Raw genomic sequence first — 277,022 nt, 5'->3', positions numbered from 1 at the left:
ATTACATTATCAGGACCTGTTTCAAAATGCTGGCAACAATGATATCATAATTTAGAACAATTTAGTTAAGTGATCTGTCACTGAATCTTTAAGTACCAGTGTATGCAGGAAAAATAACTGATTCTTATTTTTATATTTAATAAATTTGGTGATAGTATTTTATCCTCTAATTTGTGGTTGCCAGCCACCCATAAGTTTCTCCACTTCTTGTGCTACAGCTATGGTCAGCCTGTCACTATACAGACTGCCCACCAACTGTATACCCATAGGTAAACCTTCACTATTCAGCCCAACAGGGCACTGAGTGACAGGCAAGCCTAACACATTAAACACTCCAGTATAAGCAAAATTGAATGGCATTAACAATGGCTGGTTGTGGTATGGAGCCACTCGGGGTTGTGTGGGATATATCAATACTCCGTTGTCTCCGAGTAACTCCTGGAATTCTTCTTTCAGCTTCTCACATATACTTATAGCCTTTTTCTGTTTCTCTGGAAAAAGCCTCCCCAATTTCTCTGTCATGCCAAGACTAATAGCAGGTAGGGTGTGATTGGAAAGTCCTGCCAACCACTTGATGAATTCCAGATAGGGGTTGACTGGCACACCATTCCCCATAAGCTCACAGAATGTTGTACCTCCACAAGTGGACATCTTGGCCTCCCACATCTCAAGAGAATACTTGAGTTTGCTGAGCTGGACAGGTTGAACAGTTACCCCTAGGCTCTCAGTAAGTTTCTTGACAAGCTGTAAAAGAAAAAAAATCTATGTAAATAAGCTGAGGATTTGACTGCCAAACAAACAAACAACAAAAAAAAAAAAAAAATAAATAAATAAAATAAAATGTAGATAACAGACACTCTGAAACTGTTAGTATATTTTTACAAGCTAGGAAAAAGTCATAGATGTAATAAATGTCACAGAAGTAAAAAATGTTCATACATTAAAACTTAGAACTAAAAATCTTTCCTTCTTTTCTGTAAGATAATCTTTTGTATATTTCAAATTCTAAAACAAGGACATATACTAGTGAAATACATCTTTACTGAATTAGGTTATACTAGGACCCATCAAAGTTAGTATTCCAATTCAATGCAACCATTACCTCTCTTTGTGTTGCTCTAATTTCAGAATCCACAGAGTTGACTAACATATCCCCGCCATCATCTTCCATGGTGAAATAGCGCAGCTTTCTTATATCTTCCTGTTGGAAATAATTTCAGTTAGTGAAAAAAATAAATAAAAACCTTTTCAGTGTGGTGTAATTAAAAACAGAATAAAGACTTGACAATGCTTGCACAGGACTCAAATATGTGGTGTGGAAATATAGCATGAACTATTTTAGATACACTCCCTGTTATGATCAACTCTAATAGATTGTGAAGTCTAAATGCTTTAAGCAGACAATGCTACAGTCAATTCCTAGTTTTTGTTTTCCATATATATGGTAATGACAATCTTTTCAATGGGGGAAATAATAAATTTTACACTTACTGTATTTTTTGTCATAATTTTTTAAAATTAAAACTTTCCTATGTGGTGGTAGCAACAAAATTGAAAAGCAGGCTACCCTATAGTACAATTCTATGCATTAAAGCACCACAAATGCTAGACAGAAATATAATTTTTATGATCCTTAAATTATGTATCTGAAATATTGATAATTTTTGCCCATTGACAAGATCAAGTCATTACATATATATTTTTTTGATGTAAAGCTGTCTGTGCAGTGAACATGCTGACATTTTCCTTTGCTGACTCTACAGTGTTGAAAGATGCCCCCCCCCCCCCAATCAATCAACCAACCAATCAATCAATAAAAGATTGATCATCCATCACTATTTCAATTTTTTACCTCTTGGTCCAGTTTTAATTTTGCTCCCTTGTCACCAGCTAATATCTTTAACATAGGTTTGAGGTCACAAGCATATCTGCACATGGGTCCCGTCACTAGGTAGTCTTTTTCTTTTGCAGTGGCATTAGGATATTGCCCATCATTGTTTACTATACCTAATAAATACCAGAAGTCAATATTTGAAAAACTAGAGGATCAGAGAGGCGATACCGCCTCCGAATATTGTACCACCAGCTGGAGCAAGCGCATTCGTATAGACCCCCACATACACAAAATAAGGGACACAGCCACCAGTTTTGTGCTTGACAAGCTGTAAAAATGCAATCAACAAGAATTTTTAAACTATTGCAAAAAATATATATGGTACAATCAAATTTAAGTTCTTCGTAAGGTAGGTCAAGGGTCAATTTCAAGGTCACAGTAAATTTCCAGTATATGACTTCCTATTCAAGTTCAAGAGTAACTATGGACCTATCTCTGCCAGTTTTGGAGATAAAAGGGAAGCAAAATTTGCAAAGTTCAGTTCATGGTGTAAAGTAGGTCAAAGGTCAATTTTAAGGTCACATTTAGATTGCTAGTATATGACTTCCTTTTCAAGTTCAATAGTAACTATGGACCTATCTCTGCCAGTTTTGGAGATAAAAGGAAAGCAAAATTTGCAAAGTTCAGTTCATGGTGAAAAGTAGGTCAAAGGTCAATTTCAAGGTCACATTTAGATTGCCAGTATATGACTTCCTATTCAAGTTCAATAGTAACTATGGACCTATCTCTGCCAGTTTTGGAGATAAAAGGAAAGCAAAATTTGCAAAATTCAGTTCATGGTGTAAAGTAGGTCAAAGGTCAATTTTAAGGTCACATTTAGATTGCCAGTATATGACTTCCTATTCAAGTTCAATAGTAACTATGGACCTATCTCTGCCAGTTTTGGAGATAAAAGGGAAGCAAATTTTGCAAAGTTCAGTTTATGGTGAAAAGTAGGTCAAAGGTCAATTTTAAGGTCACATTTATAATGCCAGTATATGACTTCCTATTCAAGTTCAATAGTAACTATGGACCTATCTCTGCCAGTTTTGGAGATAAAAGGGAAGAAAAATTTGCAAAGTTCAGTTCATGGTGAAAAGTAGGTCAAAGGTCACTTTCAAGGTCATAGTAAGATTGCCAGTATATGACTTCCTATTCAACTTCAATAGTAACTATGGACCTATCTCTGCCAGTTTTGGAGATATAAGGGACTAAATGTTATAATTTTGGAGTTACCATAATGTGCCTTAAATTTCGTACAGAAAAAATTAATTAAAACAAAGAAAATGTCATTTTGGTCAAAATTCTTGAAATAGGAGGTGCTCTGAAGTTTCAGAAGTTCAAATTTGATGAAATAATGTCATTTTTGAACACAAGTTGTCTGCTTTGCCAAGCCTTATGTTTTATTTTTCCAGAGTTCAAAATTTATTATCCATTACCGTACTGCACATTTTGCTTTTACCACCAATATGTACTTTTTGATACAGCGTAACTCGAAAACCGTATGGAATACAAAAAAACCGAGACCACCTCCAGTGTTGGGCTTTACATGCTCTACAAAATGCAAAAAAGAATGGGTCTCTAGCATTAACGGTTCCCGAATTAGAGACAGTTTTCAGTTTCGGTATCTTATGGCCGATACTCCCGTGAAAATGCACCGATTGACCCCAAATTCATGGAGATGAAAGATGACCTGAAGGGTAACACTTTCCAATAATATTATTGGTTAAGTCTGTGTGGTGTCTGAATAACAGGGCAAAAAAAATTTTTTTCGTAAAAAATTTCATTTTTTTGAAAATTTTGGCCCATTTGACCTTGAAGTAAAGGTCAAAGGTCAAATCCAAGGGTATATTTGAAATCTACACATATGACTTTTGGAAAGCTGTCTATAGAAATTTTTCCCATAACTCCTTCCGAAGGGTAGATAATTAGCATTTAATTTTGCCATTTTTAGACAAGGGTGCATTGCAATGAGTGCCACACCCAGACCCCAATACCGACAAAGCCCAAATTTTACGTGGAACGAGTTGAGATTATAGGTGACCTAAATCCATGAGATGGGTACGGGGGCCCTTACCGTCTAGGAGGAGAAGCGGTAACGGTAGCCGTCCGGCGGAGCCGGCGGAGCCAACGGAGCCGGCGGAGCCGGCGGAGCCGGCGGAACGATCCGGACGGGACCGAAACCATGTGTACCGCCAGCGCTAACGCTGGTGGTACAATAAATAACATTTCAGCATAAAGTTTTTCACATTGTTTAAATTTAAAGATTAAGCAGATTTTATAGCAGATTTTAATTTTACACCATTCTCAAAAAACACCATTAAATATAAATGATTAATTCTAATTCTACACATTAGTCATAATTACCAAAGGTAGGCTTGTGCCCAAAGATTCCACAGAACATAGAAGGCAGGCGAATGGAACCACCAATATCTGAACCAACACCTATCACGGAGCCTGCTGCTGACAAGGTGCATGCTTCACCACCTTTAATTAGGAAATAAAAAGATAAGACAGTCCTATTAAATTGCAAATTATTTTATAAGCAAAAATGATGTTTATGAAACTGGCCAAGCAAAGGTTTTCATAGGGCCATTGCAAAAAGACACAGACCTAACTCCAGAGGAGATGGCTGGGAAAGCATGTCTTTTTTTATGTAGAGTGACAGTAGGGTATCTTGAGAAGTCCCTCCCTACAATCTTTCTTTGAACTGACTAGCAATGACTGGGACATACAGGAGTATTTACACATACTGATGATCACAGGCTAGATGATGATAAGTTTTTTAAATAAGTTTGGACTTATTCCACATGAAACAGTTGTTCTACGTAGATCGATCCAACTCCACGAGGAGTTTTGCTGAAGACAATCAGATTAACAGATTAACACACTTTAAGGAAGTTCACCCTGTCCAGTCATCTCCAGCTGACCAAGAACACTAGCCTGTCCTTACCTGGGTAAAAGACCACTGTTCCCAGTCAGTTGTATAGCTAGAAAAATTCATATAATAGTATGTACTAACTGAAAGATGCTCCAGCAGAAAACGGGCTGTGAAGGCCCTAAAATGTATATGTATGTGCACATTATGCCAAAGTACAAAAAATCTCATAGGTGGGATGTGCCCACATAAGATGGACATGGAAAAACAGCAGCAAAACTGCAAAATTGTGTGGAAATAGTGATAAAACTGTCTTATTAGTAGTTAGGCAGGCCTGACATACCTGAACTCCCTCCTACGATTCTACTGTTGTTATATGGATTCCCTGTCCTCCCATAGACCGTGTTAGCACTCTCCCACCACATACATAGTTCACTTACATTGGTCACACACAGAGGAATGCCACCAGCTTTTCTGACATTTTTAATCACGGGGGCATCAACATCAGCTATGATGGTAGATCTACTTTTCAACCCTGATGAATTTGATAGACCTAGAAATAAAAGATACAACTGAATCATTTTTAAATAATGAATAATGCTTTTAGCAATCAACTATGCGTACTGACAATATGCATTGGGTAGTTTGTTAGTTCTTACCAAACAGAACACCAGCTACATGTATGCCTATCAATGGTAATAATGCATTTTTTTTATGAAAATACAAATCTAGCAAGTTTACAGAATCTATTTATCATTACATCTAAGATAAGTCAAATCCACATCACACATCAATATTAACAAGCAGGGTGATCATGCCATAAAAGCAGCTGCAGGTTTTTTAAAACATACCTTTAACAGCAAATGCTTCTTTAGTTGTAAAAGGAACCCCCAAGAATGGAGCATTCACTTCTGAGTATCTCTCATCCAGTTTTCCAGCACCAATTATGGAGTCTATCTCTCTGGCTTCTGCTAGGGCATCCTCAAATCTTTCTGACACCACTGCATTGACAATGGGGTTAATGACTTTAATGCGGTTAATAAAGGTTTCAACAACTTGTTCTGATGTGACCTAAAAAGAATGATTAAAATTTTTTTTACTTCAAAGTGAGATGATGCTGGGGTCTCGCTAGCGCTCGCCAATTTCGCCAAATGCGAAAATTAACTGACAATTTGGCCAAAGCATATCTGGTCGAGCCAGGTACACAAACTTCACATAACTGTTCGTCACAACTTTGAAAACGGCATTAACATGCACCCGATTATGTTTAGAATACAATCTATTTATAGCAAGGTCAATTTACCATATAAAGAAATTGACCCATGATGCAATGCCGATTTTACCCAATAGCGTTGTGCCTGTAAATAATTAGTTTCTTAAAGCGTGTTCAGCATGTGCTATAAAAATATTTTAAGTTGGCTAAACATTTTTTGATTAGACTAAAATTTTTCAAAAGTTTGGCTAAAGCAAAAAAAAAAAAAAAAATCCTAGCGCTACCCCAGTGAAGAATATACGGATACCACAACTGAGTGAATACCTTGTGGGTAATAGCCAGAGGCTGGTTTCACAAAAGAATTTTAGGCCAAAATTTACCTCAATTTCAGTCATTCAATTCTGTATATCTCTGTTATAGTAAACTTAAATAGAGTAGCTACTGATCTAACACAGATAATATTCAAATTTAAAAACAGGTGCAAAATTTCATTTCTGAATCAGTGGACTATTTTGGAGTAGAAGTTATTTTGTGAGACAAGCCCCAGTCATCATGAATAACAGCAAATGCCACACAATATTAGTGGTCTCACATCTCATCTCTTATCTTATAATGTAAGGCAAGGGAGTAACACCATGGGTTGAGACCCATGCATCTTGCTCACCTTCTTGAAACCTGGTCCAAAATAAATATGTACATCAATCCATTAACTAACAGTTACTTAAATGGATGATGTACATCTATTTTGGTAAAGAGAATTCATACTAACCTCTCTCTTTCTAATCTTTTTAGCCAGTGAAGTGCCACTCTGAAGCAGAATGCTGTCTGTGATGGGAGGGACTTTCCTTGCATGTCTCTCATATATTAATGCAAATATGCAGTTGGTGATAGGCTTCAGTACAAAGCCAACCACCCCCAGCACAGCAGAGACAATCCTTTGCCAAGTCTTCATCTTACCATAACCTGCAAAATACATATATGGGGTTTCAATGGTTATAGTCCATGAAAACTTGATAACACTTTAAGGTGTTCTCCATGCAGCAAAAACAAATTTTCCTGAGATAAAGTCCAATTTATCATCCTTCTCACAAATCACTGCTTAACCCATCCTTGCACTAGGGCTATATCTTATTCCATGTTCAAATTAGTTGTTCAGTTCTAAATGACTGGCCAGTCAAATAAAATGATATGTGCCTTCACATGCATTGCCTTGTTTTTACACAAGAAAATGGCAGGGTTTTTGGCATTGTGGCCCTGTGTCATGTTATGTGAAATACAAATAGTTTAACAGGATAAAAATATGACTGTGGGGGATTTTCAAACATGTGCAGAGTCCCTTTAATCATAGAAGTACTTCTGTGCTTTAATCAAAGGCAACCATAGACTGTTGGCAGAGATCGAACTTGCTTTAGATTGTACTCTTGGGAATTATAAAAGCTCTTTAGCTTAATAGACCATTTTACTTACAGGGGTGAGACTGCCATTCAGTGATTAGTGATTAAGTAGAAAAATATGACATGAGGTCAAGGGGGGGGGGGAGTTTACTGGTAGAGTAAGACCAATGATATTTTTGGCATCCATAAAGTAGGAAATCTGCCGATAGTTGGAAAAATTTCATCCCTGTATGTGAACTATAAGCCACTCTTATCGCATTGGTAGTGCCAAACATAAATGCTAGTTTGTGAAAGCTTGCATATTTCCCTTACATTTCATTATATACATGATGGTATTTTTCTGTATTTGCAGGGTTGTCATGTCACATGCTGAACAACAAATGAATTTAGAAAAATAATGTAAATAAAAGACTCATACTTCTGGGGGCATACCGTAAAAAGGGGTAATCCATTTTTAGCATCATTTTCAGACGTCTGAAAAGGGTACAATTTTTCAGACCCCCCCTTTCTGAGAGCACTACTAGTACAGTACATATAAGTGAAAAACTAAAATGATGAGCTTTGACATATCAATTTGGATCATAATTTGTATTATCTTTCAAAAGTGCTGGTATTAACCCCTTTCTCCCCAGCATACGGTTTGTAGGCTTGTGAAAATGATAAAAATGGATGATCATGACCCTTTAGTACCTTCTTGCCTTCTTTAAGGTGTTCGACTTTACTGAATCATGAATGTGACAAGGATATATCGGGTAACTTGTAAACATGTTAATTATTCGCTAGCTAAATTTCAAAACTTGACAGAAGCAGGTAATACAAACTTAATGAGAGAAAAACACAAATTAAGAATATCATTAAAACAAACGCGGTTAAAGGAAAAAACCATTAAAATGTTCTTGTGTTACCTGCATTACTAGCCGATGAGATATATCAGTTTAGTCGATAGAGGGCACTGAGGGCACAATCATGTGTGAAAGAGTGTGAAAGCGCATGCTCAATGACGCGGGGGAATCCCCTTCCAACTGGAAATTTTCCGGTGTAACAGTTGCATCTTCCTTGTGACATGGGCAGGCATCAAAAGAAAATCACGAATTTCTTACTTATTACTTGATGTGAGTAACAATAAGTACGTTTTTAAGTTAATATGCATTGTAAACATCTGTCTGGAATCGTTTAAACTGTTAATTTTTGGCGTATTGGGTATTTGTTAAACGTTTAATTTGTTGTTACTCAAATATGTTGATTTGTTTACTTACGGGTTGTTTTTATTAAATATCTAAGTAACGACTGTTTTTGTAGAATATCATATGTAAATGCTTTTTATTATTTCCAGATTCTCTTGAAACTTTATGACATGAATACATATATTGCGTCGTATTTTTTGTTGATACGTTTCAGTGTTTAGAGGGAGGGATGGGATGTGGGGTCACAGGCACAGTGACTCATAATGTTTACGCTAGACGACGCTTTTTTATTGATTTTAATGCGTCTTTGTGTATTATGAATTAGAATATAATAAGGTAATATGTTATATGATATACGGTTGTTTTGCCCTTCCTTTTAGAAACTTGACAGGCTGGACTTGCAAAACTTACCAATGAATAAATATGTTCTATTTTCAGGTGTTGGGTTTTCCCAGTGTAGAATGAACTATATTTAGGGAATGTCATAAAGTTTTTAAAGATAGCCAACGAACGTCTGCGACAACAAAAAAGGTAACTCTTAAGCAATTTCTGTTCAAAATTCAAGAATGCTTTTCATGTTAATATTTCATTATTTCTAAAGTATTCAGAATATCACAGATAACAGTTTATTATCACATAATATTCTCTTTCCATTGAATTGGCAGTTATATATGTGAATTGATTTTTTCACTTTCAGTTTCTGTTGCAAGCGTAATTTAGGCTGTTTAAACTTTTCAGTTGTATGTGGATACCTTTCACTTGTGAAGAACAACTTGAAAGTGAAACAAGCGCAAAGTTGAATCAGATTGTGATGATAAATGTGCTCTTATGCTGAATGTATTATGCTATGCCTTAAAAGCTCGACAATAAGGATTGCCTGGGGCAAGTACACACTAATTTCGGGGAAGTCCACTCGCTTAATTGCTTGGCTGAGTTGGCAGGTGATAAAATAAAGCAAAAAGATAGAGATTTTGAATTTTGAATCAAAACTTCACTTTCTATTTGTGTATGGCTCTGGCCATCTTTGAGCATCTTCCTCTGCTTGATTTCATTTGATTGACAGTGCTTTATTACCTCCGCCAAGGAGGTTATGTTTTCACCCCTGTTTGTTTGTTTGTTTGTCATCAACATAACTCAAAAAGTTATGGATGAATTTGATGGAATTTTCCGGGTAGGTCAGAAATGGGTTAACTTAGAAGTGATTAGTTTTTGGTGGTGATCTGGATCAATAATCAATCAATAATCAAAAATAAAAAACTAAGTTATTTTGATGAAAGTTTCAGGAACTGTCAGAAGTGGGCCAAGGAACAGATGATTAGTTTTTGGTGGTGATCCGGATCAATTATCAATCAATAATCAATAATCAAAAAAAATTTAATCATTATAGAATGAAGATTTAGGGGTGAAACGGTATTGGGTGGAGACTGCTGCTTTGGCAGAATTCTGCACTCTCGTTTACCAGTAAACTGGCCAGGAGCATTTGTTCTAACACAACTCTCTAAGGGTGTTTGAATAGCACTGCCATAAAACATTGATCTTTTCTAGCAGATTTAAATGGAATCATTTCAGCAATCATCAGATCATGTATTTGTCAAAATTTGACTTTCACTTCACTTATCCACATCTTCCCTGTTGGGAAATAGGGCTGCGACATGGTGATGCCATTCTGTTCAGTCTTATGCTGCTTTAAAGCAGGCCAAACTCATCACCTGGAACTTGCTCTGGACTGTTCTTCTACAAGTTGTTTTAGGTCACCAGGGTTATGCCTCCTGACAGGGGTCCACCAGATCGATGTTTGGGGGATTCTCCCCTGTTCCATCCTGAGGACATGACCAAGGTAATTCAGACTACGGCCTTTTATCTCAAGTACAATGTTGTTGGAGCCCGTACTGTGACATAGATCTTTGTTGGATATCTTTTGAAGTAAAAAAATGCAGCATATCTTCCGCAGGCATTCGCTGTAGAAAGCACTGATATAATCCATGTCTGTCTTCACCATAAGCCGACACATGGATCTGTAAAGGAGGACAGATAACACATTACTGCTGTACAGTCGTATCTTGGTCTACAAGCTGTGCTGGATTTCCAGATGGGTTGAAGCCACGCAAAGGCCACTCGTGCCTTGCCTAACCTTGATTGAATGTCTCTCCTAGCTCCATTATGCTTGCTAATGAGACTACCTAGATAGGTGAATTCATCTATAGGGTCAAGCACTTTTCCATGGACAGTTATTGGTAGAGGATTGCTCAAGTTGATTGGCATGACTTTGGTCTTTGAGGTATTGATGATAATGAAAGTCCAATTTGGCTGAAAAATTTGTCTAGTGTGTCAGTTTTCTCCTGTAGATGATCACCTCTTGAATAGAGGACTGCCAGGTCATCTGCAAAGTCTATATCCTCAAGGTGTAAGAAAAGGGTCCAGTGTATGCCTCTGGCCTTGTCTGATGTTGTCTGTCACATTATCCAATAGATGTTCCAAGGAATAATATTGGGGAGAGGATATATCCAGACTTCACTGGAAATGGTTCTGAAATGGTGCTGTTGTCAGTAATAACGCTGCACTCAGAATTATGATAAAACAGTTTGATAAGTGTGATAATCTTGCAAGGGATCCCATATGACTTCCAAAGAGTCTCCCTGTGCACACTATCAAACGTTTGCTAAAGTTTGGTTTTACTCTACCTAAAAAGAGTGATAAGGAAGAATTAGAGAAAGGGAAGTGGTCACTAGACTACTACTATACAAAGAATAAAGATAAAATATACATTGAGAAACAATATAGTTAGTAATTTGGTGGAATAGAAGAATAGTAACACAAACACCAAAATAAAATGTACAAATATTCAGCATAAATGATTGAAATGAAAAAAAAAATAGTGGGTACCGTTTTGTTAATCTTTTGATAAATAAAGTATGGGCAAGTGAATTTCCAGCTCAGACAAGTACATTTCGCCAGCCACTTTCCCCACAGTGTCAAGTGGCTGAAAGAGTTAATGTAGAGCCCTGGTTTACTGAGGTTAATAGTTTCATAATTTTTTTTCTAGAAACATACTAAAAGAAGATAACAACAGAAAATAAAACGAAAATAGCATCAGGATGGAAAATAAGAAAAGGGTGCCCAGTCCTCAACCAACACTCTCCAGTGTTAATCCAGAGAAAATGAAAATAATATGGAACAAGGTCCAAAGTGATGTTGTTGTTCCACAGAATCCACCTAATATTCCATTTTTCAACCTGATGTCTTGGTTTACAATAATGCTGCCACCACTGGAAATGTATCCAGCTGACTTTGCAGGCTTCTTGAAGAATTGTTTGCTAGATAAGGGGATGCAAGACGCATTGGAAAAGGCTAAGATTCTGAACTGGTGTCGTACTTGCAAGCCATTGTATGCTGTTTCTACAACAGGTTGGTAGATATATGATGTGTTTACTTAACAGATTTTTCAACTTATATATAATAAAATATGTAGATTTGTTTGATGCATGTTATCAGCAAATATAACAATTCTGGGAGGACATAGGGAATCCATAATTGTCAAAAAAAAAAAAAAGGATTCTGGTAAACTGATAAATTTCTGGCCATGAATTAACAACATGAATTATGAGCCCCTGGTATTACAGTAGTGCCATAATGATAAGTTGTGACTTTGAACAAATGTCTGCATATATCATGTGTAAAAAGTTTTCCTTATCAATACTTGTCAAGGGATTGGTTATCAAGTTAGTGTCAGTGAAAAGAGTATAGCTAAGGCAAGCATACTTAGCTTCATAATCATAATTATCACAGTCACCACTGTTCCAGCTTCCCCCTTGAGTATGCAAAGCCAAAGCTTTTAATCCTTCAGTATATGGGGCCATTCAGAATAAAAGATCCGAATATCAACTGGTCCAAGGATCAAATATAGTGGACCCTACATGAAAGGAAGACCATTTAATTCTGTAATGGTCACTACCATTAAATCTTGGCGCCAATTGACCAGACGCGTGGGGAGGCGTGGTGAAGTTGGAGAGACCATTTAATGATTAAGCAGTCTTCCTTTCATGTAGGGTCTGCCATATTTGAGCCTATGACCATTTGATACTCAGATCTTCTATTCTGAATGGCCCCTGTAGTATATGACATTTTACATAAAAACCTGAATGATATTTCAGGTGATGGGAACTGCCTGCTTCATGCAGTGTCTCTTGGTATGTGGGGAGTTCAGGATGAGACATTGTTCTTGAGACGGTTAATATACGTCACTTTAGTAGATGATGAAGGTACAGGGAAGTTCAAGCAAAGATGGATGAGGGAAAGAGCTGCACAGAACGAGGACATACCAGGAAATTTCAGATATAACACTGGGGTAAATATAAGTCAGACGAACTTCCATTAATTTAGATAAGTGAACATTTTTACAGTTATTGGTTTTCATTTTTTCATATTTATACAATAGTTTAATGTTATCATCTTTGTATCAGTAGACAAAGTTTTGCAGTTTTAATGAAAATAAATTAAAAGCTTTGTCAATTTATTTATGTTTTAAAAAAAAGTAAAATTATTTCCTTGTCATTACAGGAGTGGGAGAGAGAATGGGACACAGTTGTACGTATTGCAAAAGATGTAAAAAAACCAAACAGGTGTGCTGATGAACTGCCTTATGAATCACTAGAAGAAGCCCATATCTTTGTTCTTGCAAATATTCTCCGGCGGCCAATTATTATTTTATGTGACTCTGTTATTAGAAATATCCAAGAAGTTACTGTAGGCCCCAACTATTTTGGGGGAATATATTTACCTCTGTTATGGAAGCCTCAAGATTGTGAAAAATCTCCCATAGTGCTTGCTTTTGATGGTTATCATTTTACACCTCTAGCCAGTGCTGAAAATGCCCCTCATGAAGATGCAAAAGCTTTAAGTTCATTGCATGCTGTTCCATTAGTTACTCATGAGTATGAACCCCTGACTGTACACTTTTTGCTCCAAGAAGAAGAAAGAAAGGTGTATGAGATAATGCAAGACTACATGAAAGTCATAGAGGTGCCATATACCACAGCTACTGGAACAAACATTGTTCTGTCTGCAAAGCTGCAACCAAAGCAATTGGACGATGATGCTAATCTCATCCCTGACTTTATCAGAGCTTGTGAAAGTAAGTTTCAAAAATCTAAAGAAGAAGCATTGTTTGAACAGAGAAAAAGTGTCACCAAACAGCCACATCAACCAAACCAACCGGCTGGGTTCACAAGCCCTGGCTATGACTTCAAAACAGAAGACACTGTATTGATGAGACCTTATTATGATGACATCAGACCATCAGCCCCCATTTTTGAGGCAAGAGAGGAGGAGCCAGAAGATCTTTACTCTGCCAGCCCAGAGGTGGTCCCAATCAGTAGTATGGAGCCACCAAAGTCCTATATTCCTTCTGTGACAGGAGACCATTGCCAGACACCAGGCTGTGCATACATGGCATCAGTGAAGACTCATCCATATTGCAGAGAGTGTGCAGAAAAGATACAGAAGCAGAGGAAGGGTTCGGATAGTACAGGAGAGCAGTCAAGAACTGCTTCTAAAGATGGGAAGAAATGTATCCAACCAGGATGCCAACTTTATGGCCGTCTTGAACAGAGGCAGATGTGCTCCAAGCATTTCGAAGAAGATGAGACCCGCTTGAGACGTCTACATGAATCTGTAACGAAGAAGAGTGCTTCATCCACTATGTATTCTGGAGGTGCTTATGAAGACCCACGTCATGAATATGCTGGACAAGCTACTGGAATACCCTCTCCAGCCACGACCTCACTTTGTAAAACACCTGGGTGCAGGAACCCTGGAGATACCATTCACTATGATGGTCTTTGCACAGGATGTTTTGTAAAATATGTTGGTACACCAAAACAAAGCGCCACCAAGGGTGGCAGCATTGCAGAAAACCCATTACCAGTCACCACTGGATTATGCAAGACACCGGGATGTCTATTTACTGGAAGCAGCCAGTGCAATGGTTATTGCTCCCAGTGTTTCAAAGATGCTGTTCCACAGAAGTCGCCCTTTAAGGGAACAGGTAAAATGCAAGCACCAGCCAATGTGAAAAGTTTTACGTCGGGTATGTGCCTTACTCCAGGTTGTCAGTTCAATGGGAGCCATCAGTTAGAGGGCCTGTGCTCGCAATGTCACAAGAAGAAGGTTGAGGCACAAAACAAGCAAGTTTCTTATCCAGTTGTAGAAAAATCGGGCTCTGCCAACAAAGGTTTTGATGATCAGCCTGTTACACAGCAGTATCAACAGTCTATGCTTAATGATGTTCAGCAATGTAGAACCATTGGGTGTGAGTATGGAGGCAATCCACAGACGAAAGGCTATTGCTCCCAGTGTTATGTAAACCATGGGGCCAGGGAATATGTTGCCTCGCAGGCAGCAGGTAATGAAGATGATGATGATGAAGACTTGACTTCCATGCAGATCCTTGCCAAGTTGCCAGCGTCAAATCCTGAGGAAAGGTCCAAAGCCCGCAGGTATTACAAATGTGTCACATCAGATTGTAATAAAATTGGCCATGAATCAACTAGTGGGTTATGCACAGAGTGCTATGTCAGATTCTACCGTTTGACTCATGGATCTAAGAAAACACAACAACAACAACCCCCTCAACACAAACCTGATTCCTCTAGAAGACTAGACTCCACTCAGAGAGATGTGTGTGCCACCCAAGGCTGTTGTGGAGTATGCCTTCGTGAAACCATCTACTGCTTCAGTTGCTCTAAAGATAAAAAGCACGGGAAACAGCCATTTATTGAAGCCTCAGCCCAGGATCAGCGCCCACGAATTTCACAAATGAAGTTCTCCAAAGAACCTGCAGTCCACAGTTCCCCTCTGTCAGACTATGAGCAGCCACAGTTCACCTCACTAACATCTAAAGTGATACCCAATGGACATGAGATGTCCCAACAGAAGTGCACCACTGAGAATTGCAGCAACTTTGGTTATGATAACACCAATGGACTGTGCCAGGACTGCTTCAATAGAATTTGCATGGCAGAGGCTTATCGTCTGCAGTCAGGAGAAATCCATATTCCAGAAGAAAGCAGAGGTATTTTGATTAAGTTCTTTTTAAATTGCTGACTTACATCATAAATTTTGGTTTTGATTTTATTTTCTGGTAGGTTATTCCCTGTAGAAAAGTTGAACTCCCAGAAAACAGTATCAGTATGGCCTAGCTTTTCAATCTGGTAAAGGTTTTTAAAGATTAAATGAATTAATATGATGTTTTGGGGAAACTGATTGAATGCCTGTAAACAAATTATTTTAACATTTTTATTTTAATTTTAAATGTTGATCTGCCTAAAGTATTGTTTTTTCTGTTCAGCTCCAGATTATGAAGCTCTACATTTGAAGTGTATTACTCCAGGCTGTAACTTCTTTGGTACTCCTAATCAAAATGGATATTGCCACAAATGCTTAATGGAGAAGATTGCTAGAGATGAAGGTATGCATTAATACTAGTCTATTTGACCCATGTCTCTGTAGTGAGAAACAGTTCACAGAACTTTCATTGTCTTAAAATTCCCATCTTCTGTTTAGATTGCATGTGTTAATATTCTTAAGGGATTTTATTTGTTTAAAGTGTCAGTTCTTTGGTTTGATGATCAATTAGAATTAGTCAAATTTGTTCTTGAAGTTAATGACAGCTGTGTCTCTGACTGCAACATGGTGTACATCTGTATTAAGTTATGGAAAAGCTGTTGCTTTTATTCAATGGAAGTGCATGATTGTGTCATTTCAAAGTTAGAACCCATTTGCTTAGGAAGGGGGATCTCCACTGTAGCTGCATTAAAACAATATATAAATTATCATTTATGGGTTATTTTCTTTTGTTGCTTCACTTAGTTGAAATACCCACTCTACCAGCTACTAGACCACCTGTTCCGGGTGCAGCTAAACATTGCAACGTTCAATATTGTGACCGATTTGGTGATCCAGCAGAAGAGGGTTATTGTCATGAGCACTACATGCTCACTCGTCGCTCCTTTGATGTGCTTTCATCTTCATTATTCCTTGAAGACAGAGCCAATTCGTTACCCTCCTATAACACATATGAGGTGGAGCATCTGCGCCAGCCAAAAGTGATGCCAAGAAGATCGACATCTCAGGTCTGCAGAGAAAATTCTGTATCGAGGCGACCTGCAGGTCAGATGACCTTTGAAGATGATATGCTGCGCCATGCCACTGCCATTCGCTCATCAACAGGGGAATGCAAAGGTGCAGGGTGCAGTAACTATGGAAATTCTAGGAATAGGGGGTACTGTAATAGTTGTTTTCCTGCTTATAATCGTTATTGAGAAGTTTGATAGGGGCCATAGCAAGTCCGAAGGTTCATTGGTCCGAATGTTCACAATAGAACCTTTGGTCTAACGAAATCTTGATTAAAAAAGTGTTGTAAATGTTACGATCTTTCAGACCAATGAACCTTCAGACTATCAAGACGCCCCTGTCTGGTACACATGGAAACATTTAGCATAAAAATCAAAAGAGGTGATTACATACGCTATGAATATGCATGTTAGGCATATCAAATTATTGTCACCTTATTTTAATTTCTGGTTGCAAACCTGACTTTCTTATTTATCTCTTTAGTTTGTAAATTTGAAAAAGCTCTTTTATGGTCGATTGAGTGATTCATTTGGTTAATGCCGTGGCATGTTGACTTTATTTGAGTCAAGAAATAGTAGAAGTGTTGCAAGTGCTCTACTCAAAGAGGGGAAAGATATAAGCATCATAGTAGAGTAGGGTAAATCTGAAAAAATTTTCATAATTGGTGATTTCTGAGGGAAATTTGATCTTGAATACAAATCTGACAGTTATTGCTACAACAATTATTAATATCAGTAAGATGATAATTTTCAAAATGGCAGCCAAAATAGCCTCAAGTTGCATCAACAACAATTTAAGGCACTATAATGTGCCATATGTTTTTTTTTTTCAATGTTTTAAGGGTTTAGAATTCATTTTTGATGTTAAACCTGTAATAGGTACATTTTAGAATGAATCCAATCACCATGTGGACTGGTTTACTGTCCAACTAGACGGAAGGGCCAGAAACTTTGATGATGGTGACAGTCAAAATGAGGATTGATAAGATCTTCCAACATCTGTATATTATATTATATCATAAGGAAAAATCAATAATCATAACAAAAAAGTGAATGTTTTTAAAATTATTAATATAAGATAGGTGATATGCCTTTGTTTTACTAGTATTTGTACATGTTTGAAGCTGCAAAAATATCACTTTCAAAAGCTGAAGTCAGCAAAGAAGTTGCCAAGGGAATCTCTAATGCTGGAATCTCCAACGGATGCTTTTCCATTTTTTTAGGGGAAAACATTTCCAAGAGAATAATGTTTGATTATAATACATTCAGGGAACTAATAAAGCAGTACCTGTCTGTGAATGCAAGAATTAAAAGTGGCAGATAATTAATGAAGGGGAAGGAGTTCAGTTTAAAGAAGAATGTTTATGATATAAGCCTCATCATAAGCACTATGCTTACAAAATGTAACCACAATATGACAAAAAAAAAACTTGTAAGCCATGTGACTTATATCATAATCATTCTTTGTCATGTTAAGATCGAAATCCCCATTGTCATATACATGTTCCATCCATCCTTCACCATTCATGTATTTCACTCTGCAGCACAGGTTCATTTGTTCCCTGAATGTATTATTATACATTATTCTGTTTCAAATGAAAGATATTTTTGGAGATCCAGACATTGGGCATTTCCTTGGCAACTTCTTTGCTGGTCTCAGTGTATGACAAGGATTGTTTCCTGCTTCATACATTTATACATTTAAGATTTATCATCCATCGTTTTTTTATAATTTAAAGATATTCACCTTGTGGTTGCTTGAGGTTAGGATAATTCTGATTTTTCCTTGTAATTCACATCCAGGAGAACTTAAGAGATCTTACCACTCCTCATTTGATTGATTTACATTCTGGATCTTTCATTAAGCTTGACAGTGATCTATCAGCCTTACACAAGGTAAGGTAATCATTTTCCATTTAAAATGTGAAAATGACAGTGCTAACCTAAGAAAAATACATTTTATGGTCCTGAAAACATAAGAAAAGACATTAAACAAACTATGGGTCCTTTAATTGCCTATGTCCAAACTCTTGTTAGGGCATTTTGTCTGCCATTTAAAAAAAAGTCATTTTACAAACCTAGATTGTTGTTATGAAAAAAAGGTGTCAGATGTATGTTTATCATCAATTTCTGCAAACACCTGTCATTTAAAACATTTGAGATTCGCCCAACCCTATTCTATATAGGTATATACATGTATATAGTTACAATTGCTGTTGTATGCGTTTCCATGAATGGTGAAATTACCGAACTAAATAATACTCGTAGCCTAAATTTCTCATTGGATTTTTTGATCCATTTTCCTCTAAAAACACCTGTTCCTCTAGAGTTTTCCAAAAAAAAAAAGTTATTATTTACCCTACCCTAGTTATAGGGAATCCATGTTCCATTCTAATGTACATTATTATATTTAAAAAGACAAAATACTTTGGGCATATAGAGGAAGACAAACTAAATGCTTAATGTCAGTAATCCTGAGCAGTTATGAAAGATTTTGCTAAGATTTTGATTTATGTATATTTTCCTGTTGTTGTTATGGCTTTGTATATATTCAAAAGCAAGCAGTTTATTTGAGATTTCCAATTTCAAAACTTTCTTTGTATCCAAAAATAATTAATCAGTGCAACATTAAGCAAATTATGTTATCTAAGAAAAGGCTGTTCTTATTGTAATTAGCTTAGTCGTGTAGAGTATTCAATGACATTAACTGATCTTAACTTTTTGAAAGTTAATTAAAAAGACTTATCTTTTGGTCACTTTATTAGTTCATTGATTAATTGCTGATTTAAGAGAAGAGAATATGAGATTTATTTGTGATCTTATGGATGATTTAGTGACCTTATTCATATTGTACAAATTACTGTGATGTAGTGAGCTTGATATGAAATAAAATGTTTAAAAACAAGGCATTCTCAGATGCAATACTCCTTTGTCTCTCCGAGCACCAGTTTGAGTCAACACCCCCAGCCCCCAATGGAAAAGGAACAAGGTCTGATTAAACAAGTATCCTCACAATTTATTAACTAAGTAAAGCAGAAAAGAACATTGCTTCTGTCAAATCACAAATACTTTGCCTTTATTTAGTATAAACATAAATACAGTAAAACCAAACTACTTTGCAAAAACTAGTTAAGATCTTTCCTTTAAAAACTTTTATGTATATCTAAATCTTTTTCTTCAAGTATCACTTTACTATGGAACTGACCAAGTTTTTATTCTAATTAAACCATCTTGAAACTGCATATTCCAAAATAAAAACACTGCGGAAATTTCTAAACCAGGAGAATATTTTTAAGAAGCGATTTTGTTTACAAAGTTGAAGTCAGGGTCAGGAATAGACCATGTGACAGCAACTTTCAAGTTGACCCAAGTCATGGAGCTGAGACCATGTGCATATTGAAGAAAATACTAAAAGACAATTTAACCTCTACAACTGCTTTAAATAAGTATTTATTTTCTAAAATACAAGACTTGCCCTTGATGTTAGCATGTGCACCCACAGAAATAAAAAATCGCTGTCTTTAAGAAATCCTCAACAATGTAACAATGGTATTTTAAAACATTTTATAAATTCTAAATCAGTTTACCTATTACCTCCATTCAATGTATCAGTTTTACTGATCTCATTTATTCTTTAACATCTATGAAAGCTTATTTCTCAAGCCAAATCCTTTAATACCTGCACTATTATTGTTAAGTCATAACATTGCATCTTCAAATGTAATAATTACATTGGTCATCTGACTAAAAATAACAATCAAAAGCAATAAAAGCCTCACAAATTGATAATTTTTATCATACTACACTGAAATCTACATATCCTTAAATTTGCCCAAACTACTTTTAATTCGAAATATAAAATTTGTTTAAGTGTTGAGAAAAAACTACACCAGGATCATAGGATGGTAAAACTAGTGAAACATGAAAGCAATACCACAAAACAGAAATGAAAATTGATGCATAAAAATGAATGTACGTAATTTCCAAGTGAAACTTGTCTTGTTACCATTCACTGGTCAATTACAATTATAAATCATAGATGTGTAATATGCTATATAGCAGATGAATATACATCAATAACAGTCTATAAATCATCCCAAGTCAATAAACTCTCAAAACAATTTTTAACAAAAGTTTAAATATACACATATGCCTTGTCCCATAAAAGTTAACCTTATAATAAACCCTTTTACCTATACAATCAAGATCTGCTATTCAGACCAAGCCAATACGTATGTGACACATACCTGTCATTTCACAAAATACAATGTGCTAATAATCCTGTAAGAATATAGACCCATTTATACCACATAATATAAGCTGCAAAAATTTACCATTAAAAAATGAGCATGGTGATACAATAGTCTGTATTTGTTGGTTTGGGCATTGTTCAATTTATAGCAAAACCTGTATAATTATTACATTTCATAAAATAAAAATTGCTTCTCAAATAAATGATAAAATATGTCAACTTAGGCTCAATTAACTTTCAGTTCTACTTCATTGTAGCAACTACCTGAGCTTTGCAAATACTATGGCCAGGATATCAGCATTGACTATTATTTACCAAAAGCATAAATTCAGCTTTGATTGAAGTATGATCTGAGGGGAAAACAGCACTGGGTATACGGCTTTCAATGTTTGCTTCTTTGATTACTCCTAATAGTGTAAGTTGATCGTTAAAGCTGCCCCAAATATAGTCGTAGCAGTTTTTGAAGGTTGTCCTCGTTGGTTCTTTATTCTAATTTGATTAAAAATAACACCATCACAGAAGAGTTAGACAGAAACAAAAATATTCTAACTATGAACTTCCTAGACCCTGAAAGTGAAAAACATAAAAAACAATGATAGTGATCATGCATTGCTGTAAGCTGGAGTGTAATGAAGTGATATTTGGATCAGCATCTTATCTGTTGTGTTCAGGACTAACAAGGCCCTACTGTTTTCGCCCAGAAGGCAACTGCTCTAGAATTTTTTTCTAAAAAATAAAAATAAGTAAATAGAAATCCAACTGCATACTTTTTAGTTCCACATTTTCTCTCTATATTACATCTACTTCGAAACAAAATAATTTTCCAAGTGACTCAATTTTTGTACATCCCTATAAAATCATTTTACAACTGTAAAAACTGATGGGGAAGCACCAAGTCCTATACATTACAAATGCATTATTTACAATGCAAAATACCCACAAACAGGTAATTTATCATCAATATTTTAAAGCAGTGTATGTTTATATAATGAAAAATAGGACATCAACAAAAAAATAACTTCCTAGAAAAACATCTATCACCTTTTAAAAACAGTTAAGAGGAATAATTCACAGGGAAATTTTTTTTCAATGTTATCCAACCAAAGAACCATCTATGATGCCACTGTTAACCTTGCATTGGTATCTTTTTAAGTAGGCTGTAAATTCATTTGTCAATTTCAGCCACGTAACTTAAGCAAATGCAAACTCAGTTTGGAGAGAAATGTGATCTGATGGAAAGATGACTGTTGGTATGTGGTGGTCAATCTTTGCCACTTCGGTCACACCTGTCAGTTTCAGTTGGTCATTCACACTCCCCCATATATAATCCACACAGAGGGTGAATAGGTTGTTTGAGCTGGACACTAAGGGCTCTTGTCCCTAGATTAATAGAAAAGAATTACATAGCAGTACTAGGGTGGAGCTGAAGTATACCTAAGAGGTATATTAAATAGAAAAGCAAAAACCAAGTGTTTTCTCAACTATTGTTTTATTTTTTCTGAATCAGTGGACATCACTGGAGGTCACCAATGGTTATTTCCTGCAATAAAAAGCCTAACATAACTCTAGAACATCTGTTAAAGTTTATCTATAAAGATCAATGCATTCTTTGCTTCATTTAGTCTACACATTATTTCAAAAGTGTGCTTTTCTATTTATCTGAGAAAGGGAAGATCTAAATTTCTAACTTATACCAGTGTGAAAATTACCCTAACTAAACAAATTCTTTGCATCACAAATCAATTTAACACAGAGTAATTTGCTAACAGACTCTAACTAGAGAAAGCCATATCCAGTATGAATGTATGATTGCATTATATTTTTCAGGAAAAAAAGAGAAGAAAACATACCATTACAAGAAACAAAATTCAGCCTTTATAGACATGTGATCTGAGGGGAGAATTTTGGTTGGATAGGGGGCATTGGTGTGGTTGAGCACCTCTAGGATGCCCGTAGTCTGCAAGCTGGTGCTGTACCAAAAGTAGTCAGAATGATAATGTTGACGCATTGAAGCACTGCAGCGGGAAATTGGCTCTTTCCCCTAAAAGGATAATAAAATTGCCCAGTTGGTGCAAATTATGCAAGCAAACTCCTTTCTATATAAGCATCTAAAAGAGCAGAGAAAGGGAGGAAAGAGTTTTAATGCTTAAGCATTCCGAGATTCCAGCTCCATATTCTGTTGCTCGTATTAGACATACAATTTAGATGGCACATGAAGCTCCTAAAACATGAAAACATTTCAAACTGCAAACAACAAAAAACATTGCCAAAAATCTCATTTCCTTAACTCTCCCCATAAAACATAGTCTATGTGCAAGCCCAACAACCACACGTGAGGCAAGATAGCTATAGGTAATTGAAAGATATTCTTCATTTAAATTAATATTTTTAAGTGACAAGTGGCAAACGGTTATGGTGATTAAGCACCAGAAATTCACCAGGAACTTATTTGTGTGTAAAAGAAAAAGAATGAAAAGACACAATGAAGTACATGAGTGAAAACACAATTAAGGTAATATAACATCATACTTTGATCTCTATCTAAAAGAGGATGACATAATGCAAAGCAAAGCTAATACTGGGTATTGAGAAAACATTTCTTCCAGAAGCAAATTTTAAGTTAACAAAAGGAGTATTAAATCACCAAAGACAATCACTAAAAATTTGTAACAGAGTTAAAATAATCATGCACATTTAAACATTTGCTTAACAGATATGTACACTTTCAGATATTCTTACATTTTCACAATTCTAATTCCTAATATTCATTAAAATTGATAGACAAAGTTCTTTAGTTTAAGATCAATCATTTTAAATATATTTCAATAATGAAGAATCGATGCCAGTTACCTGTACAGTAGCATATGCACTCTTCAAATGGGGAGAAGTGTGTTGAAATCCTTTCCAAAGCAAATTCACTAAAGCAGCTTTCTGAAATACAAACATTATCAATTTACATCACTTTAGAGAGAAGGAAGGATACAACTAAAAATCTGTGCATCCAAGGGTCATCCAGGACATGTTTTTTAAATTCTTTAAAAGAAAAAATTATTTTAATATTAAAAACACTTCATATTCCAACTAGAAGTGGTGTCCAGCTATCTGGATGCACTCAATGAGAAGACATTGAATTAGCTCATTTATAACCATGATACAGCATATCAAAACCAAATATTCTATACATAAACACCTACACTGTTGTCAGACAGCTCCACATTGGTCACCTCTTGTAGCTGATTGATGGAATTGTCACTCAGGTAACCATCCTGGAGGAGTTGGTAAGCACAAGAATCTGGGAAAGAGTTAAAATCCCCACAGACAATGTGAGGATTGTGAGCACCGCCAGCCTTATTCACAACTTCTCTCACTGCTGCAGCAGCCTAAGAGAACAATAAATAAATAAATCAAGAGTCTGAATTAAAAAATAGAGATGGAAAGTGTTCAAGTGATGATTCAGTGTCCAGAGATAAGTGCCTGTATATGAAAATTGTAGAAATTCCTACTAACTACAAGAATGCTCACTGAAAGAGTTAGAAAGAGAATATTATCTTCCTAAGTACCTGCATACACTGTATGTCAGTCAGTTTAAGTTTGCCCCATATGACATGGACATTGCCCACAGTGAGTACTGTTCCAGTGGTGCAACACCTTAGCCTGGTGATCAGCATTACAATGGGACCCTCAAGGTACTTTCTTATAGCTGCCTTGTCTGCATCAGACTGCTCAAGGGCATCCACATCCTAAAACAATGAAATCAGGGTATTAAAGATTTTTTTCAAAGGGTTCCCAATCATGTTAGCAATTTTTTTTTACAAAAACTGCCTATTATGAAATTCAGTTGTGTCATTCAAATTTAAACACCATGTAAGAAACAAAGCAGGTCATTTAGCACCTCCATAACTAGCATACTCCATTACCAATATAAGTTTATACTTAGTTAAACAGCAAATAGGGTCACCTTGTGTAGGATGTCCTGAAGCAACAGAGGTGTGTTATCCACCAAGGTAAAACGACTTGTTCTCCAAAATGTGGCTTCACCCTCATTATAATGGGGACTATTTCTCTTCTTAAAGACACCTTCATAGCCTAAGCTGCAAATTCATTAAAAAAACTTTATCCAATTACAATTACCTTTTTCTGGATAATTATGACAAGAGAATGAAAATAGACTTTATACATTGTGCTCACAACATATTTTAAACCGTTTTTATTACTAAAATTATAATCTTTTATCATTCTCATTAAGTTGTTACATAACCATCCTATTTAAAAAATCTAGCCAAAAATGTTAGTTTCTTCTAATGAAGTGACCAACTCAAAATAATAATCAACTAATCCAAATATATGCAATTCAGTTTACCTGCGTAACTCTTTACTTAAAATATCTCTGTAGTAATCAGGGTCCACCTCCTGAAGGCACAACACATCTCCATCCAAATATTTCAATTCTTCCATCATCCTCTTGTGTCGGTAACTGATGTCTAAGTACTCCTCTGGGGTGAAGCTGTAATCTCCCCTTTTCCTATGACACTCAGCTAGTATGTTGTATGACACAATAGAAAACTTCTTGGAAGAATCCACTGGCCCCTGTAAATGTGGGTTTGGTATGAAGTTCCTATTCAAGAGTGGGTCAACCGTACTTTCATTACTGTTATTTCCATTTATCATCGCTGGCTGGGACAAAGGTTGTTTTTGGACAGTTTGGTTCACAGGTGGTAACACAACTGAAGCACTGGCACCCTGGGAAGAGGTAAAATTGACCGGTGCTTCTTCCGTTTCCATGGACTCCACACCAGGTTGAGACAGTTTGGGGACTGCTGCTGCCACCTCTTGGCTATCTGCAGCTGGCACATCAGACATCTGGATCACCTCATATTCTCCCAGCTCATTATCTGCAGACTTGTCTGCTTGTTCTGCAGCTTGCACAGCACTTGCTGTCACTGGGACTGAGCTTTCATCTGCAACTTCTCTCCTCTTCTTTGGTGGACTCATCCCAAGATCATCATCTGGATATGACCACTTTCTCTTGTGCCCTGATGGGGATAAGGCTGATAGGGGGGCAGCAGAAGCACCTGACTGGTCCTTCTGAACTGGTGGCTGTTTATCCACCTTCACCACTGGAGGTTCTTGCTCCACTGATTTGACCTTTGTTTCATCTCTTGTCATCTCAACATCAGTGCTTACAACTGTAGCTTCTGCAGCGGACGTCTTTTTTGGTGTCATTTTTCCTTTTGTTGGAGCATCAGTCTTAGCTAGTTTTGGTTCAACAGGTACCTCCTCCTGAATGGGTTCCTGTTCTGGTTCCTGGTGTTCAGGTATAGCACCCTTGCCACGAGTCCTAGACCTTGTAGGACTTTTTAATGTCTCTTTGGGAGACTGCTTTGGGGTCTGGGCTTTCTTCTGTCTACCCCTGGGACTAGATTCAATGGGTTCAGCCTGAAGTGCTTCCTGTTCTTGTTGATTCTGTGTGCTCTGTCTGGCTTTTGATCTTGACTTAACCTTTAAAAAAACGATGTTCATCTAAACCAAAAGAATATTAATTGGCAGTTTTGCAAGGATTAAAAATGTAAGACAATCTAATTGTAAAGCTGTCAACACTGTCAAAATAATAATATAAATTAAAAAGGAAATAAATATATACCAGTCATGACAAGATATTGTTGGGGACTGATAATGCACCATGAATGATGCAGCGAATCTGAAGGTATCAGTCTCTTCTCAAAACTTACTTCAGTTTTAGCTGGAGAGGGGACAGTGTTGACTGCTTTTCTTCCCCTTGTTCCTCTTCCTGATGGTGATTCTACCTTCGTTGTATCTGCAGCATCTCCAGATTCCACAACTTCCTCTGGAAGACCATTTAACAAAGCACAATTAACTCACGAATGCTACCTGACATTCAAATTCAGTGGCAAACAATGTTAACTCCTGACATCTACATACTTAAAAATAAGCTATTCATTTAGGCAATAATAGTGAATAAAAAATAATAATTTAAATGATTGACTGATGAAGAATATATTTCATCTACCCTCATCTCTACATCAAAACTTTAAACTGCTATTAAAGTCTTCAGGTGTAATTTCCAAGGAGAACTTAACCTTAATATTTGTCTATACCTGGTTCTGTTGCTTTGCCTCTACGTCCTCTGCCTTCTCTTGCAGGAGCTTCTGCTGGTGGAGGAGTTTCCTTGCTGGCACCCCTCCTACCCCTGGCAGGAAGTTCTTTAGGAATCTCTTCTTCTTTGGGTGCATCGACTTTACCTGCTGACCTGCCCCTACCCCTTCTGGAAAATAACCAACAAATATGTTTATATATAACTGCAGATGTTGAGAGCAAAAGTGCCTGGGTCTTTTCTTTTTCAAATCTGCTATGTTTCAAATTATATACACCTTCTGATAGCAAGTATGTGTGATATCTACTCGTGCTTCGCACTCAGAAACTCTTGGTGTATTAATAACATTCCTTATTTTCAGAAATAAAATACTGCAGCAAGAGGGTTAACCTCACGATGGTCCTTTCATTTGAAAATACACAATTAAGTTGTTTACTTTCAATGTAAAGAAGTCACCTTTAGTTTATCAATAAATTTTAATTGTATTATTTGTTTCCAGATCATTTTCATACCCTTTTTGTGTTTGACCCTTTGTAGGTTCTTCCTGACTTTGTTTCTTGGTTGTACTTTTTGCAGAATCTGCTGCTGATTCTGCTGCACGTAGTGCACTTCGTGTTGCTCGGGGCATGTTGTGTTGTTTATATAAGGCCTCCAAAAGTTAATAGCTTTAAATTTGTCACTGAAATAAAGACAATAAAATGTAGAAGATATCCAGTAGCATTTTTCAATGACTTTTTAAGATTTTGAAATTTAATTGATCCATGAGTAATTAGTGATAGGTCTGATTTTTTTTTCTTTTTTTTCTGCATGCAGTGAGGCAAAAACTTATAACTATCATGACAATGTTTGGTTCATGGGCTGACATGAAAATTAAAAAAAAAAAATGAAAAAAAAAATAGTGAACATTCAAGAAACTAGGATAATTGTGTTCAACTTTAAACTTGAGATGATAAGATTTTTAGTTCCAAAACCAAAATTTGCTAAGATCCAATAACCTGATAACTGACGATGCTGGCCACCAGTTAAACTCATATCCATTTAAATGATAATTCATACAAACACAACGTGAGTAAAACCTCAACGGGACTCCTACTGCATGTACAGTGAAGACCCTACGCTGCAGTTGTGCAAGTTAAACTTTGCAAGTTCCAAGGCAAGATGCCGGTAATGAAATAATTGGGAAGTATGCTTATCAATTTTCATTGCAAAAGGTGGTATTCACAATTAATATAATGCTAACTCAATCATAAGCTTATAATCCAAAGACAACCCAAATGATAAATGCATTTATAGGAAAAAATATCCTGAAACACTCACTTCGTCTACCATCGAGATTTGTACTATGAGCATGCGCAGTCACGACACTCCAAAAGGAGTCTCGTTTTCGGCGGCAAATGGTACTTCTCTTTCTCATCATTTGCTAATTTTGGTGCGATTATGTTCACAATCGGGAGTCGTCATATTCTAGCTGCGGTTTTGACGATACGAAAACACATAATCATTAAAGGTGGGGAAAGTAAAGCGTATATTTTTCGTTGCAAGATGCGGCGTTTCATACTCTCTCCAGAACGTGAAGGGATGTCATTTAACAAGAACTGACTACTGTAAATAGCCCAGTGCCCGTTTTTGTATGAATCACGTGTAACTGGGCAAAAATGATGTTGAATGTATACTTCAAAATAATAATTAATAAAATATATTTAGGTCTAATGAAATGAAAAAATAAAAAGTCCATTTGCTTTTTAGAGAATTTATTCATAATTTTCAAATGAGATCTTCATGTGGGAAAAAAAGGGAAAATAGGCTGTTTAATGCATTTTTAAAAACAATTTTTCTTCGTGAATTCAGTGCAATATTTAAAACAGTATTAAGATCTATTAACTGTAGATAACTGCTGCACTTTACCTTTCAATATATCTCTGCATGTAGCCCACTGAAGGGTGCATGTACTGGGGTATAGTACTAGAACACATGATTTAGATTCCTTAATTGGAACTTTCTTTTAAATCAGTTGGTATTAAAAGATGCTTGAGCACTAATCAAGATTTTTAATGTCCCATAAGCAGCTTCAGTTCATGTGAAATGTCTGAAAATAACTACAGAAAAATGACAAAAAAAGGTTTTATTTTTAATTATCTTTCAGGATCAATTTGACTATTTGTGCTTTTCCTTTGTCTTTTTAGATATTGCAACTTTCCCCATAATGCATGGCACATGGAGACTAGTATTTTATCTCTTCTACCCATGGTGATTGCAAACTGGTACTGAACCCTGAAAAAAATTAAGATCAACTTTAAAAACACATTTCAGATAGTGTTACAGAATGCCAAATTACCATACAACATTAAGTCAAGAAATCATTAAATAAACTTGGTTTGATAAATGTTTGTATACAAATAAATAAAAATGGCTGGCTACTTTTTAAAGCAATGAAAAATTTAAAAATAAAACTTTTTACATTAAATTATCCAATCATTTTATAATTACTGTCTGAAGATATGCTATTCAGTTCATGTTGAAAGAGAAAAGTTACAAGCTTTTGCTATGAATTACTGCAAATCCAACAGCCTCTTCTCAATAAAATCGTGTTAAATGTACCTTATAATTTTCTTGGCCAATTTCCAATGTCCTTGCTGGACTAAACTCTGTGCATAGAAAACTTTACATTTAGCTATAGAAATTGGATCTCCAACTTTCAAGGCTACTTTTAACTGCTTCATGGATACATTTCCAGCTTGCTGTGCCTAAAAAAAAGTGATGTAAAAATTATCAAAGGTGATGGTGAAAATCAAGCATCCAGAGAAATTCTGCTTCTTTTATATAATTTTGAATATTTTAAAATAATATTAATCTGAAATTACAATAATTTATAACTTACTGATATTCAGCACCCCACTAATTTCTTTATTTTGTTATTCATGCTTCACTTGATGCAGTGTACATACATGAAACTGAAAGTATTCTCCAAGTGCAGAATATGCTCCACCAAGTGTAGATAGCCACGCCATAGCTTCATCTAAAATTAACCTTTGAACCACCATGTCTGTTACTCTATAGCACCTAATGTAAATATAAGAAAAGTACATTTAAATCAAAGGTTTAATTACCAAATATTTTTGTAAATTAAAACATCTTATTATTTCAAGAACCTAAATATACCTAACATAAAAATGCATACATTTAATTTCACAATACCAATTTTGAACTTTGGATACATTTTTACAAATCAAAAAAGGTTTTGAGAAATGTAATTTACCATGCAAAGTCTATAGGAATTTTTTCTGGCCACTGCAACTGCATTTCCAAGATCAAACAGTCATTCTTTGTTTTTCTTAACTTTTCTAATCTTAGAATCTTTCTTCTTGTATATCTTATAAACCTAGAACAAAAGACTGAAGACAATTTTAATGTCTGTATCAAACATGCTGCTACTATGGCATTTACAGACATGTCATAAAATTCACTAATGGACGGTGTGTTTTTTACTCGAGACAATATCCTGTTGTGCAATTGAGGTAATGTAGCAGTATTCATTCGGTTGCTGGAAACACAAGTTTGGTCCTCGTCCTCATCGTCATAACAGTTTTGCAATGTTAAATGTGACAGACTATTTGATCCTTCTTGAACATTTTCTATATTTTCCTGATCACAGATATTTTGATTGTATGGGTTAAAGAGGGAGTTTTCATGCTGGCAGCTCTGCAGTTGGCAGTATAAGTCTTCTGCTGAAACCACTCTATAATAGGAGTCTATCAGCCATATATCACAGATGGTCTTAGATCCATTTTCCACAAAGGAAACACTGGCTATCATTTTTAGTCCATTTCCCAGTTTCTTCTTTGGCAATGTCATGTTTGATTGTTAATCAATGTGATCCCACATAAAAGATCACCTTAAAGAAATAATGATGTATGTATATCTGAATGAGAAAAATATAATTTTTTATTGAAAACTTAAAATGATCAAAATTTATAGCAATTAATTTATAGTACCAGTAAACTGGGTACTATACATGTACATATTACTGGAATAACTACTACCAAACTATTTTTTGAAGATTGTTATATACGCCAGTTAATTTGTGTGGCAATTAAATGTCACACAAAAGAAATAAATACCTTGTGTAAGTTGTTAAAATATAAGATAGATTTCATTGTTTGAAAGGGTCCGTTCAAAGTAATAATTTAATCAAAATGAAATAAATAGAAAGAAAGTGAAAATGCAAACACCCACCCCCCACCCCCCCAAACAAAATAACACAAAAATCTTCTAGAGTCAAGGCTCCTTTGTTGTCACTGGACACTGTGGTTGGGTGTTCTGCATATAGTTATTTAATCTACATTACATTGCCATAGGTGCAGCATCTACACAACCGGCCTACACAACACATCACTCAGTTCAGAATGGCAGTACTAGTAGCACTGAACTGAAGCAAAACTTTGCGAAACATTGGGACCATATTTAAGTTCAAGAAATTAATAATGATAATTAAATAGCGTGCTTCAGGATCCCAAATTAATTCCTACGTTAAAAGAATTAGCCTGATGAGACCCCGTGCAAGTTTTGTCCATCGCCTCTTCATTAAGCTGAAGCCTCGTTGTGAAACACCAGTTCAGTTAATCCAGGGCAAAGTGAATACGAGTGTAAAAGGCGGAGATTTTAGACTGTCGTCGATCAGTTCAAAAATTATGAATTGAATTTAATATTAATTATTTTCTCTGACTTTTTCAATTCATTCGAAAGCATTATAAAATAAATTTTGCCATAGAATTGTTTTAAAATAGAGTCTTTCTCGAAAAATCTCGTTCGGTAGCAATTCAAGTTTGTTTGAAAATGGCGGCACGCACAAAACTTCCGGATACAGATGAATGAGAGGACTCGTTGTACTGATTGCAATTCTTGTTGTTAAACAATTCAAATAAACTAAGACAATTCTTTAAATTACAAAAGGTAAGTCCACTATATATACATAATGGAATTTATAATTAAATTACTTAATGGAAATGCTGATGTGTAAGGCAAAATACTTCACACTCAACAGTTTCATTCTGACATCTCTGACAAGAGAAAAGCTAATTCTCGAGTAACTCCGTAAAATCGTACTCCTTATGTGGAATTAAACTAGGAATAGCCTTGAATTTCTGCCCGTGAATGGGGAAAAGAACATCTGCAGCTTCCCCAAGCTTTCTTTTTTTTTCACTGCCCCCTTGTCACAAGCTGCATACTGGTACTCTTGAAAATGAAATGAAACCAAACAAATGCTCATATTATTTGCCAATGAAAGAATCCAAGATTTGGGAAAGAATGAGAATATGATTTAACTTTTGAACTTTGAACTTTGTGAAGTTCACATGTTAAATTTTTACTCTGTTCAGTATTTCATTGTACAGTATGTTTGATGTTTTGTTTTGACTACAACATGAAGTCAGGATTTCAGTGAACCCTAATTGCCCTTATATTTTTGTTACATGTTTCCATGTATGCTAAAGGTGCATCAGACCATACAAGAAATCTGATATTGGTGTTTGTTGTGGTTGTTGTTGTGGTGTAAGTTAACACATTCTCTTTTTAAAGAAAATAAGACATAACTAAAAGTTTTTTTAAAGAATGTTTTATCAGAAATTATAATATTTTTCTGTTTTATGTTGTATTATTTACATTTCAGAATGGACAACACAAGGAATGAGCAACACCATTTGAAGGAAAACATCCCCCAAGATGGATGGAGTTCCAGAGCAGGTGTTGTCTTGGGTTATAACCCAAACTCCAGCTTTATGTCACTTCAACAACGCATGGCACAGACAGCCCCACTCTCTGAGCAAAACCATAATGGAAAAAACTTTGATCCACTCCAGGTACAGCAGTTTAATGGAAGGGCACTCCTTCAGTCTGTAGATGGTTCAGGCAAAGACAGATTGGTATCAAGTGATCCCATGGGTCAGGGTGACTTCAGAAATGTTTCTTCCTTTAATCCACTTTTGCATACCAAGTCTGCTGAACTTAAAGGGTCTGGGTCTGGTGCAATGCACATACAGGATCCAATGATGCAAACTCAAATGATAAACGGCCAGAGTTTAAGGCAAGGATCAGGGCATGGATTTGGATCTGGATATTTACATCCTGGGTTTGGAACTGGGTCTGGTCAAAGCTTTGGCAGTGGATCTGGTAGTGGACCAGGGTACATGGACCCCTTGCTGCAAACTCAGCTCATGCATTCCCAGTTAATGAATGCTGGTTACCTACAGTCTGGGTCTGGTTTGTTGTCAAGATCTTTTATTGGCTCTGGTTCTGGAGTTGGAACAGGGTCCCCTTCCCACAACCTGACAGGTTCTGGAGATATGTTAAGTCCAGGAGTGACATTGAATCCCATGCTGAATTTGGACCTTCCAGTTAATAATTTCATGAAGGCTGTGAACTTTGATGCTATGATTCAAGGAACTGATATGATGGAAGAGGGAAAGGAGAACCTTAATGATAGTCAAGGTAAACTTTTTTCACGAATGGTGGAGGATAACGATAATATAAGCATATTTTCTGATAGAAAATAGTACAGGTTTCATTTACCAACAAAAAAAAAATACTTTTCAAGCCTTGTACAAAAGTTCACTGGACATTGTTGGATATAATTGGATATCATTAAAAAAATTTTTTTTTTTGCATATAGTTGCGTTCATAATAATAATAATAGTTTGACTTTACCCCCACAGTGTCAGACCTGTATGAGCAGCAACAGGCAGTGGAGCAAGCCCAGCTACTTCAGCGTTTTAAGCAACTCAGACAGATGCAACTACAACAGCAAGATATTCTTATGCAGCAGCAGCAACAGCAACTTCAGAGCCTGAAAGAGGAGCAGGGAAGGATCCAAAATATGATAGCTAGGCAGAGAGAACAACAGTGGGGAGGTATGGTAACCATTCTGAAAATGATTGTGTGAATATATTTGTGTTATTGAATTGATAATGCATTGATGGGGATGCTTTCAAAAGATGTATGTTTAGAAGGTTCTTAATTTTATTTAAAAGTGATTTGTTTGTTCAACACATTAGTAATGTAATTGAAAAAACGATGATTAAGTTGATTTACAGTCAACATGACATAAAAAGTAACAAGTATATAAACTAGTAGGTCATCATCATCATCAGTGCTGATGGAAAAAGATTTTTTAAAGTTATTGTACAGTTCCTTTTTTCTGCAATCTCAACAGGTGGTAGCCCTAAGAAATTGAGGCCAGCAAGCTCTACCCCATTTTCCACCCCACCAAGGAGTGATAAGCGTCCCCAGGGTAGAACAGTGCCTCAAGCCCTGGCCAGTGGCTTCATGGCTGTGTCCAGATCTCCACAATATCAGGTTAGTCACCATGTTCATGACTATGAATATGTCCTTTTTCAGTTTCAGAATGAATCTGGTTTTGAGTTTAATTTCTGGGAAAGATCTTGCAGTGTATTAAATATTTATATTTTATCTCATGATTGAGAGTTGCTACTGGCTCGTGTTCAAGTTATTTTGAAATTGGAATTAAATTATAAAAATAGCCATTTTGTCATTGTGAGTTTATGCAAGTATCAGGTATTTAAAAAAAACTTTCACAATGGTTATGAAATCATGTTTTCTTGGTGGGTATTGTAGGATGATCCTGAAATGAAAGCATTGCCAGAACCAGAATTCCATAGTGATACAGAGTCCAATGCTGACACTTTTGGTACAGAGGGAGTGTACCCACTTCCTGACACAGCCTCTGAAATGAGTGAGGCACCTCAAGAGTTGTCACCACCATCACAAGCATTACCAGCAGTGGAAGAACAACCTTCAATAGAGGATATTGATGTAAGATTGGATGAAAGATCTTCAGAAATGATGCAACAACCTCATGTGCAGCAGTCAGTGAATAAGCACACAAACAAGCTAGAATCTGAGAAAAAAAGACCTGAGAAAGCAGATGAAAATTCACAGGTATGTGCATCTTAAAAGTGTGCATTTTAAGATATATTTCCATTTCTTTCTTATGTTTTTGAATAGATGATAACATTGTTTTTTTCTGGTTTCTGGTTAATTTATTTTCTGTTGACAGGGACTGAAAAATGTACTTACCTTGTGATTAAAGAGACAGTAATTTATCTTATAACTTAAATTGAATTTTAAGACAATCCATTGATAGAATATTTGTTTGGAAATGACTGATTAATTGAAGGGTTTTAAAATATGTATATCAACTAACTTTTTGTTTTCTTCACAGCCTCCAGATGATGATGATAGACCAATAAAACCAGGATTATCTAGTAAGTGGAAATAAGTTTAAGTTACCCACCCAGAATAATGTGTTTGATGTACATACATGTGTTGGAATATATATTGGTATTGGGACAAAGAAGGGTTTCTTTATTTAGAATATTATAATTATGATGTGCTTGTTTAATCACAAACATGGTTAAGAAATAATGAAGCACTGGATAAAGTAAACTTTTTTGTAATCAAGAAATTTTAAACATAACCATCTTTTTCTTTTAGATAGAACAAGAACTTTTGAAGAACTTTTGGAGCAACAGCTGCAGCAAGAAAAACAGGTATGCTAACTGTAAGTTGTATTAAAAGATATACCTTTGAGACAAAAATCACCAGAGCTGGTCTTCATTAAGAATAGATTTTATGGCAGTCAGTCAAACAATTGACAAATAATTGTCTTATCTCCCTTAAAGTTTCATATATAATGTTAATTTTTTTTTAATAAAACATATTCACTACAGAAAGAAGACGTCCAGAAGCAGGCAAATAAGACAACCAAAAATGTGGTGAAATCTTTTCTGAAGAGAGGACAGGGTTTGACAAGATTTGGTCTGAGTTCAGAAAATAGGCAGAAGATGACTCAAAAAAATTCCTCAAAGAATGAATCTCACAGCCCTAAAGCAACCCAACATATTGAAGAAAACAGGGTATGAAAGATTTAGAAGATAAGATTATGTCTTTCATACCAGTCCACACTTATCTTTCGAGAAAGAAATGTATTTTTCTTCTTGTTAAATACTCTCTGCTGAAAAGAGTTTTAGAATACTTGTCAAAATGTACTTTTAATCAATAAGACATTCAGATTTTCAGGGTTTCTATGTAAATGTTTTAAGTTCAATGTAATAGCAATATGTTTTTTTAAAGCAATTGAACTTTATGTGATTATATTCTATAGGTTACTCCACCCAGAAAAATTGCCTCAAAAACACCATCATCACCTCGTCATCCTATACCAAGTCTGCAGCTGAAGCCATCTCCTAAAATGTATAATCCTTCTCCTGTGTCCAAGAGTATGCCAGTAGGAAAGCCATTTAGGTTTGTTTGTAGTTGATAATGACATGGAATGGTTGCACTATGAGATATTTTATGATATTATTTCTTCCCCTTTTATGCAGGTGAAAAAATTTGTCTGGCTATATGTTGTAACAAGAATTAAAAAAAAAAAATTAGAATTCATGTTTGATGGTCATTCAGTTTGTTTTTAAGCACCAAAGAAGAGTTGTACATGATAAGCATTATTTTGTAAATTAAAATTTTATTTCACATCAAATTAATTGACTTCAGTTTGGAGAAGATGGGTGATAATGCTGGAATGACTTCATCTATTGATGCGTCTTTTCTGTCTGCTGTTAAAAAAAGGGCTGAAAGTGAAAAGGTAAACCTATAAATAATGCTTATTTTGATTAATATCTAAACGTGAACATCTTCGTGACCAGTATGCTAAGAGAAATTTTTTTCAGCTACTTTTTAAATTTAAAAATAGTTTGTGTTTGTTTCCAAGAAATGCAATAAAATACTTCAAATTAGTGTTTTAGTTCTTTTTCTCTAACCATCTCATCTATTCGCTTTTAGATAGAGACAGAAGAACTCGAGGAGTTTGAACTTCTAGAACAGTATGCTGATGATAATATCTCTTTCTCCAGTAATTCTTCCTTAGTGGTAAAATTGATAGACAGGGACAAGGCCAAGAAAGGACAAGTAAGTCAACACTAGCTATTTATAAAATCAGTACTTTTACGTCAACTGAAATACTTACTTTTCTCGCAATGAATGTGTTTTGTGTGAGTGTCTTAAGTATTTGTCACTACTTATTATGCTTATAAGAAAGGAAAAGCGAATACTTCCAAGACCCTGATTTTTTTTTTTTATGTACAGACACAGATGTGTCTGTACATATTGCCATCACCTGCGTCTGTCGTCGCCGTCGCCGTCGCCGATCATGTCGCCGTCGCCATGCACTTTCTGAGTTAACACCATAAGTGGAAGACAGTTTTACTTTTTGGCTTTATATTTACAGAGCTGATGAATATTCATAAAACACAGGTCAAGTTCGAAAATCAGCATGATCGGGCCATTATTGTAGAATTTATGCTGTTTGTTCACTTTTCAGCATATATGCAACACTGTTAACACATTTCAAGGAAAACTGATAGGCCTGTTGTCATGAAACTCACAGGAGTAATCAATCTTACTAAAACGCAGATCAAGTTCGAAAATCGGCATGATCGGGCCACTATTTTAGTAGTTATGCTGTTTTTTCACTTTTCAGCATATATGCAACACTGTTAACACATTTCAAGGAAAACCCATAGGCCTGTTGTCATGAAACTCACAGGAGTAATCAATCTTACTAAAACGCAGGTCAAGTTTGAAAATCAGCATAATCGGACCATTATTTTATAAGTTATGCTGTTTTTTCACATTTCCTCAGATTCAATTCTTAGGCATGTTAACAGTCTCATTTGTTTGACATTTCCTGCATCTTAACAACATTGTTAGTTGATTACATAAAAATGATGGTAAACTTGTAATCGTGTATTGTGTAATAAGGTGTCAAAAATGGAAATAAACTCATATCATTGCAGTTTGTAAGATTCAATCATTCACTATGTTCAGAAACTCAGAATGGAGGAAATTGGACATTTGACACTGTTCTATTGATATTTTTCACATCTCATCAATTTTCTTAGTTGATCATATAAAAATGGCAGTAAACTGTTAATTTTGTTTTATGTTAAAAAAGTGTTAAAAATGGAAATAAACCCATTTCAGAATAGTGCTGTCTTGTTTCACATTTCCTCAGATTCAATTTTTAGGCATGTTAACAGTCTCATTATTTAATTAATAAGATACGTAAAAGTGTTTGTTTGACATTTCCTGCATCTTTACAACATTGTTAGTTGATTACATAAAAATGATGGTAAACTTGTAATCGTGTATTGTGTAATAAGGTGTCAAAAATGGAAATAAACTCATATCATTGCAGTTTGTAAGATTCAATCATTCACTATGTTCAGAAACTCAGAATGGAGGAAATTGGACATTTGACACTGTTCTTTTGATATTTTTCACATCTCATCAATTTTCTTAGTTGATCATATAAAAATGGCAGTAAACTGTTAATTGTACCACCAGCGTAGGCGCTGGCGGTACACATGGTTTTAGTCCCGACCCGTATGTTCCGCCGGCTCCTGCGGCTCCTGCGGCTCCGCCGCCAAGTCACCGTTACCGCTTCTCCTCCTAGACGGTAATGGCCTCCATACCCATCTCTTGGATTTAGGTCACCTATAATCTCAACTCGTTCCACGTAAAATTTGGGCTTTGTCGGTATTGGGGTCTAGGTGTGGCACTCATTGCAATGCACCCTTGTCCAAAAATGGCAAAATTAAATGCTAATTATCTCCCCTACGGAAGGAATTATGGGAAAAATTTCTACAGACAGCTTTCCAAAAGTCATATGTGTAGATTTCAAATATGCCCTTGGATTTGACCTTTGACCTTTATTTCAAGGTCAAATGGGCCAAAATTTTCAAAAAAACAAAATTTTTGCTGAAAAAAAAATTATTTGCGGTCTTATTCAGACACCACACAGACTTAACTAATAATATTAATGGAAAGTGTTACCCTTCAGGTCATCTTTCATCTCCGTGAATTTGGGGTCAATCGGTGCATTTTCACGGAATTAGCGGCCATAAGATATCGAAACTGAAAACTGTCTCTAAATCGGGAACCGTTAATGCCAGACACCCATTCTTTTTTGCATTTTGTAGAGCATGTAAAGCCCAACACTGGAGGTGGTCTCCGTTTTTTTGTATTCCATACGGTTTTCGAGTTACGCTGTATCAAAAAGTACATATTGGTGGTGAAAGCAAAATGTGCAGTACGGTAATGGATAATAAATTTTGAACTCCGGAAAAATAAAACATAAGGCTTGGCAAAGCAGACAACTTGTGGTCAAAAATGACATTATTTCATCAAATTTGAACATCTGGAACTTCAGAGCACCTCCCATTTCAAGAATTTTGACCAAAATGACCTTTTCTTTATTTTAATTAATTTTTTCTGTAGGAAATTTATGGCACATTATGGTAACTCCAAAATTATAACATTTAGTCCCTTATATCTCCAAAACTGGCAGAGATAGGTCCATAGTTACTATTGAAGTTGAATAGGAAGACATATACTGGCAATCTAAATGTGACCTTAAAATTGACCTTTGACCTACTTTTCACCATGAACTGAACTTTGCAAATTTTGCTTCCCTTTTATCTCCAAAACTGGCAGAGATAGGTCCATAGTCTCTATTGAAGTTGAATAGGAAGTCATATACTGGCAATCTACATGTGACCTTAAAATTGACCTTTGACCTACTTTTCACCATGAACTGAACTTTGCATATTTTGCTTCCCCTTTATCTCCAAAACTGGCAGAGATAGGTCCATAGTTACTATTGAACGTGAATAGGAAGTCATATACTGGCAATCTAAGTGTGACCTTGAAATTGACCTTTGACCTACTTATTATCATGAACTGAACTCTGCTAATTTCTTTCTCTTTTAACTCCAAACCTGGCAGAGATAGGCCCATAGTTACTATTGAAGTTGAATAGGAAGTCATATACTGGCAATTTACTGTGACCTTGGAATTGACCTTTGACCTACCTTACGATGAACTTAACTTTGATTGTACCATTTTTAGTAATATATATATTTTTTGCATATTTTGAAAATTCTTGTTGATTGCATTTTTACAGCTTGTCAAGCACAAGACTGGTGGCTGTGTTCCTTATTTTGTATATGTGGGGGTCTATACGAATGCTCTTGCTCCAGCTGGTGGTACAATATTCGGAGGTGGTATCGCCTCTCTGATCCTCTAGTTTTGTTTTATGTTAAAAAAGTGTTAAAAATGGAAATAAACCCATTTCAGAATAGTGCTGTCTTGTTTCACATTTCCTCAGATTCAATTTTTAGGCATGTTAACAGTTTCATTATTTAATTAATAAGATAAGTAAAAGTGTTTGTTTGACATTTCCTGCATCTTTACAACATTGTTAGTTGATTTTGTAAAAATGATGGTAAACTTGTTATCGTGTATTGTGTAATAAAGTTTCAAAAATGGAAATAAACTCATATCACTGCAGTTGATAAGATTCAATCATTCACTATGTTCAGAAACTCAGAATGGAGGAAATTGGACATTTGACACCGTTTTATTGATATTTTTCACATCTCATCAATTGTCTTAGTTGATCATATAAAAATGGCAGTAAACTGTTAATTTTGTTTTATGTTAATAAAGTGTTAAAAATGGAAAAAAAAACATTTCAGAACAGTGCTGTCTTGTTTACATTTTGGTATTTTCAAGTTGTGACTTTGAAGTTCCATGGGCCTGAAGACCTTTGCTAGTCACATTTTCTGAATATCCATAATACTAATATTTTATTATTAAAAATTGATGGTCATTATGCTGTTAAACATTATGTAATATTGCATCAAAATTTGGAAAAAAATATTTTGGGCACTGCTCCCATGATGACCATTTAAGAAAAATCATGTCACTTACTGTTCTCAAACTTACAGGAAAGAAACATGGGACTAAAATACAGCTTCAGTAGGCAATGCAGTCTGTTTGGTAATTCTTTCTGCTAGTTAAACAGTTTTTTTTTGTGAAAATTTAATTTTTCACATATTGGCATTTTCAAGGTGTGACTTTGAAGTTCCATGGGCTTGAAGACACATGCTAGTCACATTTTCTGAAAATCCATGATACGCATATTTTATTATTAAAAATTGATGGTCATTATGCTGTTAACCACTATGTAATATTGCATCAGAATAGAAGAAAACACAATTTTGGGTGCTGCTGCCATGATGACCATTATGGGAAAACCATGTTACTGATGATTGCCAAACGTTCAGAAAAGAAATACAGGACTAAAATGCAGCCTGAGTTGGAAAAGCAGTCTAATTGGCTTCTTTTTCTGGAAGTTATACATTTTCAAAGTGTGAACTTGAGCTGCCATGGGCCTGAAGCCTTATGCTTGTTACACATTTTACTTTCATTGGTATTACCTGTTGAGCATAATTAAAATTTGATGTTGAATTTGCAGTTTAACATAATGTACTTTTGCATCAGAATTGACAGTAGCCTATTTTGTGCATAGTTATTTCCTGCTTTTTGTCTGTACATTTGACAGCTTTGCTGCCTTGTTTTTTTTTTTTTTTTTTTTTGAAGTTTAATTTTGTTATGTATAAGTAAATATCTTTATTGTGCTTGATCTTTTATGTTAATTTTCACATATTTTCATTTCTTTCTATTTCGGTGCTTCAAGGTTAACCACCAGATGTCTCCATTATCCAAACACATCAAGGCAGCCAAGATGAAACACCATCTGCATCAAAGCCCACAGGATACCAGGCTAGAGAAAACAGTGGAGGAAAGGTAGGCCTTCTACAGCCTATGACATTGACACTTGTCCCGCGCAGAATACCCTTAAAATTGAGTCAAGCCAGTGAAATTGTGTAGCTTTCAGTTTTTCTGGCCACTATTTCTGTGAATAGGTTCTTAGACTCTGGTATCCTGCTTGTAGAAAAACAATTTCACAAAATTCCATTGTCTTTTAACCTTGACTCATTGCTTTCATCAGATGTGAACATCTGTTATTTAGAGTTTTGTAGATATCAATATCCTGTCCTCCACTTTGAGATCACAATAGAAACGGCTTGAATTTCACAGTTGTCACAAGTTCACTTTGAGATCCAGTAAAGGTAAATTGCCTAAAAGTAAACCAGTGCACACTATCTTAATCTCATAATGTTAAATTTTACAGTGAGAATGAAGAGTCTTCTGATAGCAGTGATAGTAGCAGCAGTATATCAGAGGAGGATACTGACTTGGAGAATGAATTGGAAAATAACAAAACATTGGTAGACCAGGAGGAACACAACTTGGATGAGGAATTTGACACTAATGTTGTTAAAGTAGTTCACAGAAAGATAGCTACAAGGCATTCAAATGATGAATTCCAAGAGAAGAACCAAGGACAGTTAAATGGCCTTGGAGATGAGGAGAATGTAGAAGAAGAGGAGAAGTTGGAAAATAAGGTTGAAGTGCTCCATTATGGAGCAGAAGTGAGGTCTGAATCTGAAATATATGAGAAGAATGTGATTAGTTCAACAGAGGGTGTATTTGGGAAGATGAAAGGCAGTGCACACGAAGAAAGCATAGAAGAAGAACATGCTGTATCCAAAACTAACCAGCAAGAGGAATCTGAGGCAGAAAGCTCTGATGAGGAAGACGAGGAAGAGGATGAAGACAGTGACAACCTAGGGAAATTTGAAGAACAAAATAATGCTGACAGCAAAGGATATTATCATCTTCCACATGAAGAGAAAATGGCATCCCCCAGGCCGCTAACACAGCAAGTGGTACCACCCCTGTCTCAGTCCATTGAATTTGATGACACAGAAAGTTGGGGTGTCACAAACCAAGATGAGGCGGGGAATGCACATGGCAGTAGTAGTGCAGGACAAGTGAATGGTGCAGGGACTCCCCCAACATCCAAGCTTGTCACTAAGCTCTTCCCACAGTTGAAGCCACAAAAGAAAGCTGTTAGCCCACAGATACAGGTATGGTGAAATCTATTTAAAAATTAAAAGTTTTATATATTTGATAACAATTTTTTACCAGCATAATAAGATGTTTTTGTATTTTTCATTGTGAATTCAGTTTACATCAGTTTGGTCATTTATTTAGGTTTAAAATATATCATTATATCATTAATACAGAAAATATTGTGTTTAATCAAAAGTTGAAATGTCTCTGCTAATGTGTATGCAAATGCACCACTCTGGAGATAGGTACTGCCATGAAATATTCTTTAAATATGCCAAATTTTCCTATAACACTTTTAAGGAGTTGGTGCTATATGCATAACTAAAAGACAGCCCCTGCCCTATAAAATCTTTTTTTTTTCTTAGATATTTTACCTATATAGTGGAATTCAAAATGACATGTTATGTTTAGAAGAACATGGATTAAAAACCATGTGGTAAAGGGTTAATTGCGCTATGTTGATATTGTTTTAAAGCCAAACCAGCAGCAGATGGTCCAGATCCGCCAGGCAGAGGTTGGCAGTGGGGTACAGTCCAAGGTCCTCAGAGACAAACTGATGGAACTGGAGACAGAAATTGAGAGATTCAGGCAAGAGAATGCTGCCCTAGCAAAACTGAGAAAAGAGAGGGAGGAGGTTAGTAATGACATTGTTATTTATTCTTATTAATTTATTTCACTGTTTAATTTCCAATGATCAAATGTATTTTAGAAAGAGCAAACATTGCAACTTTTATTACTTAGAATCAAATAAAGTTAACCTATGTTTTTAAAGCAAGTTGGTCATGTTTGCCAATAATTAACTTGTAGAAGAGGGTATCATTCCTCAGACTGAGTACAATTATTCTCTGAGGTGTCAAATGCTATTTGAGGTTATCTTCACCAGCATTCACAAAACTTTAGAATCTATTTCATTATTATACTTCTAATAAAGGGACTGGAAAAACTGAAGAAAGAGATGGCTGAATTTGAAAAGCAAAAGGCTGAAGAGCTTGAAAGGCTGCAGGAATTTAAAAAGCAAGAAATGAAAAAGTTGAAGTGAGCCTGTTATTTTTTTATTTGCCAATGATCTGAGTAGTTTTCATAACTATATCATGCAATATTTTAGTAGAATAATAGTTACAAGGGGTTATATTTGTATTTATCAGACCAAGGTGATAGCATTTTCTTTTCAATTTTATGAAAATGGTTTGTATTTTCACCTTTTCTTTCAGAAAATGAAATGCATGGATATTTTTTTTTTCATATTTCTAGGCATGAGAAAAAGGTATTTGAGCAGTACCAGAAAACTGCCAGGGCACTTCCAGACAAGAAAGAGAGAGAAGAAATAGAGATGTTGAAGAATCAGGTATATAAACAGATTTTTAAAGAAGATTAAATTTTCGGTGTTTTCTTTTACTCAAATCCAAACCAGACAGAGAGAGTGACATGTTGAAGAATTAGGAATATTGACAAACATTTCGAAATCTCCTAGAAAGATTGAATTTTCAGAGTTTTTTTTCTTTTTCTTTTTTTTTTTTTTTTGTTATCTTAAATTCAATGTAGTATTGAAAAACTTCTTTGTTTCTACTCATACATGATTATTATTCTATAGTATGAAGTATTTACATTTAACTGAAGTTTTTTTAAAGATGATAAATGTGCATTGAAATTGTAATATTTGTTTTTTTACCTTGGTAGCTATCAGAATTACAAGAAGAACTGAAAAGAAAAGAGTCGCGTTGGACAGCCAGCACCACTAGACTGCGTGACAGGATACAAGCTGTGGAAGTGGAGAATTTTGAACTGAAGGAAGAGGTGAAGATTTTAGAGAGAAGAAGACTGGACAACTGGCAGAAAGATCAAGTAAATAAGGTACTGTATATATCGTATCACCCTTGCCAAGTCATAGTATGGTTTAATCTGATATAATCTTGGCCTTAAAATTAGATTTGTTACACATGGTTAGTGCTGGGAACACCAGACTAAAATCCACATGATATAGACTCATTATGTTTAGACAGAATAATTTTATTAGATAGTTGATGGAATAATTTTGTTAAATCTTTAACAAGTTTCCATTATATTCCAAACACTGCACTCGTATGACTGAAAATGCCAAAATAGTGTAATAAATATAATTTCAAGATACTTTGGAACATTTGTACTGTACAAGATATTTAGGTAAAACTGCACTTATTATTTCTGCTTTCCTCAAATCTATATTTTCCATTGAATTTTGACAGCCCATATTAATACAGGATAGAAAGTGTTGCATTGAAGGTCAAAAACATTTAACAATTTGTTTTCAGAAGGAATCAAGTTTTTCTCAGCCATTCAAGAAGCCTGCAATTGTGCAACAGAAATTGGAGGATCAAGTGAAACTTGACTTGAAAGAGGAGACCACAGGTAAAGATGTCAAACTTTAAATGGATAATAATATTATGACACTTCTATGCTTGTATAAGTTTATTTATTTATTTATTTATTTATTCATTTATTTATTATAGTGTTTTTGCAAAAAAAAAAAAAAAAAAACAGTGTTCAAGTGTAATTTACATTTTTTTCTTAATAAAAACACCTAGGTATATGTTAGAAGTATATTTATCAATGTTTTTTCTAAGTGACAAATCCTACAATTTAGTTGTATTTTTTTTTCAAGTAGAGAAGAGCATGCCACCTCCTTTCAAAGTTCCCCAGAAGAAAATGGCCTCTAGTCAAGTTGGTCAGGTATTGATAGCTGAGGACACCCCACGTAGACAACCCACAGCTGTACAGCAAAGGTTACTTTTGACAATTTTAATATTCTTTTTTAAATTTAGTATTAATATTTTGAGAATAAAATTACATAAAGTATCAGATTATTGACTTTATCTAGAGGTTTTCCTTTCAATATATATTGTTCTTGTGCTTGGTGTGATTTTTTTCTTTTTTTTTTTTTTGGGGGGGGGGGCAGACATGTTTACAATATATTCAAAATTCTTTATTTTGTAATCATAATCAATGATTTTTAGCCATAGTAGAAGAGCTTCTTCCATGTTTTCAGCTGGTTATTGGGCTTTGTGTATTTACTGAGTAATTATGTTTTCTCTCAGTGATGACCTTCACTCAGATACAAGCTCAGAGGTGGATGTCCAGGAGGACAAGAAGTCGGTCCCCAGGAAAAGAGTCCTGCTGAACACTAAACATATAGACAAGGGGAGCGAGGACTATGAAGAGATTCAGCATCCTGATGGAAAGGTAGTATCAGTTACCATACTTTACTAGGCATTAGGTTCATTACATGTAGTTTAAATCTATTTCAAACAATTAAACAAGAATTGGAAGGAAACGAACTCAAAATGATGTTACTTTTTTCACTGACCAAACTATTAAGAAGAGGTATATATAAATTGGACGTGCACTGAGAGATTTTTCTTTTGTTACTAAAAACAGTAAAGACACCTTCATGTAATTCAAAATGTGCTCAGTAATGGTTATCGCCACAAATTAATTGTCATTTATATCATGTAGCTTGAGAGAATCTACAGCAATGGTGCCAGAGAAATCCTGTTTGCCAATGGAACAAGGAAAGAGATCTCAGCAGAGGGACAGTATATCATTGTGTCATTTTTCAATGGAGATGTCAAACAAATATTGCCAGATCAGAGAGTGGTATGTTTATTAAAGGAAGCAGTGGATTCTGCAGCTTTTTTTTTTTTATTTCAAGAAAATTTTGTAAGATTCATTTACAATGCAATGAATTCTCCTGACATTTCACATAGGAAAAAAAGCTAATAGTCTCTATGCACTTCTCTTTTTTTTTATTTCATTACCAAAAACCTCTGTAACTGCCCTAGTGTTAAATGGTGTCCCATTACTGGCAGCAGTATATTCTTCCACACTTAGGTTTACTATTATGCAGATGCCCAGACCACCCACACTACATACCCAGATGGCTTGGAGATTTTACAGTTTCCTAAGTAAGACATCTTCTCTGTGCACTGTAAACTTTTTGGCCGTTAATTTTACTTGCTTAGTTTATCTGATGGTGGATTTACTAGGACTTTTATCTGTCAGCTGGTAGATGACAAATGACACAGCTGCTTGGAAATTAATTGGACTAAACACACTCCTTACACTTACACTCTTTGAACTTAATAGACTTAAACGTTTTTTGTAAGTCTTTTATATTTTGAATTATAAGGTATTTTTCTAATCACTTTGGAATTGCTTTTGTTGGCTTCAGTTGTGTAGTCATTGTCATTTTAACTTGCATGAGTATGCTTAAAGATCACCATTTATCTACAATTACAAGATTTTATATTTATCAGTCTGTCAACTTCCATTGTAGTAACCAAATGGAAAAACACTACCCTGATGGCACCAGGGAGATAACATTTCCAGACCAGACCATCAAGTACCTGTTTCTCAATGGGACAGAGGAGAGCATCTTCCCTGATGGCACGGTAATCAGGGTAGACAAGAATGGGGATAAAACTATGGAGTTTCCCAATGGACAGAGAGAGATACACACACAGCAATACAAGGTATGTTGTTTATTAGTTTGTCTAGGGATTTGGGATTTGTGTAAGCTGAGGGAATTCAGTATTATGGGAGCAATTAATTAAAATTAATATGGTGAACTGATCATATATTTATCTAATATTTTTGTTTAAGTTTCATTTCATGAAAACTTTAATGTAGAAACTGATAGATAAAAATATGATTACAGGACAAATTCTTATTTTATATTATATAATTAGCTCAATTGTTGTGCGTCCCAATTTCAGAAAAGAGAATACCCAGATGGAACGGCTAAGATAGTTTACCCTGATGGGAGACAGGAGACAAGATATGCCAATGGCAGGGTGCGCATCAAGGACAAAGATGGGAACATTGTCATGGACAGGAGGTGACACACAGCTATAGGAATGCAATCTTTCTTTATTTTCCGTCCATTATATTTTTATATAAAATCATGTTGGAATTGCCTTTTTTTGACTGAAGGATTTACTCAACATACACTGGAAGGGAGTCTTCAACTTGAATTCCACATTTCTGTTAATTGGCATTCCTTCAGTAGGACAACACAATATTTCAATTCATGTCAGCCATTAAAAAGTTATGTATTAGTCACCTGCACCTATTTACATATTAAGGAGTTAAATTACGTCGGCAGCTTTTATTACAAAAGTGATGTGCTTCCACAACAGAGTGTTGGACAAATTCATGCTGTGATAACATTTGTGGGTTTAATAGGTAAAACTTAGTATACAGACTTCAATTGCTTATTTTTTATGCAAGTAGATTTGTTTATAAGTTCAAGTTTATGCATTGCCCACTTTTGATTTGTGATGTATACTGGCATACATATATGTTATGTACTTATGAAATAGATGTATCAGTATGCATATAAATGTGAGGTTTGTAAGTAAGGCTGTCAAAGTCGAGATAAGGGTTGCAATGTTTATGAACCAAAGTATTGTATATTATGCAATAATATTTAATAATAAAATATGCATTACCATCACACACACTTCAAACTTTTTTAGTTTTCTTTCAAAGAAAAGAGACAAAAATTTGATTAAAAGCATTTTATGGCAAACATATAACTTTATAAACATGTCCAGTGCGATAATACAATTCCATCATATTGGCACAACGGTTACAATTTGAAAAGGAAAGAACTGTATACACAGAACCAAGATTTCTACTTATCTATCTCTAGGTACCAGCTACTAATTACTATATATTACTACCTGTGCAGTCAGCAAACTAATCTAGTATTTACTAAGTTAACCATAATAATTTATTGTTAAGGTTCTTCATTTACATGAATGAATAATTTTGTTTGAATGCATTACTTTTAAACTTGGAACATGTAAATATAACAACAAAAATTACTCATAAAGATAAAATCCAGCCAAATGGTCCATTTGGCACAAAACATAAAGACAAATGATAGTTTTGGAACACATTGATTTGTGGTGTTCATTTTGCCTAGTTTTAGTAGTACAAACAATCACAGTAATTTCAATTTATTTATTCTTACAACTGCTTTGTCTATTCAAAATAATCATGATCACCAGCTGTATTAAAAAGGTATCATGTTCAACCACTCTCTAATCAATTTTGATGAAATGCTGACTGCTGGCAACAAACTGCCAGATTCACAAGGTGTGGTATCATTAACTTCATGTATTTTACTCCCATCTCAAAAGACAATTTCCTCCTAACTCTACTAATCAATACTGCATTTATTTTATCTTAATAAGTCCAACTTGACCTTCCTATGTGGTGAAACATAACTCCCAATCAATACCATATACAATACTGTACATCTCTACGTGATCACGTGTAAGGTTGTCAAAGCATTTCTGTGTTATGTGAATGAGGTCTTGATTTAGTAATGATCTTTCTCTGTATCTACTTCAATTGTAAGTTTGGTAACTCTGCATACAAAATTGCAACCAAACTGACCTGATAAAATTTTATGCAAATACAGGCAGTTTGGGTTGGCTCATAAAATTGAGTTACATATAAACTGGATACAGTAGTTGAGCATGCATCACAAAAGAAATATACATAAAAACCAATGAGCAAAATGAAGCACCTGAAAAGGAGTAAATTAATTAATAAAAATCTTAAGTAACAGACTTCATTTTAACAAATATGTGACAACATACACATGTACATCTCTCTTGTGTATTTAGTCTTGTCTTCACTACATGTAAAAATCTATCTACACAGTTTGACTGTTCAACTAAATTAATCGACAACAAAGTTTTTTTTTAACAAGTAGTGCAAGTATTTTCAGTGCATTTTTAACTGGATTTTTCTACAAAAAATATTTTCTTGATATTTAAAAATTATTTACAGAATAGGAATAAAATGGTTTTGAATACAAATGTATCAAGATGATCATAGAATTAAACATGAATGAACCCAATTACTTTGGAATTCATTCTTTTTGCACAATTTCAGAAAGGCAAAATACATTTTGGAAATTTTGATTTTTTTATAAACTAATTTATCGGCAAAAGTACCGTAGAAATTAATTACAGTGCTTATCTTTTGTTGATAAGATAACATAAGATCTGTGTGTATGCTGCAGCAATACTCTTACTAGCTCTGAACAGAAGCTGAGCATGCTTTACAATATACAATCCTAAGGCTGCTAAAAATAGACTCAAATAATCAATGCATAGGATCAGGCTGTTTGGGGCTGGGGGGAGGAAATAGACTATGACTTGTATTAAATCTTTGACATGCTACATGAAAAATCTATTGCAACCAACCGGTGCATGCAGAATTAATTTTTAGTAAAGTATATGAAAAGACTTAATTCTATTAATTAAGATTTTGGACAAGTCTTTTATGGGTTTCTTTGGTATATATGATAATTTGTATTAAAACAAAAGAGGTGTAAAACATTTAGGCCAATTTTACTGTTAATGGTTCAAGTCTTAGTATTGGACTAATTTTAGGGTGGAAATATATCAAACATCTGACATACAGTACTCAAAAAGAAAATTTAAGACAAAGAGTGATATATATCTTTAAAATGTTTGCTGATTTTACACATTTTCTCCATTGTCCAATACCTAGACTGCACCATCTAACTCAAACACCTTATTTCATTTCCCCCCCACTTATACATGCCATATGCCATCCTGACAAGGTCCATGCAGTAGGATGAAATTGAGATAAAGCTGATGAATGTTTGTTTTAGTTACTTGCACATTCACCAGTCCAGGAAATCATTCTGTGAGAGACACAATGTAGGGATATTCAAAACGTTTCTTCAAACAGGACTGCCACATATATGATCAATATTTCATATTGTGATTTTCCAGTATCAAGTTCTTTTCTATGCCACTAACATTACACATACCAAAAGGATTCACTGAATGACAATATAAACCCAGAATAAAGCTAAACACTATAAATGGTTATCATGCCTGTATAACAATCTATTTCTTTACTTGACTTACAGCATATAAGAGAACTTGGATTGTAATTTGCACTGTTACAGAACATCTTAAAACACCAAAATAACAGGTACTGAAAAATCTTGAATGAATCTTTTTCCCGTGGAATTCAAAATTTTGGCAGATAAGCTTTCCTTATAATAAAAGTGCTAGGTTAATGTTGATATATGTGCTAAAAGAGGAGGCCAAACAAGATTTTTCAATATTAATGCAAATTTTTCAATATCAAAATGAGAACTGTTATTTAGTGACTGTATTATAAACAGTCACAGCGTCCTTGGGGTTTCAAAGCAAATTGAAACTTCCTTGTTTTTCATCCATCTTTTTCGAATCTGATAAACTATCCCATGCTGCAAAATACATGTTGTACAGTAATAGTAGCTGAGAGGCCAGCTACCCTAAGCCTGAAAGCATCACAGACAGAAACCTTGGGGTTAATCCTTGTAGATCAACTTCTTACAAAACCTTGGTGTGCAGGAAGCAGGTACACAAAACCAGAAGTGAACTCCATACTGTCAATCCACCAATTCTCTGGGAGGATCCTGTGGGACCATCTGTCACCGATCCAGCTATAAAATAAAATCATGTATTTATCGTGACTGTTCCACTTTTACATTAATGTTACATGGAATAATTGTGAGTAGTTAATTAATGTTACCATGCACAAAAGCTGCATAATTTTGCTTTACTGTTAAAATTGATGCATACTTTTAAAGAAGGCATTCCAAAGAAGGATAGATACATTTTATTTAAGCTCTAAACAGTTTTCATTACTGCATGACATGTTTAATATGTAAATACTTCAAAATTCATATTGAAGACACATCTACAGTTTTAAAATGCTTCCACAACCATCACTAAACAGCTAGGTTAGTAAATTACCTAATTCAGAAAAATGCGGCATTTAAAATATTTTGCTAGTAAGAACAGGATATAAAGTTAGCTCCAGAAGACAAAAAAGAGACCTGTTAGGTATTTAACTGAAATGGAATTGTTTTAATGGGCCAACATGAAAATTGGCTTTGCAGCCAGACTTAAAGCAAGCCTTGAGGTGGACAATATCCAAATATGCCTCTCTATAGGTTTCTGCCTCTTTAAAATGTAAAGCAACTACATTTTAAGTATTGTTTAAGTAACAGTGCACATTACTACACTATAAATGAAAGTGCACACAGAAAAGAGACAAATGAAGTAGACTAATCATGATGAAAAATACCAAGTTTAGCAACAAAATATATCTACAACTTTCAATACAGCACTATAGGGGGGGGAGTTGAGCAGCAGCCAACCTGTGGAAAACCCTGTTCCCTTTGACCCAAAGGCATATGATGGTGGGGTGATGGTGATATTATCTGCAGGAAACAAGACAACAGTTTAAGACAAGTCAAATCAACAGTATATATATATAGTATGAATACCAATCAGCAGCCTACCACTGCCCTGCCACTGTCTTACTGCCTTACATATAAATAAAACATAACATTCCAGTGATAAACATGCACTTCCTTGTTGTTTTTTTTTTCTCATTGTCTTTAGGCCTTTATCTGTACAACTTAAATATTACTTTGAGTTTGGTCCAAGTCAATAAAAAATTTAGGTATTTTTAAGTATTCCAAAGCCATCATGACCATAAATTTCTATTTAAGGTGAATATATTCTACTCGTACTGTGCTCATGTAAGGATAAGGTTATGTTCTAGAATTTCCATAATAAGCAGTGAGACAATAGTGACAGGTGCAGTTACCACTGCAACATTCTTTTGTACTCAAGCCACCATGCCTAGATGAGTGGAGAGCATGCACGTTAATTTGTTCCAAAATGGTCCATGTAACCATATCTTGTTAACCAGTGTAACATGCAATAAATATGTATATGTAATGTGCCACAAAAACACTGCATCATAGAAAAATAGTTTTTCATGATTTTTGAAATTGCTTCATCTTTTAATTTTCCTTTTCCATTAATGATAATCACTTATAGTTATGTAATATAAAAATATATAAAATTTCAGCAAATATGTTTAGCATAACAAAATCTCTTCAGATATTTCTATGATGTAGAGTTTTTTCATAGTAAAGCATGCAAACTGCAAACATTTCTTCCAATGACCTGAGTGTTATCAACATAGCATGCATCTGAAAAAGTTAGCCCATGTCCCACAAGATGCAGAACTCTTGTCTGTTTGAATAACATGCAAGGGGAGATACAGAATACTGCAGCTGCAAACCATCAAAATACACTTCATATGGTCTACCTTCATTTTGTTCTCTAGGTGCGGGAACAGTGCTAGTTAGACCTACATCTAACACTGCAGAAGGTTTAGAGGAGGTTTTATTTTGGACAGGGATAATCTTCTCCACAACAACTGGCAGTTGTGTTGTTGTTGTTGTGCTACTAGACGTTGTAGATGATGATGATGATGTTGACATTGTTGTCGTTGTAGTACTCCTTGTTGTTGTAGTTGGCTCTGCAACAAAAGGTTGTTTTCTTTTTGTTGGATGTAACTGGGGAGTTGTAGACCCCAAATAAAACACATGCTACAGTATGTACTAGCTAGAAATGCTTCTAATTCCCTTCATGTAATTACTGTAAATATGCAATAAAATAAAGTGAAATGATACTATACTAAAAATCTGTGCTCTGTGTGTGTGTTTGTGTGCATGTGTGTGTACACATCTGTTAAATTTAAGTATGATACAAAAGTAATTGAACATTCTTATAATGTGCATTGATGGCATCTATACTATATAATGTACATATTGTTATGTCCAGAAATCTATGTGCATTCACTTAAAATGACTAAAATATTTAAACATTGCTTAATTTTTAAAAATAATGCCTTTTAAAGCCAATATTAATTTTATGCCTTTTTAACTCAAGGTACAATGTCTTCCTTGTTTTAAGCTATCATTCTGCTCCCCCAAAATATTCAATCCTATAAAAATAATGAACAATGTACACATATTGATTTTACATCTACATTCAATTTGAAAATAAAATGTTAAATGCCATGCTTTGGAAGGTCAAATAATTTTCAGAGTCCAGATAAGCTGTAAAACTGCAAATAGAATGCAGCACAAAACATTCCCTTTGACAAAAACTTGAAAATGGAAAAGCAATAAGAAATGGAAATAATTAATAAATGATAAATAAATAAATAAAATTCTAAAAAAAAAGAAAACAGCTAAAGCTATTAAGGGGGAATGGTACACTTTCCATGTTTGAGGCTTTATAATAATTCAAATTTAAAGGGGTTTAATTCTTTGTAATTACAAAATGAAACAAAATACGCCACAAATGTTATACTTATACCTTCTTATTAGGGCAAGATATTTGAAATAATGCAGTATATCTTCCATGGAATGTCAGACCAAAGAACAAAAGTCTGTTTTTTAAATCACATTAAATTTTTTTCTGAAATTTAGACCAATTGTTTTGGATCACAAGGGCCATATAAACTGTACAAGATATATTTATATTTAAACAAGATATTGGATTATTTGAAAGAATTGTGCAGGAAACTCTTAAATATTCAAACAAACTGATTAAAAATATAGGGGACACAAAATATTGAAAAAAGTTAACCTTTTATGTGAAAACATATTATAATATCTTATGTACAAAATATCTATTCAGGGTTGGTTGCCACAGCAATGCATGCTGTTAAATTCAAAACAAACCACTATGCTGTGTGAATGTGCTGAATCTTATTTTTTAACATTGTTACTTATTTCACAGAGACCAAGATGAACTAGTTTTTTCAATTCTAATGTTTACTGTGTTAACCACTTACTTTTGGACAAGGAGACAGTGGCTTCATCTTGTCCTTCTTCGTTGGCAACTACAAGGCGGTAGTCTCTGAAGTGTTCCTCACTCACATCATGGATGATCAATTTGACAGTGTAGTTAAAATTGCTCACCTGCAAAGTAATATTGTTCAAAACATTACATCTTCATAAAAATATGAGAACATTATGCAAGCCTTTTGCCTAGCTTCTTTAACAAATGAAACACTGTGACACTGGCTTTCTGTCTTTACAACAAATGGTGAGTTCACACAGGCAATAATATAAACTGGTTCTAATGATATTATTTGACATTTTCAGTCTACTGCATTGATCAGCCATGTACCAAGTAAGCAGTATATTTTTAAATGGGTGTTGCTGTGTAAGAGTGCTTTTCCTCATTTCTGAAGATGTAAACCCACTTTAAGTGTATCATCTGGTTTCAAGTTTATGTATAAAATGTGTTCACAATACAATACAATACAATACTCACAGTAGACATGCTGCTATATGCCCCTAGTGTTTGGTCTCCTGTGAGGTTGATGATGCTGCTGTCAGATTTTGAAAAGGACCAAGTGATACTATCAGCAACTGGGTTAGATAGTACATGACACACAATGCTGAACGTCTCCTCACCAACGGAGGCTTCCACTGCATCCGCACACTTAACTATAGGCTTAGCTGAAAGCATAATCATTTCATTAATTTCCTATCATAAAATCCTGAAATCACTCATTTATTATTGATAATTCATCCCATTACCATCTGCATCTATTTTACCCTAAATATGGTGATGTAAAAGGACATTCTAAATGACATAATAATTGTAATTGAATATTTCACATTTCTATTTTTACAGCCCTTCATAAAAGATACAGTGTATATACTGTATGTGGTGTGAGAATTATATTTTTGGCAAAATCATTCTTCACAAGCTTTCCAGGTACTTTTATTTTCATCAAAACTGAGAATTCTTTGCATAGAATTTTCAAAAGATAATTTCATAAATTTTAGTTTAGTGTCATGCATTATCAATTAGACATCACCTACCAGTATGTATACTGAATATTCATATTATTACACTACAATTTGAATGGATCTGTAAACCAATTGTTCCAAAAAGGTTTTAGATATGTGACATTACAGAAATTGAAACACATGAAACACATCCACAATGACATCAACCCTAACCTTTCATTCCAATTATGACATTGGATTCCATGTCCAGGTAGTTAGGAGCAGAGGCAACACACCTCAGCTTTTGATTATTGTCCGATGGGCTCAGCCGCAACACACTGGTGCTAAGAGTGACCGTCTTACTCTGGATAACCAGACCTGCATTGTCTTTTTCAGTTGCTGAAAAAGTCATCAATTTTTTAGAGGTAAAGCTTTAGTTTAAAATCCTGATGACATCAATAAATGAGATAAGCCAGCTTTTCATTTTACAAATGTGTGGAATACTTCAGTCTTAATGGATACCTTGCTGCTGATGTAAAATTGGAAGGAAGGACCAAAACTTTTGCTTCGCCAAATTTATGAAGTAAAACATTCATGATTTCTCAAAGGCATTTACTCACAGACTTCTTGAAGATTGTAAGACCTGGTCACTTCCATGTCCCCTATCATGACCTTGACCTTTGGTGAGGTTCCAATGGCCTTTACCTCACACTCCAGACCATCATTGTCTCCAAACATTACATACTGGCCGTTTGCCAGAGGAAAGGACTGTCCACTTATGGTGGTTCTGACCAGTTTGACATATTTAATAGGACCTAAAGTGAAATTATAAACAGTATTAGTTGATTGTTGCAAATACAAGCACATGTACATGTTTACATACAAGTCCTGCAAAAGCTTGATTTTTGCTTATTCTTGAACCTACATCTATGGACAAGAAAGGTCTTTAAGCCCATTGAGGTTTTAAGTCACAAATTGAAAATGCCAATTAAAATTTCATAAAATGCCAATTAAAATTTCATAAAAAACTGTATAACTTCCAGAAAATTCAACCAATCAGACTTAATTGTTTTCCAACCAAGGCTGAATTTAAGTCCTGTTTTTTCCTGTAAGTTTGAGAACAGTTAGTGATATGGTTTTTCTTTAATGGTCACTATGGTGGCATATTGCCCAAAATAGGATTTCTTTAATTATGATGCAATATTACATAATGCTTTAATTTATAGCATAATCACCACCAATCTTTAATAATGCACTCCAGGTAACATGGATATCTAGACCATTGCAGGTAACGTGGATATTTAGAAAATGTGTCTAGCAAAGGTCTTCAGTGACTGTACATAAAATATTCATTAAATGTAATAATTACAAAAATGTGCATAAGTACCAAAAACTTTCAGCTCTCCCAAAACCATCTGGCTGTTAACTCTGCAGCCAATTGCCCCTGCATCTTCAGGCTGAACAGCTGGAAAATTGTGGTGAAATAAATATCAGAATTACAAAGGTCAACAATGAAGAATTGTTTCGTGTGCCTGTACAATTAAGCAATTAATTTTTCTTTCGGATGGTGTTAAAATCTACATTTTTGTTAAAATTCAAGGAAAGCATATCATATATTGCATGGATATCGCAGAAATATATGACAATAATTGAATGAATACAAGTAATTTCATTGAAATAATAGTCAAAGAAATTGAGTATCTGAAAAGTGACAGCATATGTGTGAATAACATGATCAGTGATCTTCAAATGATACCTGTTATATTAAGATATGATGTGATGTCCTGAAACTGTCCTCTGCTGTTGACATTATTTTTTACATTATATCTCTCTGTTAGCATAAATGGATGCTGAATCATGCCATCATAAATTCTGTACGAGTTTGTATTCACCTGTAAATAATTATAGTCTATATTTGAAAGAAAAATAAAAGTGAAATAAAAGTGAAAAAAAATGTATTCATACTTTTAAATTACTGTAATTTCAAAACACAATGTGAATGAAACATCTTAAAATGTAGACATATTTGTAAAATATAAAACATGGTAACCTATATGTTTGTTATCATATGTTGCAACAGAACTGGAAAATATGCAAATAACACCAACTTCTAAATGTATTAAAATTCCTAAACATAGTACTGAATCTAAATTATGTCCCAGTATGTTATTACACCTCTACTGTTTTAAGCGCTATAGTCGTTTTTTTTTCTTTCAGGGTTTTGACTGAAAGTCTTTCATCATAAATCTTGTTACATTAGAAACACTTCAGGAAAACTAAAAAACAGATCCTTGCTGGAGGTGAACCCTAGGCAAAAACATGAAGCTGCACACTCTGTATTCCAATCTTTAAATTTAAGCATTTTAAACCATGTGAAAATATGCTCCACCTGCCCTTCATTGCAGCCCAAAGGTGGGTTTATGGCTGTGGCTACTTTAAGCCCTTCACATGTGTGGTCATTTAGTCAGACTGTCACCTGCACTGATCATGACTCATATCAAGAATGCTCATGTGTATAAATATATAAATGATTTTTCACTTTTCATTTAACATCTTTGACCTTTTGAAAGATAATTATTTTACTATCTTACACAAATAAATGTACCCATCAACAATTTCCAAAAATACAAAACTTTTTCTGTACATAATGGTGCAAATCTTGAAAAAGTTCATGAAAAAGATACTGGCCATGATTCAGGTTGTACCAGCAGAAAAAAAGTGCACATAGAACTACATGGTGCATTTAATCAGTAGCAGACCCACCCAGCTACAGAGAAGTAAAGGGCAGAGTAATGTGAGCCAGAAACAAACTAAAAACCTCCAGGAATCTTCTGTTGTCAAATCAGCTGGAGGCTTTACAAACACTGATGAAAGGAATAACTCTACCTATAAGAATTGTGCAAGGTTAAATGCCAAGTTAAACTGAGTCCAATCAAGTGGTGTGCCAATAATTTCCCTTTGTCAAATTGATTTCTATGACATGATCTTCAAGTAGGTTAAAGAAAAGTTACTAAATTTCTAATATCATACAAAAACATAGGCAAACCATGTGGTCAGCTTTGATAAGACTACTACTGCAGAAGTATTAATAATTATTTTCATTTAACATGAACAATTCGTAAGCTGAAAAATTGTAAGCCATCCTATGGCAAAGAAAAGCTTTTTTTTAGTAGGATGCATTTGATCCTTTTTATTTTCCATCCACTCAAGACACTGCACACAAACAATCTTTAAAGTTTGGTTTTCATGTTCCCAAAAGTTCCAAACCATCAAAATTCTTTGGCATCTCAAGCCATTATAACATTAGAATGATTTGTGCTTAATTTCTGATTTATTATTTTTTAATTTAATTAATTTATTTTTTTTTGCTTTTATGTGTTAGTCATCCACCTTCTTGTTCTGTTTTAACAATAACAAGCCATAAGACCTTGACAAAAATAAATGCATACTCATTCATTAAGCCAGCTTTTTAACCCTATTCAAGTAAGGCAACCCAAGAACATAAGGAAATTATATCTAACTGTTACTTGCAGCACCTGTTAATTATATCCACTTCTGAGGACTGGTATGATGTGAACTGTGATGCAAGCCCACAGATCAGAGTGACTAAGGTGCCCAGCATGAAGTGTGGAGGCAGGCCAAAATGTTCCTGCCAGACTGAGAATAAGAAGTCCATAAAGGAATTGGGTAACAACTTTTTTAGCAAGAACCAAATTGCGGTGTACACTATTTGCCACATTCAGTTATTTCTTATATCTTAAAAATAGGACTTTTTATAAAAAGTCAAGAAAGCTCTTTCTCTCTTGCATGCATGCATGTGCATACATGTATGTGTTTCCAAATACTGTAAGTCACCTTTATGTCCCTTCTAAACTTCTTATTCATTTGAAATATCCTTTTCATGTTTCTCACTGCTTTTAGACACAAATTTTACAAGGTATGGTGCAAAAAGGAAAAAAGTTTTTGCACTGCAAGTGCAGACTGCCAAGTTATCATAGTTGAACACATCACATCCCCAAACTGATTTTATAGTGCTGGCATTACATGAATGGAAATTTCTTTTTCTTTCTTTTCTTTTTCTTTCTTTTTTTTTTTTTTTTTTTTTTTTTTTTTTGTCCAATGGTTAGGGCGTTGATAATTAGAAAATATGTAGCTATTTTTGCCTTCATTTTAGACCTGTAACTTTATGTTATATTTACAAAAGAGAATTCTATGGTGGTAATCACTTCTGTCAGCCAAGAAATGTAAATAATGAGTGGAGATCCCAGTATATAGTAGATATCTTTAGATAATGAAGTCTAGATCTCAAGATAATAAGTAAGCAATAATTAGATTTTCTTACACTTTACAAACAACTTGTATGTGAAAATTAATGAATAACTTTTCACATTGGAGTGACACCAGGGGTTTCCTCAGAATTTGGGGTACAGAATTAGATCACTGATTTACAGGGAGACCATTCCAGGCAAGCCCAACCAACCAAACCAAGTTGTCTATATATATATATATATATATATATATATATATATATATATATATATATATATATATATATATATATATATGCTGTCTTTTTAGGCTAATGGCCATCCACATGGTGACTGGAGCAATCTCTGGGGAAAGCCTTAGGAGTGACCCAAAAATTACCACACAATCATATTATCTTTGGATTAATTTTTATGCAATAAATGACGAAAGCATTATTCTTGTTCAATTGATATCATATCAATTGTTATTTTTCTCCCAAAATTTTAATTCATTTATCTTAGATAGCCAGATATGGTTCAAAGATAAATTAAAAAGACTGTCACCAATTCTTGTACATTGATACTTGCTATTATGTTCTTACTTTTTTCACCCATTGTACTCTGTCGGTAAATCTGATATCTTTGGCTTCACAGACAAATGAAACATCAGTATTTGGCCGGACTTGGTATGTACTGTTCTTCAAATCCAAAGTGAAACAATGGCACACTGAAAATAAAATTAATAACATATGCATTAACATTTTAATACTTTCATATTTGCTTTATTCTACATAAAATGACAAATTCTAAAGGAGAAGTACAACAGTTGGCCACAGAATGAAAAATTTTGTGTCAGGCCTACACTGTAGACTTCACCTACATGAATTTATCAAGACACTTTAGCTGAAGCGCACAGCTAAGCAAGAAATCAATAAAATGCAGTGGATATAATGGAAGATCACACTACAAAGCTAACACAGTTGCTATTTCTGCTACCATCCAGGTTTTCCTTACATATAAACTTCTGTCAAAACATCAATTTCCCATCAGAAAGTTCCATTCTTTAATCATTTTTTGCCCATAATTTGAGTCAAATTGACATGCACATGATATTAATCATGGTTTCTGCTGTATCTTTATTATGTTTGCATGTCTGATTATTTGTCTAATACCTATCGGGTGCTCAAAGTGTATCCAGCTAATTGGAAATCAAAAAATTGTGGTAGCGTGTGAAGCTTTAGCATGAGAATCACACTGTATACATGATGTGAATAATGCATTAATGATTCCGAGAATCATAATCACACAAATATTTTGAACAGATATGGCATTGCCTGCCTTAACCCGAAAAACAAACATTTTAAACAGAAGCAACAAATCTAAGTAACTGAATTAAAACATCATAAATTCTGACATTTACTTCTTATTAGCACAGCTCAGGTCCTGAAGCTTACTGTATATCCTGTACTTTCAATATGCATGTTCATGTACAAGTTCACTTCCCACACTAGTAAATTAAATTTTTACATTACAATGAATAATTCATCCAATTCCTTCCTGTATTATCATGATTTGGATTCTTTCCTGTATATAATGATATGGGAAAAATCAAATGCCACATAACCATCTTTCACATTTCACCCCCATAAAAAATAGCGATATCCCATAAACCCCCAGCCATATTAATCAAAAGTCCAAGGCTTTCCCTCACACATGCTAGATAACTACTTCAACATCATGAAATTAGGATCATTCTAGGGATAATTTCTGCAATATCTGTCGTGAAAATCCAATAGTAAGGTTAGAGATCAGCTAAAAATTGATGGAAACTGTATGCTCAGTAGTCAGATGTGCATGTAGTGTATTACCTGAATTCAATAAAATAAAATGCTAAATTTTATAAAAATGTGTTGATACTTGCATTGGAATATTTTTTAAACCATAACATTGTAATTTTGCCTAGTTGATATGCAAATGGTCATATGACATGTCGGGTGAACTTGTATCAACTGATATACTATATATAAATTAAAAATTTATATATAAATTAAAAATTCTGATTAAGAGAAATTTTGCCATATGAAAAAAATGGGCTTTTGAGTTTTCCACACAATGTATTAGTATTGATTGACATATTCACACCATTAAAAAGATTAATTCTGAGAGAGCATAATAACTAAAAGATTTATAGCTATCACATTTATCAAAACAAAGTCAGAAAAAATGTGTCAATCATGCAGTGAGATGTACATAATATATTTTATTTCCTGTGGAGCTTAATTACTGCTATTGTCCTATTAAAGGGGCGTACCAACCAGTCAAACGATCCTCTTTAGGAAACTCTGACCACTGCATTATCTTGCTAATTCCAACATACAAGCAACAATTCAAGGAAAACAAGCCCACCATAAAAACAGTAAAAGTTTTCAACCGAGCAGCCATAGATAACCTCCATGATTGCCTCGAGGCCACCGAGTGGGAGGTATTCAGAGATACTGAGGACGTTAACAACTACACTGATGCCGTTACTGGTTACATCCAATTCTGTGAGGAAATGTGTGTCCCGAGAAAGCAAGTGAAGCAGTTTACTAACAACAAGCTCTGGTGCAACAACAAGATCCGCAAGCTCATTAAGGAAAAAGATGTAGCCTACCGTAACAAAGAACAACACCCTGAAAACTATCGAAAGTTAAAAGCAACCCTGCGATGGGCCATCAAGAACGCCAAGAGAGACATTAAAAAGAAATTCGAAGAAAAGTTTGAGACCAATAACGTAAGACAGCTATGGTCAAACATGTCATCACTCACTAAGTACAAAGGTCCAAAACACGTACTGAGTGACGACGACATAGCACTTCCCGACAAGCTGAATGAATTTTACGCTAGGTTTGACATTGCCAACAACTCGGACTTAAGATCGGCTCCACTAAATGCACATCCACATGACCCGCCGCCCTTTTCTGTTCAGAAATGGCAGGTTCAGTGTTATTTTATGGGCCTCGACGCACACAAGTCATCTGGACCAGATGGTATTTCGCCAAGGCTTCTAAAGACATGTGCACCACAACTGGCACATGTATTCACGGATATTTACAATCTATCGCTGCTTTCCCAATGAGTTCCGCGGGCATGGAAGACAGCTACTATCATTCCTGTGCCGAAGTCCAAAACAGTTCCTTGCCTAAACGATCTCCGTCCGGTTGCGTTGACCCCAGTTCCAATGAAAATTCTAGAGAAACTTGTTCTGTCGTATATTAAAACCATTGTACCAGAGACACTTGATCCCTTTCAGTTTGCATATAGACGCAATACAAGCGTAGATGACGCTCTTAGTATGTGCATACACAGCATTTTAGAACACGCGGATAAGAAAAACACATAAGCAAGGATCTTATTTATAGACTACAGCTCGGCTTTTAATACCATTATTCCACAAAAACTTTATGCTAAGCTTTTAAACGAACTGAAATTTCCTTCATTTTTATGCAGTTGGGTTTTAGATTTTTTATTAGACAGGAGACAAGCTGTGAAAGTGTGTACAAGTACTTCTGATATTGTGGTTTTAAATACAGGTGCGCCTCAGGGTTGTGTTCTGTCACCATGTCTGTACAGCTTGTTCACGTATGATTGTGTTTCATCTCATGAGAGTAATTGCATCGTGAAGTTTGCAGACGACACCACTTTAATTGGCTTAATAAGTGATAATGATGAGACCTGGTATAGAAGCGATGTCAACTCAGTTGTACAATGGTGTAAAGACAATGATTTGTTACTGAATGTAGCAGTGTATGAAATGGCCGCCTGCCCGCCAGCCCGAGGCTGGTAACTTGCAGGCCGGGCGGGTAAGATTTGCAAATTACCCGCCCAACGGGCTGGCTATTTTTACAGCCTATTTTCACCTTTTTATTTTGACTATGTTCGCAAGCGATTTCAGCAAAATGTCAAATAAACTCACTGTTTTCACCCACTTTCATAGAAGCAAAGAACTAACCATAGCTTGCAATCGAACGCTCGTATCGAATGTAACCAACAGTCTCCCTTTCAGTGGCCTCGTTTTCGAAGTTCCGTCTGTGTGATATGAAGTTGAAAGACAATTTGAAACGAGGCGCATTGTTCTTAACCAGCTTCAGTGCACAGCAGATAACGTTATGTCATTGTTTTGTGTAGAGGAGATACTGCGAGTAGCAATTTGTAGGTTGAGAGTAATAAAAATGTGAAAGTATAAAAAGTTATGATATTGATTAAATAGACTTATAGGTACATGAAGTGCTTATAATCAACAGTAATAAAGGCAACAGAGGCAAATTAAAGGAGAATTTTCCAAAAATTTGAATCCCAAAATTATGAGTGAACGTACGAGTTTACGCCGTGTGTTAGATGTAGTTCTTTTCCCACGTGCTTTCATCTTGGGCTGTCAAAAATGAAAAAATTCTATCAAGTCCGATAGAGAAGTTCACAAAAGAAAAACAATTGAGGAAAGAAATAAAAATAACAAAGATTACGACACAACCAAACGAAAGAGAACAAATTGGGACCCATGGAAAGGTGACTTCGATTTGCAATTAGTCGAGTGGCAACATTTTTTGCAAAAACCGTAACTCGAAAGTATCATGCATTGCGACCGAGCAAAAGCATCTCGATCCAATAACTCGCCCATACTCGCCCCATATAATATATTGTAGCCTCTATGTGATATATATATATATATAGCTATTCTCAATAAGCAATGTTTTCGAGATACGGGGCCCTGCAGGACTGTCTATGGGCCATTAGCGTGCAGGACCGTTCCCAACCGCTTTTTAAAGCTTAAAAGCGATATTCAAAGGGACCCTATGTGCTGAATTCTTTCTTCTTTATTGTAAGCACAGAGATCGATTTATTTGATAACAATATATATATATTATGCTAATCTATATATATATTTATTTATCTATTTATTTGTCTGTTCTATGTTATAGTTACTAGTATTGTTATTGATTGTACCTTTATGTGAAGGTGATTGTCAATAAAGAATCTGAATCTGAATCTATATTTGGTCATACTTGTTGCTATACAGAAAAGCAAAAATTATGATCAAATGATATCACGAAATCGGAATAAAAGTTATGAATAAATTATTGAACAAGAAATGAGACAGCCTGCAAGGTGAACATAAACTGAATTGACTACCCCGCCCTCCCCCGCCCACTAAAGGGCCCTGAAAATTTTTGGTATTTTAGATGGTGAATGGTGCCATTTGGTATGGTTTAGAACTATGATTCAACTAGTGAAAGTCTTATTTCAAGAGGTGAGGTTTTTTTACAGAAATTAAAAGGGGGGCGTCAGGACCCCCCTGACCCCCCTCTAAATCCAACACTGACAAGGTATCATTCAGTAGAAATTTCAACCAATTTCTAAATTTCCATGCATTAGGCATGGTATTGCCCTTTCATTTCCAAATTACTCTCACAAGAATGCATTCTAGACCCCCTCAGCATACCTCTCTTAACTCTAGGGGTTATCATAACTAGGGCAGGTAACTACATGGCCGGGCTGGTAACTTTTCAGAGTTACCTGCCCGGCGGTCTGGCTAGTACTTTCCTTGAATTTCATACACTGAATGTAGGGAAGACTAAGGAAGTGATTGTTGACTTCAGAAAGAATAGAAATGTGAAAGAACCCATTCATATCAGTGGCACTGCAGTAAAGCAAGTAGCCAATTTTAGACTGCTGGGGGTAGAATTCAATAACTCACTTACATGGAAGGACCACATAGACAAACAGTTAAAAAAAGCGAGGCAAAGGGTATATATTTTTTAAGAAAGTTGAAGGATTTTACTTCAAATGAAATGATTTTAGCAAACTTTTACAAATGTGTTACAGAAAGTATATTAACATTTGTATGGTATGGGCGGGCCACTGTAGAAGAATGCAAGCGTCTAGATATGGTCACATCAACGTGCGGCAAAATCATCGGTCTGGAACTCCCCTCTCTAGGTGCCATCTATACTAATAGATCAGTAACAAAAACAGAGAAAATCATGTCTGACTATACCCACCCCGCACATGGGCTTCTTAAATTTTTACCGAGCAACTGCAGGCTTTTAACTTTTAAGGGATCTAAAAGATTTTTAAAGAGTTTTTACCCATCTGCTGTGTCTTATTTTAACAACAAAAATGGAAATTTATAATTTATTTATTTATAATTTGTAACCCGAATAGCAGTCCAATTTCCGTTTTATATGAATTTTATATTTATATATTAATGGCTGAATAAACTCTTATATCTTATCTTATCTTATCTTATCTTATCATTTAATAGTTATAGACACTTAACAGGAATCACCAAGCTAGATAACAACCTAAAGTTATATTATAATACAAATGAAAATTAAATGACACCATGCGGCAACCATTCAGACATCTATAGTAACATTGTTTTATTAGCAACAATGTTTCTTTTTAAGCCTATGATATCATATATATCACATACAAATTGTGTATAGAGAGGCAGATAAGGAGGGCCCTGCATGCTATATGTACTTGCATCCTTCCTGTAATCTACCAAACTGGTATATAAAGTTTATGAATGGAGGAGCTGCATTAGAAACATATTTTTAGACAAACAATGCACAATATTTTTTATGTTTAGAGAACTTGTTAAATAGAGCATTGTAAATTCTATAGTCAAACTGATATATACGTGTTTAATCAAATAAACTAGATGGCAATAACAAGTGAAAATTGTCACTTTCATTCTATAGTTTTAAACATGTTCTTGTTCTCCAAATAAGGAAGATGTATTTCTCCATCAGTACCCTCTTCTGTTATTCTAGCACAATATGGAGTTAACTAGACAATTGAATTAGCAGCTAAGAGAACAGCTCTCCCAGAATTGATTTGTCCATTTCACCCATCTGTCATATTGTGTGAAGGTATTGAGCTTCAAATCTTCCATACCACATGGGGACTCAAGAAGAAAAGACAATACGTTATGATATATTGCTGTATTCTACAATATGCTCAGTTGACCTGGGACACACCAAAGAAAAATTATAAAATTACAAAATAAAATAAATTGTTTGGTGGGCCCTATGCATGACCACATACAAATATTTGTAATTGGTCATCACTACAATAAAATGTTCGGTTTTAGTCCATTGCCAAGTAACATGAACAAGGCAGCAAAGCTGTCAAATGTACAGACAAAAAACAGGAAATAACTATGCACAAAATAGGCTACTGTCAATTCTGATGCAAAAGTACATTATGTTAAACTGCAAATTCAACATCAAATTTTAATTATGCTCAACAGGTAATACCAATGTAAGTAAAATGTGTAACAAGTTCACACTTTGAAAATGTATAACTTCCAGAAAAAGAAGCCAATTAGACTGCTTTTCCAACTCAGGCTGCATTTTAGTCCTGTATTTCTTTTTTTAAAGTTTGGCAATCATAAGTAACATGGTTTTCCCATAATGGTCATCATGGCAGCAGCACCCAAAATTGTGTTTTCTTCTATTCTGATGCCATATTACATAATGGTTAACAGCATAATGACCGTCAATTTTTAATAATAAAATATACGTATCAAGAATTTTCAGAAAATGTGACTAGCATGGGTCTTCAAGCCCGTGGAACTTCAAAGTCACACCTTGAAAATGCCAATATGTGAAAAATTAAATTTTCACAAAAAAAAAAAAAAACGTTTAACTGGCAGTAAGAATTACCAAACAGACTGCATTGCCTACTGAAGCTGTATTTTAGTCCCATGTTTCTTGCCTGTAAGTTTGAGAACAGTAAGTGACATGGTTTTTCTTAAATGGTCATCATGGGAGCAATGCCCAAAATAGTTTTTTTTTTCAAATTTTGATGCAATATTACATAATGTTTAACAGCATAATGACCATCAATTTTAATAATAAAATATTAGTATTATGGATATTCAGAAAATAAGACTAGCAAAGGTCTTCAGGCCCATGGAACTTCAAAGTCACAACTTGAAAATGCCAAAATGTAAACAAGACAGCAATGTTCTGAAATGTTTTTTTTTTCCAGTTTTAACAATTTCTAACATAAAACAAAATTAACAGTTTACTACCGTTTTTATATGATCAACTGAGAAAATTGATGAGATGGGAAAAATATTAATAGAGCAGTGTTAAATGTCCAATTTCTTCCATTCTGAGATTCTGTACATAGTGAATGATTGAATCTGACAAACTGCAATGATATGTGTTTATTTCCATTTTTGACACTTTATTACACAATACACGATAACAAGTTTACCATCATTTTTACAAAATCAACTAACAATGTTGTAAAGATGCAGGAAATGTCAAACAAAAACTTTTACGTATCTTATTAGTAAAATAATAAGACTGTTAACATGCCTAAGAATTGAATCTGAGGAAATATGAAAAAACAGCATAACTTCTAAAATAATGGCCCAATTATGCTGATTTTCGAACTCAACCTGCGTTTTAGTAAGATTGACCACTCCTGTGAGTTTAATGACAATTGGCCTATCTGTTTTTCTTATATTGTGTTTACAGTGTTGCATATATGCTGAAAAATGAAACAAGGCAGCAAAGCTGTCAAATGTACAGACAAAAAACAGGAAATAACTATGCACAAAATAGGCTACTGTCAATTCTGATGCAAAAGTACATTATGTTAAACTGCAAATTCAACATCAAATTTTAATTATGCTCAAGCAGCACCCAAAATTGTGTTTTCTTCTATTCTGATGCAATATTACATAATGGTTAACAGCATAATGACCGTCAATTTTTAATAATAAAATATACATGGATTTTCAGAAAATGTGACTAGCATGGGTCTTCAAGCCCGTGGAACTTCAAAGTTACACCTTGAAAATGCCAATATGTGAAAAATTAAATTTTCACAAAAAAACTGTTTAACTGGCAGTAAGAATTACCAAACAGACTGCATTGCCTACTGAAGCTGTATTTTAGTCCCATGTTTCTTTCCTGTAAGTTTGAGAACAGTAAGTGACATGGTTTTTCTTAAATGGTCATCATGGGGGCAGTGCCCAAAATAGTTTTTTTTTTTCAAATTTTGATGCAATATTACATAATGTTTAACAGCATAATGATGAGTATTATGGATATTCAGAAAATGTTACTAGCAAAGGTCTTCAGGCCCATGGAACTTCAAAGTCACAACTTGAAAATGCCAAAATGTAAACAAGACAGCACTGTTCTGAATTTTTTTTTTTCCATTTTTAACAATTTTTAACATAAAACAAAATTAACAGTTTAGTGCCGTTTTTATATGATCAACTAAAAAAATTGATGAGATGGGAAAAATATCAATAGAGCAGTGTTAAATGTCCAATTTCTTCCATTCTGAGATTCTGAACATAGTGAATGTCAATGATTGAATCTGACAAACTGCAATGATATGAGTTTATTTCCATTTTTTGAAACTTTATTACACAATACAAGATAACAAGTTTACCATCATTTTTACATATGTTGTAAAGATGCAGGAAATGCCAAACAAACACTTTTACTTATCTTACTAATTAAATAATGAAACATGCATGTTAACATGCCTAAGAATTAAATCTGAGGAAATGTGAAAAAACAGCATTTCTTCAAAATAATGGCCCAATTAAGCTGATTTTTAAACTCAACCTGCGTTTTAGCAGGAATGACCACTCCTGTGAGTTTACTGACAATTGGCCTATCTGTTTTTCTTATTTTGTGTTTACAGTGTTGCATATATGCTGAAAAGTGAAAAAAAAAAGCATAACTAAAATAGTGGCCCGATCATGCCTATTTTCTAACTTGACCTGCGTTATAGTAAGATTGATTACTCCTATGAGTTTCATGACAACAGGCCTAACAGTTTTCCTTGAAATGTGTTTACAGTGTTGCATATATGCTGAAAAGTGAAAAAACAGCATAAGTTCTACAATAATGGCCCGATCATGCTGATTTTCGGACTTGACCTGCGTTTTATGGATATTCATCAGCTCTGTAAATATACAGCCAAAAAGTAAAACTGCCTTCCACTTATCGCGTTTACAATGAAAGTGCACGGCGACGGCGACAGTGACAGTGACAGTGACGGCAACGCCAGCCACGACAGACGCAGGTGATGGCAATATGTACAGACACATCTGTACATATTTACTGTACTGTTTGAGAACAGTAAGTGACATGGTTTTTCTTAAATGGTCATCATGGGAGCAGTGCCCAAAATAAGTTTTTTTCAAATTTTGATGCAATATTACATAATGTTAAACAGCTTAATGACCATCAATTTTTAATAATAAAATATTAGTATCATGGATATTCAGAAAATGTGACTAGCAAAGGTCTTCAGGCCCATGGAACTTCAAAGTCACAACTTGAAAATGCCAAAATGTAAACAAGACAGCACTGTTCTGAAATGTTTTTTTTCCATTTTTAACAATTTTTTTAACATAAACAAAATTAACAGGTTACTGCCATTTTTATACGATCAACTAAGAAAATTGATGAGATGGGAAAAATATCAATACAACAGTGTTAAATGTCCAATTTCCTCCATCCTGAGATTCTGAACATAGTGAATGATTGCATCTGACAAACTGCAATGATATGAGTTTATTTCCATTTTTGACACTTTATTACACAATACACGATAACAAGTTTACCATCATTTTTACATAATCAACTAACAATTTTGTAAAGATTCAGGAAATGTCAAACAAACACTTTTATGTATCTTATTAGTAAAATAATAAGACTGTTAACATGCCTAAGAATTGAATCTGAGGAAATGTGAAAAAACAGCATAACTTCTAAAGTAATGGCCCGATCATGCCGATTTTCGAACTTGACCTGCGTTTTAGTAAGATTGATTACTCCTGTGAGTTTCATGACAACAGGCCTAACGGTGTTCCTTAAAATGTGTTTACAGGGTTGCATATATGCTGAAAAGTGAAAAAACAGCATAAGTTCTACAATAATGGCCCGATCATGCTGATTTTCGAACTTGACCTGCGTTTTATGAATATTCATCAGCTCTGTAAATATAAAGCCAAAAAGTAAAACTGTCCTCCACTTATCGTGTTTACAAGGAAAGTGCACGGCATCGGCGACGGCATCGGCATCGGCATCGGCATCGGCATCGGCATCGGCGGCGGCATCGGCGACGACAGACGCAGGTGATGGCAATATGTACAGACACATCTGTGTCTGTACATAAAAAAAAGCATAACTCCCCTAAAAATGGCCCGATCATGCTGATTTTTCGAACTTGACCTGTTTTAGTATGATTGATTACTCCTGTGAGTTTCATGACGACAGGCCTAACGGTTTTCCTTAAAATGTGTTTACAGTGTTGCATATATGCTGAAAAGTGAAAAAACAGCATAACTTCTACAACAATGGCCTGATCATGCTGATTTTCGAACTTGACCTGCGTTTTATGAATATTCATCAGCTCTGTAAATATAAAGCCAAAAAGTAAAACTGCCCTCCACTTATCGTGTTTACAAGGAAAGTGCACGGCGACGGCATCGGCATCAGTATCAGCATCGGCGACGGCGACGACAGACGCAGGTGATGGCAATATGTACAGACACATCTGTGTCTGTACATAAAAAGTAAAACTGCCTTCTACTTATCGTGTTTACAATGAAAGTGCACGGCGCCAGCGACGGCGATGACGGGGACAACAGACGCAGGTGATGGCAATATGTACAGACACATCTATATATATTTACTGTACTGTTTGAGAACAGTAAGTGACATGGTTTTTCTTAAATGGTCATCATGGGAGCAGTGCCCAAAATAGGTTTTTTCAAATTTTGATGCAATATTACATAATGTTTAACAGCATGATGACCATCAATTTTTAATAATAAAATATTAGTATCATGGATATTCAGAAAATGTGACTAGCAAAGGTCTTCAGGCCCATGGAATTTCAAAGTCACAACTTGAAATGCCAAAATGTAAACAAGACAGCACTGTTCTGAAATGTTTTTTTTTCAGTTTTTAACAATTTTTAACATATAACAAAATTAACAGTTTACTGCCATTTTTATATGATCAACTAAGAAAATTGATGAGATGGGAAAAATATCAACAGAGCAGTGTTAAATGTCCAATTTCTTCCATTATGAGATTCTGAACATAGTGGATGATTGAATCTGACAAACTGCAATGATATGTGTTTATTTCCATTTTTGACACTTAATTACACAATACACGATAACAAGTTTACCATCATTTTTACAAAATCAACTAACAATGTTGTAAAGATGCAGGAAATGTCAAACAAAAACTTTTACGTATCTTATTAGTTTAATAATGAGACTGTTAACATGCCTAAGAATTGAATCTGAGGAAATGTGAAAAATATGCTGAAAAGTGAAAAAACAGCATAACTTCTACAATAATGGCCCGATCATGCTGATTTTCGAACTTGACCTGCATTTTATGAATATTCATCAGCTCTGTAAATATAAAGCCAAAAAGTAAAACTGCCCTCCACTTATCGTGTTTACAAGGAAAGTGCACGGCGCCGGCATCGCCATCGCCATCGGCATCGCCATCGGCGACGGCGACGACAGACGCAGGTGATGGCAATATGTACAGACACATCTGTGTCTGTACATAAAAATGAAATTCTTCAGAAACATTTAAATGAATTTAAGTAAATTGTAATGATCCAAGTAAATGATCTAAGTAAAATTTAATGTTCCATATGACATTATCAATCAATTTGCTTGGTTGACATTGCTCGAGAAAACATACTATATATTTCACAATCTATTTAACCAACCCACATCAGCATTAACCTTAATGGACAGAAATCACCTATAAAAGCTACCATTTGTTTTGATACTTATCCCCCAGGGAAGTCTACTGGAGATAGAAGATAAACGGCATCAAAGTTAAAAAGTCGAAAGCACCACGCACACTTGAAAGGTTACAGACCATTAAACATTTCCACTGCAATTAACATAAGTATAATGAGAACTGTGATCTACCTTGATAATATATTGATCAGTTCTACAATGACCCATCTGTCACAATGGCCTGGACACATGATGGGAGTTTAAGCAGCTTGTGGACATGTTGGAATACCATTTGCTATCAATATTTCAATGGCAATAATAATGATGATGGATAAACTAGACAGTGCATTGCTTGCCACAATAAATATAACATGGTCATGGTAATATTACATGTATGACCAAAAGTCAATCTGACAAGTGGAGAGAGACTTTGGTTTCTTGTCTGTATTGGGAGCTAGGTGATGGGAATAATTTCTCTCTTTCTCAACATGTGTGTGTGTGTGTGTGTGCGCGCGTGTGTGTGCATGCACCATACACCTTCTAAACATTTAATATAACATTTATCAAGTCTCAATGCTAACACAAACACATACAACATAATCTGAATGGTGATAATATAAGCAACAATCTTGCTGAAAAACAAAAGTAAATAAATTCCTTCTGCAAAACACTTTGTATTGTTGTAATCAAATATCTATAACACCAAGTCAAACATTATCTTCTCCACCTCCAAAGGAAAAAAAGTGAGAGCCTCTGACTAATGTGTACTGATGTTTTATGAGAATTTTTACTTAGGTCAGAAGCAACATGATGCCTTCGACCTTTTTTATCTCCCTTTTTTCTAGTCTTTAATCTTCCTTTTCCCAGACATTGTTTGTGATGGATGAAAGTTAACTGTCAATAAATGATAGGAAAGTACCAAACCTCTGATAAACTGAACTCTTGCCCCATCTTCAAAACAGACTGGTTATCTCCCTATGCTTTTTTGCTGTGAGAGGAATTCTAGAAATGATATCAGTCTCTAAATTGGACTGAACAAACATTGCCATCACCATATAATAACAATTAAAAAGCTATGATAACTTCAACAACCCCTATCAGTACTAATTCATTCCATGAAAAAATAGACCCTTGAATTCTTACTAGTATATGACAAATACCCATATTTCACTTCATTTCCTCTTTCAAATTGTTGATTGATATGTTTTTACACATTTTCCATGTCAGATATTGAACAATGATGCAGGTTATTTTATTTGAGCTTCCCCACTTCCTATCATTTCTCAGTAATAGTCATTATCGTGAGTTGTCTAGGATCAATGACAAATAAAATCATGCTTTATGATACACTAACATGTAATACATTTGTATAACATAAACACACTTGATGAAAGATATCTAATTGACTGCTGGCATACAAGTGAAATTATACCTTGTTTGAAGTTATAACCTAGGATGCAGTTGCCAAATTAAACAAGAAAACCATTTTGCCAGGCATTCCCTATGAATCAGGCAGAAGGAGTGCAGTTGCCTTTGGGCTGCTAATTCAGGTGCCTACTATGACCATGTATAACCAAAGGTGCAATGGTTCATTAGGTGTCTGCCAGTGATTCACCCTTTCATTTAAGTTTAGGGGGTGTTATCAGTGAATAGTTAGGATTCAGTAAATGGGAGTATATTTTGTGGAAGGTAATTGCTAATACTCTATTTATAAATCATTTTTCTAAAATGACTTACAGCCATTTTCTGCCATAAATTTGTGAAGCTGAAGTTTGATCTCCCGACAGTGGTTCATATTTGAAGTCAGCAAAAGCAAAAATATATCAATAACTCCAATAAAAGATACCTCTGGAGTGAGATTTCAGGATTTGTTTTAGGAGTAAATTCAAAGATGGCTTTATGTTGCTTTTGAAATATTTATTGAATATATATTGTTTTTTGGGGTAAAGAAACTGATCCTAATTCAATGACCCCAGCAGTGATGGGAATTTCGCCGGGAATTTTGCCAATGCAAGGATAAAAGAAGGATTACAAAACTAAGTGCAAATTAATCAATTCGGTAACAAAAACAAAAAGGAGAAAAGAAAAGGCAAAATATAAAGTCAATGATACCATTACCGAGCTATTCACAGGATATGTATTCAGTGAGGGTACATAGCCCTGAAGCAAAAGCAATGAAAAGTGACATTCATTATCTATTCTCATGAGACTACTGAAGAAGACATAATAAATCCAATGTAATATATTGATCCCTTGCCCTAGTTTTTCCTCAGCCAGCTTACACGGCTATTCTTACTATAGGAAATTCTAAGAAATCTAGCCAAATATATCAATACCTAAGGATTCAATGAATTATACCTCCCACAGTTAAAGATTAGCATGAAAACGTCAAGAATATTTATATTTCACAGTAACTGCTAATGTGCATCCACAGGGGGAACTTCAGTATGGCCACTCTTAGCATCACCTGAAGCATAGAATCTCCAGGTGAATAGCCTGATCAAGCACCTGGGAAGCTACTTCTGGTGTTTGTTTTATGTATCTCGTGTTTTCTCCAAGTTGATAAAACCCAAGCTGTTTGCCTACTAGATGAACACAAACATACCCGACTATTTATCACCATTTTCCAATCATCCTGGTACATAGATTACATATATCACAGTTAAACAATACTGGTTATAATAGCTATAATGTATATTGTTCAAACAGAACAAATGATTTCCTCTAACTAAGGAAGTAAATATGTTTTTAACACACTGTGGGTGGTCTGTTTGATTGATACATTTGATATTTTAAGTTCAAGGCATATTTTTTGTTATAAAATGTATACTTTTATATCAATAAAAAAAATTCTATTGCAGAATATAGAATGTGACTACACTGAAATTGTTGCAAAATTACATATATTTGATTTTGAAAGGATTCGTCAGTTATGTAATTTCAGTATTACTATTTATTTTCTTTAAATCTTTATTCTTGGGTAATGGATATGGCATCAAGTGGCATTAATTATTCTTGCAACAGCAGACCATCTACTTAGCAGTCAAATCAAGAAGGTTCAGCTCAAGTCCTACTGATCAATGATCTATTTACAACAGCCGGCAGTTATATATTAGCAAGCTGGGTAGCTGTAACACATTAAATGTACAGAGTACAGCTTCAGTCCAGACATATAAGAGGAAAACTAACATTAAGGAACCTCTGGTCTTTTTTTACGGGGAACTATTAGTCAAGCAGTGGGCTCAAAGTAATATAACACACCCAAGATAGCTAGCACGTTTTCCTGCCTACATATACTCCTATATGGACCTTGGTTCAATTATAACCAGTTAGTTGGAGTCTAACATTACATTCAGATTTACAACTGACGTTTAGTCTTTGCATTAACAATACGACAGAGGGGAAATAAACAAAACGCCTTGGCTTTAAATGTTTTCAACAGGCAGTGAAATTCTAGTATGTACACATACATGAATTGCTTTTGTTAATCAAATTATTGTGTAAAACAGTATGAAATTCGCTGTACAGTACGCAACGTATGGCAATACTGTATGGCAGGTAATGAAAATTTTGTAAGTAATTTCAAAACTTTCCGGCTTTTCCCAACGCTTTTGGTCCCCACGCTACCGTATAACATCATCTGCTATAGCTTACTTCAACTCGTTTGATCAATGAAAACCCTGATATTATACCAAGCGGGCGGCAAAAACAAATCGGTCTCACGTCCACCTTATCAGTAACACGGCAAATGTTTAAACGCTTTAAAATATCGCCCCAAAGACCACCGACCTTCCACGTGTCTAAACTATAACTTACCTGTGATAACTGTAGTAAGAAAGACTAAAACCTCCAGGAAATTACTCCTAGAACAGCTTTCCGATCCTGCCATGGCTCTTTGCTCTCGTCTGCCTGCTGCGCTTCTAGTGTTTTGACACATTGCCAAGGTCATTCCGAGAGACGAGCAGACGGGCGGATATCATTGCTGTAGATGAGAGATATCAGAATTAATGTTTTTTTTTTCTTCTAAGCAATGCCCACAATGGTTTCAACAATAGCAATAAAATTCGACCATAGAGTTATTATTCATAAACTTGGGGGTGTGGGGGGGTACTTAACGATATGCCTTTATAATACGCTGATAGAATGCGTCACCATTCTCGTCAGATAAAATTAAAGGGATAACTATTGTTGTATTGGTGTAACTGCGACTTTCCATGCTTACCATTGAGCTTGGACAAAATAACGAATATTATGTCCAAGCATTGAGTAATGAATCCATTCCATCATTCAAAGTTAGGCTGGGTTCCCATACCTAGATCGATCTAATAAGATCGATCTATCTCCTTGGGTTTCTCGCTAAATTGCTTTTAGCTTAAGCGGCTTAGAGGTTTGGCACGCCTTCTGAAGCTGTTAAACGATAGTTAATTACCCTCTAGCAGCTTCAGTAGGCGTGACAGACATCTAAGTTACTACTAAGCTGCTTTAGTTGATTGCAATTTTGCTAGAATCCCCTCGGAGATAGATCGATCCACAGTTAGTACGATAGTGTCTGGAAATGGTCCCTTAGTCCATTAAAAAAAAATAAGTTAGAATATTATTACGGAGGTATAGCCATATATGAAGGTCCATATATGGTGTGGGGACAAGCACAAATTCCAGAAAAATTGCGACAATCTCTGTTTTGGTGGTCAAACGGAGTTTATTATATTTCTATGGGTTGTTTACCATGCTTTTATTGTGAAATATGAATCTCAAATGAACAGTTGTCATCTCTTTAATCTTCGCTTCGGTCGCCTGCGTTCAGCTGTCACTTTATTTGTGTTGTAAGCAAATGACTTACACTTCACTTACCTCACTATAACATTTGGTTATTAATGAATTTTAAAATTTGCCCAAATTGGCATAAGAATACTGTACTACCCTAGTATACACTCAAGGAATTTTTTTAACGAATTTATATAATCGCCATTTACACGCCACACTACCTAATTAGTAAATATATACGGGGTTTTTTTTTTTCCATTACGGATGTCTACAGATAGTATGATATCCCAAAGTCATTTTATTAGTCATTTCATGTAGTTTCTAGATTCATTGAGCAATCGAGGTGACGGCCGAGTGTGCATCCATGTATTTATAAAAAGTACAGAAAAAAGGTTATCAGAATTAGGCAGTGAATGAAATAAATACTTGGTTATGTCAATACAAAACACATGATTTATACTGGGGTGCTTATTGCGTATTAAAAAAAGACAAAATCTAGAGGTACCTGTAGATCTAAATTAAGAGGTAAAAAAGGATTTTTTTCCCCATTCTAAAATCGCTCTCTTCTTCACTGAATGAAAAGCATTTCTTTCATTTTATTTCGCGTAATTTCTCAGCAGGAGTTTCAATTTCATTATCCCAAAGGTTTGTAACGTGATTTCAGGATAGACTGGCAGGCTGCATACAGGAAAATCTAGTAGTGACTGCAGATAAGACAACTAAACTTTAAAGATGCATACAAAGTCAATTTTTTGTCACAAAAACCAACCAAGTGCCAGCATATAGTTTCAAGTAGTATAACTAAGAGAATGACCAAAAGGCATTGTATAATTTTACCCGAAAATGATGTTTGAACGGATTTTTCTGCTGGCATTCTAAGCTGTATGTCAATGGGGCAGGAAAGTAGGTCACGAATGTAGGTTAAATTTACAACCATAAATTTAAAGAAAGGAGCAGTCTAAAGGTCTTTTATGGCTGATCGAGTGATCTATTCAGTTTATCCCTTGGCATGTCGAATTTATTTTAGTCATATAAGAATCTAGTAGAAGTGGTTTACATGTGTTACTGGGAATCCACGCTCCACCGATGCTCGGTTCGTACGTACCTTTAATATAGCCTACAAAGGCCACCCTTACAAAGGCCGATCTGTGATCTTTTTAGCAATCATTGTCGCAGCAAACACAATCTTATCGGTTCAGCACTCAAACACAGCTGCCGGCACAATCTTTTAATAGAGTGATTGTGTCACAAGTTGGTGTAAAAAAAATGGGGATCCGTTTCACACTAATAACAGTTCCACCCTCCATAAAATTCGTACAGGCACGGAAATAAATCTACGATATATTTCGATTGTACAGGTAAGGGTTAACATGACACATGTTGGTCTAATTCAAGGGCATTACTACTTCAAAGAATGCTAGATGTAAATTTTACAATGGATGTTTTACTGTTCGTGCACCCCGTGTCCCAGGGAACTCGTACATGATCCCGGGCACGAATGTGATAGTGACACTCAGAAGTCCAATGAACAAGCACGCAAAATCGTCATTTTGTCTGTGTGATTTAATATTAGCCAAAGTGAAATTGAAGTCGTTAAAATACCTTTTAAAAATTTATAAATTAGGAGAATTCAGATTAAAGAAGTGTCAATGATTTCCGTAAAATAAAATAATACATGCAACTCAAAAGTCTTTAGTATATATTGAAAAAAAAAAACAACTATTCTAAAGGAAATGTTTTATTACAATTCTAAAAAGAAAGAAGTTGCATTGCTTGAGGCAACAACTGTATTGCTTCATAAACAAAATTCACAACTAAAGTTAAGATTATTGGCACAATGTTAGAGGAAAGAATGCTCAACATCTAGTTCACATATCACCAATTGGTTCATCAAAACAAGAAAAAACTTTCCCAAAGTTGCTGATTTGTGCATTTTTTATAACAAGTATACTTTCTAATAAATTCCAAATATTAGAATTCCAAGAAATTCAAGTCAAAACATACAGATTTTACAGTTCACATCATAACCCTACTGAGTCAAATTCCATACACGTATGAACTCAAAAATGGGTGGATTGTAAAAATGAAATTCTTTAATGGGATAATTATAATTGGTGAGAATGAGACACTTTATGATAAGTTTGAGAAAACTGTGAGACTCAAAATATTAATGGCAGATAAAATGTGAAGGATATAAATATCTAGTCAATGCTGATAGAGTAAGAATCTTTTAATGAGATGTTTTGATTTTAAAAAATGACTTTTATCACTTAAAAAACAGTTCTACATTTGAAATTAAAAACATATACAAAATACATACAGTGTCCATCAAAAGCACAAACTATGAACAAGAGTTTAAAGCACTTTGTACACTTTGCTTGGAAATTATTCTTTTTTCTCCTGCTTAAAATCTTTAAATCTTTTGTAAAATTAATTTTAAAGCACTTCTTTATAAATATGAAAAGTGTTTATGCATACAAGAAGGCTCTCAAACAGCTAATCAAAAAATTACAGCTAAAACTTACACGATTAATTACTTCAAGTTTCTCCTTAAAGATTGATTCTTAAAGATTGATTTGAAAAGTATTACAGACATGTTAAGTGGGATATTATATTTTTAAAAAAGTACAGTAAAGGATATATTAAAGTTACAAGTTAAATGCCATACATACTACATATTTAATATTATATTTATATATTGTTTGAACCTATCCTCATCCAGGTAACAACACCCACCTCATTCAAATGGATTGCAATTAATACTTCAACACACTGGTAACATATACCACAGTCTGTGTAACATCAAATTATGCACATAATCAAAATTCAATTCTGAAAACATCCAAATTTGTATAAATCCTTCTCTTTTGTGCAGTTTGTCTTTGAAAACATGGTCAACATTCATTTCCTCAACAGGCAAATTCAATAGTTTCCACCATGTGTATTACATTCAGTTGGATTATTTGTAGAAAAGTTTACTGTGAATATTTAAATCTGTGACTGGCATCAGTGTCTCCTAACATCTCTTTGTTTTGACAGCTTTTGCCTGGCACCTGTCGCCTCCCTGGGCCACATCTCTCCGCTTGGTTTTTACGCCATTAACACACTCACTAAACTCTCCCCAAGGACCATACATGCAGGCTTCTGAAAAACAAAATTTTAATAGCATTATGAAAATTTAGACTCTTAGAGGAAGTTTGTTCTGATTCCTGTACAAGGTGGACTTTGAAAGTATTAGCAAGTAAGCTGAAAAATGTCAGCACTTTAACAGACACATGGTGAAAGTAAAAAGACAATAAGGGGGCAACTCTGAGGCAATGAGGGACACACATCTGCCACTCCTATCTCGATCAGCAACAGATCTGCCAGGCAGTTTCATGCCAAACTTACCTAGATTACATTAATAACTTCCTGTTATTTTGTATGCATACCAATGAAAGTTATTTCTGTGCTTCAAATTGATCTAAATTGCTACACTGTACAAATTTGATAATACGAGTTGCAAGAACTACAATTATATAAATGATTCTTATGAATTCATCTCTTACCCTGTCCTCTCTTATTTACACATGATTTCTGTTCTTGCTTTGTCTGAGCACAGTCATTAGGGTTGCCCATGACTAGAGTCATGGTACGAGTCCTCAAGTTGTGGTCATCACAATGGGCATCCCAAGTCCAGGTGTACTTGCACTCTGTTAGAATGGAGTTAAAAAGGTGAACATGTTCAGGGAAAGTATATCTTTGGTCTTGATAATTAAATATCAGATAATTTTTTATGGTAGAAAGTATTACATCTAGGTGTTGTTTATATGGACAGATTAGTGATTCAATTTTTATTGAAAGAATACAATAAATGTGGTGTTAACACAAAAATGAGCCTCATATTCTAGATACGATGAATGCATTCAGGAATGAATTTTGTGATTTGCTCATGGAAGAGGAAAAAAAACAGGATACGATGAACACATTGAAAAATCAAATTTTGAGACTACATACAGGAGAAGTGTATTATGCTGCGTTATGTCATAATAGCTTGGCTTTACTTACTACACTTCTTTGTTTTGGTTCTAGTAGCTGGGCATTCAGGGTTATTGTTGTTTCTTGGCTTGAGCTGGTCAGTCCTGGTGGTCATTCCGTCCTCGCAGTCTGACCATTCTCCCTTCATGTACTTGCAACCTGAAAAAGAGAACACAAATTCAAACAGTAAAACAAGTGGAATTCATATTGGGAAGATATGCTGACCAGGATACAATATATTATTTATAATAAATTTATAATAAAAATTTCCTAAACAAATTTCTCAACAAAGCTCAATTTTTGACACCACTTCCTTCATTAATGCCATAGGTATTCCATTAAATTTTCAACTTGATACAGATGTTATCAAGAAGATTTCTAAACATTATAATGAACAGTTTGGGAGAAATAAAAACTTGGAGTTTATGATGTTTCTTTAAGGTGTAATCATTTAAAAGAAACAGAAAAAATTTCCATTATTCCAACATATTTAAGTATTGGAATAATGTATAGGTGTTACTTTTCATGACTTTTTGTTAGCTGTTACATATTAACCCTAGTCACCCATATAAACCAAATTGCTTGTTGTTGCTAAATATGTTTGACAGTTATTATATGGGTTACAGTGTTACTGTAATGCTAGTACAATGAAAGCATATTTACATGAAATAAATATGGTGCTATAAATCTTGCTAAAATGTGTAAAGCATGTCATTACGTGTACTAAAAATGTACAACACTGCTAATTAATAAATGAAAACTATGAAAAAATGCTAGCAGACAATATAACACATTAATCCTTTTCATCTAACACAGAAGAAAGTTTGTCACCTCTTTGTTGGTCTTCTTTACGTTGTTTCTTTTGCTCCTGCCTTAGTCTTTTTCTTTCCTTTTTTTGTTTCTTTCTTTCCTGCTTCTGCTTTTTTCTTTCTTGGCGCTGAAGTTTTCTCACTTGCCTCTGGCTTTTTTTATTTTCTCTGCTACTTCTGCACTTGCTGCTGACTTCTTTTCTTTCTTCGCATTCTGCAGAGCTCCCTTCCTTTAGTACCAAAACCCGGGTACGTCTGTTGGTCATAGTGTCACACTCACTCCATTCCTGACGGAGGTATTTGCAATTCTTCTTTTCTGTGAAAGCATCATTTAAAGCAGCAAAATAAAGAGCTACATGTTTCTATGAAAAAATAAAAACTACTACATGTAGAACTTAAATCATGCAAAGATACCCCTGAGCTAAGTGCTGTTAAATGAGATGTACCTTTTCAAGTCCTCCAGATTGCATTGGCTTTAATTCTTTTTACTACTGACAGCATCAGCACTGAGAAAACCTTTACAGAATTTATAAATACTTTTGTCTCAGTTTCACTGTCCTGAATCAAGCCTCAAAGATATTGCCATTTTCTAACATGAGTCTCAGATTTGGGAGCACAAATGCACAAATTAATAACTCTAGCCAAAAATTATATACCCCAATGTAGAAATACTTGCCACATGCTTAACATTTCATTACACAAACGATTTTGCCAGCTTCCATCTAGGTCCCTGGCTGTATACCTAGGCCCCCTATGGGTTCTCTTTATACAGCAACAATACATTCTCGACAATCTTCAGCTCATAAGGAACGTACAGAATGAGCAGATAAGCAGATAATATTAAATGATTTGTGTAATGAAATGTTGTGCTTTTGGCAAGTAATTTTATGTTGGGGTGGTTTATTTGTGGTTGTAGCCGTTAATTTGGGCATTTGTACTCACTGATCTGAGGCTCGAGTTAGAAAATGTCGAGTCCATTTATTAGGCCTGTGAATGACTGTAATGTCTACACTTAAAAAAATTTAAAAGGAGGCACATAGTACCAGTAGATATAGCAATGCCAATTTTGCAAACACAAATCTTAAACAAATATTCAGATTTTTTCCATAGCCCCCGTCCTTTTTTGAGTGCAGTCAGTTCACACAGGCAGCAAACACTAATCAGACCCCAAAACTTTTCCCAGAGCTCTGTTTTAGGACAGTAAGTTCAAGAGAAATGCCTCACCTCCCATAAACAGACATGGTACCTGGATTGTAACATAATCACCACATGAAAACTTTTTTGAGTGTGGTTCTAGTCATAACCTGCACTTACTTTTTTATTGCTTGTTGTTTTTGATTTGACAAGTAAATGGGGTGTTACATGGAACACAGAACAGGCAACAGAAATAAAACAGAGCTCTAGGACCTACTGACATACGAGACAAGCCATGGCACACCTAAAAGCCAACTACATCATTACAGTAAACTGAACAGTAAATCAAGCAAATATACAGAGATGTACAAATATATAACTTGATGTGATGGATACAAAGGTAACTTGGCAGTTTGTTATCTGTTTATTATGTCTACATGCATTTAAATATGTATTTTCTTACATATCTGTAGGAAAATTAATTAATTAAAAGCTAATACATGTATATGCTATAAATAAATATATCTTGTGCATTAACACCTTTTTAAATCAATAAAATTTAATATAAAAAAGGAAGAATGTCAAATTAGACTTGAGATTTAGAAAATGTTAATTAGATTTCTAGTGTCTTGTAGAAGAAGATGCCCACTATTTAAAGTTCAAGAAATTGTTTCCAAATTAGTCACCTGTCAAACGACCATGCACCACACAAAATGACTGCATACAGGCATCTGGACTTCAATGGTCAGAAATTTTGTTTTCACATGTTTTTCATAAAGCAAGTTAACTAACTGATATGCAAAAAAACTAATAGATGTGGGTTTAGTGGAACCCATCTTTTTGTCAGTTAAAAGGAGTCTTATTTTTCACATTTTTTTCAATTTTTCTTAAATTTTGTATATTTTTATACATGTTAAATATTTCAATTAATAATCTAAAATGTTAAATTTTATTTGATAATATACTTTATAAAAAGAAATTGAACAGTAAAACATTCATAATGATTGTTTCATTATGCTGGATTACAAAACACAAACATCGATTTCCCAGTAAACAAATAGCAAGCATAAATGGCCAGAGAGAAAAAATTATTTTATCAGTAAAATGAATCAGAAACTTCCTGCAGCTAACAAATTATTCCAGATGCTATGCCAAAGCTTAAAGTGTGCTGAACCCTTAAATATGTGTAAATCATATGAGTTGGCCTTTAGACAGATTTTCATAGAAGTTGAATGTGTCTTAAGTTTGCCAGTATGAATATTATATACTTTACTGCCTACTAAATACCAGAAACAGCTGCTAGAATTAAATGCTAAAAATAGGTTTCAGAAATATTTCAAATGATTTCTTTTGAGGAAAGAAAAAGGACATTTTATTGAGAATTCTCTAGTTATTGCAATGACACAATGAAAATGTCTAATCAGGGGTTTGGTGAAAAGACAGTTTTGGGAAAAATGATGATATGTATTATCTAGCACGTAGATGATATCTGAAATTTACTTTTATGCAGGTGAATTAGCTATATTTTTATCATCCCCTGCTCCTTTTTCATTCATCTTTCACATTAAACCATAATTTATTACAAATTCATAGTCATCTGGTTTGGCTAAAAAAAAAGTGCAAAGCAATAAATCAGTCCCCCAGTCACTACACTAAGCAGATGCCTGACTAGCAAAGTATTTTGGTTTTACTTTCAAGGAGTCTGCTGGCACAGGTTCTCAGCCATTTATCATTCTGTCATGACAAAGTCCTCCAGACATCACAGGCCAAAAATATAACATGGCTTGAATTAGTACTTTACAACAATGGCCTTTTTCACATCGTGCGTGCGTGCGTGCGTGCGTGTGTGCAGTATACTTGTCTGAAATGCCTTTAACTTATCTGTATTACAATATGTGTTTTTGGTCCTTTTCACAAGTTCATTTTCAAATGTTTCAACAAATCAAAATTAATTTATTTAACTTGTTGAGGGGAGGGGGGCTCCATTTCAATGACTTTTTTTACATAACAGCTAGTTCAATAAGTTGTCAGTCTCTTAAAACATTGTGACGCATATAAGTGTACCACACAATGTGAAAAGGGACAACATCTTTCAACATATTTATGTACTTTTTGTACTGCAAACAGAGTACTTAAATGTTGTAAGGGCAGTGAATGAATTCAGTTTTTTTTTCTATGAAAAATCAGAAGTGTTCAGCAAGTACATGTTGTAGCTAAGTTTATTTCATGGCAAGTTAAGTGTATAAGATTCTTAATTCAGAACATTATTTCCAAATACATAAATGTGACTAGGGCTAAATTAAGCATTTGGCTAAATAATTTTCATGTAAAAGCATTTGTTACTCAATGACTACAAACTAAAGGTTATATTAATTATTGCTAAGTATTTATTTACACTTACCCATTTTGTTTTTCTTGCAAGGTTTAGTTTGGGTGATGGTGGCATTGCACCTGGTACTGTTTCCTTTCTTGAGCTGTTTAACCCTTGTCATCATGTTAGTGGCAGGATCACAATTGCCCCACTCCCCCTTGGTGTACTTGCACTCTGTAAAGAGAAGGATAATACTTCATTATTGGTCTGAGTATAAGAATGAAATAATTTTTTCCAGTCATCAGCTAATATTGAAGTTTTATACCTCCAATATTTCGATGTCTAGCAGAACATCTTCATCGGGCAAAGTTGCTGATCTGGAAAATTTTTCCTCAGATGAATTACAGGCAGCTGTATAAAACATTCCCTGATGAAGATGCTCTGCTCAATATTAGCTGTTGACTGAAAAAAATTACTTCATTCTTATGATATAACATAGCTGATTAAATTCTTCTCTGGTCTGAGCATGAGGTGCAACTAATCTGAATTTATTCAGAATTTTTTTATTCAGGTATTTTCCATTCTGTTTGAAGTGGAGTGTCAAAATGAGAAGAAAAAATTAATTTACCTCTTTATTCATGGACCATTACTGTTACCGGCAATGTCAACAAATTGTAAATATTCCACTTGTTTATCAAAATTTGATTGTATACCACTCAAAAATCATATCAAAATTTTCCAACCATGCAAAATACATTTTCAAGGTCAAAATTTGATATTCAGTCAGCTTGACCAAATTTTAAAAAAATATATATCTTCAAATTCGTGATATTCTAATTACTTTATGACAAGAATGTATGAATCATTTTCTTCCATATCAGAAAAATTCCACAATGGGTTACTATAACAAAACACATGGTATTTTTTGCCTAAGAATAGTGTGAAAAAGTAAGTTACTGCTTTGAAGGGCTACAGAAAAGTGGTCATGACTATTAGTCCCCAATTAAATTCCCATTACAAATCTACATGAATGTATGTACTATAAAGCTTTAATCTTACAGTGCATTACTGGAAGCACCTAACTGTCAATAAATGATATGTTTTCAAATATCTTTGAGACACCTAATATGAACTTTTGTTGTTCCTGAAGCTCAAACTTCTTTCTAGCAGATGGAAGGTGGAAATCCTAGAAGGCAATCTTCTGCATGGGTTCCTTCCATCTGCGTGACTGAATACTGCTCTTTCATAAACTGACTGATAAAATCCCACAAAAGTCAATCACAGTGGACCTTAATACTCAATACTTAATACCTTTTTACTCAACAATTATTTGGCCTATCCCAAATGACAAAGAAAGAATATACATTTAAGACACAAACATGTGTTCAAGTTTATCTGTTAACAGATGCATGTGACATGTATATTATCAGTGGAGAGCATGTGTGTGTTGTTCTACAAACATAAACACTTCTTAACTTATATCATAAAGTATAAATGTGTCAGCACTTTTACACCACCATCCTTAATCTGGAAACCTGCCCAAAATGAAGAAAATAAATACCACTCCCAGACATTAATCACTACTGAGTTGGGTGTCACGTCATCTCTTAAATTCATTTCAGAAATACTTTAATCCAAGTTGCTGATCTGGAAAATTGTTCCTCAGATGAATTACAGGCAGCTGTATAAAATATTGATTTTACCACTATATTCAGTTCACTTTTTGGCAAAATGAGGTAACTGTTCTATATCCTAAGCAAAATAATTCAATTTCAATTAGCACATAAATCCAATTATTTTATCAGAAAATTAATTTTGCTATGAAATCTTGTAAAGTTAGGAAGATGAAGACGGCAGGATGGGATAACAATATACAAACCTTTTTTACACTTTTTCTGCTCAAGTTTGACCTGGTCACAACCTGCTTTACTCTTCTTCAGGGTGAGAGTCCTGTTCTGCATGTTGTTACTGGTGTTGCAATCACTCCAAGGGCCCTTCATGTAACGACATTCTGTAATAACAATAACATGTAAATACATAATAAATATATCAATAAATTACATGATAAATAAATAAGATATATTTCTAAAGAGTGTTTACATTTTGATTGCATGAGAATTGTTTTATATTTCTTCGTAAATGGATTTCAGAGTCAAAAAACAGGGCCATATTGTTCACAAAAATGTTTGGCATCCTTACAAAAATTAGACACATTTTTCATAATAATTTTCCAGAGGAGGGGGGTATCAATTTTGACAGATTTACATTTTTTACAAGCACTAATAGATATTGATTTCACCACAAGAAAGAAGGGAAATGGACTTGAATTAGTTCACTAATAGAGTCTGCAGGTTTATCCAGTGACTTGATATGACAATATCTGTTTTAAACATGTTTCAGGTCATTTAAGATATCACAACAACTTTTGATCAAAGCACACATGGAACACTCACATGGGCCCACTGTACAGAAACATTCATCCATGTCACTTATCATATTTCAGTGCACGCTGAAACACTTATGAACTTTTAAGCTGCAGCACATGGTGCATCCTCTTGTTATCAAGCAGAGACAGAAAGTCCAACTTAGTATAATACAAGAGGAAAAGATCATTATTTAATGTCATTAAAATCAAAAGCAACCATTAAATATATTTAATCTCACAAAACATACCTGGTTGGGTCGTACCTGACCTAAATATAAAAGGGTACCAAGACTGACAAAATGCTACATTGCAACATGCTTTCCACTAAGAGTTAAATATCAGTAAATGCAGTTTTATGCCAACTTGCACAACTACATACTTTTAGAGAAAGAGGCAATTTGTTCCTCAGTCTCTTATTCAGAAACTTCTGGTATGCAAAAGAGTAGGCACAGACATACAGCATATGAAGCATGTTATAAAAAAAAGACCAGCTAGGAAGAAATGGGGATATATATATATATATATATATATATATATATATATATATATATATATATATATATATATATGAAGCTTGTCCCTTGAAGGTATCTCTCTGCTCAGTTTCAAGAAATGAGCTTGTGTGGATAACTTGTCCAAGTTTTGTTAAACAAAAGTTATAAAAGTTAAAACGTTTATTCAACAAGTCTTCTGCCTTGTAAATTGGGCACATTGGGCACAGTTGAAAATGTTCTATATGTCAGTTCAAAATGGATCTCCTGCCTTTTCAATAGGAAAAGGTTCAGACTGTCCTATACTCCTATACTCAGCATACTTACTCCCTTGAGGTTCCACTGTTTCTGGCTCTCCAGGACATGGTATCCTACAGCTGAATGTCTTCTGCTTCACACGGCACCCCTCTCCAGATTTGGTGCCAATCCTGGTTCCTTGGCCACAGTTTCCATTTTCTGGCACACAGTCACCAAATGTCCATGTGCATGCCTTGGCTGAAAGTAATTTTTCATAAAAGTTTAAAGTTTGGAATATAACACGAAATGATCATTGATTGGAACAGGAAAGTTTTAAAAGAGGAGAACCCCTCTTCCTTCCCTTAATTTCCCACTGTATAAAATTTTCATTCTAAACTCTCTTTCATTATAAAAAGGAGAAAAGCTGTCAAAAGGAGAAGAAATCCCATCTCTGTCTATCATCATGATTTTAATACTTATTAGATAATAACAGTTAAAAAACAATAAATCATGTTTGAGAAAAAAATTATCTTTGTAGTTTTTTTTTATAAGTAATACAAATTGGTATATGCCAAACAGTTTTATGACATAAAATGTTATTATTATTATCATTAACTGAATTAGCAAGAAAATTATTGATATTTTAAATGTTCCTCAATCATTTACTTTTGTGACAACTATCAATGCTGCTAGAATAGTTGGTACACATTTGTTCTCTTCTGTTTGTTATTGCTTGCTAATTTGATCACTCAACCAAATATGCAAAAGTGCATGCAGTTTTCAATTCCTAAGAGACTCAATATCAGCCTTATTTTGAATACAGGAAGGCATAAATAAGTTCATTTGTCCCACCAATAGCTTTTTGGTTGGGCACTTTCTCAGTAAGTTAATAATACGGATCATTTGTGTGAAGGGTTGATTTTTAAGCGTCTTTTTCCATTGATTTTAACTATCAGCCACTCTGTGCTGCTTCAAAAGACAAAGCCCCACCAATGTGAATAAATAACACTATGGGGCATTGTTCCATAACTAATATGGCCATTAGTTGCATTTTGTGCTGTTTTCCCCTATGACATCCCCATGGAATATGAATGACTTAATATTGTGCAAATTAACAATTGATGCATCAAGTCCCATTAAAGGCTGGCTGAAAAAGTCAATGGTGTGATGTCAATTAACTTACTGAATTGATCTTACCCATATGCTATATGCCCTGAAACTAATATTTTCCCCCCAAAAAAACCTACAGTATTGTAATTTCTAGGTATCATTATAAAACTGTGTCAAGATAAAAATATTTTCATTGGATTTTTTTTTATCAGTATGACTGAATGATTCCACCCATGTCTATAAAATGCATAAAACAAAAGCTGAAACGAATATGTGCGCTATATACAGGAGAGTTGATAATAAGCTATAAAACCCAGGGTGTCTGATTCAATATCTCCCTAGATAAGGTCTCCCAGGGGCACTAGTTCTTTTTTCATTATGGGACTGGACAATATATATATACATTTAGATGAATTATAAATTCTACATCTCCCCCCCCCCAAAAAAAAAAAGCAACCTAATCTATGTGTTCTAAGTTTTCAAATTAAAACTAACAATTATCACTCAAATTTGATTACATGTGTCTTTAAAAATGATTTGAATTATGGGGCAGCTTGATGAAATGTGAATGTTTACTAATATTTCAAAATTTCTTATACAGGCTTCCTTTTTTAAATGATTGATTTTCTTCAAGATGCAAACTTGGGGCTTAGTCAGGCAAGCACTGATAATCTCTAGTGCATAAAACATTCCAACCCAGCACTATCTATTTGGGTCTGATGTACCAAATACTCCTCTTTCAAATCTCTGCCCATTAGATGACGGTGTTTTCATGCTTGACAGTGTGTGGAAGAAAAGATGTGATCACCCCTGACTCCATAATGGAGCAATGACAGAGCAAAGGTCTGCCTTTTCCTTTACGCTCCCTCGAATCACCATTCACAGCGAACCCCATCAGAGAACTTGACTCCAGTATCAACTGCGCCTTCCTATTCTGTTCCTTTCAGCCACCTACCCACTAAAGGCCTGCTCCCCTTGTGCCTTTTTCATCAAGTATATTTGGGTGTGTAAAAATATACCAATGTGTATTGTCCTGGCTTTGAGAATGACAACTGTCCCCTTGGTACACCAGGTCACACAGAGATAAAGTTACTTGGCTTCCTCTTTGGTTTGACACACAATCTTCACAGATGAATCAGGGCATTTTTTTATGGTTTAGCACTGTTGTGTCTGGAAATTCAGATTTTTGCCAAAATCTGTCTACTTGTCCATCATTGGCATTTGCTGTCATTGTGGATGTTTTTCTCATAATGTTATTGAAAGGGATAATAACTCTTTGTATGAGATCTATATTTCACAATAAAAACATTGTGAATAACTCATAGAAATATAATATATTCTGTTTTACCACAAAAACGGCAGTTATAGCTATTATTCTGATATCTGAGCTTGTCTTTAGACCACGTGACCTCCATTGATGGCTATAAACAAACTTTTTAGAAAAAAAACCAGGGACTAACTTTGAATGTAAAAATGGATTTATTAACCATTGGTAAGTATGGGAAAATTGTTGTTTACTCCAGGAAAATTCATTTTTTGGCCGAAACAAAGAGTTATTATACCTTTAAGTCACTAACAGTTTCAATGCATGCTTGTACATGGATTCGTGATTGTGTGCGTATGTGTTGTCATTTTTAGCATGTGTTTACTGTATTACAACCTAATTATTTTTACTTCAAACTTTCTACAGAATTCTTCAGGAATATAAAACATTACCATTTAGAAAATCAGCTTAGCTAAATTTAATTCAGCATGTAGTAAAAGCCCTCATTTTCTTTGCTAGATTCATCAACATTAAGCTTATAAACATGAAAAATGAAAAACTAATACCATTACCTGTTATCTATGTATTCTTAATTGAGACTGCTCTGCATGTTTGACCATTTTAGCTGCCTAGTTTATTATACTACTTGGTTAAAGGTATCTTACCAGGGATTTCCTCCTTAATCAAATTTTCCTTGAAAAAATTTTCTTGCTCGCAAATTATTGCTCAACCCAATCCTGCACTTGGATTCAACATTTTATACCATTTAAATTAAATGATACAGGTCTCATTTGATTTAGACTGCCATGTCTTCCTGAATATTTCAAAAGGTTATAGCCACATCAGCTTCTTTTATTTCAGTGGTTTTATCATTTTTAAGGCCTGAATTGGGAAAGGTAGGTAGCTTTGCTGGAATATTTAGATATTTGGGACAGTTCTTAAATGTAGATATTGTACCTGCAATTTCCTGATAATTAAGTTTTGACTTTTTCATATAAATATCAATTGCCCCACTTATATGTTTCCACAAATATTATGTATGGCAATACTGAAATTTAAAAAATGTGTGGTCTGAAATGTCAGCAGAGATTGTCTTCTGTTTGGAAACCACTACTAAAATTCCAAAGGAATGATAGTTGCAACTAATAGGAATACCAGCGTGGTTTGAAGTAAGCTTTTATCATATTAAAGGATTTGACAATGCTGTGCACATCATTGCTTGCAACTGTCACAAGTGATTCCACTTTTAATGGAAATGTTCATCATTTTCTCATCCTGTCATCCAACAGAAATAAGTTGATTAAGACACTGTCTATCAATTTTCCCAACACTTGAAAAAAAGCATAAAAAGACAAAGTTATTTGTTGAAACCCTATCCTGAATGCTTGAACAGCAAGTGCAACAGACTCCATTTATAGTGGAGTTTAGCAAGTAACACAAGGCAGCAAAGCTGTCAAATGTACAGACAAAAAACAGGAAATAACTATGCACAAAATAGGCTACTGTCAATTCTGATGCAAAAATACATTATGTTAAACTGCAAATTCAACATCAAATTTAAATTATCCTCAACAGGTAATACCAATGTAATTAAAATATGTGACAAGTTTACACTTTGAAAATGTATAACTTCCAGAAAAAGAAGTCACTTAGACTGCTTTTCCAACTCAGACTGCATTTTAGTCCTGTATTTCTTTTTTGAAAGTTTGGCAATCATAAGTAACATGGTTTTCCCATAATGGTCATCATGGCAGCAGCACCCAAAATTGTGTTTTCTTCTATTCTGATGCAATATTACATAATGGTTAACAGCATAATGACCGTCATTTTTTAATAATAAAATATACGTATCATGGATTTTCAGAAAATGTGACTAGCATGGGTCTTCAAGCCCGTGGAACTTCAAAGTCATACCTTGAAAATGCCAAAATGTGAAAAATTAAATTTTCACCAAATAACTGTTTAACTGGCAGTAAGAATTACCAAACAGACTGTATTTCCTACTGAAGCTGTATTTTAGTCCCATGTTTCTTTTCTGTAAGTTTGAGAAAAGTAAATGACATGGTTTTTCTTAAATGGTCATCATGGGAGCAGTGCCCAAAATAGGTTTTTTTCAAATTTTGATGCAATATTACATAATGTTTAACAGCATAATGATCATCAATTTTTAATAATAAAATATTAGTATCATGGACAAATAGTAAACGTGACTAACAAAGGTTTTTAGGCCGATGGAACTTCAAAGTCACGCCTTAAAGATGCCAAAATGTAAACAAGACTGCACTGTTCTGAAATGGGTTTATTTCCATTTTTAACACTTTTTTAACATAAAACAAAATTAATAGGTTACTGCCATTTTTATAAGATCAACTAAGAAAATTGATGAGATGTGAAAAATATCAATAGAGCAGTGTTAAATGTCCAATTTCTTCCATTCTGAGATTCTGAACATAGTGAATGATTGAATCTGACAAACTGCAATGATATGAGTTTATTTCCATTTTTGACACTTTATTACACAATAAACGATAACAAGTTTACCATCATTTTTACATAATCAACTAGCAATGTTGTAAAGATGCAGGAAATGTCAAACAAACACTTTTACGTATCTTATTACTTAAATAATAAGGCTATTAACATGCCTAAGAATTAAATCTGAGGAAATCTGAAGAAATGTGAAAAAACAGCATAACTTCTAAAATAATGCCCCGATTATGCTGATTTTCGAACTCAACCTGCGTTTTAGTAAGACTGACCATTCCTGTGAGTTTAATGACAATTGGGCTTTCTGTTTTTCTTATATTGTGTTTACAGTGTTGCATATATGCTGAACAATGAAAAAACCGCATAACTACTAAAATAGTGGCCCGATCATGCTGATTTTCGAACTTGACCTGCATTTTAGTAATATTGATTACTCCTGTGAGTTTCATGACAACAGGCCTAACGGTTTTCCTTAAAATGTGTTTACAAGGTTGCATATATGCTGAAAAGTGAAAAAACAGCATAACTTCTACAATAATGGCCCGATCATGCTGATTTTCGAACTTGACCTGCGTTTTATGAATATTCATCAGCTCTGTAAATATAAAGCCAAAAAGTAAAACTGCCTTCCACTTATCGTGTTTACAAGGAAAGTGCACGGCGACGGCATCGCCATCGGCGACGACAGACGCAGGTGATGGCAATATGTACAGACACATCTGTGTCTGTACATAATAATTCATTTGTCTTCAGTTCAGATGGCAAATCAACCCCCATTTCCATGAGTTCCAACAACTGATCATTGAGGGAAACACATCAGGCAAAATATTGCTCTTATACATATAAACAAACATGGTACAAACTTGGATCAGCTCATTTTAGACTCATTACTAGGTTATACTTGGTATCCCTGATGGAAGAAGGATGGACACCAGCAAATGTCAATGGGATTATAATAATAACACATAGCTTATTGCATATGCCCCTCAGGAGTGATCAAAAGTGTATGAGAGTGAAGCTCTAAGGGAGTACAAAATTACTTGGAGCAAGAACTTCATGCCTGCATCCCTTTAGTATGGGCATCACAAGCCTAATCAAATTTTTATCAAATATATTGAACACTCATTTCCATTTCCTTACCACCTTTTTGGCAGCATGGTGTAAGAGAAATGCTTTTCCACATAAAACAATTTGACAACAATATTGATATATTATTCTTATGAAGTCATAATGAGATATCCATATACCACTGCTCTAGCTAAATACTGGTTAAAATCATGCCACAAAGTTGTGCCAAAAGTTTTATTGTTACTAGTTCTCAGTAAATGGAATTTATGAATAAGAACACTGCAAAAACAATAATTTATGTACCTAGGCATAGGTGGGCTAGAGTGGGGGGGGGGGGGGCTCAGCCTCTTCCCCCTTTTTTATCCACATTAGTCATAAATGTTAAAAGTGAGGGAGGGTAAGGTGCCTCTTCCATTTCTTTAAACACAATTGTATACATAATTAAGTCATTGTACATAAAAACACACACAAATGCTCACCTTTTCTCCCAGCACCTCTCTCCTGACGCTCCAACACAGGGGAACCCTGGACAACAACAAGGCACACCAGTAGCAAACCTACAACCACTCTCTCCATCTTCAAAGTAGTCTGAAAATGTTATTTTCATAATACAGTGATTAGTTAACTTTTTTTATTCTGAGCTTATTCTCTAGCAGTAGCATACACACTTACTGGTGGCCTAGGACATTGCAGTTGCAGCAAAAATATGAGTGAATTACAACTTTCATTGAGAGCATAAAGGAAACCAGTTCTGAGTAAGAAAAAAGATAAATATTCATTTTTATACACAAGCTGTCTTTGCTTCGTTTCATACACAAGCCTTCAGTAATGATGACATTTAATCAGGATATACCTTTAAACTGATAAGCCCTAAACCAGTTAATGTATGCAAAGATTGATACTTCTTTATGCTATTTTAATGCAACTGCCGTCTTCAGAAATTATCAAGGGATTTACTGTAGACAAGACAAAATCAACTAATTAAAGTTCTGATTTATAATAATGAGAATACAAAATTTAGGGACTAGTTTGAAATAAGAATGGCAATTCATTATGATTAAGGTATTACTTTCAAGTCATCATTCTGTGGAAACTAATATTTCCCCATCTTTCTTCAGCATATCAGTCAGTCTGTTTGTCCATCTTTTCTTTCTTTCTTTTTCTTTCTTTCTTTTGTATTTTCTTTTCACCTCCATCTATCATAACTTCTTTATTTTCCTTTTTGATACCTTTTTTCATTCTTTTCATTTTTATTCTCTCTTATTTAGAAAGTTTCAGGCAATAATCACAGGTCCTTAGATATAAGTATATTTTCAATATCCCTTCCTATAGAGAACAGGATGAATGATTGTGTCATAAACATCAAAGGAAGAGGATTACTCACAGGTACTCCTGGAGATATCTTTATGAGATAAATGAAGGTTTGTCATCATTTCTTCCAACAGCTTAATACAACTCTGAAGACAATGTATATATTTTGATTTACTCTCTGCATCAGATATAGATTGTAAATTTGGTTAGTCTCCAAACCAAGGAGCTTATGTCATAATTAAAAAAAGAATCAGTGATTAAGTTAATGCCACATAGATTCCTTTTTTTTAAATAAAGACATGTTTTTAATTTACTTGAAAATTGCATTCTTTTAGCCATCGAATCAAAAAGTTTATTAGTAATAAACAATTGAGTAAAAAGCCTGCCACAAATAAAAAAAATCTGCATGAAAACATATTTTTCTACATGACACCCAAAATAAAATTCAAAAACCTCATCAACCACTCTTGGGTTCTCTTCTGGGCTAAAATACAAGTGAAAAACATTTTTTACTCCTCCAACCAATGCATTTTCTTAAAATGTACCAACAACCAGAGTACGTTTCATTGGTGTCATGTTATTTTGGACAGCTGTCAGACTACCATCCAGCTCTTGACTATATCAGTTTATTTCTTCTATCTACACTTAGTAAAAAAATTCTTTTTGTGAATGCTGACATTGATTTGTATCTGCATGTCACTTCGCTTTTAAACCATATACCAGAGAGAGAGAGAGAGAGAAACACACACAGTTAAAAGGGATTCAACCCCAGACCAAAGCACCTTTCAATATCAGCAGATAATGAACTTTGTATGTGCACCACTGCACTGATATTTTGCAAGGGAAATCAGTCAGCCATTTCCATTTCAGATTGGATTAATAACTTCTTACGTCCCCTGAATAATATTCTGATTTTGCTGCATCCAGAATAAAATGGTTTCACTGGGATGTGAGCTACATGTAGTAATTTCTAAACTAGCTGGTTCAGGCCTACCCAACTACCAGACTCGGCACCGAATGATCCTGAATTCACCGGTAGATCAGACCACACTACCCGTTTTCAAGGTGTGTGTCAGATCGCATTACACAGTATCTTACCCTGAACAAATTTTGAGTGGTGATGCAATGGTTTTCAACCCCGCTGAGAATCGTCACCATCACATCACGTACTAGGCAAGAGCGGTGTTGCGTCTGATACTGTGTAATGCGATCTGACACACACCTTGAAAACGGGTAGTGTGGTCTGATCAACCGGTGAATTCAGGATCATTCGGTGCCGAGTCTGGTAGTTGGGTAGGCCTGTGGTTGATGTCAAACAAAAGGGGTGTGCAGACTACAGGAGTTTTGTACAATGTAGAATTGATTTTTTTCAGATGCACTAAACTTGTCAGTTATTTTTATTACTTTCAATATTATTACAGACATCAATATTGCTAACAAAATAAGTCTTAAAATCCTTCTATATTTCTTCAGTAGTTTTATCAAAACTATTTAGTGTTACTGCTTTCCCAAGCAAAATTATTACAGATATTTTTCATATTTACAACCTAAAACATATACTGATAACTATACCAATTTTTAAGAAGTACAAGAAAGTTTAATGATCTTAAGTTCATCTGATGGCTTTCAGTGAGAGTCCCTGTGGAGTTGGATCGATCTACAAAGACCAATGATTGTCTATGGGAATGGGGCCTTAAACTCTCATTTCATATGCAGTGCCATATGACAGCCAGCTATTGCTAAGGCTAATGACCGAGGCTGATTTAATCCTGTTCCTGAGAATAATTAGTGATCAGGCCCCATGGGTGATAGATTAAACAACTTTCTCTTCCTAATCACACTGATTATTTTCAAATCATTTCACATATGATGAGACCCAGACATCAATGCAACTGACTTTTATCAAAATCAATACTTAAAATTCATTCATATGTATATCCTCTATTGGCCTGTAATAGTTGTAATGAATGAGTTTTGTTTGGGTGAACTTTAAAACCAACAAATGACTATTAGATGGCAAGGGACATTACTCAGACAAAAACATTTCTTGGTTTGGACAGTGTCAGAACCACTCCATCTGTCTGACTAAAAAATGTTCAACCTCTCTTTTTTCAGTGTAGAGCACACTGTGTGAGCAAATTGGTCCCAAGAAACCGTTTTCTCAGCAGACTCACTGTGTGCGGGCACCTTTTTTACTTCAAGGAACCAATTAGTACCAATATTGCCAATTTGCAATTACAGCCATAGAGCCAATGCTTAAACTGATATTAGTTCAACATTGTTGTGTCTACCTAGCCAATCCTGAAGGTAAAATGTTGTTAAAACACATGATCTTGAATATTTCAACTGTGAAAGGATATGACTGTTGCTTGATTACATTCAGTTGCTTGTGTGCAAATTACTGCTTGAACATTTTCTCCGGCATCCTTAATAATTATTTCAGTACTTACTGACCCCTTTAATGGATTAGTACTCAAAAATGCCAAATTAATATTGTTCTAAGACAATTTCTTTCTTTGCTTAATTTCACTTTGCAATGAAATGCAGTTTTTGAGCAGGCAAATTAGTTTTGTTGTAATTTGAATAGCATGTAGCATGTTTTTCATCATAGAAGCCAAGAAAACCTTACAGGGAAATTTGAGTGTAAAAGACAGCAAAATACAACTCTTTGTCCCTTTGAACTTACTGCATATAACTAACGGCCCATAACTAACTACTCAGACAAAGGAGGCCCTTTCTGATTAGTCTGAATACTAAGGTTGTATGTTCCTAAGTAACTGAATCATGAAAAGCAAATTATTCTAACCCTCTACCTGTTCAAGTGTATTAATGGTGTCTATCACCTTAACAAGGCAAACAAGCAGCTTACAAAATCAACCAAAAAACTTCTAAACCACCCGCAAGAATATTGCTTTAAACTACAGAGCAGTCCAAGGAAGAAGGCAACAAAAATTGTTTATTTAAAATATTGGGAGACCAGAATTTTGTTGAATTTGTAATCACTTTTCTCCCTCCTATATAACTATCTACTTTGAAAATCTCCTCAATATTTGTGAAGAACATCTTTCAGATATCTTGTTCACTAACAAACAGACATACCTACGCCTAGGAAAACATAACCCCCTTCCTTGGCAGAGTAACAATGTACACACACCTACCCTATTTAGCTTCTGCCCCACTCTATCCCGGCTTACTTTCCTCAATCTCCACTTCAGACCTGACTCTTAAACGTTATGTTGTGACTAATGGTAGCACTGATGGCATGGGAAGGCTTTGTATTGGTGAACTCATGTGGGAGAGCTTATCCAATCTCTTTAGATTAAGTTGGTGATAAGGAGGCTCTACACTGTGCTGGGACATATATGAGACTTGTGTGATAATTATAGCCTTTTGTTTTTTTTCATTTCACTTGCGCTAAGCTATATTTAGCTTTTATTTTGTTTGCAGGTACACATTAAAATGCATTAAATGAGTGCATATATTGTCATAACAAATGAAAGTCTTGAGTACCTTAAATTGTTGCTATGCATTACTGTAGTACACTTTCTAGCAGTAATTTTATGTCCTCAATCATTTTATTTAAATGTTAATCAATTTTACACTTCATGCCAGCTAAAAAAATCAAAAGGTAAATATATGTAATACATTCTCAATAATTTTATTAAAATTTTGCCTATGTTTAAGGAAATTTTAATAGTGAAATTATTTTTAAAAAAGCATCAACCTGAACTCAGACACACCTTTTCACCACGTAGTAGTATTACGTTTGTAGTATTACATAGCCATTAGCACAAAACGCCACTGTAGCAGTACAGTTAAATCATCAATCATCCCTTTGGCCAATAATGTGACTTTGCAGTCAAAGTCGACATATCAAGCACAGCAAGCCATGAGCAATACACATATATATGATATTACAGAGACACAAAGGAAATGTAACTACTAGAATAGCCACAGTTATCTTTTGTCATCTTAATTACCCAGCTAAGGGTCAATATTTTGTCATGTTCAAGCCACAACTTCACACATCATCCTGAGCATGAGAGCATCACTAATGCCTAGGCTGTTTTGATGTTGTGAGGTACCCTTATCTCTTTTGCACCATTTTGACTTATCCCAAGATTATGGGAGGTTTTACTTCCTTTTTATATCATGCAATACACTTATCTGTTTCTCACCATTTTGAGAGATTCAAAACATAAAATTCTGACTATTACATCAAAATGGACTCCCCCCCAATACTTCACCCTTCTGCACTCCCCACAGTCCAGATTTTCAACCCATCATTACATATGATGAGCCCAACACCAGATTCATTTTTATTAGTCTAAACAGTGAGGGAAAACTTGTGAAAATGAGCAAACCCTCTGTACCATAATCAAATGTTAAGACTAGAAAAAATATTGCAACACAGATAAGTACATCCTCCCCCCCAACTGTGTGAAAAAGGACCTACTGGTAAAACTTTAACAAACACAAATCAGTCTGCCAAGTGAACTTTTCTAGATTCCAAAGGTACACATGACCAATGAATCACAAGCTCAGTTGTTGGTATTAACCTGTGGGTGTTGGGAGCATGGATGTTATAAGTGTTACAAAATAAATATGGTTTAACCACAAAGTAATCAAACATTCCTGTCACCCCAGATCGACTTCTAATCCAGACAAAGCCAGATGCGGGCAAACCAAAATAACTGTGAAATAATACTGCTACTTGTATAACTGTGTGACTGCTCTTTCTTTTATGTTACTGAGTGAATAACGTAGCTGCAATTGTGCAAATCTCAACACAAATTCAATTCACTTCAACAACATTAGAGAGACTTTAAGAAATGAGGAGAATGAATGTTCAGTCAATTATCAACATATTTTTTCACATTTTATAAATAATTGTGACATCCATTTTACATATAATACAAACAGTCAAGCATATTTATAAGACTCAGACATGGCCATACAATTCACTCCTAAAATCATCTACAATATTTCAAATATAAACCCAGTGGCGGAATTTAGAGGGGGGGTCAAGGGGGTCCTAACCTCCCCTTTGATTTCTGGTCACCTCTTGGGGGAGGGGGGGGCGGATTCGCATCCGCAGACCCCCCTTCTAATAATCCTAGATCCGCCCCTGAAACCCATCAACTTTCATTCAAACATTTATCTCTTTTACACTTTATACCTTTGTTGTCAGTGTACTGATTTCTAGAATCATTCTGTGCCCACAATATATATGTATAATTCTACATCTTATCCATTACAAATTACAGGAAATATTGATTAAGCATCACACATATTTTCCAAATTTTCAAGCATATCAATGGAGATACTATTTCCATGTTAACTATCTGGATTAAGAGTAGAGATGACAGCTTTGATTGAAATGGGATGTATAGAAGGGAAAGTTCATTTTCGCTTAATTCTAAAGATCTGCAAAAATAGTGCAGTGATATTTTAAAACTATTCTTTATTTGGTGAAAAAGGTATGAAGCTAAACATGTTTTAGTTTGACTGCATAACACTGAGGGGAAGGGGGGAATGATGCGATAACGTGTATATTTTCAAATTAATAATGATAACAACCTCTTACCTTGTTCAAACAAGCAGGAATCCAAGAGAACAAGTTAAATTATTGCATAAACAATATCATAATACCCTAGCAGTTACAAGATTCAACTGAGAGTGCAAAAAATCAATTACCCGTTCAGCTTTCATCATTCTGTAAACCCTCATCATAATACAAAAAACCTGGGGGTAAAAGTTTTGACTTTGACCACTGATGCATATAATTGGAAATAAAACTTTTGCTGATTTGACCAAACAATTGGATGAGATTCAGAAAAAAATATTCCATTGATCTGATGAAAGATAAAAAACACCTAATTTATTAAAGCCAAAACCATGCTACCCTGACCCTTGGTAGTGCTCCACTGATCTTACACAGGATAAAAAAAAACTGGTGTTATTAAACAAGTGAAGCAATAATAGTAATTTGTGAACCAAAATGAAACAAGCAGACAGTGAATGATTTCATGACCATGCTTTACGTTCCTAGAGTCAATACAATGTCTGCAATACAGACTTTTTCAAAAACTCAATTATTTACAAACCACAGGCCCACCTGATAACACACGTAATCATGTACCCTGTGAAACATGGCAAGAAAGTAACGACTATTGGAATGAATTTCACTTATGCAATTATGAAATTTACATAAAGCACTTTTTAACTCTGAATTTCAGGGTACAATTAATTCTGTGTTAATATACATGTACATGTGTGAGAACATGTGTATGGAGGAGACTTTATAAAATTATGTAATAAATAATGTGATCTTCCCCTTTTCCCCCTTTAATGCTATTCTATACTGCCTGTAGAGACAGTGATAAAAAAATCCAATGCAAAAATTCTTGCTGGACAGTGGAAAAATTGTCTTATCTCAAATCTTTACAACAACCAGTAAGATTTATGAGACATGAAGCCTCCTTCTCTTAAATTTCTTTGCATAACTCATCACCATCACCTGACAAGAAGGTATGGAAACTGAAACATAACATCCATTATCAAGTGAACTCAGGGTGTAAAGTAACATATGTTCTCTATGCTCCAGGTTGAAGTTTCATACTTCAGAAATTCATTAGTTCCAGCAGGGGGTCTGTGACATCATATTTCCCATGTGCAATACACCATCTAAACTGTCAATTCAAAAGGTACAGCACAAATAAATGACTGTCAAAGGATCAGTTCCTGTATTAAATTTCATATAAACAGTAGTCAAGACACATAAATTAAAAACCCAGAACTGTATGGTTTTGTAATAGATGATAGATGAACATAAGTCAGTATCAATACTACCCATCCTTCAGATCTTGCCAACAAACAAACAAATCAGTACTACTGTGCTTAGCTTACACTTGGCTTCCAAGCCTATGATCAAATCCACATCTTTTGCCTAAATTATCAGATACAAACAAAAACATGCTTCATTTATAACTCCAGTTGCTTAATGATACATCCCTCATTTTTTCACAACTTGATTTTCAACACTTACCAAAATTCGATATATCCTCCCACTTGGAAGAGGAAAATCTGTATATCTTTTCCTCAACTGTATATGTACTTGTTTATTCAGCTCCTAGATGCACTGCTGCAACAAAAATGCCCAATGAGTGATTGGTTTGCTGAAAATATCCTGGCTGGACTCCTAATATACACAAAGGTCAAATATCAAATATGTCTGTTTATATACCTAAAATTCTGAAACGAAAAAAACATTTGTAGCTATGAAAATCTACCAAAATGTTTTGATAACAACCATCCTCCCTGACAGTTACGCTATCTCCAAAACAGTTGCTACATTCGTATCTACCAAACTGCTGAACAACAATCTTCTTATATCTGTTAAGAAGGTTTTTTGTTCACCACTCCTGCCAATCACTTTCTCTACATGTAATGCATATATATGTATCCTAGAGCTGCAAGACAGCCGACTAGTCTACCAACTTTCCCTTGCTCCAATATCTCCATACCTCCCAAGTATGCTAGGCGTGTTGTCTTATAGGCTTACATCGGTATGCAGTGCGTTTTAAACGAACAAGGTATACGGAGAAAAACTATATGGTTTTGTTTTCCTAAGGACTTAAGTTAACGTAAGTTAATCAGTTGGTCTCCCTTCTCATTTCCTAATCAAATTCTGCAACTCTAGCCGGAGATATTTTTGCCTTTTGTTTGAAATTGAATTTAGATCTTATCTCTGGAGGCTCTCGTTAATCCCATAGGAACGACCTCACCTGTTCTTTACTATCTGCTACATTATTTTCTCACTCTAATAAAGTAAACGGGTGTAAATAAGAAATATTAGACCGAATTTTCACTGTGTACGCAGTTTTCCCCCATAATGTATTTACAGAGCGTGACTAGCGTAACGCGTGCGTAACACGGTCAGTAAATATATTTTATTTCAATTCAAGGCTTGCGGAGAGACAGAAAATTCGGTCAACTATACCTGATAACTGTAAGAGTAATTCCCTGCCCTTCCTTCCCTTCTCCAGTCCTAGAGCGTACTACACTGCCTGGCAATAGACTTTGCTCGTATCAAATTTAAGTTCAATCCTAACACAATCAGACAGGCGTACATTACAAGGACCGGAGTCCCTCGCACATCCGACCTGAAAAGCATACCTAACGCACTAACATTTAAAACCCAAATGCGGGAGCTTTTTCCTTTATTTATTTTTCTATAATAATAAACCGTGGGACGTTTTTATGCTCACCGTGGAAAAGACGAAGTGGAACAGAGCCAACAGTATTGATTTGAAATTTATTTGTATTTCAAAACTTTATTTGAATTAGAATAATTGGAAAAAAAGTTGAATAATTGCAGATCAGTCTTTATGCAAGTCGATCAAGTATAGGCACCTAATAGAAAGAGCCCACGCTCCACACGACATGGGCCAATTTTGATAAATTTATATCACTTTGTCTCTTTTAATGCAAAAACCCCTCCATCTCCAGGGGAACGGCAAATGGGAGCTGGGTTTACTCTAGTCGAGCAAAATATACTTTATTTTGACTGAAGACATAAACTGGGGATAATTTCAACAGTGTGTCGGTTAATATTATGTTCTAAACTCTCAGCAAAATCCATAACAACATAATTTATCAAAGGCTAATCTGTGTTATTGAAATCGGAGAGTAATGCCACCTCTGTGCCGCTGTGCCTGGTTGAGGCAGCAGTAAGTTAGAGAAAACCAGAGCCCTCTATATGCATAAACAGTTACTAAAATACTGTCGAGCGAGTTTACAAACGTGCGTGTGGTACCGTCTGGTTAGTTCTGTGTTTGGGTGTGTGAATAAACGAATGTGCGGTCATAGTATTTTAGTCTGCTGAAAAGCCTAAAAGCTGTAATATTATTTTGATTTTATTTGAAAAACTAACAGATGATGAAGTACACAGACGCAAAATAGAATATCTTGATAGGACTTTTTTTAGTCGAGTTGAATATAATAATGCACGTTTATCTGAAATCATGACTTCAATAAAAAATATGAATTCAATTTATATTGTACATCTAATGTCACGTTTACACAAAACAATCAATCAAGAAAAAGGTTATTATGTTTTACATCCCAAAACGATTCACGCGTGGAGGGAGTTGTTTTCAATGGAGCCGACTTTGAACGAAATCGAATTTTTTTACGTCTCTCGAAATCGGATGAAGACAAGGCAAACGCTGACTTCGCACGCGGTGCTTTAAAAGAACTTGTTTGTAGTCTGTCGTCTATAGTTTGCAACTTTTTGTCTGACACAGTCTTGAAATGAGAAAGTTTGTTTCGAATGATCAGTTCATGATGTTTTTCCTCTTCCTTCTGGAGAAATTTACGTAATCGCCCTACGGGAACGATCTGATCGAATCTGGGAACGGGTGTTCGTGGTCTTCTGCCACGAGGGTTGTTCTTAAAGTCTAGAACGGTTCCATCGTAATCCGCAAACATTTCCAACTTTGTCACAAGTTTTCTCTGCCCCTGTGCACCCGGGTGTAAGCCATAACCATGTCCGTAGCTGTAAATTCCCATGCCGGCTAACTTCGGTAATAACTCATCGAGAGATTTGTCATTATTGTTCAGTGGTTCTGTAGATTTAGCGTTTGGATCTGCAGCGGGTATGTTTTCCTGTCTTGCGCTGGTAACGCCCCAAATGGTACCTGTTGCGTTGGATTCGGACTCCGATGTGCCTTCACATGAAGTGTTTATGTTGGAAGATTGGCCCGTTGACATGTCACTGGTTTTTGAACCAAGAGGGTTTAATCCGACGTATTTATTGACATTTTGTCCAGATAAATTGTCTTTGATCCGACTACCACTGTTAGAATTTTCGGGGTTTACTTCTATTTCAGCACCGCTAGGCACTCCTGCTATTTGTGCCTTTTTGTCCGTTTGACTATTCCTTGGCACTTCCGAATGAATGTTTTGAGTTAATGTATTTTTATTTTTGTCAGGGTATTTGATTTTATCGTTTTTTTCTGTGTCAGTAGGCACCTGGGTATCTATGTCAGGCTGTTGAACGGGTAATTTTCCAGAAAATTTTGATTTTGGATATGGTTTATCGACGTCAAATGAAGAATTTTCAGACTTGGAACATTTAAATTTTCGTCTCGTCTCTGTTACAGGATTTCTGGGACTCACATTTCCCACTTGACTTTTATCAAAACTTTGGACTGTTTCAGAAGTTTTGACTCCGACATTATCCAGCGGGATTTGTTCGCTGTCTTCTGGCGTACCATGAGCACCTTTTTCGACTTTCTCTATCGCGGTTTCCAAGTTAGCGACCATTAAATGTTTCTCGGCCTCTTTACTGCGATCAGTATTCGCAATACGCTCAGCAAGAAGAACAAGTCTTCGTTTATTCTTCCACAAATTGCGCTGTTTTTGGTCCCACTCGGACATTATGATATGTTGCTCCTGGGTAAGTTTCTCCCAGCGAGAATGAATTTCTCGCAGGTAAGATCTCACCAGTCTTGCCTCTGTGTTGGCCAACTTCTGTGTTCGTCTTTGTCCTAGTTCGTGGGCTGTTTGGTGAAAATAAGTAGATTTTGATACTTTTATGATAAAATTCTAATTGCTTTAACTTCTGTATTATAATTACTGAAATGTGTAATATCGAATATATATATGGTGAACAAAAAACATTTAATTTTATCATGTAAAACCCAGCCAAGAGAGCATACTCAAATTTGACAAAAGTTTTATGGACTATAGTGGGTCAGTTGTAGCATATGGAATCACATTTTACACGTAACATGTACAGCCAACGGCAATAATTCAGTTTCTGTACAAACTTCAATACAAGTGGCATGACTAATTATTTGATTTTGGTACAATTCCATTCTTCAATTCAGGTAATAAGAATTATTTACATGAAAAGTAAATAGGCATAGGCCTACTGCTTACCGGAGTTGCGTCGTGCAGTTTGTGACTCTGCCATTTTGAATCTTTGAAATAATCTTCTAATACTTCATCTGATGCCTTTTCCACATAATTTGTTTAATTGAGCACCGCTCATTGTCCTAGAGACGAAATACGTGGCTTACCAAGTGGTCGACCCGGGTAGGACAGAATTAAATAACACGAAACGCGCTACTTTAAATCTCAATTACCTGCGCACACAAAGACCACTTTAATTTTGACATTGCCTCTAGACGTATTTGGGAGCGCAAATACTACGTGTCCACAATGGAATCTCTCTCGAGCAGCTCATTTGGATATATTACGCACTCTTGATTGTCAAGTGTGGCAAAACACACATTCAACTAAGGCGGCCCAAGCTAATGGAAACGGCTCTTTGACTCATGGTCTGATAGTATAAGTGAATCTGGGATTTACTATTGAAAACCCCTAAATATTGAATGTAAACATTTACAGAATAGAAAGGACTCAAGGACATGGCAACTACATAAGATGGGGCGTGTGATTGTGACAAACATATAGGCTGATTTTAATTTTCACTCAACCCTAAGTAACATTTTGACCGTTATTACGTATAAAATATTCATGGTATTGTATCTGTTGCAAAATTGCAACCTGATAGTATTACTAAAAACATATTAGTTTTCTAATGAAAATATTTAGATTTTTCACTTCGTGAGTCTAGAATTGTAAGGGCGGAAAATTAAGGGTGTAGGTCGTGGCGGAAAAAGTCGCTGGGTCGCGACATAAGAAATCAATGGAATATTGAAACCGTGAAAGATTAGTTTAAACTGTTATTTTTGGAAGTCTAGAATGCAGTTCATAAAAATTAAAAACAAGTCCAATAATATTACGATTTATTGAAAGATCAAAAGGATATTCTGCTGCACCGCATTAATTTTTCAAAGAATTACCATGCACATGGCGTGCTTTGTATAAAAGAAAATAAACACGTATCAGCACGAAGGGTCGCTGCCAGTAACTTTCTGGTTATGATAATAACCTTCCAATATGGCATTGAATATTGCACAATTCACAATCCTGTTTTTACGATCTAGAGTTTAATTGAAATGCAGTCGATATCGTAAACATTTATTTGTTCCCGCGCTGTGGTTTCGTCCGATCCAAGTCTCTGTGAACAACCTGAGATAAACGTTAACCTGTCATTACATATTGCTACCAAGTCTTACATTTTTTCACATATGCGTTTTGATTATTTACCCTCTGTTTTTTCCAATAGACAAATGTGTTATTACAACGAATTAAGAGGAACCTATGCAAAGATTTCCATTACACAAACCGTTGGTGATATACGTTAGTTACATGTAACGTGCACATACAATATGTATAGTAAAACCCCTTTTTTTCCAGCATCCGCCCAGCAACAAGTGTATCTTACTTATTTCTTTATAATGCTACACAACATTACACGAAAACTATGCACTGCACTCTTTGACACCTGAAGAGAGCAAGGTGTAAGCAATGCGTATGATCTTTTTGTATTTGCTTTCATTTCTTTCAAAGCTTTTTTCACCCTAGGGTGTTAGTTTGTGTTTTTTCAAGAGAATGGAATAATTTTATGTTCGCCCAATATACATGCACTTGAATCTATTTTCAAGAACCTTTTCTGACCTAAATGTTGCTGAAAGAAATGCCTGAAATCTTGAGGAGTAAATGTGTAAATATAGCTATTTACTTTAATACTTTTTAAAAGTTTGTTTTCCACTTAACGATATTGTAGTTTCTCTTTTCTCTTTTGTGAGGACCATATTGAAATATCAACCTGAGAATGGTTGATATTAAATGAGCGTGAAAATGAAGGAGATTTATAGAAACAAAATGTTCTTTTAATGTTCTTTAACAATCAACATCAATAGAAAATTATCAAACAGGTCGACATGTCTTTTTTCAGCTTTTCACTGATAAGTCATCGCCCTCAAAACTTTGCGGACTACTACAGTTGCTATGATAACCGAAAAGAGAGGAAGTAAACGATCCATCGGAGCTGTCGTCCGAGTCTGTTGTTGCCCAGTTGTAGTTAGAGCTACATGTATCATGATGAAGCGTTTGAGATTCTAATTCGCATTCCGTCCCCATGCTGGATTGCAGTAGAGGCGACGCATTGCCGCAGGATTGTGTCGTTGCAATATCTTGCAATTTGTCGCTTGAATTCCAAATTCCCTGTTCCTGGACTTCAAGATCATTATGTGGATCCTGTGTTGCTACAAAATCTGAAATATTTTCATTTTTCTTTTGGGCAATTGATGAAGCTATTTTCTGAGAACAATTTGTTTGATTCCTGGTAGTCTTCCCGTTCTTAGACCCGTCTCGATCAAGATGTTGACTTTCAAAAATATGCTTTGGAATTACTGGCATCTTTAGTTTTATATAATTATAGTTTCCATTTTTCTTTTTTCTCTTCTTAGTCTTTTTCTTAGTTTTGCTATACATATGGACGGGTGGTAAGGTTGCACATTGATATAGAGGGTTCCCGACATTTTTACGCTTTCGTCCGGTTTTGGAATATTCTTTTAAATATTCATCATATTTAGAATGAGCAGAGGATAGGCGAGAAGCCAAATCTAAATCCCTTTGCGTATTCATAAGCTGACTAGAGCAACTTTCCTTACATTTGGACATCCTTTGAGAAGATTTTAGCCAGTCGGTTACTTTACGTGCGCTTGGCCCAATGGGCGGCAGACTCAAATTATCTCGTGGACTTGAACTCTGAATTGCATATTTAGATTTTCTTTCCTCTTTTTGAACAGGTTTTCCTCTTTGTAACCACGGTGACAAATCCCACTGATCAACGTAATCCAAATTATCATCTTTAAGCAATGGAAAAGAGATGGAAGTTTCTACCTTTACATTTCTGCTGGTATCGAGCAACCCCTCTACGTTTGGCCTAAAGACTTGAGGAAAATCATTTTCTAAGATTTCTCGAGTCGCTTCTCTATGATCGGTGGACTGATTCCGTGATTGCCTTTCGTATGCGTCATTCTCTAGCACTGTGTCATTTTTAATCCTGTTTTCTAAGTTCAGTTTTACGATATTTGGATCAGAATTAGCATCTTGCACAAGCCTAATGTTAAATGTATCTGAATCGATATCTGCATCAGTTGTATCTTCTTTAAAACCTTGAATCGTTATTTTTTCTTGATTCTGCCTTTTGTACTTCGTCAAGCCTCCTTTGATTGGCAGGTGCGGAAAGTGACGAAAAGCCATCGCTGGTCCTATCCAGTCTCTAAGCATCTCTCGTCAGTCCTGCATTTCTTCGTTGTAGGATGTACAACAACGGGATGCTGTTTCATACTCTGTCGAGGTTAAATGCACAATTTTCTATGCTACCACGCCTGATATAAGTAACCCAGTGGCACAATAATTTGCCAGGAGTCTTTTGTCAAGTCAAACTGTATTTACCATGTCATCCTAAATCTCTCCCTCGCCGACATTAAGCTTGAAATTAAATTGAGCAGTGGTAGTGTAGCAAATTATAGGGGATTTGTCTGATTCAAGCACCATTATAAAGTAACTCTGTTTTGACATCCTCGACATGTATATGAACAGTGTGTTGACATACCTTTTTTCGAGGGTTTACACCCTGGTAACCCGGCCGTGAGTGTTTCTGGCAAACATTGCGGAGTCGTTAATAGAGTAACGTGGAGTAGGTGCAAATCCTACTGCGCAAATAGTATAACTGTCCCCGTTAATGGACTATTTGTTTTTATGTGGTCATCTTGAACAGGCACGAGCTTAACCCATCTTATGTGTGTTTCCAGAATGTAATGTAGGCCATTCCCTTTCACTTACTAATCAAGTGATTGCAATTACAGGTAGATGTTTCTGAAATATTAAAATCATCCAGAGTAAGATCAATTTGTCTATTGTTGTAACCCCTTTGATCTTTTTCTTTACTTATCAATGATCTTTTTCTTCGATTTTTACTCGCGTTTCCCTTTGTTAACAATCAATTGTCAAAAAAAAAAAAATGCTCTTATCAGTTCTGACTCTCATTGCTACGTCGTGAATTGTCGTCGTTGTTTTCAAATGAATGCTTTGGTGGGCTTTTTATATGTATTGTTTTTATCTTAATTTTGTCTGCGTGTTCTACATTAGAAATTTTTATCCGTCAAAACATTTCGCGTGAGTCCCGTTGATACTCAAGTTTGTCTATGTGTTCATCGATTAAAGAGCAATCCCGTGAGTGTAAGCTGCTACTTTGCTCTCTTCATCAGTTTTATGATAAGATAACAAAAGCTCAAATAAACTAAGCACAGTGACTGAGATATGTGGTATGTAAAGATATGAAACTGCATTAATAAGCAGGCACACGCAGACGGCCCTTCCTGGCTCATGGAGCCCCTCCGGCAGAACGTGAATATCAACATCTTTGAATAACACCTTTACTAGCTGATACCCGTTAATAATAATAATAATAATAATTTTTAAACATAAAAGAAAAAAGACTGTGTTTGGCATCCAAGGACGTTACCACTGGGCCAACAAAACCTGCTATCTGATATATAGTGTTATTGACAATATATGATACCTATTACACATACCGAGGCATTACGGAGATTTCCGAAGACTAGAAAATGCCTTCAAAATAATACTTTTAACAGTTATAATCAAATTCAAACTTCGGCTACTATCTTTCCACTACCTTAAGGTATTACTAACATCTGTCAGTTGTCGACAGCTCGTTGTAGTTTGGGAGAAAAACGTTAAAAAGGAGACTTCGGCTGATCTGCCATTACTTTAAAGATATACGAAACGAAAACGAATTTAATCCAATAAATCATTTTATTGACCTTCATTCAAGAATAATGGTCAAGATAAATTTACTTCCATGATTAACCTTGAAGCACATTTCATCGCCTTAACTTTATTTTTAGTTTACTCGAGGGACGTATTAATCCTAAAGTGACCCTTTCTTGTCCGTACACTACCCAGTAGGTACGATCTTTATACCGCAAAAACGATAGTTATGTGTTGACAATACGTACTTATACAGGTGACGGGCACCTACAATACGTTTGACTTTTTAGTCACATTAATTATACGATTCCTTTTGAAACTAACGATAAATATGTTAAAAAAAATTCTGGATTTACACTCTTGTATAAATGTCACTTTTTAAATAAGGTCGTCGCAGTTTCTTTTAATTATGTCCGAATTGTGTCTTCACTCCGTTTTCTAGAGGCTTGCTTCGAAGATTTACAGGGCGCGAAAATTTGATATAACTGATGTCGTTGTAGAATAAGCGTCCAGCGGGCCGCGCTAAACTGCAAGACTCGCAGTCGTAGCTCCAGTTATCTTGAAGGTCTATAGAGACGAGCGGTGGCCCACTTGGGAGTGACTTTAAATACTCATTTTCTGACTTCTTTTTTCGCTGACAGAATTGACATGCTGAACAATCATTGCATGCAATAACAGAAGAGATTTTGTCTTTGTTTTGTGAAATCGCATCGGACTTATTGTCGTCGCTGAATGAGACCGTTTTCTGCGTTGCTTGCGGTCTACCGGCATCAACACAACTGTCCCTTGACGGCTCGGCGTTGACTTTCTTTTCTTTTACTTCTGTTTTGTCGTCTTTAGAAATGTCAAAATCGTTGTCTTCTAGTTCGCATCTTCTCATCTCTTCTTCGATCAGTCTTCTTTTCATGGATTTCGGTCTTTTTCGCGGCGATGAACCTCGCGGTGACTGTGGCGAAAGAGGTCGAGATTTGACGGAGGGAAGTTGAAGTGTTTCAGTGGTATCGCGCAACAGCGCGCTCGTCAGCCGTGACGATGGTCGCTGAAAAACTGCAGTCGGATCGCTGTCCTGCTGTTTCTGTACTTCTGTACCTTCCTTCTCTTGCGATAGCGAGATCTTTGGTAAAGACGATCTTGCCCATTTATCATAATCTGATTTTTTAGTCGGCTGAAATCCCCGTCTCTTCATTATCTGAGAAACCGTGGTTTTGCGATTGCCTGGAAAGCCACGGGAGCCCAAGTTAGTTACTGATGGTGTCATGTCGTGTCTTGGTCGCGGGGAATAACCATCAAATGTTTTTGTTTCTCTCGTCGTTATCACGTACGGCCTTTGTTCGACCTTTTCGTTATTATTTCTTGTAAGCCTTCTTTGGTTTGACGCTCTCCAACTATTGTGCATCTTGATGATATATTAGAATACAAGTATATGGCTCGATGGAAATGAATACGATCGTCGATCTATGACAGGGACATCTGTGAGAAACTTCAAGGGAGCGTCGACGTCCACGAAAAAGAATCAAACATACGCAGTAGGAATTGTTTTACCAAATCTACATACATGTCAGCCCCGGACTAATTGGATAAACTGGTACAATTAAGAGAGACAGAAATCCTTTCCTGAGCCGGAATGATTACATTTTCATAGCGTGACTGCTAAGCCCGTTCAAAATGAACCCAATCAGTTTTCTCCTGTCACAAGATGATCAATAATGCAGTGAAGACGTTATTAAGTTCAGCAATATAGAGGTAAAGGTATTGTATGGCGGTTATAAATTTCAGCTTCTTGTCGCAGACAAGAAATAATCGCGTATCAACGGTAACCAAAACAGTACAATAAGATAAACAAGGTTTACGCGGTGTTGGAAAGGACGCATATGTAGTTTATAATACCCTCATAAAATTTTTATTTGACTGGTGCAATTTAACTTAAGATAAAGTGCATGTGGTTATATATAAAACAAAAAAAGGAGGTCAAAGGATCCATATTTGGAAAAAAGGGAAGGAAAAAGAAGATGAAATTCAACGTCATTTCGATTATATTCTAGTACTCGAATATTAGTCATTATCATCTGTAATAACGAAGAGTGGGGATGCGCACCCACTTAATGAAAAATTAAATGACAGTTGAAAATAGGAAAGATTGATCACCCATAAATGTTATATATGTATATACCCAAAAAAAAATCGATAATTTATTGTGTAAAATTCTGAAAAAAAGAATTATCAATTCCATTGATACTCTTTTTTTCGATGAGAGATGTCGCAACTTTGTTTTTCATAATCTGTATATTGGAATTTTCATTTTCTAAATGAGGAATTACCATAACTAAGTAGTCTGTTGTGTGCGTACGTAATGACAGTGTACATTTGAATCTAGGCCTTATATATAACTATAACTATATACATGATGGCATCTGGCACAGGACGTCCAAGTGTCAAAAGAAAGTCAGTGGTATAAACCCCTCTTGATGGTTTTACTCTGAACAATAAGGCGTGGTTTTTGTCTAGCACTTTTCTTGGTATACAAGCTTTTAAGTAGAACAAAATAAGATAAATATAAAAAGGAAATCACTTGAAAAAGAGGACATCCTTTGTGAAATCGTGCACTTGTTATCATGAGCTAGTCGTCACAATACGATTAAATTAACATGTGTAGTACTAGTATGTAACCAGTAGCCCCCTATATCAGAATACTTACTGTCGTGAATCAATATTTTAATATTGAAATATGTGACGGGCGTCAGTGTGAATGATTGCCCTGTTAAGTCCAGTGCAACATTACAATCATTGTCATTGTTATTGTCATTTTTCTTACCACGAGGACACAAGATCAATAAAAAAATAGATCTGTAATGCGGAGGTGGTAAAACTTGCTATTGATGTGACTTCATGTTTTAGCCTTATGTCCTCTGGCTGCCGAGACTGCCAAACATAATGTGTCTATTATTACAAGAAATTATCTGAAAGTTTCGCTAATAACAAAAGTTAACGCTATAATATTTATATATAAACTGTAAGTTTCTTTTGTCACAGATGCGTTTGATTTAATCGTCCGAAGAATTCTGACCTTAAGTAAAATATTTAAAAATAGAGCCTCGTTTCATGGAAAAATAGGCCCACTGATGTTTGAAGTTACCATAATAACAGTTGGCGGCCTAGATATTTTTAGACTTCATCGAAGAATACAAGAGGCTAGGATAGGACTGTTATTTAGAAATTTAACCATTAAACACTATTTAACACATCCTCTGACGTAAGCATCTGTGTGAACACACGTGACAAAACTTTAACAATTCTGTACAGTTGTATGTGATTTATTATTCAAATGTGGACTTTCCTAACAGGAAAGACGTGACGAAATCAGCAAACTTACACAAAAAATTATTTAGAATTACGAAATCTTTGCAAATTGATCTTCCATTGATCTAAGATGTGACGCGTCATCGCGTGTCGCTTTGATTTGCGACGGTGACCGTGATATGACCTGTAAGTCTCATCGTTCAATAAAACAACGTCATTAAATGTACACGAATGCCATCACGTTTTCTGGGATAGACTTAAATTTGTTACGATGCACTTCACGAACTGCGAGACAGTTAAGAAAAAACAAAAGGAAAGAAAAACGACTCTTCTTCGAAGTGACGTTGTGCTCTATAAAATGAAATGACAGTTGACAACGTGGAACGCAATGTGACTTGAAACTATCTCCAAGTCGTGTGATCACCTATTATCCATCTAATAGCACCAATCTGTTTTCTCAGTTACTTACACAAGAAGAAAATCTTTACGAGGTCTTTTTCTTTGACGATTTCTTAAATAACGTAGATACGGTGGCCATTCTTTGGCTGTCCACTGGCATAAGTCTATCATAAACGGGTCTCATTTCTTGAACGGCTTGTCCAAGATGTGACTTCTTTGGCTTACTTTTCCGAGCAAATTTACTGTACGATTTGTCATCTATAAGACTAAAAGCACTTACTCCACCGGGATTTGGTTTCCCCGCCCTTACGGCCTCTAGACTCGGGAGTGTCACGTAGGGCAAGTGCACGGCTTCCTGGGTCGTATGGCAAGGCATTTCTTCTGACTGATCCATTTTTGTTTTTGCTCTCTTTTTTGATTTCGAACGTTTTATGTTTGGCAACTTCTCAGCTGTATGCGGGGATTTTAAGGAGGGCTCCACCGTGTCCCCTTTCTCTGTGTTTAATTTGTCACTCGATCTTTGCTCCTGTGCTTGGGGAACGATTTCCGTCTCCGTGTTCATTCCTTTCTTTGAATCGTGACGCGCATGCGACTTGAGACTATCTGGAGATGTTTCTGGCACTGTTGTATTGAGCAAACTTTTATCCACATCACTGTCAAAACCACTGTCTGCACTGTCATGAACGCTCTTTTTCGGCGGTGTTTTGGCACTTGCAGTTGCAGTATTAGTTCTAACTGAAGCCGCAGATCTCAAATTGGAATATTTCCGATCTACTCCTTGCATCAGTTCGTAAACTCTTTTCATCTTCTCTACTTTATCTCTATAGTCCCCATTTTCTAGGTAGAGATTGTGGTCGTAAGACATTACAGTAGGTATAGTATTTCTGTTGTCGCTAATGGAAACGTTCATACCAGCTGGATGTTTGCAGCGAAAGTTCCTCTGTGGCGTTATAGGAAGCATATCTCGGGAAAATCTTCCTCTGTTCCTTGCCTGATAGTCAAAAAGCTCCTTCCTATACTGTATTCCTTCATCTCTAGGGCTGTCGATAAGGACACAGCCGCCTGCCTTGTTTGTTCGGTGACGTCGCTGTTTGTCCCTAGAATCGCTTATTTTACTTCCAAACTTTCCCTGTTCCTTTCCATGGAGATGCTCGTGGTGTTTCTTGTAACCGTGGTATTGCTGTTGGTTTCCTGGGGGATATTTCGTCTGTTCTTGGGTGGGGGTAACCACCATACCCCCCGGAACTATCGGAGATACAGGAGCTGGCGGCTCATGCACATTCTGCAACGAAAAAGTCATAGTCTACTTGTGAGCTGTTTAATAGACCAAAGCAAAGTAAAAACACATGTGTGTTTTATTTTTCATCGTCTAAAGTTCACATAACATCAAATTTATAGCAGCCTTAACCGCAATATTGCGTGCTTTAATGTAAGTAGAATTTAGGGGTTGGCCGTGGCGGTGATAAAAAAAGGCGTAAACTTATTTGCTCAATAATTCTACGGTAGAAGAAGTCAATCGTGTCCATAACAACAATAAATGGTTCACAGCCAGCATGTGTTATGAAATATGTTTTGTTTCTTTGAATGTGAAATTACAAACAGCAGCCCTTTGTTTTAACACTTCAACCAAGGATGGATTACCCTCCACGGTTACTTAATCGGGGTTGCTAAGAATGTGGTTTATATACTTTTTAGACGCTGAGAGTGTGTATTTATAACGCACATTTATCTGGTTTGATTTTATGTCAAGCGCACCTCTGGAATATAAAAAAAATTAAGTCACCAAAGGTGAGCCTGTATTTCTGCCTAAGGGGTAGACGCAACACAACTCAAATAAGAGCCGCAAAGCACATTGCAAGGCTTAATGAATAACACTTCCAATAAGTCAAAATAATCGAAAAAGAGAAATACAAATATCTCAACGCCTTTGGGGACGGATGGCTGTAAACGATGTAATTAAATGCCGCGTTCCCACTGTGAGTTGAAAAGAAAAGGACAATTCTCAGTGCCCGACTCTCGATGTTACATGACCCAAAACACACAACTTCGTATAAATATCGTCGTATTTTCTGAACATAAAGGCATTGTTTTCTTTTCTTTTCTATGATGAGCATTGGCATAAGTTTCAATATTTCCCGAAATATAAACATCCAAAATACCTCTTCTCCAACTATATACAGAAACCGTTTTAAGTCTAACTTCAGAAAACATTCCTCTTTATAGTTGGACACCTTTGGGAGCCCACTTCATTTCTCAGTACTTATAAACGTAGCCGCTCTTAGGACCAAAATCCGTTCCCCAAAGCGATAGCAACAGGCCTTTAACAAAGGGTTCACTTAAATAGTCTACTTTTTTCAGCTAGTAGTAAAATATTTTTTTAACTTGCGTATAATTTACAATAAATTATCATGAGTTGATTGCTTGGGTTTTATTTTTACCTATGCCTTATTTACTATTTACCTTGTTACGTCCGCCTACAATTGGCGCTGATTTGTGGACAGGACGTCTCAAAAAGTTCTTCACAAAAGTTGATAAAATGTTCAGGATAGTTATTTTGAAGAGAAAGAAGTGATTGCAATTATAAGTCTAAGTTTCCTTCTTATTTTTAAAAAAGAATCTGACGAAGATCTGCCCTCTTGGAGCGCTCTTCAATTTATCTATATATTTCTATATGTCAGTGAGATCTATAATGATCATATACATGACATACCTTCCACTCCCAAAGTGTCAGCATCATGGTGACTCTAGCTATCTACTTCTTGTCTTCTTTTTGTCGCTCTCGTTTTCATGGCACCCGATGTCGCCCGTCAGGCTAGACGAGCTGAAAAATCAATAGACAAACAATAGAAAAAAACTAGAACAGTAAAAATTGATAATGAAGCTTAAACTCGTAGTAAAACCGATAGTTGGTTGCAAGTCTGCCAGTCTTTGGTGTGCACGGAGCGGGGAAGAGACGAATCCACTTTGGCGCAAACTGATACGTTTGCTGCAAAGTCGATAAAACTGACAGATCACTCAGTTATTTCGAACTTCCTAACAAACCTTAGATTTACTTGACCTACCCGTATCTTGACTTGACTAAACGTCAGTAGGTTTTGCTGCTTTTCTCATTTCACTGTCCTCTCTGTCAAAGCATCGATAAAGCTTAAAATGCAAAACCAATAATACTCATGGCAACGATGACAGTTTGAAGACAACACAGGTACCAAAGCACTACTCTACATTAACTGAAACACAACACCATGAGATTCGCTGTCTCATAAATTATCTTTTCTTATCTAGAAATCCAATAAAATCTGTGTGTGGATGGCAGATAAAAGCCAAGGCACCTCCTTGTGCTGAATCAAAATAATTTGAATCGAGCAATTCCTTCAGACGCCAACAGCTGAAATTCCTATACCTATATATGAAAGGACCATTTTCCACATGGCTCCACTAAATGTCCTAACAACATGTCTCTGTTACACCTGCGATGCACAATATATATATCAGCTGTGTTCTAGAAACCTACGATAGGTCTAGATATCCAGTATCGAAAGATTGATATACTTTAACAATAATCTTATATCTGAGGATTTCTAACCCATCGCCACAGCCTACCTGTCGCGCGGTTAATCACAGTCTAGTGAGTGATTACAGAATAATCCACAAGTTATGGTCGATTTGGTCTGCACGACACACTTCACTTTATTTAATTTTACAGGGGTATTCAATATTGTCTGAATATAAATATTGATGTTCTCTTGTAACAACCTGGAATTTTTACAATTTCTAAATTTGAATTGCAAAGTGTTAATCTAAAATATTTATGGTTATTTTTTATTGTGTTACGGCAATAAAACATTTAAAGCAAGGTAGATAATTTTCTTACCTAGGCACCTCAAAAATACAAAAATGAAAAAAATATCATCTACGGTACTATTCAACTGCCATGTGCCTTTAATTTTTTGATACTCTGTATGATGACTTTCTCGATCCCTTAATCAAGTTCCATCCAGCTTAACTAAATATGTCGATATTCAATGTCAATTCATCATTTTTGCAATCCAGTTCCGGACACATTATGCCAATTAACAAGTCGAATCTTTGATCTACGGAAAGCTCCTTAATGTTAATTTAACGGTGAATTTAACAAGGAGATTTTCTCTTCGAAGCGTAATTACGCTGATGCTCCTGCAAGTCCCAGGGCCACTACAAAAGCCACAGGCTAAGTCAGGAATAGAAGCATAGGGCCCCCGGTCAAACTACTTTTGATTTGATATTTTTCAAAAGCGTAGATAGAGTGCAAATGAACTGAAACACGCCCGGCTTTTAACACTACACCTAAAACAGGAGTCTGGATGAGCCATTCTTTTAAAAGCATGAAGGAGGAAGTCGAAAAGAAGGTGTGTTGTCAGAAGCATAAGTCTTGACGTGACGTGAGAAAATGTCAGCATTTAGCACTTATCATATTACCCAAAGTCTATGTAAGCTAAAATCTCCACTATTTTAAGTGCGACTTCATAGGTCTACTAGTGCAAAACATGTCGATCTAGCTGTAGATGTCTTACTATAAGGCTGTGAATACCTTTTGACGGATCTAAGCTACTTGTAAGACAAGGGCAGAAGTTACACATTGCAAAACACATTAATACCCATGTAACAGCAAATGTTCAGATTGTGTTGTGTTTTCTTACGCTTTTTTGCCTATGCAATTAAAATGTTTAACCCAAATCGATTCTGTACAGTCACCATTTTTATTCTGACACATACCTGTTTTACACGTCCATAGTTCCCGTTAATCCGGCATATTTCCTTACTAGATTCCTTCTTGTAAGGTGGTAGGTTAAGTTAGCGCTGAGTAGGTCTTCCCAGTAAACTAACAATAAACATAAAGTGTTGGTTTAATCTCAGACCCATGTATATGTCCTACATAGAGAGTCCTAGCCCCCGTCAATACCCGTAAAACGATTCAGTAACAATTCGGTATTTGTTCAGTTAATCATGCACAAGGTACTTTTTAAAGTTTACATTCAACCGTCACTTCCCTTACATCTCAGCCTTTCACCCATTTCCATTACATAACAAAAGATTTCATGAAAAATTAACTTCGTGTCAATAAACAATATAAAACCAAAGAAAAGGCGCTATAGCCAATGCGCGACCTGGTTTGCCTTTGCTATTGTGATTTTTACGTTTTCTATTGTATGTTGCTATCGACGACATTAATATGGGACAACCCACGCCATTCATGCAGCAATATTTATAACATGGACGATAAACAAGTGCTGTAGTTGTTCTTGGGCCACAGCAAAGCAAAGAACAAATAAACATATTTTAAGAAATTAGTTCAGTTGTAAAATATTTCTCACAGGTGTATCAGTATGTAAAATCATTTAATGTTAAGCACATTTGAAATAAAGCCGCGTTTAATTGGGTTTAGAACGTCCAATTTACATTTTTCATTAAATCATTCCAGTTCAGTAACTGGTAGCTAGGAGATGGCTTTTGGTGATGTTTTACCCTGTAATGCGCAGGAAACTTTATCTTTGAGAAAATAAAAATGAGAACGTGCTGAAACTTCTCGTTATCTTAAATAAATGGGCATTGCATAATACCAGTTCAGACATCGAGACATATAAATCGGAAAGCCATGTCATAATAGGTCATTAAAGATAGATTTTGGTTAGAAACAAAGACCAATCGCAGTGAAAAATCACTTAATATAAATTCTTAAGTAACATTAGCATTTTCTGGTATATTTTCATAAAGAATCAAATTTGGATAGCAACACGGCTTATAGTAAATTGTTCCAATATTAAAATCACACAGTGGGCGTTAAACCTTTTATAACATACTCATATTTTGCAAATAATAATAATAATAATAAATAATGATAATAAAATAACACTTCACTCCAGCCCTTCCATGATTCACCCATTTTCTGTACCATATCCAAGTGTCCCTCTGTGAAATGTTACCGCAACAAATTTTAAAAATTTGAATCTCAAAAGACGAATGTGACAGGCGACAAATACATGTATAATCAGAGTTGTCTTCAACAGAACCATTACTTCTATTGCGTTTGTTGTCCAAAAAGAGACATTTGTGTTGTCGCCGCTACCGCAATTATTAAACAAACACTGCTCCGTTCACCCAGTACTGGCAGTGTTACGCGTGTTATTGTTGCTCTTCAACTACTGTGAGCAGGGCATTCCGTGACAACACAGGCATGAGGTAGAAGCCCGTCGACGAACGCGAGCGGCGAAGAATTTATAGCAGATTGGTTTCAATGCAGCTCAAATTTTCATGTATAAAATACAAGAACAATGGCAACTTTATTAAGCCCAAGATCCGCGTCTGCGGAATTTGAGGCTGTTTTAGAAGAAATGAAAGCCGCTGAGAGAAAACTGAAAGAAGAAACAGAGAAGAAGAAAGGTGATACAAACAAAGGGGAAAGTGAAATCCGTCAGATATCCCGCCAGTTAAACCGTAGGGTATCCTTCAATGATGAAGTCACCAGTTATCCCTATGAGGACTTGTTAACTACGTATGAGCGCGAAATCATAGAAAATGGGACGAATACCACTAAAAAAGACGTGGTCGATGAGAAAGAAACGCAAAGAGTTCAGTCCGCTCCATTACCTGGCCGTGTCACGGTGATGCCACCGGTGCGAGAGATAGTAGATGTCAATAAGATAGAATCTCAGTTAAGAGCCCAAAAGTCCAGACAGGAGGAACTTGTGATACGGAATACTGCCAGAAGAGTCAAGGAGAACTCAGAGAGAAGAAAGCAGATGATTGAGGACAAATTTCGGTACACCGTTCCAGACGGCGTCCGTTGTGCCTACACGGTAACAAATCAGCCGTCAAATGCAGCAAAGCAGACGAGAAGCAAAAGTGCTGACGTTCGCCGTCGAAGCAGTGATGCGCCCGTCTATTGTAGACGGTATATCACTCTCAGTCTTCCTGCTGATATGAGGAAAAAGTGGCGTAGGGAATCAGAAGACAAAGGAGAAAAAGTAAAACATGACTCTGACAGCGATAATTCGGATAAAGACGATTTCGCCAGCAGACGAAAAGGTTTCAGACCTCGGAAAAAACAAGTAGCCGTAAGAAAGGTCCAGTCCGCTTCAATCACAAAAATCAACATTGGGAGCGATGTAATCAAGCAGAACGTTCCGAAGGAATATGGTCAAAATAGAAAATTGCGGCGGCCAAGAACAGTGTGCTACTAAAAATATATTAACATTCCATGATAAAGATAATATACCGGTACAGTCAAAGCATTCTGTGATATAGTTATTTATGACGATTCATATTTAAAAAAAAGAAGGTACATTTTCAGTGCGCGTTTACAGCATTAAACGTTACTGAATACTTATAGAAGTAGTTATTTCACTGAATGATCCAAATTATTTGGATTGTTGAACAGTCAAAGAGGCAGTGAGGAAAAAACAATCCTGAGGAAGACCTTTGGCCCAAATGTTTAAATCAACGTTCTTTTTACATTACAAAAAATATCATCCTCTTATCAATTCTTAAATGACAGAGTGGATGCTTGAAGAGTATTTTAATTAAATGTAGTGTGAATTATTTATTTCCAAGTTCAGAGTTCTAATAAAGTGAGAATGAATTGTTGCGAAGGAAACCAATGCTGAAACGTCTGTTAGAACCACTGCCAGTTTAAAAGTGAAGATGAATTATACTGTTGTCATTAAATTTTATTAATTCATTTTCAGACTCAATCTTGAATAATGTGCAAAACCTTGATCCCATTGAAATAATTATCATAACATGCCTTTAAGATGTAATGGGATCTGGATCTTATCAGTCAGAAAATCATTTGTACAGTTTAACGAACAGCTCGTCTTCATACCTTGGTCTAGAACGTAATCAGTCCCCCGCGGGTTGGCGTAATCTAACAGAAAAAGAAAATCAATAGCAATCCCATAACAAAATATTTGCTCAGAGAAATACGCATTATAATGTAGCTTCAATATACATGCCTACCGAGGAATTGGAGTCTATTAGATGCATGGGATTCTAGGACCTACAGTAAGCAATTTGAAAAAACAACAATGCATGATTGATAGGAGAGCCTCAGCCGTGTTTACCTTCATGTTTATTTCCCTGCCAGGAAAATCAATACCTTAGCTTAGGCTACAGGAGACACAATACAAATTAACAATAAAATTCGAGACACAATGCAAATTAAGAAAAAATTCGAATGAAAAAATAATTATTTATGTATGCGAGTCAATAGCCGACAGGGTGACGTCCCATTCTGTACTGTATTCGACTTTAAAAAAATCAATATTTTGTTAGCGATGAGAAAACCACATTATATCAATGGAACATTTTAATAAGTGAAAAGATAGTTTGTCAATATCGTTAACATTTCATTATGCAATTATAATGCAATCCAACTTTGGCCATTTTGCAATTACTCCTGGGAAATAGGCTGGATAACCACCGCATTCGTGCATGCTTCCTTTAACTTGCTTTACACCCCGTGTTATAAGCTTGATTTCAACTGCCCGGTGAGCTATTATAGTAAGATTAAAATCTGTCTGGGAAGAACAAAGAAAACTTGAGATGATCAATTGGTGACGTGGACGTACTTATATCACTGCTAAATCAACAAGTTTAACGTTTGAAGTCACCGCCATAATCTGAGAAAAAGGAAGAGTTTTCGAGCCAGATCGAATCGGTTTGATCAGGATGAACTTTGCCCCTTACTATGTCTTGGAGACGTACCAAAAAGTACTATGATGTAGATCTGCATCTGATATAGAATAAGTTCACACGCCCTTAGAAAACCATCATTATTGTGTTTTTAAAATAATTTATTTATTGTCAAAGCAATGGCAGATTTATTCAATAAATTACAATAAGTATGAGCTAATATAAAAAACGAAAACCCTTTCACGTTTACCCTCTTTATAAGATAAGATGCAAACTTAAAGATCCTCTTAGACCCAAATCATAAAACCACCGTATTCCATAAGATTGGAAAGAGCATTATCAAAATGAATTAAAAGCATGTTCTTAAGAATACAGTTCTTCAAAAATTATAATACGGAACTCATGATATTATGGTCAATTGCAACAAGACACCGCTTGCGTTACCTTCTAAATACAGGTGTGTGATTATTTCGGAGATGATTAAAGGGCTTACGGCTGAAGCAAATAAGACTGGTTAAATAACGCCTGGGTCTACCACAACGGGTCGCTCGCGGCAGAGAAAAATCAAGTATTTATTTTGTATTTTAGCTCAGTTCTTAGTGCTAATATTGGGGTACGGTATCAATACCGGCTAATAACTAACAATACAAATGTATGCTTTGCCACACGAGAACAGCCAGATCTCAATTTCTCTTATTGTCACAATGCAAACCAACATGTCATAACCCGAACCGTATTTGTTGTTCTTCCACCGGTTTGAGCTTCCAGTAAAAACACTGACGCATTACACGACCATGGTCGGTAAACCTCTTCGCTGAAAAAACAGCTATGCTGCAAACAGCATGTCTTTATGCCGGAAAGACCTCTATTAATCTCTGCTTTTCAGAACTTAATGACCCAATGGTTTCATGTTTGAGACGGTCAAAGTTATTAAAACCAAACGTTTGACAAATAAATCCTGCTTATGATAAGGTGCCTAGTTGTTGAAGTTATTCACCTGAACTGGTTGTGTTGGCCAATTGAGGGGTCATCTCGCGGTTAAATATAGCATATTCTGCCAAATAAATGACTATTTGCTTCATTATGTGCAGGTGTGACAATATTGGAAAAGGATAAAGACGCAAATTTAATGCAATTCTCTCTTCTGGCTTTATACACGCTATGATTATATGGGGTTCTAATACAGACCTCTTGGGAGTGGAATTGGACGTTTTGATACAGAACGGGCACGTTAATTATTCTCAAAAACTGTTTAAAAATTCAAATCAAGCATTGTTTATATGCCGTATCTACTTTTATCTTCCGATAACAAACATTAAAAATAAAATAAAATAAAAAATACCGCATTTGTCTACCCTTTAAAAGAAAAAGAAGCAAGCAACAGACAAGTTATATACATATTTTTATTTTTTATCTTTAACAAGTAGTGAAAGTCCACAAGGATTCGTGTACTCCACTGCAAAAATTATACCATAATGTAGCAAAATACAAAGTTACTATTTTTTTTTAATTTGAAATTATCATACAGAAATACTCTTTTAAGAATAGATAAATGAAATAGAGTTCACATAAATAAACTCACAACAATGTAAATTCAAGTCTCTCTGTACAATATTTATCACAGATGTCGCTAACAGTTGTTAAATTATAACACGGCAAATATTGGTTAAAATAGACCATATATTGAACTTTTATAAATATACGTGCCAATAAACAAAACGTGGACGGAATCTATCAAAAGTTCACATTACTATTGTAAAACAAATATATATTTTGGCAATGAAATAAAATTTAAAATCTTTTATGAAAAAATACCTGGACGGTTTTTTAAACAAATCTATTTTGTAATAAGTTATATTTGGACGGTTTTATAGAAAGAAAGAATCCCAGTTCGTTACAATCACAGTTTGTTATTCTGAGTCTGAGTAGGTTTCTGCTTTTTTAATTAAACAGGGCTATGACAGTTTAATTCTGTTTCCTCTGATGGTCTACTTTCCCACTTTCAAAATGGCAGAGGGATATTCTCTGAAGCAACTGAGAAATTCTTGAGAAAGAATGCTTCCTCCGTTTTCTGTTTTTCACTCTGAATTTGTGAAGGAATGTTCCATTTTCTACAGAAATGTAATCTGAATTCAGCAAAGTACGTCCCATATTCTGTATTAATCTAATCTGTGTTGAGAGACAGTGCCACACCCTGTAGAACCCAGTGACTAATGTGCTCTGTGGTGAAGAGATCAGCTTCAAATACAAGACCCACTCCCATGGCATTACGGCGCTCTGACGTCACGTAGACAGGGGTACGCAGGGTGTTCTGGAAGGATAAAACACACGTTAAATAAAAAATTTTACAGAAAAAACACCTCCTCACAAAGTAATATTTATGGTGAAATATGCAACGGTAGCATCATTGTCCAGCAAGTTTATTCATCAGTATTAGCATGGTGAACGGTCACAATTTTGTCACAGAAATTTAGCACCATGCTACACTGCAGGAGGTCGAGTCATGATATTTTAGTATTTTATTTCACTGTTTGTACACACCACAGCAAAAGCTTTGATATAAGAAGATTACTCTAATGTGATATATAATCCTAATCCTATAAGAACATTTTTGTCATTCCACTTCAATAATTTTTTTTAAAAAGAAGGAAAAAATGTTTTGTGAAGGTACAAACAACTTTCACTTACAGAAAGACACGACACCCTTCTCTAATTCACCAACCAAAACTTTTCTTTTTTTTTTTTTTAAGGTCAAAATTTAAAACAAACAAACTCCAGGTAAACTCACCTGTAACTTGAGTCTATGAGCCTCAATAGGGATTACTTTAAGTACTGGCAACTCCTGGATCAGTTCCTTTGGTTTCTGTCTGATAATACATCCCTTCTCTATGTCCCAGCCAGCACCCTCCAAGTACAAACCATGGACAAAACAACCTGTCAAAGACAAATAGGAGATTTTTTAAAAGATGAATTTCAAAAGATTTTTCATTGGTGTCAAAATTTTTAATCTGCCAATGTTTATTCTACCAACTAGTTCATATAAAGATAGGAAAAATGTTGTAAGATGAGATAATTCTGCAAATATATGTTGTATTATTTAAAAAATAATTCCAAGAAAGATAAGAAAAAAAAAAGAAGTTTTAAATTTTGAATCTTTAAATATCTAAGAAAAACCACATGTCACATCATGCGTCGTGATGACAACCACCGTTGTCCTCCAGTGTCCCTCCTCACCTTGATGAGCTCTTTCTGTGACATCCTCAGGGTTCTGGTAGCTGGTGACAGAGGTGTACAGGGTGGACTTATCCAGGGGCCAGCCATTCTTACGACAGGTGGCCTGCACCAGGGCTGTCAGGTAGGATTCTGGGATATGGAGCCCTGACAGCCACATCACATTAGGCTCATCTTCCTCTATCTGTGATGAAAAGATTTGCATTTTATATATTTCAATTCAATTTCTTTATAATTTCTTTTTTTTTTTTTTTGTTCTGTATATATCTGCAGGAATGGTTGCAATGTACAACCATTAAATGGGTTACAAAACAGATGATGACATTTATTTGACTTACAAACATACCTTATGACATGAGCTACAAAGAATTAGGAAACAGTCAACATCAGAACAAAATTTGCAAAAAAGTTTGCTTTCTCAATTCGCAGAAAACAACAGATGTAATAAGCATATATGTATTTATTGTCGTTTAACGGGTCAACGATGACGTGTCTTAGGAGAAAGGTTATTAGGAGGTACAGGGGGCGCTGTATTCAAAAGGTGAACAGATCACGTGAGGAAGGGAAACGATCATTCGAAGTCGAGCTACGCTAATGTACAGACATTCCAGTTTTCCTAAGCTTGAATTTCATATTTCAAACGTCTAGTATGCCAAAGGGTAGGAAATCACAAAAGATAGAGAAAGTGTTTGAGTCAGATTCTGAACATACTGAGAAAGAAATTGAGAGGCCTGAGGTGAGCGAACCTGAGTTGATACAGTCGGAGGGTGTAGCATCAAACAAAGAGGATAAAAACTACTCAACCGAGGAGAGCGGAGAGTTTGAAAATGAAGGGAGTGGCCAACAAATACCAGGTGAAGTTGGCTCAAATCTTGCTGATACTTTCAATTTGTTTAAATCCTATATGAATCAAAAGTTTAAAGGATTAAAAAGAGAACTGTCCGAGAAAAATATAGCAGAAAACAAAAAATTGAGGTCATCCCATGAAATTGAATTCAAGTTCAAAGGAAACAAAAAACAATTTGAATTTAACACTGAAGTACTTGAAAACCTTGAAATTGCAGAAAGTTACTTTAAGAAAGGGGAAGTGAAGTCTGGAAGACAGTTACTCAAAAGGTCCATAGATCAAATTAAGAAACGTAACAAGCTTATAAGATTGGCGGACAAATCGGATGCTGGTTGGGAAGCTGTGGAAGAATATCAATCCGATGATCTTGCAGATGATAGTGAAGACGAAAAGAAAATTCGTTCAGCCCAGATAAGAGCAAATAGAAAATTGCGCCAGAAAAAACAGAAACGCAACAATGTCGGTCAACGTAGGTCTGGTGTTTATAATAGCTATTCCAATATGCCTGTTCAATATACAGCCTCAGCCAATTTTTCAGGTTCAGGGCCATTCAAAAGGCTTTTTCGAGCCAAAAGAAGTCAACCGTCCAAGTATGACCAGTGTTTTGGATGTGGACAATACGGTCACTGGCGAGCAGAATGCTCCAAATTTAACCAGCAAAAGCAGTCATACTTTCAAAACAACACGGAACCGAACCCAAGCTACTACAGCTACGCACAGGTCGGCAGTCAATAAGACAGATACAACTCTAAAAGATAAGTATAATAGTGACAATGTGAAAGGTAGATTGAAGAAAAATGTAGCTTTTTGGGAAAGTATTCGTGCCAATACGTATGTATTAGATGTAATAAAACAAGGATATGTTATTCCTTTTATAAATACACCACCAAAAATGATTATGAAAAACAAGAAGTCTGCATTAGACAATAAGGATTTTGTAGAAAAATCAATATCAGATTTGTTACAATCAGGCCGTATCAAAGAATTTAAAGGGATACCACAAGTTGTTAATCCTTTGACGGTGGCAATAAATGGGAAAAAGAAACGTTTGGTTTTAGATTTGAGATGTGTAAATCCATACATTTGGAAAGAGAGTATTAAATTTGAGGATACAAGAATTGCATTACAGTACGTAAATTCAAAAGGATTTGCATTTAGTTTTGATTTAAAAAATGGTTATCATCATATAGATATTGTTGAGTCACAGCAAGAATTTCTGGGATTTTCTTGGGTTGTTCAAGGAAAAATTAAATATTTCGTTTACACAGTTTTACCTTTTGGGATATCTTCAGCAGGTTACATTTTTACCAAAGTATTAAGATGTTTGGTTAAACACTGGAGAGAATGGTCTATACCTATAGTGTTGTATTTGGATGATGGATTTGGATTTAGTGATGATTTTGAGATGTGCAAAAAATATTCAGACAAAGTGAGGGGAGACTTGAAAAAATCGGGTTTCGTAGTGAATAATGAAAAGAGTATATGGAGACCAGTTCAAGAGATTGATTGGTTAGGTATTCATTGGAATTTGATACAGGGTACGATATCAATCACAGAAAAAAGGGTTTCAGAATTGAAAAATGATATTAGAAAACTGATGCAAAATATTAATATGACATCGGCACGTGAGCTGGCTCGAATTACGGAAAAAATTATATCAATGTCAACTGTTATTGGAGATATAAGTAGATTAATGACAAGAAATATGTATAACGCAATCAATGATAGAAACAGTTGGGACGAATGCAAAAATTTTCGTTCAAATACAGAAATTCTGAATGAGTTACATTTTTGGTTGTCAAACATTCATTGTCTAAATAAAAGACATTTATTCTTAAACGAAATACCCAAAATCTTGGGATTTTCAGATGCTAGTGATTATGCATGTGGTGCCTATTTGGTACGTTGTCAATCTGACATTTGTCACAAAATGTGGTCAGATGAAGAAAAGGAGAAAAGTTCGACATGGAGGGAGTTGAAGGCAATTACAATTGCATTACAAGCTTTTATTAAAGTTATAAAAAGAAGTAAAATAGGTTGGTACACAGATAATCAAAATGTCGTGAGGATTATACAGGCAGGATCTATGAAACATGATCTACAACATTTAGCTTTACAAATATATCATTTATGTACATGTCATGAAATCAGTTTGACAGTAAACTGGATACCTAGATCAAAAAATGAAAAAGCAGATTATATCAGCAAATTGGTAGACATAGACGACTGGGAGGTAGAATCTTCTTTTTTCGAATTTTTGGATAAAAAGTGGGGACCTCACACTGTAGATAGATTTGCGAATTTTGAAAATACAAAGACAAACCGTTTTAATTCAAGAATTTGGAATCCAAATACAGAGGCAACAGACGCATTTTTACAAAATTGGCAGCATGAGAATAATTGGATAGTTCCACCTGTAGGTTTGGTACCAAAGGCAATAAACCATTTATTAAATTGTAAAGCAAAAGGCACTTTAGTCGTTCCAAGTTGGAAGTCGGCTGCATTTTGGCCAATGATATTTGACAGAGATATGAAGTGGAAAATGTACATAAAAGATGTTCTTATTTTCGGTAACAAGGGTATTTTTAAGCAGGGGAAAAATAAGCAATCTTACATAGGGTCGCAGAAATTTAAGGATAAAGTTTTGGCAGTCAGGATTGATGGGGAGACAGGATTTTAATAGAAGAATATTTTCTAAAAACGAAGGTTATATTTCAAAGGCGAGATGGGATGGTGTATTTTTATGAAGGTTGCCAGTCAGGATTGACACTGCAACAAACATTATACAGAATTGAAATTTATATATAGAAGGTGTGATGGAATGACGGTGTATTATTATGAAGGTTGCAAGTCAGGATTGACACTGCAACAAACATTATACAGAATTAAAATTTATATGTAGAAGGTGTGATGGAATGACGGTGTATTTTTCATGAAGGTTGCAAGTCAGGATTGACACTGCAACAAATATTACACAGAAATGAAATATATATATTTGAAAGTTTTATGGCATGTTGGTGTATTTTTATGAAGGTTGCCAGTCAGGATTGACAATGCAACAAATGTTAAAAAGAATTGAAATATATATTTGAAAGTTGTTACGGCATGAAGATGTATTTTATATAAATTGACAGTCAGGATTGACACTGCGACAAATGTTATACAAAACTGAAATTTATATTGGGAAAAAACGTGATGGAATGAAGGTATAATTTAGGAAGGTTAGTAGTCAGGATTGACACTGCACCGAATGTTATACAGAGTTGAAAATTATAATTGAAAAGCGTTATGGAATGAAGGTATATTTTATAAAGGTTTATAGTTCGGATTGACACTGTAACAATTGTTACACAGAATTGAAAAGTTCAATTGAAAAGTATGATGAGATAAAGGTGAATTATAATATATTTTGCAAGTCAGGGTTGACGATGAAACAAATGTTATACAACATTAAATGAAATTCATATATTTGAAAGGTCTGGTGGCATGAAGGTGTGTTATTATGAAAGTTGATAATCAGGATGGACAGTGTACAAAATGTTTATACATAATCAAGGCAATGAAAGCATACTTTTAACGATGGTTAAGAGTTAATGGATAATTCATTCTTTTTTGTTAAAAGAGAAAATATAAGATTGTCTGGATTGGCTTTTGAAAACAGTAGGCCTATAATGCATGAAAAGAACATTTGAAATGTTTTAAAAATGGGCTTTTATATTAGTAAACATAAACTGGTGTGTTTTCATCAAAATTCTTTATTTGTATTTACAGGTATTCCAATCTGGAGTTTGGACGGAATTAAAGGATTTCAATAATGCAACTTTACGAAGATTGGGTAAAGAGTTACCAAGTATTGTATTGAAATCTAGAGCAGATAATACGGTGAAAAAGTATACTTATATATTTCAAAAGTGGAAGAATTGGGCAGGGAAATTTACAGAGGTTAACATATTCCCGGCATCCACTAATCACATTGCACTATATATGTTAAGTTTAATTCAACAAGAAAGTAAACCAGGAGCAATACAGGATGTGAAATATGCCTTAAAGTGGGTTCATGATATTGCTGGAATAACACGAAATCCTTGCGATAACGCTTTGATCAGTAATATTGTGGAGGCAGCAAAAAGACTGTCATGTAACAGAACAATAAAAAAGGAAATAGTAACCAGTGAAATGCTTAATAAACTTGTTAAGAGATTTGCAAAATCTAACGCCAGTTTGCCCGATTTGAGAGATGTCTGTATATGTTTATTATCATTTTCAGGATTTTTAAGATATAGCGAGGTATCCTCAATTAGAAGAACAGATATTATATTCAAAAATTCATATTTTGAAGTTTTTATAGAAAAAAGCAAAACTGATATATACAGAGATGGATCTAATGTTTTAATAGCCAGAACAGGTAAGACTTCATGCCCATATGCTTTCTTACAAAGATATCTAAGAGCCGCAGACATAGAAGAAGATTCAGAGAAGTATATTTTCAGATCGGTCAAGTATTTAAAGAAATCAGGAAAACATGTTTTAAAGGATACTGGAAAATTGTCGTATACACGTATGAGAGAAACAGTTTTACAAAAATTTGAAGAATTGGGTTTTGATAAAAGTAAATTTGGTCTACATAGTCTACGAGCAGGTGGCGCATCAGCTGCAGCAAATTGCGGGATAAAAGAACGATTATTCAAAAAACATGGTCGCTGGAAATCGGATAAAGCAAAAGACGGTTATATTAAAGACAATATATTGCAAAGAATGAGTGTATCTTTAAACTTGGGTATTTGATATGCATTTACATTTTGTTTGTCGATATTGTAGGACAATGTGAATCCAGAGTGGATGTGGATTAATAAATTATGTACGTATATAAGTCGATGAAATTGTATTTGTTTTTTCTTTTTTAGGATAAAGTAATGATACACAGAGGAGGCCCGTTCTTTGTGGTCGAAGCAGGCAGAGGCACATCGACTCATTCCTATTTATAAATAAATGATTTGGTGTTTGAAGATGAAGTGGTTTTATTCGTTGAGAGTTATTAGACGATAAATAATTTATATACGTTTAAGCGTAAGCGAATTAGAATATAAATGTATTTATTGTCGTTTAACGGGTCAACGATGACGTGTCTTAGGAGAAAGGTTATTAGGAGGTACAGGGGGCGCTGTATTCAAAAGGTGAACAGATCACGTGAGGAAGGGAAACGATCATTCGAAGTCGAGCTACGCTAATGTACAGACATTCCAGTTTATTCCAAATAAGTTTTTGTATAAAAACATTTGTATAAAGATGGGGTTTGATTATGCGTTATAAAATTATCAGATTCATGTAAGTACGAGCTGTACCGGAATTGGAATTAGGCTATGTGGGAAATGTAACTGGTGACGGAGCAAACGTTTGTATGTAATATTGTATCGTCTGTACACAGGCAGAGGCACATCGACTCATTCCTATTTATAAATAAATGATTTGGTGTTTGAAGATGAAGTGGTTTTATTCGTTGAGAGTTATTAGACGATAAATAATTTATATACGTTTAAGCGTAAGCGAATTAGAATATAAGTTGATTTATGATTTTTAATGAACGGGAAACTCCAGCTGTTAGACCTTTAGTAAAATGGCTAACTAACATTTGGGCAAAATGTTTCCACCAATTGTTGACAAATAGATCAATTAGATTTTTTTCCAATTTACTTTCATGAGATGTCAGATAGCTTTGACAAGCTTTAATACCCAATGCATTTTCTCCCTAACAGATCTAGTAATCCCTATTGTAATCAGTTTCTGTAATCATCCTTTACTACAGCTGTACAATTACCAGATATCTGTCATGGCCCATTTAATATATTTCAAGTATTTAAACTAGTACTACTGAATCCTGTCTTAACACCCACTTAGACCTTCAACCACTAAATCCACCTGTCTATATCACATGTCTTAGGGCAATGTGTACAAAGGTGATCATACAATGATAACATGGGAATACAATGGTTTTCTACATGTGAAGTGGGCTTGCGTTGATGAATCAATAATAATTATGGATAATTGAGCTGCTTTGAAAACAAGCATTATACTTCAAGAATAAATTAACTTGAGAATCTTTCAAATGATGTCAACCCCTATATTCCAAACAATATAATAACAGAATTAAAATTTAAAATTTTTATAACCACAAATAGAAATTGATTATTTTATAGGACACTTACCCATACTGTGTACTGAGAATTTCTCTTCTGGAAATGGGTCATCCAGTTGCCCAGTGACTTCAGAGTGGCCGGAGCCAGACGCCTCCATATTCCAGGCAACTGACCATTAAACAGGGACTTGGCCACATCATCCAGCTCATTGCTCATACCAACTTCACCTGCCAAGGCCTGGAAAAACAGTGCAATGATATAAAGTAACACAATATATTTAGTATTATTTTTTATTGTTTAGCATATAAAAGATTCCATATCTCTAGTAGGTCTGTTTGACAAAATAAAAGTCTACTAAATTGCAGAAACCGCAGTACTAAACTAGAACGCCAATTTCTGGTATTTCTTCAACAAAGAAGTTGAAAGGAGAAAAAAGTGTGTGTATGTGCCTGCATTCCTCATGGGTCTAATTCCTACAATTTCTAATATGTTGCAATCAACCTACCCTCTTCAAAGTGGACAGGGAGACCCTCATTCTCTTAATGAGAATATTAAATCTCTCCAGCTCCTGTAGCAGTACCACAGTGGTGGGGGTGATCTCAATGCCCAGCTTCTTACGGATCTTATCCATATCATACTCTGGTGGCAGCTTGGCCAGAACATCAGAGGCAATCTTGTCAATGAAGTCTTCACGACTGATTCCAGAGCCAGTCTCGCCTAGAAATATGTACATTAAATATCTCAAATGAAAAATTAAAGCAATCACTGCTGTATATTTCTAAATATAAAGAGAACACAGTGCCTGTCTGGGACTACTTTTTGCAACCTCATAAAATTCATTTATGTGTGTGACTAGTTCAGAAAAAACATTGATCACAGCATAATTTATTACTCTTATCAATCATTCAGATCACTATTTTGATTGTCTTCTCAATTATTTAATATACAGAGGCCACCACACCTGTCTGGGGCTGTAACTCCACTAAGTTACTCCACATTTCCCTGGCAGCAGAGGTGTAGTAACCAATCTCAGCATTGGGGTGTAACCCAAACACTTCAGGGGTATTGGTCAGTGGGAGAGTCTCAATGTAATCTGGAAATATTGTCAATTCAATATCATTTATAACTAACCTAAAGAAATGTTTTACCAATAAACAAGAAAAAACTTTAATTGACTGTTTTTCTGTAAAATGCTATGAAATGAAACTACCCACCCTAATCATCTTCTTAGATATATACAAAAATTGCACCAGCATGCATGTGCATTTCTCAAGAAAATACATGTAAACATGACTTTTGCACTTACAACATAATATCTTAACACAAACAAATAATAATTAAAATAACACTTCACCACTTCACCTCACTTACTTAGTACGAGTAAAAATACATATTTTATGTTATTCAATATTATAATAAGAGCCTCCGGAATTTGAACATGTACATAAAAGACCTGCAGTTGTAGAAGGTTTAGTACAAGCAACATATATGACATAACTAACATTTACCATTCAAATTACAGTTTGAGCATTTAGTCTTTAAATGGTTAGATGTTATTTATTATAACCCTTATCCCATTTCAGTAAAATATCAAAAATATATCAAAACATAGGGTACATATAATTTTTCTACCTATAATTAGGATTTTGAGTAGCTTACAAAACTTTAATATGTTTACATGAACAAATAGATATTTGCCATTTTCTTCTAACCTACAGCACCACCTTATTCCTATCTAAAAGTATATACAGTACAAGACACTGTATAAATGTAAAACACATTTCCAATTGTCATTAAGTCATCTCATGACTACCTATGACATGAGGTGGAAGTAACATGATTTGTCCGTTTTCTCTTGGCCTGTACACTTTTGTGACCAATTCCATGTATATTAACCTAAGCCTTGTTGGTTAAAGGATCAATCATATATCTAATATACATAACCTAAGAATAACAGACTTTTTTTAAAAAAATTCATGTTTTAGTTAACTTATGATTCCCAAAGTCCCACTGTGAGTTGGTCAATTTGTTATCCACATTAATGAAATCAAAGATTGCATGCAGTTTATACCAGAACACCAGATGTACCTACCAGTATACCCCTTGTATAACTCTTTGAGTTAGGAATAAAAGAAAGAACAAGTTTAGCATTCACAATTATAAAAACATCATGAAAATAGTACTCTTATCTAAGACAACACTGATATCTTCAAATGCATCAGACAATCAAATGCTATATAAAAAGGTATATATCATTTACTATTATGTGACATAAATATTCTTGGTAAGTAGATATATGTATCTTTTCCAATTCAACATTCACATTTAACTGCAATAAAACACCATTTGAACACTCAGCCTAGCACAGTGAAACACCAATGCAGTAAAATAAATTGAAGCATAATAAACTATAAATCACATATACTGCTCTGTTCAAGTAAATTGGCAAATGAAACAAAATAGCAACAGAAAAAATTGGCATACAAAGGTTTGCAACTGTGAACTTTAAGACATTAATCATCTTAGGGTATCTATTGTAATTAAAATATACACATTAAAGTTTAGGGGAGGACGGATGGGTGTTTTAATGCTAAATTGATTTTTAAAATGAGAAAAATTGCACTGGCATAAAACAATCTCCTGCGGACAAGGTAAAATATAAAATGGACAAACACTGGTTTTCATCATTTATGCTATAAACTACAATGTGCAATGGGAAGGGGCAGCCTTACCATAGGAGACTGGGTCAAAGTCAGAGCCTGTACTGCAAACTTCTGGGTCTGTGCCCAGGGAAAGATATAAAATCAATGCAGTTAGATCCACAGTCAATCAATCAAACTATAGAGTATAAGCAGAAGTCAATTGTATCAATACCAATAAATAGGAGAAATAATAAATAAAGGACAATGTCATGCACTCAGCCAACACCATGCATTGTTGTAAAAAAAAAATCAAACTACCTTCAGCCCAAGCAATTGGGTTAAGTTTTGCTGAAGAAGGCTTTTTCTTGGGTCTAGTTTCTTATAGGAAAGAACAGAATAGGTCAATACCCTTCTCTTACAATAGCATTTCCACAACATACCACGACATACTTTTACAATTACTGATAAGAACTGAACATGACGCAGCATGACGTATGACATGACAAGAAATGTATGACACACGACATATAACTGTCAAACTAGCTGTCTCCAATGTATGACCTTATCAACTCATATGTATGTTATCAAGTTGGAATAGTCTGCTCTCAGATGCACACTGCAGTATTTCAAACCTGTTGCTATTACTGGCAAGTATGCAATTCAATCTATTCATCCTGAAATGACCTGACATCAATTAAACAAATCATGTCTATGTACTGATTTCCCTGTAATAAAACCAACAGTCGCTGTATAATAAAATAAACAAATCATGTCTATGTACTGATTTCCCTGTAATAAAACCAACAGTCACTGTATAATAAAATACAACTGTACAATGTAAGTCTTTACCAAAACCAGCTCAGTGTGACATTACCTGTATAGACATCTCTCATGCCAGTTTCAGGGATTTTGTAGTCAACTTCTTCATTCACATAGAAATGGAAAGGCTGGAAGGTGTCAAAGATGAAGTCACCCATGTATTCATCCATGTAGGTGTTCAGGATGCGACGATCAAAGTTATCAATGGCACGGCCTCCATACATGACCTATGGTGACAGATATCATAATTTGTTTATATTGCAATAACTAATTAAATAAATAATACCATTAATAAATAATAATAAGAAGAAAAATAATAGCAACAACATTAATTTCTGAATTACCACTTAATACATGTTATTAGGGATTAGGGGCAATTGACCTGGATTTTCATTCCAGGTGAAATTACCCTAGTCATTTACTCCCTGATGATGGTGACTGACAGTCACAGAAATATTGGAGGTAATACCTACATATTTTATAAGCTCTTGATAAAAAGAAAAACAATAATTTAAATTGGTACATACAGAGCTAATGAAACTCTTCTCACATGTTATTTTATTTTTTCTTTTTTGAATCACTTACAGTAAAACAAATAATCAGAGCCAAAATATGTAACACATCATAGGGTAAAAGCAAATAACTTCAAATATCCAATCAGACAATCTGACACTCTCTTATTTTGTTAAAAAAAAAAAAGGTTTCAGTAATACAAATGGGATAACGTTAGATTCTTGTCAACATGTGATACTGAAAGAAATCAGTTATAATTACCTCTCCAATCAAGTACTTCAAGCTGTTCCATGGTATCTTAGTCTCATTGTTCTCATGAGCCTTGGTCAGGTAGGTATTCAGGATCTGCATGCACACCTGGAAGTCTGACTCATTGAAATCATAAGGCACATTCCACCCTATCTTCCCATACTTCCTCCTCTCTTGGACCACAGCGTGGAAGAAGGCCAGCACAAAGACCAGGGAGGGGAAGGCAGGGTGGGGGCACTCCACTAGAGCTGTGGCTGGGATCTTGAAGTAAGTACTGCGCAGGTTCAGCTTCAGACCATTGGGAGGTTCTGTGACAACCTGAAATGGAAAAGACACATGTTATTTTTTAAAGAAAGATTTTCAGAATAAGTTACTTGAAGAAGTTAATGGTTTACTGTCTAGTGTACATCTTTTCTTTCTTAATTTCTTTCTTTCATTTTCTTTATTATTATTTTTTTTTTTTCTTTGCATTCATTGGACCAAATATATGAAAATACAAAATATATATTAAATAGTTTATGAATCTTTAGAGTTACTGAGGTTAAATTCTTTTGTAAAGAAACAAAGTAAAAACAATCCCTTCAACTTACTTTAAGTGACCTCTGCAGGATACCAATGGGGAAAGCTGAGGTTGGCTCAGTGGTCAGCCAGAGGCGGAAGTCTGGATGAGGCTTGGCCAGTTTCTCTATCTCCTTCTCCAAGTCACGCAACCATCTCACCAGTAGATGGCAGTTCTGCAACATGAGCCACTGACCTCTAGCCACAGCTGTTTCCAGGAACTGCATGGCAATCTGAAAAAGGTTGAACATGGTGCTAATAATACATCTCTTAATATTAATTAAATATTGATTAAAATAGAAAATATTTAATTTCATTCACCAAGAATAAATCCAGCTATTGCTGGAGTGCTTGGAATACGCAGCATGTATTTTTATATCATACAAAATAACTGACAACCACATAAAAAAGGAACCCAACTTATCATCAATATAAGTTTACCTTCTCCTGTCCCTGTCCCATGGACAAGAACTTGAGTTTGTTGGTTCCAAATCCAGTCCTCTCAGCCAGCTTCATCAGATCACTGGCAGGGTCAGAGCCTGGGCTCAGGATAAACACGATGGGAGAGGTGGGGGTACTCTGCTCAAAGATGGCCTCAAAACTGATGATAGGTGGCGTGACGTACTTCTCACCCATAACTTTGGTGATGTAGTCAGTGATGGCTCTGTAGATACGATCCACTCTCCAGCAGCGGAGAAGCATCAGGCGTTGGAAGTCAGAGAGGCTGTCTTCATATTTCAGTGGGAAAGGCTGAGATTCTGGTGAATCATGGTCAAACCACTGGAAAAGTAAAGAGTGGATGGAATAAAAGTGAAGAAGGTTGGGCTGACTCAGCTTTAGCATTCATCTGTTAATTCTACAAGGATAATGTGGTCATTCATGGGATGTAGAATAAAATGATAGGTTATTTTAAAATTGAGACTTGAGACAATGAACACACACACACAAACATACACACAAAAACTATCCAATCCAAAACAGAACATTATATCAAAATACCTGTTTCCACGCCTTCTCATTCTTCTCTACATCTTCCAGTATGGTTCCAAAAGCACCTTTTTCTATCTCTGCCAATCTAATCATGTCCTCCCAGCCCTGTTCTGGGACCCATTTAAATGGACGGCCTCGCTTGCTCTTCTCCAGTGCTATGCTACCCTGAAACACAGAAGGAATATCATATGTTAGAGAGCTAGGTGAGACTACAAGAAACAGTATTCAGATACTGTGAAATACAACAAAATGCTACCCCTTGACAACATGTACATTGATGCTGTATAATATGTCTTGTCACATCTGCTCACTGAGATTAAGTTGCAAGTGCCCACATATATGTATGCTTATAGACTTAAACACAAAGATTTGTTGAGCTTGACTTCTTTGTGCCGGAAGACATAGTGACATTTATCTGCTGAACAAACTGTTTTTCTCATGCATAACCTCATATACCATGAAATAACATGCTCCTTAAATAAAAAAGATGTAAACTGTTGCTAGAAATAGACAAAAGTTGGCGATAATTAAATCAAAACATTCTGTAATCTATTAACACTAATCAAAATGACTGTGACTTCTATATTTAACATAAACTTATATTTTATGTGTTTCAACTGTAAAATAAAATGGATTAAGGGGTGTAATGTGCATCATAATAATAACATACAGTGAGGATGGCATGCTGCAATACGTGTGGTATCTGAATGGTAAGAAAAATGTATGTGACTGAAAGGTGGTTGTGTGGTGAGGATGGTGGGGTGAAGGTGTTGGGGTATGGGACTCACCTTTACAATTTGTGTTTCCTTTTGACAGTCCAGATGTAAAGAATGCCAGTTTAACAAATTTTACAACTTATGTGTTTCTTAAATAATGTTATTGGCATCTGAAAAGGTATCTTAGTACTAAAACATTTTGTCATATGTGTGTATGTATGTTCATAAGTATGTGTTATAATATGTGATTCACAGAAAAATTGAGTTTCAAGATAAGTTAGTAGCAGGCCTTATGCATAACAGAATAACACACCTAACTGCACGTTATTAGAAAAGGGGAAGCTGTAGTTATTTTGGATATGATAATCTGAAAATGTTACTACATTATCTATTCCTGTGCGGTACCTTGATAAAGAAGTCCAGTTCCTCTTGTCTGATCCTTTGCTCATCCATCTCCAACTTCACTGTGATTTGGAAGGAGAATAACAGCTTGTGTTTCTCAAAGATACCTGGAAGTCAAATAACATTGTAAACATGTTTAAAAAGACAAAGACAGCATCAGAAATAATTAATGAGTATGTAGAAAATTCCTAAACATTACCTTAGGACGAGAACCAATTTTAGAGAGTCAGTTATTTTACAAAAAGGAAATAACATGCATCCTAATTTTTTTTTCATCCTCAAAGCAAATATTTTAAGAAAAAGATATCGGAAATATTATGCTATCTATTTTACTCATTTTTGAAGAACATTTCTTACCTGTGCAACCATAGTTGTAGACATTGTGTGTCAAAGTATCCATGATATTCCTCAACCTCTTCTGCAGTATAGTATCTGGCAAGCTCTTCTTCAGAGAGAACTGGAACACATCCAGGTAAGCCGCCAAGGAATACTGATACATAGTATTAATACTGGCCATCTCAGCAAGGATGAAAAACAAAATGGCACCACGCTTGGCTGCAGGACGGTACCCATCACGAAGCTTGTCAATATCAATGGCAGTCTTGGCTCCAAGCTTCAACTTTTCTGCCACCTCAGATGCTTTGGCTTTTGTTTCTTCAAGGGTCTGGATGAGATCTGTGTTGTCCAACATGTTGCCTGTAGAAGTAGCCAGTTCTCTCAGCAGGGCATCCTCCAGGTCCTTCAGCAAGCTCTTGTTGGCACTGAATATGAATGAAGGGGTTGATGAATACGAGTACACTGCATATAAATGACCTTTTGTCTCAGTCCATTATTATGACCTCATGTCTCAGCCCATTAACTGTATAAAAATTAAGACAAAAACCTGACTGAATAAGACATATCTCAACAAATCTCAACCTATTTTCTCCTATCAAAGAAAATAAGAAGACTTGTCACATACCTTGTTTCCTGGATCAATCTTTCTCTTTGCTCTTCCAGCTCTTTCCTCTCTGACTTCACAATCACACTCAGCAACTGGTCTTCCAAACCCTGCAGAAAATGATGACATCAGGTCATTAACTTGTGTATTTATTTGTACAGACAATTAAAGAAGACTGGGTTGTTTTCATTCACAAACAGCATTATTAAAATAATCTGTCTAATGTCTGGTAAAAGATTTTCTATCCATTCTAAATACAAATATACATACAAGTTTACTAAATCAATACACTGTAATAAAACTACAAATTTCAACTTAATTCAATAATTAGAGATAAAATGTGAATATTCAGAATGCCTTTGTTGTGCACTGAAAATGGGATATCTTATATTTTACCTTGAGAGTGACAGTGTAGTTGATGACCATAGACTTGCCAAAGTGAGCTGGGGTATACTTGGGGTTAGACAGCTTGGTGTTCAGGTACAGTCTGAAGTTAGGATCATAGTCCACTTCCTTGTCTCCAAGCATGATAAATTCTCTACCCTGACCACCTAGAACAAAGAATCAAATAATTCATTACTTTTATGAAGGGAATGAAGGAACACAAGAAGAAAATATATTTGAACACATATTAACTTATGTCTGATTTATCTAAAATAATTTATTTTATTTTCATGACACTGCTTTCAAATATTCTTGTATTAGATGTAATCAAACCATTTTATTAATGCCTCTGTAATTATTAGTAATTAGTTAATGTATTAACAGTTTTATAATTAGAATGAGTCTACAGTTGCTTACCTTTGATGTTCTTCTCGAGCACATTATCAATGACAGGATCAATGTATTCGTCCACATCTTGGAACAAGAATGGGAAGCCATACTTGATGGCCATCTCCAACTGCTTCAGGAAGTCTGGGTCATTGAATGAGCTCACCTGCAAACAAAAGGATAATATAAGTAAATCTGTTATGTTTTTTCCTAAAAAAATAATTCCAGTTTTATATTAAAACATCAATGGTATTTGCAGTTTAGCAAATGTGTATGGTCATTGGGAATTGTAAAATGTTACCTGTATCAATAATTGGATATTTCATGTAGTACTGAATACATAAAAAATACTAGCACATGTATGCATATATTTATAGATAGATAATCATTCGTGGGGATATTGTGCATGTACACATATACTTACTTTGAGATTATGTGGCTCTTCTTTCTTCTTGATCCAGTTGAGGGCTTGTTGCTGTGGGTCAATACAGAGTGGGAAGCGGCTGGCACGAGTGGTCAAGATACCATTCTGAATGGACAGCTCATCTGGAGGCAAACTCTCTGATGTCCATCTGAATGATCAAATAATGTTTGTGAAGAAACAGTTTCTGAACAATTTCTCTCTGTTACAGATAACTACACAGTACACTTCCTCTTTCTGTTAACATTATTTCCGTCGGTATGCAAAATGTTGACTGTTTTAACAAGAGAAAGGATTCAAAATGAGTGCCAGTAACAGTAACTAAAGAACAGAAAAGTTTGTAAGAACTGATAAACTAAATCACTGTATCACTGTACAAGATCTTTGTAGTTTTGTTTTAAATTCCTTAAAATGAAATTAGAAAAATTGGGCAACTCATTCCACAGAAAACCAACAACTCACTTGCTGATCTCTACATCATTAGTGAGCAGTTGTTCCAAAGCAAAAGGCTGACTCATGGGGATTTGCAGATCCAGAATATTCTTTTCCCAGTTGTCATTCATCATAGCACTGCGGAACTCCCAACTGAAGGCTCCCACATAGCTGAGGAAGGCCGAGCCCTGGAGACAGTCACCAAGAAGCCTGATCCTCATCTGCTTCAACTCTTCAAGCTCTTTGGTCCATCTGGAAGACAATGGAGAACATATATTTATAATATATATAAATAATATGAATCTTCAATCTTGAAATAAAGCAACACAGGATAATAGAACATTATTTCTTTGTTCAACAGAAAAATCTCCACCATAATTTCACAAAAGGCAATACTGTACATAATGAATATTTAAAAGATTGAACTCAAACATATTGTTTTTTTTTGTCTAAGACTTATTGAGCAACATTTAAAGATTGTCACTGGACAGATATGAAATAGATTCATCGTTATGACACCTACCTAACATTTTCTGAACCTAAGCCAGAGATAAGTTTATCAGCAGCAATCAGACGTCTCTCCATGATCTCAGCCTCTTCCTGTAGAGCCTGCTTCTCTGCTATGGCATTCTCATAGCGCTGAGCAAGATCTGCCAGAGTGGACTCTAGAGTGGCCACTTCCTTTGTAATCTTGTCCAAGTCACGCTTGGCCTGGTGGTAGCTCTTTTCCAGTCTTGCCACCTAAGAAGATATTAAGAAGTTAATACATATTATGTGTTTAGCAGTTCAACAATCATATCTTTTGGATAGTCATACGGTTATAAAAAAAAGTTAAAAATAATGAAGTGCTAATGGAAAGTAAGAAATAAACAATGAAATGATAAAAATACTGTTAGCATTTTTTATATTTTATATTTCTATTTTTTCATATTTTGTAATATCTGTTTATTGCTTTGATTGTTAGATGGGAATCTTGCTTTCTTTTCTGTTTTATTTTTACTAATTATGGTGACAATCATGAAGGTACCATTTTTTTAGGACCAACTACCTACTATAGAAAAGTACTATCACATTAGTGACAAACCTTGTCTCTCTTAGGCTTAATCTCCCTGGCTACCACACAGTAACCCAGTACAGCATCTACAAATTTCAGTAGACCATAGCCAGCTTTACTGATGGTCTTCATTTCATCCTGAGTCACTTCACCCTCCTTCAGGAAACCTACAATTATAATGAATATGTTCAGCATATACTGTGATGATGTATTCTATTATCATGTGATGTGCATATCTCAATCATTTTGAGAACCATTACAACCACTACAGTAGATTTTTAACTATATGACAATATTAAATCTGTGAATTTTAAGCTATACATATCATACTGAAAAAGAATAGGAAAATCAGAGAGGGTATGGAATTAGAAAGAACATTTTCCACTTCATTATTCATGCAACATCTATTTATATACAACCTTTTGACTTACAATAAAAATGGAAAGTAGTCTAATTAAAGATGCTTAAAAAAACTTCCATCAACACCATGGTCACTATAGACTGACCTTTCACAGTGGACACCTGTTTAGGAGTGATGGCGTCTACATCCATCTCAGTGAGAGACTTGAGGAAGTTAGCCTCAGACATCATTCCCTTGGCAGACTTCCAAGACACCTCCTTGATTCCTCTCATTACAACAATACACTCACACACTGTCTGCACCATCTTAGGGGGCTTGGCAAATGACCTAAAGGGAAAAATATACATACATTTTTACGAATATCATTGGAAAAAAAATTACGTGTTAAGTATAATTTTAAAAATAATTTTTAAAGCTAATATTTTAAACCTCTATCTCTTTCTCTGTACCTAATTTCTGTGACATCTGACTTGTCAAGGTCATCCAAGGCAAGACGGGCTGCCTCCAAAGCTGGCAAAGCTTCAGCCAGTGATGCCTCTGCATCAGCCTAAAATGCATAATAGAAATGAATAAAACTTCATACTGAATCTCTAACATCAAAATACACTGAAAGTCAAACAGAGTAAGTCTAATAGAATTACAAGTTGGGCAAAAAACACCATGGTATGGTGCTGTACTTTATGAAAAGCAAAAAAAAAAAAAAATTAAAATAAATAAATAAATTAATTAATTAATATAAAATAAATAAATAAAATAACTTCCTTTATATGAAAAATAAGAACATTTCTTCTATTAAAAAGTCCATGCACAAAATCTCACCTTCTCCTCACTAATAATTTTACTCTGTTCCTCTATCTCCACTCCCTTTGCTTCAGCCATTGCCTTTTTCTCCTCAGCATGTGCTTTACCAGTGGCAATCTCCTCCAGGAGTTCTTCACAGGCAGCTGTCTTTTCTGTCACAGCCACCTTCTGGACAGCCAGCTTCTCATTCAGCTCATTCAACTGACCGCTGGCCTCTGCTAGCTTGGTCATGCCTCCTCCTAGACGCTCACACTGGAAAAGAATTGTAGCACTGGAGACTCAAACACATGTCTTGCATTATATTAAAGGCTTGAAGATAACATCAACTTATGATTTTTTTCTGACATTAAGGTGCAAGAAGTAATGAATGCAAGCACTGAAGAAAAAAGTAAGACTTGCATATTTATGCACTCCCATCAGAGTGTTTTACATTTTGTTACATACTTTTCAAAAACAACCTTTATAACAATAAGCTCTACTATTTGAGCAGAATCAAACATGTAATTTACCTGTGCTAAAATAAAGTTGTCTTTTTCTTCCAGAAGGCGGAGATATGTACTGATGAAATCCAGGTAATTCTTAGGAGTGACATAATTCAATCTCCTAAGTTTCTGCAGGAATTCTATACTATATGTAGTCACAGACTGGTGTACATGTACAATGTGACTGACTATCTTACTGTGTTGGTCCTCTGGTACTAGAGGATTCTGAAAAGATAAATGAAAATCATTATCCATAAACTTCTACATTAACCAAAAGATGATGAAATCATGCAATATTTTTAGTCAACACCTTTTTTACAGTGCTGTGCAATGCATGTGTGTATGTACACGTGTATGAAAAATATTACGTGGAACAAATGCTCAAAATTTCTTCCATGATTATATCTTTGTGGCACCTCAAGTGCATTTTCCTCATACTTACTTCTGGAGATACAAAGACACTGGCCACTGCATACAAGGCTTGTTCTGGCCAGGGGAAGAACCAGTCAATGTTGGTGTTGTTCACCATGCCTGAGAAATAGAGGTGAAAGGTGAAACAGTTATAATCCATGTAACAAAAATCAATGAATAAATATTTAAGACTCTCTAATATAGCTCTAGCAAATCCGCCAAAATCATATCTAAATATCTTAATCTTCACAGCTAGTTTTGCATTTCAAAGTTATCTGACTGATACTATAACTGAAGAAAAATTATTTTTCTAAAATAATTAAATTACATAATATCAAATAAATGTTTCAACTAAATCTGACCTGGAAAGTTCCTACACCTGGTCCTCAGTGTGTCACCAGTGGGGGACATTGCCATGACTATGTGGAGATTGTTAGCACATTTGTTCACAAAATAATTCCAGATATTCTCTCTGGCTGGACCAGAGCCTGCCTTCATGGCCTCATTACGTATCTAAAAAATGAAATATGAACAAGAAGGGTAGAAACACAGGTATAATAATAAACTTGCAATGCATGAAACATAAGGTAACATTATAACAAGCACATCTAAAAGGTTTTTAAAATTAATATGAAAAACTAGATTTCAAACAATGATGTTAATCCATATCCATTTATTAATGATTTTTTTTTCTCGTTCTTTTATCTAAAAAAAGCCCACTATCAATTTCAAACAGACAAAACAAGAAAGAATTACCTGGCCTATAATCCCTTCCTTCTCATCATCAGGGTAAAGAGCAGGCACCATTCCAGATGTCAACATATTATTTATCAGCTCCAAGAATCCCTCCTCAACAACATGCTGGTCTCCAAACATGAACACAACCTTCTTATTCTCAATTCCCAGTTTATTATACAGAATCTTCAGATCATCACGGAAACTGTTCTCGCTGTACCCACGACTGAGTGTGATCTCAAACACTTCGCATGAAGCAGTGTACGCAGCCAGGCGAGTGATGCTCTGTTTTCCACTTCCACCTACACCAACCAACAGTGCATGGCCGCGATCCATACGGATGACACGGTGGACACGGGTTAAATGGGACAAGGCATCGTCAAAAAGGACCAGGTTCATTGGTGTATGGTTTTCATTGTATTCTTCCAAAATCTGAAAAAAAGAATTGGTATGCTAATTAAGATAAATTCACATTTGGGGAAGAAAACAAATTTTAATTGGTAGTTAAGAGGGAATTTTAATAAATGATTGCATTTTAACTTTTGCTACTGTTCTAAACATTTCTTGCTGTATGAAAAATAAAGAGTTAAATTAAACAATGGTAACCAAAACACTCTTCTGTACCTCTTGAAACAAAGCCTTTGAAGCTTCAAAGTCTTGGATATCCTCATACAGTCTTGGCTCTGCCTCATCAAGTGCTGTGCGGTAGTCCCCAAACAAGATTGGTTCTCTCATAACAAATTCAAGCTCCTTCTTAAAGTTTTCTTCCAATAGGTTCTTAATATATCCCTAATATGAAGTATAAAACAAAAATATCTCAGCTCTAAATGAAACTCAATGTGAATGATGATTTTTTTTTTGTCTGAGCTGGAAATGGAAAACATATCGTAAAGATGTAAACAGTCTGAAAGGAAATAAATTTTCAACTTAGAATGACCCCTGCATCAGTTTTAATTTAAAATTAGGTACACAAATCATACTGATGACCCCATCAATATTATCTTACAGTAACTTGCTCCTGGTCAGCCTCGTTAATCAGCCTGTCATAGATGACCCTAAGACACTCATTTCTCCACACACGGACAAACTTGTCCACCGTGGGAAACCTGTCTGGAGTGGTCAGGCACAGACCGTTGGTGATTCTGGACAGGTCACGAAGGTTGAAGATGTAATGGAACTTGGAGGGTGTTGGAGGCATGTCTTTCACAACAGTGCTAAGAGAGATAGAGGATAATTATGATATAAATTTCTTCTTTTTTTTGTACAAAATACTGTATGGATTCTGCAGAACTATAATTATGGAACTATAAAGGCTTTATTGCAATGCTTTTATTTGTTGTTACATTTTCTAAAACAACACTAAACACAATCACTATTCTTTTTTATTTGAAAGCAGGAATGCTTATCAAATATGAAATCCTTTGTCAATCAAGTTTTTTCATTCAAAATTATTTTCATTGTGATCAAAATTTCTAAACTTATCTTCTCAATGTTTATGAATCAAAGTTAACTTACTTGTAAAGCTCCATAGTCATTCTAATGATGGTGCCTCCTATATCTTGGACCTCCTTGGGGAAGGACTGCAGATGTCCCATCAATATAGAATTGTAAATATGGAACAGGGATTCTTCTGCTGGGAATGTCATGTTGAACACACTAAACAAGGACACAAAGCGTGGATCTGTTTCATTACGGCCACCACCAGCTTTACCCATGGCTGCCAAGAAACCAATGTCCTTGATGTTCTTCCAGTTAAGATCCTTCCCACGATCATAGATACCGCCTCTGTCCAATAAGAGCTTCAACAGGGCAATAGGTTGTTGTGTTCCATAAGTGTCAACCTGTAAAAGGGTAAATCACATGATACTGTATGAATAAAAAATTTACAAAAAGTAAAACAAATTTAAACAAAAGTTTCTGTACTTCTTTATCACATGAAAGATGAGACAACTGATACAAAACAATACCGCATTATATTCATCAATATGAACACATTACCTGTGGCATGTTCATGTCATCAATGAAGACCAGCATCCTCTTCCCTGGTGGAGGTCCGTAAGTGTCCTTGGTCCTTTTCTCCACACTGGCCTCCAAGTTACGCTGGACGTCAAGGGAAGTGGTTCTTGAGGAGAAGTTCACATTCAGCAACAGCTACAAACAAACAAAAGTATTAATAGAATTTGGGTATACGCACTGGCTACTTGTTCCCCCCATGCCTAAACCTTTTATACAATGAGCCACAAGTTGAAATATCTAAACATGAACTATTATGCACTACTGTTTACTCTGAATCATTCAACATGCATGATCTAAAATTCCACACCATAAATACATGACGTTATGCCAATCTATTTTCCAAAGGTAACCAAAATCAATTTGGCTAGATATTCATTTATCTGCTGCTGACAAAAACACATTTTCACTGATATCCCACTTTCTCAACTAACATGTGCTTCCTGATCCAAGTTTCTGAGGAAATCTTGAATTGTTGCAGTCTTTGAGGTACCAGTGTCACCCACAAGTACCACAGGCCTCTTAATTCTCATCATCAACTGCAGCAGCCAGGTGGTGCGCACTGTGTCCACTGTAGGGACTAGAATTTCATTGAACTTCTTCTCAGGGTCATGAATGTATTTGGGAACCAGTGATGACCATGGCAGCCACTGTTTCTTCTCAGCATCGAAGAAATATTCAAACAGGGTGGGTGCTACATTTGGCATTTCACCTGCAAATATAATAAAAACATGTTTATCAATAAATATCTTGTTGATACATAATGTGTATAACATTAGGAAAGCATTAATGGAACAAAAACATACAAAAATGTTTTTTCAGAAAATGCCTGTGTTGTAAACAAGAATTGGAACACTTGCTGATACTAGAAATACATCAAAGTGCTTCAGGAAACATCTTTAACATTATAGTAAATATCTTAATCAAACAAGTGTGGATTCTCATGACCTTACTATTGCCCTTACTTTAAATGACAGTTGTAAAATAAATAGTCTGCAAGAGAAACATAAGAATACCAGTCCATACCTATATTTGCAATCTTAGTTTCATCATCCACAGTGGGCAATGAGGCCAGGTATTTAACCTGTGCATCAAACTTGAGTCGTCCATCCTCCAGCAGTCCAGCCCCTAGTGACCAGGTCATTGCCTGCAGGAAGTAAGCTTCCATCACCTCAAACTCTAATACCTCCTTCTCCAGGAGAGCATCCAGCATATTGGCCAGCTGGGTCACCTATTAAAATAGATAATGTGAATTTTGTAATATTTGTTATATATCTTTTTCAATATCGCTAAATACTATGGTAGCTGAATGAATTATTTTCCTACATTTTAGTCAATTATCAGAATCACAAAGATAACCTGCATCAATAATTATGTCAGTATGAAAATCAAAATTCAAAGTGTATCAACCTACCATATTCAGATTTGTCAGAGGCACAATGGTCTTCAACTTATCTCCTTGTTTCCCATCTATAACACCTTCAGTGATCATCTCAATGAGACAGACAATGTATTTGTCATACAGCTGTTTCAGGAACTCTTTCTCAGTCTTGCTCTGCCTGAGGTTGAGCCACTTGTCCCAGAAGGGCTGGTAGCCCAGGTCCTTAGGGTCCACATAGACCATACCACACCTGGATACTGTGGCAGGTGAGGCATACTGGAGATCATACACCTGTGGTATAAAGAGAGTTGTCATTATTGTTTTGTTGTATGATGACAATTTAAGAAGCAGCCTGCACTGGGTAAAAACAACATACTTTGGATGACAGATTTCCAAGACTTGTATTTATTTATCTGTCTATTTATTTATATCATTATTGAATACTTTTTAGAAACACACTAAATAAAGTTAAAATATAACCCATGATAATAATATATCAGTGCCAAATTTAAACTGTTTAAATCATTTTGATTTTACTGTCATTTCTTAAGTTATATTCCAGGCAACATGGCAGAAACCCTATATGCTGGAGAAAAAAAGACTTACCTCAAACAATAGAGCACAATGTTTCTGTAACCTGATTCTCTCTCCATTTGCCAGAGTCAGCAGACGGTTGTCATCCATCACAGAGTTCATGTTTTCTACCCACAATGCATCAACATCGCCATCAAACACAATGTACTTCCTCTCATTTTTATCTGTGGGTTTGTTGATCTCTCTAAAAATGTTGGACAGCAGACCATCTGTCCAGTCTCTGGTTGTAGGGTCAAGGATACCATACAACTCCACTACTGGCCTGTCCTTGGGGTTGATGGTGTACATCTTGGTCACAGTGTTCAGCCTGTAAAAACAGGGTGGTAATTAGCACTAAAGCACATGTAGACTTCTTAGCTTTCTCAGATTTTCTATTTATGATACATTTTTTCTTTTTGCTTCTGATATATGCATACTTTAACTAAAATTAAAATTGAATTTATACAAAAATGATGAAATTGAACAAAGTAGAGAATAGGAATTAAATCTATCTAGAGAACTTACCTAGTCTGTGCCTGTGCCATGGTGTTGAGAACCACAGACTTGCCACCCCCAGTTGGTCCTACTATCATAGTAGTGTGTCTGGTTAACATGGTTTCATACAGCTGGATGACTTTGTCAGCCTGGAAAAATCAGGTAGTCCTATACAGTAATTCTATAACTTATGCTTTTATAACTTTATATAAATTTTGCAGATTTGGGTGTATTCAATATAAAACCAAAGAAAACATGACATGTTTTAGGAGTGGCTGAAGCCTTGAACTCTTTACTACTTTAAACCCTAACTCACCTGTTGTGGCAACAAAATATAGTTATTGTCCACCAGCACTCCCTCCACAGCATCATTGAAGTTGGGGTATCTGACCCTGGGGCAGTCCAGTCCTGGGAACAAGTCCCCTATCAGACCCAGGAACAAAGGTACATCTTCATACACAAACTTGGGCAAGTTCATGTCACGCAGAGCTCTCATTAACACAACATCCTGGAAGCAAAGATTTTGAAGAAACAGTTAGAAATGTCCAAAAACACACAAGGAAAATAATCAACAATTAAAGATCAGCCAAAAAATTAAAATACAATGTTTTAAAAGATGGTCAATATCAAAGGATTAAAGAACTGTAAACAGAACACATTGTTTCTTTTTTCTGTTTAGCACCAGCTGTCATATATAGGGTGATCAGCACAAGGAGTCATTCTTTAAGTTATAATGCTTTTTTATAATAAAAAGCTAGTCTGGTCACCATACCTCCTGTAGATCTGGGGATCCTCTCTTCAGTTCTCCTGCCATGACCAATACAGACTTGAGAGCTCTCAGACCAAAGTCATAATGATACTGCTTGGACAACTGCTCCTTTGACAGCTTGTACAACACTGTCATCTTCTTGGCTAAGATCTAAAAGATAAAACATTTTAATATCATTTCATACCTCATAATATCTAATTTTCAACAGAGTAATCTTGAATATTTGTTTTCATATTTGATAAAGTGTTAAAGCCAAATTACAAAAAAATAACTCAATTGTCCAAAATTCACTGTTCATTTTTCATAACTGCAAATGCAAACTTATACATTCCCTTTTTCTCTAATTAAGCATAATAATGTGTTGAAAAGTAAAAATAAAACATTATAAATTTCATGAGGCAACCTCGTACCTTAGCCAAAAGGAATCCTTCTGAGAACAACATAATTTCACAGATCTGCTGGAGATCAGGGACAATGACCACCACAGGTCTGAACAGAGCTTTGACAGACTCTGGCAGCTCTGTGCGCCCTGCATAGCCAGGGTTCATGGTGATAAAAATCCCCATACGAGAGTCCATAGCAATCTCCTGACCTTCAAACTATAATGGAAAGAGAAGCAACTGATTACAGTAATGGCATTTGATTTTGATTATTATCTGTAAAATGCTGGACTGTAAAATTTTTGAAGAAAAATAGAAAATACAAATTAACAAACATACAAATAATGCAGATATTTTCAGGACAAGAATCTATAAAAAAAACTTTTAGCTACTATCTTTTTTGATTATCTGCTGTGAAGCTATGAGACTAATGCCATCATATATCAACATATGAATATAAAATTTTGTCTAATATGGTCCTGCACAAAACAGAAATCATTTGATACTCACATGGAACTTCTTGAGCTTGAGAATGAGTGCATTCTGAATTGTCTTGAGCTGTGTTGAGATCACAGACAGCACAGAGACATCAATACGGTTGAACTCATCAAAACAGCCCCAGGCACCACACTGGCACAGACCAGAGAAGATCTTACCAACAGCCTTAAATGTAGAGAAAAAATAAAGATAACTGAGTGTATAAGTGTCCATCCACCACAAACTTGGTCATATAAAAGTGTCTGACTTAGCCATGTATAGATCATTTAAATAAACACTGGCAAGAATTTTCCTATCTTAGGTAAAATTTATCTATCATGTCCATAATATTGCTATGAAATAAAAACATTATGCAAAAACAAAAATATACAAGAACAGTCATTAAATAAACATGGATAAAAACACTATCTTACCTTATAATCCATACCCTCTCCACAGTTGGTGACTACACACAGTAAGCCCAGAGCTTTGGCCAGATCCTTGGTACTCTCTGTCTTCCCAGTCCCTGCTGGACCTGCAGGGGCACCTCCCAGCTGCATAGACAAGGCCTGAAAATACAACAATAAAGTTTAAGATGATACCCACGAAAGGCAGAATTGGTATAGCACCTACTATCTGAAAAAGATTCCTTTGTTTTCTTAATTTATTAATTCTGTAGAAAATCCTTATCTTGATATATGGAGAAAGTTAAAATGCAAATAAACTCATCACGTTGTCTGTGTTGATATTTATCTGGAACAATCAGACAGAATAATTTTATAAACACTGATAATAATATACACAGATTAAAGAGGTGTGTGCACACATGTTTACCTGTGTCAGAGTAAGATAGATACGATCAGTAAGAGGTGTGATCACAAGTCTTCCATTCAGACCCATGTATTCATAACCATATCCAAACTCTCCAGTACACTGCCGAACCAGCAGTTCATCAGGCTCCTTCTCCCAGTAAAACTTCAGCTGACTTTCCCACTCAAACTCTCTGGCATCCATAATACTGTAACAGAAAAATAAAAGGGATAAGTAACAGTTTTAAGAATTGAAAATAACAGTATATCAACTAGGTGTTATCTGACTTTTATATCTAATGAAAAATTACTAAAATAAAATAAACTGAATGAAGCCATTTGAGTATTAATACCTAAGAAAGGTTTCTACTTTCAGGGAAAATAACACAAGGTAACAGCATTCAACTATCTGGAAAACTTATGTAACACTAAATACATTACCTGTCTCTCACAAATCCATCAATGATATCTCTGGCGTGGACATCAATGATAAGTACTGTGTTAAACTTGGCACGGTCATTCTTGGACAAAGGCGAACGAACCTGGAAGACAGAAATGAAAATCCAAGTAAGTTTTTTTTACTAATTTTTTTTTACACCTGACTGAAAATCATCCTTTATGTAGAGAGCCATTTGGATGAGAAATGTCTCCTGAAGAACTAGTGTACATCAAATGTTATAAAGACTGACACATTAAGCTTACATATCCCACTGGTAGTCAAAAGACTGAACACCAAATGATATAAAAGAGAACAAAACTCACCTGCACTACAAGATCATCAATCTGTTTGTGCATTTTCTTGGCATAATCTTTGAGAGCAGTCTTGTTTCCTTTCTTTATCTTCCTGAAGACATCTTCAGTCTCCCATGTCCACCAGACCTGGTTCCCAGCCAGACACACCATACCCTGGTAGTCCATCATCCACAACACCCTGAAAACACAGGGGTATTTTAGGACACAACCATCAACAGTATCATCAAAAGTGTCCCCTTATTTATCAAAATCTTTGTAACTTTTTGACATCAGCTCTAAGAAGGGTGCACAAAAAAGTTTTAAATATTGTTAATCTTATTTCATAAGCATGGTTGTCTGTTCAGTTGGTGAATCTGCAATAACTGCTGCTACATGAAAAAAAAAAACACATATTCATCTCTTCTTAATGTCTCGCCTTTACAAATACAAACATATACCATGAAATCTCACCTTGACTTGCCATCCAAACCATACATGAATATGGCTTCCTTTGTAATGAGCCTGTTGGTCTTTCTCATCTCTGCCAGTACTTCTGTCATCCAGTCTTCCACCCTTCCTTCAGCAGCCACAGCTGTGCGGAACTCCATGATCTCTTTCTCAGCAGACACCATGGCCAAGGCACTCATCTCGTTGTTACTGCCTTTACTGAACTGCAGGGAAGCAATGTTGTCAAACATCTGAAATGGATGGAGTAAGGTTACATTAATATCCTCAATGACAAATATTAAAGTAACATGTTCACATTCAAATTGAAAATCAATAAAAACCTTCAATCACTAAAATATGCCAAAGAATATTTCCAAATGTGAAATGTCCCCAAACACATAGACACTGAGTCTTCTTGTATGATGGATAGATTGTCCAGTTTCTTTTTTTTTTCTCACTCACACACTCACCTTAATCATGTGTTCTTGTACACACTCTGGGTCACTACTGCCCAGAATACTTAGCAGTTCATCATCTGAGATGAAGAAGAATCTGGGGAAGGCATTCCTCTTGGAATCCAGATAGTCATTCAGGGATTTCTGACACTTCTCCAACCCTGCACTGATCATCTGGAGCTCTTGAAGACGGTTCTGGGCATGACAGCTTTGTTTGATGTTGGGATTCTTAGCCGTTTCTGTCATGATCTGAATGATAAAAAATAAGGCAATAGTGAGAATTCGCTTGACAAAGTTCAGTCTTTGGTGAAATACATCTGACATAAACAGTACCATAAAGCCTGCACTGTGCTCTTTAAAAAATCTTTACATTCCTGCTTTCAACAGATGCAGATTTTCTGTCTGCTACTTATCACATTTTTACACTTAATCTAGACTTTCATGAACCCAGCCTTGCATGGCCAGATTTACACGCTATGTCAGATTGTAGTTCTGCTCACCTTTTTGAAAGTTTTGTCTAACTGATCAAACTTCTTGGCTTCCTCAGGCAGCTGTGACCTGATATCACCTCCAATGAAGATACCTTCCAGGTACATCCACTTCCTCTGTACCACCATCCATACCTAAATACAGCCAGGTCAATCAAATTAATTAATGCTTCAAAAAAACTTCAACAGATAACAAATTTGTGAATTTTTTAAAAATTAGTTAAGAAGCACTTTTTACTCCTTTCTAAACTTTCTCTTGCAGAAAACAAATTCAAAAGAAAAATTGCATTCATTCAATGTTTATATAAATACATGCTTTGTTGAAATTCCCTAACAGGTGCACAAAGGCATATTCTGTCTTAAAAAAAAAAAGAAAAAAAATTAATACATAAAACACCCTGGTTAAATCAACTTACATCTAGCACTTCACTGATATGTGACAAGCTCTTCTCCCAGTTCTGTACTGCATTCATGAAGGGGCCTATGAACCTGGAGGCAGACATACTCTGTAGATTCATAGCATTATCATCCAGGAACTGCACCACTTCATCCACAGCTCCCAGGATCCAGCCACGATCTGATGTCCCCTTCATGTACTTAGTCACTGTGAACTTCATACCATTGCTGCCCCAGGTTTCCTCAACCTCTTTCACACCCTGGTTTACAAAGACATAGTCATAGTTATTATGAATAAAGTAAAACAATATGAATATTAAATGCACCAATTTGATGTGCAAACAGGAGACATTTGCATGGTGACTATATTAAATTGGAGGTAATTATGGTGCAATTTACCAAACATGCCATTAGTGTTAAATGCACATGTGATGATTAACTGAGATGAAATAATTTTTACATAAAATAAATGATGAAAACTTTTTATATTTTTTCACTTAAGCAACACTATGTACTGGCTTAAAATGCTTTCAACAACAATGCTATAAAATTAAGTTAAAACTATATAGCAATCTTTCCCACCTTTTCAATGCTCAACTCCTTTGTAGCACAGGTGACAATTTCACCAATGGTCTCCTGGAACCTCTCCAGCTCCATGGCAAAGATATTGGCCAGGGTGAAAGTTTCTGGGTTCATGTCAAAATTCTGACCAGTCTTAGTCATCAACTCCTTCCAATGTCTGAAATACAATAAAACATTTCAAGAATGTGCACTTTGAAAAAAAAACCCACTGCAGTTATAAGGTAATTTTTCATGGATGCTTAATTATAAGTGATTGAGAGACTAAGCTATCAGTGCAAAATAATGAAATAATAAAGTGACTTCTAAAAGCTATAAGGGAGCATGTTACTTTTGTGCCCCAGTTTAAACTGTACATCTATCTTAACTAAGAACCATGTTTGACAATTTCCAACAGACATTGAGAATAACTACAAAACAAGCACATTTTAACACACCTTTCTCTCAGAGCTTCATGCTTGAGATCCACAAACAATGGAAGCGAGTCCCTGAAAGCTTTCATCTTCTCATCTACGGCTCTGGCCACTGGCATGTTGCGTATCTCTCGTGGAAGTTTCCTAAGGGCCTTGAGGTAGTTCTCTATACCATCCTGTAGGAGGGTGACATTCAGGTTGGCCCACAGCTGTTCTGACCACTGCTCTCTGGCAGCCTAGAGAGAAATATAGATAAGGTCAATCTATTATGACATATAGTGTTCAATGTCTTTTTAATTAATTAAAACGTCATATTTTAGATCAATGTCAATTGGTTGGAATCCTAGCACATCTTTCAACATGGACAATAAACCAATTGAAATATGCATTGCCATCCAATTCTAAGCATCTACAAATATGTTCATTATACAACAGGCCATGCATTAAAACTTCACCTTAAAAGGTACAATGTATATTAATAATAATATCATAAAGTCACTGTATATCACAAGTATTTATTGTCAAAACTAGAGTCTCATGATGGAATCTAAATTGTTTGGCAAAGCTTCACACCACATACTTTCTGGTCCAAATAAATTTGATAGATTTGTTCCAGTCCTTTCATGTCTTTATGGACCTGGAGTAGTTCTGGGTAGGAAGTAATTGGCAGGTCAAACAGCTTCTCTGCATTGGCAAGCTCCTGACGATCAGCCTCAAACTTGGCCACTTCTTCTCTGTACTGCTTCATTAGTTCAACACCTTTAAAGGTAAATTCAACAGTTTTAAAAATAAATTCATGACTTGACAACAACTACTGCTACAGTACTGAAGGAAATAATTAAACAAGAGGCAATCAACAAATTTTATGCTTGAGTTAGTTTTAAAGCAAGAACATTCAAAGTTACCTACAACAGAAAAATGATTGCAAATGATACACACAATATCAAAATCAGAATTATGATACAAAATGCTGTTTGCCTTTTCTCTGATTTAAACTGAAACATTTTTACAGTTCCACTTCTAACATCAGCACTTACCTTTGTCTAGATCTTTGCCAGAAGCTCCTGGTCCCTCCATGTGGAAACGTTCAGCAAAGCTGTTCAATGTCTTGGCAAACTCTTTGATTTGTTCCAGTGTTATCTGAAATAAGGGAATAAATTGGCTGTAAAAAGCAAGAATGTTTTCACAACAAAAATTTAATAAAACAAGAACATAGTTAACTCACATGTATAAATATTTAGTACCAACTGTTGCCATATAAAAATCCATGACCAAAATCAATTTCTTAATTAATTAAAATTAAATTCTTTTATTACTAAAACATAACAATGTATTCCAAGGACAACTCAGAAATATCTGATATGCTATTACTATTTGCATATTCAAATAACTTAATTGAATTTTAAATTACATGAATATTATTGCTACTTATATTATTAATTTTTTTACCTCTGTAAATTTCTTTTTGACAACCACAAGTCCAGCATCTACATTCTTGGACTTGAAGACAAGGTCATTCCACATGTCCTTCAAAGAGGCCACAAGGGTGGTCTCTTCCTCTGTGGTCTAAAATGAGTTAATGGGAGATAAATTTAATTGACAATACATAAATAAATAAATATACCTGCTAAAATGAGCACTACCTTCTATTCAACACAAGTCAACTACAATGAAATCTGTAAATTTAAAAAATTTAAAAGGTTCATTACCTCTAGCTTGTACATGCCAAGGGTTCTGTATTTCTCCTTAATATCCACAATCCTGTTTTCTATCTCCAGAGACCTGTCCTTAATTTCAGCCATAATTCCTAGCACAAACTTCAGATCTTCAAGAGTCTCTGGGGGACGCTCTAGGTCGTCAGATTTTTTCTGTAAAAATGACATATATGGCACTGCAGCAAGCATATTTCTGTAAAACACCAGCAGTTCTGCCATGATTTTTAAATCATCACTATTTTAATCTAAGCTTAAAGACAGAGAAAAAAAATGCAGCAGTCCTTAAGATGGATACATTGTCTTATTCAGGTATTGTATTAACAGAGTAAAAGGAATACCAACTTTGACTGGTATTTGGAATGGTTCATCTTATTCATAGTGTTGTAATATGAAATTATATTGCACAACCATAACATAATGAATAAATCCATCATCTATTACATATGCAATAGGTAAATTTAATAAACTCACCTCCAACTCTTCTTTGAGACTGTACAGACTGCTCTTAGCAGAATCCTGCAGCAATTTCCCAATGAGGTCAATCCATTGCTTACAGTGGTCCTTAATGGAATGTGCCAGTGGTTCCATGACCAGTCTGATACACATCTGGTCCTTGATCAGCGGCTGGTTGGCCACATCCTCCATAACCTTGTGATAATACTGGAGTCGGTCATCGTAGGCCACCACACTGGGGTCTTTCTGCAACCACCTCTCTGCTTTGGCAACCTGCAAGGTAAAACAAAATCATGTCATATGTTTGATTGGGTTTTAAAAGTTTTTTTTCCATCGCATTTTCTTTTCATTAAAAGTTAAACATGTAACTGTGAAACCTTTTCACTTTTTATTCTTCTGGGTCAGTAAAATAATTTGTACTTATCTGTAGGTTATGTATACTAAATTGGCTGGATAAGTACTATCATTATTATTATATCATCATGATAATTATAATAATAATAATAAGTATATTTGATATGATTAACTGTGAAAAAAAATGAAAGCTGAGTAAATATCTGAAATACCTTTTCCATGTGCCAGATTCCCTTATATCCCTTCCACTTGAAGAGATACCTCTGTAGATCTGTCAGTATGTTTTTCATGTTGCCCTGAATCACTCCCACTAGTTCTATGATTTCTGGGTTTGTGGAGATATCAGAGAAGAAGGTGAAGACATATGGCTCATCTTCTCCTGGGATTTTCTGAGGCGGAGCTTCTATGCACGTACCATCCATCCAGCGCACAAAATTCTTGGTCCTAAGAAAGTGTTATTCATTTTTATGAGCATGAGGGGACTAATATCATAAACACTTGAAACATCAGCTATCAAACTTCTATAATAATATATTAATAAGATTACAGAATTCATTTGAAGTATTTGATCACACACAGGTAAAATGGATAAAATACAAGTTTTTTGTTCATACCCCTCAGCACAATCACGGACACTCTGCAGAGTAAGTTTGTAGATCTCATTGGTAGCTGGATGTAAGACAACATCTGGTGCTGCCAGCAGGGTCTGCACCTGGAACAGTGCCACTGGGTTCACCACCGCCATGTTGAAGGCCTTCAGGTTATTGATGATCAGCTGAAGAAAAGAGCAAATATTCATTATAATATTGGTTCTTTTGAAATATTCTCAGTTTAAGAACTTTCATGAAGTTAACATAAGTTAACAGACTAAAGTTTAAGAAATACATCAATCAAATGCTTTATCTTTACCTTGTTTAGTGAGTCATACACTCTCCTCTCCCAGTAGGAATAATACTGTCGTAGCTTAGGCGATCTCCCTGTATTTGTATGAACAACCAAGCCTTCCATCTTGGTCAACAAAGGACCTATAGCTCTATACTTTCTTGCTAGGACTTCAAAATCTTTGGCACGTTCTCTTTCAATATACTCAAAAAATTCCTGCAAAATGACAAATAAAAATTATTTTTTACTTTTTTATCTGATATTTTTATCTGCTTCAGATTCAATATAAAAGTAACACTTTTGAAATAAACTACCAATTAAAATTTTTCATAATTCTAAAAGGAATATTTCATGACAGTCAAAAAAGAACATTTACCATAAAAATACATAACATCTTTTTCATCAAAACACACATCTGCAGAGCACTAAGAATCAAAGATTACATGAGACATAAACATAAAACGTTTTCAGAGTCTCACCTTGCAGCTAGGCAGCACATCCTCGAATTTTGGGGGAGGACATTTGAAAAGGTTGGTCTCTTCAACCATTTTGAGTCTCTGGTTGATGTCTGCCGCATTCTTCTGAATCTGGTTCACCAATGACTCAAACTTGCTAATAGCCTACAATGTTTTTAAGTACATGATAAAACCATATGCAATATAGTGGTTTATATGACAACAATAAGAACAACAAAACAAATATGACGATATAAATTACAATGTTGTCAAGTTGGAAGTAAAAATGCAAGTTTAATATCTATTTAGCATTAGTTTGGTGATTCATCAAACAAAGTGTTGTATTTACTTACACCATTGCACTTAGCAACAAAGTCAAAGATTCCCAGAGAGTTCCAGTTGAGTCTCTTGGATCCTGGACGAATAACTCGCCTCAGTTCTTTCATATGATGCTCCAGCAAGATAGTCTGGAATAATATGCACTCTTTAGATGAAAAGGGGCATCAGATATATGCATGTATTAATTTTGAAATCAGGTTTTAATTGACATGAACTGTGTACTTATAATAAGTTATTTCTTGAGCTGCTAAACTGGATTATAGTATTGAATCAAACCATGACAAACCTAAGTTTTATACCACATGTGGGAAATAGTGTTCATTTCTGTAACTTCTGGAGGCTATAGCACTGTCTTTCTTATAGAATGATTCATGATAACTTTAAAATGACCAAATTCAAAATTCAGTGAAACTTCAGAATGGGAGTGTTCCCCACCTCAGCCTGATCAAGAGATCCCAACAACTGGTGATATCTGGTAAGCATGTGATTTAGTCCATCCACATACTTGATGTATTTTTCCTCCTGAAAAATAAAATAAAACACATAATACTATTGGATGTATTAAGCAGTGAGTTTCTTATTTATAAGACATTCATTATCATTGTCAACAAATAAATTTAAGCCATTTTTCTTATGAAAATTTTTCATTTCAAGTTCATGTCAATAAATTTATATCTCCAACATCCTGAACAATACAAGTTTCTGGTAAAAAGATAGATGAGAAACACAATATATAGACCAACTGTAACTTGGGCAATTACAGGCATTTTTATAATGTGAACCTCAAATGAGATTTTACAGTTTTGGATTAAGTAACTGACAAACCAATCAAAATATCAATACAAAAGTTTGAAAAGAATATATCCTTTTCACCTGCAGTGCAACATTTCTGGCCAGTTCTGGCACAGCAAAACCCAGTTGCTCCATGTACTTGGTTTCTGAGACTATCTCTGCTAGCTGTGGGTCATAATCCACAATATACTTCACTTCGTACTGAGTACCTATAAACCCAAAGGAATATTGTGAGCATAAAAGGGTGATACTTAATGCTTTGCTGAAACACATGCAACAATGTTTGAATTAGAGAATGAGTATCAATAAAATCATTTACCACTGCAACTGTCACAAAATAAATTATTTTTTAATAAAAACATCAATCACTTAAGCATACAAAGCAAAAGCTTAAAACATTCAAGCTATAAAATGTATTGTCAATTACACATTAAGGCAACACAGTACAAGTCCATAAAAAGCCATTCATTTAGAAAGACCAATTTGCTCCTTCATAGTTATTTTAAAATTGCATCACAGCAAACAACTGTTACGGCAAATATTGTTGTTCTTTCCAATTAGTCAAAAACAAAAGACATAGCACAGCACCACTGAAAAGAAACCACCAACCACATCTTCTAGTGCACACTGAAGTTATAACAGTGGTAATTAGAAAATATTAAATAACTGTAAGAGGAAGAATCATTACGTACAGATTATTCATGATAAAAGAAAAAAAAATACTCTTTAGAAATATCAGCTCTTAAAAATATAAAAAGTGCAGAAGGAAAAATATAGTGCAAGGTCCATCAAAATGACCAATAAGGTATGTTTTTTTAGCACAGACACACCAGAAAAATTAAGTTTAAAATAAAAAGCACCAATACATAAAGCACAAGCACTCTGCTGGCTTTTCAAATGTGCAATTCAAAGCATCATACAATGTAGTATATCACCCACACAAATTGTTTGGAAGCATTAATGTCACTACCTTGTTCTTCCTGTTTAGGAGTTGCTGAGCGTATCTCGGCTAATGTGTTAAAAAGCACACAACAAAATTTTGTTATTATAAGCCAATTTAAATAAAACATAGGGTTGTATTGGCTGACAGACAACAAGCATTTAATGGCATATCCCAAGTAAAGTATTAATTAAGTTCTTTAGGCATAAGCATTCAAATTCACATGGCTTGTTGTTAGTTAACATCAAATAGCACTTAGTCACACATTTCAAATTCTGATATCTCATGAGATGCAACGTTTTGTAAAATTTTGGCAAATTAATTGCTTAACACTTTATTTTTACAAATATTTTACACCAGTTAACTAAAGTAAACCAAAGTGTAATAAATATTAGAAAAAAGTATAAATTGCAATTGTTAATATCAAATAATATCATTTCAATTAGACAAAATGGTGGAATAAATTATTACAACTCTTAACTACACAATGACAATACAACATTACAATACGATGACAATATAATTTTACCACTTCTGGACAATAAATGAACCAAAAAGTAAATAAATAAATAAATAAATAAATAAATAAATGATTGCCCAAATCAAAAGAGGAGTTTATGAGTCAAACATATATCCACATTTACACTCTGATGACTTCGGGTAAAAAAGAAATCTCAGAGCAGAAACATACCCTTCTTAACCTGGCCATTATCTTCCACCATGATTGATATCCTGCCACTTTGGCTGGTATTTTTACTCTGTGAGTCTTTGTGAGGAAATAAGAAAGCATGCAATTTATGTTAGTAAATAGCATTAAGCACCTTACTGATAAGCCTTTCTGGTGTGAAAATAATAGTTGATTTTTTGAATGATAAAATTAGGAAATAAAAGCAAAATTTCAACAATAAATATTGTGCAAGATATAAAGCATGAAAAAACTGAATGTATAAAGCAATAGTAAAACAACAGAGATTAGCTAGTCTTGCTTTTTAATCAACAAATTTTAAAAAATTGTGGTTTCTATAATTTGATTTTGTAGCAAAATATCCCAAGAAGAAATTACAATAAGCAAGCCAAGAATAAGTAACTATAAATGTTGTGATGCTTAAAAAGGCAGAAGTGTAAAAGTTTCCAGCTTAGTGAATCATGCAAGATAAAGTTGTGATTTCGGACTTCAGTGAGTAAATTTGGTGATCTTAATCAACATCCACGAATCCCATCTATCTATATATAACATAATGGTTGAGTTCAATGAAAATCAACTGATTAGGATTAGGAGCCCACAGATTTGCTATCTATTTGCATATGCTTTCTTCCTTGTTGCATTTTTTCACCTAAGTCTTCTTTACCATCATCATCATCATCATCACAGCAGCAGCATTCTCATGTTCCTTTTTCCCAATAGTGAGCTGCATTACCAACACATATAATATAACTCACCTGTGTCTTTTGTTCTTTCACCCTCACTGGACCTGGGAACCAGTTGCTGCTGGGAGGGTTTTGCTAATAGATTCCTCTTCAGTAAACCAGGCAGGACTTGCTCGACATTTTCTCTCCATTCTTCATATTTCTTGTCCTCATAAGCCTTCATCTGTTTTGCAACGCTAAGGTATTTAGCTCTTGCCTGAAAAGAAAAAAAATATTAGGAATAACTTAATCCACTTACATGCCATGAAACATACATATGTGACATACAGATGAAGAAGAATATGCTCTTATTAACAGTAGGATTTTACCTGTATTACTCATGTACTAACGGTTTTATAAATTAGCGGAGACATTATCAATCATTGCAATTTCAATTTAAGAAAATTTATCACTTACAGCTTTTCCTATGTCACTCTGCATCATTTCATCCATGGTAAGGAAGCGGATGATGGTTTGTTTGATCCTGATGAATAATGCTCTCTCCCAGAAGATGGACCCTGCTACAGGAGGTTGGTTTTTATGGAGAGGTGGAGAATCCTTGTTGTCTCTGAACAGTGAATCCATGATGTCAACCTGAAAAAGAGCCCATGTCTTCAATTTCATGTTCTTTTTTTCTTTCTTTTTTTAGGAGGGATTATATCTAAACAAAAATAATAAAAAACATAATGAAATTCTTCATCAAAAAGAGATTCAAATACTCTTTGTGGAGAAGCTTAACATCAATAGAAGAAGGTAGCTTTAGGCAAAGCACATGGTAAAGCAACTAAGCAACCAACCTCTCTTCCATACTGCATCAAAATATCATTGAACTTTTGCATAAGCTGATTGTTGATAGCTTCTCTGGAGCGGATGTTTTTAAACTTGAGGAGAAGATCAAATGCTCCCTCTGCAGACCTCAGAGTTTTGAAGGACTCATCAATAAAAGAGAGTGCCTCCTCCTCAATAGACTGGACCTCCCTGTGAAACCACTTCATCACCTTCTGCCAGCCATCTTGCTCTCGGAAAGAGAATGGATCGAAGGACACCTGTGAGGGTGTGAAGTACATATAATTTAGAAAAACAATGCTCTTTATCTCTTTTTCAGAATAAATGCAAAATAAACAAAAGCTAAAAAAAAAAATTGCATAGAGATCTAAAAATGCAATATACAGGCCTGTAAAGGAAAAGATCAGAAATTTAAAAGGAAATTTAAAAAGTTTTACAAAAAATCAAAATATTTCCTCTGAAAAAGTTGTATAAATTTACTGTTACCAACAAACTGGGCCAAACATGTTTAAATATCATCATGTCACATAAACAATTATTGTCTTACATCTTCAATTGGTTTCACCAAATCATCAACTCTTTTCAGCACATCATCTATCCTCTTAGGGTCCCCAGTAACTGCTTTCAATTCTGGACCAAAGATGTTGTAGAACTCTTCAAGAACCTAGGAAATAAGGAACAAAAAGCATAAGCAAGGATCAACAGTTGCAATAATTTTTGCTCCTGTTGAGCACAATTATCTGCAGGTATTTTAGTTCTGTTTACAGTATTACCATACTCCTTCACTAGCACCAAATAAAAAAACAATAAGTGTTGCTAATTTGTGAATTTTTGGCTAAAACAGTGAAGTAATTTTTTTTCACCTGTGCTACATCATGAAGATCCTGGCAAATTCGGGACATATAATCTGTCCTCTCAAATAGTCTCTTTCTGTCAAACTCCCAGCGAGCATCACGACCTGATGCCTCTATCTTGGCTCTTACATCCAGATAAGATTCTTTCCACAGGTCAAGCATTCTCTTTGCTTCTGAAGTCTTTCTTTTCACCTCAACTGGTCCATCTCTACATTAAAAGAATGAATTGAATTTGATTTAATATCAGAATTTCATCATTGGCAACCATAGTTAATAAATACCCATTGCTTAGAAAAAGATTGCATAATAATTATACAAATCCTTCCAATACATTTCAACAGATGATAAGCAATTTGTTATGCCAATCCTAACACAAGAATGACCAGAAATATAAGGAAGAGTACACTGTCAGCCTGTCAGGTGTAAATATGTATTTTTTCATAGCACTTACTTATAGAGAGTCCTGCAGTTGATAACTCTTGCGACTCTTTCTGCTAGCTCCCAGGCTATTCTCTCCATCAGGGGAACCATTCTTTCATCTCTGTTATAATGCCGTGAGATAATCCACACCATACGCAGTGCATTCATCATGGACGGAATGGTTTCAATCACAACATGGAATGTAGCACCATGGGTTATATTCTTAAAATGCCTTTCCAGTGTGGAGAGGAATCTCACATTGTCTTTGGCTTCCGTGTAGAGTTTATTAAGATCCCCGCGGTGGATTTCTACAGCATCTTCTACAAGGCCCATAATACTGAGAACTTTCTGTACATAAGGCAATTTGAGTTGTTCAATCAAGGCACTCAAAGCAGCATTACGCTCACGCCAAAATTCAATCTCGGCAAGGGGTCCATTCCCCTGTGGCATTTTCTTTACTACAACATCTACTGCCATCTGGACTTGCTTGTCCCAGTCAATTACTACCTGTTCAAGTTGTGCACAAAGGTCTTTGTCCTTTGCTGCAACATGGATGTCTTCTGGGAGCTCTATATCAGGAATCTCTAGTCGCACTTCTCCTTCAATCTGCTGTATTGTGCGAGTGATACTGTTGGCAAACTTTTGCATATTGATCAGAAATTCATCTCTGAGCAGAGCCTTGGCTTTGGATTCCTGGACATTTATCTCTTCTTCTGTTGAGGCAGCTGGAGAAAAAAAATTATATCCTCAATAAATTTTGTTTTTCAAACATTGGGTCAGTCATGAAAGACTTTCCAAACAATTGAATCACCACAAAATTGATAAAAAATTTGATAAGCTTATTTTCAAGCTTACAATCAAATGACATATCTGAAATATTATCCTTTCAGCACTGTCCAAACAATATTTTAAAGATGCCAAACTAATTGACAGAAAATTAAATGTAATGATTTAGAATAACTTAACATCAATTTTGTCATGTTACAAATACAAATGAAAAGATGTGCTTACCTGAGACCTGTGTCATATTTGTGTTTTCTCTAGTGGGAGGCCTGCTTGCCTCTGCTGGAGGAGACTTGCTCTGATTGCCATCTCCATTTTTGTTTTGATGAAAAGATAGAAAGGGCATGTAGACCTGCAATATTAATTCATAACTCCTGGTTATCAATCCAAATAAAATATTGAAATAATTATTTTAATAGCATTAATTTTTCAAAATGGTTGCTGCTAGCTTATCCTCTCATCCCATAAAGGAAAATGAAAAAAAAAATAATAATAATAAATAAATAAATAAACCAATTCCTAAATATTCACACAGACTACCAGTAAGCCTAATAATGCAAAATTTTTGTGTCTAATGGTTTTTGACTAATTAAACTTCATGGTATTTCAGTCATGCAAACTCTAAACACAATCTTTTGGTTTCATCCCATATTAATCTGTACTTACGTTCGTGATCACTTGTTCCAGCATGACCAAGGAGTGACCATTTAGGATTCCAGTCTCAAACAGTGCTGGTAGTGTTTCCACTGCCTCATCAATGCTGTTTGGCAAAGGCACCATCCCTGTGGTATTGCGCAGGAAGTACACGCAGTCTTTGTCAGCAACCTCCTCGGGGAGATGCCCATAGCACATGTACAGGTATGTCCTCCATACCTTCTGAATGATGATTTTCTGTCAAAAAGAATGTAAAGTTTGCAATCTAAAAGCCCACTCCAAATACACAATATGACTTCTGTTTTGAGGATATTGTATAAAAATGATAAACATGTTATTGAGGTTGATACCTTCTTATGGGGTTGGGTTGTTAAAAATGAATGATTATCTTTACCACATTTTCTACCACAAAATTCTAAAATGCAATGTTTTGCTGTTCTTTACCTCTCCCCCCCTCCCTTTTTACTGCAACAGGGCCCAGGCCTACCCAACTACCAGACTCGGCACCGAATGATCCTGAATTCACCGGTAGATCAGACCACACTATCCGTTTTCAAGGTGTGTGTCAGATCGCATTACACAGTAACAGACGTGACACCGCTCTTGCCTAGTACGCGATGTGATAGTGACGATTCTCAGCGGGGTTGAAAAGCATTGCATCACCACTCAAAATTTGTTCAGGGTATGATACTGTGTAATGCGATCTGACACACACCTTGAAAACGGGTAGTGTGGTCTGATCTACCAGTGAATTCAGGATCATTCGGTGCCGAGTCTGGTAGTATGGTAGGCCTGGGGCCATAGGGCATTCACAACAGGGTATATTCTGTTATCGCATGATTAAACATAATCCTTGGAAGATAAACATCAATATTCCTACTGTAAGTGGTTGCTTGGGCTCATCATCATCTTGTGCCTCTTCTCCTCCCTCTCCAGTTTGTTCAGGCTCAGGTGGTGGTGGTGTGGGCTCCCTAGGTGGGACTGGAGTGGCTTCTTTCTTCTCTTCTGATGGAGTATCTTTTCCTCTCTTCCCTTTCTTTTTGCCTAGAAAGTATTTTTAATATGTGTTTGTGATGAGTTTTACAATGCCTGTGCTAATTGACTCCCATTTTAGTTCATAACAGTTAAATGAGAACCTAGTAAATATTCACTATCCTGAAAAAAAAATTACAACACATGCATTTTTTGCTGTTAATTTTTACTTTTGATAAATTAAATTTTTTTAAGCAATGTACCTTTTTTCTTCCTCCCACCATCTCCCTCTTGGTCTTCTGTTGCAGCAACACTAGGGGTATTTGCCACTGGAACGTCATCCTGTTGCTCTCCATCAGCACCGTCAGGTTCAATCTCATCCTCTGCCTGTATATCAGGAATCTCAGGCTCTGAAGGGAAATATCAAAAGTAATTACTAGACAAGAGACCAATGTCGATGTCTATTCTGCTTGAACTTATAAGTTAAGTACTATCAAAACTGATAGAAAAACGCTAACAAATTGCTGAAGTTCCAGAGTTTAACTGCAGCAGTTGCAGGTGCCCGTCTATAAAGCGAATATTTAGCATGGAATCATCAAGAAGATAGTATGTCTTACCACATTCCACTTCAACTTCTTCTTCTTCCTCCGTAACTATCTTGTAAAATAACAAAGCTGTTGCATTTTCCTCCGGTGTTTCGTTCAGAAACTTAGCGATTTCTCGTTCGTAAAGTCCATCATCTCTGTTGAGGAGGTCATCAAATACGTCATTTTCCTTGATGTCCAATGCTAAATACACACGGTCCCTAATCCATTCGATTCTTGGGTCATCCATTTTGTATTTTATGTACGCAACATTACTGACAGTTCAATTTATCGGATATATGCATCAAATGCAAAAAGTACATTTTAACTTCAGCAAACCTTAACCTCAACACAGTAACATTACCTGCTAAATAGATGCGCAGTATGAAAGAGTTCAAAAAAGAACCCTTTTATCGTGTGAAATAAAGATAATAGCTCTGCAGACTACAACTTTTTCAGTGTTTTAGAGCTAAAGATACACAATGCAATGAATTTATCAGCAAAAGATTCGATATGATGGGAATTAAATCGGCGCCCAATGACACAGAATTTGCGAAAGTAGTACTACTAGTTTACCGTCCGCCATATTGTTGCTATGTATGTGTACATCTCGCAAAAATACAAGTTAACGGGAAGTAGTAAAGTGTTAAAAAAGAATCTATTTTTGAAATAAATTTCAAATTATCCTTCAATATAGACTTTTTCATAAAACTAAAAAAATTAAAACCGAAGAAACTTGAGAAAAAATGTTCCCAGAATTCTTGGATGTAAACATTAGCTCGTGCAAGTGCTGGAAGAGCATGTTGACAACGTGTGCCCACCAAACATAGTAATCGAGTTTTTCATGTAGTTTACTGTCCTGGGAGAAACTGCAATGGAATCATTATGGAAAGAGTTTTTGTCGGAAGGATTTTGTTTTTTGTTCTGTGTCGCTTTATTTACATTTATTTTTATAAATAGGAAATCGTTTGTCAAATTTATTTCAATTTTTTATCACGGAGATAAAATCCAACACAACTCATCAGCCTTGTGTGATTCTCCTGGTTGTGTCAGGTGCAACAAATATGAACAGGCGCAAATAAGGGCAAAAAAGAGACTAGATATGTATTTAGCAATTGTCCAGGCAGAACCAGAGGGGCCAAAAACCAACCATAAGCATTTGGACAGAATATCTGAGTCAGTGATGGCAGAAGGAAACGTAGAATATGAGGTGGAAAATCAATGCCCAAATGTACTTTATGTGAAAGGATTACTTGCAAAGCCAATCTGGCAAGACTGCATGTTCCAAGCAGATGTAAAAATACTGGAATCAAATGCTGATTCAATATTCAAAGAATTTGAATGTGTGTATGCCAGTACTGTTGGGTGGGTTTGTAACACTACCCCAACTGGAAAATGGCTAGTTTTTCACTTAGTAAACCAAGGCACTAAACTTGAAGACAATTGCAAAAAGTGCTCACATACTGTAAGTCTTCTAAAGGCATTGCCTTCCTTTATGGGCTGTAATCTCTTAGGCAATGCATCTTTCTCAGTGGTGTATCCAGGTACAGAAATAGCGGAACACTTTGGGCCCACAAACATCCGGATTAGAACTCATTTAGGTATGTATGTATGTATGTATGTATGTATGTATGTATTAGCAGTGACTAACAGTTAAAACGTGCCAATAAACATAACCTGGTATATTAAAATTTTATACATAAAGAAAAAAGTTCTGCTGTAAAAGGATTTGTTTGATTTTTAATGATGTGATTGATTAATTTATTCTGTCTTGGTTATTATTATTATTATTATTGTTCATTAACAGGACTTGTGGTCCCTCCAGAATGTGAGCTACATGTGGGAGGCCAGACAGCCACGTGGAAGCAAGGGCAGTGCACTGTTTTTGACGATTCATTTTCTCACTCAGTGAAACACTCAGTGAAAGGAGAGGGTTCCAGAGTTGTGTTCATGGTGGACCTGTGGCATCCAGGACTTACTCTAGAAGAAAAGATAGCTCTTGATTTTATATATTCCCCCGATTTGTGATGGATGATGACTATGGACAGTATAAAATAAGAAAATGTCTTTTTTATCCATTAATTGGCATACATGTAACTCTTCTAGATAAAGAGAAACTTCACACACACGTTTTGGGATACTATTTTTTCTTTTTGTAAGTGTATGTACATGTGCACATGAGTACTGCTCGTCTTATTTTATGATGCATACACATGTATGATTAGAGATAATGTATTGGGAAAAAATGTGCAATTTTGTATTCTTCATGTAAGAGTTATAAGATGTTTTATTAATTCTACAACTGGCACAGCTGAAAGTATGTGCATGTGTCAAATAATGGTAATCAATATCATATTTAGGGCTTGAAGATAGCCAGTTTTTTTTTTTTTTTTTTTTTTTTTTTTTTTTTTTTTTTTTTTTTTTGCTAATCCAAGTGTAACATAGAACAGGCCTTTTCAGAAATCTCAATTAAAGGTTTCGCAAATTGTCAAAAAAGAAAAAGCAATTAGAATGACAAGAATTTTTTAAGGGAAATGCTATTATTTGCTTTGCACTGTATAACTATCAGTGGAAAATTTACATGCTGGAAGGATTTTATTAACATAATTTTAATTTCCAAGATTGTAAAATGCACTAAAAATTACCCTGTTTTATTATTCCACAAAAAATGGTATCCTTCATTGCTTCAAAAATGAAAGTAGTGAAAATAACTCTTCACATGTGATGAAGTGGTTCGTATTATGTTGGACAAAATATTATTGGTAGCAAAATTATAGGTTCATAATATAGCATAAAGTTCCAATACATTGCTTATATAAGATGAGCCCCATACTATATATAGAATAAAAACGTCTCCATTGACACAAAAATAAGAACACTGAAATGCTACATGTGCTCAGTCCCCTTCTATGGTTGTTAATGGTGGAATATCTCCAACAACCCTAAGAAGAAACTGAGAGCTATGGAAATGTGGTACTTATTTGTATGTATATAGATTGTTGAGAATATCCTAAATAGAAAGAAAGACCAATGGAGAAGTGTTACAACTTGCAGGAGTACAATGCTCACTGATGAAAACGATCAGAAAAAGACAAATGAAATCTTTGGGCCATAAAATCAGAAAAGATGGAATAGAAAAAAAAGTTCTCTGTGGGAAAATTGAGAAAGAAAATTGAAGGAAGTATAGGAGTAGAGAAAGACGGAGAACTTCATACATTGACAGTCTTTGTGCTTTTGCAATCAATCAATCAATGACTGGCCAAGAATAAGCTCATTCAATCGAATGAAAATAGAGTAAACTGGAGGACCATGATCGTCTATGCCTGAAATAGGCCTTACACTTGAAGAATATAATTTCTTGTCATGTGCTGCAAATAGGCCTGACACTTAAAGAATATAATTTTTTGTCATGTTGGCAGGTTTTACAAGATATAATTTAATACTGTACATGTACATCAATACATTCGAAATTCCATATTTTTATAGTATACGTACACGTATGACAGGTAGTTGAAAAGGAAAACGGATGGAATTCTGTGTGCACACAAGTTGGATATCCAGTGAACTTGCTCCAAAAATTGAAACTGATAATGAAAGTGGCATATATATATTATTATCCTTCGCATTACACTGTCTTCGGTTTAATTTCCACTTTCTTGTAAATTTATTTTTTGTCATTATAAACTTTATCTGTTGTTTTTAGTAAACTTAACATTAATTGAAAGCTTGTCAGAATATGACATCTTCGTGGATGGCGTCAAAGAGGAAATCAACCATACACAGTGTGTTGCATTCAGAATGACCTGCAAGCATTTTATATTTGGACTACACGTCATGCAACTCACGTGACAGGTGCGCTCACTGATTGACACGGAAGTGACCTGACGAAACCTAGGTCTCTTTTCTCTTCTTATTTGTAGAATAATACCGCAACTAAAGCAAATGTAAGAAAATGAAAGCATCTTTTTAAAGTAGCAGAGTGCCCCTCTTCACGAAAAACGTACACTATAGCCCTGTGGAACATTTAAATTTGATGTGACGCTTGTGCGTATTGATATAGAACTACTTTCGACATCCTCCTCACCCGGTGGCCGCCATCTTATACTAATCGAACTGTTAGACAGTGAAGACAGCCACCGGTATAACAGAAAGTACGCCTTGAACACACACTGCATCAGGTGCATGAGATCCTGAGACAGCCAAGAAAAGCAAGATGGCACAAATACTGCCGATTAAGTTCCAGGAGCATTTACAGGTGGGTATTGTGGAAGAGGGTCTCCGGCACTGAATGACAAACACGCCCCTCACAATGCCAACTCATCGAAGATCATGCAGAATAGAAATAAGTGATTGGCATGTCTCAGTTTTTCAAACACATTGTGTACGGTGTCGTGCGTACTTTTTCTTTTTAAGCGTATTTTTTATTTGGTACTACTTTGTCTGGTACGCTACGTCACTGCATTGCAAATCCGCCCCCATGGACATTCCAAATTGTCTGGTGTTGGTCTCGGTTTTGACACCAGTTATACATGTCAGTGTCAAAAATGTTGCAGCTTCCACACACTGATTCATCAACAGCACTTGACGGTAAAAGATTTTAATTTCGTTGCCTCTGAATTTTCTGAGACATGAACATGTTTGTGGACACCTGTTACATATTCTGCGAAGTATAATCCATGCTGTGATTGTGAACCAACGTTTTTCTTGCGACTTCGAGGAGGTCATATTAATGAGGATAATATTAAGCACTCGTTCAATTAAAATGTTACTGGATTTTTAAAGTTGATGGTTGATATTTTTTCTCCTTTATTTTTGTAAAGGTAATTGATTTCATGAAAATGGGCATTTTAAAGATTTGTCAATGAAGAAGCACTCTATAAATATATTATGATATTATATTGGAGGGTCTTTATTGTCATTTGAAACACCAATTGCAAAGAATAAAGAAATGAAAGCAGAAATTTATTGTGCTGCATAGGTGTGTTTGACCTTTGATCGGAGTGTCCTGCTTGAGATAAAACTTCTGTACCGCCTCCTGTTCACATGATAACACATTTTTGTGGACTATTATCATTGTGGAATTCCCCTATATAAGATGCCATATTGACCACTTTCATTTTGTCTCCCACTGGTAGGAAAGCTTGAGAATGACATCTGTTTATCCTTTTGTCTTACCATTTCACAACCCTTGTAGCTTGAGAAAAGAGTTGTGATCACTAAATTTAGAATACAGAAAGGTTCCATATATAAGGTACTACACCTTGGCCTTTTTTTGTTAAGGTCACATCATTGTGGTTACCTGACATGGGGCCATTAGTCTGTAGTCACTTTGTTTTGTCAGGACAGTTAAAATGTGCTTCCTGAAAGGTATTATATTTTACATGTTTATACTTCTAAAAAGTGTCTTCCCTATGCTGTTCCTGTAGACTGTTTGGTGCTTATGTTCATTACTGCTGACATCTGGGATATTTAAAGTGATTTAAAGAATTTCATACTTATCATTTAAAGTGAAAGAAATGTCTAATAACCATAATATTTATTTGAAAGAAAGAGAAAAAAAAGCAGCAAGAATTTAGAAAAGATTTATCCATTTGGTCTGCCTTATCATTTCACTTGCATGTGGTGTTAAACATGGCAGTATAAAGTTGTCTATAGTTAATGATTTTCTTCCCATATAAAGCCCCCACAATGTTCATGAAACCTACTTGATTCAAACAGCTGGCAATATGATATTCTTACTCTGAAGGTCAAGAATGAAGTAATTAGATGCACAGATAAAAAAATCAATGACACCATTGATCTCCGGGGGTGTCTACATTGATTTTTGTCCACATATGGCCTAATGCAGTCACTATGAACAATGGACAAAACGATAATGATTTTTAATGCATAGGAACAGTATAGTAGTAAAACTTGGGGTAATTTTATCTTGTAATTATGAAGGGACAGTTGGGTAATCAAAGTGCCTCCACCTTTACTTGAATGTTATAGTAAATTTCACAGCAATGAGAGTTTATTGGTAAAGCTTATTGCAATTATATCATTAAAAATTCATATATGTCAAATTTTTGTATTCTGTTAAATGATTTCATAACTGGATTCTGTTTTTATATCTGTCTCAAGTTCAAGTGGTTGGTAGTTCCTATATATAGCAAGAAGCTAGAACTTGTTTAGACTTCTGAGATAGAAAGTGAAAGTAAAAAGGGAATATTGAGATTAGTGGTTAACAGTTTCTAGTAGTATTTATTTTATATTATTGATCCACAAATGTAGATGTAAAGGTATCTATTGTTAGTCTTCCTTGTGCTGTGGGACAAATGTTTACAACATAAGTCAACATTCTTTGATCCTTTTTTCAGCTCCAAAACATTGGTATCAATGCTGCAAACATTGGATTCAGCACCTTGACTATGGAGTCGGACAAGTTCATCTGTGTCCGAGAAAAAGTGGGTGACACTGCACAGGTTGTCATTGTGGACATGAATGATTCCTCAAACCCAATTAGAAGGCCAATCTCTGCAGATTCTGCCATTATGAATCCAACCAGCAAAGTTATTGCACTTAAAGGTAATTGAAGTCTCTTTTAGGGTTGGGGTGTTATTTTGTCTGAAGCTTATTAGTTTTATGCTAACAAATTAAGAATTTTTGTGTAAGAATATATCAAAATTGACTGACACAGACTTTAAATGTCTTAAAATTTCAGTTTACATTGGGATTAAGTACTGTTTATTTGGTACCTTTGAAAAATAGTAATAAACCCTTCAAAGCTGCCTTCATTTTGATAATAGACTAAAAGTAGTCAACTATTTATTAATCTATTATATTTTATAATATATAAAGTGTCTCTTTAAATGAAAAGAATTTTTTAAAATGTTAAATATTGATTTTTGTCATAAGCACCTTAATCTAAATCCTGTAAAACCTGCATTGATTATTCTATAATTGTTCCACAGTGGCTCTTCATTATGATGTGGTCTGTGAGCGTTTGGACTAATGATTTTCATTTAGTAGCATGTCTTAGTGAGATTATTTTCTAATGAAGTCATGAAATGAGCAGGTTGAATAATATGGTTTTACTAAATGATGTATTTAGAGAGTATCTCATGATTTGTCTGATTCTAGATGTACAGATTCCAAATTTATACTACCAGAATTAGGTTTAACTCCTGGCAATCTGCCAAGAAGCAAATTGTGAAAATTAACTCCATAGATCTATCAGTAAAAAAAGTCAGGAACATAATAGAAGACTTTTCAGAGAAAACTATTTTTTTTCGGAGCTCAAAGGAAAATAATTTTGGGTTAAAATTAGAACATAAAAGAGGAATTGGTGGATAATTTGGATACTCCTCAAAGAAAATCATTTTTGAGAGCTTAAAGAAAATGATTTTTCTAAGAGCTCAAAGAAAATCATTTCGATTTGAAATCAGGATATCTAAGAGAAACTGGTGGGTATAAGCAGGATTGCTAACTAGAGCCTTTGTGTAAATGTAACAGAACCAGCTTTTTGTTTTCATCATTTGTATCAAATACTACATAGTCTAACTTTTCAAGTGCCTGACAACTGTCTTGGTTGTTGGGTAAAAATTTTTTTCTTTATTGTTTGCATGCAGATGCTAATATTTCCTAGTTTTTTAGTTGTCACATGAAGGGTAGTTTGTGAAAGTATTTATTGAAAAAAAAATGTATATTAAAGTTGGTAACACTTTTTATACTCTATTTAGCTAGTTCTGTAGATGTTTCTTTGATTTTTGTCATATATGCACTCATTAATCAAACATTGATATTTTCATTTTTACTACCGTTGTTAAATGTGAATGTCAGTGTCTGTCAAATTTTTTCGATGATAATAATGCACCAGTGCTGCAGCACTTATTGATTATGCCTAACTGTATTAGAATCAGGTTGTGAAGTTCAGTGGTGAAACTGACCAATTATATGACATTGATTTTCTTACACATGTAGGTGTGTATAAATTGGAATGGATAAATGAGTGGGATTCTTTGTTTTGTGTTTGGGTAAGGGGGGAATTAAACTTGATAGCGGGTATCCCATCCCATTTTTAGATTTTATGCAAACAGCAAAACTCATTGAAATAAATTGTTTGATTTTTGAAAAGATACAAAAATCAGTGGGATTTAGCATGAATAAATTTTTATTTTTTTCTCCTTATCAATGAAGAGATTGTTTTGAATCACTTATAATGGCTGAAAACAAAATGTTCCATAATGAAATTTGACAAGGAACAGCAAGCGATCAATGGCAGTGTGAATCAATGCAATATCAGAAAAAACATTTCATGCATGTATTTATATGTGTGGTAAGTACTCAGTAATTTGTTAAATGCCCTTCTCTTATATCTGTAGGCTCCTCTGGCGATCCCAACCAAGGTAGCTATATTTTGCTCAAAACAACGTAGATGTAGATGTAATACATGTAGTAGTTGCAACTTCCAGTAGATGCTATATTCGTCAAGTAATGTTTAATCTGTCCATCTTTTGCCAGGGCAGTTGTGAGTGTGTTAGATGCCACATGAACTATTAATCCTGTGAAGTTATGGACACATGAAGTATTTGCATCTTGTATTGGCTTTATAAACAGTGTCTGATAGGGCATATCTCTTACCTCATCTTACGGTTTAGGGGATCTGTCTTTCCTTACTAAGGTGGCTGCCCAAGGTTTTGTCCTTCTTATACTGAAATGCATGTAGATATTAATGATTGCAATTTTAATTTTCTTCTTTTTGTAGCTGGCAAGACATTGCAGATTTTTAACATTGAGATGAAGAGCAAGATGAAGGCCCATACTATGACAGATGATGTCACCTTTTGGAAGTGGATCAGTGTCAACACCGTGGCTTTAGTTACAGAAACTGCTGTTTATCACTGGAGTATGGAGGGTATGCCACAAAGTCATTTTAATTCAGATGTGATGGAAAATGAAAAAGAAAATACAGTGTTTTTGTTTTGGGTAATCCTTTTAAAAAGATGCACAGTTAGTATTACTTTATTTATATTCAAATCAGAATGCTGCCATAGTATCCATTCACTATGCTTGGTTTTTTAGGTGATAGTCAGCCACTGAAGGTGTTTGACAGGCATTCCAGTTTGTCTGGCTGCCAAGTTATCAACTACAGAACAGATGCCAAGCAGAAGTGGTTGCTGCTTATTGGCATTTCTGCACAGGTAAGTCTTTTAAATCATTTCGTCTTTTATGACTTCTTTCATAATTGCCAGGTTTATCTTTTTTTATCAACAAGATTTAAAAGAATGTATTTCCCATATTTGTGAATTCATCGAGTTCGGTGTAAAATTTATTTTGCATAATAAATAAGTGTTTACTCAGATATTTTATCAGTACAGTTTTACACTGCATATCCTAACTTTTAAAATAAATCTTTATTCAGATATTTACTCAGGTGGAAAACGTGAATGTTGATATTTACCTAAGTCGGGGTGCTTTACACACCAGTAACCTTGTATTTTCAGAACAACCGTGTTGTTGGTGCTATGCAGCTGTACTCTGTGGACAGAAAAGTGAGCCAGCCTATCGAAGGTCATGCAGCCACTTTCCATGAATTCAAGATGCCAGGAAACAGCCAACCTTCAACACTGTTCTGTTTCGCTGTGAGAGGAGCCCAAGGAGGAAAGGTAGGTCACACTGTTGGGGGTTATCAGTCTGTGAAATAAGCTTTTTAGAGTGGTTGTCCCATCGGACAACCATTTAAAATTTTTTGGTTGCCCCCATTCACTTTTGGTTGCCCAAATAAATCGAAGAAAACTAATAGAAAACTTCCTAGATCCCTTTTTATTTCAGCGGGGTGAAGGCTAACATGCGCTTTGTAGCTTTAAACAGATTAACTTATGCAAATAAACAGATGATGAGCAGTTTAATGTTAAAGAACCTCAACAGCAACAATGCAGCATTTGGTTACGTCTTCCTTCCCACAAACAATTATTTTAAGAACAACTATACATCATCATACATATTGTACAAATACTAGAATATTTTCTAGTAAAAGAAGGCATTCCAGGTAAAGATTTGAAAACAAGCCAAAATCATAAATGAAGAATATTTTTCTATATATTTCCTGCTAGCAAAATGTAATAGCATTCTCCATTTCTCTGCCTCTTAGTCTATTAACTTAGTTTGAAATGTGGACACATTAATTTATTATTTGTACAATTAGCATAGTAAACAATTAAAATGCTGCATTTTCTGCCATCTCCATCTCATTTACTTCATCACATTCATCTTCACCTTTGTAATAATGATATAGGAAGTACAAGACATGTTGGACAGCATGGACAGACAAGGTGATCAGAATATAGAGTGTCTGTATATAAGAAGGAATGTCACTTTATTAAACATAATGAAATGTCTGGTTTAGACTAGTCTCTGAAGGACAAAAAAATAAAAACACTATTTTCTTCCATCTTCATAGATCTCATCTACTTCATCAAATTCATCTTCATCATTCCCCATTGAAGTAACCAAAGAATCTGTAACTACCTCCTGCTAGAAAAGGCAGAAAAGTAAATAATTCAATACAAAATATCATACAGTACCATAAAAATGAAAAAAAAATTGGAAGACTAATTCTTCTCTTTCCAGAAAAAGTGCTTGTCTAAAAACAAATCAATCGTCATCAGAATTTCACTTTTATCTTTTATTAAAAAGAAGTTAAAATACTTAAAAGCAGAAAACAAGAACAAGTACAAATTTAAAAAATTAAAAAATTGAAACTTACATGTTCTCATTAAAACTCCTAGACTAGACGTTCAGATTCTGCCTTCTGCAGCCGATGCAAGCAGTCCACCGCGACACTTTGATTAGCAGCAGGAGCCGCCAGCACTCGTGCCGTCGCTTTGACGTGCGGCTCTGAGGACTTGTGCTTCTTAATGCCATCTTACTGTAGTGAGGTTTTGCCATGAACGAAAGGTGAAGAATCTCCTTGAGAGCATGCTTTGCACGCTGAGCTATGCTGTCAAAAATGCAAGTGCGCCCGGATTGCCGTGACGGTAGAAATCCTCTTCGGCGTGTATCTGTTTAATTTCGTATAATTTCTTTTTCTTTGACATTTCTGGCTCAGCTGTTTGTTAGGGTAACCTTTACCGGGGTTTGCACCGTCAAAATATTTCAGAAACTTCTCCATGACGAAAGATGGATAGAGAAACACGCGGTAGATAGAAGCACAATGATAAAATTGAAGTAATGTCCGCCATTGTTTCATTTCGACCAATGAAAAAGCGGCAAACATGACACCCCCCCCCCTCCCCAGGCATTACGTCATCTTCCTGTCTAAACGACCAGCTACTGGCAGTGCTATAAATAACTGTAGATCTAATAATAACAACAGAGATTCTGCACAAACACGTCGAAGTCAGCAGGTCGGTTACTGCGACAGTGAATCTTGTGGAAAACATAACGTTAACCTAAAATTTTGTTTTCTGGGTAGATTTTGACAAAGATTTACTCTTTATGTCCATAAATTATTCAGTTGCCCGACCGGACAACAACTTCGTAATTTTAAGTTGCCCGACGTACTTTTTAGTTGTCCCGGGCAATCGGACAACCGCTTATTTCGCAGACTGGGTTATTTTAAAAAGAATGCAACAGGTTGCAGGATATAAATATAGTAGCCAGAGATTCATACAGAAAAGGTGAAAACATTGTAGTGATGGAATTAAAGCTAAAAGATCTATGGAAAATGGTCTGTGTAGTTTGTATATTATAATAGGGTAAATCAGGTCTGATTTGTGTAGGGTTTCTGAATAATTGATCAATATCTTACAATATTGATTATTCCCTCCATTATAGCTTCATGTAATTGAAGTGGGACAGGCCCCTCAAGGCAATACAGCATTTACCAAGAAAGCAGTTGATGTGTTCTTCCCACCAGAGGCACAAAATGATTTTCCAGTTGCCATGCAGGTAATGTTTTTACCATGTATCATAGGATGATCTTACTTTTTAGCAGCTGCTGGAATATTTGTGGCTTAAGATTTGCATTAAGTTATTGTCTTGATTGCTAGAATTCGGGCTGAATGTTTGAATTTTAATTGAGTTTTTTTACTGAAATTGGAATGTCAAGAATAAAATTACTGGTTTTTTTTTTTCTACTTTTCAGATCAGTCCAAAGCATGATATAATCTTTTTGATCACCAAGTATGGATACATCCACTTGTATGATATTGAGACAGGGACTTGTATCTACATGAATAGAATCAGCGGAGACACAATTTTCGTCACAGCTCAGCATGAAGCTACATCTGGAATCATAGGTGTCAACCGAAAAGGACAGGTAAGGACATGTATAAACTTGTGTAAAATTGATTGACTTTTTAGTTAGAACACGATAGTAAACTGAGGAAGAAATTTTTTCCAGAGGTTTACTAAAAAAACAGTTGTCTTAAGTCTTATGTACTGTGTAGCACAAAGTCTAAGTAGCCACTATAGTGATATAAGTTAGCCAAGCAAAATTGTTTTACAGGTGCTATCAGTTAGCATTGATGAGGAGAATATTATTCCATACATCAACAACACTCTACAAAACCCAGACCTGGCTTTGAGAATGGCTTCTCGTAACAACTTACCTGGAGCTGAGGACCTTTTTGTCCGCAAATTCAACAACCTGTTCCAGAGTGGCAACTATTCTGAAGCTGCAAAGGCTGCAGCTAGTGCACCCAAGGTATGAATTGTGCTAGCTAACAGATACTTAATTTAACCTGTTTGATAGGTAATGTTTTTAGAGCAGGTTGTATATTCCTAATGCAAGGTTAGAAATTCCTGGCCCTTAGTTGAACAGATGCATCCTCTGGATTCTCTCCTTGGGAATATTCTTCAAGAAACATCAGAAAAAGGACAGTGAAACCCCTCTCCCAGCAAATTTTCAGGCATCGAACTAAACACTCACAGAAGACATTCACAGAAGACAGTTGGGTAGCAAACTGTTAATCAACTGTTCATGTTTTGTTAAAGGTTATCTAAATTATTAAGATTAACATTAGAATATAAAAAGATTAATATGTATATGTTTTAAATCTGAAGATAATCTGGAAGTAAATACTTGCACGTTAACTATCCATAACCCAAATCGTGATGAAAGGGTAGTTTATCCTATATATTCATTAAAGCTTTTAAACTTGTGAATTTTTCTACCATCTATTTTGTTTTGCTACCATGTTTGGTATCGGTAGCAAAACTGCTACGCCTGAAAAAGTCAAGTTCTGGCCTTGGTAATTCACACTGTAACATTTATAAGCACATATTATGACATATATGAATTGTGTTAGGCAGCATCAGAATTTTGATGCTAGATGTTAAGGTTCATATGTCAAATGTGTAGGAATAATCTTAAATTTTAAAAAATGAACTATTACCCAAATTTTTGGAATATTGTGGCAAAATTTTTCCTTAAGATATTGAGCATGATTTTCTCATTCATCCAGGGTATTCTAAGGACTCCCCAGACCATCCAGCGTTTTCAACAATGTCCAGCACAACAAGGCCAGACATCCCCTCTCCTGCAGTACTTTGGAATACTCCTGGACCAGGGCCAGTTGAACAAGTATGAGTCCTTGGAGTTGTGCAGACCAGTGCTACAACAGGGGAGGAAGCAGCTGCTGGAGAAATGGCTAAAGGAGGATAAGGTATGGTGATATTGCTTCAGATCATTTTGAATGACATTTGCAGAAAATTTGAGTCTTAACAGTTGTAGCCACAAATGATACAAAAAATGTTCTCATTTGTAAAACCCTTAAACGTGATTTTAGAATAATAAATCACATCTTCCAAGCCCCTCTCCCCTACTCAAAAAATAGGTAGATAAATTCTTCATAATAAATAGGATATCATTTCACAATCCTCAGTTTTGATTTTATCATTTCAGCTGGAATGCAGTGAGGAGTTGGGAGATCTTGTCAAAGCTCATGACCCAACTTTGGCTCTGTCAGTATTTCTTAGAGCCAATGTGCCCAATAAGGTAAGGTAAATTTGTGTATTAGAGTTGTTTATGAATGATTATAAGATGTCCTTTACTATGTACCTGCTGCATTACTATAATTACCATTGCATTTTATGTATTTGTTTGTTCAGTTGTTTGGTATCTTTTACTAATTGTTTTAAGTATAGATATCTTATCCATCATTGTCCTATTTTCTAGGTAATTCAATGTTTTGCTGAGACTGGCCAGTTCCAGAAGATCATTCTATATGCTAAGAAGGTTGGCTTCACCCCAGACTACATCTTCCTGCTGCGTAACATCATGAGGATCAACCCAGACCAGGGGTTACAGTTTGCCCAGATGATGGTGGCTGATGATGAGCCCATGGCTGATATCAACCAGGTAGGGGACTGTGAATATTTCTTTTTTTCAATTAAATTAAAGCCCTTGTTTTCTTTCTTAGACCAAAATTTGTATGTGAAACGAGGATATTCTGAAGTCTCCTGAGATTTGGATCTGTGGAAATACTATGTGCACAAATATACTTCAGCTGATGTATACATAAGGTGCATTATATTAATGTTCAAAGTTCTGGATTCTGAATGAAGAAAATATTGCTGTCATTCTCTTGAGAGTGCACTTTCATTATTGCGGAGACGTGAACCTCTGTAGATATAGCCTATTCATGAGGCTCTTGAGACCAATGTGACATTAACATTATAGATGAACAAGTAACAGGAGGCCCATTTCATTTCTTTTAACCACATTCTTTCCCTAAATTGTCTCAGGTGGTTGATGTGTTTATGGAGATGAACATGATTCAGCAGTGTACTTCATTCTTGCTGGATGCCCTGAAAAACAACCGCCCCAGTGAGGGTCCACTGCAGACCAGGCTGCTGGAGATGAACCTGATGCATGCACCCCAGGTAGGAGACTTACTGGAGTAATGAATTATTTTAAAGTAAAGGTATTAAATGTAAACTATGCATGGAAGTTGTCAAAACAGACAGTTACTTAATACCTGTATGATTTGACAGTTTCCTAGAGAGACCCGTGTCCAACAGACAAATGCATGTACTCCACATTGTACATATGTTTCGTATTGAGACATACACATAGATTATACATATTTCATTTGTGTCATGGCAATTTAAAGAGGGGAACTAAAGCTGATGCATTTTTATTCCATGAGAAATGTATGCTAATCACATATTAATTTTCTTTCACCCATAGGTTGCAGATGCCATTTTGGGCAACCAGATGTTCACCCATTATGACAGAGCCCATGTCGCCCAGCTGTGTGAGAAAGCTGGTCTCCTACAGAGAGCCTTGGAACATTACACAGACCTGTATGACATCAAGAGAGCCGTGGTTCACACTCATCTCCTGAACCCAGAGTGGCTGGTCAACTACTTTGGCTCTCTGTCTGTGGAGGACTCCCTGGAGTGTCTGAAGACTATGTTGCAGGCCAATATTCGTCAGAACCTGCAGGTGTGTGTGCAGATTGCCACCAAGTACCATGAGCAGCTAGGCACAGTGGCCCTCATTGAGATTTTTGAGTCTTTCAAGAGCTTTGAAGGTAAGCATTTGTAAAATGACCTGTTGTTTATCTACTCATGTGGTGTTTGTTTGAATGTGCAGTAAACTTTTGTAATGAAAATAGTATAGTCATTCTGTCCAAGAGAGACTGCAGTTGAAATACTAAAATGGATTCATTTTCATTATGTCTTAATTTAAGATGAGTACTTAGTTTATAAAAAAATGGTAATGATCTTTCATTTGATAGGTAAAGTTGTAGTACTATTCCCCTGCTTGTTCCAGATTTAATGTGGTTCATTATTTTGATTCCAGGATTGTTTTACTTCCTTGGCTCCATTGTGAACTTCAGCCAGGATGCTGATGTGCACTTCAAGTACATTCAGGCAGCCTGCAAGACTGGACAGATGAAAGAAGTGGAGAGGATCTGCAGAGAAAGTAACTGCTATGATCCAGAGAGGGTGAAGAACTTCCTCAAGGTAAAGCTGGAAAATTGAGAGTATATCTGAAGTATTATAAATATCATAGATATCACACAAATTTAGATGCATTTTATATGTAGGGTTGTAAACTGCAGAAAAAATTAGTTTTCCTGAAATGTTTTACTACTGTTTTCAGGAAGCCAAGCTCACTGACCAGCTTCCACTGATCATTGTATGTGATCGCTTTGACTTTGTCCATGACTTAGTTCTCTACCTGTACCGCAACAGCCTGCAGAAGTATATTGAAATCTATGTACAAAAGGTAAGGAATCATTTTTTCAGTTGTGTTCTTTTTAGGAATTAACTGGCAGTATCCTTCTTTTTTATGGATATCTCCGTTTGTTTTTGATAAAAAAAATAATTGACAACTGAACCATAATTTTTTAAACTTTGTTATCATAGGTGAACCCATCACGTCTCCCAGTTGTTGTTGGAGGTCTGTTGGATGTGGACTGTGCAGAGGATGTCATCAAGCAGTTGATCATGGTTGTTAAAGGGCAGTTTTCAACTGATGAATTGGTGGAAGAAGTGGAGAAGAGAAACAGGTATGTAATTTGTATATGTTATGTAATGTAAATATGTGAATTGGTGTTTGCTTTATTTCAGTCAAGTTATCCATAGCCTGGCTAATGCTTCATATTGCTGTCAATTATAGGCATGATTTTCTATCATTATCATTGCTTTGATTCTTTATTTCAGACTGAAGCTTCTCCTTCCCTGGTTAGAAAGTAGAGTGCATGAAGGTGTGGTTGAAGCCCCAACTCATAATGCCCTGGCCAAGATTTACATTGACAGCAACAATAACCCAGAAAGATTTCTCAGAGAAAACCAGCACTATGACAGCCGTGTTGTTGGAAAGTACTGTGAGAAGAGAGATCCTCATCTTGCTTGTGTGGCTTATGAAAGAGGACAGTGTGACATGGAGTTGATCAAAGTAAGTTTTTCATCCAATTTGTAATATTCATTAACTGAGCACCTGATCATCAGTGTAAAATTAGTAAATTTAGTGTGTAAGATGTGTAATAAAGTAGAGGAGGTTGAGATTGTAATGAATATAATAAAATACTATTCATACTATAAAATCAATGTGTTTTGCTTACCTTGTCTAGGTGTGCAATGAGAACTCACTATTCAAGAGTGAGTCTCGCTATCTGGTGAGCAGAAGAGATCCTGAACTCTGGGCCCATGTTTTGAATGAGGAAAATGAATACAGAAGGCAACTTATTGATCAGGTGAGAGATAGGGGATTGGAGCACTATGTCTTTGATGTATCAAAAATATTTTGCTGAAAACTTAATTTGTATAATCAGCAACACTGATTGTCTTTGATCTTTTCTTGCTAGTTGAACTGTAAAATGAAGTAACCACTTTCATATAAATGTTCGTCCAAGAATCACCGGCTGCTGATTTCATGTGGTTATTAGGTGTGATATGTATATTAGAAATTTTGGGCATGTTATTATATTGTTAATTATTATTCTTGCAGGTTGTCCAAACTGCACTGTCTGAGACCCAGGATCCTGAGGACATCTCTGAGACTGTCAAGGCGTTCATGACCGCTGACTTGCCCAATGAGCTAATAGAATTGTTGGAAAAGATTGTACTGGATAATTCTGTCTTCAGTGATCACAGGTCAGTTACCTGAGCAGTTTATGGAATGCAACTTGATATATAAACATAAAATATTATTTCGTTAATTCATACTGTGAACAACAAAGGGGGTCTGCTTTTCAACTTCTGATAGCTCACTGGTAATACAATAGTATGTCTAACATCAGTATTTTTTATTGTTACAACAGAGTATATTTTAAGTTATGTTCATAGGATATATTCTGTTTTCCAGGAATCTCCAGAACCTGTTGATTTTGACTGCAATCAAAGCTGACCGCACCAGAGTAATGGAGTACATCAATCGTCTGGACAACTATGATGCCCCTGACATAGCCAACATTGCCATTGGCAGTGAACTGTATGAGGAAGCTTTTGCCATTTTCAAGAAGTTTGAAGTCAATACTTCTGCTATACAGGTAACTTGAAGTTATCAGCAATGACTATTACCACCTGAAAGTGATTTTTTGTATTCTAAAATAGTAATGAATTTTTAGTTTCCCATTCCTGAACTCAATAACACACTTTCTCTCTCCAGGTTTTTTCCTAAATCCATTAGTAGAAATTTCTTTTCATTATTTAGGTGTTGATAGAGCACGTTAAGAACTTGGACCGTGCCTATGAATTTGCTGAGCGTTGCAATGACCCAGCAGTGTGGAGCCAGCTGGCCAGAGCACAGTTGAATGCTGGACTGGTCAAGGAGGCTATTGACTCTTACATCAAGGCTGATGACCCATCTCAATATATGGAAGTGGTAGATGTGGCCAGCAGAAATGGTAAGATCAGTTGATTTCTCTGCAGCAAGTAAAACGCATTTGGCTAATAGGAAGATGTCAGAAAAACTATTATATGATTAATTGTATTATTTGTCTGATCTTTGGAATTCCTGAATGCTTGAACTTTTTATTATGAAATGTTTTTCTTTCTACCTTTAAGATAACTGGGAGGACTTGGTGAAATTCCTTCAAATGGCTCGTAAGAAGGCCAGAGAGACCTTTATTGAAACTGAACTCATCTTTGCCTATGCCAAGACCAATAGATTGGCTGACCTGGAGGAATTCATCTCAGGTCCTAACCATGCCAACATTACACAGGTAAGAGTTGGAATTGAATTTTTCATTTTGAGGGCAAATAATTGGAGTATAAAATAGATAAGGCTAACTCTCTTGTGGTATTTTACCAATTTTCAGTATTGTGCAAGACATCAGTCGACAAAAACTTGAAATTCAAAAATGTTTCACCCATCCAGGTTGCTGACCGCTGTTTTGACAACCAAATGTATGAGCCTGCCAAGCTTCTGTACAATAATGTTTCCAACTTTGCCCGCTTGGCTATCACTCTGGTGCATTTGGGAGAATACCAAGGAGCCGTTGACAGTGCACGCAAAGCCAACAGCACAAGGACATGGAAAGAGGTAGGAAATAATTTATTTCCTTAAGTTTAAAAGGTTGAGTTCGTGTATATATTCAATAATGTGTCTAGAAATTTACTCACTGGCTATGATTGTATCAGTTTGTACAATACAAGCTTAAGTCTTAACCAGAGATGTTATGTTGCAGATATAATATATTCAGAGTACTTTTTATGTTTTTATTTATGAGAAAATCTGTCGAAGTACACTTTTTTACCCCCTTGTCTTTTGGTTGTTTTTCTCACTGTATTAGCGCTCTTCTCCATCTTCCATTTTTGTTCAGGTGTGCTTTGCCTGTGTTGACAATGAAGAATTCCGCTTGGCCCAGATGTGTGGTCTGCATATTGTAGTCCATGCTGATGAACTGGAGGAGCTTATCAATTATTACCAAGACAGAGGATACTTTGAAGAGCTTATATTACTCCTAGAAGCTGCTTTAGGTAATAGAAGAAAATTAAAGCTAACTCTCTGCCAATATTACCCCTAGCAACTGCATTGAGATGCTGTTAAGTTTTATAAAATTAGATTGTTTCTTTGCCTAATATTTAAAAACCACTGTCCCACAGGCTAGCCAGTCAAAGCAAATTTATCTATCTACAGGAAAAGATTTCTTTCAATTCATCCCAATTCTCATGGTGTAGGTTTATTTTAAAAGTGCTGTTATCAGTAATTTGTCGCACTACGTGAAGAGATGTTTTTGCTTAGTCTCAGTGGGATTGTTTTAATATACGAGACTTGCAATTGGTTAACTTTTCAATTTTTCAGGCCTTGAAAGAGCTCACATGGGCATGTTCACAGAATTAGCAATTTTGTATTCTAAATACAAGCCAGAGAAGATGAAAGAGCACTTGGACCTTTTCTGGTCGAGGGTTAACATTCCAAAGGTCAGTACACATTGATATACAATTTTGTTTTCTTGTACATCATAATATTCATGATATTCAACTTTTTGTTGTTGTTTTTTAGTATTTTTGCCTTAAGTAAATAATTGGCCATGCACTTCGTGATACATATTCAAAATTAAGATGTGATTATTGTCGTTATTTCTCTTATCCTAAACAAAACAAAAAATGTATTTATCTAGGTTCTGAGAGCAGCAGAGCAAGCTCATTTGTGGCCTGAGCTGGTTTTCCTCTATGACAAATATGAAGAGTATGACAATGCCATCATCACCATGATGAACCACCCAACGGAAGCATGGAAAGAGAACCATATGAAGGACGTCATCACTAAAGTGGCCAATATTGAATTGTACTACAAGGCCATTCAGTTCTATTTGGATTTCAAGCCCCTCCTACTTAATGACTTGCTTCTTATACTAACCCCAAGGCTAGATCACACGCGAGCCGTCAACTTCTTCCAGAAGGTGAACCAGATACCTTTAGTCAAGCCATACCTGCGTGCCGTGCAGAGTCATAATAACAAAGCCATTAACGAGGCCCTTCATAATTTGTTAATAGAAGAAGAAGACTATCAAGGACTAAGGGCATCCATTGATGCTTTTGATAATTTTGATAACATCGCTCTGGCGCAGAAATTGGAAAAGCATGAGTTGATAGAGTTTAGACGTATTGCTGCCTACCTCTACAAAGGCAACAACCGCTGGAAACAGTCAGTTGACTTGTGCAAGAAAGATAGGCTCTTCAAGGTAAAATTCGGATAAAAAAAATGCTGCAAATCATCCTAAGTATTTTGTACATAGAATCATTGGCTGTCATAAAGTGCAAAGAGAGTTTGAAGAAAACCTGATGTTTCTTTCCTTGTGTAAATGTGTTGCTATTGCTTGCTAACTGACTTCCTATTTGAGAACTCACTTTTACGTATCATTTCCACCTAAGCGTTATTTCATGTTTTAATATTACTTACAATATTTATTTTTTTATTTTCACAGGATGCAATGACCTATGCTAGTGAATCAAGAAACATTGATACAGCAGAAGAATTAATAGCCTGGTTCTTAGAGGACAAGAACTATGAATGCTTTGCAGCCTGCCTGTTCCAGTGCTATGACCTGTTACGCCCAGATGTCATATTGGAGTTGGCCTGGAAACATAACATCTTAGACTTTGCAATGCCTTATATGATCCAGGTTATGAGAGAGTATATAACAAAGGTATGGTGGCAAAAGTGCATGACCTGTAACATATACTTTTAAAAGTATTAACCAAGCCACTGTTAATTTTTTTCACCAGGGACTCTTCTAGTTGTTGGCCTTATTACAATCTTTAACAATTATGAGTATTGAAAATGGTGTCTGATGTATATTTTCAGTATGTAGGTGTGCATTTGTATAACTTCAGAGAAGTAGGGACAAGTCATTTTGTATGGGGGAATATTTTTTTAAATCACAGTAACTCATTGATTGAAGTATTGTTTAAATTTTTTAGGTTGACAAACTAGAACAAGCAGAGTCAGTGAGGAGTGAAGAAGAGGAGAAGATCACAGAACAGCCACTTGTCATGGGTAACTTGTTTTACTAGAATACTGTCCAAGTACAAATATCTGTTTTGATGCTGTGTAGTTTGCATTGAAAAGTTGGAAAATTTATGATAGCTACTGAAATGCAGAAAAAATACTATCATCAATAATACAACTAATGATTTTGTATTTCAAAATGAATATTTAGAATATGTACAAGGTGGATTTGGTTAAAAGCCCAATCTGAAGCCAGAGAGTGGTGCGAATTGTTTGGATACAAGTGTCACATTTGTATTATCTTCACCTTCCAGGCGATCAGTTGATGATAACTGCTGGTCCAGCTATGAACATGGGAATGCCACCACAGGGTATGCCATATGGGTACCCAGGCATGCCACAGGGGATGCCAGGTTACCAAATGTAAAGGGAAGTTGGGCTTGAATGGAGCACAAACTGATCAACAGGGGCCAAGCAGTGGGTGTAAAAGAGATGAGGAGGACGTGAATTGCAGCTTCTGGGGTTGTGATGCCATTAAATCATTGACTTCAGAATGCTTGTGATATATCAAAATTCTATGAATGTGGCTTGTTGATATAGTTCTGGAAAAGAAGAAGCGGTGACAATGAAATTACTTTTTAAAAAATTTGGTGCTTCTTCAGCGACAAAAGCCGCCTTACTACCATAGTAATTCCTGTATTTTTAATGTTCCTGGATCTGGGATCAGTCTTCTTGCTTGGATTGTGACGATTATATCATCATTACGAATTATTGTAAGAAGAGAGATATAAAAACAAATAAAACATGGTTTATAAGTATGTAAGTCATACATGGAACAATGGACATTAGATATGTATCTATTAGGGAAAGCAGATAACATTGTAATAACAGATGTGATGTATCATTTAGTTGAATTTAGAGCTTTGAACCTTAACGTCTTATGAAGGAAATCTTGATTAGAGACTATAAAAATGTGATACTGCATTGAAGTTGTAGAAAATTTATGCTTGTAATGTTAGAATATATGTTTGTACATTGAAAGTAATGCCAATGATAACAGAGAAAGGGTCGTGTTTGGACAGTAAACTGAAAGATACTGTGAAATAATGCCAATAATAATAAGAAGTTTTGTGTGTAGGAGATAAGGAAAATTGCAGTTTTGTTGATTTGGTGTCTGTCTTGTTCTGATTGGGCTATTGTGTGCACTTTAGAAAGCTGTTAGGCAAGGGGCAAATGGGTTAATGGAAGAGCTCCAGGTGAAATGCCAATAACTTGACAATTAGCATTTTACTGCTACTTGCATTTAAACCTCTTGGTAACCAAACTATATGTGAGTAATAAAATCTGCAGTGAACCAGAGGTAGCACTAGCAATTGTCTTGCACTGTGTAATTTATTGAGCTGTACATTCTACTTCCCTTGTTATTGGTGTGCAGAAAATCAAAGCAAGACTTTCTTCATCTGTACAAGTTGATATTAGAGGAAATAAAACAACACTGTACTCAGGTATTGGTTATGATTGTATTTAACGGGTTTGGGTGACGAGTGGAGCCAATTGAAACGCCTCTGCTACTATCATGTTGCCGTTTCCAGTAACTTCATGATCTCGTAGTATTTGTTCAGAAGATGCTAAACGTATAGTTTTTCTCCAGCCTCGCTCCCACTCGCATTTGGCCCCAAAAATGCGAAATTGGAATTTGAAGATTAAAAAAAAGTCTGATTCTTAATTGAACTTTTTATTGGCCCATCAAAACCTGAATATCACTTGAACTTTTGCATTTCCGTATGTGATCCTTTTAACATACCTAAACAATACTTCGCACCTGGGCTCAGTAACTCGAAAGCATCGCGAATTGCGACCGAGCGCAAGCGTCTTTTTTTCCATAACTCGGCATTTACTCGCCCCATATGATAGCCTCGAAATGAAAGGTGCTATCGCAATTCGCGATGCTTACGAATTACGGGGCCCAGTGAAAAACGCGCTCGCAGTCTCCCATGAGATACCTGCGAGAGCGAAGTGCGATGGGATGTCACATGCAGCACAACTTGCTGACGATTGCTGTAATTGATTATGCCACGACTTATAAAAACTTTCGTTCGTGCGTGACGTTTGTTAGATATACCACGGCTGTGTCTTTTGTCTCCATGTTCACCGTGTCATATTTACAAAACGGCCGTTTACTAAAAATATTTGAAATCATGCAAAAATGTTTAATTTCCGGCATAGTCATGTTTTTTTCGTTCTTGCAAGCTTGAAAGGCAGAGTACATGTAAGGCCAATAAACGTTTGTTTTGCAGTAGAATATATATCCACCAAAGCAATGTATATTTGAAAAGCAGAAGGCAAAAAAAATCTGAGTATATCGTGGAACTTTGGAGTCATGACATCATATGAAAAGCGTTTCTTGTACGTTGTATGTACCGGTAGGCCCTGCAGCCAAATGAATCAATAAAATGCAGTTTGAAATAAGTCAGCCGGCTCTCGTCTGCTTTAGTTGCCAGAGGGCATTAGCCTTGCAGGCAAGCTTATGTAATTTGCGCATGGTGTAGTATTTTTTTCTCAATTTTTATGACGGACCATGTTTGTGCCAAGTTCCACAAGTCGCACGTGCTTAGATCTGAGTCAGCGTGTTCCATATTTCGCATGATATGAGACGGAGGAAGACAAAACATGAAAGAGAGATTATGATTATTGGACCAACAGACCTTCAAACCGGTGAGTCTAAAGCGTTTAATAAGTTTGGAACAATACCTTTAACTAAAATAGCTCATCAGACTCAGAGCGAAGAGAAAATTCCAGTTAGGCCTAATATAACTGATCACTAAGGGCGATAATTGCGATAATTGTTAAGATGTCAGTAGAATTTTTTCGTGCCAAATTTATTATTTCAAATGAAAAAATGCATTGAGTATTAATTGGTTTGGTAAGTGAGAGAAATTTATAACTGTCCACAGGAAAAACTGAATTCTATGGACTTGACATTTCCTCCCTCGAAAAAAAGAGAAATAAGAAAGAAAGACAAGAAAAAAGAAAGAAAAGAAAAGAAATTACGACCGACCCTACGGTTTATTTAGGTACGTACTATACTTGTTAAAATCATGTTTAAAAATCAAAAATAAATTTTGCCTGCCTACACCCTGTTTAGAGAGTCGCCGCTCGTAAGCCAACTTATCAATATTGTGCGGCCTTTTGGAATAAAAGTTAGGACTTTAAAACCTTATTTTTGGATGAAAAAGTAAAGTTCTTCGCAACAGCGAGATGGCCCTTTTGCTGCTGCAATTGTGCACCGTCCTGAAGCGCCATCTCTTGGACAGGAAGTCACATCTGCCGGGAAGTTCGTCTGGCGTCAGTGAAAGGTAAACGCTGCGAAATAATTGGGGGGGCATTTTTCGCACAACTTTGGTTTATGATTTTCAAAAAAAGGAAAACATAGTTGTTAACCAAAGAAAATGTAATGAATGGACTTTATGGTGCATAGGTCTGCCTCGTTAGTGCACCTCAGTTTTCGGCCTGACAAGTTCCAGTTACGTTCATGGTACATGTAGATCTAGGCCGGGCTACTTTATCTTACGGTAATAAACAGCCTGGCGTGTAAAGCCGAAAACTGAGGCAATTACTAAAGCAGGTTTATATTTTCACCCTGCTTGCCTCAGACTTAGACAAAAGAGTAGTAACGACGGGATTCCAGCGAGGAGTTGGCTGATTTTTCATATGAATATTCCACTGAACTATTTTAATATTCCCATTAGTTTATTTATTGATTTATTCTTTCATTTCATTAGTATCCTTATTCTGGTACAGATGAGTGATTTGGCGAGCAAAAATTGAGATGTCTTCTAATAAATTGGCAGTTGATAAATAATGTTACTTGAAAGTGCACTTTTTTATAAATAGAAAAACAGCAGTGGAGTAGGGCCTACATGCATTCTGGAACCTATACACATGAGTCATATGGGTACAGCATGTCTCAGTTTTGCAACAACCCTTCCCATTACTTTGATCTATTTCCAATGCCTGTGAACTCCATTTTGAATAGTAGGTCTATTCCAAATAAAAGCAGAGAGGGTCAAGTTTACTTTTCACATTTTGGATCCTGAGGGTTAATATTTCATAAAGTGATATTAGACACCACGCCAGAAACCAGACCGTGTCTGCCACAGGCCAATTCAGATGAATACAGGCTATTGCATAACTCTCCCATGCAGTCACTTGCAACAGTGCTGCTTTACTTTTCTCACCAACACATTATTTAATACTAACTCATTCGCGGTCTTTTCATCTTTAAATTTAATGTAGTGCTATGACACAAGAACTATGTTCCCCATTGAGAGTTATTTGTGCTAGGGTCAAAGGCATATGTTATAAAGTCACATCTGTTATTATTATATTGACATTCATTTATCATACTATCAAAGACAACATTCATTCATCATTCTATCAAAGACTAGATTGGACTCTGGAGTTTGGAATTACATGCTTATAGGTAGATTATTTTTAAAACACCAGGTGGGCAAACATTTGATGATTTGCCACTCGTTACAGGACTTTGGACACACGCAAACTCTTAATTTCTTAGTGTGTTTTAAAGAATATTAATATTGTATATCAGTATTTGCCATAGCTGGTCTGTAAAAGCAACACAAGCATATTGGTAAGTAATGTTGTCTCTGATTGATTTATCAAATAAGAATTAAAATATGTGTTTAAGAATTGTGTGAGATGCCATTTTTGATAGCTTTTAATACCATATACATACAAATTTATTTTGGTCTTAATATATAAAGTGTTTGATCTCCATTGTTACTTAAATGCTAGATATTGTTAAAAGCATTATATTTTAAGCCAATCATAAAATCTTTATGGCTGCATGTTGACTAGCTATAACACATTAAATGTTGCATATTTATTGCTATATCCCCATTTAATGTTGATTCCTTATCACACATATGCCATACTCTAGCATGCTAAAGTGATATAACTGAAACCCCACCATCCTATAGAGGTTATTTGAAGTTTGCTGATAACAACTTTGCTTGCTAAAGGCTCAAAATCCACTAGTATTGAGATGTAGACTTGACAACTCAGATATTTAGGAGGAAATTGATTTGGTAACTGCTACTGCATTGTTTTATCAGAAAAACAAATTGCATGCTTAAATTCTAGCAGTGAAATTCAGTGGAAACCTCAACTCTTTCAGATTGCTGGTGCCACATGCCTTAATGCTTGGTCATCTGTGTTTAAAAAATGATGTAAACCTTGAAATTAATTATTTTAAAAAATGAAATATGACACCTGATTGAAGTTGAATTTCCATATCTAAATGACTGGACTGACAAGGTAAGAGAAATCTAAACAAACCTGGAGGCTGCCAGTTCTTGGATGAACTGGTAGTAACATATATTCTCTCTCTGGAAGAATATTTGTCCCCATTTATATAAATAATATTAATACCATATATTTCAAAGTCTGCTTGAGATTAAAAGAACCATTTAATATTCATTTTATTTGCTTTTTTATGATATAAACTAAAATGAAAAATAATCCTCTCATTATCAGTAGTTTTATAGAATAAGCTGACTATCACTCTTTGAAAATATAAACCCCCAAATATCCTACACATTTATTTTTCATCTTCACTGTCATTTGAACAGTTATATGCATTCTTAGCATTTTATATTGCACAAAGGGCAATTCCAGAGCAGAGATAGAAAAATTTATATTTTTTTGACACTAAAGTTCTGGCTATTTTAAAAGAAAATGAAGAATTTAAAACAATGGAAAGTGAATGGATTGTCCTTCAGAGAAAAATTAAACACTTTGTAATCTATTACTGAAAAGTAAACACACCCTTGAAAAATAATAATCTTAATAATACCGATAAAATGAATTGTTATTGTAACTGCACAAATTGCCTTATTGTATAGAATATTGATATTCTTTTAAAGTTTTAGCTTAGAAACAGGTGTGATACACATTAACTAAATTTAAATGACAGTATTGGTAATGCATTTTCTTGTAATGTGGACTTACTTGATTTGAACATAAAGGATTTTTTGCCAAAGTAAATCACTTATATAGATTCCTCATATCTCTTCCAACCTTTTTCTTATTTACTTTGATCTGATTCAAATTAAAATAGATACATTTTTAAGCAGGCAGTGCAACTTAATGGGAAGATCCATTAGTGATAAAGTTTTTGTCTTGCTGTCAATTCTTTTAATCTCTTATTAGTTCATCTTTATGTTGGTTATCTTCAGCTGTATCTTTATGTTTTAAAAAATTCTAGATTAATAAATAACTTTTTATTGATATTTGATTTTTATTAATTGGAAGTATGTAAGTACATTATATCTGACAATTTGTGTTTGCTTAGCCTTAGCATTATCTATATACCCATGTGTAGGAAAGTAAACCAGGATTATTTAATAAAGTAATCACAGGTATTATCAGTGGGTGTGAGTCATTTGTCAACTGTTGGCTTCTAATCTGCTCCTTAAACCTTAGACCACTGAACTGTTATAATTACACTGTTTTCAAAGTATGTACATGTATTGATTATTTTGAAATGGGGCTCTATGATGTTTGCTTGAATATTACATATTGTCTGAGATACTTAAATATTTAATATGCCAGTTTACTTTTTATATTGAGTAGTTAAAATGGATGTCATGTTTGAAATCATCAAAAAGTTATTTCTTATACACTCTGGGTTGTCTGGCATTTTAAGGTCGCACAAAAAATCTTGAATTTAAGTAGGTGTTGTAATTAAATGTCAGAAAGAAAGGATGAGGTCACCAGCATTTAAGTTCAGACATGTTAACATGCATACTTACATGAGTAAGAGCTACCAAACTACCAATATAGATAAACATGCAGTCCAGTGTTTTTTAAGATAAAAACTATCTATAGAGCCACTGAGGAATCCTCGTGGACACTTTTCTATACAACACTGCCTATGAACTCTCATCTTCTTATAGGAGGCGTGTTTACCCTTTGTTCTTCAGACAAGAGAATAAATGTTAGATAAATTTGTTTTTTCCTTTAAAAGGTCGATGCCATTCTGGTTTTAGTTTTAGTTTGATTTCACCTTTAGTGACCCATCTTGACTTTGTGCTTCTTTAGGAAATTTTGTCTAAAGCAATGGGCCCCTTGGGTGCACAACTACATTTGGAATACATGTATCGGACTTTGAACAAAGTGGCATGTGATAGTGTAAAGAAAAGTTGTAGACAGGAGATATTATGGCCCCCTTGAGGAGAGGTGACATTTGTGACACATTCACACATTGATAGGCAAGATGAATGAATCTCATGGTGATGTTTACTTTGAAATAGAAAGATCAAACATGACCTGAAAATGCAGACTTGATACCCTCATATAATTGTTTATCTTATGATTTGAAGCATTTGGATTTGTCCTAAAATTAAAACTATATCATCTGCTGATAAGTCTTTAAGTTTGTATAGAACATTGGTCTCTGGCTTGATTAGTGCTAATTTTTTTAAATCTTTGGTTTCATTGAAATAAAAAAATCTCTTTTTCCTTTCTCTCTCTCTCCCTCCCTCCCTCTCTCTCTCTCTCTCTCTCTCTCTCTCTTATTCTACAAGTAGATGTATTTCATACCCTATATCTCATGCCCTTTCTCATTTTTCCCCTTCTTTCCAATTATTCTTGCACTTGACTGTATGAGAACTTTTTTGTTTTGACCACCATGAATAGATTTGAACAAAAAAGGGCACATGCTATATAGTTGCATTAGCCAGATTCAACTTTATATTATAATTGCTATAAAACACAGGTAAATACTGTAAGCCTGTGAAGTCCCGCTGGACAAACAATCCACTTTGTAAATGGTTTAAAAGGCTACCAGATTCCATGAATAGAACACAGAGAGTTAGTTTTTATTTAGTCGTCTGGCTTGGGTGAAAGATTGAGGCATGTTACGGTCTAATTGCGTGCAAACTTTTCGACCCGATTTAATGCCTGGTATTTCAAAGCGCCGAACAATCAGGTGATTATAGGGTGATTGACCAAGGTAAACAACGTCTCCATTGGTGTTGGCTCAGGCTGAGGTCTCTTATACATACATATACACTAAAGCCTTGAGGTAAAGGAAAAGTGTTTTACTGTTGTATTAACATCCAGTTCTTTATCTGTGTTTCTTTGTTTGGGGATTTTCATTTCAGTTTATATACACACACCAGCGGTTCTGTGTTCATAATACTTGCGGTGAGATTGAGGACAGGTAAGATACTGGAACGGAAAGTCTAAGAGTTCAAGACACCATTGATAAACAGACGACAAATACTCATTTAAAAATTATAATATTGTTTAATTTTCCTTCCAGTATTCAACTTCAAGTTGGGACCTCTGGATTTTATGAGCAATTCTTTTGATCTTTATTGAAAGATCCAGGTATGAAATTTCATTCAGTTCTGTTTTATTTTCCATGATGTCTGTTAACAATCAACATTTGTTCAGGATATTTGAAGACATTAATGATGGGAGTTAATTGGAGAAGAACAGACCTCTTGGTGTATTAATTTGTAGAAATTTAAAAATTTCAATTTGTCAGGTAAATTTTGGCTATTATTGCTATTTTAATTAGAATCGTGGCAAAAAAGTTATTAAATTTTGGTGTATAACAAATTTAATATTCTGGTCACACTGATTATTTGTTAGTATTTTTCTCCCTTTCAACCTCCCTTGTGTGGTAGCCAATTTTAAAAACTGATCTAGGTCATCTTAGAGATGGCTGTGTGATTTTGTTATAGTATTATTTTTTGCAGCATAATTTAAACAACTGTCCTTGTTAAGATCTGGAGAATTTCAAGTATGTTTTGTAGTTCTTTAAAAATTGAAGCATGACTAGACACAAGAGATGGCTTTAAATTTTATGCTGAGTTGTTATCAAATTGTGTCTTTGTGTGGTATTATATAGTGAGGCGTTATTAGGCCCATACAAGTTTATTTTATTTCCACAGCTAATGATTAATAATTTGGCTAAAGATGATAAAACATGTTTGTTTTTCCCCTTGGTTTATCATAATTTTTGGACTAAGTTATTTAATAGAACAAAAAAAAAAAAAAATGCTGGAATCACCCCTCTGTAAATGTGTAGAAAGTTGGACAATATAGAAGATGGTTTATCTATTTCATTCAAGGCCCTTGTGCCAGACTGTGTTAGTTGATTTTTATCAGTGTAATCCTTAGCACAATTGCTGGCTCTACTGGATTGCAGTCTAACTTGATGTGCTTTTGGTAAATTTTCTCAACCGTCACAATGAGTACACTGTGAAGATGACATGCTTGGAAAGATATGTGCTGCAGAGTATGGCACCAATGTAATGCCAGTTACTGTAGTTAGTCCCCATGACTTGTCTAAGATAACTAGTGTGTTCACAGACCATAACTCAGAGGATTTTGCCACACCTAATATTTAATCAGCAGATGTCAAATTGGCTTTGCATGATACCATTTGTGCTTGTTTCAATTATCCCAATTGCTATCAGAATTAAAGGTAAATTCGCTATCAAGTCACCAAACTATAGATCTTGACCCTGTCTAGATGAGATGGCACCCTGAGCCTGCAGCAGACGGGCACCAGAAGTTTGTTTGTCTTTTCTAACAATAAGACACTTCAGTGTTGATAAGGAAGGAGATAGCCACTTGAGAGTGATGGGACTGCATTGTGCCTCCTCTTGCCCAACAGCAAGTTGACAAATTTATCAATCATTTCACTTTGGTTCAAGCAATTTGAGGAGGTTTGGAAAATATCCGGAAGGAACTTGACATTCTTCTATTAAATAATGGGTCTCAAAATTACTGACAAGTTGTTCGTTTGAACGCACTCCAATGATTCCACAATACTGTCTATAAATGTCATTAGATTTATAAATGTTTGCTTTTGCGGTAAAAATGTATCACTTAGGAAATATCACTGTATAAGGGCATTGTCAATGCCCATGCCATGCTAACAGCCCTGGTGGGCAACTCTTATCAGTTTATTTAATCAGACCTAGTATAATATATCTTCAGATTCTTTAACCACTTAACAAACAGAGAGTCCACGACACTGGTCTCCTGTCAATAAATAAAGGGGGTGTGCATGGGTGCTGGTAGAACACAGTGGGGAACCAGATATGAGCAGGCTAATATTCCGTCCTTATTCAGTATTATATAGGATCAGGCTCATTAATCCCTCTACTGTGCATTACTGTTAAGCTCTTATACTGACCGGGTGCAGAATGACGTAACCAATAGAAATAATATAACAGGAGAGAATGGGTTCAGGTACCATTTAGGTCTTATTTATACGGAAATATTATGTGTTAGGTATATGGAATTTTCTCCTGTGGTGATACCAGCTTTTATAAAGACCTATTTCAGATTGCTTTAAATTACACAATACAGTATTTGTTTGGGATGTAAAGAAATTTACCGAGGTTTCTTCTTGAGGAATGTTGGTCACAAAGTCAAACAGTCCAGTAGAAAGCTTATGAGAAATTATGCGTTGACTAAGAAGTTTTTAATCACTTGAAAATTAATACCAGCACAAGCTTTGGAGTTGGACATCAAGTTTGGTTTGTTTTGAGTATTGTATCGAAGGTGTTAAAGTCAGGCTTGTTTTATGTTGGTATAATTAGCAGGTATACACACTGCGGCATACATGAAAGTTATCAGAAGTGTGCACATTTGCATGGTGATTTCTTCTTGAACTTTGATCTCCAAATGAGCATTGGGTTGCCACGTATGGTAGCCATTTGGCATGGATTAAATAGGCTAATGATGGGGAGAAGAAAAGATAAAACTTATTTCTCAATGAAAAGTTTTCATCAAAAGGGTAACATTTGAGGCATACATATTATGTGGAGAAAGGAAAATATTAGAGTCCTAAATAAACACAGACCTATAGAAAGTATGAAAATATTGGGATGCTAAACAAGTGCACTGCAAACCTTTCTTTATCCTGTTCTTTAGCCTTGTTGTTCAGCCAGTTGTTAGCTGGAAATTCAACTGTACTCAGTAACAGCTTCAGAAATTTTCTTTAACTGACTTCACTGACCTACAGTTTTAACAGTCGGTTAAACAGTTAGGAATGCTATTATTGTCCTTTCCTATAAAGCTGGTTTTATTCCTCGTTGGTGAAGTTATAAATATGCAAATTTACCCTGAGGCAAAGTTTTCTATGTCTGTCTGCTGAGGCCCCCTTGTGGTGTAGTGGTAAAATGGCCTGTCTTCGTAACTGGTAAACCAAAGATAACAAAAGGTAGCTTACTTTCTAACTTAACTTTCTGGCTTCCGGATCACTGAAGCATGGATTTGTCACAGGGTTTTATTCAAAATGAAAGGCAGTTGTAGTACATAATAAAATGAAGGTGTTTTTGAATTTTTGTTAATAGTGGACCAAGCTGTGCCAGTCAATGAAAGGACTACTTGTCCCTTCTTCTGTGCCTTTGATGGTGGTGTTGGTTAAATCAAGTGAAAAGTCAAACTCCCTAGGGTATAGAATAGGCTCATAATTTTCTGCACTTTTAGTTAGACTACATTTGGAACTCCCCATCTGATTGAATGAGCCCAGTGTATGATTTTTTTTTTTTTTTTGTTATTTCTTGATCCTCTTCTAGATATGTTTCAGTCATTTGTTCAGCCCATTTAAGGTGTAGAGAGCTTAGCATGTAATTTGCAGTGTTGGACTAATATTAAGTTAGGTTTTGGTAAGCATTTGATTTATCTGCTCATTGATAATGTTGTGTTGAATGGGGGGAAAAACTGATGGTTGATTTATGAATCTATACCTTGGCTGACACATGCTCTGCTAACTGTCTAACCTTTTGAGTCTAATAAGGGTTAAGGTTTATAAACTTTTTGACTTTTAGACAGCTTAGTGGTAGGGTGAAAAAATACCTTCTTAAACCCAACTGCCAGAGGAGACCAACAGTGAAATAAAAGTAGGAAAAACATTTATAGAAGAAAAAAATCATAATAATAATGATGATATTAAACAGAAGTGCATGACAATTATCTTCTTCTCAACCTCTTTTTTTTTTCCAGATTCTCCCCTTCGGGTCTTGAGATTGTGATATCTATCCACTGGCCATTAGCTGTCCAAACACTGAACTCACAGAAGGGCATGGTGTATGAAGCCAGCCAATCAGAAGACAGCATTGAGAGGAGTATATAAACATCCTCAGTCAGGGCTAGCTATAAGCTGGGCAGCAGAGTTAGTGGCTTACATTTATACTTAGAAGGTGAACACCTCAGGAACAGGGGCACTCTCAGTGACTGCAGGCTAGAAAGTTCAAGAAGTGAGAGGGGGTCCTAGCTTTGAGAAGGATTTTACCAAAGGAGGAAAAGAAAGTGGGACTTTGTCAGCCTGTAGCAAAAGAAAGAGAGGTGCATTCCCTCTAGACTGCTTAATTGCTATTTTAGTAGCTAAACTTCATTAGCCCCAGTGCAAGTGGTGCTTTTATTTCAAGAAACTTGAACTAGTTCCGTTTTACAGTTGGACTGCTAGTAACATTGCGTGATTTTATTGTTTACAAATAACATTTTAGTTTTTACACCATGGCTTTGTCAAACAAAATAGGCATTATTTCTTCATCCTGTGCATTATTTGCATTGATTTTGATGATGGAGACTGGACTGGTTCATAGTGGCTGCTTGGAGGCAAAACTCTGCTGCTCTGGTCGCAATGACACTTGCCGTGTGAAAGGGGACAGAGATTCCAAACTGATGAATGCCCTGAGCCCCTCTGGACCACAGTATTGCTACTGTGATGAAGGGTGCCATGCCACAAAAGACTGCTGCAGAGATAGGGAAGAATCTTGTGGAGGAGGTAGGTTTTATTTTTAACTCACCAGTTTGATTTGATATCATGTTCTGTATGATGAAAATTTTATTTTAAAGTAAGCAATTTTTTTTTCAAAGAAATTTAGAAATGGTTCTGTGAAACTTAGTTGATTTTCTTTTGGGAATGTATTACTAAAATTGAACAGACTGGCTGGGAATGTGGTTTTTATTTATATAACAGTTTAGTCCAGCTTATTATTTCCCCTTTGTGTCTGGTTTGCAATAATTACTCTAATCATAGCAGACAATTCAAGTTTTGACATTCACACCACTGGTTAAGATCCCAACTTCCTGTAGATATAATTTCCAGTGCAAAATGTGTTCACCATCCTGAAGCTGACCTTGTATGGAACAGATCCCCTTTTGTTCTGTTTGTGAAACGCCACTTCAGACATTGTCTGGAGATTGTGAAAAGAGAAAAAAATTATGTGCAGGGATCAGAACATTAAAGAAAAGAAAAAATCAATAGTATTTGTAAGGCAAGATAGGATTATCCTGCTGTATATATGACACGATCTAGGCTCCCTTGTGGGGGTTCATTCTTTTATGAGGAAAAAAACTTGGGGAAGCAGATAAAGATTATAGTATCTCGTCTTGGTTATCTGCCTGGAAGAGAAATGTGCCTAATTTAGATATGTACTTATTTTCTTAATTTGTATTAAAAAGAGAGAGAGCACATTTCTAATCCAAATTATGGTTTATGGTAGCAGCGTATGGAAATGTTTAACCAGTTGTTGGGGTGCAGATGGCTCTGGTTTTAGTAAGTACTGTTCACAGTTTCTAAACAGCACTTAAAGAGGAGAGGCAACAGAGGTAAACATTTGCCTGGGGAAGCAACTGAGTTAAATGTCATATACGGGGAGGTATGCCTTGCTTCTAAGCAGAATGAGTAACAAGTAGTTCTGTACTTCACAGACCATTTGCTAATTGATTTCCCTGGTTTAAACCATAGCTCACCCTATGATCAAGAGCAGTTAACCTGCTGTCAACAAGTCATCTTAATCAAACAGCATACCACACATAAGCAAAACACAATGAGTGGCCGTAAACTATGGGGATGAATGAAAAAACATGTTAAGCAACCTCATGAGTTGAGCACCTGACTTGATGTGGTGTAATGTTTCGTTGAAACGTTATTTAATTCTCTTCAATGAGGCAGTTGTAAAGTCTGTGATAAAAGGAAATGGCTTCAGCCTTACATTCAGACATTTAATGCCCATAAATTATTCCAATTGCACTGAAGTTTATAGAGGTAAAGGGACCTTTTTATTAATGTACTGTTAAATGTCCATTAACAGTTAAGAAAATAAGAAAGATCTGTACATTGTCATTAAAGAATATGAAAAAATGTAACAAGTCATGTACTGAGTATCATTTTGAAGGCAAATACATAGTGATCAAAAGAAAACCTGAAGTGTCATAAAGCATTAACAGTCATTTTCCGTTCAAGCGTAAAATAAAAATAATGTCATATCTCACAGTTATGTCACTAATGCCACCACACAGGCAAGACATGAATGTGCATGATAGAAATGAAAACTGCACCAAAGTCCTCATCACTAGTGGAACAGTTCACTTGTGGAAGGTCACTAAGGTGATAGATAACAAATTGGTTCATTGAACAGGTACAGGCAACAGGAGCTCAGCAGTGCTTGAAGAAGCCTATCATATTAGCCATGGCCTTCCGTTTTCATAGGGAATAAAGCCTTGATTGTGGGGTGGCACTTCAACTCTTTGATCCTCTTTTAGTCCAGAGTATCGAAGGTGCTGAAAGCTTGCACATGTGTGCTGTGACCATTACAATGTGTGTTTACACATGCTTTATCTGCACAACAATAGGGGGATCACTCTCATTTAATTTTTTGTACAGGTGCAAAAGCCATGGTATGGGTCCTGTTAGATCCCATGTTTGCTCTTACAACATCTTCCGGGGCACATACTGTGCATTTTTGTGTAAATTTTGTCAAATATTTAATCCCAAACCTCAGTGCATTGTGCTTGGACAATGCATTACAGAAATTGCAACTTTCCAAAAACAAACAACAAACATACTGTGTTTACTTTGTATACTTGATACCTCTCTCCTCAATCACTGAAACATGGAGAGCCTAATAAGTTGGGTGGGGGAGAAGTGAGGATAATGTATACAGGCTTCCTATTAGAGTATTAGGCAATTTTTTGTCTGCCTGGAAGCTGGAAGCAAACCCCATCAGACAAGTGTCTGTGAAGGAAATCTATTCCATGTGCTTTGTCAGTCCAAGGCCCTGATCTTATCTCCCCAGTTGCTCTAACAGGCCAATGAATGCCATGCTCTCAGTAGGCCAGCCACTGGTCCATTTGAAAAATTGAAGTTCAGTATGTTTTCGCTTTTAAAATGATGTATATCAATGAAAGAAATAACATTTTTCTTGTGAAGAAATTATTCATGAGCTGTTTTTGAATGTTAAATAGCAGCTGGTAATATTTTTTATTGCAAAATCTAAAAAAATTATGGGAAGGATTTCCACATATTTATTCTTTAAAAAAAAAGATACAAGAAAGAAAGTACTATTGTGAAGATAGGAAAATGCATTTCTGTGGTTGAGAAATTCACTGGGGTTTTGAAAATGGAAATTAAGTGTTATAATGGTAGAATATTGCAGAATTATGCAAATAGAAAAGGTTTTTTTTCCTTTCTCTGTCTCTTCCAGGTGAGAAATTTTTCATCTAGGTGACCAAATTTGTTTGCTCTTTTGAATAAGGCTCAAGTTATATTCTGAGAGTGAGGTGCACTATTATTAGTCTCCATGAGCAACCAAAATTATAAGGTTATTCCTGTAATTGATTATGATTAGAGCAGTGGTCATGTAGGTTATATATGAATTAACCTATATACCCCACAGTTTGATGGACAGGTGACTGGATTAATTCACCAAGTCAGTGAAAATTGGAGATTTCTCTAGAGATTTCAGATGGCTTAGATTTTGAAATCTGATGAATTAATAAGTCCTGAAACAACTGCATGACTCTTCAGTAAATTTATTGGATAACTCTTTAACAGACAGACAACATAATTTTATGTGGTGTTGATAATGTATTTTTAAACAGTTTTAGTTAATGTTGTAGCACACGTTACAAATTCAAAAATGGCAGGAAATGAGATTAGATTTTAGTCATGGGCCCACAGCCAGGGGATGTTTGGCGTGTCGGAATGAACAAATGAACTGCAATTTTTGATAGGAAAAGGTCTACTCTGAATAAAAAAAATTGATCTAGGTATACAAAGGTTTCATGGTAAAAGGTCTACTTTTTCAGAAAACGAACCCCCCCCCTTTTTTTAATAGCTGGCTATAGGCCTGAGTTGTGACACTCACTTTAATATGGAAAATGTTTCATCAAAGTTCTGCTGTTAGAGAACAGCATTAGAGTAGGCTGTGCCATATTTCTTGAATGACTAAAATAGGAAACAGCAAAGATAACTGTTATTTGAATTTGAAGCTGTAATTACATGTACCTACAGGTAGATTAAATCATATCACACATTAACCATGTTTTAACTGTGATAGTAGTTTTAATGAATATGAAATGTAGTATACATAGAGCTTTTTGTGTTTGAATATAACATTCACACTGTTTTAAAACATTTCCAGCCTAAGTTCTCATGTTAACAGTGCTGTAACAGGGCTTTTCTGTTATGGGTGCATTCACATGTGATTCAAACACATAAGTAACCTGGTTATGTCTTAATAAATGGCCATTTACCAAAGGTGAATAGAAAAGCATTCATGCACTGGTTGTACCCAAGATATTTTTTGTAACCTTTTTTTGCATGCATGCAATGAAATTTTCCTCCCAACCCATTCTTGCAATTTTAAAAATCTTACGGACAAATTACCCCCTGCTTGATGCAAAGAATACACTGCCATTCAAGTATTAATACAAATTATGAGCAATAATTTCTGCTTGTGTGGTTGCTGTTTGCTACTGTTATTTGTGATAAATGTAAAGCGGCATTTGTCCTGACATAATGTCGAGTTGAGCACTTTATGTCCTGAGAGCAGAGGGCCTTCTGACTTTTTAAGTTAAGACTGTCACCTTGCATACTTTGCATAGAGATGTCAGTTGTAAAAATGTGTTTTCATCAAGGGTCCTAGAAACCACTAAAGAGAAGGCAATTTTGTGGGAAAAAACTTTCTCAAAGTCATTTTAAAAGCATGCTGTAGAAAGGGAAAATTTAAACAAAGGTTTGAAATCCATTAGCACTTAGCAGCTGTAAAGCAACCTTTAATTTGAAAACCTGTTGAACTTAACATTTTGATGCCCCACCTCCTAAAAATGAAAAAAAGGGGAAAAAAAAGATTACTTATTTTCTTGCATTTCAGTACATATATATATCCTTGCATGAGGCAAATTATACACTGAAAATGATTTTGGTTCGATTCAGTATCCATGGTGGGACAAGCAATTTAAGATTTTATAAATATATTTGTATCTTTCATGACAGTGATTTCTTTGATCTTTCAAGAAAAGAAAAGACCTGTATGACACAGGTAATAAATTTTTCTCTTATCTTATCTACAGATTTTTTTCTTGTGTGTTAAATACACATATGTCAGACAGTTATATCTCACCTCCAATCAGACAGACATTTGTCCTTGTTTCTTTTTCATAAAAAAAAGAACAGTGACACCAAACAAGGTTTTGATAAAGAAAAGAATACCACCATTCTTTTTAACATGGTCAGTTAATTTACTTGAGCATCATTAGCCAAGCAGTGAACCCAAACGACATCTCCTACTGGTGAGATCAAAAGAAGGTGGTGCAAACCCTCTTCATATCGTCCCTGACAATGAATTACAACTGCATCAAATTCTCAATGAATTTCCTAACACCATCCATCAGCCGGGGACTGCCTCCATTTGGTGATTGTAGAGGTGTCCACTCAGCCAAGGTGTTAAGAAGTTGATATATATAAATGGTTGAGGTTATAATGAGAACAATGGTTGCAGTTCCGCTGGAAGAAAGGGTATCGGTCACAAGTGATCGTTACTGTTTGATTGCATCTCGCCATGCTTGGAAATGTACTGAAACTGGACCTGATAATGATGGTTGAAGGGTTAATGGATCATAGTGAAATTACTCCATAGTATTTGGATTAAAGGGATGGATGTTGTAACATCTGTGTCATTTCTTAAGATCTTGTTCAGTGATATTGCTTTGTTAAAGGAAACTGCAAGATGCTTTGTCTTCACAGATGTACCCACAGGTTTTGGTGAACTTTGATGTCCGTACAGTTACAAATGGCTTACATGCAAGGGTATCAATTGTCCTTTGTTTAGGAAGTTAAAACTTTCCTAGATGGATTTAGGGTTGTTAGTTCAAGATAGATAGATTCAGGGTTGTGAGCTTGTGAACATCTCTAATGATGGTTAACGCACTAAACATCCCCTCCCTTTTTCTGTAGATAAGTGATATCACTTTGCATGACTATTTTCAGTTTGGTATTCTTCTCTTTCATTTTTTTTAAATATCTTTAAATATCATGAACAAGAGAGCAGGATTAGCAGCTGCAAATTATCTTAAATCTCTCAAACTAAATTGGTAGCAGTGAAAGTGGGAAAAGTTATTGAGAAAAGATATTGTAGAGAAAGATTTTTTTAATAGTGGGGGGAAGCATCCCAGTTGCATTTCAAACCACCTGAAGAAAAAGCAAACAGTATTTTGAAAAAAGCATGTTAAATAGATTTATTTTTTACAAATTTATTTGCCATCTTAACATAAACTAAACTTTATTTTTGGACATGCAACTCCCACACCAAGCCGGCCACAGCTGTAGCCAGAAATAAAGTTATATTCTTGGGCAAGTTTATCTAAGTGGTTGTTATCTTGCATTTCATCACTTGATGCTCTTCTTCATTAACAAGATGTAATTTTAGTAAGGCACACCCTGTATCACAGTATAACATCATTAGGAACCCACCTGACATGAATGTGTCTAACCCTCCCTCAGGCCATCTAATAAGGATATAATAATGAGAATGTGTTTATTAAATGTCTAATCAAATATCCAGGGTCTCCAGGGTAATATAAAGCAAATATCTGGGGTCTTCGGGGTGTTATTGTATTGTGCTGAGGGGCTGGGCAACTTTTGCAACCAGTTAATGTAACGTTGATGGACACAGAAGAAAAGGGAGGTGTATGAAGAATGATTCGCCAGCTCTTTCTTAGTAATTTTGAATCTTTTAATCTAGTGATGATTTATTTCTTATCCACATAGTGAACAGTGGCCTGGAAAGTGTTCAGTGTATTGGATGAAACTGTTGCCTTTGAAGTCATATAGCTGAAGATGTCTTCCAGATTGTGGTGCTTCCTGCAAATTTTAACAGAGATGGCTTACTGCCTTTGTCTTTGTTAGTATTTTATGTTCACATGTCTGTTTGTATGGGTGTGTGAGAGATACAGTAAGGGCGGTCTCTGTAGGTATTATATCTGGCTTATTTCAAATTAATTAATCCCTTATTGATCACTGGTTTCAGGAATGGCGCCTTAGGTCAGATACACTTGATGCACTTTGAAAATTCCAATAATATTTGTATCATAGAAATCTTAATGAGAAATAAGTTATTGGATGAATAAATAATTGCTCCGGGTGACTGGTAGTACTACAAGTCATGTCTGGAGAGAAAGAATTGTTTATTATAACAATCTGGTATTGCTTTTCCACACCTGACATTTGTTGTCTGTATATTGAAATGCACGCCATGTATCAATCATTATGTCTAAAAGCCTAGTCAAGTTCCATGAGTGATTTATTAATTGGAAGGTGCTCAATCAAGTTCTTTTTACTAATTTTGAAGTAACTTCTGTATTTTAAGTGTTTAAACAATAGAAAATAATATTTATAATTTTTTCGGAATTTTGAAAGAAGAAAAATGAAATTTTCTTCACTACATTTGATACAATTTATTGCCTAAATATTTTTACTTAATTGAAATTGATACCCTGTACACATGGGCATATGAATGTAGAAACAGACAGAAGGATATGTAATCTCTTAGGGATCTTGGATTCTCATCAGGGAGTATGTTTAAATAGACTCTTCTTCATGGGGAATGATGAAGATAATAAACTTTTGTTGCAATTTTTACCCAAAAGTCCTGTATTTCCTCCACACTGTGTTGCTTGATCATCATCTGCTTCCCACTGCAATGTACTGATTATCAGCCCCTGTGTATTCAATAACTTTCACACAAGAATATTTACCCCTCCCCTCCCAAAAAAAGGGGGGGGGACAATGATTTACAATAAAATATTTATCATGTTCTGTAGCCAATGCAGATTAAATCAAGTGGTTAGTCAAAAGTGCTAGTTGAAGCTTAGCAAGAAGATCAAGATGTTCTTTGCAGATGTATATTTCTATATAATTGTACTTTTGTCATCATTGTGGTTAGCAACTGGTGAGGCACAGTGATTGCAACTGACCAAAGGATAGGATAGTTTGCATTGGAAACTGTTCAAAACTGCCATTTAAGTGTCCTTAAATGCAACTGGCCAGTGGACAGTGATGTCCATCCAAGGGGAAAAGGAAAAAAGTTCCACGCAAGTGTTAAGTCAATCTATCAACAGATCAAAGTTGATAGAGCACTGACCCCTAACCCCATAAAATGCTATGGCCCTCAAGGCACTACAATTGATGTAAACTAATCTCCTTATTGATGATTGGTAATGGCAAGTACCAGTGGTTATTGTTTTATGATTTACCAAGTGTGGAAAGAATGGAAAGATCAGATTTGGTAGAAAGGAAGTTGAGAGAGAGAGAGAGAGAGAGAGAGAGAAAGTTAAAATGATAATTTATGTTCACTGGTTTGGTGCCTCCTTCTCTGTTTTACCTTTAAATCAAATTATACTGTTTAACTTGATTTAGACAGTACCTCTTGTCATGTAGTGGTGTATTAGGAAAAGAGTTCCAATTACTCAAAGACAACAGAGTTGTCAGATGCACTGGGGATGTGGTGATTTTATACTGTCAGGGTAAACCAACTACTGTTCTGCACTTTTAAAACCCACATGATGTCTGACAAGACATTTCAGAGTCAATTAAAAGAGATTCCTTCAAGTGATCTGTACTGAATAATATATGCAAATTGAAAATTGGTAAACCCTTTGTCTTTGTGTGTTCAAGTAGAAAACCCTTTTCATTTACAGACAGGGGGGGTCAAAAGGTTGGTGTAAACATGGTCTGTCTCTAGGGTTTCCCGCCTTTGCTGAACAAGACATTTTTTTACCTGAGATGTCTTCTTTGAACACCTTTTTCAATGGGTATCTGTTTCCAGCTCACCTGTGTGTAACCTCTGTTTAATCTTTCACAAAGGAGGTGTCTGATGTTGGTTTACCAGCAGAAAATTCAGACTGTTGCCGTGTTTGTCAAAGATTGATGAGTGATATTCAAGTAAAATATCCACTGTGTGGCTTTTTTAGTACCTGTCTTCTTGACTTAAATGATCATTTCGGGTATATGATCCGTATTGTAAACAAGAGATATCATCACTGCTGAATTTGCAACATGATGATGAAGTTGTCGATAGTATTATGCATCTGTAAACATATATAATATTGAGATTAAGAGATTATAAAAACCACCATAAAAGGAAATTAATGAATAAATGACAGTTTGAAGGAGGAAATGAGGCCCTGGATGTTGATATGTATGTTGTTCCACCTCTCATGAAGGCAACCTGACAAATGTGATGGCTAGATATAGATGATACTTTGTAGATCTTTATAATGACTTTATTTTCAAACCAAACACTGGTTGTCGGCCACTTGAGCAATTGTGTCTCTGTTAATCAGGCTGATGGTATGCCATTGCCTGTTGTGCAGTTGTCAGCTGTGTACCCTGGGGATGTTGATCCCAGAAATGTTCTATTCCCAAGTAGACCAGCTGCCTTGACATCTGTGGGGTTGGTCATGATTTGAGTTCAAGGTGGAAGCAAGATTCAAGGTTAAGAAATTTGAATATTTGTGAGAATAATAATTAACAATAAGAAAGAAAAAAGCTTGTGCCTTTAATTTTTACACAGTTTTACACACATTCTATTAAAGTCCGAAAATGTCCATATCCCCACATGAAAAAGTGCATGTGATAGCATGTATCTCCAAGCAAACTTTTTGCGTCTCCCCCCTGCTCTTTCTCAGGTAATGATTGTAGGAAAACACCCCTTGCCTTGCTGATCATCAAGAAAAATGAAAACTGCTTTCAGCCTAATATTCCCAGAAGTGTTACCTTCCCAGGGCAGTGAGCCAGACTCTTCTATAGCAAGATACTGTATACAATCACCACAGGATTGTTGCCAGTCTGAGGTTTGCTACCTGAATCCTGGGTAGTAGATATATTTATTCTGCCCACAAACCTCCACCCAGACACAACATAGACTGTAACACTACCCACTCAGAGACACAGCCTGAGTCAAAGCAGACAGGAAACCAGGCTTGTTGGTTTTGGTAAATGGTATGCTAGGAGTCTCCATATATCAGAATATTGTCACTTATGGAAAATTGGCCCTTTATTAAAGATTTTTTTCCAAAGAGTACTGTTATTGTAGACATTATCGGTCTTTCTCCCCCCCTTTGTTGTTTTCTCAATGCGTAGAGGTATTTGGCATATCTAATGACAGTTATGGATTTTTAACCATACAAAAGCCACTTAAGTACTTGGAAACACAAGCAACACCTTCAAAGTTAAAACATTACTTAAATGTTGTATTGATAGCTTTGAAGTATTTCAATGTCTATTTTACTAAAAGGAAAAAAAAGTCACTAAAACTTAATTTACTCTCTTACACTTTGAATTTGTTCTGTAAAAAATGAAAGAAGAAAAAAAAATGGACCAAAAAAATCTACCCCTGTTTAGAATATCTGATTAAAGGGAAACATCAGTAGAAAGTCAATTTTCGCGATGTATTGATTGTACCTTTATTATCCAAAGAACAGTTAAATTATAGGGCTCATTTTAGCTTACTTTGTATAGTTTTTTTTTTCCTTAAGTGTGCTCTATGGCCAGTCTGTAACTAATCAGATTATTTGAAAGAAGATCTGTATTTGAGAAAGCTGGTTTACTGTTTGGTGGAACTTAGCCAGTTCAAATAAAGATATCCACTTGATCTGATTAGAAGATTTCTCTTGTCAGAATTTCTTTTATATTTAGCCATGGCTTTAACCTTTAAAATTAGATGTGAAAGGTGGTCAGCAGTTGAACAGACAGGCTTTGTGTAGGAAGCAATCTCACCAGACAGGGGGCCAGAGGCAGGTTTAGACTAACTATAAAAGTGTTATGCTGGATATCAAGCTGGGTTAGATGCACATTTTACTTTGATAAATACCCCATTCACACTACAGTTGCAAAAATGTGCATTTCTATAATCCGAATTTTTCGTTAGGAATCCGATTCGGTATTGCGTTCACACACGCTAAGCGAATCCGAATCCCACGTTGAAAATTTCAGGTTTAACTTCCTGTTTTGAACACTCGCGCATGCGCCGCACAGAAAATCTTAAAATACCAACAACAATTTGTGACGACAAATGCAACTCTAAAGACATTCCAGCATTCTTGAGAAGTATAAGATGGCAAAATAAGTTTGTTTCCTCATGTTGTAGTGAGTGGCGACCTCCAAATACGTTTGGTGCAATCGCTAAAGTAATAAACAAGCGTTCATAGATACCCGCGCTTATCTGCACGCATGTGCAGTTAGATCTGTACAGGTGTCGATTCCGGTAAGTTATCCGGATCGCGCTTAGAAATCCACCTCGCTTGCAGGATTTTGAAAATGCGCATTACAAAAATCCTCTTGCGTTCACACTACTGCATTTATTCGAATTGTGACCTAATTCGCAATTTATCCGGATAACTGAGCGTAGTGTGAACGGGGTAAAAGACAGTATTAGGTTGGTAATGGGGATTTTACAGACCAGCCAGTGTAGTTAATATTGTAACTGATTAAGTGCCAATGCTATACCCTTAAGCATAACTTGATTCATTCAGTTTTGGGCAGGTACACAAATGTTCACACTGGTCAGGACACTGAAGACAGTGTTCAGTTTGAGTCGAGCATCTGGTTCGCCCATCTCTGGAACCCCTCAGTAGTACTAGTGATTATTTCTCCATAGGTTATCCAATCAAACAGATGGAGAAAGGATTTACCAGAAGTCAATACAATTTTTTTAATTGATCCTCTTGGGTGGTAGCCTGCAGGTGTTGTAACTTGTAGCCTGGGGTTCACTGGACTTAAAATCCACATTTTGCCAATTGCAGTGGGAATTACATCACAATCACGAAAGCTCCTCCTCTTCATCATTCTTACCCCCTCCCAGTTGTAAACACCTGCTGTGAATCCCATTATTCTCTCTCTGCACAGCCTGATCAAATCTTTTCTTGTACCTTTAATTATGTTTTCCTTATTTGATTTCTAACACTGCTGGGGATTCAGAATGAGACAGTAAGATAAAAATCTGTGCCTATTTCTACTGTTCATGGTTTGGTTCATATGATAAATTTGGAAACATGTACATGTATTGAATTCTGTGGATTAATTGCATTAGTTTAATTCATGCCAATGCCAATTTATGATAAATGTTCAATTGAGATTTGTGTGAATATGAGACTTAAATGCAGAAAAAGTGCTGTCTGGCCAACTAGGAAGAATGCCAAGGATGGAAGAAAGCCTGACCAGAATAAACTTAGACTATTTATCGACCAAATTAATTTAAGTTGGTATGTGTAGGAAAATAGCCCCCTACCCCTCCTACTTCTTAGTAGTGTCCTCTGTGAGAATCCACTGAAACAATAACCTGGGATAACAAGGGGTTTTCAACTAGTGCATACTTACCAAATGGCTGCAAGTTCTGTCTACAATTACTTATAAAATGTTATCTTTTAGGTAGAGTATTTTGAGAGTGAGGGGTTTGCAAACACTCTGCCCTGTGCCCCTATGCCATCTCAAAACAGTTGCATAACTTTCTTGCTTTACAATCAACAGTAAGTGTAATAATTGCCTATGGGAAGGGAGTTGAGGCCAGATTTAGTGAAAGCTTGATTTGTTTTTATTTTTACACCTGTACAGTTAAATGTACACCATGCTGGCCCATAGGGTGTGCTCATTATCTGAAATAAAATCTCCTTCAACTTGCTTTCTGTTTGATGAAAAAGGATAAAAACCTCCTGTGGTCAGTTTTGATTTTTCTTCTCTGATATGTTGTTGGACATATGGCTTTTGTAGTCAGCTTTTGCCCAATTTATAAATTATTGAAATTGAGCTATCATAGTTGTTTGGTATATCGTAAATCAGAATATTTTAGGTGGTAAGCAAATTCTAGAAATGAACAGAGTTTAAAGGGTGAAAGCAGATAAAAATAAAAAAGTTGCTAAAGGTATGGCATGTAGACATCTAAATAAAGTTGCCTAGAAATTCTTTCTCTGGTGCTTTTCTGTAGCCTTTCAGTATATGATTGTCTGTAAGTCTGGCAATGGTGACTATTTCTTGATGAGGAACTTTTTGATATGTGAAATGATGGCATGTAGACAACCCAAAGTAAGTTCTTTTCTGCCAGTGTCTAGTATGTGTGTATAAGTCAGGCACTGGTCACTTTTACCTGATGACCCTTAAGCTCTCTTAATAGATGCTATCGGTTGACGTACCTGTTTCCTCAACAGCTATTGTGCTGGCCTGCAGACAGGTGGGGTATAATTAGTTTTCTGAGCCTGGTCCATCATCTTTGAAATGGACACCTTTGTATTGATAGTGGGAGCTTTGGGGAGGAACCCTCTAGAGATAACACACTATCTACGTTTCTGGCCAGATGTTGGCATTAAGAGACTTCAAACCAAATTAGGAAGCCATTTTGAGATATTTTCAGATTAAAAGCAAACTTTGTTTTCGGAAATATAATATTTGTGGGTGTGTTTTTGAAGAAAAAATATTCCATTTTTTTTTTTTTTTTTTTTTTTTTTTTGCATGTGAGAAGTGTGATTGCATTTGATTTTATTCACTGATTTGATGAAAGATTTTTTAGTTTCAAATTTTTTGATTATGCAAGTAAGTAAAATTGTTCTTGTATTTGTAGCTGTGGACTGTGTGGTCTCAAAGTGGGCTGGTTGGGGCCAGTGCTCTCGTCTCTGTGATTCTGGTGTACAAGAACGATACAGAAACATCACAAAACCTCCAAGAAATGGCGGAAAACTGTGCCCACCACTGAAACAAGAAAGGGTCTGCTTTGGTAACAAGTGCAAACACACACGTGACTTCAGGAAACAAGAAGCAAGAGGTAAGTTTTGTCCCTCATGGGTCTGATGTATCATATAGACTAGTGAAAATGTGTTGGTTTCTCCTCTTTTTGCTTTTTTTCCTTCTTTTGTCAGGATTAGAAATCCTCCCCAGCCAGATGGCTATGTCTTGTTCAGCAGGCTACTTGTACATATTTGTAAAATTTTAAGAGTTGATATTATGTAGTAGCTTGCTGGATGCTGTCATTTTAGGAAATGAATGGATTTCTAACCCTATTTCTTTGTGATTATCTTGGTTTAATTTTATACTATATATTTTGCACAAATGCAGGCACATTACATCTGACAACCTCAGATCTTCAGTACACAGCATCAAAATTACTATCAGCTTACTACTTCTGACTGGCGAAGAATTTATATTTCTTTACCATTGTGTCTGGTCTTCAAATGAAAGTTTCTGTTATAGTTGCAGTGCATCCAGAACTTGAGAAGTTAGAAAAGATAGAAGAGGGTAAGGCACAGCACAGTGTCTATCAGCTGGCTTGGTCTTGAGGTCTTGCTGTCAGCTTGCCTTGTCAATATCAAATTATTTATATATACGTATACATATATTCACACATACTATATGTAATGTATATACATATATATATATATATATATTTAAACGTCGATGCATTTTCTCTCACATTTTTCTGTTATCCTTGATCTGATGCATCTTTTTCACTTTTCTCGCCAGTTTTCACTTTGTTTACAGTCTAAAGTGTGGTGCATCTTTCTCACTGTTCTTGTAACTTTATGTCCAAAGTTTTCAAAGGGTGGAGCAACGGGGTTTATGTTAAGATGTTCACAAACATAAGTAAGATCCTATAACACAGTGAATTGTACTTGCTAATGTAGTAAAAGGTCATTTATTGTACCCAATCCTGCAGTGACTTTTGCATTGTTTTTTAAGCACTATCATCTTGTTTTGATTTATTTTAGTTATCCCTGAAGTTATAGTCTCCTATCCCATAACCTGTCTGGTGACTTTGGACAACCACAGCATATTATATTGTATTATATACAGCACAGTCCATTTCATTTGAGAATAGGGGGTATATAAGGAATAAGCTTCTGTTTGCATGACACTGGAAGTAGTGTGCCTTGGTCTGTTTTCACATCCACTTCACCATCACCTGGCATAGATCTAGAACCCTGGAAGAGAAATAAACTGGGAGCTTGTGTATCTTTGTAATTTCAGTGTGAAATTGTTACCTAATTAGATGCCATCTTTCATACACATTGGCTTTACTTCAAGAAAGCCATTACTGAACCCATGAGATAAGCCAATGGATATGCTTCTGTGCATTAAAGGGCATGGCTGCATTACATAATCTTATTTCATTGTAGACTTTTTATCTTACAAACTGCACTTTTGCATAGTTGTATGTACATAGAGGCACACAATTCTTATAAGTAAACACATGCCAAACCATATACAGACCCCCTTTCCTGAGCTACACTGTAGTTACACAGTACCACTTGTTCAACCACCCCCCCCCCCCAAAAAAAAAAAAAAAAGATGAAGTAGGACTGAAAGACATTTTGAAGAGGTCAGTTTGATAAGTAAGACTACTTAATCCAAATATGCATACTTTAGTTGTATTTACATACACTGACTTAATGATTAAAGTGACATGATTGTTGAACTATGAAGATTGGAAGCTTTCATGACTTTGACAGTTCTTTCTGACACCAGATGAAAAAAAGAGCTTTGGCTAACAGTGGGTTCCTGTTTTCTATTGTTGCTGAACACGTTTGTGTATTTTAGGCTTTGCCAAGGTATTTTTTCTTCAGAAATGTGTTGCAAAAAAGTCAGGAAAGACTAACATTAGTATGTGACTCCACTGTATACTTTTTTATTTTTACACAGTAATAAAAAAGTTAAAAGAAAACTGCATTTTTGCTAGAATGAAAAGGGCAATACCAGTGAGTGGAAGTCCATTATGTTGCTTGCTGCTTGTATTTCTACTGTTGCTGGAATTCATGTTACTGAAAACTTTAGTAAAACAAAGAAGAAAAATTATGGAGAAAGTACACCTTAAAAGTTAGGAAAAAAACTTAAAGTTAAACAAAGGCACGGAAATTATATTTATGATTTACTGAAAGAAGGAGATGATATCAAATAAAGTACAACCTTTTATAGTAGTCCCTTGTTAGTTACCCTGCTTTTGATTAAGTAAAATACAATGAACATCTTCTTTCACTAATACCACAAGACAAGTGGTACATGTAAAGGTCATATCGGCCCCCAGGAATTTGGCACCACAGTTATAGGAAGTTGAGGTTTCAGGATTGATTTGTTAAACTAGCAGCAATAGGAAATTGTGGTTTAACTTTGGCAGTAGTATACTGAGCCCAGACATACATGTAGCATTTTCCTCTGTTTTAAATCTTTCTTGCCCTAAACTGTATTTCAGTTGTATTGCTATCAGTGATTTGTCTATTTTAGGTGAGCGGAAATTAAATTTTGAATCAAAACAAAACTTTTTTTAAATTCAAGGTTGTTTAACTTGCTGCTTTTTAATTGAGCTAAGATGCATTCTGTCATTTTGTATGATGAGCTAAGATGCATTTTTTTACATTAAATGATTTGCACCTAAAATAAAGATTTATTTTTAATGTTTTTTAAACTATTACAGCATATTTTAATAAATACTTTTTGTGCTTTAATAATTAGAAAAGAGGAAAGTTCAGTGCAGCATTGCACCCATTGAAAAAATGTGGTGTTGTGTTATTAAAAAAACATAAATCAGAGTAGGTTTTAAAAGGTGGGACTCCTGTAATGGATTTTGCTTGCAGTGAAGCTGTAAAAGTCACATAAATCTGATTGAGCTCATTCTACTGAATTCCACAGTTAGGATAGACTTTACTTTTTTAATTCATTTTCTGTCAGTTGGTCTAGGTGTAAGTTAGATTTCTTGTCTTGGCACTCTGGTCTTTTCAGTCAAATAATTGAATGTCTAAAGATAAGCTGGAAGTATATCAAGAGGGGTTTATGAGTCAGCTGGGAAATGCTTTCCTGAATGATCCAAAATATTTCCTGTGCAATTGCATACAGTGCTGTTCTGATAATCCTTGGTTTTCAAGTAGCTGGCTTGTATTAACCAAACTATGTCAGACTGAATTGACAGTTGTGTTTAACTGGAGATATTGAATATTCTCTCACAATAATTTGATTTGTTTGCTGGTGGTTAGTGGTAATACATTGTTGTGCTAAAGTAGTTTTCTTTGAAAAGTGGTACAAATTATTATCTGCAGACCCCCAGTCACAGGTATGCCCATGCAATCCCTCACATGAAAGATGAGGGGATATTTTATGTCTCTCCTTTAATTGCAGTCACCTCTTTAGCAAATGGGCGGATTTACATTTTGACGATTGTAAAATGAATTACTGTCTGACAGTCAGTAGTTCAGACTTGACCATTATGAATGAAAATTGCTGGGAGACAGGCAATGGGGAGATTATTCAACTTCCCTCGTCACCAAAGTCTGACATAATGTATTGTATGTCCTTTGTCTTAACAGTGTCATGTTGCTGTCCCCAACTGGATCAAAGACATGAATGTCTTCAGACAAAATGAAACAAAAGTGATAAATTGGGTCTAATGCAAGATGTAGCTGTAATTTGGCAAAAAGATCAAACTCTCCCGTGTTATTGGAGACCATTATGCTGGGTCCTTTCCCTCTTTCTCTCATCCTCACAAGATATCTTTTTACTAATTGATTTTCCCTTAATGAAACACACTTTGAGAAGAGACACCCATCTGTAATATTACACAAAGGGAACCTGGTATCCTAGGACAGCCTATGTAACTCCCTCAGCAGAGAAGAGACATACTCTCATTTATTCTACTTGGAAGTCTGACACAAATTACAGAAAATTGCACTTTGGTAGACACCATTACAGCAGCAGTCTGGGCCCACAGGTGGTTTTGTATAAGAATGCCAAAGTAAAGTCCAAGAAAGTTGAAATGAAGATAGAAAATAACCATACCAGATGGAACAGTTTGCGTAAAGTATCATTTACATGGAGCCATTTGTATCAGTTCGAAACAAGCTGCACAGTTTAATGTATATTAATCAAATAAATAAATATCTTCTTGATTAAATGCAACCAAAGAAATGTCCTTAACCCCCCCCCCCCCCACACACACACACACACAGGCATGCACACACACTCATTTTCTTAAAAAACTGTTTAGGGCATCAAGAGTAAATGCACCCTTTCAAAGTGATCAGAAAGTCACCTTTACAAAGAATGGAAGCATCTCTACTGTACCATCAGTGTGGTTAGAACCATCTGGGCTTGTATGGATAAAGTTCACCATTACTGATGATTGAGTCAAATACTTCAGAGTTCTGGAGAAAAAGCCAGCAAGTGCATACAGTTTCTTCAGTTTCTTTGTGACAATTGAAACTGATTGTTTTAAATGGTGAAAGACATGCAAGTTTCTGTAAACTATTTCATATTTTGCAGTAATGGAAGGTCTCTTTGAGTTTACTAATTGTTGATAAAAAATTACTTTTAAGTAAAAGTTACAGCCAATTTAATGCTGAAGATTGATTTTGCATTAAAGCAGGTGTGAGGTGTACATTTTAAAAAGTTTTTAGTGAAAGAGTGATTTATTGAGAATGATGTACATAGTTGTAAAGTTCAGACAGGGAACCTAAACTAAACTTAACATTGCACCTTGAATGTATTTTTGTAAAATAGCATGTCCTTATTACTAAAATTGAAAAGCCTTACTGGAAAGTATGGATAAGTTTCTCTAAGAGGCAGTTTTGGCCTTTGATTGGTTTTTTGATTTCATGACTTAAACATCCTTTTATGTGAAACTTAATTTGCTTCTCAGACAAACAAAATTTGCCATGGTACTTTTATCTTTGATACGTACAAACTTTCTCATCCTTATCATGTCTTGATGTATTTTTGGTGTTCCCATTTTCCGAAAATATTTTTGGTGTCTGGATGTTCTGGTCTTAAGGACACCTTTCAGAAAGAGAAATGGGTAAAATTTAGCACTTGCTCTTGGTGGCATCTGAGTCAGGTTGACCTCCTTATTTTCTTATCTTACTGATGATAAGCTTGTAAACACTCATGTTTTTCCCTTTTTTGTAGAACTACTCAAACGTGTCTTCTTAAAGTATTGAATTATCTCTATAAGAGTCAAGACACTGACAACCTTAGCATGTTTTTGGGTGGATGTTCACAAATTTTGGAAGTATCCTAACATGGTTGAGTTGTAATGGGGCAGATGTGTGTAACAGAGAAGCATTTTAGTGTAAGAAAGGCCCTAGGCTACTCTATATCAGTAAGACTATTATATCTTAAATTACCCTTTATCAAGAATTTGCTGGTGAGAGTGGGCATAAATACAAGAAGCAATTTGAGCTTACAGACAAGGGTGTAATGTTACTCTTCAAATTTCCTCTTCCTCAGGTAATTTTCAATTCCCCAATCTATTTTCCTGCAAATTAGGAATACAACAGTAAATACACCGTCCTCTCTCCCGGAGACCCTCCTGCTTCCCTTATATTGGGCTGTATGAAGTTACACCCCCCTAACTAAGGTGAATTGAGGTTAGCAAGTTAAACTCCTTTCATTAACTTCACCCTTTCTTTCAGAAATTTGGACAAATTTCACAGACACTTGGGGATGAAATGTCTCCCATCTTAAACTTAGAATTAAGGTAGATCTCACTTAAAGCCTTCCTTTGGAGACCTTAGCTTAAATAATTGCTAGGTCATTATATCCTGTGACAATAGATATCAGTAATCTTAGCTCAGTGACGATTGCATGGGAGCTTAAATGTGTTTTTTCTTTATTTTTCTATAGATAGAAAAGGTCGTGTGCACAGACAGTAATCCTAAACTCTCAGATTAGTTGCATTACTGTGTAAAAAAGTGTCTGGTAACTTCTCTGTATAAAGTCTGCTGTAAAGTAGTTTGTCCTTAAAAATAGCAAATTTCACCTCTGCAATGAATCATATTGTATTGACTTGTTTGATGAAGACATCTCAGTTTAATGTCGCTTGGATAAGCAATATGACCAACACATAAAACAAATGGGCATTTAATTTGTCCATTTATATTCCACTGTCTATCTACAGATAATCTGATTATGACTTTGTAATGGGTTGTCGCATTTCTGATCCCAAAAGTAATTAAATGAGAGGCCAGGTGCTGAGAATCCTAAACCAATTAATTAAACCCATGATGCAAGTTGAAATCACCTGACAAAGACCTGCTGACCCTGGCAAATTAAGACAACTAGACATCCTGTCAGGCTGTGGTGGATCTTTGGGAAGTTTAATAATATTGAATGCACTTACTGTAACTTTTCTCCTATCTCTAATGCCAAGGGAAAGATGGGCATGTTATCCTGATAGCATTATGCATGGTCAGGCTATTGTGATATTGTCATCAAGTTCCCTCATTTATCATGACTTCTGTTTCATGGGAGGTCTTTGGGGGGGGGGGGGGGGGACAAGGAAGGGGGAGGGTCGGGGAGGGGAACTGAGATGAAGAATCTTATGGTGTACTCATCTCTTTAATTGTTTTGCTATCTGAGGTCATTATTTGATAGTTATCTGGTTATGACTTCATTGTGATAAAATGGGAAGTGTTTTATGGAGATGAGCAAGGAAGGAAATAAGGACTTTCCTCCTGCTATCTATGACATATTGTCATGGTCTTCCCTGTTACGACATATTCTCATGCAATCAGGCCTCTCCTCACTGATAGTTGGGGTACAGTAGTCCCATGTGCACTCACTGCCCAGTGAATTATGCCATTTCTCACAACCCAAGTGGTTTCATTGTCCCTAATGAGTAAGGAGAGTATGGAAAGCTGCATTGTTACTAAAATTGAGCATTAGATCTGATGGGGATACTGATAAAAATCATATACACATATCCTGCACATTTCATTTGTCCTTAGTTGGATAATTAGGATTATTATAACTATGTTTGCACTTGAAATACATAATTGCATTCCCTGAAATAGCCAAATGTGTTCTTCTGATTGTGACAGAAAATTAAGTTTGCATTTACTCTCTCAAAATAAGACAGTTTCAGTCCTAAGTGTATTTTTCGCTAAGGGGTAGGATCAGCAAATTGCTGCCACAAAATGTATATGAAGACTACTGTTATTCTGCTTTTTCCATTTTCCAAATTGAATAGCACAAGGCTGCTTTCTAGGCACACTTCTATAAGCAGTGTTAATAGCAGTTAGGTTACTAGACTAACAAGTTTTGGTCCACATGACCTCCAAAACAAATTACATACAGCTATTTAATTGTGTAACATGTGGTGGAAAAGAATAATATTTTAAGAGAGGGAGAATATTGTCAATGTTCATGTACAGAAAGTATACTTGTGTACAATATTATAATTGTAGTAGTGAATACCTGTGAAATTCAAACAGGGTTTTAGTTGATGACAGTGATAACAAACAAGGTACATTATGAGTCTGCTTGTAGAGAAACATAACCAGAAGGGGGTAGGGGAATGCAAACAGCTCCCGGTGTATTATCAAAACTTTGACGAAAGAAAAATGCCACTAATTACTTTTCTCACCCATAGATCACGTACCAGATTGTATTCATGTATTGATGATCCATTTTTGGTGGAAAGATCATAGCCTTATAGCCCTGACTGGATTGGGTCAATAATCTTTTATTACATATTCATAGCAATAGTGTGCAAACTGGACATATTCAGCCATGAAGCTGGATAACAAAAGTAGTAATACTGAGAAAGGTAGGTCTGAAAATCCTCTGCATTGTTGTGAGTGGAGAAAAGATGGAACAACATTAGGCCAGTGAAAATCCCCAGTAATTTCTATAGTCTAAATACGCTTCTGCACCTGAGTAAGCTACACTAGCAAAACACATCCGTTCTTTTCCATGTGACATCTGGTTGCCACACCACCCCTCTTGGCAGAAACTCCAATAATCCTGAAACACTGAACCAAGTACAAGTTTTGCTCCATATAAAATAAGAAATGCCTTTTACTTGATAGAAAAATAAGGCTCGAACAATTGAAAAGTATATTAAGCTGCATTGAAAGTGAATATTTTGTTGTTACAGTAATCCCACATGATGACAGCTCGTCATTTCCCAGTTTTACTGCTCACATGTTTAACACTTTCATGGGTTTTTGTTCTGTTTCTGGACTATGTTCTTTATTACTTCATTAAGGTTTTTCCCCCTCTCTATTTCAACAAAGAAAAATTCCAGGGATTATTTCCAAACATATCGTTTTCACATAAAGTTTTACCTTGGGTGACTTTTTGACTCCATTGGTCACCTCTTAGTGGCCGTTACAGTGGACAGGTCTGACCCATTCATATAGTTCATTTCTCAGTATTAAGGCGGCTACTGGGTTGATGTTAGAGAACTGCCATTGTACAGCTGTCAGTGCATTTATAACATTTCTGTTGGTCATTATTTCTTAACATTCACACTTTTGTCTTGTATCAAGTACACATTTCTCAATTACAGTTAACTTATTATTTGGAACTCTTGGTGCAATTTTTTTGTGGTTTATGGTATTTATTAATATGAATGCATTTTTAAGGAAAATATAGCACAGTTTCTATATTTCTTCCTCAAAACTTTTTACAACTATTATATATGATACAGCATATAAATTTTGTATACTTTATTTCCTTTATTTCGAGGTATTATTAACTGTTCTATTTGCATCTGTCAGGAAAACAAGTATCACAGTTGCTTCCTATTTACAACTTTTCACTGCAATTATGATATATGTAACACACTCACAGAGCTATGTTTTACATCACAACTGTACTTTTCACAACTATTATATGTTAAAATGGCACTTTTTCTGCCACTGTATAACACAGTTTGACAATGTGATATCTGTTCTCCTTGGAGAAGAAACAACTTTGCTCTTAGTCAAAACAACAGCAGGGACTTATATTTCTTCAACAATGGAAAGTCTGTGTTGTGTACTATTACACATATCTCAAGTAATGAACCATGCCATGGTTTAGTGTAAACAACATGACACTTCTTGAACTGTTTCAAGTGCAATACTGTTGTAGTCATAACACAATAGAAAAGAAATTCATTGTGAATTGCAATTTTAAAAAAACATGCTTAAGGGGAAAATTCACCTTAAAGTGGATATTCAAATTTGAAAGAAATAACTATTATCTTCTGCTTTAATTTTTTAGAAACCGGGCGCATCATTCCAGCTGCCTTTGGAACATGGAGGAAGAGCAAGGTTTATGACTTCAGCAAAGACATTCGTAAAAATCTCTACTACAAGTATTACTATGCCAATGCTATTACCAGAACAAGGTAAGATATAATGATAGCACTTTTGATTTACGTTCTTGCAATTACAGTAGTAATGATACACATAATTACAACAGGAACAGATTGCATAAGAGGAGAGATACATTACATCAGTGCACCTCCCCCATTATATGCCTCATTAAAATAGACAAGGCTAAGTTGATATCAGAATCTATAGTGGGTACAAGTTAATTTTGATCAATTATGGGGTACACCAGTGTTCTTGGTTTGCACAACTTTTTTGCACTGTAGAAAACAAGGAAATGGTGGTTTTGTTTGGGTTTGTCTGTCTACTGCTGATGATTTGTTTCCCCAGTGTTTATCACCCCACATTTATCTCTAGATGGGACAGGGTCTACCAGTGCAAAGACTGTCAGGGTTGAATTGATTTTGGAATTTTCCAGATGAATCTAGTTTCTGCAAATATAATGTGATAATGAAGCATTAAGGTGTACACTGTGACCAAGAGTGGATTGCACCTGGTTGATCTAAATGCATGAACTGTTAGACTGACCACTGTTTGACCACACATTTGACCACAGTACTTACCACTGAGCACTGATATACCCTCCCCCTCATTCCTCTTTCAACCTCAACAACTCCAGGCTTGTTCCTGAGTATTGTTCCTTTGTCTTTTTGTGGCTCTTTTGTTTCTCAGCAACTGAGTTACAAGGCTTGAGCCCTGTTATCACTGTCTAGGATGATGAATTATCATTATTGAAAACAATATTGTTTGATGATGTAACAGTTTCTTACCTATATTTCTGGTGAAATACTTCTGGTGAGAACCACATGATGACTCATTAATCTAGTTGTTTTGATATGTTAATCAAAAGTGCATCTTGGTGAAATTAAAAGCAAAATTCCAAGTTTGTTTTGTACACATGAAAATTTATGTCACTTACAGCTAACAGTGCATTTAAGTTCTTTGGTGAAATTAAGGGAATTTTTAGAGAAATGAACGAAACTATTTATTTCCTGTCTGCTCAAGAAATATGCTGTGAGAGTGTTAAGGAAGGTGACAATAAATACAAGTTTTGTCAAGTGTTGAAGTCATTTCTCGTCAAAAAAATTCAGTTGAAACATGCTCGGAATACTTCAGATGTCTGTTGATGGAATGTGTTATGAAAAGCACTTGTTCATATTACATCAGATTTCCTACAACACAGCTGTGACAGTGTGATGAAAATCTCATTTTTATTTAGAAAAATGGAAGAGATCTTAAAAAAACAAAATCTGAAAAGTTTATTAAGTCAAAAGATTCATGTGTCCTGCTAAACAAAAAGGGTTAGAAATTTGAGTGATTCAACAACCATCTGTATGCTCTTCAGTACATGTCCTCCCAATATGGGGCACCCCTGGGACCTTATTCACAAAATAACTAAAATCTGAACATTGGTCTTAACTTTCTCGAAAAACTGAACTACATCAGTTCAAGATAAAAATCTATGCTATAGTCCTCTTAAATAAAGTTGGAAGTGCTCAGAAACAATACCATGTCCTTCTTATTTTAAAACGAATGCAGTATAACATTTAATGTCAGGCTACTTATTTGTCGAACGTGGGACAAAGTAGCTTGAATTTTTGGTTAAAAGTTTCGACCAGTTTCTGGACTTAAGTTCTTTTTTGGAACAGGTCCCCAACTCTTATCTTGAGGTGTGTGGTCACATGTTTAAGTTCCCCTTAAAAGCATTAGGTTTAAAGAAAAATAAATTCAGGAAGATATTACTGTCCTTAAAAGCTCATTACCAGGGACACCATCCCAGCACATTTGAGCTTTCATGATAATGATGTGGAGATAATGACTTGAAACCTACCATCTTCTCTTTGTAAATGGAACTAAGCAGTCACCACCGTTTTGGCATTTGCACTCAAAGGTTTCCTGAAAATGATCAATGTCAAAAAAAGAAAAAAACAGGATCCCAAGTCCTATAATTTGCTCTTCATTTTCAGTCTGCCCCAAGATTAACCCCACACAAATTCACAAGTTGAGCTAAAATTACCTGGTATTTGTTTGTATGTAGTGGTTTGAGGTTACCTGGTAAAAAGATGATAACCGTAAGGTAGCAAATTTTAAGGGATTTTGGCGATGCTGAAAAAAAGGAATGTTTTTATTTTGAATTCCATCAGATTAAATGACTGCCTATCGGAGTATAATCTATAATCCAAGGCATCCCAGTTGATGATGTGGGATGAAAATAAAGATGCTTAACTGTTACTTATAGTTCTGACCTGTCACTATGTATTTACCTGGTCTTGTCAAAGGGGGTGGGGTGAGGGGCTTAAGCTTATCTCACCTTAAACCTAAAGCCCAGTGCTAAGCAGATGTGATGTACAATAGGTTGAGGTGATTCTTGGAGATTAATAGTTCAGAAGTACATAGAATGGTGTTGTGGCAAATATCGGTATTACACCACATTGTAGATATAGGATTAAGAGTTAGTGATTAATTGGGTAATTACACATGGGTTGTGGATATCAACACACCCCTGTTCTCACACAGATGCACGCACATGCACATCACAGATGATATTTTTATCCAGGGTAAATTTTGAGTTTAGGGATTTCAATCAGAGTTGTAGGAAATAATAGCCCTGGTACTTGAACAGGTTTTTTTTCTCTCATTACTTCTACCAAGTTTGACCAATAGAAAATAATTGAAAAGTCATTGACAGCATTTTAACAAAAGCAAATAATGCATCTCTGTGTGGCATTGCGGTCATTAAGAACAAGTTTAAAACTCATTGACAGGATTTGAACAAAGGGAAATAATAGAGTGGTGTATTTCTTTCGTGTGGCACTCCGCCCCTTGCCACCAGAATGAGGAGAGGCTGACACACACACTTTCTGTCCCTACTTGACCCTTGTTTAGATGCACCAGTCCCACTACTAGTGCACAGGCTTTGACATGTCCTCGATATCTCTTTGTAACCCTGGTGATTTTATCCTTTGAATAGATTGTCAGGCCCAAGAGGTTTTTCTTGTTCAGAGAGTGGAAGAAGTATTTTGTCATTGCAGATGTAATTTGAATTTTTGCACATGAATCCAGTATGGTGGAAATAAAATGTCAATATTGTTGTTTCAATAACAGAATATAGGATAGTCCTTCTGAAAGAGCTGAAATTCTTTTCAGACTTATGCAATATGGAAGTAGCTATTTTTTTCTGCCTGGCACTGAATTTGAAAGCTGGAAATCCATTACATTGGTTTCTTTGATGGCAATAGGTGATACACACTATAAAATAAAACCAAACACCAGTGTAAATACATATTTCTTCTGTCAGTTCATAAAAAGAAAAAAAATAGCTCAAACATACTTTATAGTCAACCACAGGTATAAGTGCAAATGAAGTTTGGTACAGTATAAATAAGTCACACATTCAGGATTGATGAAATTTTCTTATCCACACACTGCAAACTGAAGCCACATGTCCATCTTTTCAAGCCACAATACAGACATTTTCAATTGTATGTTCACAAAAACTCCGGATACAAGACATATCATTTTCACACCACTGAGGCCACCCCTGATGACTGGTAGATGTGTCCAGTGGTCAAAGACTGGTCATTTTGGAAATCACTTCAGGGCCAAAACTGTCAGTGTCCTTTGTAATCCGTTGGTCCCGGTCAAGTTGAGTCCTTTGTCCAGATTTTTATCTTCAGTGATTCATCACATCAGTGTTTTCTTTTAATTTCATTGTTCGAAAGGACTTTTTTAAATTGTGTGTCTATCATCTTTCCTTCATATGTCCCTTCTTTGTTTCATTGACATTTGCTTCTTAAGGTTAACAAAGCCGATCTGAAAATTTTCAAGGAATGGATACAATGTCTTGGGTAAAATAGGTTAAAAACATGTTTCCATGATTTTAACAATATTGGAAATTTAAAAAAATACTTGTGATAAAAGAAACAGTATGAAAGTAAACAATGATTGAAATAGATTAAGAAAAAGGTTTCAAAATGGAAACATGCCATCTCATATTAATGTAAACATTGCATAAACACCTTAATTATTGTATGGCAAATGTAACATCATTGTGAATTTCATATACGATTAATTTCAACTGGTTGACAAGTTTTTCTGAGCTTTTACAATTGTTCCGTCAGTCTCTGTTAAAGGTTCTCTGCCTAGATTGTGTTGATAGTGAAGAATGGAGCTGCCTTCCGTGATTAGGACATTTGATTGTCAGAGACTCTGGCACCTTTTTTCCCTATCGTCACCTTTGCCATTTTGGTAACAAGAACCTTAGCAGCAGGTTGTGGAAACAGCATAATTGTTCAGACAACTTCACTAGCATGGTGCTAATAGAAACCACACAAGCATTGACCATTACCTCCTTGTAACAAGGAAAAAAACACAGCTAGCCTACGGCTAACTTGGTTTCTTTATATACTGCTGCTTGATTCAATATAAGTACATAGAAATGCATGTGGGTGCACCTTGTTTAGGATTCTATGAAGAAGAAAATTATTGTGTTATTGCAGAGATATGGTGAATGACATAAAGAAAGTTGTAATTTTAGTTCAGACAAGCACTGTTTGGCACATGTGTTACTTCGATTTACTAGTGGTGCTTAAACTTCTCACAGTAATGTTTGGGTTGAGTTTGAATGTTTTATTGAGGGGGACAAGATTTGAAATATTGCTTGAGTGATTAGTACTCAAGAAATGCAGTCAATTCATAACATAACTAACAAAATGTTAATGTCAATTTTTTTAGCCAATATCTGCAAATTGCATTATACTTCAACAACCCCCCCGCCCTCAAAAAAATATTTCTATTTGGTACAAAAAGACCATTAAAAGGTAAAAGCTTCATTTACTTGTTTGTTGATTTATTTGTTTGTTTGTTGATTTATATATCTGTTTATTTATTTATTTATTTATTTTATAGTTAAAAATACATTTGCTGTTATGCGTTTTTTCTCAAGATAAAAAATGCAGAGCAACTGATCAGGTTCTAATGGTTTCTCTCTTTTTATGCCATGGTTTCCCTTGGGCAATCTGGAATGCATTGTGGGATGTTTTTTCTGCAGTGCAAAGGAAAACCTTACATGTTTTTCCAAGCTTTGGAGAAATGAAGGCAAATTGAATTCCGAAGGTTCCCAGACTAATAAGATTTCATAGTGATAGGGAGGTGGAAAATGGCTTGGTTTTTTTAGGTCTATGAATAAAACAGAGATGTGCAAATCAGAGCACAGTAAGCAAAAAGATGAAATCCTTCAAACTGCCAAAAACCAATCTACTCTGTCTCTGCATTGGACTTCCAGGGTATATTTATAGTTCTAACAATTCCAAACTTCTGTCAATCATTTAATGGTCAATAGAAATGCAATGGGACATAAAAAGTGTCATTTGAGTGTTTGGCAACTTTTAATTACCAGCAAAAATTGTTACCAGTCCTTTTATTTGTCTACCATTTCATTCTGAATGGCCTTTTATGTTTATGGTGTATCCATTTGACTGTCAGAATAAACTGGTTTGTTTAGAATGGGTACTAAGTACAGAATGTCATAAAAGTTCAGTCACATTTCTGCATGAAGAGATCTCAATTTCTCCCATTATTTTTATGAATGTTTATTAGGATTTATTTCTACCAAGGGACAAGAGATTTCTGCAGTTAATTTGACCATAAATTTGATCTTGTAAATTCTGTTTGAAGGCGCCAGTCTTATTTGATTAAGTGAATATTTGTTTCAATTTTCTGGTATCTGTTCCAATGTTGTGATGGAAATTAGACTAATCATTGTGTAAATTGTTTCCTGTTCCACACAGTTTAGTGTAGCATCTTTATTGGTTAATGCCCAGTAGACCAGAATTTAAAATGAGTCAGTAATTAAACAACCAGTGCCTGTCCATTTTTGACCATTAGCTAAATTGTTATCTCTTTTTATTTTTACCTTCCAGCTACTATGCCACCTATGAGATTGTTTCTTCAAGAAGAGTCTGCCAGAAATCCAACATTACCCCTTGGGCAAAGGTTCTGGAGAAGGGAGCCCAAATATGTGTTGAATGCCAGCCCACCGCCATGTGGAAGAGTCTAGGCACCCGCTGTAAAGGACATGGTGTCATTAACCAAATCACGAGATGGAATGCTGTAAATGCACGCGGTTGCCATGGTAAATGGATAATGAGGACTGTACACAAAGAGGGACGATGTGATGAGGGTACTAGGAAGGACTTCATCTTCATCTGAGTTGATACTTACCTGAGGAGAGATTTATTTAGGAAAAAATCAAACTTGTACATAGTGTCTATGTGTCTATACCCTTTCCCAACTACCACAGAGTTATGTACAGACCCCCTCCCTTCTCTTTATTATAATTATAGTTAGATAACCCTAGCTGGCAAAAAGCCGAATGGGAAACCTCATGCCGGCAAGATAGTGCGGTATCAGCTGTACAAAGTATTGCAAAATGGAAATCATGTACATTTTAAATCAAATTTCCTACTCCAGACACAACTAAAACCAGACAGTTCAAGGCTTTCTCATTAGAGAGTGCTGTAAATTCTGTATAGCCACACTCACAGCTAGTATGGTATGGATTTAGTTGTATAGCACAACAATGTGAGTATAAGATGTTATAAGAACCCAGTAACCACTGCAGCACATTTATACAGTCTGCCCCTTGAAAAAGATATCAACACAGCATGCAGGGTCTGTTCTGCAGCGGTTTTGTTGGCTGGGTTCAGTTCAATCCCACCCAAGCAGCAAGCGGATGACTGATGAAAAAAATCCTGATACCGTTGTGTCAAGTGAATTTGAGCAGAATCAGACATGTTACCAGTAATTGCAATGTTATCATGCCATCTACCCACTGTCTGAATTTTTTGCCAAATAGTAAATTGCTGAGAACCCTGTGAAAGTCATTTCTTGTAAATATATATCAGTAGCATTATGCAACAGGTGTTTTAAGTAATAGTACAGCTGAGTGATTATTTACTTTAACGTAAATCTTATATTAAGTATAAAGGGTTCCCACCGATCTTCCATTATAAGGTGCAGCTTTTGCCAATATGAAGGGTTTAAGATAATATAGTTTACTTGCATACATAAGATAAACTTAGCAATATTATTTAAATAAGGTAGGGATTGATTTAATGTGGTTCAAAATATTTTCTGTTAAGAATTCAGGGTATACTAATACTTTTTACTTTTCCTGTTTTTGCCAAATTGATATCAGAGTGACTCAGAAATTGAAAATTCAAGTTTTTGCCAAATTGATGTCAGAACTTCATTGGATTTTAAGGTTGAAAATTGTCTTTTTTTATTTTTAGCATATTGTAGAATTTTATCGCATATGGAACTCGTGTACATTTGTAATCTTCATAGATTTTCCAGTTAGATTTATTAACATAGTTGATCTAGAAACTTTTTTTTACGAATTATGGGAAATAATTCTTACCATTTCTAGTATATTGTACAGTAACTTAGCATTTTAAAGTCTTTACCAGATTTTGCATTTAAGTCTGTTGTTCATTATTTTAAATAAGCATGATGATGTTGATGAGATGAAAAAGTGAAAATGTGTTACTTGATCATGGGCATTTTCTTTGGTACAGTTTGAGATTTTAGTAGTTTAAATAGGATGCATGGGTATTCTAGTGTTGCAGAAGCTGCCTTTGCTCAAATTACCCACTCCGCATACTTGTACACAAATTGTAGTACACTACCTCATATTTTTTGGAATATAAACTACTTACACTGCTGGTTCTTTGAGCTTTCAGAAAATATGACATGCAACTGTATTTCAAGTGCATACTGCTTTGGCCATTTTATTCAGTAAATTGAGTAAGCACTTGTAAATAGGTACAAATGTCCTCATTTGTCAATTATGCATTTGGGGAACAGTGCTGAAATCGTATCTAGGATATAGATGTAGATCTTTTAAATAATTAACTCATGTTGTTGATGGTTGAGGGAGGCACTTTTATTATAATTGTTATGATCACTTTGCCTCTGACTGGAATTTCTCTTTCTTATATGTTACATCTAGTATTAATGGGTTGGTTTTACATTATTCAGGATGGTGAGGTGAAGACAGGAGGATCTGAGTTGGAATTTTATCTTCATCTAACTGATTGGTGCGCATAAAAACTATGCATCTGTAAATTTATATAAATATAAAACCTCAGGTACATTTAAAGATTTGGATAATATTCCACACCTTTCCTCCTGTGTATGTGGACTTTATAACCTCGGGGTATCTGACCAAATATATACATATAGAGAGAGAGAGTAGCCTGGACCAGGTTGATTGTAAACCAGGGAAAGTACTTGGTATTAATCAGTCCCGGGGAGACCTATCAAAATGTGTAAGAATATTAAATCATGTTTGGTTTCACCAAGGGATTCTAATTGCTGTATTTTAATAGTTGTTAATATGTACCTAATGTCTATCTCATCAGGGCCGGTCAATGGACTGACCAGTTAAAACTGGACATCTGTCTGCCCAAAATTATGACATAGATTCAAGAAACATTCTGCTCAAGGTCCAGTATTCCACTACTTATCTGGAAATAGTCACAAAATATTTTGATTTATGTTAATGTCTAAGAAATGAAATGCATTATGATTGGTTGTTGAATAAACTAATTCTAGACAGACTTTACAAATTTTCCAAGAACTGCTTTAACATCATGTCTGAAAATGTATTTTTTGCTTTTGAAAAAGTTAATGTAAATTTATAGAATCTGTGCATTGGAATTCACCTTTGGTCATTTGTTTAAAATTTTAGCTATAAATCATGTAACTGATACCAATTAATATTATTTTAGATCATACAAGCTGCCATGATATTTATTATTTGTAAGATAGATAGTGTGTGCTTCTATGCAATGTTGATTAATACATAATAAATAACATGTTTAGTTTTAATATCTGTCTATGCAAGTAATTTGTTAATTTTTTATCTATATTTTAAACAGTAATAAAGTATGTTCTGAAATGTGTGTAAACTGTCTTTTTGTAAACAGAATTTATTAAACAAAGCAAATTTATAAAATTAAAAGGATAGAATGTGTTAACATTTGAAGACAACAGCCCTGAAAACAAAATTACACAATTTCTTAAAACAAGTTTCAAGCAAGCAAGTACTTAAAAGAATATTGAGAAATTATGGAATTTAATCCAAGTGGTGTCAGACTGCTTTGAGATGGGCCTGGTTTGAGGCAAGTAAATGCATGCTTTTTTGAGGCATTTCAAACTATTTTGGCATTTCACTTGAACTCACTCCCCACTTCTTTTAAAGTCTTATGTACAAGCTTAAGAAGACTGCCAAACACCAGTTCCTTGGGTTCAGATTTATTTGCAGGCACTTGAGAAGTGCAGATTCTCACATTTGAATGATTTGTTACACATTCCCCTGTAACGTAGTGTAACTGGCAATCTGTCAAGATATATCATTTCAGAAACATGCAACATTTGTCACTGTACATCTTTCTTACCATAAAACATTTTATCAATTGAAAAAAAATTAATTTTGATGCTGCGTAGCTGATTATTGATCTTTACCTGTAATAAAGCTCAGGCAGTTTTGGAAAAATAATTCCCACTAAGAATGTCATTATCCATGGAATATCAGAAGGATCCTGAAAACTCTCAAACAATCTGAATTCTCCAACAGAATCTCTTGCTCACACCAAACGAAGAAAGTGAGATCACACTTACAAATCCTGAACTGTTACCCATGGTTATCTGAAACTTTTTTGAAACAGAGCAGAAAAAAAATTTCCAGTTTTTGAACATTGGCTTGTGATCATCAAGCGTACCATTCCTGCAAGTGTGATCAGAGACGTCTGGTGAGAATTGATGAGATAAATCAACTAGAAATCCACCTGTCTTTATTACTTATTCCCTCTTTATTTGGTTGGCCAAGGTTCAAGATGTTTTGATGTGAACTTCTGAAAGGAGGAGTGAGTACACCCGGGGAGATGAGCTGCAGGGATAATAAAAGTTTAAAATTGGAGAGAAAAGGGGGGTTTGGTGAGATAGAAGAGGAAAGTATTAAATTGATGGTGAGGAAGAGTGTGAGGTGACAAGTTGTAAAAAGGGAAGGAAACCCTCAGTAGGAAGAGGAGTTGGGAGGGAACATACAAGAGAAGGAAGGGATGAGAAAGAAAGGCACATGTGGGAAATAAGAGGGGGTAAAAGGGAAAACTGTAAATGGATGGCACCCTCCATCCTAAACAGAAGCAAAATGAGACTGGGATTTAAAAGTACAATGTACATGGTAAAGCGAAACAGTTCCACAGAGTATCAACTAGGTTAAACATAAAATGCAACATCAATGAGAGAGGTGTTCCCATGCATTAGCGGACTAAGTGAAAGGCTGGATCAAAGGAGGGCCGTACATCTTGCAGCACAGCAGGCCAGTGGTGGATGAAGATTTAGTGTTATCCTTCTGCTGTGATTCATAAACTCTAGGAGGCTTCCTATCTTATTTATCTGTCAACTTTGTGAACTTGAGGCATGCTTCTTAAATGAGCAAATGCAAGATCATGAGGGCTTTGGGTAAAAGTGAAAAAGAATGAAAGAAGGAAAGACACAATTACTGACAGGGTTATCAGTGCCCACGAAAATGCAGAATTTATTTTATAGCTTTGGTTTGCTTGCTAGCTTTTAATATTACAATAAACAGAGGCATTCTTATTCAATTCAAATAAATGAAAGTGTTTGTTTTGTGTGTATCCATCATTAAATCATTGTTCTTTAGCAGTATGTGGTGGGCAGCCATTACACAATGTACATCCAATTTAAGATGCTGTAAAATGTTATTGTATAAAGCATACTTGATAATAAAAAGAATACATGTACACTCAAGTGAACATTCTGTATGCTTTTCTAAATGCTTCTCCACCAATGATATCTAAATAAATAATGTCATTCCCAGCAAATACAATACCAAACCTTCCACATCATGGGTATTACATTATTTAACAACTTAGACCTAACAAGACAATTGGCAGGAGTAAAAGTACCTAAACCAAAAACCTAGGAAGCAGCTTTTATCAATTTTCAGCAGGACGAAGTGATTACAGGTAGCCACAGCGCTCTCCATGAATGTCTGTAAACATGTAGTTCACTCGGAAGTCAATAAAACCATGTATCCTTTCCATTATGTCAATGGTGGCTTCTTGTCTTGTCATCTTTTCTTACAATGAAACTTACATTATAATGAAGATATTGAACCACCACCTGATTTTTCAAGAAGTAATTTTGTTTGAAAAGTCCTGTATAGAATACAATTATGGTATAAGCATCACTTTTAAATCAAAACTAAAGCATTATTAACATAAAACATGTCTTTCTTGCCTATGAAAACTCCTCAGTTTTGAAAAAAAAGTTTTAAAAATAAATTTAGAAATGATGCTAGGTCTTTCCTCAACTAGAAAAATTTAAATAACAACCAATACAATGAGCTACATGTCATGAAAAAAATCAACAGATAAAAAAAAATAATAAACTACAATGGGAATCATCCAAAATAGCCCAAAGTCCCATGACACAGTGTAAAATCAAGCAAAATTTCATGAGATTTGGAAGTGAGCTGGATCAGAAATAATGGCAGACTAGGGAGTGCAGTGCAGCAATGAATAAAAATAAAGGCTGACTCAACTTATACAAAGAGATTCTTCTGGTCATTTTCTCATTTTCAAATTATAGTCTTACAGTCTTAGTCTTAGTACAAATAAATATTCCACGTTTTAGATGTCACTTTTGCATTGCTTTTTACAAAAACATTCCCAACGCATGAAGTTTCTTCCTCATCATTAAAAAGTTAACCCCTCTTCACACAGATTCTTAGACATTTTCTAGTCTTGTATGACATCATGCAGTATTGAAGGCCTTGTCTTAGGATATCTTGGGTGATTCCCACTCCAGTAACTTACTCATTTCCTACAGAATTTCCCAAAGCACAAGTGCTGTCATCTGGTGGAGGGTTGCCAGATGGTTGAAATTAGAATCAAGCAGTACCTTTTTTGAGTGGTGAGGCAATTCTATGTCTATAATTCAAAGTTTGATGTCAAGTGTTTTCTTGTGGTTTGAGGACAAAAGGTTGTAGGAAGCAGGTACAGCTGAGGACAACAAACTCTTCAATCTTCAGGAATTTCTTTTTGTAAAAAGAATGGAGCCTTAGTCCAGGGACGTTAAAATAGTTCGGAAATTTTGCACTCAAAAACTTTGTGCCATTATCAGTTGGGTCCTTTACACCACCTTTACCCATGTAGAGAACCACTTTGCATGGCGCTTTACACTGTGCAATAGTATATCATATGCTTTACAAAGTGTAGTAAAATTAGTTAAAATAAATGCAAAAAATAAGCCACATGCTTTTATTCAGCTCTGATAAACTCTGATAAAATACACAACCATGATGACATTGTGGTCACTTTGTTCATTTCACAGTATCTGCGCATCAAAAAGTTAATATAAATATGCAGGTCTAATATCTATATGACTGTTGGTTAAAGAAGCCATTCCAAAAATAAATAAGCATTTGCAATATTAACCTGACTGCAAGGCAAAGAAGCCATTCCATAACTGAATAATACCCAACATGCGGAAGATAACATACATCTGCTTATTGATGAAGATGTACACTTCCTATTTCCAATTCTTATTTCATATCTCAGTATCTTGTTTTTAATACTTCTTTACTTAATATTTGGTATACTATTAGTCACTGTCTGATACATGAATTCTTCTGTATATTTTTTCCTTGTGTCCCTCCTTCATAGCTGCAAACCTGGCCACTGCAAACAGGAAGTCACTCAACCTGAGAAAAAAAAAGTGAAAAAAATTAGAAAACTGGAGAGAAAATAGACTGTGAAATGTGTATCCCTGGTAAAACAGAAATCTATACCCCAAGTCTGTTTCTCAAACTGTTTCTGATTGTTCACTGTCTGGGACACTGTGTAGTTATAAATACAAACTCCAGGGAAGACTTCAGCACTTAACATGTTTATAAAAAATAAATGACCCTGAGAAAAATATAATGTTAATGCAATCGTTGTCTTTTAATACTTTTTTCATATTTTTGTATTAATCATATCTGTATAAAATGTGTATAGAACTAGCAAATGTAACAATAAAACATTTAGCACTCAATAAACTGCAATAATTCATATTCTTATCATAAACATACCATATCTTTTAAGTTGTATTAATAACTGTTCAATGTACTGAGGAGTTATTATTCAATCACTGATCTGTGGTTAATGATATTTAGTGAAGAAAATAAGTGAGTACCTTTTTTTTTGCTGACAGCCAGGATTACATAACCAAAGTCTTTATTATCTAATCCACCAATTCTTTCAAACACATTTTAGGTGAAAACTAAATTTACTTTGGTTTGTAAACTGATATTAAGCAGTAATGTATACAAAATAACAGAAGATTATATATCATCTAATCTAATTTTCTATTTCAAATGTATTTTTACACAAAGTGATAAAAAATTGCCCTGTCCTCACTGGTAATAGCTAATCTTTGCACTGTAAGAACACAATGAAAAATAAATGGCTTTTCATCAGCTTAATTTTCTCCAGAACTCTAAAAATAAGTAGCACATCTGTTTGAATACTTTCAAACCTCATCTGACACCAATATTTAGGGATATTTTACCAGTTCATGACCTTAATTTTACACTTCATTTGTATATACTGGCAAAGGCTCAAAGATGCAATCTAATCTTATGTCTTGTTATTTCTGTTGATAAATGTTTAATTGATTAAAATTAACTGTTAACAATTCTTGTATTTAAGGAAATAATTTTAGTTCATGTTTTTCTCACTTGTACAAACAAAGAAGGTTGAACACAAAACAGTAAACAACAACAGGGTGAATATTTTGTTTGAGTGTAATTTCTTTGTGTTGTGTTTATTCAAAAAGTTCAGGATCATCCCTCGATATCACTGCTGGGATGGAAAGAAACCCAAAACATACATAAAAAAATAAAAACTTGGCCAACTTACAAACAGATTTGTTATGGTAGTACTGAACACTTGCTGCAATATTTCTGCACAATGACATCGCATGTTTCAAAAACAAAAACACAGTAAATGTAAATAAATAATCCACCCAATCTGAATATATATTGCCAACCTTTTACACTGGATTACCTTCTGTGAACTCTTAACAAGTGCCTTACTTAGCATTTAATTAATCTGATGATCTCTTACCACTTAATTAACAAGCCTATTAGAAGGAGGCATCAATTAGAATGACCCCATTATAACCTCACTTTGCAGGTGATGATGTATGCATGAGGCAAGAGGATAATAATACACCTACGCCTCCATCTTTAAACCACAGAGGAAAGTGTAAAACAACATGTATGTAAATATAAGACTCCCTCCTGGTGTACCTGAACTCCCTCCTTCAGGTCTGATACCTGTGTAACTAAGGAATGGTTCCATTAAAACTGGTTTGTAATTGGACAAACAGTTCTTCACAAATTTTGATGGAAGGGAAAATATTTACAAATTCAGATGAATTCAGTTAACCTTTCGTTTTTTCTGAAAGATTTTAAAAAAATCATTATTTACATTTTGCTTTGGCAGTGGTCTGATCTTCAAATCATGTCAGTTTGTACGTGTAGTCATTTTATAAAGTGCAATCTTAGAAAAAAATTGATCTCATATATATCAGAGAAGTCCTTGTCCCCAAGTATTTTTATATCCAATGTCCTAGAGAGGCAATGGGTTTTACTATTACAAAATATGAATTTTTTTAAATCATGTGCTGACAGATTGGTCATGTAACCACAAACAAAAAAGGTCAAATAAACCAAACACTAGCAAAATAAACATCAAAACAGTAAAAGTCCAAGCTTTACCAAGTACAAATTGCCTCAATTATTCTTGGCAAATGTGGTTGTGGTTTCTACACTTGTTTTGATATAAAATCTAATAGGCCTTTGTGCTCTTGTCAGGGACTGTGAAAAATCACAGCAGAACAATGCCTGTCAACAGTAAATATTATGGTGTAATGCCATAGGAAACAATTTAGACAGGCTCGGTTAAATATGGGTGCAAATTTATGGGCTATAATTGTATATTCTAATATGCTGCAATGATTAGTTATCATCGGTTGTGAGTCAGATCATTTTAATAGAAGAGCATGGATCGAGTGCAAACATAAAACTTGGTTATATCAGAATGTTCATTATTGCTAAATATATTTCTTGAAATTTTGTGAAAAATTTGTGGTATTTCACGAGAGAAAATGGGCGAATGATAAAATTTATTCCATAAATTTCACCACAAATAAAGACATGTATTGTATTCCACGTCTTCCTCCAGATGCGCAAACACCCCTTATGTGGTGACTTTTTCTGGATAATGTCACTTTCAGATTGAAATGATATAGTTGTATATCTTGATTAGAGATTAAAAGATTAGGTTCCCAGTCTGAATCATTTTTATCAGTTTGATATCATTAACAGCTTGAAAACTGTTTAATGACTTATTGGCTTGATGTAAGGTAATGTACTATATATGACATGCAACATCTCCTGACCTTCAACCATATCTTTATAACATTTACAAATCTAATTTCAGATGGATTTTTAAAGTGAAAATGACACAACAACTTTTTTATCCATGTAACTAAATTATCGTAAATTAGGTGGATCAATTTTGGACTACATGAACACAGATATATGCAAGGAGACAAAATTCTTTCAAAAAAGAAATTTATCCCATGGTTGTTTAACATTTATTTTTTAATCAGTCAGCAATATTTTTCAAGAGAAAAAATATGTTTCACATAAGAGTTCTATCAACACAAGAATCAGATGTTTTTCTGCAATAACAAGGTCAAGAAAACTTCAACACTGGTCTTCAGTAATAGGAATAAGGTACATTACCATAAATCCCCTGCCCTCAATGCAATAACAAGTATCCTCAGGTCAGAACTACATAACATTCACAGGCACAGTAGACCTAATGTCCAGGGCAGTGGCGACTAAGTTTAGCCCCTCAACGAAAGACTGGTCTATTTCATGGGTGTTTATCACTGATTAATCAAAAACGAACAGCTGGAATGGATATTTAGTTGGGTAATTACCTACAATTATTTGTAAGATCAAAGGTGAGTTGAGATGCGAGGTAAGCAGGTAAAATTATGAGACAGAAACCACATCTGATGTATCTGTCATCTTCAATGGAAGGCAGAGAGGTTTACCATATGTTGCTGTACAGTTGCATTGTCAAGATGTGCAGGAAATACATTATCTTTAGTGTGAAGGTGTAGGTGGCTGTCTGTCTGTCTGCCTGTTTCTTCATGTGTGTCTGTCTCCTCTTGTCTTTGTTAGTGTCTCCCTCTCTTCCTCTCTCTGCACATATGGCACAATATGTGATTGTAATATTGTGAAAAATACATTCCCATTGCATGTGGATGGCAGAGGCAATATCTGTATACATGTGCAAGAAGTTGCATTATATCCACTCACAATTATTTTCAAATGAGCATTTAGTGTGTAAGATACCCTCAGAAACAGATGTAAATCTAAAGAAAACAGCTTTGTCCACAAAGTGTTTGACAGAGATAAAACTTACATGTGCCGTTTCCCTAACTCACACTTTGTAGAAACAACAGTATCTTCATTTATCCACACTGCTGGAGCAACAGCCGCATTAGTTGCTTAAACAACTTTTAAGGTACCCAAATTAACTTGTTCAAACAGAAATTAATACCTTGAGAGCTGAGTAAATTGCACAATTTGCCAACGTGAAATGTTACAGGCCTTCTCCTCCATCCACCCCCACTGGTTCTATAAATAATTTACCTAACAGAAAATGGCAGGGTTCTCCAAAAAGTGTAGCTTTAAATAACTTCTCTTTCCTTATATTTAAACCACACTAAAACCACAATAACATCAGGGATAATCTCATAACTTTGCAATGGTCTTGATAACAGTAATGGTGTTATTGCAACACACTGGTAATGGTAAAGCTGATACCATAGTCTACTAAGAAAAGGGTACAGAATGACCCAAAATGAACTGGCCTCACTTTTTTTTCTAAGTCAACACTGATAACTCATTAAGAAAGTGTTTTCTTGATATACACAAGTCTAATGGAACATAACTGGTAATTTTAAGTGATGAAAATTTGAACAGACATTTTTTAAGAAAGCATTCCATCAAACTTTTTACTTTGTCTTAATCTTTTATTAATCATATGAAAATACCTGTTCAAATACTTCAATGGTTCTGGATCTATTTCTCCTGCTTTTTGTAAAGGGACAACTCTGAAAGAAAAAAATATAGCAAATATAAAACCATAATAATTCACATCAATCATCACTGTGTTTTATTTTCTGGTATAAACTGTAAAATATGTTTTTGACAATTACTGAGAAACCTAAACACAATTCTATTGAGACATTTCAAAGGAGAAGTAAAGAGAGTGTTTACAGCTGTAGTTTGCACAGTTGATACCTGGAGAATAAGAAAATGAGGAGGTTCTACATCAAAAACATATTCTTAACTCAAAATTGAAGCAAAAACAGAAAGGGCAGGAGGTCATCATTATGTGTGATTAATAGTAAAGACATGATAGCATAAGCAAAAGACATTTTGGGGCAAATGAATGTAGAATCAAATAAGTAATATAGCTTTAAATTCTAGAGTATCTCCTGCAAGGAAAATTAGTAACACCCTTAATCACATTGATATCTCCAAGAAGTGTTTTATTCATGTGAGTGGTGCTTATTTGATTGCCACAAAAAGTTGAAAGGTTCTCAGAGCTACAGATCTTCATTAAAACAAGTACCACATCCTGCTTGTTTTCTACACAGACCAAGGTGGTCCTCTGTGGTTCTATGGGGTCACTCATTTTCATTATTATTTTATTTTTTTTTTTTACAGTTGAATTCTGTTTGTGTACTCAACATCAACTGTTTATGATTTAAATTTCTCAAATTAATGTTAAACTGCCAAAAGGCATTTTTTAAATATCAAATCTATGTTCTCAAGCACTGTTTTGCCTTATAAATAATTTTCAAATGTACCTTTTTTTTTTTTGGAACAATTAGTTTTATAATCACTTGACATTTTCATTTAATTTGTAACTTCTTTATTTATCTACTAAATCATTATATTTTTCATGTATTTTATCTAATGATCTATTTTTCTTTTGGAAAAGTACTTCAGTCTTACTTAGTGTGACAAAATTCACAAAATGGGCAGTTTGCATGTCTACATAGGAGCATTAATAATTAGTCTTTTCTTCTTTCTCTCTTTATTTACATATACATATCATTATAAATAACCCCCACATACCCATAGCACTGACACACAAAGCATGTAATGAAATAAATTACAGTTGTTTAGCTCTTGTTAAAGACAAGAAACCACTATAATGACAGCATACAGTGGAAAGCCCAATAATCAAATTACAAACCAATTAGCATTTGGAAACCAATTAAGAGATGAATATCCATATAATTAAAACCATTAATTACAAAACCAGAGCTCATGGGTTAATCTCAGCCAGGTGACCTGTCCTTATTTGTCGTCTCTATAATTAATTTGTCAGGTAAGGCACAGATGTTCAGCAAAGGCCACATATTAACAAGGAGTACTTAAAATATTTCATATATCTCAGTCATGATTAAGGACAATGAAAAATGCACTCTGTGTCACTTCTTTTCTTTATTTGAAATTTCTTTGTATATTTCATCTCATGGGAAGGAGAATTTCAAAATTGTTCTATAAATGCAAAACATAACTATATTAATTTCTCAAATTATTCTATACCTTTTTCTTGTTTCTAGTTAGTTTCCTCTTTTCGCTCTGATGACATTCCAGTGTCATCCAATGAAAATAAATAGGAGCCCCTTAATGGGAATCTTGTAACATTGCATTAAGAACAATAAAGATTTTTCATTTCAGGCACTTCTTTCAAATTTTTGGACATTTTTAGGTGGAAATTGATAGCTGCAGGTGTAGCAATGTTAGTCACCCTAACCCCAAGCAATGCCTTAATGCTGCTTTACATCACTGTTTAAATTATTTACACCACAACATTAATACTTAGGTAATATCTTATCCCTCACATTCTTTTTTTATAATAATATAAATACTGGTTATACAGTGGAAGAGTGGGGATAGCCCTTGTAAACAGCATGTACTAACATACTACTAGTACACTATTATATATCAAATTTATTATAAATACAAGTTATAGGAATGGACAAATGAAGTCATCACTGGGGTTAAATGTATTTCTCTAATTAAAACATCAAAGTCGAAAAGCTGGTGACACAAGAGACACATAAAATACTGGACTAACTCCTGTCTCAGGTGACACTACAATGAGTCATGCTTGTGAACACACTGTGCTGACCACAACCATGTGTTTTACCAGGCCGCAGCATTGGCACATGTGATTACTGGTCACATATGTGTTCAGGTGGGAGCACTGTTATGCAATATGTAAAATGAGTAATACAAAAGGTATCTGGATGTGACTGTTATAAAGTTTTATATGCTGCAAGTTTGAAATGTGTGAAATTTTTAGAATTTAAATCAGGGTGCAATTTTAATCTGGACTGGATTGTAGTGAGTTAATAAAATTTAATATGCTGCCAGAATGATGTGTGTGTCACTGATAGCATTTAAGTCTGTGCATAATTTAATTATTCGGATTCAATTCTAACTGATATGAAGTTTCTGAATTATATATCCTGCAAGACGGAATCACTGCATTTTTAGAAATTATATCAGCTTGTACATTTATTAAACCGTTATACAGGTTATAAAACCTTATATCTATCATGATATTGTAAAATAAGCCATTCTTCAAAATGGCATCAGTGTGCAATTTTATTGCATTTGGATTCTGGTTGTTATCGCCAAATAATGCACTGTTAGGGTGTATAAATCCTGAAAAATACAGTCCTTGAGATTGACTATATCCCTTTTTTAAATAAAACTGATGACAATTTATAGACTGCACAAATCCTCAGATAACCCATGGAATGCTAATGTATATACCATAATCAAAGCACTTCTTAGAGAAGAAAGCATAATTCCATATCATTTTCTTCTGACTTAAGGGAAATAATATGTATAATAAATAAAACATAATGATGCTGACAAAAGTCTTTTATAGTATTTTACTGCTCTACATAAATAATAAAATACAGCATCTTTTCCTTTGAAGTAAACATAGAATACAAGTATAACAATAGTAACAAAACAATAGTAACTATCAATGTGCAAATATGCACCAAAGGGCATAGAAAAAACAACATATCCAATTCCACCAAATAAGTATATAGTCAAATTTTTAGTTTAACCTGGGGGAGAAATCCAGGTACTTAAAAGGGAACAGGAAATTTTTCTCGTTTCTGTGGTTTCTGAAAGTGGCTGCAGTTATTTGGCATCTGTAACTAATGAAGGCATGGAGAAGAAGAGGATGGATGGGGCCTTGTTTGGCTTGAATGTTCAAAGTTTATGTGGTTTTGAACTGAAAAGAAACACCTTCTCCAGTTACTATATAATAACCTGACATTGTATACTGATTGCAAATCTAATATTACATATTGGCTTTCAGTGAAAATGGTGGTGGGGGGGGGGGGGGGGTAAGAAGATAATTACAACAACTTTATATGATGAGTATTTGACATTATGTTTTAAATGCACTGACTACTCATAATAAGTAAATTAAAATTCATTTACTAATATTTTCTAGGCTCAAGGCCATTTGTGCATACACACCAAAATTGATGAAATTGGCACATATAAAGACATATTTCACAGGTGCATATAACACTGTGACTAGAGTCACCTGATTGGAGAATATGCACAAAAGGATTACAAAAGAGTAGTGTCTGGTAAGCAGCTTTAATCAGGGCCTTTAATGTTAAAAGATGCATTTTGTAAAAAAAAACTAAGAATAAAAAACATATTTGATATTATATATATACATATATATAACTGACAAGATAAATATTAGCCACATACAACTAAACTGGACATTAGCCACACACTGCACAATTTTTAACCTCCAGGGTGGTCAATCACCTTTCTCAATGTTTACTACAGACAGTTTTAGAAGACAAGTACTTATTCAACTCTTTCCTTTTGCTACAAGTTGCACTGAAAAAGACTACCTGATTTTGTAAGAAGGAACACATGCCTCTGTGATTTTACCAACAAAACCCACAGTGGAACCAGTCCAGTATTTGTCAGGTATTTGACATCCATCTAACACTATCAAAATAAACTGATATTCCCATGTGAAAACCAATCATTTTTGTACGAGGCCAACTTCTAAAGAATATCAATCATAAAACTTGAAAAAAAAATAATGAAAACACCTGAGAGTGAACTCTTGAACTTCCAGTGAAAATACCACAAACCACAAAGAGGAGTAAGTACAGTGTATTCTGACCACAATAATGACAGATCATTGACATCTCAAGAGACAGTTCCCTGTGATTCAATGTCACATTGATCTATTTGCCCAGGTCTCAAGTGGAGTGAATCATCCCAATTTCATCTCAGTTCATATCTCCAGTCAGTGTTTACTCACAGGGACTTATCTAAGGCTCAATCCAAAACCAAAACCAATAAAAATGAATTTATAATCTAATTGCGTCTTTCTGCAGATACGTCTCACCTAATTCTTTCCATCCAAGCAAATAATTTTAGGAAAAAGAAAAAAAATTAAAGGAAAAAATTCAGCAAATGCATTAAACATTTCCCCACTGCTCAAGATGGCTTCACTACAGCTTTTCCAAATGGTCTGCGACAAGTAAAGAGTTATTTAAGTGTGTAGGTATTCATATTTTGTTTATATATCATATCCAGGAGTCAAGTTCGATTTAGGACTTCTTAAACATATAACCCATTTTTAAAAGTTGTGTCCAGCAACCATAGAGGTCAAATGGAAATTTGGAGAAAGAAAAACAACTTTATCTGTAACTCACAAGAACTATGACATGCAATCTTCTTGTTACTGTTGCATGATGCACTGTAAACTGAAAATCAGTAAATGCACTGCAACATGTATGGACTATTAATATTCTTGCACACCTCTTATTTAGTCTTACTTTTGAAACTAACAGAAACTAAAGAATTATGTGGCAAGATTTGCTTAGACTATTAGCTAGGTGGACACGAGCTTATGTGATAGTGATATATGTGATAGTTTTCTTCCTCTGTACTCAAGCAATTTAAACCCAATGCCTTTCTTCACTCAGGTATATAAATGGATATGAACATCAAGTGTTGATTTACCTGTGATATTACACTTGTATTCTATTTAAGAGGAGCGAAATGTTTTTCTAACACAGCACTATAGAAACTAGAGGCACCCAAGTTAATGGTATGAATGTTTGGCATTTCTGTGGAGGTGGATTCACTAACTTCAGCACAATCAACTCCAATCACAGACAGAGCGATTTCAATTTCGCCCAACAGTATTAATTGGCTTGCAATAATGTATAACAGTTATGTCATACTGACTTTAGTGTGGCTGCCAAGGTAATGGCAAATTCAACAAACCATGATTCAAACAGGAAGTCTGACTTCCATTCACGGCGCCTTGTTCCAGATGTTGTGGTCAAGACAGCCATTAAGTAGTCAAAAAAAAAAACAGAAGTGCAAAAGGAAATTCCTCAATCCACATTCAATTTAACATTACAATCTAAATTTTCTGTTTATTTTGCAAGGCAGTTTCTTTCATTTACTAAAATAAGGATTACTAGGTAAAAATAGCTGGAAATTTTATCAGTTCATTACTCTTTCTTCCCATCCAGGTGTACCTGGCTCACAAAGCATAATTCAAACAATTTGATAGAAGTGTGAAACTACTCTTTTTGCTCTGAAAACAAAATGGCATGTGGCACACTTGAATTTTTGTTTCCATGAAAACACTTTAGAGTCCTTAATCATGCGCAAGGGTAAATATACCTTCTTTCTGCTCTTCGACAGATAGCCCTGGCCAAGTGTAAAGAAGAACTTGCTTTTCCGCCAGACTGGAAGTACAAAATTTTCTTTTGAAGTGAAGAGGCTGTGGTTTTCCAGTAGTATGGATCCCCCCTTAAAACTGTAATGCCAAACACATGTGCAACGGAAAAAATTAAAAGGTAAAAATTACTAATGAATGAAACATTTCCTTTTAAATTCAGATCTATCACTGCCCAAAATTCTAATTTCCAAATTAAATACTGCAACCATAAGAAACAGCACAACTATGTAAGTAGCTGGTTTTGAAAAAAAAACCCCACAAATTATCAATTATCATTTTACAGAGTCACACTAAAACAAGTTCACAGTCTGTATTTGTGCCCAAATCCTTTGTTTATCTTCAGCCAGGTACTTACAGGCAATATGAAGTTTTTCAGGGGTGGACATTCATCATGGAAGAAGTCAATCCACTGTTCCAAGTCTGTGGTGTTCAGATGACTAAATGATGTTTGTTCTTAATTCAGAAAAAAGTATAACCTGTTGATATTTTTTAATTTCAGATGAAAGAAATATTTATACAATTTTGCTGAGATACAAGTCTTGTTAACAAAACAATAACTATAATTCAATATTTGAATCAAAAACCATTCACTGCTAATTTACTGCATGCATTACTGTGACTTACTTAGTCACAAATCAGTATCATCAACTGTCCACATACATTGTACAAACTTACTAAGATGTGGTTGTCTTGCTGAACTTTTAGGTGTTGCAACATTGGAGGCAACATCTTGCAGTACACACTGAATCTGCAACATAAAAGACATTATTCAGTTCATACTGAATGAGGAGTGTTGTATTTTATACTAGATTTGAAATGCTGTAAAACGGGTTTTCATTGTCTATGGTGCAAAGACTTGAAGCCACAATATTGCTCTTGAACATGACATTAATATGACTGACTCACTGGCTTTTACATTAAAAAAAACTAAAAATGGCCTTATGGTTATAAAGCAAATATTAAATATGCACTAAAAATCTACTGTTCATCTTTATGAATAATGTACCTTTACATGTATATATTTAAATTAAGTTTGTCTAAAATGTATAAATCACTAAAATAATTATTTCAATCAATTATTTCAATCAACCTCACCTGATCAAGATAAGGAATACATTCTTGAAGTTTGTCAGATTCTTTAAAAAATTCCAAGGTGAGTCTGAAGTGAGAAATAGGGATGTATTTGAAAAACAGAATTATACTGGGAAATAAGTTTTACATTTTACATCATACTGAAAGAGAAGCTGACCGAGCTGTAATTTTTTCATGATGTATTGATAGTACATTTTACAGTTAAATCACAAATAACCAATAAGTATATCATACAAACTGTCATGGTATTCCAATTTGATTAACTTCCAATTTTTAAACATTAATGACATGCCATTAAATGAAAGCTACAAAAAAAATTATAGTCTGTTTATTAAAAGGAGATATCATGATTACCCAAGTGCTGATGACAGCTCATCTATTGTTCCAAGAGCTTCAAATATAACATCATCTTTGGATCTCCTTTCACCAGTGAATGTGGCTGAAGTACCTTGTTAATCAAACAAAAATATTCAAAAAAATAACAATTTTATCCAGTGAACTACTAGTAGTCATACTATTTATGCATTTTTATGCCTCAATTAAAACTGCATGTATAGAACCAAAAAAAAGTAAGCAATAGATTAATCATTAGAACTTTTTAAAAAATGCATTTATGCAAAATTAATCACAAGCAAGCAAAGCAGATAATCAAAGACATGAGGTCAAACAATGTCTCTAAAATGCATATTGATCCAGTGAACTACTAGTAGTCATACTATTTATGCATTTTTATGCCTCAATTAAAACTGCATGTATAGAACCAAAAAAAAGTAAGCAATAGATTAATCATTAGAACTTTTTAAAAAATGCATTTATGCAAAATTAATCACAAGCAAGCAAAGCAGATAATCAAAGACATGAGGTCAAACAATGATGTCTCTAAAATGCATATTGCGCCAACACAACACAGTGCAATTCACTAGAAAAAATGAGTCCATTAAAAATAAACATAGAAAACAGCCACTCCCAACAAAATGGGTGATATTAAAGCGAAGTTAATTGCTAGGTAATTTATATTGTTTATACAACTTAACAAGTTGGTATGATTTGCTTAGGTTGGGTCCTCCGCCATATTGCCTATCTAAAGAGTCACTCGCCAACTGATCGATAAAGAAGTCGTGCCAATTTGTTAAGCTGTATCAATGATATTTATTACCTGGTAATATATTTCACTTTTATGTCAACCTATTTTGTTTCCATTTCCTGTGATAACCTGCCACTGGCTTGTTTTCTCTAGTGTGTTGTGCTGTATTGCAGTGTATTGCGCATTTAAGGGACACGACTAAAAGTTAAAACAAGGGTACTTATGCAGAATCACCCCTCCCCTCCCCAATTTATAAATGTAAGTCTTAAATTTTCTATGTTTTTGGGTAACGTCTCTGCTACTCAAATGATTTCAACAATTAACTTGCTGCTCTTTCAATGTTTGCCCGTCAAATGGCTTCAGTACTAAGAAAAGAATAGCAAGGAAATGTTCAGTTTGAGTTTCACATCTGCACCGGACCAACTGCACTGTTCGTAAGCCTACCTTTATCACCAGTGCCTGTGTATAATTTAGGCCCTTTGCGCTCCTCACTACTGCAAAGACAACTGAAATGACAAAATACTAATTAAATAACAAACAACAGTCAAACAGTTAACGGTATCAAAGTCAATGGCAGTTAATCTGTCACTTTATTTCTCAACAAAATATTTATCGACAGGACTTAAATTTCAAGTTGTATGCACCTTACCTCGACGTGTGATATAGTGCTGGCCACATTCTATTAAGATGAGTTAAAATGGGCAATGTTGCACGACATATATTTGAGGAATTTGAAATTTTTTGAAGAAAAACTCCAGCTCCACTTCTGCATATGTGCGCTGCCATATTGAAAATATCCCAGTATGCATAGCAGTCGTAAACATCCTGCGGCCTGTGACTTCCGATCACCTCATCAGGAGAGCACTGTATGAAAAAATGGTGTGACAACGCGGCTCTGTTGACTTTGCATGGTAACACTGTCGGAATGGTGAGCAAAGAGTTCGTAGTGTCCGCACCAGGAAAGATTATTCTCCACGGTGAACATGCTGTGGTCTACGGAAAGGTAATGCCACGTGAAAGAAACTTTTGCAATAAATATTATTTCTTAAATTTTATTGAAATAATTCAATATCTGAAAAAGATTCTGAATACCGATTTGCATTGTGTACAGTTGTGCTAGTGATACATTATGTGCCTTTTTAATTTATTGCTTAAACGTTGCGTCGGCCAAATTTTCAGCTTGCTGTCGCTGCAGCCCTTTCTCTCCGTACAACCCTCCACATTAAAACCATCCATGATAAAGATGACGTCCTCCTGCACCTCCCAGATATTGGCGTGGAAGTGGGCTGGAGTGTCCCAGAGATTGCGGCAGCAGTGGCCCTGCCAGTGTGTATGTTCCACCGACACTTTCATATTTAACACTTGTAAATTAACTGGTCATACTCACGCTCTCATTGATGAGGCATTAACTTTTTAGGTACCTATGGAAATAACCTATTACACGTTTTTATTTTTTTAACTTACAGATTTCAATATGCACATGGGCATGCTAAGTATTCACATGAATCTACTCTTTTAGGAATTGATGCCCCCAAATAAGACTAGGTTATAGACACAAACATTTAGTTGGAACTATTAAGTTAACACTTTTTACGGATTCTTGTTGCATGCAAGATATTTGCACTGTCATCAAGTTTATAAGTTTTACAAATACAATCATCATTGAACTATGAAAATTGAACTATTTTATTTGAAAACTGCAATTTTATTTTCTTCCAAAAATAAACTACTGTTTAGATTTTTACAAAGATTACTGTTTTATTTTCCAGGTGATCCTGAAAAACCAGCACCTCCATCAGAAGAGTTGCTTCAGAAGTTGAAGACCTTTGCTAGCATTCCACATGACAGCGCAGACACAAAGACATTAGCACTGGTCTCTTTCCTCTATCTCTACTGTGCCATTGTAGGGTCACAAAAGTAAGCAATGGCAGATACTACTTTGTTTTTATCTTTTTTGTTCTGCCTTTACCATGCCATAAAAACAATTAAAGTGAGATCCATATTGAAACATGCTGTAAAGTGAACTCCAAACTTTTCTTTTTATAACCTTGTTAAATAAAAATAGTGTTCAATCAATATATATTTACATGTTTGTGTACATGTTTTCCCCAGTATAACTTGAAAAGAATATGATATAAATATATATATTACCTACATGCTAAAAGTCTGGTATTGGTTTTAGAACTTTAACTCCACTAGAGATCCGTATTGAGTCCAAGCTCCCAGTGAGTGCAGGCCTGGGCTCCTCGGCTGCATACTCTGTCTGCTTAGCTGCAAGCTTACTGCTGCACAAAAATCTGATCTCAGGTAAGACTTTTGACACAGACTTTTTTTATGAGTTGAAATTGAATAAACTGTGCAAAAAGTAGAATTGATAAAGTGCATCTGATCAATTTCATCAACTTTTAGATGCTCAGGATAATTAATTACACTAGTTATTATCCCCGTAATTATGTATTTGTTTTTGGTAATAAAATTTTATTTTAAATAAAATGTTTTGCAATGTCTAAATATAAAGTATAAAACATATGATTTTTTCAATAATTTGAACATAAATATTCTTACAGCTAGTGGGAAGTGGTCTGAAAAAGATCTCCAGCTAATCAATGCTTGGGCATTTCAAGCAGAGAAGGTCATTCATGGAAAACCTTCAGGAATTGATAATTCTGTTAGTACTTATGGTAAGAAATGAGTTTTAATAGAGTAGTAATTTATTTCATTAATTTAGACCAACAACCCGTATTACATTTACGACCAACTGATTCTATCAACACATATACCGTGTACACTTTGTGTTACTTAGTAACATGTACAACAGCAAAACTGTGCGCTAACACAAGCAATGTATGACATTCAACTATAATCACAGATTTTCTTATGGCTATCTAAATTTTGATTTTCACAAATATAATTAATTTTTTCTATTACTGTAGGCCATGCTGTTTCATTCACCAAAGGTTCTGAGCCAGTAATATTGTCCCAGTAAGTGTAAATCTAGTCATTGAGATTTTCTTATTCTAATTCAGTGTATTTTCTAACATTATTTTGCGTTTGATGTCCACTTCATTTCCTCAGACTTAATTTTCTTCCTTGATGGTTATACTTTCTTATTTTTAGAGTTCCTTCCATTAGAATTCTTTTGGTTAATACTAAAGTACCACGAAGCACAAAGACACTGGTGGAATCAGTCAAGAAAAAATATGACAAAGTAAGACTGTAATTCCTCCACATTCAGAGAGTGAAAATTAAAATTTTATTGCTATATTTTGTTTCATACCTATCCAAAAACAGAAATTTCAACAATATATTTTAACTGATTTACTCATGCTTGAATTGTAGGAGTCTACTTGTTAGGAATTGGCATTGCAAATTGATACCATTAATAGCAGTGAAAGATTTCAGGTTTGGACTTATTAGCAGAATTAATTAAGCTTAACTGTTAACTAACCTGTCATATATTTATGGAACTCTTTTAGTCCACAGTTGTAATGAGTGCAGTGATGGACACAATGGAAGCCGTGGCAAAAGAATGTCTCATTCTCTTTGAGAAAATGTACAAAGGAAAAGCAGAAGAATATTATAAGCAATTAGAAGTAAGTACATCTGTAGTGTCATAGTTTGTATTTCAAGTTTCTCAACCATTTGTGATTTTGATGTTCTTGGCCAATGCCTTTTCTATATTGCTAAAGAACTTGATATTTATATTTAAACGTTGTCTACATAATGGATTTCTATGAAGAATATTCTAGGAATTTTCTATCAACATGAAGTGAACAAACCCGAAAGTTAACTTGGCCTTTTAGTCCATTTAAAGACCCATGTATTAAAAATTCCATATCAGATTAATGTTTTTGCAAAATTTACTTTTAATTCATTGAAATTTTTGTCTTCTTCAGGAACTCATATACATTAATCAGCAACAGCTAGATATTATAGGAGTCAGTCATATAGCATTAGAAAAAGTAATTCAGATAACTAAAGCCAATGGCTTGTGTTCTAAACTCACTGGGGCAGGAGGAGGAGGCTGTGCCTTTGCTCTTATCAGACCAGGTGAGGTTAATATATTTTTTCAGCTGTGAGTAGACTTGTCCTTGTCTGATGTGCTGATTGACCATGTCTGTAATTGGTCATACATCATGTATCTAGAGTCAACAAAATGTAACCAAAGAAATATTTATTTATAAGAACTTTTAAAAAAATATGTGAGCAATTTACATAACTGTCAGCCCACTCTGAACGCTCGAAATGATAACCAGTAATATTTGGAAAGTTCTTTGTTGATCTTTCAATTCCTTATTTTGTACGCAAGTGAATGAAATTGCTATAAAATAAAAAATGGAATTTATTTTAATATCAGTATAAAAATGTCCATTTCTGGTTCAATATTTTTGCCAATTTATTTCTACTTATCATAAATTGTTATATATTAATAACAATAATCATAGAACAAGCATTAAACCTAGTTATACTTTTCAGATGTTCCCAAAGAAACTTTAGACTGTGTGATCCAGCAGCTATCTCTAGAAGGTTTTGATTGCTGGGAAACTGGCATTGGGGCAGAGGGTGTGACCTTACATGTATAACAGTATGATAATTGGGAGACTGGCAGAGGGTGTGACCTTACATATATAACAGTATGGTAACTGGGAGACTGGCAGAGGGAGCGATTTTACATGTACTGAGAGGTACAATCATAGATAATTATTTATGTTCTCATTTATGTTTTTGACAACTGTGTTGTAAAATTGTTTCTCCCATATTTTTGTCATGTGAAATTTATGATAGTACCACAGATCGAGTAAAAGTTATTTTTATTCATATTTCATCTTACTGTTATGTATATCATTATTTCCCCTTATGTCTTCTTATGGCTGGTATCACGTTTCTGAAAACAGCTGTTTTATGTTTGTTTCTGGTTTTGCATTGTAATTGGTCTTGAGTATATTATAGAAACACTATGTTCGCTCCATTTAATAAATAATTATATAGGGTTTGAATGATTTGACTTGACATTTTCTTTTCGGCAATTATTGAATCAGGTTTTGTTCTTACATAGAATGCAATAATTTGTATTTAATTTTAAATTTAATTTCAAATTGGAAGTGTGTGGTGTGACTACTTTAAATGAATAGATCAGACAAATGACATATCTTTCAGTTTTTCTTTCAAATTTTGAACATTTGTAATTAACAATTTAATGCCCTTCAGGATGTTGCAACTGCTCTAGTCCTTTGAAAAATACTCACTAATTTATGTAAAGCAGGGTAACAAATTGTGCGTACATGTTGTTTTACGTTTTCAATACATACTGTTACAGTACCAGTTAAATGAGTGATACGACATTGTAATACGACACTGTCAAAGATTTTTTTTACACCAGTCATAGTATTTACCGATGTTACCTTGTGCAATATGCCAAGTGCATATAATAAGCAATACCCCTTGTAACAGAGTTTTAAAAAGTTCCATGTAATCTTAAAGCATTTCACAATCAAAGGTTACTAAAAAAGTAAACAAAACTGATTGGACCAAAGCTTTAGATAACATTTTCTGTCTTTGCAAAGTTATACTGTAGTTGAAAGTAGAATGATACTTATAGTCTGTGGTAACTCCAACATTGTTAGTTCAAGTCAAACCTATTCTAGTTTCATATTTTGGCTTTAATATTAAATGTTTTACTGGCTAGGGACTAAATTTATTGAAATTTGTGACCATTTTGATATGACTGAAATTAAACAGCAGTTTGATTGACAGGAAAAAATGTTTTCCTGGAGCCAGTCCAGACAGTGAAGGGTATGAAATTGCTTTTAATTAATATCCTCTTTGAGGTGTGCTTGTTTAAAAATGAATGTGCCATGATCAAATTTGTATGCCATAGACATTTTGCTCAAGTGTTATGATCTATTTTGTACAGTTCCCTAATGTAAAACAAAAAAACATTATGAGGGAATGTTGGGTTGCCTTAGTTGTTGAACTACTGTACTATTGAGGATTTTGTGCATTTCTGATAGAAGATCAATGGTCGAGGTTTGGACATCTCTCTTCTTTTCCGAGAATATAACTAGGAAAAACTTGATTGAAGCATACATTGTACTTATTTTGCACCAGATACAGCCATGTATTATATCCTTAGAAGTACTTAGAATACAAAAATCAGTGTTGATTAATGGTGTACACAATATTGAAGACAGATTTTGATCTTTTTTTGTCAATATTTGTCAGGGGTATACGAATTAAGATTAGGATATTTGGCACCAAATAAAAAAGTCAATCCACAGTTCCAGTTGTACGAAGAGTATTGCTGAGATGAAAGAATTGTACTAGTCATACTTAACAAAATAAAAGTCAAATTCAAAGTATTTTTTAGCATTTTTACTAAGGCATTAAAATGATGCATTTTGCACTGATGCACATGGCATTTAGTATTGTTAACTAAATTTAAATTGTTAAAACAAGTACTACTCATCCATTTTCCATGATGACGTTTTGTAAAAATGAGGTTTGTTTTAATTTTTTAAATGATCTATTGAAGTAAACTGTTTTAAAATACAAAAAAAAAACATACTTGCTGGCAGTAAGAAAACTATTTTAAAAGGTTCTTTATATAACTTAAATATATAACTTGTCTTTAACCTGCCAGGGCAAGTGCAAGTGGACACCCATCACCTGACACTTAACAATGTATAAATAATAAACAAATATTTTAAACTTTTCAAAACCAAGTTTTGATATTGCAAAATCAAATGGCTGGAGCAGCAGCTTCAATAAAGAAAACATAAGCATCCTACAGTCCAATATGAAGGACTGACATATATCAACTAAATCTCAACCTTTTATAATAGATAAGCGTCTGCTGCACTAAGCAAATACCTGGTTTAAATAGAAAACAAAACCACACAGGATAAGGTCATGATAACAACGTTTTCTAAAATGGTAAAAAATAAGCATAAGAAAAAACGGAAAAAGTATCCAGTTTGACAAAACTGACTACATGTTTTGAGCGGAGCAAAGATTGCTGGTTAGTTCGGGGCTATTCAATTTGCCTGCTTGTTTAGTCTCCATGTTCCCAAATATTACCCTCAAAGGTATTCTTAGAATTTCATGCCCACAATCAAAAATAGCTAACCATATTTCAAGCTACTAGTAGTTAATCTGTCCATTTTCAATCAACCCTGTATGACTGGAAAACAATCCTTCTTTATCATAAATCTTCCAACTGCTGGTTTTTAACTCGAGTCCTTTTTAATGTATTCATTAAAATTTTTCATCTCCTTCCACCACTTCCTTTAAGCTCAACATCTCTATTCTTCCCTTGCCTTTGGTTTCGGTTTTGACCAGATCATCAATTTCTCTGTAGCACCCTGGATCTATTAGTATAACCTAAAATTCAGAAATACAGGGGGGAATTCACTGACAGGCAATTAAAATTCAATGTGCCCTGTTTGGTACATCCCAAATTACTGGATAAGAAGATGTTATTATCATTCAAATTACCTTGCATCAAATACAGATCCTTAAGCTAATTTGGTATTTGATTACTTAACGTAGATAATGGAATTGGTATTCATTTAGCTGTTTTAAAACCTGCAGTGGGCATATGGGTAAAATTCCTACCATTTCCAATTCATCTCCGTCCGACTCTTCGGACTCCACACTCTTTGACAAGTTTTTTAGTTTATCCTTAAGTTTCTTGGCATCTTTAGCTGCAAAGATAACACATTTATCCACTTCTTGCAAATAAATAAATAAATGAACATGAAAAATCTTTAAATGTTTGACTAAAGAGTCATTTGCTTTAATGTACAAAATATTCTAATTGTTTTAGATAAGGCATACAGTGTATTTTCATATTACATGGATAAAATGTCACACAGACCTGCAATGGCTATCCTTAGTCTCATCTGAGCTCTTTCAATATTTATGCCTTTAAATTCTTTTAACTCCTTGATTACTTCAAGTGCCTGAAAAAGGTAAAATTTTCACTAAGTGAACTTTGCAAATTGTTTAAGCTTACATTTAAATTGCATTACAAATTACAGTACCTCTTAATTAGCAAATTAATTTACTTTTCAATCACTAACCTGTTGCTTTGTACTTTTGGATGGTTTCACAGAGATATGAGCATCTTTCATGGCCTTTTCAATCATGGTCACAGTGTAGGGACGTTTTGTGTCTGGGTTGACACATTTGTCTGCTATTATTGTGGCTATGTCTCTGAACATTGACTCCAGCTGCCCTTGCCTTTCTTTCTCTGAGACCTGTAGTTCACCCTTTGCTAATATCTGAAATATGTACCGAATGCATGGATACATTTATAAGTTTACCAATTTGACAAAAAATGACAATAAACATGTTTAAAGAATTTGATGACTTAATTGCCAGCTTGTTATGAAAAAATGATCTGGTCAATTAAGTTAAAGTACAGTAAATTATGTGTTTGACAGATGGTTTGTGGTACCTTGACTAAAGACTGCTAGTGATTTGTACATTAGTATACAATGTTCTATATATGCAATGCAATGTGGGCTAAATAAGAAAAAAATTATTCACTAAATTACTGAATACTTTTATCCATATCAAAATGTTAAAATAAAGGACAATTCTGGCACTTACCATGGTAAAATGTTAAGCATTTTCCTTTGACAAATTAGAACAAAGTTGGCAGTTGGCTAAAATGTTATCATACTACAATAATTCCAGGCATGTTACAGTACAAACCGTAGACAGAAAAACTGGGTAAGTACCTTTAGGCAGATCTCCTCCTGGTTATCTGTGCCAAACGCCTTCTGTAGGTCCTCTGCTTTGGCTAATTGGCCCTTGGAAACATTGAGGAAAACTGCATGAGTTTGCAGTACTTCTTCTATGTCTTTCTCGCTGTTAAGATAGAAAAACTTGACAAATATTAGGAATGAGAAAGATTTGACACACCAATTACACTGTACTGTAGTGCTGGTAATAATGCAGTACCATCAATTAAAGTGTCAATGACATTTACATCCAATTTTACTTTTTAACCTGTACATCAAAACTTTGTTATATTTCATGGACGAAAAAAGGAATTCACTACTCTCCAATAAATTAAAGAAATGAATGAAACTAAACATACACTTTGTTTCTCCATGATGTGACTTTGTTTGGATAACAGGCGATCTCAAACCTCTTGCCAGCCTTTTTCATGCGTACCACAGCAACATTGGTAAGCTTTTTCTGGTTAGTCGGAGTAAATATGGACATATTTGCATTAATGTCTTGTCTGTTATAACATATTTCGTAGCTACTGCAGTATTTATCCTGTGGTTGCAGCTTGCAACATGCAGCGCAATCTGGAAATCGTGAATTAATCTCCAAACAAAAAAGAGGGGATATTTGCCAAGAGGTACCAAAGTCTTAGCGGTCGTATCTTACACTAGATTCACACATGTATAAAATATATGTGAAAACAAATAAAATGTTATCACTTTTTTGGGGAAAATGGGCAATAATGACTTTTGGGCATATAAGTGATAATTTAAACCCATTGTTCGATCACAACTAATAACTTGTGCTTACTTTAGTCTACTTTAAAACCAACAACATCTTCGTGCTTCCAAAGTTTATTCAAGTACATGTATTAGGAATAAAACCAAAACAACGATTTTCTAAAAATGAGACAAAATTTATACAATAGTAATAAGTAATTACATTATTTGTGTAAATAGCGGTGAGCAGAACTGACGCGTTTTTATTTCATTTTATCATATTTTATTATATAATATATGTTTTTAAGAAAAATGACAGTTACACTGCATCTCTATTTTTATTTATGGGATTATTATTATTATTTATTATTATTATCTTATTTTATTTTATTCATTATTTATTTTTATTTATTTCTTTATGTATTTATTTTTATTTATTTATTTATTTATTTTTATTATTATTATTATTTTATTTATTATTTTTTTTTTTTTGAAAGAGTACTTTTGCTATGTAAACATTAGATAGACTGATAAAGATGTTAAATATTGTAAAGTGATGGAAAACTATTGTAAGGTACAATTTCATTTTCCCATGAATGTTTATGTGTAGGCCTATGCCACGCGACTTTTCTTTTTTTCTTTTTTTTTTTTTTCTGTACTGTTTTTATGTCACAGATTAAGCGATCTTCATAAAAAAGACACTTCAAAATGTCTGTGTAGGCCTATAAAACAAAAACCAGAACTATTTTCTTGGCGACAATGACCATTTTTCTAATAAAGCTTACTAGTAGGCCTACTCTCACTATACTTCTGAATTGAACATTCCTCCGAATAAGATGAATGAACGTAAAAAAAATCGCAATTTCATTTCTTTTTAAAGATACAGAGCTTTTTACAGGAATAAATGCATGTCATTTTAGAAAACAAATTGGCAACGTTCTGGAATAAAACTCAAACTAGCGGCCTAACATCACTAAGATTGCTTTTTTATATATCTTTACCCAGGTCAAACAGTTTCCGATTCTCATTCACGAAACAGCAGAAACGGCACACACTGCATGCATGCAACTTTTTACAGATTGTCACATTCCTTGGTTTGCTGAATATTATAATAATTTATTCCGCTTGTTATGTTTTGTAGTTCTTTCAAATTCTGGATTGATTTGGCTTCGATGCATTATTTGAAAAAACTCTTTATCATGTAACTGTATAAATGTTCAGGTTGACTTTCTTCAAGCATGAGGCTTTAGAGTCAAACTGAAAAGCCTCTTTAGCAAATAGCAATGAAAAACATTCCAAAATACACATCGGTGTTTACTCGGTAATTTAACAGAAGAAAGCCCCATATCAGGCATACATTAGGAGAGAGAGGCAAGCTCACAAAACATTGAATGGTTTTTATTTGATTTTCAAACTGTGTATTCAAAGCTAATGGAGCAAACGATAAAGCTGCTTCATTTGGGCCGATTGGCCTTGTTTCTACAATTCTTCGCATGTTTATCCTTAGTTGGGTCTCAAGTACCAGCTTGGTGACATCAGCAGTCCACGCATGGCAGCGAACGAAACATATATTCTGCAACAATTCTGATTTGTCTCAGTTTCTCTTACACAGACGAAAGCCAACAAAATGGTTGCAACAGCTTCTCCTATGACGGTAAGTAAATGGATAACTATTCGGCCTTAAGTTTATCATTATGTGTACACAATTGAATTATAAAATTTGGGTGTTTACGTTAGGGTCAATCCCCAGCAACCGGGACAATGGCGACCCCAATGCTACAGTATTGGGCTCAAATTAAAGAATAATAGACGAAATAAAAGGATTTCATGACCGGGCGAACTCAACTATTCTAGTAGAATTGTACTGCCTTAAATTATTCTTGTTGAGAGTTTAACGAAACTATTTCTTAACATAAATCGATCTGTGGGGTGCTTTGAAATGAGGTAGGTATTCTACTTTAACTTAACATAGATAACTCTGTTAAATTGCTTTCGACTCTTCACAACTGACTATTACATGTAGGTAGTACAGAAGAGTTAATCAAATTGGGTTCCAGTTTAGTTCAGAAAAAATGCTTACATCATCTGCAAAGTAAACAGAAGTGGGCACAGTTGCGATTTTTTACTCTTTTCCTGCATGACTGTTACTTTATTTCTCTTTGTAATTTGCAAGTTTTAAGATAATTTCATCGGTTGGTCCATGTTTTCAAAAGAAAAAAGAATCCGCCTTGACATATTGCCGTAAATTTGACAAGGCGTTCACCAATAGAGGCAATTTATCTATAAAACACTCGAACAAAACATTCATTTTGGAGATAATCAAATCCCAAAGTAAAGTGCCTTAAACCTTGGAGCGCTGACGATAAGAAGAAGGAAAGGGGGTAGTAGCAAAAAGGATGCCTGGTGTTACTAAAACCACAGTAGAGAGTTAAACATTCTGTGTGGGAGGTAGGGGTAGGAACAGGAACGCAGTGTGTTTTGTTTATCACGGAATGTAGTGAAAAGCTCCGTAAGTTCTTCTTTTAATTATATTGGGGAGGCTTAAATTGCAAAGTTTGATATACAGCATTAGTTTTAAAAAACTTGAAAACTGCACCATCACCGACTTATTTCACATGTCAGACGAAGTCATATTAAACAGACACTCGAGCAGTAAGTTATCTTAGTATTTAGCACTGACTTATATCACCGCTATCATCTTTTTTGCTCGGGTTCATAGGTCTGTGAAGTTTTGCGTGACATTTATTTCCACAGTAATATATTTGTCTAAACTAGGACATATGAAACAATTCCAATTTTTGAAAGTCAAAGGTGTAATGTGTACGCAGCCTATAAGTTCTTTTTATGGACTTAAAGATTTAATGCTACACTAATCGCCCCATGGAGGGTCGTTACCAGCTAAGTCTGTGTATTATCAGCTGTAATGGTTTTGACTTACGCAACGCTGAGGGGGTATTCATTCTTTTTTGTTGAATAATTTCAACGAGGGAGATCAAGTTCAGACCCACTGTTTGCATCAGAATAATATACCTTTTACAGCTGCACGGAAAAGTCATTAGCATTGTACATAAACTGACTTGTTGCTCCTTTTGGCAGTACTTTACAAAATCTGAAGTAAATATTTAACTTTTCACTTTAAGGATGTAGATAACAGTAAATTGTCAAAATTTGGGTGTTTTTCTGAATTTGTCAGTATTAGATAGATGAAATATCAACTACATATCAGCCTATCTTAAAATAATGGAAGTTTACAAATAAACCCGTAATTTTAGCCTAATTGCTGATTTACCCCTGTGGTAGCGTGTCTGAGTTTTAAAGTAGGTCACACTTGTCCATATATGTGTTTGATTGGCAGCTCCACTGTGCAGCTGTATATTTCCCGTACTAGATTGCTGCTAAGCCTATCACATTCTGTGAGTAACGTCGCGCTTTCACTTGCCAAACAATACTTTTCATTTTGAATTTATCAGTGAACTTAATTCTGCCGATCTATTAAAGCTTTAAAAAGCAGACATATAGATGAGACGTATATGGGCAAAGGCACTCCCCCTAGGTGTCACGTGGTGAAGAATGCTGACGTCACGACTAACATGGTGGCTGCTGTCAATGCATGGAGGGGGCCTCCGGTTGAAAATGTTCAATATTAATGTTGAAAATGGATGAAAGACATAGTGACAGTTACATAGGCAGTGAGTAGAGGGCTGAACCAGTATAAATAACTAAATTTCTCAGCTTGCCAATGCAGCTCACTGATTATATAACGTTGGAATCTCCGGGGAGCACTAAAAGGCTGATTTCTCTGCTTCAGTTTATGGCTTCAAGAGAACGATATAGACCAGTGTCAAAATTAATTAGAACTTTCAACTGATGAAAGCTGGTATTCATTCGTTAGATCTAAGGTTTGTCTGAAAGTATGTGTCTGGGATTTCATAACATCAGCTCCGTTTTCAACTTAGGCATGCTTTAGTTAGGCTAGGGGGTCTCGTTGAACTGGAAACCAAGTTTATTTTGATATCTCTGCTAATTTAACACATATCGCTAATTTGAGGCGCATTCTTGTTGATCCCTATGAGGGCTCATGAGTCAAGCTGTCTACACATGTCCATTTGTAGTGGACTTCTAGTTTTTAAGGTGTAAAGATCATGTTGAGCACACCTATTAAGCATTATATCTCATTACGTAACGATTACATAATAAAATAAGGATATGAAATGAAGAGCTGTTGAAATAAGCTTTCTATTGATATGTAACATGTTGGTATATCTTGGCCGGTTTAGAAGATAGCTACCCCTGTTATCTACATCCTTAAATCGAGATGACATGAAAAAAGGAGGCCCATTTGTTACGTGATTCCTTAGCTACATATCGTTATATGGCATATCATATCAGCTCGTCTTAGACCAGTATGTAATATATATTTAAAGGTAGGACATATTTGTCTATGCACGAATATGGTTGATTTAACAAATAAAATCCGTTTGCCATTATGGTTAATACAAGACAAACAGATGAACATTGCGAGAACAAAAATTGGGCATACATTTTGTTGCATTATATTGTATTTTCATTTCCACTTATACGTAAAATTTTACTTCGCCTTTAATTTTCAAAATCGAAAAGGCTTTAGTTTGTCACCGTACCAAAATGCTGACGTTTCATGTCGATTTTTATTCTCGGTGACATACACATTAGAGTGGTAGTTATGATACGTGTATCAGTTTACTAAATTATTAGATAATGGTCCCTTAAAGAAACATAACACAGTGAATAAACGGAGGTGTTTTTCAATGCATAAGTTACTTGTCTGCGTCTTATATCACAGCTGAAATATATCGGACAGGTAATTGTGTTTTCATGAAATGGAAATCTTAGATAAATATTTGTTAACAAAATGTAGCATTGCACGCAAAAAAAAAAAAAGAAGCCTAGCGTTGGCAGGTGTTTTAGGTTAAGTTTGCTGTGTGAAATGATTGATGGAAACCCACCTGAAAAAAATGGACAAAAATGTCAAAGGGCTAGGTCCTATTTAGTGTTGACTAACGGTAAAAAAAAATGAATGCTTAGTTATGATTAAGTTATGATAGCCCTGCGATACAGTGGGTCTAACAATCTAATCGACATAATAGCTACCGGGACATTATAATCGAAATGAAAAGCTTTATTTAGCCATTCTATTTGCTTGCCCAGCGAAAGAAAATATCTACTCGCGAAAGAGCAACACGAAGCGTATGAGGTTAAGAGCCCTAATCAATTGTCTGAATAAACGATTGCGCTCGGATCAATACAACCCAGCCTCGGCTCTCCTTAGATACAGACTTTCTGCTTGATAAACCGAAGAAACAGCTCGATACAGCTGTTTATTAATCATTTCCACAAGAGTAGTTGGCAAGTGTCAGAAGTATGTCCTTACGAAAAGAGTTTATCATATCTCAGTTATCTCCTAATGGAGACCATATACGCAGAGTGCTACCTGAAAAGCTTGTTAAGGTGAGACAAGATATGATAACTGTTGAGAAGGTGAAACTTGGGGGGTTAGTAAAACAGTTTAAGGAGGAGAGATCCAGAGATAAATACGAGATAGAGATGTTTAGGGAGACTTGAACGATATGTGGTATCTAAAGACTCTTTAGGTCCAGAAATAACTTAATACATTATCTACGGCAAATACTTTATTTTTCATATTTTTTTATCGGTTGCCAATACAGAGTGCCTATTTGTGTTCATCGTCGATTCGACAGATTTAGAAAGTGGCTATTAACTTACGAGGCTCTAACGTTTTGCACCAGAAATCTCCTTTATTTGTGCCTTTCTACTGGTATCTTCTTCAAACATAATTATCATTGTAAAAGTGCGATAGATCAGATTTGTTGAATTTTCAAGTAGATAAGTATTCCAGATATGCAAACAAACTCGTTAACTGGGCAGAAAAAAAGGCCCAGAACTTAACAATATCATATTTTCAATTTTTTTCACAATAATTTCACAAAATTCCAGTTGCATAAAACTTTTGATGAAATAACCATGCGAAATATTATGCAAGAATGCAAGTGTAAATTTCCAATGTCAAAGTGCTTTGGAGTCTTCTGGATTGTTGCCTATTTCAGACTTTCGTACATAAGATCATTTGATTGTCTCTATGACACTGTCCTCTATCTAAAGCTACCGTCTACCAGGGCCCCATATTATATTGTGGACTTTTTCTCTTAGAGTGCACAGAATTACGACGGTACTGTCAATTAAACCAGAGATATATCTGTGAATATCTTGTGAAAACTAATCTGTGGTCCCGGTAGAGGGTCCGACAGAAAAAGTTTTAGTGACTGATGTGTAGGGGTCTCACAAAGGGTTAACAAAATTATTATATTTAAGAAGTCTGAAAGATAAATTCCTAGGAGATGTGAAGGCATGTGTTATGATAGAAATAGAGGCTGAGACCAGTTTGCTAGTGTGTAGAGGAAAAATTAGCCAGTAATCAATCGACTTTTCTAAGAAATTACAGTTGGAACTTCAAAACGCTTCCTTCTTGCGCGGCGTTTGTGGACTGCTATTTATAAATTAATCACGACAGTGATGTTAGTAAAGATATAGGATCAAACTGCTATTCGCCAGAGGAAATATGGTGACAAATATCGGAGTGAAATGGCATTGAATAATCATAGATAATTGATGAGTTTTAATAACGTAATTGTGTTTTATTCACCCAACATAATGGTACTTGTAGATAAAAGCGCATTCTCTTTGGCCATTAAAACATGAATTTATATAACGATGATGAAAAGCTTGTTACTTTTGGATACATCCGCTGTTTTTGCTAAAAAAGAACATTATGATAGGTGAATTTAACTGGAAGTGGACATCAAGATCGATACATTTATTCATTATTAAAGTCAAAAGTTCGATACAATTTTTTATCCATTTGATATACACTGAGATAAGGTGTATTTTCTCTGTTGTTTCAGATGATTTATGGCCGGCGGGCGACGCCGTGCGGGACGGACCCGAGCCCAAGCAAGGGAGTTGCTGACGCTACGGCAGAGAAGTAATCTAATCCAAGCGCCCGCTTCGTCTCCCGAACTCTACCGCGGACCTGTCGTAAATTTCGACAATTTTCGCAGAAATATCGAAAGATCTATAATGGAAGATCATCAGAAATACCAAGGTGGGCTCACAGCCCGAGACTTGTATATCAAAAGTAACCCAGGTCTTCTGGGGGATGCCGATTACACGAATCCCAGACAATGGTACAATTCTAACTCAAAACAGAAATTGATTTCATCGTTTTTGAATAACTATAAAAGAACAGGGATTCATCGTGTAGATAATCCGTCCAACCTAGGCGCTGTATATGTGACGTTGCCTACGTTAGCGAGAAAGCAGAGGCGGGGGTCAAAAGCCACCGTTTATGTGTCAGAGTCACTCTCAAAACACGCAGGTCTTCCAAAACTGCAGATGGCCCACAGTGATCACAGCAGAGGTGGACATAACGGGACAATGAATAGAAATATAGAAGGGCTAGATGAAAGGCAAGAGCCTTCGGCCTTTTTGACTTCCCTGCCGCCCATACACAAAAGTAACATGGTGAGACCACGCGCTGCACCAGAGACAATCGATAAGGAACCAAGAACTATTTTACCTGAGATTCCACGTATCGAGGTTGAAAGTGACCCTAATAACCGTGTTTATCGGGACTCCGTGGAGAATGAGAATAGGCACATCGACCAGCAGCAAAATATACACTCGAATCTTCATAAACACGCTCATAGTCAAGCTCATTTATCAAAGGCTCAATTTCATATCAGGGGTGATGATAAAAACAGTGCGATGCATGGCAGCAATGCTTCTTTAAGCATGGCGCATGAAAGACCTGCCCTTCCTAACATCAAACCGACGCAAGAGCTGGCGGAAAAGTATCAAAGTCTGAGGGAACAGAAAAGTCTTGAGAAGACATTTGAAATCGACCGCGATGAGTACAGGCTCAGACAGAAATCAAATCTAAATCTAAAAATGAAGAAATATCAAATGAACGAACAGCAGACTAGAGCTCATAGAGATATTCATAAAAACGCTAGTCCGCTGGACTTATCAAATGTAAAATCGAAAGTATCATCAATAGTCCAATCGACCGCGTCAACCCCGAGAAGACTGTCACGCTCAGATTTTGAAGAAAAAAATCGCCACGAAACAGAAACCAAGGAAAAAACTGACTTAACAATAGCAGCTCATCGATGTTCACCAAGCAATAAATACGACGTAAAAGGAGATAACCAAAACAGCAGTGGCAGCAAATCGAACCGCAGCGAAAAAGAAGAAAATCACCACTATGTGTATCACAGTAAAACTTCAGCTGATGGTTTCACTAAGAATAAAGGGCACAGGGAGAACACGAAGGCTAAAGTTGTTGTGTTAGCTTTGGAAAGGGATAATGCCGCTGCAAAGGGCGTCAATAGCACGGCAGACATAACTATTCCATACAAGCTAAAGTTTGACAACTCAAATGCTGAGAATACCAAAAATATTCAAAACGATGAACGGGCAGACAGCATGACCAACACTGCTCAAGAATCGGCCTCGCCGACGAAGCGGTTTGTTCAGTTCAGCAATAATACGCCTTCTGCCGGTGCTCCGTCGCCTACAAAAAGTATCAAGAAACCCAAATCTGTTCTGAGAAAATTCACAAAACTTGAAGTGTTCTCCGACGGCAAAAGAACTGTAGTTGATGACTCAGAGCGATTTTCTGAGGTAACAGAAGAGACCCATCGAATGGGCACGGCGGCGTCTCGAGTGCCTATTGGAACACCATTATATAGACTTGATACGAGAAACGTGGCATATAGAAGCATAGCCAGCCAGAGACAAGAGGAAGTGGTGGAGGAAGAAGGGGGACCCCGGGAACTTCATTTGTCAAAGGGTACAAATAACGGACAACATTTTGCTATGTTTGAGGGACCCTACGACGGGACTCCCCGAGTGTCTAACGAAACAAATCACAACATCACCAAAGCTAACTCCGTAGAGTTCACTGACACTGATAGTAACGCACAAAGCAAACAGAGCAAAGAAGCGGATGACACAGTTGCAATCCAAGGACAATCACAGGTCTTCTCAGAAAATGGACAGCAGTTGTCCGGGAACCACGAAAACATGGATTTGAATGACAGTCTCAATAGCGTAGACGAAAATTACACTGCTCAATTTAATGTTAAGGTGCAATTTACAACCAACCAAACTGACATGGCTCCAGTAGACTCGATGCAATTATCAAACCAAGAAGATATGGAGCTTAAAGAAAATATTGAAAAAGAAGATGAAACTGATATTGCTCAAACAGATGCGAATATCACGGGGAACGGTGACCAGAATGAAAGCCCTGTTGATGTTACAAATGAACACATTTGAATGTGAATTGATGGCATCCACAGCGTCCGAATGGGATTCTAGGACATGTTTTGAAATATACAAAAAGTTATAATCTGTGATTTACCAGTGCACAATTTATTTCACTTTTGATACCGATATTTCATGCAGTAGTTAGTTTTTCACTGCTATTAATATTTATATGTTGAGTAAGATAAATTACCATGTTATGTTTTCTGTCCAAGACAAAGATATTTTAGAAGAGAAATACCATTGTGAAAAATATATTAATATAATAAATGACTTGCCGAAAAATTCTGTAAATCTTGACCTACAGCTGCTCTCTTTAATCGAGGCTTTCAAGTTCAGTTTCAGAAGAGTAATTTTTTAAAATATCAAGTGCAAAAAAAATCTTGGTCAAAATTTACGTTTATTTTGCCCCCAAGGACGGAAAGGAGTGAACGGCACACTGGTTTATGTAACGATTTCCCTTCGATGGGATAACTCTTACATTTTAAACGTCATCTTTAACTTAAACACAGCTACAATTATTTGCTAAGACTTAACGGCCACAACATCACTCCGTATTTAATATTTTGATTACAGAAAGCTGGGTACAACTTTTTACAAAGTATTATTATGGCACAAAAATTAAAGCGGATAAATGGAGATGTTTTCTGTTGCTTCACTGTAATTGATCAATGAATAAACCGTTGAATTTAGTAAAAACCATCTAAAGCATGTGACAAGGGACAGACGGAAACCCGCTGTATACCGCACACTGCATGCTATAAGACGCACAATCAGAGGAGCCAACACGACACATTTTACCAATTACCATTGCGATAGTTGATCCCGAGGCATAAGCATTCAACGCAATGTCATCACCATCTCTTTCAATGGTATGCCTCTGCCAGGAAGTTTATCATTATGTATGGGTCTTTTTTTCTTTTCTTTCTTCCCTTTTTCTTTTCTTTTCTTCTTTTAACAAAACTTAGTTAATGTTGCAGAATTATAACACCACCATAAAGTGTACGAACAGATCCAGTAAATTTAAAATGGTGAGGTGTGAAAAAATTATTGAACCACAATCAATCTTAAATCTAAGAAAGGAGCACGTAGAAACAGGATATTAAACTGATGTTTTTCCCGTCTTTATGAGGCCCTTATTATTTTATCGGAAAGGTCTTGCAAGGGGTGAATCCTGTGACTTGCTTTCCTTAAAATTCAGCGATGGAAGAAGAATAGACCAAAGGGAACATGATGAAAAAACATATGTAGGCCTACAGTATTATTTGCCCTTCGCTGTGTTTATGAATCTTTGAATATCCATTAAGGGTATTTTTATCATCCTGATACAAAAAAAAATATATATATATATCTAATTCTTCAATAGTGCATCTATCTGTGTGTTTTAAAACAATAAGAAATCCTCGAAGATGTAAAATATCGGCTTTTATATTTGTCGGTGCAATGTACACTGTATAAGCGTAGGCAACTCAAAGCTTTAGTAGCCAATTTAACGCCTTTTTATTTTGAGGTGAGTTGGCAATCGGTATGGGACCTACATTCATCCCTGAACAAGATTTTATAACGAAAATTGGCAGAGTTGACTACGAGTGTATGGGCTGCCGTCATTTTGGTTTAAGGTTTTGTTATGGAGTTATGAGCCCTTAATTACAGATTATCGGTAAATAAAGGCATTATTTTTGCTCTATCAACGATAATATCTGAACTAAGACTTATAAGAAAAATCGCTGGCAGGGTTTGGAGGTCTAAATGGTGTCATTAAATCGTCGTTGAAACGGTGATCGTGGGTGCTCAGGAAAAGAAGAAATTTGAGAAGCTGATTTTTCAGTTTATTTCCCCCAAATTGCAATTATGACATCACCCGTAAGATGACATATGTGATAATCTTAATTAGTTTAGTCACTGAACACTAAAGATTTATCTATTACCCAAAAAAATGTTTGCAAGGCAATAAATAAGGAGTTTTGGACAAAGGGTAACAATATTCTTAAACTTGCCGAAAGCGTGCGAAAAAGAGCGTAAGAGTTAGTTGGGCGGGAGGCAAAACACGTTGACAAAAACTTGAAAATAAAACTTTAGTATTTGTTCTTTCAGTTGTGCAAAGCTATACAATGCTTTGATTACATTAGGGATAACCGCTGAGTAGGGGAGCTAATCCAGCACTTTGCAAATTATTGAGCAAAGAGTCACATTCAGAAAATAAAACTTATCATATTTAATTTAAGGAATTCACATATAAATCGATAGTGGCATTGAAGGAGCAGCTTTTTCTCCCAGATATCTTTCGTATAATCTTAAGCCAGCTGAGTGCGAGTTTGCTTTCGTGTATGAGTACATGTGCACGTTTTGTGCAATTGTGGGTTCTTTAGTCCACATACACATGAAGAAGGGTTGAAGTTTTCCGAATATATATATTTATTTTTTTTGTAACAAGTAACTAGATAGTATAATAGCGTCGTGAAAGGTGTCTGCCAAAGAGTTCACAGCTATTACTTAACTGAACATATGATCATGATAAATTATACTCTCCGATTTCAGTAATAATGGCGATGGTGTATCGTTTGAAGCACTGTTTTACGCAATGGGCTGCACACCTATAACCTCGTCTCCAGACACAAACCGATGTACTACTATAGTTCATGGTCAACAATGAATGTAAGTTAGAGTGAGAATCCTGGAATAGAGTTTGTGACGGGGACGTGAACATCCATCAATATGCTAGTGATCATTGTATCGGTCTTATACATATCTATTTTACCCAACAGTATTGAATTCTTGTATCCCATTTTGTCCAGTATATTAATTTTATTTTGTTGTTTATTTATTTGTTTTATTATTGTTTGCATTATTTGCAAGGAGGGCAATCACTCTGAAATTCACTTATACAGAATTACAGTTTCAAACAGCAAAATGTCATTTTTGTATAGAATTCATGCATTACGAATTACTCTCATACCTCTCGAAGATCACCAGAGCGCGTCTGGACCCAGTGAATAACAGTGAGTCTTTCAAGATTAAGTGCCTTGCTTTAATTCAATGCAGCAATATGTTTGTTTGGCTACGGATTTGCGGTGGATGTCCCGCAGGTGTAAACATATGATGTGATTTTCATCATTGTGATTTGAATCAATAAGTCGCGACGAGTATGTTTACAAAAAGTGAATTTTGTTCTTTATTATCCAGTCATGTTTGTTCAAAACAAATATTTTTGCCAGCAGTTAGAATGTATTTCTGCTCAACAAGACTCAAATAAACATACATAAGAAAGATCCTGATTGATCAAGAGATATATGGATAGTTTACGAAAGGTTACAAATACAATAAAATAAAACAGATTGTGATTCATGGAATTCATGTAAAATTCTTTTGAAATTGATGATTTATATAATTGATTGAGTGAAAACTGTTATGGAAAACGACAGATGAACAACTACCGACTAAGTGCAAATTTGATGAATTTTCCATGCAGAGAAAGTTTATAAAGATCATTAGCATTAAGAACGAGGCATGATGAAAACACTTGTACAAATTTAATACATACACGTATGCTTTAACTCAACTTTGATTCAGACAATAAAAACACTTAACATAAAATCAGGATTTTCATTAAAAAAACTTATGTATGCACATAAACTTGTGCAACAATGAACTTTGCGCAAAATTATGAGTGTCTTATCCGAATCGGAACTCAACTGAGATTTTATCACTATACCTGATCCAGTTTTGAATTTAAAGTTTGATTATGGTACACTTCGACATTTCATGTTCACAACTACTGAATTTTACTCATAAAATCAATTACAGGGTAATTCTCTTCAGAGTTCTAATAAAAATGCAGATCTATCTTTTGATATGATTTAACAAAACACTTTGGCATATCAATAACTACTGACACACGGTAGCACGGAAATTGATTTTGCAAAACCGGATCTTCAACACCATTGCCTTTCGTCAACATTATAATAGACCTGAACATGATATAGCCATATCATCATAGACTATCATGTGTTAGGATCGATTTGTGTTTTCAGGGTCTTTGAATGACGGTCAAATTTTTCATACACCATGTCGTTATTTGCTGTCTGATAGCGTCGAATGGTGCGTGACGAGCGAGACGCGTTTTCGTTGTAAAGATCGTCCTCCTTACTGTATATTTTTCCCTGCTCAGTTTTTGCAGCATTTTGTCCCTGAATGTCAGACAGTTTGAAACCTTTTCTGAAGAGGGGGGTTTTCGGCCCGTTTTTAGTGGTGCTGGGTCTTTGAAAAAGTCCCAAATTTCGTCGAATTGTAACTGGTGATGGTTCAGAATCAGAGATATCTGAATCTATTGCGCCGCTATCAGAGAAAGTTCTACTCCGAGACAACGCTATTTGTCCTTTCAATGGCGGAAAAGATTTGGTTACGCTCGATGATTGTCTTGATAATGAAAAATCATCTTTGGCTTTTCCGAATGCATATTTTACCTTTCGTGTAAACGCAGGAGAGTTTTCTGCGCTGCTGGAGCTGCTGCTACTTGACCGGCTTCTGGTGATCTGTTGTTTAAAGAGAAGTCCCATTTTCGCTTCAGCATTGTGAATAAGTCGCTGGAAGCCATCGCTTGACAGATTTCTCTTTGGTTTACTGGTTTCCATAAGTTCAGTTAAATCCGTCATAGAGCGAGATCGACGCCTCATGGCAAATCTAGGATTACTCCGAATTTTCATTTCCTCGAATTCGTCTACAATATCATCATCAGAGGCTGCAAGTGTTGTTTCTTTTTTAGTAGCTGTTTCTGGTCGCAGATTTCTTGTCAGTTGTGGCGACGGTTTGTGTGGTTTGAAGTTGGTAGGGTTAGAGTAAGTCCTCACGAGCTGTTTCACCGGTTTGTTGACGTCTGGCAGGTCGCTGTCACCTGTCTTATCTCGTCGTCTACCGAAAGCTGAACCAACTGATTCCACCCGGGGTCTCGTATGTTGAGATCCACTTTCGCTATCTGCATAGTTATTGTCAATTTTGATTACTGGTATCTTGTCGTTTTTCCTCTCATGTACACCCGATGTGGTCGGAGAGTCTGATCTCGTCGGAGAACCTGTCCCTCTCGACCGTGACCCATCCAAAGACTTTTTGTCCTGTGCATGCCGCATTAAGTGGGATCTGAGAGATGTACGGCGTTGGTTCAAACTCCGCATTTCTGCTCGAAATTCATAGTCAATAGATTCTTTCTCCTTTTTCAGCTGAAATTCCAATTTCATGTTTTTAACGACAGCGAATGAACGCCCCCCGTTCAACATTCCCTGTTTTGCTTCTGCCATGTCTTTCACCATATCCTTGAGAAAAATGCTTAACTGCGTTTTGTTTTATTCAGTTGGTTCTTTGAAATGGGTGGATTAGTTTTCCTTTTGAATAATCCTTAAAAAAGTTAATACACAGTCAATTTGTGTTTTATGCTATTATGTGCACAACTTATTTGTGTCTCGTTGTGCTGTTCATCTCTTTATCTTCACGTCTATCTCGTCCATCTAAAGCATTTTCCTGTCACCTCGTCGAGCTACTTCACAATAGCAAACACAAACTAATAAATCACTTGCAATTGGCATCTTTGGGTTTGGTAATCTTGTCAATGACATTTTCAGTCGTGGTGATATAACTCATCTTGCTTAGACCTGTATCATTCCCTGT

General features: G+C 35.3%; 17 protein-coding genes and 1 long non-coding RNA gene across 39 annotated transcripts in view; 7 read left to right on the top strand and 11 right to left on the bottom strand.

Moving 5' to 3' along the window:
• Nucleotides 1–8,321, bottom strand: part of LOC106165967 (fatty-acid amide hydrolase 2) — a 10,034-nt gene extending 1,713 nt beyond the window's left edge. Inside the window, exons 1-8 of the mRNA XM_013544358.2 lie at nucleotides 8,264–8,321; nucleotides 6,734–6,927; nucleotides 5,603–5,822; nucleotides 5,095–5,304; nucleotides 4,241–4,360; nucleotides 1,853–2,007; nucleotides 1,103–1,201; nucleotides 1–744 (exon numbers count right to left, since the gene is read on the bottom strand). The exon at nucleotides 1–744 is cut by the window's left edge and continues 1,713 nt beyond it. Of these exons, the coding sequence (XP_013399812.2) occupies nucleotides 160–744; nucleotides 1,103–1,201; nucleotides 1,853–2,007; nucleotides 4,241–4,360; nucleotides 5,095–5,304; nucleotides 5,603–5,822; nucleotides 6,734–6,916 (1,572 nt within the window). The 5' untranslated portion in view covers nucleotides 6,917–6,927; nucleotides 8,264–8,321 and the 3' untranslated portion in view covers nucleotides 1–159. The remainder of the gene's footprint in view (nucleotides 745–1,102; nucleotides 1,202–1,852; nucleotides 2,008–4,240; nucleotides 4,361–5,094; nucleotides 5,305–5,602; nucleotides 5,823–6,733; nucleotides 6,928–8,263) is intronic.
• A 627-nt stretch (nucleotides 8,322–8,948) lies between these two features.
• On the top strand, nucleotides 8,949–18,987 carry LOC106165950 (tumor necrosis factor alpha-induced protein 3-like). 2 transcript variants are annotated; one of them, XM_013544322.2, is made up of 6 exons: nucleotides 8,949–9,073; nucleotides 11,586–11,947; nucleotides 12,694–12,887; nucleotides 13,100–15,611; nucleotides 15,888–16,007; nucleotides 16,409–18,987. In XM_013544322.2, exons 2-6 carry the CDS (start codon nucleotides 11,638–11,640, stop codon nucleotides 16,858–16,860), a joined length of 3,588 nt encoding a protein of 1,195 aa, XP_013399776.2. In that variant the 5' UTR covers nucleotides 8,949–9,073; nucleotides 11,586–11,637; the 3' UTR covers nucleotides 16,861–18,987. The 2 variants fall into 2 exon arrangements, with proteins under 2 accessions (XP_013399776.2, XP_086859996.1); XM_087003870.1 differs by lacking the exon at nucleotides 8,949–9,073 and adding an exon at nucleotides 9,805–10,379.
• A 1,118-nt stretch (nucleotides 18,988–20,105) lies between these two features.
• LOC106165931 (uncharacterized) lies at nucleotides 20,106–28,429 on the bottom strand. 5 transcript variants are annotated; one of them, XM_087003903.1, is made up of 11 exons: nucleotides 28,353–28,429; nucleotides 27,548–27,714; nucleotides 27,040–27,206; nucleotides 26,653–26,768; nucleotides 25,284–26,422; nucleotides 24,882–25,014; nucleotides 24,484–24,663; nucleotides 24,118–24,303; nucleotides 23,774–23,854; nucleotides 22,774–22,964; nucleotides 21,244–21,412 (listed from the first exon to the last, which is right to left on the bottom strand). In XM_087003903.1, exons 2-10 carry the CDS (start codon nucleotides 27,661–27,663, stop codon nucleotides 22,776–22,778), a joined length of 2,307 nt encoding a protein of 768 aa, XP_086860029.1. In that variant the 5' UTR covers nucleotides 27,664–27,714; nucleotides 28,353–28,429; the 3' UTR covers nucleotides 21,244–21,412; nucleotides 22,774–22,775. The 5 variants fall into 5 exon arrangements, with proteins under 5 accessions (XP_023932184.2, XP_086860029.1, XP_023932185.2 ...); XM_024076419.2 differs by lacking the exon at nucleotides 21,244–21,412 and adding an exon at nucleotides 22,132–22,303 and having other exon boundaries at nucleotides 28,353–28,428; XM_024076420.2 differs by lacking the exon at nucleotides 21,244–21,412 and adding an exon at nucleotides 22,301–22,463.
• Nucleotides 28,430–28,760: 331 nt separating this feature from the next.
• On the bottom strand, nucleotides 28,761–31,708 carry LOC106165941 (uncharacterized). Of its 3 annotated transcripts, none has more exons than XM_013544305.2 (5): nucleotides 31,562–31,681; nucleotides 30,292–30,954; nucleotides 29,981–30,095; nucleotides 29,634–29,779; nucleotides 28,761–29,306 (listed from the first exon to the last, which is right to left on the bottom strand). In XM_013544305.2, exons 2-5 carry the CDS (start codon nucleotides 30,885–30,887, stop codon nucleotides 29,168–29,170), a joined length of 996 nt encoding a protein of 331 aa, XP_013399759.2. In that variant the 5' UTR covers nucleotides 30,888–30,954; nucleotides 31,562–31,681; the 3' UTR covers nucleotides 28,761–29,167. The 3 variants fall into 3 exon arrangements, with proteins under 3 accessions (XP_013399759.2, XP_086875160.1, XP_013399758.2); XM_087019034.1 differs by lacking the exon at nucleotides 31,562–31,681 and adding an exon at nucleotides 31,154–31,256 and having other exon boundaries at nucleotides 30,292–30,927; XM_013544304.2 differs by having other exon boundaries at nucleotides 28,762–29,306; nucleotides 30,292–30,927; nucleotides 31,562–31,708.
• A 123-nt stretch (nucleotides 31,709–31,831) lies between these two features.
• Nucleotides 31,832–48,423, top strand: LOC106165958 (uncharacterized). 2 transcript variants are annotated; one of them, XM_013544341.2, is made up of 24 exons: nucleotides 31,832–31,985; nucleotides 32,701–33,518; nucleotides 33,743–33,937; nucleotides 34,240–34,382; nucleotides 34,662–34,985; nucleotides 35,269–35,311; nucleotides 35,541–35,596; nucleotides 35,777–35,962; nucleotides 36,211–36,350; nucleotides 36,600–36,690; nucleotides 36,888–37,013; nucleotides 41,647–41,756; nucleotides 42,145–42,943; nucleotides 43,405–43,563; nucleotides 43,861–43,964; nucleotides 44,181–44,274; nucleotides 44,607–44,780; nucleotides 45,218–45,314; nucleotides 45,571–45,688; nucleotides 46,001–46,145; nucleotides 46,419–46,559; nucleotides 46,794–46,867; nucleotides 47,239–47,434; nucleotides 47,678–48,423. In XM_013544341.2, the coding sequence occupies exons 2-24, from the start codon at nucleotides 32,702–32,704 to the stop codon at nucleotides 47,801–47,803; spliced, it is 4,458 nt and encodes a 1,485-aa protein (XP_013399795.2). In that variant the 5' UTR covers nucleotides 31,832–31,985; nucleotide 32,701; the 3' UTR covers nucleotides 47,804–48,423. The 2 variants fall into 2 exon arrangements, with proteins under 2 accessions (XP_013399795.2, XP_013399794.2); XM_013544340.2 differs by having other exon boundaries at nucleotides 45,568–45,688.
• Nucleotides 48,424–48,466: 43 nt separating this feature from the next.
• Nucleotides 48,467–76,656, bottom strand: LOC106165959 (uncharacterized). 4 transcript variants are annotated; one of them, XM_087019000.1, is made up of 11 exons: nucleotides 76,486–76,656; nucleotides 60,470–60,594; nucleotides 57,377–57,512; nucleotides 57,008–57,085; nucleotides 56,241–56,435; nucleotides 55,855–56,019; nucleotides 55,157–55,344; nucleotides 54,672–54,798; nucleotides 53,133–53,345; nucleotides 52,168–52,230; nucleotides 48,467–51,447 (listed from the first exon to the last, which is right to left on the bottom strand). In XM_087019000.1, exons 1-11 carry the CDS (start codon nucleotides 76,616–76,618, stop codon nucleotides 51,335–51,337), a joined length of 1,536 nt encoding a protein of 511 aa, XP_086875126.1. In that variant the 5' UTR covers nucleotides 76,619–76,656; the 3' UTR covers nucleotides 48,467–51,334. The 4 variants fall into 4 exon arrangements, with proteins under 4 accessions (XP_086875126.1, XP_086875131.1, XP_013399796.2 ...); XM_087019005.1 differs by lacking the exon at nucleotides 52,168–52,230; XM_013544342.2 differs by lacking the exon at nucleotides 53,133–53,345.
• A 2,499-nt stretch (nucleotides 76,657–79,155) lies between these two features.
• LOC106165955 (uncharacterized) lies at nucleotides 79,156–103,229 on the bottom strand. The gene is made up of 9 exons (XM_013544332.2): nucleotides 103,146–103,229; nucleotides 95,266–95,374; nucleotides 88,948–89,115; nucleotides 87,584–87,715; nucleotides 85,795–85,938; nucleotides 82,282–82,575; nucleotides 81,481–81,609; nucleotides 80,982–81,125; nucleotides 79,156–80,577 (listed from the first exon to the last, which is right to left on the bottom strand). Exons 2-9 carry the CDS (start codon nucleotides 95,360–95,362, stop codon nucleotides 80,450–80,452), a joined length of 1,236 nt encoding a protein of 411 aa, XP_013399786.2. The 5' UTR covers nucleotides 95,363–95,374; nucleotides 103,146–103,229; the 3' UTR covers nucleotides 79,156–80,449.
• Nucleotides 103,230–105,140: 1,911 nt separating this feature from the next.
• On the bottom strand, nucleotides 105,141–107,456 carry LOC106165932 (uncharacterized). Its single transcript, XM_013544293.2, has 2 exons — nucleotides 107,045–107,456; nucleotides 105,141–106,662 (listed from the first exon to the last, which is right to left on the bottom strand). The coding sequence occupies exons 1-2, from the start codon at nucleotides 107,076–107,078 to the stop codon at nucleotides 105,191–105,193; spliced, it is 1,506 nt and encodes a 501-aa protein (XP_013399747.2). The 5' UTR covers nucleotides 107,079–107,456; the 3' UTR covers nucleotides 105,141–105,190.
• Nucleotides 107,457–115,112: 7,656 nt separating this feature from the next.
• LOC106165938 (uncharacterized) lies at nucleotides 115,113–120,482 on the bottom strand. Its single transcript, XM_013544299.2, has 3 exons — nucleotides 120,266–120,482; nucleotides 118,224–118,334; nucleotides 115,113–116,795 (listed from the first exon to the last, which is right to left on the bottom strand). Exons 2-3 carry the CDS (start codon nucleotides 118,248–118,250, stop codon nucleotides 115,599–115,601), a joined length of 1,224 nt encoding a protein of 407 aa, XP_013399753.2. The 5' UTR covers nucleotides 118,251–118,334; nucleotides 120,266–120,482; the 3' UTR covers nucleotides 115,113–115,598.
• A 5,083-nt stretch (nucleotides 120,483–125,565) lies between these two features.
• LOC106156586 (dynein axonemal heavy chain 10-like) lies at nucleotides 125,566–171,184 on the bottom strand. Of its 5 annotated transcripts, XM_087016525.1 has the most exons (76): nucleotides 170,520–171,184; nucleotides 170,166–170,312; nucleotides 169,811–169,974; nucleotides 168,943–169,167; nucleotides 168,505–168,628; nucleotides 167,525–168,218; nucleotides 167,083–167,281; nucleotides 166,767–166,883; nucleotides 166,231–166,479; nucleotides 165,851–166,027; nucleotides 165,467–165,650; nucleotides 164,718–164,792; nucleotides 164,057–164,095; nucleotides 163,168–163,295; nucleotides 162,730–162,816; nucleotides 162,309–162,422; nucleotides 161,980–162,120; nucleotides 161,528–161,716; nucleotides 161,233–161,393; nucleotides 160,831–161,062; nucleotides 160,283–160,537; nucleotides 159,806–159,964; nucleotides 159,546–159,662; nucleotides 159,134–159,236; nucleotides 158,677–158,855; nucleotides 158,121–158,332; nucleotides 157,687–157,843; nucleotides 157,125–157,364; nucleotides 156,721–156,843; nucleotides 156,236–156,469; nucleotides 155,790–156,016; nucleotides 155,349–155,517; nucleotides 155,028–155,128; nucleotides 154,612–154,795; nucleotides 154,212–154,346; nucleotides 153,811–153,963; nucleotides 153,331–153,519; nucleotides 152,924–153,070; nucleotides 152,468–152,659; nucleotides 152,182–152,300; nucleotides 151,690–151,984; nucleotides 151,117–151,374; nucleotides 150,729–150,933; nucleotides 150,137–150,414; nucleotides 149,688–149,840; nucleotides 149,205–149,530; nucleotides 148,696–148,903; nucleotides 148,314–148,478; nucleotides 147,711–148,121; nucleotides 147,317–147,467; nucleotides 146,986–147,074; nucleotides 146,571–146,768; nucleotides 146,080–146,313; nucleotides 145,710–145,807; nucleotides 145,406–145,587; nucleotides 144,930–145,066; nucleotides 144,369–144,586; nucleotides 143,876–144,097; nucleotides 143,417–143,564; nucleotides 143,023–143,158; nucleotides 142,618–142,772; nucleotides 142,243–142,331; nucleotides 141,639–142,042; nucleotides 141,285–141,388; nucleotides 140,173–140,328; nucleotides 139,615–139,953; nucleotides 139,206–139,406; nucleotides 138,628–138,933; nucleotides 137,909–138,080; nucleotides 136,485–136,505; nucleotides 135,354–135,485; nucleotides 134,898–135,109; nucleotides 134,462–134,629; nucleotides 127,415–127,595; nucleotides 126,969–127,114; nucleotides 125,566–126,491 (listed from the first exon to the last, which is right to left on the bottom strand). In XM_087016525.1, exons 1-76 carry the CDS (start codon nucleotides 170,734–170,736, stop codon nucleotides 126,345–126,347), a joined length of 14,103 nt encoding a protein of 4,700 aa, XP_086872651.1. In that variant the 5' UTR covers nucleotides 170,737–171,184; the 3' UTR covers nucleotides 125,566–126,344. The 5 variants fall into 5 exon arrangements, with proteins under 5 accessions (XP_086872651.1, XP_086872662.1, XP_086872672.1 ...); XM_087016536.1 differs by lacking the exon at nucleotides 164,057–164,095; XM_087016546.1 differs by lacking the exon at nucleotides 164,718–164,792.
• A 72-nt stretch (nucleotides 171,185–171,256) lies between these two features.
• On the top strand, nucleotides 171,257–173,197 carry LOC106156588 (aspartate beta-hydroxylase domain-containing protein 2). The gene is made up of 2 exons (XM_013531910.3): nucleotides 171,257–172,087; nucleotides 172,294–173,197. The coding sequence occupies exons 1-2, from the start codon at nucleotides 171,361–171,363 to the stop codon at nucleotides 172,512–172,514; spliced, it is 948 nt and encodes a 315-aa protein (XP_013387364.3). The 5' UTR covers nucleotides 171,257–171,360; the 3' UTR covers nucleotides 172,515–173,197.
• A 1,345-nt stretch (nucleotides 173,198–174,542) lies between these two features.
• Nucleotides 174,543–193,384, top strand: LOC106156587 (clathrin heavy chain 1). Of its 2 annotated transcripts, XM_087016562.1 has the most exons (30): nucleotides 174,543–174,741; nucleotides 176,846–177,053; nucleotides 178,850–178,873; nucleotides 179,233–179,382; nucleotides 179,550–179,668; nucleotides 179,972–180,133; nucleotides 182,304–182,417; nucleotides 182,614–182,787; nucleotides 182,977–183,174; nucleotides 183,935–184,135; nucleotides 184,375–184,467; nucleotides 184,648–184,830; nucleotides 185,217–185,354; nucleotides 185,662–186,007; nucleotides 186,280–186,443; nucleotides 186,583–186,708; nucleotides 186,849–186,991; nucleotides 187,146–187,380; nucleotides 187,556–187,678; nucleotides 187,933–188,078; nucleotides 188,290–188,473; nucleotides 188,638–188,830; nucleotides 188,991–189,148; nucleotides 189,304–189,468; nucleotides 189,749–189,905; nucleotides 190,231–190,349; nucleotides 190,550–191,113; nucleotides 191,357–191,578; nucleotides 191,853–191,928; nucleotides 192,195–193,384. In XM_087016562.1, exons 1-30 carry the CDS (start codon nucleotides 174,700–174,702, stop codon nucleotides 192,305–192,307), a joined length of 5,040 nt encoding a protein of 1,679 aa, XP_086872688.1. In that variant the 5' UTR covers nucleotides 174,543–174,699; the 3' UTR covers nucleotides 192,308–193,384. The 2 variants fall into 2 exon arrangements, with proteins under 2 accessions (XP_086872688.1, XP_086872690.1); XM_087016564.1 differs by lacking the exon at nucleotides 178,850–178,873.
• On the bottom strand, nucleotides 180,276–181,692 carry LOC147763967 (uncharacterized). Its single transcript, XR_015335358.1, has 2 exons — nucleotides 181,234–181,692; nucleotides 180,276–181,001 (listed from the first exon to the last, which is right to left on the bottom strand). It is a non-coding gene; the product is annotated as an uncharacterized LOC147763967 (long non-coding RNA).
• Nucleotides 193,385–195,112: 1,728 nt separating the features above from the next.
• On the top strand, nucleotides 195,113–236,309 carry LOC106156583 (somatomedin-B and thrombospondin type-1 domain-containing protein). 3 transcript variants are annotated; one of them, XM_087016577.1, is made up of 7 exons: nucleotides 195,144–195,236; nucleotides 200,228–200,295; nucleotides 203,935–204,718; nucleotides 217,830–218,030; nucleotides 218,456–218,500; nucleotides 227,234–227,360; nucleotides 233,265–236,309. In XM_087016577.1, exons 3-7 carry the CDS (start codon nucleotides 204,448–204,450, stop codon nucleotides 233,551–233,553), a joined length of 933 nt encoding a protein of 310 aa, XP_086872703.1. In that variant the 5' UTR covers nucleotides 195,144–195,236; nucleotides 200,228–200,295; nucleotides 203,935–204,447; the 3' UTR covers nucleotides 233,554–236,309. The 3 variants fall into 3 exon arrangements, with proteins under 3 accessions (XP_086872706.1, XP_086872703.1, XP_086872711.1); XM_087016580.1 differs by lacking the exon at nucleotides 200,228–200,295 and having other exon boundaries at nucleotides 195,113–195,236; XM_087016585.1 differs by lacking the exon at nucleotides 218,456–218,500 and having other exon boundaries at nucleotides 195,145–195,236.
• A 1,602-nt stretch (nucleotides 236,310–237,911) lies between these two features.
• Nucleotides 237,912–253,335, bottom strand: LOC106156590 (corrinoid adenosyltransferase MMAB). The gene is made up of 9 exons (XM_013531912.2): nucleotides 253,172–253,335; nucleotides 252,967–253,028; nucleotides 251,793–251,886; nucleotides 251,442–251,505; nucleotides 251,022–251,094; nucleotides 250,702–250,799; nucleotides 250,289–250,353; nucleotides 244,555–244,614; nucleotides 237,912–240,136 (listed from the first exon to the last, which is right to left on the bottom strand). Exons 1-9 carry the CDS (start codon nucleotides 253,306–253,308, stop codon nucleotides 240,037–240,039), a joined length of 753 nt encoding a protein of 250 aa, XP_013387366.1. The 5' UTR covers nucleotides 253,309–253,335; the 3' UTR covers nucleotides 237,912–240,036.
• A 17-nt stretch (nucleotides 253,336–253,352) lies between these two features.
• On the top strand, nucleotides 253,353–259,082 carry LOC106155461 (mevalonate kinase-like). Its single transcript, XM_087016570.1, has 10 exons — nucleotides 253,353–253,525; nucleotides 253,702–253,852; nucleotides 254,292–254,439; nucleotides 254,705–254,829; nucleotides 255,090–255,203; nucleotides 255,456–255,504; nucleotides 255,640–255,730; nucleotides 255,999–256,115; nucleotides 256,419–256,572; nucleotides 256,999–259,082. The coding sequence occupies exons 1-10, from the start codon at nucleotides 253,391–253,393 to the stop codon at nucleotides 257,103–257,105; spliced, it is 1,191 nt and encodes a 396-aa protein (XP_086872696.1). The 5' UTR covers nucleotides 253,353–253,390; the 3' UTR covers nucleotides 257,106–259,082.
• A 9-nt stretch (nucleotides 259,083–259,091) lies between these two features.
• On the bottom strand, nucleotides 259,092–261,870 carry LOC106155466 (ribosome maturation protein SBDS). The gene is made up of 6 exons (XM_013530335.2): nucleotides 261,629–261,870; nucleotides 261,267–261,396; nucleotides 260,604–260,804; nucleotides 260,399–260,483; nucleotides 260,137–260,225; nucleotides 259,092–259,902 (listed from the first exon to the last, which is right to left on the bottom strand). The coding sequence occupies exons 1-6, from the start codon at nucleotides 261,754–261,756 to the stop codon at nucleotides 259,777–259,779; spliced, it is 759 nt and encodes a 252-aa protein (XP_013385789.1). The 5' UTR covers nucleotides 261,757–261,870; the 3' UTR covers nucleotides 259,092–259,776.
• Nucleotides 261,871–263,341: 1,471 nt separating this feature from the next.
• Nucleotides 263,342–271,637, top strand: LOC106155467 (uncharacterized). Of its 4 annotated transcripts, none has more exons than XM_013530336.3 (2): nucleotides 263,342–263,634; nucleotides 268,940–271,637. In XM_013530336.3, exon 2 carries the CDS (start codon nucleotides 268,947–268,949, stop codon nucleotides 271,374–271,376), a length of 2,430 nt encoding a protein of 809 aa, XP_013385790.2. In that variant the 5' UTR covers nucleotides 263,342–263,634; nucleotides 268,940–268,946; the 3' UTR covers nucleotides 271,377–271,637. The 4 variants fall into 4 exon arrangements, with proteins under 4 accessions (XP_013385790.2, XP_086857131.1, XP_013385791.2 ...); XM_087001005.1 differs by lacking the exon at nucleotides 263,342–263,634 and adding an exon at nucleotides 263,863–263,924; XM_013530337.2 differs by lacking the exon at nucleotides 263,342–263,634 and adding an exon at nucleotides 264,384–264,489.
• Nucleotides 271,638–277,022: the final 5,385 nt, after the last annotated feature.

Source organism: Lingula anatina, chromosome 1 (assembly GCF_051362555.1).
Source record: "Lingula anatina isolate TDL-2025a chromosome 1, LinAna3.0, whole genome shotgun sequence".
In the NCBI taxonomy this organism is placed as follows: domain Eukaryota; kingdom Metazoa; phylum Brachiopoda; class Lingulata; order Lingulida; family Lingulidae; genus Lingula; species Lingula anatina.
Note: the sequence above shows the minus strand (reverse complement) of the source record. Positions and strands in the feature narration are given on the sequence as shown.

What these genes read in the sequence shown, in the direction of transcription:
- LOC106165950 (XM_013544322.2), top strand. Translation starts at nt 11,638, where the DNA reads ATGGAAAATAAGAAAAGGGTGCCCAGTCCTCAACCAACACTCTCCAGT. An exon ending in TATTCCAGAAGAAAGCAGAG is followed by an intron (nt 15,612 to 15,887) that starts GTATTTTGATTA and finishes TTTTCTGTTCAG; the next exon opens with CTCCAGATTATGAAGCTCTA. An exon ending in GAAGATTGCTAGAGATGAAG is followed by an intron (nt 16,008 to 16,408) that starts GTATGCATTAAT and finishes TGCTTCACTTAG; the next exon opens with TTGAAATACCCACTCTACCA.
- LOC106165931 (XM_024076416.2), bottom strand. Translation starts at nt 27,663, where the DNA reads ATGCCCCGAGCAACACGAAGTGCACTACGTGCAGCAGAATCAGCAGCA. An exon ending in TTCAGGACATCCTACACAAG is followed by an intron (nt 24,664 to 24,881) that starts GTGACCCTATTT and finishes TCATTGTTTTAG; the next exon opens with GATGTGGATGCCCTTGAGCA. An exon ending in GTGCATATGCTACTGTACAG is followed by an intron (nt 21,413 to 23,773) that starts GTAACTGGCATC and finishes TAATCAAATTAG; the next exon opens with AATAAAGAACCAACGAGGAC.
- LOC106165941 (XM_013544304.2), bottom strand. Translation starts at nt 30,887, where the DNA reads ATGACATTGCCAAAGAAGAAACTGGGAAATGGACTAAAAATGATAGCC. An exon ending in ATTCCTATAGACTTTGCATG is followed by an intron (nt 30,096 to 30,291) that starts GTAAATTACATT and finishes TATTTACATTAG; the next exon opens with GTGCTATAGAGTAACAGACA. An exon ending in GAGAATACTTTCAGTTTCAT is followed by an intron (nt 29,780 to 29,980) that starts GTATGTACACTG and finishes ACTTTTTTTTAG; the next exon opens with GCACAGCAAGCTGGAAATGT.
- LOC106165958 (XM_013544340.2), top strand. Translation starts at nt 32,702, where the DNA reads ATGGACAACACAAGGAATGAGCAACACCATTTGAAGGAAAACATCCCC. An exon ending in CCAGATCTCCACAATATCAG is followed by an intron (nt 34,383 to 34,661) that starts GTTAGTCACCAT and finishes TGGGTATTGTAG; the next exon opens with GATGATCCTGAAATGAAAGC. An exon ending in TAGAGATGTTGAAGAATCAG is followed by an intron (nt 44,275 to 44,606) that starts GTATATAAACAG and finishes TTACCTTGGTAG; the next exon opens with CTATCAGAATTACAAGAAGA.
- LOC106165959 (XM_087019000.1), bottom strand. Translation starts at nt 76,618, where the DNA reads ATGACCTTGGCAATGTGTCAAAACACTAGAAGCGCAGCAGGCAGACGA. An exon ending in TCTTACTACAGTTATCACAG is followed by an intron (nt 60,595 to 76,485) that starts GTAAGTTATAGT and finishes TTTTATTTTCAG; the next exon opens with TGTGCCATTGTTTCACTTTG. An exon ending in ACCTAGAGAACAAAATGAAG is followed by an intron (nt 52,231 to 53,132) that starts GTAGACCATATG and finishes TGTTTCCTGCAG; the next exon opens with ATAATATCACCATCACCCCA.
- LOC106165955 (XM_013544332.2), bottom strand. Translation starts at nt 95,362, where the DNA reads ATGGAGAGAGTGGTTGTAGGTTTGCTACTGGTGTGCCTTGTTGTTGTC. An exon ending in TAAAGAAGACCAACAAAGAG is followed by an intron (nt 81,610 to 82,281) that starts GTGACAAACTTT and finishes TCTCTTTTTCAG; the next exon opens with GTTGCAAGTACATGAAGGGA. An exon ending in TGTAAATAAGAGAGGACAGG is followed by an intron (nt 80,578 to 80,981) that starts GTAAGAGATGAA and finishes TTTGTTTTTCAG; the next exon opens with AAGCCTGCATGTATGGTCCT.
- LOC106165932 (XM_013544293.2), bottom strand. Translation starts at nt 107,078, where the DNA reads ATGGCAGAGTCACAAACTGCACGACGCAACTCCG. An exon ending in AACTGCACGACGCAACTCCG is followed by an intron (nt 106,663 to 107,044) that starts GTAAGCAGTAGG and finishes TTCACCAAACAG; the next exon opens with CCCACGAACTAGGACAAAGA.
- LOC106165938 (XM_013544299.2), bottom strand. Translation starts at nt 118,250, where the DNA reads ATGATGCTGACACTTTGGGAGTGGAAG. An exon ending in TGACACTTTGGGAGTGGAAG is followed by an intron (nt 116,796 to 118,223) that starts GTATGTCATGTA and finishes TTTTCGTTGCAG; the next exon opens with AATGTGCATGAGCCGCCAGC.
- LOC106156586 (XM_087016525.1), bottom strand. Translation starts at nt 170,736, where the DNA reads ATGGATGACCCAAGAATCGAATGGATTAGGGACCGTGTGTATTTAGCA. An exon ending in TCAAGCTCAAGAAGTTCCAT is followed by an intron (nt 153,520 to 153,810) that starts GTGAGTATCAAA and finishes TTTCCATTATAG; the next exon opens with TTTGAAGGTCAGGAGATTGC. An exon ending in ATTGTGCTCTATTGTTTGAG is followed by an intron (nt 151,375 to 151,689) that starts GTAAGTCTTTTT and finishes TTTATACCACAG; the next exon opens with GTGTATGATCTCCAGTATGC.
- LOC106156588 (XM_013531910.3), top strand. Translation starts at nt 171,361, where the DNA reads ATGGAATCATTATGGAAAGAGTTTTTGTCGGAAGGATTTTGTTTTTTG. An exon ending in CCGGATTAGAACTCATTTAG is followed by an intron (nt 172,088 to 172,293) that starts GTATGTATGTAT and finishes GTTCATTAACAG; the next exon opens with GACTTGTGGTCCCTCCAGAA.
- LOC106156587 (XM_087016562.1), top strand. Translation starts at nt 174,700, where the DNA reads ATGGCACAAATACTGCCGATTAAGTTCCAGGAGCATTTACAG. An exon ending in AATGGCTAAAGGAGGATAAG is followed by an intron (nt 184,136 to 184,374) that starts GTATGGTGATAT and finishes TTATCATTTCAG; the next exon opens with CTGGAATGCAGTGAGGAGTT. An exon ending in GAGCCAATGTGCCCAATAAG is followed by an intron (nt 184,468 to 184,647) that starts GTAAGGTAAATT and finishes CCTATTTTCTAG; the next exon opens with GTAATTCAATGTTTTGCTGA.
- LOC106156583 (XM_087016580.1), top strand. Translation starts at nt 204,448, where the DNA reads ATGGCTTTGTCAAACAAAATAGGCATTATTTCTTCATCCTGTGCATTA. An exon ending in GGAAGAATCTTGTGGAGGAG is followed by an intron (nt 204,719 to 217,829) that starts GTAGGTTTTATT and finishes TTGTATTTGTAG; the next exon opens with CTGTGGACTGTGTGGTCTCA. An exon ending in AATGCTATTACCAGAACAAG is followed by an intron (nt 227,361 to 233,264) that starts GTAAGATATAAT and finishes TTTACCTTCCAG; the next exon opens with CTACTATGCCACCTATGAGA.
- LOC106156590 (XM_013531912.2), bottom strand. Translation starts at nt 253,308, where the DNA reads ATGGCAGCGCACATATGCAGAAGTGGAGCTGGAGTTTTTCTTCAAAAA. An exon ending in GAGCTGTCATCAGCACTTGG is followed by an intron (nt 251,506 to 251,792) that starts GTAATCATGATA and finishes TTCTCACTTCAG; the next exon opens with ACTCACCTTGGAATTTTTTA. An exon ending in AGCAAGACAACCACATCTTA is followed by an intron (nt 250,800 to 251,021) that starts GTAAGTTTGTAC and finishes TTCTGAATTAAG; the next exon opens with AACAAACATCATTTAGTCAT.
- LOC106155461 (XM_087016570.1), top strand. Translation starts at nt 253,391, where the DNA reads ATGAAAAAATGGTGTGACAACGCGGCTCTGTTGACTTTGCATGGTAAC. An exon ending in GCACAAAAATCTGATCTCAG is followed by an intron (nt 254,830 to 255,089) that starts GTAAGACTTTTG and finishes ATATTCTTACAG; the next exon opens with CTAGTGGGAAGTGGTCTGAA. An exon ending in GAGCCAGTAATATTGTCCCA is followed by an intron (nt 255,505 to 255,639) that starts GTAAGTGTAAAT and finishes TCTTATTTTTAG; the next exon opens with AGTTCCTTCCATTAGAATTC.
- LOC106155466 (XM_013530335.2), bottom strand. Translation starts at nt 261,756, where the DNA reads ATGTCCATATTTACTCCGACTAACCAGAAAAAGCTTACCAATGTTGCT. An exon ending in ACATCATGGAGAAACAAAGT is followed by an intron (nt 261,397 to 261,628) that starts GTATGTTTAGTT and finishes CTATCTTAACAG; the next exon opens with CGAGAAAGACATAGAAGAAG. An exon ending in AGGAGGAGATCTGCCTAAAG is followed by an intron (nt 260,805 to 261,266) that starts GTACTTACCCAG and finishes TACATATTTCAG; the next exon opens with ATATTAGCAAAGGGTGAACT.
- LOC106155467 (XM_013530336.3), top strand. Translation starts at nt 268,947, where the DNA reads ATGGCCGGCGGGCGACGCCGTGCGGGACGGACCCGAGCCCAAGCAAGG.